Source organism: Homo sapiens, chromosome 15, assembly GCF_000001405.40.
Source record: "Homo sapiens chromosome 15, GRCh38.p14 Primary Assembly".
Lineage (NCBI taxonomy): Eukaryota > Metazoa > Chordata > Mammalia > Primates > Hominidae > Homo > Homo sapiens.
The window spans coordinates 89,035,830-89,243,184 of NC_000015.10; the positions used below are offsets into that span (position 1 = coordinate 89,035,830).

At 44.8% G+C, this 207,355-nt stretch overlaps 3 protein-coding genes, 1 long non-coding RNA gene and 3 pseudogenes across 23 annotated transcripts, besides 21 other annotated features; 3 read left to right on the forward strand and 4 right to left on the reverse strand.

Moving 5' to 3' along the window:
- The first annotated feature begins 5,168 nt into the window (after nucleotides 1-5,168).
- Nucleotides 5,169-48,400, forward strand: CARMAL (coronary artery disease region linked MFGE8 regulatory lncRNA). 4 transcript variants are annotated; one of them, NR_183882.1, is made up of 4 exons: nucleotides 5,169-5,471; nucleotides 34,262-34,362; nucleotides 39,467-39,555; nucleotides 46,662-48,400. It is a non-coding gene; the product is annotated as a coronary artery disease region linked MFGE8 regulatory lncRNA (long non-coding RNA). The 4 variants fall into 4 exon arrangements; NR_183883.1 differs by lacking the exon at nucleotides 46,662-48,400 and adding an exon at nucleotides 33,872-33,993 and having other exon boundaries at nucleotides 39,467-43,887; NR_183881.1 differs by lacking the exons at nucleotides 39,467-39,555; nucleotides 46,662-48,400 and adding exons at nucleotides 33,946-33,993; nucleotides 43,605-43,887.
- On the forward strand, nucleotides 5,169-166,526 carry ABHD2 (abhydrolase domain containing 2, acylglycerol lipase). 15 transcript variants are annotated; one of them, NM_007011.8, is made up of 15 exons: nucleotides 52,627-52,734; nucleotides 54,454-54,543; nucleotides 66,671-66,747; nucleotides 68,074-68,215; nucleotides 68,353-68,441; nucleotides 77,896-77,995; nucleotides 80,493-80,692; nucleotides 115,848-116,023; nucleotides 119,538-119,705; nucleotides 139,983-140,166; nucleotides 149,595-149,687; nucleotides 152,364-152,474; nucleotides 155,251-155,320; nucleotides 157,406-157,490; nucleotides 159,398-166,526. In NM_007011.8, exons 7-15 carry the CDS (start codon nucleotides 80,499-80,501, stop codon nucleotides 159,592-159,594), a joined length of 1,278 nt encoding a protein of 425 aa, NP_008942.3. In that variant the 5' UTR covers nucleotides 52,627-52,734; nucleotides 54,454-54,543; nucleotides 66,671-66,747; nucleotides 68,074-68,215; nucleotides 68,353-68,441; nucleotides 77,896-77,995; nucleotides 80,493-80,498; the 3' UTR covers nucleotides 159,595-166,526. The 15 variants fall into 15 exon arrangements, with proteins under 15 accessions (NP_001403352.1, NP_001403353.1, NP_008942.3 ...); NM_001416413.1 differs by lacking the exon at nucleotides 54,454-54,543; NM_001416423.1 differs by lacking the exons at nucleotides 52,627-52,734; nucleotides 54,454-54,543; nucleotides 66,671-66,747; nucleotides 68,074-68,215; nucleotides 68,353-68,441 and adding exons at nucleotides 5,169-5,471; nucleotides 34,262-34,362; nucleotides 39,467-39,555.
- Nucleotides 13,151-13,702: an enhancer, noted in NCBI's record as "NANOG-H3K27ac-H3K4me1 hESC enhancer chr15:89592211-89592762 (GRCh37/hg19 assembly coordinates)". NCBI's record gives its function as "activates a minimal SCP1, AML or CMV promoter by ChIP-STARR-seq in primed H9 embryonic stem cells {active_cell/tissue: H9 hESC(primed)}" and the evidence as "EXISTENCE:reporter gene assay evidence [ECO:0000049][PMID:30033119]".
- Nucleotides 23,506-24,006: an enhancer, noted in NCBI's record as "H3K27ac hESC enhancer chr15:89602566-89603066 (GRCh37/hg19 assembly coordinates)". NCBI's record gives its function as "activates a minimal SCP1, AML or CMV promoter by ChIP-STARR-seq in naive H9 embryonic stem cells {active_cell/tissue: H9 hESC(naive)}" and the evidence as "EXISTENCE:reporter gene assay evidence [ECO:0000049][PMID:30033119]".
- Nucleotides 32,404-32,453: an enhancer, noted in NCBI's record as "active region_10039". NCBI's record gives its function as "activates an Ori minimal core promoter by ATAC-STARR-seq in GM12878 lymphoblastoid cells {active_cell/tissue: GM12878}" and the evidence as "EXISTENCE:reporter gene assay evidence [ECO:0000049][PMID:35858748]".
- Nucleotides 32,504-32,553: an enhancer, noted in NCBI's record as "active region_10040". NCBI's record gives its function as "activates an Ori minimal core promoter by ATAC-STARR-seq in GM12878 lymphoblastoid cells {active_cell/tissue: GM12878}" and the evidence as "EXISTENCE:reporter gene assay evidence [ECO:0000049][PMID:35858748]".
- Nucleotides 51,390-52,035: an enhancer, noted in NCBI's record as "H3K27ac hESC enhancer chr15:89630450-89631095 (GRCh37/hg19 assembly coordinates)". NCBI's record gives its function as "activates a minimal SCP1, AML or CMV promoter by ChIP-STARR-seq in naive H9 embryonic stem cells {active_cell/tissue: H9 hESC(naive)}" and the evidence as "EXISTENCE:reporter gene assay evidence [ECO:0000049][PMID:30033119]".
- LOC124903573 (uncharacterized) lies at nucleotides 51,732-70,703 on the reverse strand. The gene is made up of 7 exons (XM_047433432.1): nucleotides 70,611-70,703; nucleotides 67,783-67,925; nucleotides 56,347-56,412; nucleotides 55,306-55,454; nucleotides 53,006-53,103; nucleotides 52,239-52,857; nucleotides 51,732-52,112 (listed from the first exon to the last, which is right to left on the reverse strand). The coding sequence occupies exons 1-7, from the start codon at nucleotides 70,701-70,703 to the stop codon at nucleotides 51,898-51,900; spliced, it is 1,383 nt and encodes a 460-aa protein (XP_047289388.1). The 3' UTR covers nucleotides 51,732-51,897.
- Nucleotides 52,646-52,825: an enhancer, noted in NCBI's record as "active region_10041". NCBI's record gives its function as "activates an Ori minimal core promoter by ATAC-STARR-seq in GM12878 lymphoblastoid cells {active_cell/tissue: GM12878}" and the evidence as "EXISTENCE:reporter gene assay evidence [ECO:0000049][PMID:35858748]".
- Nucleotides 52,646-53,286: a biological region, named in NCBI's record as "H3K4me1 hESC enhancer GRCh37_chr15:89631827-89632346".
- Nucleotides 52,767-53,286: an enhancer, noted in NCBI's record as "H3K4me1 hESC enhancer chr15:89631827-89632346 (GRCh37/hg19 assembly coordinates)". NCBI's record gives its function as "activates a minimal SCP1, AML or CMV promoter by ChIP-STARR-seq in primed H9 embryonic stem cells {active_cell/tissue: H9 hESC(primed)}" and the evidence as "EXISTENCE:reporter gene assay evidence [ECO:0000049][PMID:30033119]".
- Nucleotides 65,840-67,039: an enhancer, noted in NCBI's record as "P300/CBP strongly-dependent group 1 enhancer chr15:89644900-89646099 (GRCh37/hg19 assembly coordinates)". NCBI's record gives its function as "activates an origin of replication core promoter dependent on BRD2, BRD4, P300/CBP, MED14 and CDK7 cofactors, with strong dependence on P300/CBP, by STARR-seq in HCT116 cells {active_cell/tissue: HCT116}" and the evidence as "EXISTENCE:reporter gene assay evidence [ECO:0000049][PMID:35650434]".
- Nucleotides 75,420-75,958: an enhancer, noted in NCBI's record as "OCT4-NANOG hESC enhancer chr15:89654480-89655018 (GRCh37/hg19 assembly coordinates)". NCBI's record gives its function as "activates a minimal SCP1, AML or CMV promoter by ChIP-STARR-seq in primed H9 embryonic stem cells {active_cell/tissue: H9 hESC(primed)}" and the evidence as "EXISTENCE:reporter gene assay evidence [ECO:0000049][PMID:30033119]".
- Nucleotides 77,032-77,161: an enhancer, noted in NCBI's record as "active region_10042". NCBI's record gives its function as "activates an Ori minimal core promoter by ATAC-STARR-seq in GM12878 lymphoblastoid cells {active_cell/tissue: GM12878}" and the evidence as "EXISTENCE:reporter gene assay evidence [ECO:0000049][PMID:35858748]".
- Nucleotides 79,726-80,301: an enhancer, noted in NCBI's record as "NANOG-H3K27ac-H3K4me1 hESC enhancer chr15:89658786-89659361 (GRCh37/hg19 assembly coordinates)". NCBI's record gives its function as "activates a minimal SCP1, AML or CMV promoter by ChIP-STARR-seq in primed H9 embryonic stem cells {active_cell/tissue: H9 hESC(primed)}" and the evidence as "EXISTENCE:reporter gene assay evidence [ECO:0000049][PMID:30033119]".
- RNU7-195P (RNA, U7 small nuclear 195 pseudogene) lies at nucleotides 84,950-85,011 on the forward strand (annotated as a pseudogene).
- HMGB1P8 (high mobility group box 1 pseudogene 8) lies at nucleotides 99,252-100,856 on the reverse strand (annotated as a pseudogene).
- Nucleotides 103,731-104,232: an enhancer, noted in NCBI's record as "H3K27ac hESC enhancer chr15:89682791-89683292 (GRCh37/hg19 assembly coordinates)". NCBI's record gives its function as "activates a minimal SCP1, AML or CMV promoter by ChIP-STARR-seq in primed H9 embryonic stem cells {active_cell/tissue: H9 hESC(primed)}" and the evidence as "EXISTENCE:reporter gene assay evidence [ECO:0000049][PMID:30033119]".
- Nucleotides 104,233-104,732: an enhancer, noted in NCBI's record as "H3K27ac hESC enhancer chr15:89683293-89683792 (GRCh37/hg19 assembly coordinates)". NCBI's record gives its function as "activates a minimal SCP1, AML or CMV promoter by ChIP-STARR-seq in primed H9 embryonic stem cells {active_cell/tissue: H9 hESC(primed)}" and the evidence as "EXISTENCE:reporter gene assay evidence [ECO:0000049][PMID:30033119]".
- Nucleotides 131,437-132,636: an enhancer, noted in NCBI's record as "MED14-independent group 3 enhancer chr15:89710497-89711696 (GRCh37/hg19 assembly coordinates)". NCBI's record gives its function as "activates an origin of replication core promoter dependent on BRD2, BRD4, P300/CBP and CDK7 cofactors, and independent of MED14, by STARR-seq in HCT116 cells {active_cell/tissue: HCT116}" and the evidence as "EXISTENCE:reporter gene assay evidence [ECO:0000049][PMID:35650434]".
- Nucleotides 131,546-131,915: an enhancer, noted in NCBI's record as "active region_10043". NCBI's record gives its function as "activates an Ori minimal core promoter by ATAC-STARR-seq in GM12878 lymphoblastoid cells {active_cell/tissue: GM12878}" and the evidence as "EXISTENCE:reporter gene assay evidence [ECO:0000049][PMID:35858748]".
- Nucleotides 141,949-142,243: a silencer, noted in NCBI's record as "tiled region #3557; HepG2 Repressive DNase matched - State 12:CtcfO, and K562 Repressive DNase unmatched - State 25:Art". NCBI's record gives its function as "represses a minimal TATA promoter and a strong SV40 promoter by Sharpr-MPRA in HepG2 and K562 cells {active_cell/tissue: HepG2 | K562}" and the evidence as "EXISTENCE:reporter gene assay evidence [ECO:0000049][PMID:27701403]".
- Nucleotides 159,042-159,542: an enhancer, noted in NCBI's record as "H3K4me1 hESC enhancer chr15:89738102-89738602 (GRCh37/hg19 assembly coordinates)". NCBI's record gives its function as "activates a minimal SCP1, AML or CMV promoter by ChIP-STARR-seq in naive H9 embryonic stem cells {active_cell/tissue: H9 hESC(naive)}" and the evidence as "EXISTENCE:reporter gene assay evidence [ECO:0000049][PMID:30033119]".
- Nucleotides 159,543-160,043: an enhancer, noted in NCBI's record as "H3K4me1 hESC enhancer chr15:89738603-89739103 (GRCh37/hg19 assembly coordinates)". NCBI's record gives its function as "activates a minimal SCP1, AML or CMV promoter by ChIP-STARR-seq in naive H9 embryonic stem cells {active_cell/tissue: H9 hESC(naive)}" and the evidence as "EXISTENCE:reporter gene assay evidence [ECO:0000049][PMID:30033119]".
- Nucleotides 161,809-162,103: a silencer, noted in NCBI's record as "tiled region #8523; K562 Repressive non-DNase unmatched - State 17:Gen3'". NCBI's record gives its function as "represses a minimal TATA promoter and a strong SV40 promoter by Sharpr-MPRA in K562 cells {active_cell/tissue: K562}" and the evidence as "EXISTENCE:reporter gene assay evidence [ECO:0000049][PMID:27701403]".
- LOC124903574 (vesicle-associated membrane protein-associated protein A-like) lies at nucleotides 163,011-165,984 on the reverse strand (annotated as a pseudogene).
- Nucleotides 171,403-171,472: an enhancer, noted in NCBI's record as "active region_10044". NCBI's record gives its function as "activates an Ori minimal core promoter by ATAC-STARR-seq in GM12878 lymphoblastoid cells {active_cell/tissue: GM12878}" and the evidence as "EXISTENCE:reporter gene assay evidence [ECO:0000049][PMID:35858748]".
- Nucleotides 174,040-185,750, reverse strand: RLBP1 (retinaldehyde binding protein 1). Of its 3 annotated transcripts, none has more exons than XM_011521870.3 (9): nucleotides 185,706-185,750; nucleotides 183,967-184,030; nucleotides 183,135-183,246; nucleotides 182,736-182,864; nucleotides 181,291-181,495; nucleotides 179,231-179,409; nucleotides 175,914-176,072; nucleotides 174,870-174,980; nucleotides 174,040-174,614 (listed from the first exon to the last, which is right to left on the reverse strand). In XM_011521870.3, exons 3-9 carry the CDS (start codon nucleotides 183,144-183,146, stop codon nucleotides 174,456-174,458), a joined length of 954 nt encoding a protein of 317 aa, XP_011520172.1. In that variant the 5' UTR covers nucleotides 183,147-183,246; nucleotides 183,967-184,030; nucleotides 185,706-185,750; the 3' UTR covers nucleotides 174,040-174,455. The 3 variants fall into 3 exon arrangements, with proteins under 3 accessions (XP_011520172.1, NP_000317.1, XP_047288883.1); NM_000326.5 differs by having other exon boundaries at nucleotides 183,908-184,030; XM_047432927.1 differs by having other exon boundaries at nucleotides 183,135-185,750.

Here is a 207,355-nt window from a genome sequence, read left to right on the forward strand (position 1 = left end):
AACCGCCAAATTAGGCTGGGAGTGGTGACTCATGCCTACAATCTCAACACTTTGGAAGTCCAAGGTAGGAAGATCACGAGTCCAGGAGTCTGAGACCAGCCTGGGCAACATAGGAAGACTCTGTCTCTACAAAATTTTTGTTTTAGAAATTAGCCTGGTATGGTAGCACATGCCTGTAGTCCCAGCTATTCAGGAGGCTGAGGTGGGAGGATTGTTTGAGCCCAGGAGTTAGAGACTGCAGTTAGCCGTGATCTTGCCACTGCACTCCAGCCTGGGTGACAGGGCAAGCCCCTGTCTCAAAAAAAAAAAAAAAAAAAAAGAAAAGAAACCATCAAATTGTCTTCCAAAGAGCCTGAAGAACCTGTAGCATTTTGCGTTCCCATCAGCAATGAATGAGAGTTCATTCATTCACACTGATTCAATGAGATGACCCAAATCCAGAACACTGACAACACTAAATGCTGGTGAGGATGTGGAGCAACACACGTGTTTGGGTCCTCGCATTGTTGATCTAATTTGAAGTTCCCTGATGACACATGATGTGGAGCATCTTTTCACATGCTTACTTCATTTGTAAAATCTTTGGTGAGGTGTCTGTTCCAGTCGCTTGTCCATTTTTCAGCTGGGTTGTTCATTTTCTTATTGTTGAGCTTTAACAGTTCTTTGTATATTTTGGATAACAATCTTTTATCAGGTGTCTTTTCCAAATACTTTTTCCCAGTTGGTGGCTTGTCTTCTAATTCTCTTGACAGTGTTTTTCACAGAGCAGAAGTTTCTCTAATTTATTGAAGTCCAATTTATCAATGATTTCTTTCATGGTTAATGCCTGTGGTGTTGCATCAAAAAAGTCATGTCCATACGCAACATCATCCAGATTTCCTCCTTTGTTGTCTTCTAGAAGTTTTATAGTTTAGTGCTTTACATATAGGTCTGTGAGCCATTTCGACTTCATTTTTATGAAGGGTGCAAGGTCTGTGTCTGAATTCTTTTTTTTTTTATTTGCATATGGATGTCCAGTTGTTCCAGGACCATTTGTTGAAAATACTGTCTTTTTTTCCATTGTATTATCCTTGCTCCTTTATCAAACATCAGTTGAGTATAGCTATGTGGGTCTGTTTCTGGGCTCTCTATTCTGTTCTATTCATCTATTTGCCTATTCTTTTATCAATATCACAGTCTCTTGATTACCGTGGCTTTATAGTAAGCCTTGAAGTTGGGTAGTATCAGTCCTCCGACTTCTTCTTCTTCTTCAACATTGTGTTGGCTATTCTGAATCTTTTGCCTCTCCGTTTAGCAGTCTTTTTTCTTTCTTGTGCATGCAACAATGGTATATCTTATAATTGAGGGCATCTTAGATCTGATGAAATATGAGAGTTCCTCATGGATATTTCTAGAGATATCTTGTGCCTATAAAAGCATATACATAAAAGTATTATTTTTCTCTCAGCCGGGCACAGTGGCTCATGCATGTAATCCCAGCACTTTGGGAGGCCGAGGCAGGCGGATCACCTGAGGTCAGGAGTTCGAGACCAGCCTAACATGGTGAAACCCCATCTCTACTAAAAATACAAAAATTAGCCGGGCATAGTGGTGGGCACCTGTAATCCCAGCTACTCAGGAGGCTGAGGCAGGAGAATCACTTGAACTCGGGAGGCAGAGGTTGCACTGAGCCAAGATTGCGCCATTGCACTCCAACCTGGGCGACAGAGCGAGACTCCGTCTCAAAAAAAAAAGAGAGAAAAAGGATTATTTTTCTCTCAAGTTTATTTGTTTGGAAAACAATAATTTATTGCTCTTCCTTCCAAGTCTTTGTGAATTTACAGAAAAAAAACAAAAACAAAAACAAAAAAACAAAAAGATCAACGTTTACAGACTGTTCAGTTCAGACTAAGAATGCCAGAGATGAGTACCTGTACTGCCGTGGCTGCCGGCTACATGGCACCAATGTTCCCCAGCAGATATGCGCTAAAGTTTAAAACAAGCCCCCTCCAGATTTGTATTATCACCTTCAGAAAGGCTGTATTCCTCACACTGCATCTCACACGACATACTCAGGTCGTTAGTCACATCTGAAAATAAACTGGCCAATAAATGTGTTTCCTTCTGTGCATCTACTTTCCACGAGGCTTCATATTCAATCCACCACCTTTTTAGCCACATTTTCTCTTCTGCTGTTTGTGCTAGAAGTTGTTGCTGTTGGGCTTCTCTGTGTTTTGCCATAAATTGGAGCAAGTTCCAAGCACCAACTACCTTCCTCTTCTCATTTTCTGCTGCTTTTGCAAGTTGGTCCACAGGCTCAATTAAACCACCAACTATTTCTGAAATGGACTGATTTTGCCCACAAAATCCATGCAGTCTTCCTTGGGGTCCCTGGTCTGCTACGTAACCTCAGGGTCCCGCACCCAGGCTTGCTCAGCTCATCAAAACACAGTCCTGCTTCACCCAGGCTGTCCTGGCCTGTTTCCCTTCCAGCTTCCCCGCAGAAGAGTGATTCTGCTCTGCAGGGTGACAGTGGCGGCCAGAGGAGGTGTGTCATCGGAAAGAAAAAAGTCTGCTTGATTGTCACAGGGACCGTTCACTTAACACGTATTTCTCGAGTGTGTGAGCATCTAGTCAATGCTGCTAGATGCCAGAGAGGCAAAGATGACTGCACTTGGTCCTAGCCCCTTGGAGCACCTTGTCTGGCACTGGCCCCACTGCTGCAGCCCTGGCTGAGGTCAGCAGGCTGCTCTCCCTCAAGTCAGTGGCCACCAGAGCCTTACCTGCCAGCCCTGTCTGCCACCATGGCTGCTGGGCCTCCCTCAAGCTTATTTTTGATGTCTATATTGTGGGTCAAATTATAAGAGGCTTTAAAAGGATGAGTGTAAATGGAGGTGTCTGTCCCCTAATGGGTGCCCAGAGGAATTTTTCCATGTCAGGTAAGGATACCTTTTTTTCTGAGGCAGGGTCTCACTCTGTCTCCCAGGCTGGAGTGCAAAGGGCGATCACAGCTCACTGCAGCCTCGACCTCCCAGGCTCAAGCAATCCTCCCACCTTTGCTTCCTGAGTAGCTGGGACTACAGGTGCTTGCCATCACAGCCAGCTAATTTTTTTTTTTTTTTTTTGTATGTTTTTGTAGAGATGGGATTTCACCATGTTGCCCAGGCTGGTCTTAAACTCAGCTCAAGCTATCTGGCCCCCTCTGCCTCCCAAAGTGCTGGGATTACAGGCGTGAGCCACTGCGCCTGCCCACCCGCCCCCCACCCCCCGACTTCTTTCTTTTTAAACATTTTTGTAAACTTCTCTCTTTTTAAACATGCACACTCACTCCACCCAAGCCTCTGAAGACAGAATTCTTGACCCTATTGCACTTACGATCTAATAGAAGAGACACAGATATAATATATTATGGTTTGATATGTTCACTGCTAGAAGTTTATGCCAAGTGCTGCTAGAACATAAATAATGGAGCAGTTCATCTTTCCTGGGGATAGGAGCCAGAGCCACAGTGAGCGCTGTTGACTGGGGTCTTAAAATTAAGCTGCATATGCCAAGCAGGGAAAGCGGGAAAGAGCATTGCCAGCAAAGGGAGCAGTATGATCAAAATTCCAAAGCAGTGCGTGCCAAAGGGCGTGTCATGAGCTGGAAAAGGTATGGTAGCACTGGTCAAGATTGCAATTTCAGTGTTCTTTTTTTTTTTTTAATTGAGACAGAGTCTCACTCTGTCACCCAGGCTGGAGTGCAGTGGCGCGATCTCAGCTCGCTGCAACTTCCACCTCCTGGGTTCAAGCAGTTTTCCTGCCTCAGCCTCCGGAGTAGCTGGGATTACAGGCACCCGCCACCACACCCAGCTGATTTTTGTATTTTTAGTAGAGACGGGGTTTCACCGTGTTGGCCAGGCTGGTCTCGAACTCCTGACCTCAAGTGATCCTCTCATCTTGGCCTCCAAAAGTGCTGGGATTACAGGCATGAGTCATGGCACCCGGCCAGTTTCAGGGTTTGTTTGAAATGATCACTTAATGAGTAACTGTCTCCCCTACTAGACTGTAAACTCTATGAGGGCCGGGGCTGGGTCTGTGTTCAACCACACTATGCCCCAGTGCTGAGCATGTCATGGCATTCAAATAAATATCCGTTGGATGGATGAATGGATGGAAGAAAGGAGGGATGAAATTTTTTAATTAAGAGATGTGTGCCAATTTTGGCAAATTTGTCAAAAATTTTGAAGAAAGTTTTTCTCAGTGAATATGAATATATTCCACTTGTGAATCTATTCACAGACTATGGGCTTGCTGGAACCTAAGAGTCATCGAGTAGTTTAGACTTCTTATCAATAGATTTTTATTTATATTCATAAGAGTATATTCTTGAATATATTTACTAATGCATTCATTAACAGTATATATTCGTATTCATTGAAAACATTAAAGAAAAAATTCTTTAGAATGGACAAATCAGAATATTTCACTTTTTTTTTTTTTTTTTTTTTGAGGCAGAGTCTGGCTCTGTTGCCGGGCTGGAGTGCAGTGGCACGATCTTGGCTCACTACAACCTCTGCCTCCTGGATTCAAGCGATTCTCCTGCCTCAGCCTCCCAAGAAGCTGGGACTACAGGTGCGTGCCACCACACCCAGATAATTTTTGTATTTTTAGGAGAGGCGGGGTTTCACCATGTTGGTCAGGGTGGTCTTGATCTCTTGACCTTGTGATCCGCCCGCCTTGGCCTCCCAAAGTGTTGGGATTACAGGCGTGAGACACAGTGCCCAGCCTAGAATATTTCATAAATGTAGCAAATTGGCTTTAGGGAACTTTTTCTGCTTCCAGCATTCAGCAGCTATTTGAAGGGTTTTGGAAGCAAAGGAATGGAGGGAGACAGGACGGCACCCTGAGGGAGACGCAGGGCTGAACGGAGCTGTTCGGGGATAGCTGTGGCTTGAGTGGGTCTGTTGGCTGAAAGGAGGGATTCGTTGAAGAAGGAGCAATGGACGAGGTGAGAGAGAGGATACTGGATGGAACCAGGTTTCAGAGGAGGCTGATGGGAGAATGTGAGGAGCACCAAAGCGAGCCTTAGGAAAAAGAAGTTCAGACAGACAGACACTTCGGTAAACCACAGCTCCCAGTATTCACCACTGTGTGTAGTCTCCTCCCACACTGACTCTGGGCTTGGTCAGCTGACAAGCTTTGGCCAATAGGGCTCTAGCAAGAAGATGCCAGCAGAGGCTTGAAAAGTGCCTACCCCTGGCCTGGGATGCTTCCTCCTGGGATGCTCCCACTTGGAACCCAACTATTGTGCTGCAGAAGTTTAACTTAACTGTGTAAGGAGGCCAAGAGGAGGCCCTGGCTGCCAGCCAGCATCAACTTCCAGTGACGTGAGTGTGCCATTCTGGAACTGGATCCTGCAGCCTCGGTGGAGCAGCCTCAGCTGATGCCATGTGGAACAGAGATGAACTGCCGCTGCCGAGCTCTGCCCACGTTGCAGAATCATGAGCAAATGTGAGTTTTGTGGTTTTAAGCCACGAAGTTTAGAGGTGGTTTGCAATAGAATGGAGGGGACTGCTTTTCTTCTGAGTTTCGGATTGAATTCTGCTTTACTATAACTTATTTATTATATATTTGTAACAATTCTGTCTCCACCCATCAGTATTCACCCGCCTAAGGGCACAGAGGCACCAGGACTCTGGGAACCTTCCTTGATGTCTGGATCTACTGCAGTGACTCTTAGTGCAGCAGTTAAAAGCCAGACTGTCCTAGTGTGAATCCGGCCTTGGCTATTCATTGGCTGGAAGACCTGAGCCAAGCCTGTGCCTCTGTCCGGGCATCTGGGTAGATGTCCTAGGAGTCCACTAAGAAGAAAACTGAGGCCAGTGAGAGGCAGAGTTGAGGCAAGGCGCAACTCTATTCCCCTGCTGGGGAAAGCAGCTCTGCCCCTCGGTCTGCCCTGCTGACCAGGCATGACACACCACCTCATCAGCAGGGCCCACGGCACCCAGACCTGGCCTGGAGGGGCTGAGACAGCATTGCTAGGGGTCAGATGGTCACAGAATAAGCAACCTGAGACCTGGAAGGGCATAAGCATCTTCCCCTACCTGGAATCAGAGGCATAGCTGAGGTCAAACATCAGGGCAGGAGGGCCTGGAGGGGGTCGGAACCAGAGGTCACCCGGGTGTTTGGTTGGGAGGGGCGTCCATCTTTATCTTATCCATCACCATCACCATTATTGCTAAACATACAGTGAGCATTACTATGTGCCGAGCACTCATCTAAGCCCTTTATACTTCTAAACTTCTAAACTTATCCTCATAGCCACTTTTGGACACCAGTACATTATTGTCTCCACATCATAGCTGAGGACTCAAGGGACAGAGGGGTTTTGTAACCTGCTGAAGAACATGCAGCAGCTGCATAGCATAGCCAGGATTTGAACCCTGGCAGCCTGGATCCAGAGCCTGCTTAGGACCACTCAGTGACACTATTGAGGATTTCAGCCACCTTCTCCATAACACTATAGTCTTGCTTTTACCCTACTCCCTCAAACATCTTTTTACCAGGTCAACATTAGCTTAAAAACTGAGACACTTTTCTTATTGAAGCACATGCTCCAAGTACACCCTCTCTGCTCCCCAATTAGACCATCATTCCTGCCTTCCCTCCGTCTTATCTCTTCTAAATCCTTACACCGAGTGCCACCTCCTCCATGAAGATTTCCTGTCCTGGTTACTTCCCACCTGGAAATTTATACCTTCTCTCTTTCTTTTTTATTTCCTTTTCTTTCTTTCTTTCTTATTTATTTATTTATTTATTTATTTATTTATTTATTTATTTATTTTGGAGACTTTTTGTTTTTTCTTTTCTTTTTCGAGACAGAGTCTTGCTCTGTCGCCCAGACTGGAGTACAGTGGGGTGATCTTGGCTCACTCTAGCCTCTGCCTCCCGGGTTCAAGTGACTCTCATGCCTCAGCCTCCCAAGTAGCTGGGACTACAGGTGTGTGCCACAAAGCCTGGCTAATTTTTTTTTTCTTTTTTTCTTTTTTTGCATTTTTAGTAGAGGTAAGGTTTCACTGTGTTGGCCAGGCTGGCCTCAAGCTCCTGGCCTCAAGTGATCCACCCGCCTCAACTTCCCAAAGTGCTGGTATTACAGGCATAAGCCACGGCGCCCGGCCTATACCTTCTTTCTTAATTTGCCCAGCACCATTTGTTTCCTCCACTAGTACATATTCCACGGCTTGCCGTAATCTGCTTTGATGCCTATGCTGACCACTGGGATGAGCCCCAGGGGCCCTCCCTTCACCATTCTGACAAATGTTCTTCCCAAAACCATGGGAGTAGCTAGGAAAAGGTAACCAACAGGGCTGTGGAGAAGACAGACAGAAGTAAGACATACAGTCCCTCAGAAGGTGGCAGCCAACCCTGCCTGAGCTCTTCTAGCACCCTAGGGGGGCAAGTTTGCTTTCAGCAGAAGAGCTGGGGTTTGGGCTGGGCATGGTGGCTCATGCCTGTAGTCCCAGCTACTGAGGAGGCTGAGGTGGGAGGATTACTTTAGCCCAGGAATTCAAGGTTAGGGTGAGCTATCTTTGTGCCACTGCACTTCAGCCTGGGCAACAGATCAAGACCCTATCTCTTTTTTAAAGAAGAAGAAGAAGGAGGAGGAGGAGAAGGAGAAGGAGAAGGAGAGGAAGAAGGGGGAGGGGGAGGAAAAGAAAGAGGAAGGAGGAAGAGGAGGGAGGAGGGGAAGGGAAAGAGGAAGGAGGAGGAGAGGAAGAGGAAGAAAAGAAGAAGAGGAAGAAGGAGGAGGAGAGGAGGAGGAGACGAGGAGGCGGAAGGAGGAGGAGGAGGAGGAAGGAGAAGGAGGAGGAGGAGAGGGAGGAGGAGAAGGAGGAGGGGGAGGAGGAGGAGAGGAGGAGGAAGAGGAGGGAGAAGGAGGAGGGGGAGAAGGAGGAGGAGGAAGAGGAGAAGAAGAAGGAGGAGGAGGAGATCTAGAGTTGAAGGCAATCTACAAGGTATATCAGCTTGGGATAAATATTTTGATATATTCATCTATGAGTTTTGTTCCCCTCCTCTTTGTATTTTTCTCTTTTCTTTTTTTTTCCTTTTTTTAATTTTTTATTATTATTATACTTTAAGTTTTAGGGTACATGTGCACAATGTGCAGGTTAGTTACATATGTATACATGTGCCATGCTGGTGTGCTGCACCCACTAACTCGTCATCTAGCATTAGGTATATCTCCCAATGCTATCCCTCCCCACTTCCCCCAACCCACAACAGGCCCCAGAGTGTGATGTTCCCCTTCCTGTGTCCATGTGTTCTCATTGTTCAATTCCCACCTATGAGTGAGAATATGCAGAGTTTGGTTTTTTGTTCTTGCGATAGTTTACTGAGAGTGATGATTTCCAGTTTCATCCATGTCCCTACAAAGGACATGAACTCATCATTTTTTATAGTTGCATGGTATTCCATGGTGTATATGTGCCACATTTTCTTAATCCAGTCTATCATTGTTGGACATCTGGGTAGGTTCCAAGTCTTTGCTATTGTGAATAATGCCGCAATAAACATAGGTGTGCATGTGTCTTTATAGCAGCATGATTTATAGTCCTTTGGGTATATACCCAGTAATGGGATGGCTGGGTCAAATGGTATTTCTAGTTCTAGAGCCCTGAGGAATCGCCACACTGAATTCCACAATGGTTGAACTAGTTTACAGTCCCACCAACAGTGTAAAAGTGTTCCTATTTCTCCACATCCTCTCCAGCACCTGTTGTTTCCTGACTTTTTAATGATTGCCATTCTAACTGGTGTGAGATGGTATCTCATTGTGGTTTTGATTTGCATTTCTCTGATGGCCAGTGATGGTGAGCATTTTTTCATGTGTTTTTTGGCTGCATAAATGTCTTCTTTTGAGAAGTGTCTGTTCACGTCCTTCGCCCACTTTTTGATGGGGTTGTTTGTTTTTTTCTTGTAAATTTGTTTGAGTTCATTGTAGATTCTGGATATTAGCCCCTTGTCAGATGAGTAGGTTGTGAAAATTTCCTCCCATTTTGTAGGTTGCCTGTTCACTCTGATGGTAGTTTCTTTTGCTGTTCAGAAGCTCTTTAGTTTAATTAGATCCCATTTGTCAATTTTGGCTTTTGTTGCCATTGCTTTTGGTGTTTTAGACATGAAGTCCTTGCCCATGCCTATGTCCTGAATGGTAAAGCCTAGGTTTTCTTCTAGGGTTTTTATGGTTTTAGGTCTAACGTTTAAGTCTTTAATCCACCTTGAATTGATTTTTGTATAAGGTGTAAGGAAGGGATGCAGTTTCAGCTTTCTACATATGGCTAGCCCGTTTTCCCAGCACCATTTATTAAATAGGGAATCCTTTCCCCATTGCTTGTTTTTCTCAGGTTTGTCAAAGATCAGATAGTTGTAGATATGCGGCGTTATTTCTGAGGGCTCTGTTCTGTTCCATTGATCTATATCTCTGTTTTGGTACCAGTACCATGCTGTTTTGGTTACTGTAGCCTTGTAGTATAGTTTGAAGTCAGGTAGTGTGACGCCTCCAGCTTTGTTCTTTTGGCTTAGGATTGACTTGGCGATGCAGGCTCTTTTTTGGTTCCATATGAACTTTAGTTTTTTCCAATTCTGTGAAGAAAGTCATTGGTAGCTTGATGGGGATGGCATTGAATCTATAAATTACCTTGGGCAGTATGGCCATTTTCACAATATTGATTCTTCCTACTCATGAGCATGGAGTGTTCTTCCATTTGTTTGTATCCTCTTTTATTTCCTTGAGCAGTGGTTTGTAGTTCTCCTTGAAGAGGTCCTTCACATCCCTTGTAAGTTGTATTCCTAGGTATTTTATTCTCTTTGAAGCAATTGTGAATGGGAGTTCACTCATGATTTGGCTCTCTGTCTGTTGTTGGTGTATGAGAATGCTTGTGATTTTTGTACATTGATTTTGTATCCTGAGACTTTGCTGAAGTTGCTTATCAGCTTAAGGAGATTTTGGGCTGAGACAATGGGGTTTTCTAGATATACAATCATGTCACCTGCAAACAGCGACAATTTGACTTCCTCTTTTCCTAATTGAATACCCTTTATTTCCTTCTCCTGCCTGATTGCCCTGGCCAGAACTTCCAACACTATGTTGAATAGGAGTGGTGAGAGAGGGCATCCCTGTCTTGTGCCAGTTTTCAAAGGAAATGCTTCCAGTTTTTGCCCATTCAGTATGATATTGGCTGTGGGTTTGTCATAGATAGCTCTTATTATTTTGAAATACGTCCCATCAGTACCTAATTTATTGAGAGTTTTTAGCATGAAGATTTGTTGAATTTTGTCAAAGGCCTTTTCTGCATCTATTGAGATAATCATGTGGTTTTTGTCTTTGGTTCTGTTTATGTGCTGGATTACGTTTATTGATTTGCGTATATTGAACCAGCCTTGCATCCCAGGGATGAAGTCCACTTGATCATGGTGGATAAGCTTTTTGATGTGCTGCTGGATTTGGTTTGCCAGTATTTTACTGAGGATTTTTGCATCGATGTTCATCAAGGATATTGGTCTAAAATTCTCTTTTTTGGTTGTGTCTCTGCCCGGCTTTGGTATCAGGATGATGCTGGCCTCATAAAATGAGTTAGGGAGGATTCCCTCTTTTTCTATTGATTGGAATAGTTTCAGAAGGAATGGTACCAGTTCCTCCTTGTACCTCTGGTAGAATTTGGCTGTGAATCCATCTGGTCCTGGACTCTTTTTGGTTGGTAAGCTATTGATTATTGCCACAATTTCAGCTCCTGTTATTGGTCTATTCAGAGATTCAACTTCTTCCTGGTTTAGTCTTGGGAGAGTGTATGTGTCGAGGAATTTATCCATTTCTTCTAGATTTTCTAGTTTTATTTGCGTAGAGGTGTTTGTAGTATTCTCTGATGGTAGTTTGTAGTTCTGTGGGATCGGTGGTGATATCCCCTTTATCATTTTTTATTGCATCTATTTGATTCTTCTCTCTTTTTTTCTTATTAGTCTTGCTAGCGGTTTATCAATTTTGTTGATCCTTTCAAAAAACCAGCTCCTGGATTCATTAATTTTTGAAGGGTTTTTTGTGTCTCTATTTCCTTCAGTTCTGCTCTGATTTTAGTTATTTCTTGCCTTCTGCTAGCTTTTGAATGTGTTTGCTCTTGCTTTTCTAGTTCTTTTAATTGTGATGTTAGGGTTTCAATTTTGGATCTTTCCTGCTTTCTCTTGTGGGCATTTAGTGCTATAAATTTCCCTCTACACACTGCTTTGAATGCGTCCCAGAGATTCTGGTATGTTGTGTCTTTGTTCTCGTTGGTTTCAAAGAACATCTTTATTTCTGCCTTCATTTCGTTATGTACCCAGTAGTCATTCAAGAGCAGGTTGTTCAGTTTCCATGTAGTTGAGCGGTTTTAAGTGAGATTCTTAATCCTGAGTTCTAGTTTGATTGCACTGTGGTCTGAGAGATAGTTTGTTATAATTTCTGTTCTTTTACATTTGCTGAGGAGAGCTTTACTTCCAAGTATGTGGTCAATTTTGGAATAGGTGTGGTGTGGTGCTGAAAAAAATGTATATTCTGTTGATTTGGGGTGGAGAGTTCTGTAGATATCTATTAGGTCCAGTTGGTGCAGAGCTGAGTTCAATTCCTGGGTATCCTTGTTGACTTTCTGTCTCATTGATCTGTCTAATGTTGACAGTGGGGTGTTAAAGTCTCCCATTATTAATGTGTGGGAGTCTAAGTCTCCTTGTAGGTCACTCAGGACTTGCTTTATGAATCTGGGTGCTCCTGTATTGGGTGCATATATATTTAGGATAGTCAGCTCTTCTTGTTGAATTGATCCCTTTACCATTATGTAATGGCCTTCTTTGTCTCTTTTGATCTTTGTTGGTTTAAAGTCTGTTTTATCAGAGCCTAGGATTGCAACCCCTGCCTTTTTTTGTTTTCCATTTGCTTGATAGATCTTCCTCCATACTTTTATTTTGAGCCTATGTGTGTCTCTGCATGTGAGATGGGTTTCCTGAATACAGCACACTGATGGGTCTTGACTCTTTATCCAATTTGCCAGTCTGTGTCTTTTAATTGGAGCATTTAGTCCATTTACATTTAAAGTTAATATTGTTATGTGTGAATTTGATCCTGTCATTATGATGTTAGCTGGTTATTTTGCTCGATAGTTCATGCAGTTTCTTCCTAGTCTCGATGGTCTTTACATTTTGGGCATGATTTTGCAGCAGCTGGTACCGGTTGTTCCTTTCCATGTTTAGCGCTTCCTTCAGGAGCTCTTTTAGGGCAGGCCTGGTGGTGAGAAAATCTCTCAGCATTTGCTTGTCTGTAAAGTATTTTATTTCTCCTTCACTTATGAAGCTTAGTTTGGCTGGATATGAAATTCTGGGTTGAAAATTCTTTTCTTTAAGAATGTTGAATATTGGCCCCCACTCTCTTCTGGCTTGTAGAGTTTCTGCCGAGAGATCCGCTGTTAGTCTGATGGGCTTCCCTTTGAGGGTAACCCAACCTTTCTCTCTGGCTGCCCTTAACATTTTTCCTTCATTTCAACTTTGGTGAATCTGACAATTATGTGTCTTGGAGTTGCTCTTCTCGAGGAGTATCTTTGTGGCGTTCTCTGTATTTCCTGAATCTGAACGTTGGCCTGCCTTGCTAGATTGGGGAAGTTCTCCTGGATAATATCCTGCAGAGTGTTTTCCAATTTGGTTCCATTCTCCCCGTCACTTTCAGGTACACCAATCAGACGTAGATTTGGTTTTTTCACATAGTCGCATATTTCTTGGAGGCTTTGCTCATTTCTTTTTATTCTTTTTTCTCTAAACTTCCCTTCTCTCTTCATTTCATTCATTTCATCTTCCATCACTGATACCCTTTCTTCCAGTTGATCGCATCAGCTCCTGAGGCTTCTGCATTCTTCACGTAGTTCTCGAGCCTTGGTTTTCAGCTCCATCAGCTCCTTTAAGCACTTCTCTGTATTAGTTATTCTAGTTATACATTCTTCTAAATTTTTTTCAAAGTTTTCAACTTCCTTGCCATTGGTTTGAATGTCCTCCCGTAGCTCGGAGTAATTTGATCGTCTGAAGCCTCCTTCTCTCAGCTCGTCAAAGTCATTTGTTCCGTTGCTGGTGAGGAACTGCGTTCCTTTGGAGGAGGTGAGGCGCTCTGCTTTTTAGAGTTTCCATTTTTTCTGCTCTGTTTTTTCCCCATCTTTGTGGTTTTATCTACTTTTGGTCTTCGATGATGGTGATGTACAGATGGGTTTTTGGTGTGGATATCCTTTCTGTTTGTTAGTTTTCCTTCTAACAGACAGGACGCTCAGCTGCAGGTCTGTTGGAGTACCCGGCCGGCCGTGTGAGGTGTCAGTCTGCCCCTGCTGGGGGGTGCCTCCCAGTTAGGCTGCCCGGAGGTCAGGCATCAGGGACCCACTTGAGGAGGCAGTCTGCCCGTTCTCAGATCTCCAGCTGCATGCTGGGAGAACCACTGCTCTCTTCAAAGCTGTCAGACAGGGACATTTAAGTCTGTAGAGGTTACTGCTGTCTTTTTGTTTGTCTGTGCCCTGCCCCCAGAGGTGGAGCCTACAGAGGCAGGCAGGCCTCCTTGAGCTGTGGTGGGCTCCACCCTGTTCGAGCTTCCTGGCTGCTTTGTTTACCTAAGGAAGCCTGGGCAATGGCGGGCGCCCCTCCCCCAGCCTCGCTGCCGCCTTGCAGTTTGATCTCAGACTGCTGTGCTAGCAATCAGTGAGACTCCGTGGGCGTAGGACCCTCTGAGCCAGGTGTGGGTTATAATCTCCTCGTGCGCCGTTTTTTAAGCCCGTCGGAAAAGCGCAGTATTCAGGTGGGAGTGACCCGATTTTCCAGGTGGCTTCTGTCACCCTTTTCTTTGACTAGGAAATGGAACTCCCTGACCCCTTGCACTTCCCAAGTAAGGCAATGCCTCGCCCTGCTTTGGCTGGCGCATGATGCACGCACCCACTGACCTGCGCCCACTGTCTGGCACTCCCTAGTGAGATGAACCCGGTACCTCAGATGGAAATGCAGAAATCACCCATCTTTTGCATCGCTCATGCTGGGAGCTGTAGACTGGAGCTGTTCCTATTCGGCCATCTTGGCTCCTCCCCCGTATTTTTCTCTTTTCTATTCCTCCAAATGTGCAAGTAGTGGGCTCTGGGCAGGGCTGTGACAGAGCAGAAAATAAAAGTTGCCCACCAAACACTAACTCCCTTCCTGGACTACATTTTCATAGGTCTAGTCTAAGACTCCCTGAGGTAGAAAGAATTTCATAGAGAAGACAAAATGTCTTGGAGAAAGATGAAAGACAAAGGGTTCATCCACCCAGGGCAGAGGGGCTATGAGGAGGGAGAGGTCATGGGTCCCAGGAACAGAGCAGACCTGGCCTGTCTCCCTAGTAGACCCCAGAAGCCACACACATGAACCCAGAGAAGGATCACAGAAGAGTGTCATGGGGCGGGGGTCACTTAGATGGAATTTGCCGAGACTCTGGGCCTGAGCCTATGGAGCAGGGATGGCGGATGTCTCAGCAGCAACCATGTGGACATGTGTCCAATGAAGAAATGCTTTGCACACAGCCTAAGATTCCAGACCCAGAGAACAACCATGGGGCTATGGGTCAGGGAGGAGCAGGGAACACATCTTCAAGAACCGGGGTTAAGTTCCCCCCAGTTTAGCAGACTAGCTGATTTGTAAAACACAAAGTTAAACTTCATGTGCACCTGAGTTTGTGAACTGACATTTCCACCCACTGCACGTGTTCCCACATTGTGAGTCCTGGGGATCCAATCTGTTCCCGTTTTTGTTGGAGCAAGGGAGCCCACAAACTCACTAGAACCCATCTGCTGGGATGGGAGGTGGAGAGGAGAGGGCTGGCTTTCCCTCAGATGCCAGGCAACTGTTTCTAGGTTGCTAATCTTGCCACCTTCCCAGTTCCCTCAGCCCTGAGGAAGGCAAGGGCAGCCTGAGTTACCCCCATGAGTTAGGGAGCTTGGGGAAAACATGCACAAGTGGCCAGGAGACTGAGGGAAAGGAGGCTGCATGCAGGCTGGGGATTTAAAACCTTTTTGAGAATGATCTACTGAGCATCTGCTATGTACCAGGTCCTGGGCTAAAATCTGGAAGATAAATTAAAAAAAAAAATAGGCCAGGCACAGTGGCTCATACCTGCAATCCCAGCACTTTGGTAGGCCCAGGTGGTTGGATCACCTGAGGTCAGGAGTTGGAGACAAGCCTGGCCAGCATGGCGAAACCCCATCTCTACTAAAAATACAAAAATTAGCTGGGCGTGGTGGTGCGCGCCTGTAATCCCAGCTACTCAGGAGGCTGAGGCAGGAGAATTGCTTCAACCCAGGAGGCGGAGGTTGCAGTGAGCCAAGATCATGCCACTGCACTCCAGCCTGGGTGACAAGAGTGAAACTCTGTCTCAATAATAATAATAAGTATGCTAGAAAGCACTGTTTCAGAGCCTGGCACATAGTAGATGCTTCATAAATCCTATATACCTCATACTCTTCCTGGAAGGATACAAAGATGTGGGAAATACAGTTTCACTCTCAAGAATCCTAAGATTTTGTAAGAGGGTGAAGACTCTCATGCACAGCTCTCTACAACCCAGGTAAAACAAGATGAACACCGTAGCTCAGGCCTAAGGATACAATGGCTCAAGGGAGGGACAGAGAACACCTGGGTGAAGCTTCACTTTGAGGTACTGATATGGTTTGGCTGTGCCCCCACCCAAATCTCATCTTGAATTGTAGCTCCCACAATTCCCACATGTCATGGGAGGGACCTGGTGGATAACCGAATCATGGGGGCGGGTCTTTCCCGTGTTGTTCTCGTGATAGTGAAGAAGTCTCACAAGATCTGATGGTTTTATAAAGGAGAGTTCCCCTGCAGATGCTCTCTCTTGCCTGCTGCCATGTAAGACATCCCTTGCTCTTCCGCCATGATTGTGAGGTGTCCCCAGCCATCTGGAACTGTGAGTCAATTAAACCTCTTTCCTTTATAAATTACCCAGTCTCAGGTGTGTCTTTATTAACAGCGTGAGAACAAACTAATAGAGGTACCATGTCAATATTGAGGGTACATATAGGGGAGGTGGGAGGTGAGGAGGTGGACAGAGAACAGGACTCGTGAGAAGCTATTGGTAGACTGAGCCACAGGAGAATATATTCTGGCAGTCACTAACTTCCAGAGTGAAAGTTCACATGCAAATCAGTCGTTTGGAATTTGGAATGCATTTTCCCATGGGAACAATACCATACATGGAGGCTGAGATCTTAGGCCAGAGGATGGAAACAGATTTACTCCCACAGTATTATTCAACTAGGTTACTCATAGCATTACTTAGTTCAGAATTCAGGGAGATGGGAGCCCTGTGGCCCACCTCATTGTGGGGCTGGACCTGCCCTAGGTCAAGGTCTTTTTTGTCTTGGGTATGGAATGGTTTAGGAGGAGATTAAATTTGAGAAATCATAAAGCTGATTCTAATTGCATTTAATGGCAAAACTATCAGCTGACATACATGTGTAATTACATATTAGAGTATTCAGGAGAAAGTGATGAAATAAATTCTAAATTACTACCAAATCAGCAGGCAGGCTAATCTTAGAATTTCATGGTGGCCAAAGCAGTACTGTTTGATGTAAATGCCTCCTAATCCCTAATTCAATATGACTGCTGTCTTTATTAAAAAGGAGGGTTTGGACCCAGAGACAGACAGACAGACAGACAGACAGACAGACAGACAGACACACACACACACACACACACGACACACACACAAGGAGAAAGCCATGTGAAGATGAGGGCAGAGATTGGGCAATGTTTCTACAAGCCAAGGAGCTCGAAAGATTGCCTGCAAACCACAAGCAGGGGAGCAGCATGGAACAGATCCTCACAGAGCTCACAGGGAGGCCATCCAGCCAATACCCTGATCTCAGACTTCAGCCTCCAGAACTGTGAAACAACACATTTCTGTGGTTTAAGCCACAGACCTCTCCCTCCTCATGGCGCCCCTTCCCTGAGGGGATGTACCCTTTGCCTTTCACCTTTCTCCAAGACATTTTGTCTTCTCTAGGAAATTCTTTCCACCTCAGGGTGTCTTAGACTAGACCTATGAAAACGTAGTCCAGGAAGGGAGCTAGTATTTGGTGGGCAGCTTTTTTTTTTTTTTTTGAGATGGAATCTCACTCTGCTGCCCAGGCTGTAGTGCAGTGGCGTGGTCTTGGCTCACTGCAACCTCTGCCTCCCGGGTTCAAGCGATTCTCCTGCCTCCACCCCCGAGTAGCTGGGACTACAGGCACGTGCCACCACGCCTGGCCAATTTTTTGTATTTTTAGTAGAGACGGGGTTTCACTGTGTTCGCCAGGATGGTCTCAATCTCCTGACCTTGTGATCCGCCCACCTCAACCTCCCAAAGTGCTGGGATTACAGGCATGAGCCACCGTACCCGGCCTGTGGGCAGCTTTGATTTTCTGCTCTGTCACAGCCAGCCCAGAGACAGTAGTAACTTGTGGTACTTTGTTACGGCAGCCCTAGCAAACTAATACAGGTATTAGAGTACGGCAGTAGCAGTGGATAACTGACATGCAGCATAATCTCACCACCCTAGTAGAACTGACCAGGCCAGGGACCCTTATAGAAACAAAGGCAGCCAACTGCTGACTGAGCAGTGCCCTCTAACATGGCCTGGGGCCAGCGCTGTGACCAACAGCAGCTACCAATACTAACCACCCAATCAGATAGTGTTTCTTGGGGGATTTGAAGGGAGTGTAAGGCCCTCAAAGAAGGTGGACACAGGAGGCACTAAGCAGAGGCCATGGAAGAATCATGCATGAGGACAGCCTTCGAGAGGAGGGGAGAATGGAGACAGGCTTTGGGAGCGACAAGAGAAGCAGAGACTCAAGGGTGAATCAGAAGCCAAGGCAAAAATGGGCAAAGACATACCTATGATGGCGCCCCTTGGAGCAAGAGCAGTCCCACTGCCTTTGCAGGGTAAAGTGGTGCTCACATCTTTGCTTCTAGCGGCTGCCAAGCTGCCAGAGCTCTCATTTTCCCAATTAAGGTGCCAGCCTCCCGGACGCCTCACCTCCGCATGGAGCCTTGAAATGACCACTCACTTGCCAAGTACAGCACCTGAGCTGGTCTCTTCTCCCTGCAGCCCAAGAGAGTCTAACACATTGCTGCAGAGGCAGTAGAAAACATAGACAAGCCAAAACAAGAAAAGGAAAGGCAGGCACAGTGGCTCACTCCTGTAATCCCAGCACTTTGGGATGCCAAGGCAGGCAGGTCACCTGAGGTCAGGAGTTCAAGACCAGCCTAGCCAACATGATGAAACCCCGTCTCTACTAAAAATACAAAAATTAGCTGGGCATGGTGACACACGCCTGTAGTCCCAGCTACTCGGGAGGCTGAGGCAGGAGAATTGCTTGAACCCAGGAGGTGGAAGTTGCAGTGAGCCGAGATAGCACCGCTACACTCCAGCCTGGGTGACAGGGCAAGACTCTGTCTCAAAAAAAAAAAAAAGGATTTTTAAAAAAGAATTTATGCTGTGCCACCAAAATGTATGCATGTCAGAAATTGTACTTTGGCTAGGTGCAGTGGCTCACGCCTGTAATCCCGGCACTTTGGGAGGCCGAGGTGGGTGGATCACTTGAGGTCAGGAGTTTGAGACCAGCCTGACCAACAGGATGAAACCCCATCTCTACTAAAAATACAAAAATTAGCCAGGGTTGGTGGTGCACGCCTGTAGTCCCAGCTACTTGGAAGACCGAGGCAGGAGAATCGTTTGAACCCAGCAGAGGAGGATGCAGTGAGCCGAGGTTGTGCCACTGTACTCTAGCCTGGGCAACTGAGCAACACTCCATTTCAAAAAAAGAAAAAAGAAAAAAAAAAGAAAAGGCACCTGTAACCCAGAAACAACCACTGTTAATATTTCAGTGTTTATTCTTTCTCAAAGTCTTTTATTCTCTGCATATATTTTTATAAAATAGGGTAATACTATATGTACTGTTTGTAACATGGCTTTTCTTTAAACAGCTCTAAAAAAACATTTTTCTAAATAAATTAAAAATTGTCATTATATGTAGTGGGTATTCCATTGTGTGCAATGTGCTTAATCAATCTTCTATTGTTGCCAGGCAAGGTGGCTCACGACTGTAATCCTAGTAACTCGGGAGGCTGAGGTTGGAGGATCACTTGAGGCCCGGAGTCCAAGACCAGCCTCGGCAACCTAGCAAGACCCCATCTCTATGGCGCACACTTGCAGTTCCAGCTATTCTAGAGGCTGAGGCAAGGAGGATCACTTGAGCCCAGGAGTTCAAGACTGCAGTGAGCCATGATTGCGCCACTGTACTTCAACCTGAGTGATGAATTGAAACCCAGTCCAAAAAACTTTTTTTTTAAATCTCCTATTGTTGGTAATTTAGTTTGTGTCCAGTTTTAAAGTGTCTATCTTTTGATTTAACTATCCTACTTTTAGGACTATCTCCCACAAAAGTAAAACACTAGTTTCTTTTTTTTTTTTTTTTTTTTGAGACAAGGTTTCATTTCTGTTGCTCAGGCTGGAGTGCAGTGGCACGATCTCATCTCACTGCAACCTCTGCCTCCTGGACTCAAGCGATCCTCTCTCTCCTGCCTCAGCCTCTTGAGTAGCTGGGACTATAGGCGAATGCCATCATGCTCAGCTAATTTTAAGTATTTTTTTGTAGAGATGAGATTTCACCATGTTGCCCAAGCTGGTCTTGAACTCTGGACCACAAGCGATCCGCTGGCCTCGGCCTCCCAAAGTGCTGGGATTACAGCCTACTAGTTTATAATATTTACAGAGATGTTTATCACAATATTATTGATAATAGCAAAAATCACTAGAAACACCCTGGATGTCTACCAATATGGGGGCGGTTGAATAATCCATAGCATATTCTATACTATGAAATATTGAACTGCTATTAAGAGTGAGATGAAGTGAGATGAATCAATATTACTTGTCAAAATGATCATGATATGTGGCTAAGGGAAAATGTAGTTTACAAACTAATTGTGTAATGTGATTTTTGCTTTTTTGTTTTTACAGACTGGGTCTCACTCTGTCATCCAGGCTGGAGTGCAGTGGCGTGATCACGGCTCACTGCAGTCTTGACCTCCCGGGCTCACACAATCCTCCTGCCTCAGCCTCCTGAGTAGCTGGAGTCACCATGCCCAGCTAATTTTTAAAAATATTTTGTAGAGACAGAGTCTGCCTATGTTGCACAGGCTGGTCTCAAACTCCTGGCCTCAAGCAATCCTCTGACCACAGACTCCCAAAGTGCTGGGATTACAGATGTGAGCTGCCACGCCTAGCCTGATTTTTGCTTTTAATTAAAATTTTGTAAATGGAGGTGGGAATCCCTCTACGAATTTTTAATTTGTAACTATTCGTATCTTCCTAGGGAAAATAATAGGAAAAAAACTCACAAAACTGTTAATATTGCTCACCTCAGGAGATGGCATTGGAGATATTTGCTTAGTTACAAGAATATGTATGGATTTTGCAACTTGAATGACACAGTAAGAAAGAACACCATGCCCCAGTGCAGGATTGTGGCAGGAATTTGAATCTTTAATTCCTTCAGGCACCGGGCACAGATCGAGACCATCCTGGCTAACACGGTGAAACCCCGTCTCTACTAAAAATACAAAAAAATTAGCCAGGCATGGTGGCAGGTGCCTGTGGTCCCAGCTACTCAGGAGGCTGAGGCAGGAGAATGACGTGAACCCGGGAGGTGGAATTTGCAGTGAGCCGAGTTCGCACCACTGCACTCCAGCCTGGGCGACAGAGCAAGACTCCATCTCAAAAAAATAAAATAAAAAAATAAAATTCCTTCAGGGTGCTTGCAAAAGATAGAACAGTGCAATGAAAAAAATCAGACCCAGCAGCACTACTTATTACAACATGACCTTGAGTGAGTCATTCACCTCACTGGGCCTCAGTTTTCTTGTCTGTAAAATGGGACAATAGCAATCTCTACCTGTCAGAGTTTGTGTGCAGGCAGTCAGGAAATATAGTCAGTAGGCATTAAATTTTTTTCACACTGTTAATCCAGTTTATAAGTGATACCTTTTTTTTTTTTTTTTTTTTTTGAGATGGAGTTTTGCGCTTGTTGCCCAAGCTGGAGTGCAATGGCGCCATCTCGGCTCACTGCAATCTCCGCCTCCCGGGTTCAAGCGATTCTCCTGCCTCAGCCTCCTGAGTAGCTGGGATTACAGGCACACGCCACCACGCCCGGCTAATTTTTTGTATTTTTAGTAGAAATGGGGTTTCACCGTGTTAGCAGGCTGGTCTTGAACTCCTGACCTCAGGTGATCCGCCTGCGTCAGCCTCCCAAAGTGCTGGGATTACAAGCATGAGCCACTGCGCTAGGCCAGCGTGATACCATTTTTAAAAGTGTTAAGTGAAAAGGGTAAAGGATCTATTGAAGCCCCTTTGTAAGCATGTGAGTTCTGCTTGAGAAGCCACCCCCGGGTTAGCTCTTCTAAGCTGCTCATAGCTAATTCCCTTCCTTCATCTCCACTTCCCTTTGGGGTTTGGCGCAGTGATGATGGGGTTTCTGAAGATGAGGTAGGGCAGGGGTTACACAGTGACCACTGGGAAGTTGGGGACTGGCCGCCTCTGGAACTCCAAGGATTGATTTTCATGGTTAGCAAACAGCTGAGAGTTCTTTGGGAAGCTTCAATGGTGAAAATGCTATTTTTGGTAAGAGGGTAAGAATACAGCCCCTTCTTGTTTAGCCATGGTCGTGGAATCACGGTGGGGGCGTGCCTGGTGCATGGGCTCCTGAGAGGCAGGCCCCGTTGGGCTCACCCCCATTCCTGCTGCCATTCCCTCCATGGCCTCAGGGTGGCGCTGCTCCCTCTCCAACTGGGGCCATCTATTGCCACCATGCGGCTTCCCAGTGAAACCCGCTATTAATAAGAAGGAATGAAAAAAAAAAAAGAAAGAAACAAACCTGCCAGAACTTTCCAATCACACTGTCCTAAAAGCTGAGGACTAAGAAAACGAAGATAGATTCAGGGGACACCGTGAGTCAAAACTTTAGTTTGCCAGGTCTGACTTCTTTCCTGCAGCTCTTCGCCCTCTACCCAGTCCATCAGGGACCCCAGGACTAGGACTCCCTAGCTCCCCACTTACAAATTAAGCCCACCAACATTTGTGGGGCGCCAGGCAAGAGAACGAATGGAAGCTCACATACTCTATGTCTGCATATTTTCAAGTTGTTCAGTCAAGCTGATAAACCCTTAAATGAAGTATGCTCCATCCTTCCGCCTTGAGGTAGATACCTTCATAACCACCTAAAAGACCAGGTTGACTTTTAGGATTTTCAGCCTCCTTGGAGATCCATTCCCCTGGCTCTCCACTTCTGGCCCCAGGTCCACCCACCCACGCTCATCCTTTCAGATCGTGAGGAGCCTCACATACGTGTGGATACTCCAGCTCACACATCCAAGCTTCCTCCACACCCACACCCCTTACAACCCTGAAAACAGCTACCCCTTGGCCACTCCTAGTACCTAGCATGTGAACACAGGTAGTGAGGTCCACTCTTGGGAAGAGAGACCTAGAGAAAATGAAGATGCCCCGCAGGCACAGAAGAGGGCTTGCTGTAATTTGGACAGAAACTCTGGGGTCCTGGTACACGGAGCCTAGTCTTGGGTGGGTGTATGGACTCCCTTTGTAGAAAGGAACATGGCCCGAGGAGGTGCACAGCAGGAGCTTCTCCTGCTCTGGGCCCAGGGGATGGGGACAAGGAGAGATGACATCCTTAACTCCCTCCATCCCTCAGGAGTGCCCCTGGACATCGAGACTCCTGGAAATCTGGGTTGTGACAGGCCAAGTCCCTTCTTAATTCCTCTTTCCTGCTGTGGAGCCCCCTCATGTCCAATGATTGGCAGCAGGAAAGACCTCACTCTTCAGACAAGACCATAGTATCTGCCCTTGAAGCCTTTCTCTTTCAGCCCTCAACAATATCTCAATAAAAACAGCAATCCAACGTTGGACAGAAGCCTGCAGTAATGGGTGGTGGCGCAGAAGCCATCCTTTCAAGGGCACAGAGTGCCATTTCTCTCTCAAGGGATGGATAATTCCTGCCTTAATGCAACCTTCATCTGCCTAGTCACCAGCTGATGGGAAAGCAGCTCCAGCGAAAGATAAGGGCTCTTTGCCTGAAATGAAAAATTCATGAAGGAAGACTAGGAATGGGGCACGCAGAGAGCTGCCAAGTTGCTGTGCTCTGAGGACCTGACAAGAAGCTCAAAAAGCCAAATGGAAATTTTCTCTCCTCTCCAGCATCTCCCATCATGCCCTCTTCCATGTTTGGGGCTCTCTTCTCTGCTGTACCTGGTCACAGCTCTGCAGTCTCACCAATGCCCATATGCCAGGGGATCCAGGAAGAGGGGTACATCTGCCCACCCAGGCGAGCCACTTGACACCCACTCACATCCTCACAAAATGTTCGCTGTGGCTAGACAAGCTGGCATGGTTCTGACCACCTACCTGCCTAGACCAGACCTGGAGGAAATCCAAACTGGCTATTTATTTGTCCCTGGGAGACGCCTACAGATTACTTCCTGTTCCAATTTTCTGACCCACAGATCTGATCAAAATTCGTTAGGTTGATCATTGGTCACAACTCATAACTTGGGAAGGCAGCCCTGAATTTCTTGTCACAATGTTGGGCAGACAGTGGTATGGATGAAATGAAAGGGGAAAAAAACCTCTTGAACCATGAATTGGAGAATTTAACTCTCTCATAGGGATGGGCTTGAGAAGTACGACCGGCTACCCCATAATATACAGAATGGCACAGCAGTCGCAGGTGCCATTCCAGAGATGGTGGGTTCGAGGGCAGTAATTGATCCCCAGAAATTAGGTAGGAGGGCAGGCTGCCATCGCAGAGGAATCTGCCACCAAGGAAGTCCACCAGACTCTACTGTCAATGGGAAATGGGAAACTTGAGTCTCCTATTGCAGAGCCGCAGTTCCTTCTTCCTGCTGCAGGGTCCGTGGCCGAAGGAAAACCTCATTCCACTGTCCCCTGCCCAGGCCAGCTGTGGAACGCAGGTCCTCCATGAACTTGGGGGCCCCTCTTGGTCTCCCAGTGCATTGGCTCTTGGTTCCCAGGTCTTCCAGGCATTTATGCAGCCTTTTCCATTCAAAGCGGGAACTGGATTCAGACAGCAGTGTCTCATTGAAAAGCTTGTCCCTTCAACACCAGCCCCTAAGAACCACTCCAAGGCCTTTTTTTTTTTTTTTTTTTTTTTTGAGACAGAGTTTCGCTCTTGTTGCCCAGGCTGGAGTGCAATGGCGCGATCTCAGCTCACTGCAACGTCCATCTCCTAGGTACAAGCAATTCTCCTGTCTCAGCCTCCCAAGTAGCTCAGATTACAGGCACCCACAACCATGCCCGGCTAATTTTTTTGTATTTAGTAGAGACAGGGTTTCACCATATTAGTCAGGCTGCTCGTGAACTCCTGATCTCAGGTGATCCACCCACCTCGGCCTCCTAAAGTGCTGGGATTACAGGCATGCACCACCTCGCCCGGCCAGCCTTTTTAAAAAAAAACACTAACTCCTCCCAAAACAAAGAGTTTTTTCGCTCATTTTCTCCATACTAGAGCTTTACCATGAAGAACACAGATATAAAAACCTAAGGACTTATCTGCCCTCTGCCCCATCCCAGCACAAACAGGAAACTCATGCTACAACAAAAAGACAAAACATAGGTCACATTCTCAATGGGCCACCGTGATATACACAGAAGCCTAGCACTTAAGACTAAAGCCCCAAGTCCAGGTGTAATCTGTTTCTTCTTTTATGTGTAGGAAGTTGTTTGAAGCTTTTTCCTCCAGATTTTAAGTGATTTGTGTTCACTGTGGAACACTTGAAACGTATAAGAATAAAGACAAAGGGGGGAAGTGTCCATCATCTCACTACCCAGAAGCAAACTATTAATATTTTTTAAATATTTCTTTCCTAGTTTTGTCCTGTGCCTTTTTAAGTTTCATTTGAAATCAAGACTGTATATGCAATGTGGATCGAGAGTATTTTATACAGCCATTAAAAAAAAATAATGAAATCATGTCCTTTGCAGCAACAGGAATGCAGCTAGAGGCCATTATCCTAAATGAATTAATGAAGAAATAGAAAATCAAATACCACATGTTCTCAGTTATAAGTAGAGCTAAACAATGGGTACTCATGGACATAATGATGGAAACAGACACTGGGGACTCCAAAAATGGGGAGGGAGGGAAGGAGGGAGGGAAGGATTGAAAAACTACCTACTGGGGGCCGGGCATGGTGGCTCACGCCTTGTAATCCCAGCACTTTGGGAGGCCAAGGCAGGTGGATCACCTGAGGTCAGGAGTTTGAGACCAGCCTGGCCAACATGGTGAAACCCCATCTCTACTAAAAATACAAAAATTAGCCAGGCGTGGTGGCATGTGCCTGTAATCCCAGCTACTCGGGAGGCTGAGGCACGAGAATTGCTTGAACCCGGGAGGTAGATGTTGCAGTGAGCTGAGATCACACCATTGCACTCCAGCCTAAGCAACAAGAGCAAAATTCCATCTCGGAAAAAAAAAGAAAAAGAAAAACTACCTACTGGGTACAATGTTCACTATTTGGGTGATGGGTTCAATAGAAGCTCAAACTCCAGCATTATACAATATAACTCATGTAATAAACCCGCACATATACCTCCTGAATCTAAACAATTCAAAACAGATCTGTATTTTTTTTTTCTGAGACAAGGTCTCACTTTATCACCCAGACTGGAGTGCAGTGGCACAATCTCAGCTCGCTGCAGCCTCAACTTCCCAAGTTCAAGCCATCCTCCCACCTCAGCCTCTCCAGTAGCTGGGACTACAGGTGTGCACCACCACACCTGGCTAATTTTTGTATTTTTCTGTAGAAACGGGGTTTTGCCATGTTGCCCAGGCTGGTCTTGAACTCCTGGGCTTAAGCAGTCTGCCTGCCTCAGCCTCCCAAAGTGCTAGGATTACAGATGTGAGCTACGGTGCCTGGCCCAAAAAAGATAATTTCAAAAAGAGTATTTTCCCAGGGCAAACATATTAATAGCTGCCTAACTATTCATAATATGCCTGTGCCATAGTTTGCATGATCAGGAGGCTGAAGCTACACCAGTCAGAAGTGACTGAGCTTGCAGTGAGGGAACAGTAGGCCAGGCTTCAAGGAACTGGAGCAGGCAGAGCAATAAGGTTTAAGCTCACGGCTACCACCAAAGCCTGAGGTTATTTCAAAAATAGGAATGCTGGAAGATACAGCACACAGATGGAAAGAAATCTTTTGAACCTGAAGGCTGAAAGGAAAGCTGGCTAGGGTCCTGAGGCTATGCTGATATCCAGGAAAAAGCAGAGTGTGTGAAGAAGGGTGTTAAAGGCCCCAAGTTTGCTGTTTGTCAGGAATATAAAGGTTGTTCGGGCATTCGGGCAGAATGTACCCTACAGGTAAGACTGGAGGAAGTTATGGAATTGATTTTCGTTTGTTTTTGTGTGGGGGGGTGGGTTTTTGTTTTGTTTTTTGTTTTTGTTTTTTGAGACAGGGTCTCACTGTGTCGCCCAGCCTGTAGTGCAGTGGTGTGATCTTGGCTCACGGTAGCCTTGATCTCCCGGGCTCAAGAAGGGAGTATTAACTCCACTTCAGCCTCCTGAGTAGCTGGGAGTAGAGGCACACAACACCACACCTAAGTTTTGTAATTTTTGTAGAGACAGGGTTTCACCACGTTGCCCAGGCTTGTCTTGAACTCCTGGGCTCAAGCGATTCACCTGCCTCGGCCTCCCAAAGTACTAGGATTACAGGCGTGAGCCACCGCACCCAGTTGGAATTGATTTTTTAAAAATACATTTAGGAAGGCCAGGGGTTGGGGAGTGGTTCTAAGACTAGCAATAAAAGAATAGGAGCAGTTTCAGAAGCTGTTCGATTATCACATGAGCATGAGAATGTCAAAGAAGAGACGCTAAAGCCGGCCTGTCTCACCTTATTGATTTCCGGTGCTTACTGAATGCATTACTTTTATTGGAGAATAACTTCCTTTTCATTTTCTTTTATCTTGCTCATTTGAGTATGTCAGGTCTGTTTAATCAGTCACAATTGCTGCTGCTTTTTTTTTTTTTTTTTTCAGACAGAGTCTCACTCTGTCACCCAGTCTGGAATGCAGTGGCATGATCTCAGCTCACTGCAACCTCCACCTCCTGGGTTCAGGTGACTCTCGTGCCTCAGCCATCCAAGTAGCTAGGACTACAGGCGCACGCCACCATGCCCGGCTAATTTTTGTATTTTTAGTAGAGATGGGGTTTTACCATGTTGGCCAGGCTGGTCTTGAACTGCTGGCCTCAAGTGATCCCCCTGCCTCAGCCTCCTAAAGTGTTGGGATTACAGGTGTGAGCCACTACGCCCGGCCAAAAATTGCTGCTTCTTGATAGAGTATGGAATTCCTTTCTTTTGAGGTCAGGTTTATTTTTTCTTATTACATATGAAAAATTTGCTCATAACCAAAACTCCTAGAATATAGAAAAGCATGAAGTATAAGGAAGTAAATAAAAATCACCAGTAATCTGACTACCAAAAGATAACCACTGCTGACATATTAATATAAGTCCTGCCAGACTCTTTTCCTATATATGCGTTCTCAACTAATCTCTGCCTCTCTCTCTCTCTCTCACACATGCACACACACACAGACACACACACACACATCACATCACACATATAAACACAAAGAGAAAGGGGAGTATTCATACTATACATACAGTTTTTTTATTGTTGTAAAACATAAATAACAAAATTTACCATTTTAAGCATGTTTAGGTGTACAGTCCTATAGCACTAAGTACATTCACATTGTTATACATCTATCACCACGATTCACTTCCAGAACTTTTTCATCTTCTCCAACTGAAACTCTGTACCCATCAAGTCAGTGGTCCCCAACATTTTTGGCACCAGACTGGTTTCATGGAAGACAATTTTTCCACGGACAGGGTGGGTAGCGGGGATGTTTTCAGCATGAAACTGTTCCACCTCTGAAACCACCTTCTGCTGTGCAGCTGTGCAGCTGTGCAGCCTGGTTCTTAACAGGCCACGGACAGGTGCCAGTCCATGGCCCAGGGGTTGAGGACCCCTGCATTAAATAAGAACCCCCATTACCCCTCCCCCAAGCCCCTGACAACCACCATTCTGCTTTTTGTCCCTGCATAATTTGGTGACTTTAGGTATCTCATCTGAGTAGAATCATACAGTATTTGCCCTCTTGTGTCTGGCTTATTTAGCATAATGCCTTTAAGCTTCATCCATGTTATAGCATGTGTCAGAATTTCCTTTCTTTGTATGTATTTATATATAACATTGTGTCCTTTTTTTTTTTTTTTTTTTACACGGAGTCTCATTCTGTTGCCCAGGCTGGAGTGCAGTGGTGCGATCTCTGCTCACTGCAACCTCTGCCTCCCGGGTTTAAGCGATTCTCCTGCCTCAGCCTCCTGAGTAGCTGGGACTACAGACATGTGCTACCACGCCCGGCTAATTTTTTGTATTTTTTGTATTTTTAGTAGAGACGGGGTTTCACCGTGTTAGCCAGGATGGTCTCGATCTCCTGACCTTGTGATCCGCCCACCTCGGCCTCCCAAAGTGCTGGGATTACAGGAGTGAGCTATCGCGCCCGGCCAACATTGTGTTCTTATATTTATCTGTTGATGGACACTTGGTACAAATAGTTCTTTAGGCTGCTTTTTCCACTTAATATATTCTAGACATCATTTCATGTCAACAAAGTAAAATTAAATTATTATTTTTAATGACTATTTGGTATATTGCTCAACAGATATTTTATAAGTTATTTAACTAGATTGCTAACAATGAACACTTGATTATTTACAGTTTTTTTGCTTAATAGACTTTTCAGTGATGAACAATCTTTCCAATTTGTATTGAGAAACATATCACACAGGAGAGCATATAATGTATATGTTAAGCTTCAAGAATGCTAACAAAATGAACAGTCTGTATCCTACTCCCAGCTGAAGAAATAGAGTATTCTCAGAACCTCAGAAGCACCTGCAGGCCCTGCCCCATCTCATTGCCCTCTCATCCCCCGAGAGGGATCACTATTCTGATTTTTGTGTTAACCATTCCCATGCTTTTCTCTGTAATTTTATCATATGAGTATGTACATTCCTCCCCAAAAATATACAGCCTAAATGTAAGTCTACTGGATAAAAGAAAAAACATGGGTGCTATGGGCATCTTGGATCCTGGCCTTCCTTTCCAGACTCAATGCATCCAGTTATTTCCAGCTCAGAGAGCCCCTCCTCCATCATTGGTGTGATTCTCCACCTCCTCCTTCAAGGAAATCCTCCTTCCTACTAGGTTGTTATCAGTTTAGAATACCCCTCCACCTCTGCCTCTACTCCCATCCACCCGTTATGGCAAACTCATTTAGAATCATTGTCCATAGCACATTTTCCAGAAATGTTAATTAAGGGTGTAGAATAACACCATATTAGGAGGCTTCAACAGAATTGTCCAGGGCAGACTTGGGCATCCCCAGTCTCACCACTTGGGAGGTCCTGACCTCTGGTGTATGATATGCCTCCTCTTCCTCCTGAGGGCCTCTTGTTTCTTTTCCTGACAGTCTGTAGCTTACTCTTGGGTAAAATTAATGCCAAACACTCCCTTCCTAAGAACAAACAATGATCTTAGACATTACATTGTTTTAATGCACATGAAGGAGGCATTTCACTAAATGCAGCATAATTGACTAATATCCCTTGTATTTCAAATGAATATAGGCTTTTCCACAATTTTCCAGAGAAGTTTTAGCTTCCCCACTTTGCCTCACCCTCCTTATGTCTATACAGACTCTAGCTTTGGTTATCTTCAAGCATGTGCTAACTCTTTCCTTCCAGAAGCCCCCCATGATATAGAAATAACAGCACTCTGCTTGCTTCTGTCCTAATGCAGGATCCCAGGGAAAAGGAAGACTTCCTTGGTAATTGCAGAGAATGGAATCTGAGGCTAGTATACTGGTATTATCTACCATTTACATAATACCTGCTATGTTCCTGGCACTTTACATACATTATCTGAAGAGTACATTTTATTACTTTTGCACATAAGGAAACTCGGGTTCAATCATGCATCCAAAGACATTAACGAGTGAATGATTGATTCAGAGTTTGGACCAGGTGTGTGCATCACTAAAATGTTTGTGTTTGTGACCATTCCTCTATATCCTCTCTTTGGAAAGAGAAAGCTATGCAATATTTAGGATTTTTTCCCTGAGTTTCCTAGATCTGCTGTAACAAAGTACCACAAACCTGGGGGCTTAAAACAACGGAAATTTGTTCTCTCACAGTTCTGGAGGCTAGAAGTTCAAAATCATGGTTCCTTCTGAGGGGTATGAAGGAGGATCCCTTTCTTGCCTCTCTCCTCTCTTCAGGTAGTTGCTGGCAATCCTTAGTGGTATTGGTTTGTAGATGCATCATTCCAGCATCTGCACTTGGCCCTCTTCCCTGTGTATCTCTCCGTATTCAAATCTCCTCCTCCTTTCTCTTATAAAGATACCAGTCTTTGGCCTTAGGGCCTACCTTAATCCAGTATGACCTCATCTTAACTTGATTACATCTGCAAAAGACCCTATTTCCAAATAAGGTCACATTCACAGATACCAGGGGTTAGGACTTGAACATATATTTTGGGGGGACACAATTCAACCCAATACCTTGGGCATCCTTGTCACCAAGGCATTCTCCTATCATATTTCCTTCCCAAGGCCTGGAGGAACATGGCTGCCTGCTCACACAAGTAAATAGGAGGTGCTGGAGGTCTTAAGCCACAGCAGGAGGGCTGGGCAGAAACCTGTGCTCAGCAAGATACCTTTTCAGTGAAGGGTACCTGTTGCGGCAGGCCAAGAGAGCCACGGGCCAGCCAAGAGGCCAAGTCAAGCTGTAGTGAAACAGTTCCCTTTGGTGTCTGCAGCTGAGTGCCTGATTGCACAGTGGCATGGCACAGCTGTGTTAGTCGTCCTTTCTCCAGATGCCATGAAGTCTGGAAAATGTGTCTGGATACTTGTGAGGTCACCATACTTAGGGAGTTTGGACTCTGAATAAACAAGCGGCAGAAAGTCTTGAGATTCACAGCTCTTTCTGCTCCAGATTCTATACAGTTGAGGAAGGAGATGTGAATTGATGGTGGGGCCCCATGTTGGGGTGATCAGACCCAACACCAGGCCATGGGGGCTACGAAGTCCAGTGGAGTTAAAGGAATGAGACAAGACAAGAGTGCATAAAGTGGGATCAGGGGGCCAATGCTAGTATGGAGGCTGCTAAGGCCCGGAGCTCTGGAAGCCCACACTATTTATTGGTGATCAAACAAAGAAGCAGGTGGTGAGGATGTGGGGGTTGAAAGAAAGCAGTGTATCAAGCACATGATCTACAACTGTGACAGTTTAGCATTTTCTTTGAAGCATATGGAACATGTTCTGCTACTTGAGATAATGGGAAACATGTTCTTCTAGTTTAAGTTACAATCGATCTAATAGCCTGGGAGTGCTAGAAGCAAGAAGCCAGCAAGTCTAGACACATTCCAGAGGCCACAAGGAGTTTTAAGCCCTGAGCCCTGGATTCTGTCCAAGCCACAAGGGGTTTTATGCCCTGGGCTTAGATTGTGGTGTGGCAGGGCAGGTTTCCACCCTTTGGCACAGAGCTTGGTGTTCCAAAGGCCATGAGGGGTTTTAGACCCTGGACCCCAGGCATGTTCCAAGACTGTTTTACATTATGTCAGCCATGCAAGCCCTGCCTCAGCCTTTTTCCCAATACTCAGCTTTTCTCGAACACCCCAGATGTCTTCTGTGAGACCTGGCTGGAGTTCTACAGCACCTCCTGCCTGCTACTATCCTAACACTCTGTGGAGCAAACTCTATTCACTTGTTCTCCATCTTTTCCTTCTGGGCTCTGAGAGTCCAAACCTTGAGGTAGGTACCATGACACATTGGGGTCTCCACTCACAGCCTGATGCCTGTAGATGATCAGCCACTGTGTAATGAATGAACTCATTCTTCAATAAACCAGTGAATGATCACATGAAAGAAACGGTCTAGTGGGACTCTCTGGCCACAAATACTGAATCACCTTCCTCTTCTTTACCATAGAAGAAGGGAGAATTTCTTTCTCAAAGACCAAACCCTAGACTTCATAGTCTTTTTCTGTTTTTCTCCCCTACAGGACTTCTACCCCTCAGGGTCTCCCACAGAGCATTCTGTGGGCAACTAACCATCTAATGTTATTTTTATAGGGCCCAAGGGAGAAATTCTTATACATACACACATGTGCGCGTGCACACACACACACACACACACACACAAACTCTGTGTGTGTGCATGTATAAATGATTTCAGTTATGTACTGCTACATAACAAACCACCCCTAATGTAAGTAGCACAAAACAACCATTTTATTTTGCATACAGAGTCTTTGAGTCAGGAAATTAGACAGCAACTAGCAGGGGTGGCTAGCCTCTGCTCCCTGGTGTCTGAGACCTCAGCTGGAAAGACTTGAAAGCTGAGAATGACTCAACAATTGGGGGCTAGAGTCATCCGGAGGCGTCTTCACCCACATGTCTGGTGGTTTGGCTGGAACCTCAGCTGGGCTTTCAGCCCAAACACCTACACGTGGTCCCTCCATGTGTTCTCTCCACACGGGCTAGCTGGGCTTCATCAGACTAGCTGGTAACTGGGGTCCAAGGGAAGGTGTCCCGAGAAAGCAAAGCACAAGTGCATGGCATTTTTATGACCTGGCCTCAGAAGTCACAGAGCACCATATGGCATCATATGATATTGGTCAAGGTTACAGAGTTTTCCCAGGTTCAAGGCATGAGGAAGTGGGCAAGCTTCCTCTTTTTTTTTTTTTTTTTTTTTTTTTTTTTGTCAAGAGGGAGTCTCTCTCTGTTGCCCAGGCTGGAGTGCAGTGACTAGATCTTAGCTCACTGCAACCTCCACCTCCCGGGTTCAAGTGATTCTCCTGCCTCAGCCTCCTGAGTAGCTGGGACTACAGGCGCATGCCACCACACCCTGCTAATTTTTGTATTTTTAGTAGAAATGGGGTTTCACCATATTGGCCAGGCTGGTCTTGAACTCCTGACCTTGTGATCCACTCACCTCAGCCTCCCAAAGGCAAGCTTCTAGAACAGCACATGGACAGAAGATATTGGTATGTCACTTGGAAAACAGTCTGGCAAGCTCTTTTTTTCTTTTCTTTTCTTTTCTTTTTTTTTTTTTTTTTTAAAGAGATAGGATCTCTCTCTGTTGCCCAGGCTGGAGCACAGTGGCACAATCATAGCTCACTGCAGCCTCAAACTCCTGGGCTCACAAGCAATCCTCCTGTCTCAGTCTCTAGAGCAACTGGAACTATAGGCATGCACAACCACGCCTGGCTAATTAAGTAAATTTTTTTAAAGATGAGGTCTCACTATTTTTCCAAGGCTGGCCTCAAACTCCTGGCCTCAAATGATTCTCCCACTTCAGCCTTCCAAGTAACTGGGATTACAGGCATAATCTTTTTCTTTAAGTTGTAAAATTCACACACAAGACAGTAAATATAATTTAGTAGTTTAGAACTCTCCAATTGTGTTTCTCTGACCCTCGATCGAAAGTAACCACCCTTGTGAGTTTTGTGTTACTCATGTTCTTGCTTTCTTTATAATTTTGCCACTCCAGGTTTTTTCCTAAATAATATATTGTTTAGTTTTGCCTGCTTGCAAACTTTGTAAAAATGGAATCACACAGAAGCATTCTCCTGTCATCTTGTTCATTTACTCTTTTTTTTTTTTTTTTTTTTTTTGAGATGGAATCTTGCTCTGTCACCCAGGCTGGAGTGCAGTGGCATGATCTCAGCTTACTGCAACCTCTGCCTCCCAGGTTCAAGTGATTCTCCTGCCTCAGCCTCCCAAGTAGCTGGGATTACAGGTGCGTACCACCATGCATGGCTAATTTTTGTATTTTTAGTAGAGACAGGGTTTCACCATGTTGGCCAGGTTAGTCTTGAACTCCTGGCCTCAAGTGATCCACCTGCCTCGACCTCCCAAAGTGCTGGGATTATAGGCATGAGCCACCATGCCCTGCTATTTACTCTTGTATCATGAAGAAAGGGTAGGCTTGGTTGTGTTGTGGTAACAAACATCACCAAAATCTCAGTGGCTTATAACTCCAGTTATTTCTCACTTATACTATACAGATGTTGTGGATTGGCTGTAACTCTGCTCTGGGATCCAGGCTGAAGGAGCAGGCTCTATCTGGAACATTACTAGTCTCCAGGCAGAAGAAAAAGAGACAATGGTGAGCCATGTGATTTTTCTTCAAACTCCTCCTCAGAAGTGACATGTGTTCATTCTGCTCCCATTCTATTGGCCAAAGCAAGTCACATGGCTAAGCCTAAGTTCAGTGGGTTACAAATATAATCCCTATGTAGAAAGCGACCTGGAAGGAACACTCCTAGAGGGGCAACAGATATTTTGAAATAGTATCACAAGCTACCGTAGTATCCCTCCTTGTCACAATTATTTGCATCCCTAATACAAGCATCAGACATTAAGTCCAAGATCTCATGGTAGTTCCTACATTGGGTCTGGATGTGGTTTCCTCTTGGTCTGGAGATGCGGAACTAAGAAGTCTAGTTATCAGCCCTCCACATACCCCATGGGCCAAAGAAGAACAGGGATGGGGTAATCTCAATAAACACTCAGCAGATCTGGGGGAAGGCCTGAGGTTCTGCATTTCTAACATTATTTAGAAAGGAAAGAATGAGAGACATGATATTGGTCAAGGTTACACAGTGTTTACAGGTTCAAGGCATGAGGGAGTGGGCAAGCCTCTAGAATAGCATGTGGACAGCAGATATGGGTAATCATTGATCTATGGACATCTTGAAATTCCACTGGGCTGACATCATAAGGGGCCCCCTATCCTGGGGATAGGGAATATTTCTAGATTAGGTCTTAGTCCTGCCCCTGGAGGAAGGGGGTTCCTCATGCCATTCTCTTTCATGGCCTTTGGCTCTGCCGTCCGGAAGGGCCTTCCTTTTCTATTTTCCTCCTAATGAAGGCGTGTGCCTTCCTGAAGTGTGCCCCCCGCTTGCTCTCTGTGGTAGACTGCATTATTAAATACTCATTGCTCCTCTCCATGGGTCTGTTTTGCTGAACCCTAATTAACCTCAGTAGGGAAGGCACCAGGTTCAAGAGGTCAAAGAAGAGACCCAAAGGTAGCAAATAAGACATGGGGTTTTGGCCGGGCACGGTGGCTCACACCTGTGATCCCAGCACTTTGGGAGGCCAAGGCGAGTGGATCACCTGAGGTCAGGAGTTCAAGACCAGCCTGGCCAACATGGTGAAACCCCATCTCTACTAAAAATATAAAAAATTAGCTGGGCATGGTGTCAAGCGCCTATAATCCCAGCTACTTGGGAGGCTGAGGCAGGAGAACCGCTTGAACCCGGGAGGTGGAGGTTGCAGTGAGCCAAGATTGTGCCTTTGCATTCCAGCCTGGGCAACAAGAGCAAAACCCCGTCTCAAAAGAAAAAAAAAGACATAGGGTTTTATTTGGGGCTTACATACAGGGGAGAGTCTCCAGCAGTGGCAGACTGGACAGGAAAAACGCAACCACTTGCAAACAGCATGCAGTTTATACAGTATTTTCACTTAAAACCCTCCCCTTAACAACCTTCACCTGGTAACCTGCATTTAACCTAAAACAAATGGCCTCCATCCCTTATACGGCCCACATTCCACCAGACAGGAAGGGAGTGGGGTGGAGCTCACATGTTCCTCATAGACAGGAAGGAATCTCTGGGTTGGCCACTCCCAGATTCCCTAGCTCAGAGCACACACTCAGGTGCGTCTGCCATACAGGGTCATTCTAAGGGTATGCTTAAGTTATTGCTATTGGGTATGTTTATCCTACAGGGTCCCTCAATACTGGACGATTATAATGCTCACTCCCTGATGACAAACTTGGTCATATGACTTTTTTGGCCAATGGAAGTGGTGCATGCCACTTTCGGGTAGAAGCTTTATTGTAGGGTGACCAACCTCAGTTACCTGAAGACGAAGACTATTCTGGTTTTAACACTAAAGTGTTGTGTCCCAGGAAACCCCCAGTCCTGGGCAAACTGGGATAGCTGGTCACCCAAGCTGTAAGAGTCATGTCACACTTTTATTTTTTTCCTTTTTGAGGAGAACAAAAATGTCTCCGTTAGAAACCTCCTATGAGCCTTGGTCACAGAATGAGGAGGAAGATAGCTGACCTCGATGGATATGTAATGCAAATAAGAAACAAATGTTTGGGCCAGGTGCAGTGGCTCATGCCTGTAATCCCAGAACTCTGGGAGACCGAGGCAGGTGCATCACTTGAGGTCAGGATTTTGAGACCAGCCTGACCAACATGGCGAAACCCTGTCTCTACTAAAAATACAAAAATTAGCCAGGCATGGTGGTGGGGGCCTGTAGTCCCAGCTACTCGGGAGTCTGAGGCACAAGAATCACTTGAACCCAGGAGGCAGAAGTTGCAGTTAGCTGAGATTGTGCCACTGCTCTCCAGCCTGGGTGACAGAGCAAGACTCGGTCTCAAAAGAGGAAAGGAGGGGAAGGAGAAGGGGAAGGGGAAGGATGAGCAGGAGGGGGAGGGGAAGGGGAAGGATGAGCAGGAGGGGGAGAGGAAGGGGAAGGGGAGGGAAGAAAAGGAGAGGGGAGGGGAGGGAAGGGAAAGTTAAGTTTGGGGTTTATTTAGCCACTGAGTTGAGAAGGTCATTTGTTACTGCAGGATAACTTAGCCTAAGCTGACTGAGGCAGCTCTACATGATATCTTTGGTATTCACCCATTCATCCATTTCTTATTGATGTCTGACAAGTTCTGCCTCTTCTTGCCCTCAATATGGTTATGCCAAGCTTCTCCTTGGAACTTCAGTACTTTTGTGAGTAGAGCTGCCAAGTAAAATACAAAATGCTCAGCTAAATTTGAAATTCAGATAAACAATACATAATTTTAGAAACTTTTCCTAAATTTAAATTGATCATATTAATAAAATTTAATTTTTAACTAGTAAGTTTGCTAAACCTGTTTTCACTACTTAAAATAATTTTATAAGTATAGCCCACACAATATTTGAGACATACTTATACTAAAAAAGTATTTGCTCTTTATCTGAAATTCAAATTTAACTAGGCATTCTGTATTTTCATTTGCTAAATCTAGCAAGCCTAGTTGTGAGGAAAGCACTTTTTGAGGGGCCTGGGACAAAGAATATACTCAGAAAATTCCCACTTCTACAGAGAGCAGCATTGTGGAGCAATGCTAAACTTAATCTATCATCAGATTTATGGGGAGCTTTAAAAAAGGGACCTAGGTGTGAGCTCAGACCTGATTAGCTAGAAACTTGTGTGGAATATCTGGGGAATCTGTAGTTTTTGAGACAGTCTTGCTCTGTTGCCCAGGCTGGAGTGCAGTGGTACGATCTTGGCTCACTGCAACTTCCGCCTCCTAGGTTCAAGCGATTCTCCTGCCTCAGCCTCCCAAGTAGCTAGGATTACAGGTGCCCACGACCATGCCTGGTAATTTTTTTGTATTTTTAGTAGAGACAGAATGTCACAATGTTGGCCAGGCTGGTCTCGAACTCCTGACCTCAGGTGATCCACCCTCCTCGGCCTCCCAAAGTGCTGGGATTACAGGGAATCTGTAGTTTTCTTTTAAAAAGTGTGTTAATTCTGATCATTGGCCAGGTTTGGAAACTAGTGGCCTCACGCACTACTTCTCAAACTCTAACCATGCGAAGCATCTCGGGATCTTGCCAAACACAAATTCTGATTCAGCAGGTCTTGGGGGACCTGAGGTTCTGCATTTCTAATATCATGATATCGATCCTACACATCTGTGGATCACACTGAGTAGCAAGATTTCAGAGCGGTGGGTCTCAAACTTGAACCACCTGGAGGGCTTATTAAACCGCATTGCTGGCCCCACCCCAGCGTTTTTTACTTAGTAGATTAGAACTACTCTTTTTGTTAGAAAAGCTCCCAGGTGTTTCCGATGCTGCTGCTGTGGGACCCACACTCAGAATCACAGTGCTAGGAGAAAGAGAAAGGGCTTTGGGATTGGCGGACCTGAATTAAATTCCATCCCAGCAAGCGGGTCACCTCTGACAGATTTCTTACATTGGTTCTCCACTCTGTACATAAGAGTCACCTGGGCCGGGCATGGTGGCTCACGCCTGTAATCCCAGCACTTTGGGAGGCCGAGGTAGGTGGATCACCTAAGGTCAAGAGTTCAAGACCAGCCTGACCAACATGGGGAAACCCAGTCTCTACTAAAAATACACAAAAATTATCAGGGCGTGATGGCGTGCTCCTGTAATCCCAGCTACTCCGGAGGCTGAGGCAGAAGAATGGCTTGAACCCGGGCGGTGGAGGTTGCAGTGAGCAGAGATCATGACACTGCATCCAGCCTGGGGGGCAAGAGCGAAACTCCATCTGAAAAAAAAAAAAAGAGTCACCTGAAGATCTTAAACAATTCTGATGCCAGTGTTCTTTCCCAGATCAAATTAAATCAGGAAAGCTGGGAGTGAGACCCAGATGCACTGTTTTAACAAATTCCTCAGGGGATTCTAATGTGTCACCAGGTGGAAAACCACTGAAACACTGAGCCATTCTCCTTATCTGAAAATGAAGACTGAGGATTAAGTGTAATGGAAATGAAAGAGTCTGGCATAAGGCAGGCACCCGAAGTGGCTGCTATGACTCCTCCACTTTCTAGCCTTCCCTTCCATCTTAGAGGAAGAGCTGCCCCCAGGCCTGTATGAGGTTCACCTGTCTCCAACCCCTCCCCAACAAAGAAAAGAACCTAGCTTGCTTTGTCATTTTCTTCTGGAACATTGCCTCTCACCAGCGTCTCAAGTCTACTTCCACTAGCTCTTCCCTATCTGTCTTTTAAAATATGCTGAACTCCGCCATCACTCAATCTTGCTGTCATCCTGTTTCCTGCCTCATATCACTGATAACATTTCTCAAGCAAGTGGCCTACAGCGGTACCAATTCCTGGCTTCTCCTTAACCCTCAGGAGAAAAAGCCTCATTCCCTTCACCCCCAACCCTAAACTTTAGTACAGAGACACCCAAAGTTTATCAAAAGTGTTTGAATGGCCAAACCCAGAGGCCTTTTCTCGGTAATTCTTCTCTTTCAATTCAATTGAACAAGCGTGTTTTAGTGCCTACTATCACTTGGGTACAAAGAGGAATAAGTCACCCTCCTTGGCCTCAAGGGGTAGGGCTTGGGAGCAGCTATCATGTAAGTAAGGCAATACCTGAGATAGGAACTGTGAGGTAAAGTGTGAATGATGTGGGTTCTGGCCCCCAGCACTCAGCCTTATCATAGGTCTTTGCATCTACATCTATTAGGAATGGATGATTGAATGGATGAATGAACTCCACAGGAAGATGAGGAAAGCCTTTATGGATGGAGTGAGCTTGCAGCAGAGTCTCAAAGGGTGAGTAGAGTTTTCCAGGTAGGGAAGTGTGTGGGTGAGTAGTCCAGATCGAGTCAAAGGTATGGGAGCAAGGAACGGCCTGGTGCATTCCAGAAGTGTTGATAATGTCACTGGCTGACTCGGAGGGTGTGAAGGGGAGGAGAAGGAGGGAAGGCTAGAGAGGGAAGGTAGAAAGGAAGTGGAGGCGAAAAAAGATGCTGAAGGGCCTCCTGTACCTCCAGGAAGAGTTTGAATGTTATCATTTGGGCAATGGGAAGCTATTCCTGGGTCTTCACAAGGGAATCAGTTGGTGAGAACTGCTGTTTAGAAAGACAGCCCTGGCAGCAACTCAAGCGCTGGGAGAGGACAGAACCACCAGGGAAGAGGGTATGGGGAAGAAGAGCAGCAGGCTGAGGACAGGCCCAGGACTGAAGAATCAGGCACAGGAAGAAGAGTCCATGGGGCAGGCTGTGAAATGGACAAAGGAAAACCAGAGGTGCTTCCCAAGCAGGGGGCCTGGCCACCAGAGTCCCAAGCTACCAAGATGTCAAGTAAAGAAGAACTGAAAGCCAACTGCTGGATGCAGCAGTGAGTGGGGGTCACAGTGGCCTTTGCCAGAACTGTTCCAGTGGAGGAGTAGAGGAAGAGAGAAAACCACAGGAGCAGGCATCGCAAGCTCATGCTCCACCCACACGTCCCCTTTCTCCTTTAGTCCTGTGACCCATGTGCTTGCTCTCTTTCTCTCTCAAAGGAGATCCAAATTTAAAAATATGGAGCCAAGGGAATCAGTTCCTTTGCGAACACACTGAACGTTAGTTTTCTTCTTCTCTTTTGCAAAAACTTCTTATTTCACAAAATACTCAAACAAATAGACAAAGTACAGTGAAGTCCAGGTAGATATCATCCACCTTCAGCAATGATCAATCCATGGCCAATCTTTCATCTCAACACTCGTATCCTCATTCTTGTGGAGCAAATGCCAGACATTCTTTCATCCATCAGTATGTCAATATGTATCTCTGAAATAGAAGGACTTTTTATAAAACATAATCATAATATAATTAATATTCATTCCCCAATTGTTTTGTTATTGTCTTTTACAGTTTAATTTTTGTTTTGTTTTGTTTCGTTTCTTTTTGAGACAGGATCTTGCTCTGTTACCCAGGCTGGAGTGCAGTGGTGCGATCATGACCCATTGCAGCCTCTACCTCCTGGGCTCAGGTGATCTTCCCACCTCAGCCTCCCAAGTAGCTGGGACTACAGGTGCATGCCACCATGTCCAGCTACTTTTTTGTATTTTTGTAGAGATGAGGTCTCACCATGTTGCCCAGGCCAGTCTCAAACTCCTGGGCTCAAGTGATCCACTTGCCCCAGCCTTCCAAAGTGCTAGGATTACAGGCATGATCCATAATACCCAGCTACGGTTTGTTTTCATTTGGATGCTAATAAGACCCATACATTCCATTTGGTTGATCTATCTCTTCAATTTCTTTTAAATTTATAATTTTATAAGGTCCCCTTCCACATTTTTCTTTGTGGAAGAGGAGAAAAGACCCTTGTTCTCTGGATCACTCTGTGGTTAAGGGGGTAGGTCCTCAAATCAGATGCCCTGGTTCTATTTTGCTTTCTTGTTTTTTAGTACTTTTTGTTTGTTACCTACACACAGAAAAGTACATGAATCATAAGTGAGCAGCTTGATGAATTTTCATAAGTGAACACACCTGTGTAACCACCACCCAGCTCAGGAACAGGGCATCACTGGCACCCAAGAACCCCCTCTCAGGCCCTTTCCCAGTCTCTACCACCTCACAAAGGTCAGGTGACTTTTTCACACCACAGCCATGTGTTACCTCTTTTTGAACTTTATATAAATAAAATCATAGCATACATTTCTTGGATGACTGGCTTCTTTCACTCACCTTTATGCTGGTGGCATGCTTATCGTAATGATTTGTTCATTCCCAATGCTGCATAGTATTCCATTGAATATGAATGTTCTACAATCTGTTTATCCATTCTAGTGTTGATGGACATTTGGACAGTTTACAATCTTAAGCTATTACGAATGGTGCTATTGTGAATGTTATTGTCCGTGTGTTTCTTTGGGTACATACTTAAGAATGAGAATTATGCATGCTCATGTTGCCAAGGTTTTAATTTTGGGTTTACTTAATATCACTTTTGTGACCTCAAGCACATTATTTTACCTCTCTGGCCTCAGTTTCTTAATCTGTAAAACAGGCATAATCATATTCACCCTGTGGAGTTATTGGGAGGATTAAATATTTAAAAAAATCTAAAACTCTTAGAATCGTGCTTGTCTCTTAGTAAGGGTTTTATAAATGTTAGCTGTCAACCCTTCCTCCCTTTGTGGTGGTAACTTCTCAAGCTCCTTCACTGTTTTTCTCCTCCTGCCAAGTTTCATTCTCCCAAGTTCAAGTTAACCTGGTCTGCTTTTCTTTCTCTCTGAAACTTGTCTATGCCTATGACTTCCATTATCTTGTACTGTGGACAGCTTTTGCAACGTGTTACCTAGAAACTATGACTCCAAATCCCCTTGTCTACAAAACTCAGCCTCTCCCCTGCTTACCAATGCTCCCTTTCTAGTAATGATGTCATATTTTCCCTTTCCCTTGAATATATGTGTCACCAAAATCTCAACAGATCTAAAGTAAATTTACCTTTCTCTCCCATATTAGAACCACCTTGGGATCATCTCTGACCCTTCTCTCTTTCTTGCACCCCATATTTAATCTGTGGGGAAGTCCTGAAGAATCTATGCTCACATCACTGTTATTCTTTTCTTTTTACTTCCACTGTCTAGTTCAGGCCCTTAACAACTTACATTGAAACTAATGCAATAACCTGTTATCTCTTCTACCTGGCTCCAACCTCTCCTATTTCTAATTTTCTCTGAACATTGCCTCCAGATTAATTGGACTAAAATATGGCTTCATAATAAATCATCATGATAGGGCATATAACTGTGAAAAGAAAATAAAGCCTTGGGACCCCAAACTCACTATGTCAAAGGGAAAAATTAAGCTTGGAAACTGAGTCACACAAAAACTGCCTTCCTTTTGCTCCTAAACAGATCGTTGCATTTGGATATTTGGACTGTTTACAACCTTAAGCTATTACAAATGGCGCTATTATGAACGTTATTGTCCATGTTTTTCTCTGGGTACTTAGTTAGGAATGAGTATGTGATAACGGAAGGCCATCTATCTCCCCAGGTGGCCTTCCTCACAATTGCTTACAAGGAAATTTTTTGTGGGTCCCAAATCTTTCAGAATACATATCCTCCTGATGAACTACCCCTAAAACACAGTTCTGTTGAATCTCACCCTGACAATGTAGGCTTTTTTTTTTTCTTTTTTTTTTTCTTGTGAGACAGAGTCTTGTCATCCAGGCTGGAGTGCAGTGGCACGATCTTGGCTCACTACAACCTCTGCCTCCCAGATTCAAGCAATTCTCCTGTCTCAGCCTCCTGAATAACTGGGACTCCAGGTGCCTGCCACCAAGCCTGGCTAATTTTTTGTACTTTTAATAGACATGGGCATTTCACCATGTTGCCCAGGCTCATCTCGAACTCCTGACCTCAAGTGATCCACCTGCCTCAGCCTCCCAAAGTGCTGGGATTACAGGCATGAGTCACTGTGCCTGGCCAACTATGTAGATTAACATCTTATCTTCACAGGTATGAGACAAAGACCAGACTAGAAATAATTCCTCTGCCCACCCAAGACAAATGCATATTAGATTTCTTCCTCTACTCTGTGTTTACATATTTTATGTAAAATGTAGATTTACCAAGCAAGAAAACTAACATAATTGACTGTTCCTCTACCCGCCCCTTTCACATGTAAAATGTAGATTCAGCGAGTGCTAATCAAAGCCGCATAGGAAAGTAATCTCCTGTCTCATTGCTTACCCTTCCTTCTTTTTTTCCTTTCCTCTCTAAAGTCCTGAAAAACCCTTTTTGGAAAAAGCACAGGCCACAGATCCTATGGTAACTTGTGTTTCTTTCTCCCAGAAGAACTATGGTTACTTGTGTTTCTTTCTCCCAGAAGAAGAAATAAAACAAACTTCTACATGGCAAAATAAACCTCTACATGGCAAAATAAACCTCTACATGGCAAAATAAACCTCTACATGGATAGAGATCTGTCTCAGACACATTTTGGTTTCCATGACTTCTGAATGGCAGCATGAGGAGCTCCATGAACCCTCTCCCCAGTGAAATGACCATAATCTCTGGAAATTGCTTAAGATCAAAGCCACAACTATTTAAAGCCTTTGGAAATTGTTTTATGGGGATGCGGCAAATTAATAAACTTTTATTCAAGAAAATGTACTAAGTCTCAGTAAGAACAGTGAGAGTCAATAACATTTGTACCACAAAAGACTTCCTCCCTCCTTCTTCTAGCTCAGCATGATGGAAAAGTTACTCTAAGTAGGTGAAGCCGAGAACACGGGCTACCTCTTTCCCCAGCTCTCAGTTGAGGGCTACTATATCTCGCTGGGAGGGCGGCTGCCAGCATTTCTCATACCCTCCAGCTTCATGCTGCAAAAGCTCTACTTTGGACAAGACTGGCTGATAAATCTGGGGCTCACTTCGTAAACCTAGCCCCCAATCATAGGGCAGAAACTCCACCTCGGCCATGGCAGGCTGAGAATACTGGAGCCTGTGTTACCCTGGCCTCAGCTTGCTCATGGGGCAGAGATTCTTTACAGGAAAGGCAAGAGCAGAAGAGCAAAAGCTACTGCTCTGCCCAGCACTCTGCTCATAAAGCCGGATTGTCATCCTGAGATAAGGGGGCCACTGTCTCTGCCTGAGTTCCCCAAGCTCCGGAGCAGTGGTGCAGAGGTTTTGCCCAAGGGGAGAGGAAGGCGGTAGATACAGAGACCTCTGAAGTTCTTCCCAAGAAAACACTTTATGTAGAACACAATGTGGGAAAGTTCAAGTGTAAGGGTGTTCTCAAAAACAATGAAGATTTTGTTGGTAAGCAATTAAGAGGAGCCTGGGAACTCCATTCAAGCAACAAGCTGAACTGTAGACCAGCTAGAAGTGTTCTGGAGAGAACCAGGGAAAGCATCAGCTAAGAAGAGCCCCCTTGGTGTTAGAATAAGTCTCAAAGACTGACCTGAAAGATTACCCTTGCAAAGGGGCCCAAATTTAATGTACAAGACAGGAGCAATTCATGCCTCCAGGGCATTATCAAACACGAAAGAACAATCAGCCAGCAGTTGGTGGAGGCTAACGGCTGTATGTGATACCATAGCAGGCTGACAGCTTAACAAAGAGATAAGGTAAAGAGAAAAGGAGACTTTTTTTTTTTTTTTTTTAAGATGGAGTCTCACTCTGTCGCCCAGGCTGGAGTGCAGTGGCCCAATCTCAACTCATTGCAGCCTCTCACTCCCAGGTTCAAGTGATTCTCCTGCCTCAGCCTCCCAAATAGTTGAGATTACAGGCGTGAGCCACCACACCTGGCCCAAATTTTACTCTTCTAGGCACCTCATGTAAGTGGAATCATACAGTATTTGTCCTCTTGTGATTGGCTAATTTCACTTTACATAATGTCTTCAAGTATCATCCATATTGCAGCATGTGTCAGAATTGTCAGAATTTCATTCCTTTTTTTTTTTTTCTTGAGACAGGGTCTCACTCTGTCTCCCTGGCTGGAGTACAGTGGCACAATCACAGTTCACTGCAACCTCAACCTCCTGGGCTCAAATGATCCTCCTACCTCAGCCTCCCAAGTAGATGGGACTACAGGAGCACGCCACCATGCCCAGCTAATTTTTTTTTTTTTTTTTTTTTTTTTTACTTTTTTGTAGAGACAGGATCTCACTGTATTGCCCAGGCTGGTCTTGAACTCTTGGGCTCAAGCAATCCTCTTGCCTCTGCCTCCCAAAATGCTGGGATTACAAGCATGAGCCACTGCACCGGCCAATTTCATCCCTGTGAAAGCTGAATAGTATTCCATTACTTGTACTTACCAATTTTATTTATCCCTTCATCCATCAATGGACATTTGGGTTGTTTCCCCCTTTTGGCCATTATGAATAATGCTGCTATGAACCCTGGCATACAAATCAAATGTAACTTAAATGCCACGTCTGCATTGTGGGTGATACAAGAGATGATTATAGAATAGCACATGGAAGAACATTTAAAAACATAAATTTAAAATGTCATATTTAAAAATGTAATAGTTGGCCGGGTGCAGTGGCTCAAGCCTATAGTCCCAGCACTCTGGGAGGCCGAGGCAGGGGAATCACTTGAGGTCAGGAATTCAAGACCAGCCTGGCCACTAAAAACACACACACAAAAATTAGACAGACGTGGTGGCGCACGCGTGTAATCCCAGCTACTCGGGAGGCTGAGGTGGGAGGATCCCTTGAACCCAGGAGATGGAGGTTGCAGTGAGCCAAGGTCGTGCCACTGTACTCCAGCCTGGGCAACAGAGCAAGACTCTGTCTCAAAAAATTAATAAATAAAAATAATAAAATGTAATCCTTATGAAATGATTTTAATGTAATTAGAATAACTATAATCACACTTTAAGCCTGCAATATCACATATATTATTGCTTCGGCCCACAAGGTTTCTCAACCTCAGCACTATTGACATTTGGGATAATTCTTTGTTGTGGGGCTGTCCTGGGCACTGGAGGGTGGTTAGCAGCATCTCTAGCCCCTACCCACTAGAGGTCAACAGCACCCCTGCAGTTGTGACAACCACAGACATTGTCAAGTGTCCCCTGAGGGATGAAACTGCCCCCAGTTGAGAACCACTGGTTTAGGATGGGGCTGAATAAGGTATTTAATTTTAAAAGTTGAGTCAATTTAATAACATTATTAAGTAAATAATAAAGCAGAGAGTACAGAGATAGGGTCAAAATTATCAATGTGGTTTGCAGATGCCTGGAGTTTGGGATGTTTGCTCTGCAACTATGCGAGGATATCCAAATACCCAAGGGGCTGAGACGAAGCCATTAACTAAGATGAAGGCATTATCTGGCCTCCACCACCAGCCCCATCCATTTTTTTCATCTTCTCGCCTACTGGGTCCCTATTTGACTCTGCTATGGACAAACTATCTTGTGTTCATCCACTCACAGGCCTACCTGGAATGCCATGCTCCCTCACCGCCAATGCTGCCCTACCAAATTCAGCCCATAGACCTTCAAAAACCAATTCAAATCTCCAAGAATCCAAGTCAGAAGAAATTGCTGCCTCCTCTGAATAATTATTGCTGACACTGATTGCACTCTGTGCTTATTGCTCAGTCCTTTGAGTTATCTCGTCAATATTTCCCATTTGTCCTATATCCATCCCCACCTAGGAATGAATGGGACTTCATGATTCTGTCTTTCTAGTATTAGATGTCTTGCTCAGTAAAAAATGTTTACTGTCTTGTAAATTAATTTAAATATATGGTAAAATAATATAGGGGTCTCTGGAAAGATGGAAATTGTTTGTTATTGTTTTTGAGACGGAGTCTCACTCTGTTGCCCAGGCTGCAGTGCAATGGTGTAATCTCAGTGCAATCTTGGCTCACTGCAACCTCCGCCTACCAGGTTCAAGCGATTCTCCTGCCTCAACCTCCCAGGTAGCTGGAATTACAGGCGCCTGCCACCACGCTGGGCTAATTTTTGTATTTTAAGTAGAGACGGAGTTTCACCATGTTGGCCAGGCTGGTCTCGAGCTCCTGACCTCAAGTGATCCACCCGCCTGGGCCTCCCAAACTGCTGGGATTACAGGTGTGAGCCACTGTGCCCGGCCTGTTTTTGTTTTTTTGTGGGTTTTTTGTAGTTGTTGTTATTTTTTTACACTGCATCTCGCCTTCTCCGGAAATAGTTTTAAAATAGCTCAATAACATAAAATTATGTAGGAAAGGGTGTATGATGAGCTTATTTAATGCACAAGTTTTATCGACTGTTTTGCAATTAATAGTATGAAAAACTCAATTTTTATTTCTGTAATTAAGAATGACATCAGGAAGAGGAATGCATGGTGACTAAGAAGAAGTCATCATTAGCCAGTCACCTGTCAGATATTCTGTATGTATCTGATTATAAGATTAGAACACTTTTTCATCTGTGTGTGTGCGCGCGTGCACGTGCGTGTATGTGTGTTTGTGTGTTTCATGAGCATTTTTAGTACTGGGTCCTATATATGTAAGTATAAATATTACCATAAAATTTATCAACCAAATTGGGACTATTTGAGAGTCACCTGGTGGGAGGGAGGGCACTATTAAAATTTTGCCAGGACAACATACATAAGCCAGGAGTGTTCATCTTATGATTTTACTATAGACAACTCACATATAGCTTAAGAAAGCAGCTCAAATCACAGACAAGATTATTTTTCATGATCGTTTTCACTGGCCACCAGAAAGCCTTTTCTAATAACAAAAGGACCACATTTTTGAATTTCATCATAGTTTGTCCTCATGGAACTATTGCATGCTGGGACTTAAAGCCTCTAAACAAACTTCATCTCCATTACCAATAAGAAGCCAGACAGTCGACCTGGTAACAGGACATTCTGAACCTCCTTCCTAGACTGCATGCAGACTGCACCGGCTGTGACAATAAAGCCACAATATTGGATCCCTCAGACTGCACCATGTCATGACTGCAGGAATACTTTATGAACCTCCAGGCTGCAGCTTTTACTATTATTCTCTTAGCCTCATCCTTTCCATTTCCCTCACAGTGATTACACTGATGAGGTCTAGTCTCAAAAACCTTAACTCGGTCCTCAAACCGTTTTTGGTAACCATATTCGAAAGGAAAAGTTTCTCGCACCAGGTGGTGAGATTTTGCTAGTGTAAAAAAAAAAAAAAAAAAAATCCTGCATGTGTTGGAGAGTGTGTATATAGGAACTGTCTGTACTTTCCACTTAATTTTGTTATAAACCTAAAACTATTTATTTATTTAGAGACAGAGTCTCCCTCTGTTGCCCAGGCTGGAGTGCAGTGGTACGATCTTGGTTCACTGCATCCGCCGCCTCCTAGGTTCAAGCGATTCTCCTGCCTCAGCCTCCCAAGTAGCTGGGATTACAGGCACACGTCACCACACCCAGCTAATTTTTGTATTTTTAGTAGAGACGGTGTTTCGCCAATTGACCAGACTGGTCTCAAACTCCTGGCTTCAAGTGATCCGCCCACCTCAGCCTCCCAAAGTGTTGGGATTACAGGCATGAGCCACGGCGCCTGGCCCTAAAACTGCTTTAAAAAATAAAGTCTATCTATATTTTCTAAAAATCCTGAATCCTGTGATCACTACTTCTGAGGGCTAGAACTTAGAAAATGAGTGAGGACCTTAGAGGAAGGTTCTGAAATGGGCTCCTATAATAGCTGTGGCAAACATTTATTAAACATTTTTAGGTATTTGCCAGGTACTGTTTGATGCACTTTGCATCTGTGAACTCATCTGCCACTCAAAGGACCCCATGAGACAAGCACTTCACTGTCCTCTGCGTTTTACAGAAGAAAGTAGGGCACAGAGATGTGCTGTACTCGCCCAAGGTCACAAGGCTAGGAAGGATGGAATCAGGATCCAATCCCCAGCAGTAGAGCTTCCAAATCCCCTTTCTCTGAACCATCCCCCGAGGACACAGAATAACAAAAATGACAAACTGAGTGAATTGCTGATTTTCCTTAAAAGAATAAATAGAACATATTATCTGCTCCAACCACTGCTCCCTGCTGTCTCCCAGAGTACCTTGACTTTCTCAGGTTAGTAAATCCTGCAGAGGCCCCAGTTGAGTTAGAAGCAGTTCTGCTTTAATGAAGTCCTGCAGCTTTGGCCATCCCAGAAGGTGACTGGGGCATACCCTCTCCCTTGTTCTTTTTTATTACAAGGTACTGTCACGGTTTTGAAAATTCACTTTACAGCCACATCCCAACACCTGCTTATCTCAGGCCAAGGCTCACCAAATCCTCAATCCCAACGGGCCACTAAACTTGAAGGCAAAAATAAGTCCATTTTGTCTCCTAAATGGCCTCCCTCAGAAATGATTTATAGAATGAAATAATATGATTAAACAGAATATGGCAAGACTGCAAGCAGAAGGGAGGAAACAGAAACCAGAGACAATTAAGGAAACAGTTCTGTGTGCTGGGAAATGATAATGGATCATTCTTTAAGCCTGCCAGAGCTGCAGAGAAGATGCCCGGATCCTTTTACTCTTCCTCCTCTTCCTGAGCTCAGTCTGTGCCTCTTTTTGAGCCTCTGTGACATAATTGTGTTTTAGAATTCCTGAACTGGAAAGATGTCCTTTTCTGGAACTGGTGGCTGAACCTATGTTCCTGAGATGGGAGAAAAAAGCCATTTACACAATGGCGAGCCCATCTGCAATCTACTCCTAACAGCTGCTTTTTGTGGCTCTGAATCAAGTTGGAGAAATCATCCTGGATCTCAGGAGCCACTTCATGCTTTTCAGGGCCTAACAAGACATCTCACTTTCCCTTAGCAAACACAGGCAGAAGCAAACCTGTATTGGGCTGGGCCTATTTCCGTAACATGCATGCAGCCATGTGTATGGCTACCAAGCAGCACTGTTTAAAGACAAGAACCAGAAAACTGTGGATCAGAACCAAATGTGTACATAGATATGTGTACACACCCCTCCAAAACTAGTGACAAATCTTTTTTGTTTTTTTTTTTCTGAGACAGAGTCTCACTCTGTCATCCAAGCTGGAATGCAGTGGTGCAATCTCACTGCAGCCTCTGCTTCCTGGGTTCAAACGATTATCCTGCCTCAGCCTCCTGAGTAGCTGGGATTACAGGTGTGTGCCACCATGCCCAGCTAATTTTGTATTTTTAGTAGAGATGGGGTTTCACCATGATGGCCAGGCTGGTCTGGAACTGCTGACCTCAGGTGATCCTCCTGCCTTGGCCTCCCAAAGTGCTGGGATTACAGGCTTGAGCCACTGTGCCCAGCCTATTTTTTAAATTATTATTAATTTTTAATTGACAAAATTTGTATATATTTATGATGTACAACATGCTTTACTTATTTATGTTTATCATGTTATTATGTTTATTTGTCAAACAAGGTCTCACTCTGTGGCCCAGGCTGGAGTGCAGTGGTGCGATCACAGCTCACTGCAGCCTCAACTTCCTGGGCTCAAACAACCCTCCTGCCTCAGCCTCCCCACTAGCTGGGACTACAGGCATGCACCACCACATCAGGCTAAATTTTAAATTTTTTGTAGAGACGGGGTCTCACTATGTTGCCCAGGTTGGTCTCAGACTCCTGGGCTCCGCCTCAGCTTCCCAAAATGTTGGATTACAGGCGTGAGCCACTGTACCGGTCCATGTTTTGATACATGTATACATTGTGGGATAGCTACACCAAGCTAGTTAACATATGCATTACCTTATATACTTATCTAGTGATAATCTAAAGCTCTTTTTTGGAAGTCCAAACTGTTTTAACTCAGAGTCAGGACGATGGGGTTCATCACTAAGAGACTTTGCTACTGAAGCCTGGGTTTTTCTTTTCCAAGATGAAAGAGAATACAGAGGAATATATAAACACTGAGATGAAACCTTTTTTTTTCAAGGTAACATGACAACTGAATGAAAAATAGAGCAATGGCAAAGGATTCTTTCTTCTCCTTCACTCTGATGTACCATGGCTGTGAGTTCTTTCAAAGACAGACACAAAGGGTCTGGGGCTACATTCAGGCCTGAGAAGCTATTTCTGTCCACACTCTGTGATGTCTACACCTTCAGAATGGGGAATGGGTTTCAGGGGTCTCTGACAGATAGAGCTCATGCAATGATTTCTGGTCCGGTGCTGATCAGCCTTCAAAGGATGTTATTTGGTTACGCTCCATAAAACTTGAGCCAGCCCACTGTTCCTTGTCACAACCTGAAATATGTTGGGAAAAATTTACATGGTAACAAATGCCACTTCCCTTCTCTGACTAAATCGCTCCTCTCATTTCATCCCCTGCTCCCTCTCTCCGAGCCCTATGGGGCCTTGGTAGGGTGGCCTTGTCTGCCCTACAGGGGTTGCATTTCAAGTCGCTCAAGTGTTCTATTCTTGGTACACGACATGCCATTGCAAAAGCAGTTTCAGGCTCATAGAATTTTAGAAATGGGCCTAGTTTCCCAGCCGGATGAGGTGAGTGGGTGATGGGGGAAGAATCAGCCTTGATTGAATGCCTGTTGAGTGCCAGCCACTGTTGGCATTTATCAGAGTTTATTTAATCTTCTCATCAACTACTATTGTTACCCTCAGTTGCCAAGTGAAGGGAGCATGCGGGAAGGTTAAGTGACTTGCCCAAGCCCACACAACCGGTAGGAGCCCCAATTCCAGGCCCTAGTTCCAAGGCTACATTCTTCCAGGCGGCCTCCAACTGGGTTGGTTAAGGGTTGAAAGGACAGTGGGACAATAACTGAGGCCCGTATTGCCCAGAGCGTCCCCATCCCCCGTCCGGAGCTGGAAGAGGCCATAGACCGCTGCCTCCACATCTTTTCCTCTCCTTCGGGTTCGGTGACTCACGACCCTTCTTCCTCTCTCCCGGGATATGACCTCAAATTTCACCCCTGCGAAATTTGAGTACACGTGAGTCAGTCAGTCGGCCTGGACCCATAAGAGCCCCAGCTGAGCTACCAGCAGCTGAGCTACCAGCCGACCTCATTCCTCTGAGCCCAGTCGACAGCTGACCTTACCCAGCCCTCTAAAGCAGTTTGCGGTCACAATTACCCGTCTCTTCACCCCGCCCCCATCGACATCAAACACGACCCACCTTCTAGCCCTCCTCCCCTTTCCCCGCCCACTCCGGGCTGGCCTTATCCAGTAGCGTCTGGGTCCCTGGACTAAAGCCGTCAAATGTAACCAATTGCTGAGGAGCTCTCCCCTAAGAATCCCGCCTCCACTCTGAGGAACAGCTTCGCTGATCAATGGATCCCCTCCTAGACGCAATGAGCGCGCGGGGCAAGTGGAGAAGCGGCTGAACTGCCCAATGAACAAGCGGTTTCCGTGGTTAGGGGCGTGGCAGAAGCGGTCGTCAGGGGCGTGGCGGCAGTTACTTGGGCGGGGCCGGTAGCGGCGGGAGCTGCACTGGCCAGGGGTTCCGGCTGTATATCCATGAGCGCCGCTGGCAGCCGGGGAGCTGCAGGAACCAGACTGGGGGCGAGCTGAGCACCTGTAGTCAATCACACGCAGGTAAAGCCACGGCCGAGCGAGCTCCGCGGAGCGGGGATCGCACCCCGGACCCGTCGAACCGAATCTCCGAGCCCCGAGGTCCCCGGCGTAGCTCGGCCCATCACGCCGCAGCCTGAGGGGATCCTGGGGGGCCTGTCATCTGGCGCCGTGGGGGTCCCAGGGGCTGGCTTGCCCAGTGGTGGGGACAGCCCAGATCGCGGCGGGGGATACGCCTTCCTGAGGCCCTTTGTCCCCTTCTGCCCGAGGAACCGAGGTTGGGGACAACCCCGACCGCGGCCTTTCCCCCATTGGTGCTCACTCCTGGGTCTTCAGGGGCCTGGGGAGGGGTCTGCCGGTTCAGGCTCGGCGAAGAAGGTCCGGGATCCGCACCTGGAAGGAGAGGGCCGAGGGGCCTGATTACAGCCCGAGATACCCGAGAGGCCTCTGTGTTTCGGGGCTCCAGGGGCTCACGCAGGACCAGTGGGTTTAAGTTCTAGAAAGGCAGCTTTTGACCCACTTGGAAGCACATTTACCGAGTTCGGCCCCGCGACCGGCACTGTTCTAGGCCCTTCGTGAGCTTTTCCCACAGCTAGAGCTGTCCAGCAGCGCAGGAGGCTGCCTGCCAGGCCGGGCAGCTAGCGCCTCGACCTTGGCGATGTCCAAGCAGTGGCCTGATGACAGCCACCTGTGTCGGATGCTTAGGACTCCCAAGGGAGGACTGCATGACCCATCTGTAAGGGCCTTCTCTACCCACAAATGCACTCTAAGTGGCCTTTGATGCCTAGCTTGAGAAGAGTACTTCTGGGGGTCCATTAGGTTCCAAGTGGCTGTTGAATTCACCCATAATGAATTTTGAGGTTTCAGCTCTCAAGAGTGGGTGTTAGCAAAGAGACTGGATTATACAAAAAGATAGAGGTTTATTTAGCCACTGTGAAACTCCTTGTATTTGAACTACCATGGACCGCTCTCTTAATCTTCCCAATCTCTCTTTTTTGGTTGCTGGACCTCCAGTTTGTCAGTTTCACCTGCATTCCAGTAACCAAATCCAAAGGCATGTTCCAAGAACAGGCTCCACAGAGGGACCTGGAGAGACTGCAGGTTTGGCAGAGTCAACAAGATCTGTGCCCAGAGCTTTTCGAAGGCCGTTTCCTTACAGCCACATTAAGCAGAGTCCAAAAGAGAAATCCTTCACTACCCTCTGTCATTTGCCGGAATAGAGAGAACATAATAATCTAAAGGTCAGGAGGCAGAGAAAGAATCTTAACACACCTTGCTGTGTGTTTTAGGATGAATTAATCTTTGAACATCTAGTCAGAAAGCAGTCCATATACAGCTGGTAGTCAGCACGGACTGTGACATTTTAGAGCTGAAGGCACCTTAGATAGAGCTCATCTCTATCTAAGTCTAATTAGGTGGACTCTCATTCAGTCTCCTCAATGCACAGGTGAGGAAACTGAGGCCTGGGGTGGTCACAGGGCTGGTTGGTCATCACAGGCCCATGACTAAGGGTTGATCTCTTGACTGTATTTAGATCTAGCCAGTGCATGACTTATTTCACTCCAAGCTTAGTTTGCCCATTCTCAGTGTTTTAAGTTCTAGGGGAGTCCAGAGAGGTTAGGAGGACAGATTTTGGTGCCTGAGTGCCTGGATTTGAATCCCAGCCCTGCCTCTTACTGGCTGTACAACCTTGGGCAAGCTACTTAACTTCTCTGTGCCTCTGTTTCCTCACCTCTAAAACAGAAATAATAATGATACTTATGTTAGAAGATTGTTTTGAGAAGTGCATGGAGTTACTACATCTGAAGCATTTAGAACAGTACCTGGCACAGGGTAAGCACAATAGATTTGCTAGATATGATATTCTGTTGCCTTTTTGTACATTTTTCTTCATATCCACCACCCAATACTCTATCAAGAGCTAATTTTTCCCCCAGTCCCCTTCCCCCCACCCCCAAATTCATTTAACATATTCCAGATTTCATTTTAACACAGACAGCTGCAAGGGGTTTCCAAGTCACGTTGCATTTTATACCTTACTTATTTTTGTGATTCAGGTAATTTAGTTTCTATGTTAGTTCCCCCTTGCAGTTACATTCTTCTTAGGCTCTGAACCCTTTAAAATTATCGTTAAAAGCAGGCAGTGAGGGGTGGGAATCCCTCGAAATGGTAAAGTCCTGGATGATACCCGTGTCCATGGTGTCCTTCCAAATATGTATTCCCTCTCTTCAGCCCTCCTCCCAAGCGATGAGTGTGATGCAGCTTGATTCTAAATGGATGAACATTTTTAGATTAAGATTTTATGAGCCACTGTATTAAGTGCTTTTCGGAAGTTCAGGGATCATGTGTCAACTGCATTTAAGGAAGTTACTTAGTCATTCGAATAGGGGGAGCACCAGCAGCGCCTGCCTGGCCTGGCAGAAGCAAAAGTGTGTGACTGATCCGTGCTGGCAATCTAGCTGGTTCACTGGTTTATCTGTGTTTTTCCTGTTCTTTTCCAAAGCTTGAAATAAACCAGATGGCAAGTACAAGGGAATGGTCTTTTTCCTCTCATTTTAGTCAGGGTCGTTCACTTTTTTCCCTTTTTACTCTCACCTTCATTTCCTTTATCGCCTGCGTGGGTCTGACAAATAGGCACTCTCAGTGTGCCAGCCAATTCCCTTTTGATGAAAAGATGCCTGCCACTTTCATTTTTTGCAGGAATCCAGTCACCTTTGATTTTCTCTTCTGTTTTTACTTGTTTTCTAGATTGAACCAAAGATTATCACTTCATTAAATGGCACCTTCTCATGCTTTATTTTTCTTGAGTTGATTCTGAATTTCGGTTTTTGTTTAAGCTGTTCTAGAGATCAGCCATTTTAGAATAATAGTTTTCATTTCTTTGCTTGTGTATTAATATGGGCCCCTTTCTCTCTTTCTCACTCTCTTTTCTCAGTATTTTGGTGGATGAGCTTCTCATTTGCTGTTACTCGTTGCTTTAAGCATTTACGCCTTTTCCTGGTAATCTCCGGCAGGACCCATAACCTCTGTAGTGGTTCTCACTGCCCTTGTTCAGAGCTCCTGCCCCGAGCAGGAAATAATTTCTTTGGTCTTATGGGAGACAGGGGTAGAGTCTGTCTTATTTTTTGCCTAAAATCTGGCTCTTTTAAAAGCCCCAGGAGAGAGACATTTCCAATATAATTGAATTTTGTGTGGCAGAATTTCTACCATGACCTACAGCTTACAGTATTCCCATTTTTATTGCATTGTGAGTTTTGAGTACTCCATGACCAGTTTCAGAGTATAGATGATGTGGGGCATGAGTTGCTTTAGCCTTTCTGTTTCATCTTGGGCTAAGCTATCCCCAGGAACAGAGCAATGAGAAGTTCAGGGTGCCTCTTAAATGTGTCTGGTGTCAGGATTTTATAGCAGCTTTTCATGGTTCAGCCTTTTTGGCCAGTGCATGAGTAGGACATTTTTAAGCCCTGTGCTGCTGTTTCTTTGTTGATACCATACAGATGCTACATTATCTCCTTTCAGGATTTTCATATCTGCAGATTGATTTTTGTTGTCTTGTCCAGGGCATCATATTTTTGGATTGAATGTTTTCTGTTTGTAAAATGGTTGGTGTGGACAGACGATAAGCTCCACCATTACCCCTGAAGCTTGTGGACTGGGGCCATTTGGGTGAGGGGCTTGTTACACACCGACTCATTGTCTGATCTTTCACAATAAATAGCAGACAGGTGAAGAGCTTTTTAGAGAAGTGGAACGTTGGTACCCTTGGATTTGCCTGGTTTCTGATTTTCTTTTGTTGTCTTTAAGTGGAGGTTCATTAAGTTCAACAAATTAAGCATCTGGTGTGTGCCAGGAACACAGTTGACAAGATTAACAAATTAGTTTGGTTTGTTGCTTAAAAACTATTTTGTTTTAAAATTGTTTTTAATAGAAATTTTAAAATTTTTTAATTCAAATTTTAGTTTTTAAAAATAGGCAATACATTCACATGATGAAAGAAAATTTTTTAAAGGCACAAAAGGTTAACTAGTAAATACATCTGTGTGTACCCCTGACCCCTGATCCTCAGAGGCAACCAGTATTAGCGATTTCTTCATCCTCCAGAAGTGGTCCCTGAACTTCCAAGGGATTTTATACATCTGTAAGCAAATTCGTTAAACATATTCTGTACACCACCCCTTTTTGCAGAAATGGTAGCACACTGCATACATGCTATTTGGAACCTTGCCTTTTTCACTTAATATTTCTTGGCAGTGTGAAAAGAGCTTCCACGTCATTTTTTATGAAGGCCGTCTATTTTAGATATCTGTTTTCTGTTTCTAAGGATGCTAAAAAACAGTCTTATTTAGGCAGCAGCTTTGCTGGAGATCTTAAAGATCTTGTGAATATTTGGAGGCAAATATTTTTCTTTTCTGTGAGAGCCCGGGGGAGGTGCAGGGGAGCTTCTAAAGGTCAGCTGAGAAGGGAGAGCTGGGGCACTGGAGAGTGAGGAACGCATTGGTCCTTGGGCCCTTCTTCGCCTTGCCGTCTGTGCAGAATGTGCTAGCATTTCCAGGGAAAGTTTGCCGTTTGCTCTCTGTTCTCCAGAGAAGCTTCCTGGCCTCCCCAAGTCACATTTCCAGCATCTTTTTTCATTCTTTTTTTTTTTTTTTTTTTTTTTTGAGACAGAGTCTCACTTTTGTCTCCCAGGCTGGAGTGCAGTGGCGCAATCTTGGCTCGCTGCAACCTCTGCTTCGCGGGTTCAAACGATTTTCCTGCCTCAGCCTCTCAAGTAGCTGGGATTACAGGCACACGCCACCACCCCCAGCTAATTTTGTATTTTTGGTAGAGACAGGGTTTCACTATGCTGGTCTCAAACTCCTGACCTCAGGTGATCCTCTTGCCTCAGCCTCCCAAAGTGCTGGGATTACAGACGTGAGCCACCGTGCCTGGCCTCATTTCCAGCATCTCTGTTGCATTTCATCCCGTCTCCTGCACCACAGCATCACTCCATTTGTCCTGCCTTTGGGCGTCCAAGAGGAAGCCTGCCCTTTGTCACAGCACTTTCTGTTTGGGTAGCTTTAAGTGTCTCACCCCTTCTTTTCTCTCACCCCAGGAAAAACCAGCTCTCACACCTGCTCCTCTGTAAAGCGTCTTCCCCAAGCCCACACGTAATTTTGTTGCTGTCCTTGAAAGTATTTCCCAAGATCTCCAAACCGCTTTAAACTTCCAAGGTCTGAGCCTGACCTGGCCTCGCTAACAAAGGGTTCCACTGATGCCGACTCTAAGAAGAAAGTTTTCAAGGTTCTTCGTATTTGAACTTTCTATGGCTAGGCTTATGTTTAAAATAACCACACTGATTTAAACATGGTCTTATAGTCTTCAGTGGCTCCCAGGTCTTGCCTCTCGGGTTTTTTTTCCTCTTTCCTTTGAATGTGCCTTAACCTTCGTCTTGCTTTTATTTACCTCTGAGTCTGGTTTAGAGCCACCTGGAAATTGAATGGAATCTTTAGTCTATTAGTCTAATCTAGAGTCCTTACCTTCTGGCCTTTGCTCATTGCAGAGCCCCCACATTATTAGTCAGTTGTACCACAGATACTGTGTTACATAAGGTGAGGAGAGGGAGGTGGTGTTATCAGTTCCACTTTTTCCAGGCTAGAGTGCAGTGGCCCGATCTCGGTGCACTGCAACCTCTGCTTCCCGGGTTCAAGCGATTTTCCTGCCTCAGCCTCTCATTTTATCTTGGATAAAAGAGAAGCTTTGAAAGATTGCCTCCCTATGTGTACAGTCACTGTAGGCATGTATTTGTGTACTGTTTACTTAGTCATGTCAATGAGGGCAATAAAAAACAAAAATCAGGAAGCCCAACATGGATTGCTACATTTTAATTCTTTCAAATAAGGAAATACAGCAGGGCTTGGTGTCACTACGCCTGTAGTGACAGCACTTTGGGAGGCCGAGGCGGGCGGATCACCTGAGGTCAGGAGTTTGAGATCTGCCTGATCAACATGGTGAAACCCCGTCTCTACTAAAAATACAAAAATTAGCTGAGCATGGTGGTGTGCGCCTGTAGTCCCAGCTACTTGGGAGACTGAGGCAGGAGAATCACTTGAACCCAGGAGGCAGAGGCTGCCGTGAGCCAAGATCGCACCACTGCACTCCAGCCTGGGCGGCAGAGCAAGACTCCGTCTCAAAACAGCAACAACAACAACAACAAAAACAAATAAGGAAATACAAAAGCCCTGTCATCTAAAAAGATATTTTAGCCTGGGTGCGGTGGCTCACACCTGTAATCCCAGTACTTTGAGAGGCCGAGGCAGGCGGATCACTTGAGACCAGGAGTTCGAGACCAGCCTGGCCAACATGATGAAACCCCATATCCACTAAAAATACAAAATATTAGCCGGGCATGGTGGTTCACACTCAGAATCCCAGCTACTCGGGAAGCTGAAGCAGGAGAATCACTTGAACCCGGGAGGCAGAGGTTCCGGTGAGCCAAGATTGAGCTACTGTACTCCAGCCTGGGTGACAGAGCAAGACTGTGTCTCAAAAAAAAAAAAAAAAAAAAAAGATATTTTAGCACCAAAAATGTTGGAAGATCAATATCTCAGATTAAAGAGCACCTTCTAACCAGGACATATTTAGCTTACTAAAAAGGTTGAGTTAATGGCCATTGAATTATGCTGTTTGGGAGGGCCTAAAGTCGAGGATTCTACTCAAGGAGAGGTTCCTCTTTTGCAGTTTCCTTAAACAATGCTCGTTACTCTTTTTCTGGGAAATCAGGCCATTGATTTAGTTTAGTTAACCTAACTGCAGCAGCATTTGGCGGGGCTTTGCGCCCAGTTTTTCAGGTGGTACAGACTACACAATGTTGATATGCAATTGTAGCACCTTATAGTGAGGTGAACTTATACTGGAAATCGTTCTTTGAATCCTGAAGCCTGGATTTGTCATGTTTGAAGTGCCACGTTTTAGTTCTTAAGGACTGAGGAGTGGGAGGGGGCTGAGGTGAGACCCCAGCAACCTGCTGGAATTAAGTAAGGCTCTTCAGTGGTATTTACACATAAGTTCTTTGGAAGCATGTACTTAAACTTACTAAATCCATGATTTGGTATGCCCGGTAATGGCCCAGATGGCTTCTGAGATACAGCATGACCTCTCTTCCGTGTCCCCACCACACTTTTTGCTTTCCTCGTGTAGCACCATCACATTCATTTTGTGCTATGGATTTCCCAATCCAGGGCTGAGGATGTGTCCTTGAGGTTCCTTGGGTTCTCATTAGATTACAAACTCAGACGTTTTGGTTTCGTGTTAATGATAATTGAAAATGTTTTACAAGCCTGTCCTGGAATGTTGGGATACCTAATTATAATATCAAGGTGCACCCACGTCGTCTCAGTGCCTCCCCCGTTTGTATGTGAATTTCTGATGAATTGAAGCCAGGTAAACCCCACTATAGAGAAAAATACAGAGATGAACTTCGCGCAGAAAAGATATGAGAGCATCATGTGAAGTCAAATGATACCACACAGCACTGTGTAAATGAAGGCTGTAGCAGTGGTCCCAGCGAGAAAAGGAGTGTGAGAATGGACTTGTCACACTGTACCTGTCAGTGTAGGCTCTCGGGATCCATAGAACCTGCCCAGGCACAGGCAGGACCACACTGACATTGTCTGCAGGTATTTCAGGTCTGAAAAATGGCATTAGTCTCATTACATTAATGTAGCTCATCTGAATTTACTGTTTGAGTAATTTTATGTTTTTATAAATGTGCCTGGATCTCTGTAATCGTAAAAGTGCCAAAGGAAGTTTATGCTCCATACTGAGTACTATTTGTACTGTTTGTGCATTTTAAGAAATAATATAATAAATAATAGTTGGATAAAAGTAGTTTAATTTAAATTTAAGAATGGAACACAAAGTAATGTAACCAGGGGCATCTGGCAGGACTAGTTTTTCCCCTCAGAGGAAGCCATTTGGTACCTGAGTTTGAAAGACCCCAGTGCAGGAATCGAAGCTCTGGGAGGCAGACAGAGGTTTCCAGTCATGTTTGTGTCATTCATATGGCTCCTTTCCATGTGCTGACCATTTGAGAAATATTAGCTGAGTTGAAGAGTTAATTGACATAATTGGTTTTCTGCCTTGAGGTCCTGTCTGTTCGGACCCTGAAAGTGATAAAGTTATTTGGAGAACTTGAGAAACACTCCCAAAGAGAGTGACAAAAGTTACTTATGGGTTTGGGAAAGACACTTTACAGGGGAGCAGGTACAAGTCATCATACCCGTTTGTACGTGCAGCCAACACTTACCTTCTACATTAATGAAAGGAAGACTTCCAAAACTAATTTCTCTGTTTCTTTTTGTTTGTTTATTTTTGGAGTGAGTGATAAAGGTTTCTTGTTGATATTTGCGTGACCTAAACTCTTGCCAGAATTGCAGTAGCTGGCAGCAGCCTCAAGTTTATTTTCCACAGGCAACTCATCAGCCCAGGGACAGTAGAGGCTTGATCGCAGCTGAAAGTTGGGGTGAGCTTGGGCCTTTGTGACTAGCAGGACTGTTTGTCATATTGCTAAATAATCACTCATTCATTTATTAGCTTTTTATTCTGGGAATTTTAAAGATATACAGAAGTAGAGAGAATCATATAATGAACCTCCAAGCCCCACAAAACCCATCCCAGCTTTAACAATAATCAACTCATAACCACTCACATTTACTCTGTCTTCCTAGCTACTTCTCCCAGCTCACATTAATTTTGAAATAGATCCCAAACATCATATAGTTGCATCTGTAAATATTTCCATGATAATTCTTAAATATAAAGACTCCTTTGTTAAACACCCATTATTACTCTTTGAAAAATTAACACTAATCCTTTAATATCATCAAATATCATCATTGTTCAAATTTCCAATTGTTTAAAAATGGCATAAGTGTTTTTCTCCTTAAGCTTAATTTTTGTGAGTTAGGATTCAAGTAAGGATTAGACATTATGATTGATTGCTCTACCATTTATGTCTCTTTTAAGCTATAGGTCCCCTTTTCTTTTCTTTTTTCTTCTTTTCCCTGTAATTTGTTGGAGAAACTGGGTAGTCTGTCCAGTAGAGGTATTTGTTTACTTTTGACAGATAACGCATTCATGTGTTATAACATTCAAAAGGTACAACATAGTAAAGAGTGGAAAACTTCCTCCCAAGAAGCACTCAATGTTACTAGTATCTTGTATATTTTTTCAGAGATCTTTTATGTGTGTCCCAGCAAATGTGTATGCATCTATATTCTTTTTCTTTCTTTTTTATATAACTGGTAGCATATTGTACATGTTGTTCTGCTCCTTGTTTTAGTCACTTAACATGGAATTATACATGTTAGCAAATTTCTTGTTTTTTCTTTTTTGAGACAGTCTCACTCTGTCACGCAGGCTGGATTGCAGTGGCAGGATCTGGGCTCACTGCAGCCTCCACCTCCTAGACTCAAGTGATCCTTCCACCTCAGCCTTCCCAGTAGTTAGGACTACATCACACCCAGCTAATTTTTGTGTTTGTTGTAGAGATGGGGTTTCACCATGTTGCCCAGGCTGGTCTCAAATTCCTGAGCTCAAGTGATCCACCCACCTCAGCCTCCCAAAGTGCTGGGATTACAGATGTGCGCCATGGCACCCAGGCAAATTTTAGCAAATTTCTACATATATTGTTTGGCATCCTATTACTTTTTCTCATGTATTCAATTATGTCATTACTATTTCCTAAAAATTGAGGGACATACAATATTCCTAGGATTATGTGATTGTGCTAGAGTCCTCACAGCTGGGAAATGTTCTTTTTTCTCATTCAGAGAATGAGAAAAATTCAGAGTTCAGCAGGCATTTATTGAGCTCTTTCCCTGCTGGACGCTGTGCCAGACACTCTGTCCTGAGGAGTTTCCCTGGGGCCTGAACACCCTGTGCCCCACTATGGGCCATAGAGGAGGCTTTCCACAGTGCTAACTGAGCTTCCAACCCCTTCCAGCTCCTTGTGTGGCCTGAACTGTATTCACACTGTAGACATTAGCTTCTCAGGTTCCAAATATCCTGGCTGCAGTTCCCTCCTCTATTCTGATCATGTAAATAAAGTGCTTGCTCATTCTTGTCAATGATGTTGACAAATGTACCCTTCTAAATAGTGGGATGATGGAAAATGCCGAGTAGATTATAGCCAAGGATATTTTTCCCAATTTAGAAAACATAGTTCCTTTCCCTCCATCTATCATTAATATCACCCATCAGTCTATTTATTGACTCTACATATAAATTCTGGATGTTGCACTGACATCGCAAGAGAAATCAGCACTTTGCCACAAAAGAGCTTATAAGAGGAATGCAGATTTCTTTAAGTCTCTTATGGATGAGCAGAGAGGCCTCATGGAGCTTCTGTAAAGCTGAATTATCAAGGCTGAAGTGATCAGAATCCATCCAGCTCTGCAAACAGCTTATAAGATGGATGGGTGCCTTGCTTCTCTGTATTCCTAGAGCCTCACCAGGGCCTGGCACAGGGAGGGTCCCTGGTCCTCAGTTTCCTTGCCTGCATTAATAGTAACTCACAGCGGTTGTGAGCACCAAATGAGGTAATGTCGGAGGATGCACTTTGTCAGTAAGTTAGGCATTCAGTCTTCACTGTCAACACAAATGCATTCTGTGACATGTTTGAGGAGTAAATGAGGTAATGTATTAAAATCACGAACACTTTATAAACGATAGAGCTACACAAATAGGACATTTTCTTATCATCCAGCTTTGTTCCTTCATTTAAAGTTATCATGATTTGGCCAGGCTCAGTGGCTCATACCTGTATAATTCCAGCACAGTGGGAGGCTAAGGTGGGAGGATCACTTGAGGCCAGTAGTTGGAGACCAGCCTGGAAAACATAGTGAGACTCCATCTCTGCAACAACAACAACAACAAGAAATTTTAATTAGCCAAGTGTGGTGGCACATACCTGCAGTCCCAGCTACTCGGGAAGCTGAGGCAGGAAGATCACTTGAGCCCAGGAGTTCAGAGTTGCAGTGAGCTATGATTGCACCACTGCACTCCAGCCTGGGTAACAGAGCAAGACCTTGTCTCTATAAATTAAAATAAATAAATAAAAGGCGGGGTGCAGTAGCTCATACCTGTAATCCCAGCACTTTGGGAGGCCGAGGTAAGTGGATCACTTGAGGCCAGGAGTTCAAGACCATCCTGGCCAACATGGTGAAAAATATAAAACTAAGCTGGGCATGGTAGTGCACACCTGTGGTCCCAGCTACTCGGGAGGCTGAGGCATGAGAATAGAATTGCTTGAACCCGGGAGGTGGAGGTTGCAGTGAGCCAAGATCATGCCGCTGCACTCCAGCCTGGGCAGCAGAGCAAGACCCTGTCTCAAAAAATAAGTAAATAATAAAGATACAGTGATTTAAAGATAACAGTATCAGAGCCAAAGAACAATACTAGATTCTAGGATGAGAGTCTTTACCCTAACTTATGGTTCACAGATTTAATATTTTGTCTGGGCAGCCGGTAGAGGAGCTTATGGTCTGGAATGGGAGAAGGAACGTGTGTGTGATCCATGTTACCTGTAGAAGACATTTAAATTAGCATTGATCATGATTGCTCACAGGCAAGTCAAGACCAGACTAACCAGGCTTGAGGACCCAGACATTTGGCTCTGGACTGGGATCTTCCAGCCTTGGTGAATGAAGTCTCTCCTTTGTCTTCTCTGGTGAGCACACCACTCCCAAGTTCACATTGTGTTGTTAATTTTTTTTTTTTTTTTTAAGAGACAGGGTCTTACTCTGTCACCCAGGCTGGAGTGCAATAGTGCGATCATAGCTCACTGTAGCCTCAATCTTCTGTGCTCAAGTGATCCTCCCACTTGCCCGAAGCCACACAACTAGTAAGTAGTGTAGCTGCAGTTCAGGTCAAATCTGTCTGTGTCCAGATCCTGCAAGTAGCCTCTCTACCCCACCACCAATGTACATCTACAGAAAGCATCTCAATGAAGCAGAAATCTTTGTAGAAATATTTTTCCATTCTCCTTAGATGTTAAAAAGGAACCTTATTGGCCAGGCAAAGTGGCTCACGCCTGTAATCCCAGCACTTTCGGAGGCTGAGGTGGGTGGATCACGAGGTCAGGAGTTCGAGACCAGCCTGGCCAACATAGTGAAACCCTGTCTCTACTAAAAATACAAAAAATTAGCCAGGTGTGGTGGCGGGCACCTGTAATACCAGCTACTCGGGAGGCTGAGGCAGGAGAATTGCTGGAACCCAGGAGGCGGAGGTTGCTGTGAGCTGAGATGTGCCATTGCACTCCACCCTGGGCCACAGTGAGAGACTCCATCTCAAAAAAAAAGGAACCTTATTTTATAATTTCACCAGCCTTTTAATCTAGGTTAAACTACAGTTAATGGTATTGAGTTTTATATTTTCTGGACCAAATAAGCTCATGTCAGTTGGAGAATACCATAGACAATTTTGTTGCATTGTATATTTTGGAGAGAATAGCAGAAATCATGAGTCTTCTAATGGTATTTCAGTATTTAACTGAATGTCAACAATCAATGGGTAGATTTCCATCTACTTTCTATTTGCGGGCCTTTCCTTTCTTCTGCTACCTCCAACATCCTGTTTTAGCTTTGAATATATTTCTTTATTTGTGAGACAGCAGTTTCTGGAGTAGATCTTTGAGCCCAGTGAGATGTTCTTGAGACAAATGGGGAAAGTGTGAAAGAAATATGCCTTGGGACAGTAACTCCTCTGAGCAGTGGAAAGTGAAAACTCTCATTTTTGGATGGATAATTATTTGCTTGAACTTTGAGATGTTCTTTAAATATCCAAAAGCTGCTGACAGCCCAGGCCACAGTGAGCTTTCTCTCCTGATGTACAGTGGCGTGGCAATTACTCATAAAGGCCTGTACCTCTCCGCCCAATGTAATAATCTGGTAAGAAACTTCTGTTCAGAGAACCACAATGATAATGCTTTAGGTTAATGCCACAGACTTAGTCAATTAGTAAATATTTACAGTGTCCACTATGCACTCAACACCCTAAATTTAAATTTGTGTAGAATTTAAACATGAGGACTGAATTACAAGTACATAGGTCAGAACCCCCAACAGAGATGAAAGAGATATGAATCATCACTTTTATGCAGAGAAGAGACTAGCAAATGTTCTAGTTATAGAGGGTGGTTACACAGTGTGAAGGTGAGAAATAGTATGATTTTTAGGGCCTGGAGGGGATGGGCCCCCAGTGAATATCTTTGTATGGTTCAGCAGGTTGTACAAAACTAGTTAGATGCCATCAAGGGCTTGCAGTGGGGCTCAAATGGTGAACGTCAGTGCTTGTCCAACATCGCCATGGGTCAGGTTACTTGTAGCCAAGTAAATGCTTCTCACACCTATGACCTCACTTCAGCCCCTCATATGAACAACAGTGCACAGCCCTATGCGCACAGCCAAGGCAGCACCTGTGTAGCGTCATTTTCCAGGCTGATGTCTGGAATTCCCCTTGTAAGTAAAGCACTGAAGCTTCATTCCATAATGACTCACTGCCACTGCTCCAAAACACACCCCTCTTGTCCATCTGCCCATTTCCTGACCGCCCAGCATTCTTGGGCCTTGGCTCAACTGTGAGCCCAGCCTGACGTCTGCATCCACCCCTCCTTCTCACCTTCTCTTCTATTCCATCTCTTCCAGTGGTTCCCAGCTTTGAGTCCACCTCCTTCTTCTTTCTGCCTCCTTTGTTTGAACTCCTCTAGTATTTATAGTTGGTACTTCAGAGTTTAGTACTTCATTATATACAGATTTGTTGTACTATTTTCCAATTGTTTTATGGATGCTGTGTATCATACTTCTTTCATAGCCCCCACAGAGGTTAGAGTGATGTCTTTCGTCCCTGTGGGGAGTGAGGTGGAATGTCAGGAGGGCGTAGTTTGCAAAACATCCCTCCCAGTGGTACTGATGCCTTTTCGCAGGTTCTGTCCTCTTCATTTGCAAGCCACTGCTTTATCCACGAGGGTGCTCCCTACTTATGCCAGTGAATTAATTTTTGGTAAGTGGGGTAATTTTCTTTCCTAATCTCAGAGTAATATTTCTGCCATTTTTTATGAAACCATCTTCCTTGATGGCCAGTTCCTTGCCTCCCAGGAAACTGATGAGGAGGCAAGACGAATGTATTGGGAAAGCCCAGCGGAGGAAGAGCTCCTGAGGAGTGAGTGGCGTAGCTATCTGCTTCATGTGGGGCGCTCCTGCTCTGCAGTGTAGAGTATTTTTTAGGTGGACTAGGAGCAAATGCCTGCCTGATACAGGCAACGTTTGCACAAAAACCCAAAGGAAGAAGGCTGCTGGTAGGCTAGGGGTGGCAGGTGGGATTGCCCTTGGGCTTTAAAGAAGGCTGAGAAAACTTACTTCCAGAGTGGGAGGCAGGAGGAGTGAGCCTTGGAACAATAGTGGAGTGTTTGTGGTGGACGGACGGGAGAGAGGAACACTTGAGGGCATGAACTTACTTCTGTCTCTTTACTTGAAAAAGCAATCCACTGAGCTAAGACCCTAAAATACATCAACCCAGAGGGCTTCCTTTCGAGTTTTTAGTTTTTAGATCATTCGGTATCCTCAATGCAAAGATGTGATAAAGTCAAGCTCAGGACTACTTGGGGACCAATTCTCATCCTCCTCATGTGTTACAATTCCTTAGCAGTTGCTTTAAAACTAACATTTTTCTAATCTTGAAATATTTAATAAAGCAGCTTTCTGCTAAAGAGCTGAAAGCATTTTACGAACCTTATCTTGAGGATATCCGTGCATATTTTATTATTTTAAGTCATTTTTTTTAGCCTACAGAATTTCATCAACTTCTTTCCTTCAGTTACACGTAAAGTAACCTCCCTTCCCCCATTTTATAGAAGAAAAAACAAATCTTCATAATGTTTAGATAATTCACCCAAGGTCACTTGGCAGAATCTGGAATCAAACGCAGGTCTCCTGGTTCCAAAACCTTCGCCCCTGTGTCATTCAGTTATATCACATGGACTCTTAAGTTAGGCCTCAAAATCCTCCAAAAGTGCAAGTGATCTGCCCAGAGCTGTACAGCACAGAATGTTCAGGGGGGTAAGGGTTGGAATAACTCCAGATGGCACTGGAGACAAGTAGTGTAGAGACACAAATGGGATCCTCTCCCTCCTCTGACATCCAGAATCCAGAATCTCTGGGTCTTTCCACTTGGGTTGTGACCTACAAGTTGGGGGCAAAGCTCTTTAGCTCTCATAATCAGCAGGACTGATGGCGGAAGCTGGGCAGGGCTCCCTGGAGGCCCAGTGTTGGGCTGGCATGTTCAGCACCAGATAGGTGCCTATCTCACAATATCCCTTTTTCATTTCAGGCACAGATGAATCCTTCATATTTATCTGGATTTAGCTGGTAGCATTTGTCTCCTAAGACTTGGTCACAGAGGAATCCATGTGACCTTCAGGCCTTCTGCTCTAAACTGGCAGGAGATCCTGTTTCTACTCACAGCGTCCGAGGTATTTATAAAACAGAAATAAGTAAAGCATGCCTCAAAATGCTGTGCACACTATGTACTGTTGCCCCCAGAACCTTCTCTTGGTCTTGGAGGGCAAGGATCACAGAGCTTTTTCTGCTGTCTCTCCCTGTGTAACAGGGTCTGGTGGCCGAGCCCTGAGGGGCGCTGTTGCTCCCAGGTGGCAGAATTCAGCATCAGAGAGCCACACAGCTGAAAGAGATGGATGGGTGAGTGACCTCAGCTTTGCCCAGCTGGGGTGAGTGGGCCGAGCAAGTCTCTCCTTTGGCAAAATCATCTGGGCTTGTTCTCATCCCTGCTGAATTGGCAGGGGAGGAGAGGGTCGTGGCCCATTGGTCATTGGTCGGGTTTCCTCACAAATGCCTGCCATGGTGAAATGCAAGACTGTTAGAGTGATAATGGGCTGCACGTGTTAATGCTGTCATCACGGGCCCCACAGTGTGTATTAGCCAAGTACTGGGGGCACTGGGAGCCTTGTCTGCTCCCAGTCGGCGTTGGGAAACCAGAACGCTCAGGAACGGTGAGTCCCAGTTATTTTTATTTTCTCATTAACTGAGAGTAGCTGTAAGTCCTTTTCTGTTGCAGGTCTGGGTGAAACTTTCTTCTTTGCCTGCCTTAGGGAGTTAGATGGGTTGAGTGGTTCTTCAGGCAACGGTTGTGCCAGGCACTGGGTCTTGCCCTCCCACCCCCATCTCCATTTCCTCCTTCTGGAAGCTTATTTCCAGACATAGAAGAGTGGGTGGCATCTCTATGGTGCCCAGGACAATCAATCTGGAGATGCCCTCTTCTTCAGTTGTATCCTTCTCTTAAAAATTCCAGTAAACTAGGCACTTGAGCTCATTGGGTTCTGGTAAACTGCAATTTTGCTTCTGATATTACAGAATTTAATTATGGTGTAGATTTTTAAAAATATGTTTAGGATAAATCTCACAATTCATATGCCTGTTCTCTTAGAAAATCTAGAACCTCCCTAGAGGAAACACCTGGCGTAAGATTTTTTTGTTTGTTCTCAGGTATGGATTCATGGTTTCTCAGTGAAAGAGAAAACAATTTTGCCTGTGATTTTACTAAGTGCTTTACCCATTCGTTCTCTCATAGCCAGTACTATTCTTTCAGCAGGGTTATTTGCTAGTGGAAGAGGCCAGCTTCCTTTCAGTATTTTAGTAAGGGCACGTAAAAGTGCCCGATTAAATGTTCCTGTTTAACTGGTGACTCAGTCTTCAGACATTTTTAGTTTGGTAACTTTCTTTGTGGAAGCTCATGGGTTAGTAGCCATTCCTGACATTTAAATGTGAGGTTCACGTTTTCCTGCATTGGGTAACTTGACTCCCCCTGAGAACTTGTAGACTATTTTCTGAAATTCCAGCAGATTGAGTGTGTGACCTTATGACTTTGTGGAAGAAATATGGCTAAATAAAACTGTTATCACATGAGTAGGTTTGCACAGAAAGACAATTTCAAGGACTTATCTTGAATACAACAAAGGGCAACCTTGCCGTAAATACATTTAATTATCTGTCAATCCCTCCAGTTCTCTTCTACTAAATTGTGTGTGACTTGATGATCCCTTCACCTTGTAGGACCTGGTTTGTAAGAGATGGACTGGATCAACCAAGGGCTTTATCCTTCCTTGTTATGGTAACCCACTCCCGCCCTTTCAGGGCAGTCCCTGGCTTGAGTTAGTTAATGTTCAAAAATCAGTGTTTCTCAGCATCTCTGGAAAACAGGATTGGCCCTATTGTTTCCAGGGCTTTCCCATCCCTTCTGGCTTGAGGTGGTGGTGGTGGTGAGAGGAGGTCTTTTTTTTTTTTCTTTTAAACAATAGAGACGGAGTTTCTCCATGTCACACAGGCTAGTCTTGAACTCCTGGGCTCAAGCAATCCACCCTCCTTGGCCTCCCAAATGGCCAGGATTATAGATGTAAGCCACTGTGCCCAGCCGAGAGGTGGTCTTTTAAAACCCAGAGTATTGGCCAGGTGCAGTAGCTCACGCCTGTAATTCCAGCACTTTGGGAGGCCGAGGCAGGTGGATCACCTGAGGTCAGGAGTTCGAGACCAGCCTGGCTAACATGGTGAAACCCCGTTTTTACTAAAAATGCAATAAATTAGTGGGGCATGGTGGCACCCACCTGTAATCCCAGCTACGCCAGAGGCTTGAACCCAGGAGGCAGAGGTTGCAGTGACCTGAGATTGTGCCATTGCACTGCAGCTTGGGCGACAAGAGCGAAACTCCATCTCAAAAACAAACAAACCCAGAGTATTTGAGCACCGTGATGACTCCATTCCACAGAACCCTCTGTGGGAGGACACGTGGTCCTAGACCAACACCGATTTGCTAAAAGGTGGGTCTGTGAGCTGCTGGCTAAGGTGCTCACTCACCTCATTAGACCTTACCGAGAGTGAGAACAGGGCCGGGTCGCCAGGGCTGTGCAGTTCCCGAAGCCTCCTGGCTATGTTCTGAGGCTCTCCCATCCCATGGCAGTGAAAGACTCAGAGGACACAAAGGCACAACTCAGACGGGGATGGCTAGGCCTTCTCCCCAAAATCATCTGGGCTTGTTTTCGTCCCTGCAGAATGGTTTTTTTCCCCCTATGATGGCTCTGACTAATTTAGTTAAATGGCAGATAAAGTGGGGAGAAGGTGGCCCATTTCCTCCTTACTTTCTCTCCAAGGGTGTCATGTTGCCCACATTTAAGGTTGACCACTTTTATCTGGTGTAGCAAGTTCAATAGTGACCCTCCAAAATTTATGTCCCATCTGAAACCAGTGAATGTGACCTTATTTGGAAATTGGGTCTTTGCAGATGTAATCAAGTTAAGATGGGGTTGTACTTTTATCTAAGCTGCCACCAAAGAGGCTGAAAAATCAGAATGACATGGGATGGAAACAGACCATGTTTTTGGGGTGGTGTGCTGTGGCCTTCTGCTGTCCTTCTCCTGACATCCTCACAGGGTACTTTGGGGGACAAAGTTTTATCTCAGGGCATTACAGTTTGCTGGGAGATCCAGGCTAGGCAAGAGGGGATTTTTACCTGCAGGGAAGAATGGGTAGTCTTTCCATGGGCAGGAGAAGCCCCTCAGCAGGAGAGGGGTGGTGTCAGGAGCAGGGGTTCCAGCTGTGCACTGCCAAGGATGCATTTTAGCACAGAAAACAAGAACAATGCATCTTGGAACTGTTTATGGGACATGATGATCACCACTTAGTATCCAGTGATTTATTAAGTCTAACATGGTTCCATTTTAGAAGATATGGTTCCATTTTAGAAGAATCAAGAAGAGTATGTCCTGGAATTAATTTTAAACTCATTGGAGGAGGCCCAAGCAGTTAATCAGCTAGTGAGTTCATTGCTAATGAGACTTGTGTGTCAGTTAGGAAGGAGTATGTTTTGTGGTCGTTTCTATCTGTCAACTTAGGTTGTTTACTGAGGCAAAATGGAGGAAAGTTTAATAGTGGAGATGGTAATAGCGAATATTTTGCGGTAGTACCCCAAAATATTAAAAATACGGTAGTATTGTATGCCGGCATTGTTTTAAAATGCTCTTTATGTATTAACATGTTCAGTTTACAGATGGTGTTCAGAGGGATTAAGGAACTTGCCCCAGGACAAACACTGTGGCTGGATTTGGCACTGGCTGTGTCACTGCAGGACTGGACCCTAAATGAAATTTACATCTTCAACCAGATGGAATTGGAACAGAGAAATCCTTTAGGGGTTTGGTTTGGTTTTCCTTGAGAGGTATTTGCCTTAGGACCCATAAGTATCAAAGCTTGTTGTGCTAGGTCCTTGAGGGTTGCAAGGAAGAGAGATCTCCCCCTCCCCCAGCTGTCTGTGTCCTCTGAGCTCTCTCACTTTGCTGATAGCTAAGAGGAAAGGAAAGGATGGTTCTGATAGCTGAATCACAGAGGCAAAGAAGCCAAGCCAATAAGTATTTATTCACAGAATGCAATTTGTATTATGTTAAGAAGTCATCTGTGGGTGTTCATGTCAGTTAGCTGTCATCTGAATTGATGGGAGCGTGTCTGAGTAACAAGGGTCCTTTCAGAAGGAAGTGGCAAACGGTCCCTTCAGCCACTAAGGACAGGAGCGTGGAACTCCTGAGTCATGAGAGGTAATTTGGGCATATTCTCTCACCATTCTAGAAGCTAGAAGTTTGAAAACAGGTTTTACAAGGTTGGCTCCTTCCTTAGGCTCTGAAGGCAAGACTGTTCCCTGCTTGTCTCCTCTTCTGATGGTTGCCAGCCATCCTTGGCATTGCTTGCTGTAGATACGTGGCTCCAGTCTCCACTTCCATCTTCACGTGGCCTCCTCCCCTCTGTATCTGTGTCTTTGTATCCAGATTTCACTTCTTCCAAGGACACCAGTCATGGGGTTAGGACTCCCTCCAACGAGTACGACCCCATCTTAACTTGATTACATTTGCAAAGACCCAATTCCAAATACCGTCACATTCACTGGTTTCAGATGGACATGAATTTTGTGGGGAGGGTCCCTATTCAACTTGCTACACCAGGTAATGGGTTTCCTTTGTTTGGGATCTCTCTGCTCTGTTTGTTCGTGCTTTCCGCACTGTAAGTTGTGTCCTGTCAGTGAATATTGGTGTTCCAAGGCTGAAAGCATCACGATCCCATGCAGGTGGAATGAATATGATGAAATTATTGGCACAGCTGAAAGAAAATATATAACTGTTTAATTTATTTGAAGAAAGAACAAAGGCCCTGAGGGTTGTTAGTTCTTAAGAATTTTACTGTGTAATCATCTATGAAGTAGGCTGGAAAATGGCCGTTTTCTGTTACAAAGTACAGCGATAGTTTTTTCCTGTGCTCTTTAGCCGAGGACCGCAATTCTGTCCCTAGAATCTCAGACATTTCTAGCTGAAAGAGACCTTTGGCATCATCTACTTCTAATCTAACCTTCTCATTTTACAGATGGGGCCTTTAGGGCCCAAAAAGATTAAGTGCCTTGATTCAAGGTCATCAGCCAGGAAAGGGCAGAGCAGACACTAGGACCCAGGTCTCAGAGCCCCCAGACTGGAGCTTTTCCCAGTGCAGTGGCAGTTTCTCACTCTATCTGTGCCTCCATCTGAAAATAATGCTTTTAGCCAGGGGAGAGCAGAAAGAGGCATGGGAGACACAGCTCAGGCCTTCACCTCTGGTGGAAATACCAGTCAAGCTTGTCTTAGAGACCAGGGGCAACACTGGGAGCTCCTTTGGTGACTAGATGTTGGGCATTTGGTAGCACCTTGGTTTCCTTTGTTAATGCGGACTATAAATGGAATTCTGACTACCATTTACAGCACCTAAATCCCATTCATAAAATGGCAGGGAAGGTGTGGGCTAGCCGACAGAGAAGGGATTGCCACAGGGACACAGGAAGCCCAGCCCATCATGAAGGTGGAGCTGGGTTTGGGGTGGGGGTAGGGAGACGCTTCCTTTCCATCTGCGACATACCCAGCCCTCCAGCTGTTCTCTGTGACTTCTTTTCCCTATCTAGGCTGCCTGATGTTCATTTTAACTGGATTTCACCTGTCTGGAAAGTGGGGAGGGCCACACAAAATAATACAATGGAATCAGAGTTTGCTGTATCTAGAACAAGTTCAGAATATTAATATATAGTGACAAGTCAGACTTGGGGAAAAAAGAATACCATAAAACAAAATGCAGCAAGATAAAGTGAATGTGAAAATTTTTCTTCTAAAATTACTTATCTCCTCATTTAATACCTATGTATATGCACGTACATGCACACACTCATACTTACACATGCTTCTACATTTTATACAGTCGTTCCTGTATATCCTTGGGGAAATAGTTCCAGTTCCCCTGCAGATACCAAACCCACAGATGATCAAGTCTGATATAAAATGACATAGTATTTGCATATAACCTATGCATATCCTCCTATATACATTAAATCATCTCTAGATTACTTATAATACCTATTACAAAGTAAATGATGTAAATAATTTAAATACTGTATTGCTTTTATTTAAATTTTTCTTTTTATACTATCTTTTCTCTTATTTTCTTTTTTTTTATTTTTTAAGACGGACTCTCACTCTGTTGCCCAGGCTGGAGTGTGGTAGTGTGGCAACCTCCACCTCTCAGGTTCAAGTGATTCTCCTGCCTCAGCCTGGGATTACAGGCACGTGCCACCATACCTGGCTAATTTTTTTGTATTTTTGGTAGAGATGGGGTCTCCCCATATTGGCCAGGCTCATCTTGAACTCCTGGTCTCAAGTGATCCGCCCGCCTCGGCCTGCAAAGTGCTAGGATTACAGGCGTGAGTCCCCTGCACCCGGCCTTATTGTCTTTTTTTTCAAAAATTTTCATCTGATTGGTTGAACCTGCAGTTAAGGAGGAACAACTGTACTTCATTCGCTAAGGCTGGGTTCTAGATCTAGCTGCTCCATGAGGACTTCCTTGCTTAATTTTTTTTTTTCTGGACTGATTTTTATCTAAGCTTCTAAAGTACAGATAGCCTTAACATAAATTTCTTTTCTCCCTGGTTAAAATGAGAATTTACTTAACTGCCAACCTTCACAGTGCTAGGTGCACAGGAGGTAGTCAGGTACTTAATTAAGCCTGCTGAAACTCCAGGGAGTACCCCCAGGGACATGCAGAACTGACCTGTACCTCAGGACTTCAGGTTGAAACCTTGGATCGAGGCTGTGTAGTTGGACCACAATAATTATAAATCTCTCATAGAATTGCCTTCCCTGAATTGAATTGAATTTTAAAACCTTGGCATTTTTTGAGGGTTGAGGAAATTAATTCTCTACTGCATTTGCTATTTAAAAAAAGTTGTGGGAGGACATTGTCTGTCACATCACTCAAGGTCCCCTTACATAAAGTCCCACATTTTTTTTAAATAATTCTGTGCCAGATAAGCCCTGTTTCCACAGAGTTTCTCTTATGCCACTGGGCGTAAGAGCACAATATATGTTAGCTCTCTTTCCATTTTGGAAACCATAGGTCTGACTGGGTTTCCCTTTTCCCCCTGACAGTCAGAAAGCTCAGATAAATTAATTAAAGCATAATCACATGCATTAAAGCTTTATCACATATATAATTGTTGTGTATGTTGACATACATATTTTCCTTTCCAGTGTTTTAAAATTTCTCCTTAGATTTTCTTAGTTGCTATTTTAAAGCTTTGTTCTAATAATAAAAATGTTTGTAGTCATTATGAATTTTGGGAAATAGAAAAAAAGAAGTCGCCAATACTCTTATAACGCAGTGATTTTAGCATTCATAAAGATTTGAATATATAATTTTCCTTCTATATCTTTAGAAATTGCCAAGTAAAACAGTCTAGAAGTCACAGTGGCTTCAACTGCTCATTCTCTCATGTAAAAGAAGTCCTGAGATAGGCAGTCTAGATCTGATATGGTGGCTCCATTAAGTTGTCAAGAATTCAGATTTCTGTCTCTCTGCCCTGCTGTCATCTTAATGGGGCTCCTAGAGAGACTTCAAGGTCACTTCATGGCCCAAGAGGGCTGTTAGAGTTGCAGCCATGTTTTCTGCATTCCAGGGATGCAAGAAGGGAAAAGGGCAGACAAAGGGTGAACTCCCTGCCCTCTAAGGAGCTTTCCCAAAAATTAGATCTACCCCTCCAGAGCTGACCAGAATTTAGTTACATGGACTCACCTAGCTAAGGGAAGCCAGAAAGCATTCACCAGTCTTATACATTTCCATATCTTTCCCTATGCATATAGATTCAGTAAGGGTGTTTTCTTGAAGCTGTCTCAAATAGTTTGTGGAAAGAGTTAAGGTATAAATAAACCTCAATGAAAATATCAATAAATAAAAGGCACTACATCTTGTTATCCTATCAGCATTGCCACTCTGCCTTTCCATCATTTTTTCTAGGGATTTTTTATTTATATATATATATATTGATTGTATATTTTTCAAATATTCAGTCAACACAGACCTTTTCAGGGCTAGAAGGGACCTTAGATGCTTTTCTCCAAAGGTTGCATATTCAGATGCTTACGGGGACCATTCAGGTACCATACATTATTAAAGCGGGCCAGGGATCAGTGTTGAGGTCACCACTAATAGGGAGTGGTGGGGACTGTGGCCACCTGGAGAGAGCTTGCTGGGTCTGAAGCGGGGCAGCCCTGCTCAGCTCTGTCCATTGTTGCCGTGTGAGAATGCTGGCCCTGTGTTGCCAAATCTTCTGATTTTGTTTCCAAGAGAAACCAGAAATCTAGATTTTTATCTGAAATCTCCTGGTGTTAATAATATGGCAATGAATAAATTAATTTTTTTTAAATGCCAGCTGAATGCAACACTGCCTGCCCCATGGGCTGCCAGTTTAGGATCTTTGATCTGGTCCATGCCCTGTTTTTCATTTGGCAGCCAAGCCTGTGGGGTCAGGTGGCCTGTGATGTGGCTGAAGACTTTGCTCTTCCGGCCCCACCTCACCACAGCCTGGTCCTCTATGACTAATTTGTCTCAGAATAGGGACAGATAATAATTGGAAGCTGGGCAAGACTGTTCTGAAGGTTAATTGATTCTTTCCTTCAATGGGCTTTGTTTTTCTTCTGAGGTCATTTTGGTGTGGTAGAATCAGAAAAAAGAAATTGGGCTTGAATCCCAGCTCTGCTGTTTACAGCTGTCTGACTTTGGGCAAGCCTCTGGTGTCTTGTGTGTGTCTCCTGCACCATCCATTTTCTTGCTTGCCTCTCTTTCTTTCTCACTTACCTGCCTTCAAGTAGCACAGCATGGTGATTAAGAGGAGGATCTCTTGGGCCAGATATGAAAGCTGGCTTTTCTACCCACCAGCTGTATGACACTGGGAAAGTAACTTAAACTTTCTATGTCTCAGTTACCTTGTCTATAAAATGGGGTAATAATAGCATCTACCTCATAGGGTACAGGAAGGATTAAATGAGCTACCATATGTCAAGTTTGAAGAGCAGAGCTTAGCACGTAGATAGTGCTGCATAAACATTGGGCTGTTTCCCCCATGTTCTCTCTTTTGCTTCTGCTGCTTTGGAAGCCATAGATCTTTTAGCAGCTTCTTGCACTAGGCTCAGCTCAGGTCCCCCATCTGACAGCAAGCACTTTTAGCTTCTGGCGCTTCTCAGCAGCCAGCCTCTGGCCATAGTCTGAACTCAGACCCTACAAGCAATGCAATCCCCTACCTTTTGCTTTTGGCCCTGTTCTGTTTCTGGTACTTTGTTTTTGAGCCCATCTGTGCCCTATTACTTTTCTCAGCTCATATTTTTTTCTGTCCCTGCTGTATGTTTGGAAGAGAACAAATAAGTCGACTGGCTGTGCTGTCTCGATCTCAAGCCTTGCTAAGTTATTTCATTGGTCACACAGAGATGTTACCTGTCCTGTTAGGCATTTCTGGAGATTATGTTGTGAGATAAAGGTTCAAAGCAGTGTGAATTGGCTTTAGCCAGAATTAGGAACACAGCAGAAAACTTGTCCTAGAAACCAGAGAGAGCCTGTCAGTCTTGGTGGATTCACAAAGCCTTCCCGCAGCAGGCTTGTTAAAAAGGCCAAACATTCAAGAGTGTGGCATACATGTTAATTAACAAAATTGTCTTTTCCCTAAAGACTTTAAATGCAGAGGAACTTGACTGTGCTTACGTTTCAATTAAACTGCTTCTTTTTCGTTCTTTAAAACATTACCATCCAATCTTTTTAGCTTTTAGGTTTGTTTGAATAAGAGATCTGACCTGACCGGCCCAACTGTACAACTCTTCAAGGAAAATTCGTATTTGCAGTGGGAAGAATAAGTAACATTGGTATGTATTGCTGAGACTCTTATTTTTGTTTCTCCTCCCCTTATGTTAGGAAGCAGTGAATAGAAGTGGGAAGGGAAGGACTGACTTGTTTAATTCAACAAGTCCACCCCAAACCAACAAGGAAACTGGTAGAAACTACTTGCTGCATTACCCTGTTCTGTTTCCAACAAAGGTGATGAGGAAGAACTTCTAGTTCAGTTCTGTATTACCAGCATATAGTCAGAGAATTTCTGGTGGATTTTAGTTTTGGTCCTCTAATAGAATGTGGAGACTTAAAAGCCTATATTAACAAGCTGCATCATCTTGGACATTTGTTTAGCCTTTGTTTGGCATCCGTGGCAGGGTTTGGACAAGGTGAGGAATGGCAGCCACAGGTTAAACCTATTGGGCATCTTAGTGCAGTGCTATGTACTTTTTTAGGCCACAGACCCTTTTTAGAGAATCTGATTAAAGCTGCGAACCCTCTGCCCAGAAAACTGCTCATGTGCACAAACTTTCACATGATTTCAGGGGGTTCTTAGACCGCAGGATCCCACAGGGAACCCACAGACCCCAAGTTAAGGATCCTTGTTTTAGGGGTTTATAGACAGCTTTCAGGGGATATGACCCCAGGAGTGAGGAGGAGTGTCACCAGAAGTTAAGTTTTTTTTGTTTTGTTTTTTGTTTTTGTTTTTTTGAGACGGCGTTTCGCTCTTGTCCCCAGGCTGGAGTGCAGTGGTGTGATCTTGGCTCACTGCAACCTATGCTTTCCGGGTTCAAGTGATCCTCCTGCCTCAGACTCCCAAGTAGCTGGGATTACAGGCATGTGCCACCACGCCCGGCAAATTTTTGTATTTTTGGTAGAGACAGGATTTCACCATGTTGGCCAGGGCTGGTCTCGAACTCCTGAGCTCAAGTGATCCACCCACTTTGGCCTCCCAAAGTGCATGATTACAGGCATGAGCCATGGTGCCCAGCCCAGAAGTTAAGTTTTAGGAAAACTGTCTCCTCACAGAAGTTCAGTGTAGCTGAGTTTATATTCATGGCCTAGCCTTGATTTGAAATTGTGTCAGTAAGTTTTTAAAAATCCTTGTCTTGCCCTGATGGTGGAAGACTAGTTACGGAGCTGTGATCTTTTACTTCCATTCATTACTGAATTAGGAATCCCTGCCAGAGATTTTCTGCCAAAGTGACCTCGAGTTTAGAAAAGGGTTTCTGAGTCCTCTCTGGACTTACTGTAGGTCTTAGGAAAGTTCAGTCGGTTATACCCCAAACACAGTTGGTGGAGATTGTTTTGTTCTGCCTGTCTCTAGCACTGGCTACCAGAGCTCTCATGATGACTGTTGTTAGCAGAGGCTACTTGAAACCATTCCAGGGGAAGCTGTTGCCATAGCTACCTTGGCTATGAGAGTTACCATTTTCTCTTTTTTGTTAGCTTGTGATTTCCCTGATTTTTAAGGTTAACAGCTGATGTTCTGTTTTTCTGCCGAGCAGCAAGGAAAATACTGGATTTTTGTTGCTGTTGCTTTTGTCATTGCTTATGTTTGGTTTTATATGTTTGGAGGTATGTGTGTGTGTGTGTGTGTGTGTGTGTGTGTGTGTGTGTGTGTGTGTGTGTGTGTGTGTGTTTTGTATATAAGGTAAAGTTACTTCAAAAGAGAAATATTGGGAGAGCTTGGGAAAGGCCAGATGAGCATATACATTTTCTGTATTCCAATTTTAGATTTTGACCTAGTGGTCAATTTGGTTTACTTTTAACCTAATTTTGGACTAATGGCTATAGTCAGGTAGCCTCCGCAGGGGGAAAAAACAAAACAAAACAAACTAGCCGAGCTCTATTTCATTCCTGAAACCCTTAGTAGCCAGGATCGCTGCGACCTGGGCTGAGTCTGACCCAGACTCCAGCACTGGGGAGCCTGTGGGGAGCAGATGGCTGAGTCAGGCTGAGGTTGCTTTATCTCAGCCTGCTCTGCAAATAAAGGGGTGAAGCCAGCAGGCAGTACAACCACACCTGGTGGCACCAGCAGTCCTTTCCGGGTTTCTGTTCAAGGCTGTAAACACAACATTTAACACACACCTGGGGCACCAGGTGCAGGTTAAGCCTACAGAGAGGAAAAAAAACAAAAGGATGACCTGTTAACAAAAATCAAAGTGCTACCCCTAGTCCTGCAGCCACCTCTTCGACTGATCTTATTTTTCCCCCTCCGATAAAGGACACTATTCTTAGCATTTTTCAATTTTCTGATTTGCTCATCTTAGAAATGCTTGTGAAATTATAAAAAGAAAACACAGTACCCAGTTTATCCATGCTCAGACTGTTTGTGATTTGGATTATGGCCAGTTGATTAGTAGCTGTAAGATGCTGGTGGTGTCTGCCTGTCAGGAGCCTGCGGAAACATCTGAATTGTGACACACCGTCACTGGCAGTATCTCTTAGCCCACCATGCGTCTGTAGGGTGGTGGGCACCACCCGTCCTCACTGTGCTTGTAAACTTAGACCTGTGCCTCTGCTCCCCAGATCAAGATGAATGCCATGCTGGAGACTCCCGAACTCCCAGCCGTGTTTGATGGAGTGAAGCTGGCTGCAGTGGCTGCTGTGCTGTACGTGATCGTCCGGTGTTTGAACCTGAAGAGCCCCACAGCCCCACCTGACCTCTACTTCCAGGACTCGGGGCTCTCACGCTTTCTGCTCAAGTCCTGTCCTCTTCTGACCAAAGAGTGAGTAGACCTCATGCCCTCTGTATGCTCAGCTGCTGATGTATTTGGCTTTGTGTGATGTTCAAAGAAGAAACTTCTCTCATCGTGTCCTTAAGGCATCAATGGGATATGACGTCACTGGTGTTAAAATAGCCACAGTCTGATTGCAGTCTAGTGTTTGAATCCTGGAGGGTAGGAGAGAATCAGATCTCTGTTGCCTGAAACATTCCTTCCTCTACAGTGTGATGTCATTATCCATGACAGGGACTTTGCAGAAAATAGTAGTCATTTTTAGGCAGATATGGAAAAGTTGGACAATATTCTAGTCCTTTAACGAATGCTTTGTTGCCAGTTCTAGGATGGAGAAACTATCCTCACCCAAAATAATTAATAAGCAAAAAAGCACAGATCCATTAGTTGAGTACTCTCCATCTGCCTTGTTGAAAAATGTACCAAGCATTAGCTAAGAGAATGCACTTAAAGAGAGTGCTTTGTATGAGTGAACCAGGTTTCCCTATAGAAGCCCAGATCTGTATTTTTTTTTAGATAGAGTCTTGCTCAGTCACTCAGGCTGGAGTACAGTGGCATGATCTCGACTCACTGCAACCTCCACCTCCCGGGTTCAAGCGATTCTGGTGTCTCAGCCTCTGGAGTAGCTGGAATTACAGGTGTGCTCCACCATGCCCGGCTAATTTTTGTATTTTTAGTAGAGACGGGGTTTCGCCATGTTGGCCAGGCTGGTCTTGAACTCCTGACCTCAAGTGATCTGCCCGCCTTGGCCTCCCAAAGTGCTGGGATTACAGGCATGAGCCACTGCACCTTCCTCCAGATCTGTATTTTGGAGGCAGCAGGGGCGGGCTCTGCTTCTGACAGAGGAAACTGTAGTTGTAAAATGAAGGGAATCTGCACTCTGTGTCACACATACTGTTTTCAAGAGATGCAGTGTTCACTTTTTCTCTATAGATGTCTTCTGAATGACTGTGTCTTCCTCCAGGGCTCAGGCCAAGCCTCGTGCACAGTGGGTCTGAATTCCCCACTCCTTTTGTCATGCTGCTTCACTCGCTTTGTGCTTTTTCAAGCTTACTCCATTCTGCCTGTGCCTTCTCAGGCTGCAGCTACTCAGAGAGATGTCTTCCTCAAGTGTGTCCGTTCAGCACATGACTAATGCAGTTGCTAAGACCCAGTGGTGGTAGAAGCTCTTCCCTGCATCCTGATAGCACCTCTCATCACCTCTTTTGGCTGTTGGGGACACTGGGTGAATGATTCTCTTCTAAGAGCAGACAAATAGGCAATGAACATCTGAGAGTCTGGGCCCCTGCTTTGTGTAGTTGTCTAGTTAATTTTCACATGTACTATTATGTGCTTTAGGTGTTTTGGGTGTACATGGGCGGTATTCTTATGCAGTTTTCTCATAGTTGTGACAGTGATGTCATGACCCCAAGTCAAGAGAGAGATTGCGTAATAGTGGTGGACACTATAAATGTCATCATACTGAATTTGGAACTGCCCCTGCTGAGGGGACTTTTTATTACAGTAGCCTCCACAGCCAGGCACAAGAGCAAGGACATGGTGTTCTTATATGCAGTGTTTGCAGTTAAAAATCAGCTCTGTAAAGGGTGTGCACGGTATATGTTTTGAAAATCATCCAGTATTTGTCATAGTCATATTTTGAATGTTTCTTTTTTTCTTTCTTTTTTTTTTGAGACAGAGTCTCACTCTGTCACCCGGGCTGGAGTGCAGTAGCATGATCTCAGCTCACTGTAACCTCTGCTTCCCAGGTTCAAGCGATTCTCCTACCTTAGCCTCCCCAGTAGCTGGGACTACGTGCCACCACGCCCAGCTAATTTTTGTATTTTTTGGTAGAGACGGGGTTTCACCATGTTGGCCAGGCTGGTCTTGAACTCCTGACCTCAGGTAATCTGCCAGCCTCAAAAGTGCTGGGATTACAAGCATGAGCCACGGCGCTCGGCCTGAATTTTTTTTAATACTTAATTTAGATCAATAACTTCGACTGTTACTGAAATTTGCACTCACTTTCAGCTTACAGTTTGGGTAGGACTGCTAGACCCAGTTCTTTTGTCATCTCATTCTTAGAGAGCTCTTGAAAACCAAAGTATTTAAAACCCTGCAAGTTTCTGTGCAGATGAGTGCAAATTTCCACCCAGCATTGGTTCCTGAGTAATTAGAGGAAGGAAGCCATGCAAAAGCTGCTATTGCCCAGGCTCCAGAAAAACATCATGTAAGGTTTGATTCCATACTAATTGTTCAAAGTGTAAAAGAAAGCTGACTGTGGCAGTTTTTACCTCCTTTTCTTTTTTTTCCTTTTAAAAATAATCCAGAGACATTAAGCCCAACAGTTTCTCTTTGCTTTTTTCCCTCTCTAGCACATTTTCTTGATGAGTCTAAGGTGTGACCTCTACTGAAATGGCTCCCACCCACCTCCTCCTATGGAAGTGGATCCCCAGCCCCATCTCCTTGGACCTCGTGGCTGTGTTTAGAAAATTAGCATCAGCCTAAGCCAGGGGCATCAGCATGGAGCCCCCTGGTCATTGGCTGATTGCCACCCTCTCTCCTGGTGAAGCCCGAACTAGGGAGTGGTGGAGGTCAGCCTAAGTTAAAGGCAAACCTGATGATTGTTTATGACTTAGCTATGGTTTGAAGGTGTATGTGAAGGGACAAATTCTCCAGAACCAATTTCCTTCCAAAGCCTCTCCCTTTGATGATAGGACCAGCCCTCTTAGAGCATGTTGGAGCATTACTTAAGCAGCTAAATTCTAAACACCCGAGCAATCTGACTTGAACATGACAAATGACTAAAGGGCAAAAGGATTCACTTTATTGCCCCCCCATCCTTCAACTCACCTCTTATTTCTGATTTAGATTCTAATTTTAGGAATCACTGTATCCTGTGTTCATGTCTCATATCACCAAAATGTTTTCACATTACCACTCTCTTTTGTCCGCGTTACTACTGCATTTGAAATTTGTTGAGTACCTTTCATAGACGTTATGCCATTCAGTCTTACCAACCTTAAGGTTGGATTCATTTTTCCTTTCATTTTAGGGATGAGGAAACTGGGAGTAGCAGAGAGGGAAACTGAACTCAAACTGGAGTGTGACACCAGGTTGGCTGCCTTCCTATCTCTGGGGAAGTGAACAGGGACTTTTCTTGGGTACAAGTGAGAGAACTGAGGCAGAGGCCAGCCCCTGATGATGACAGCCCCTGGGTGACCTTTGATTCCCATCTGACCCTCTTTCTGTTTCTGTCACTCCACTGGAAGCTACTGTCCCCCATAGTCTTTTTCTGTGTCACATGACTATAACAACCTCCCATGTGTTGAAAGCTAAGGGCAGGAAACACGTCTGTTATGAGGGAAAGTGCTTCTCCTGGGACTTTGAAGATTTTTTTCCTACAAGGAAGCCTGTCTGCAGCCTTCACAAGCACTCGCCTAGGCTGGAAAGTTCTGTTAACTGATTTACAACAAGCTGTGAATATTAGTCAGTAATCCTGACCGCGGGTAGCTGGTTATGATGACATGCGCGGAATCAGGACGTGTCTTCTTACTGTTCTGGTATAGAAAAAAAGTTGATGAAAGGTGAACATCGAAAGCATGCTCGAGGAGCAGGGATTACTGTTTTCCCCCTCAGCATTAAAGTCAATTTGAAAATCTGTTCTAAGATGATTTACCCAAAGATACATTATAAATTAATCTTTTAATGTCTGGAGGAAAACTTTGCTTCAGTGGGATGTTATGTCTCCTGTTCTCTTAGAAACAGATCAATATTTACCTAGTGATTCATTTTTTGTTCTCATGAAGTGTTTACTTTTAGTGAAACAAGCAGACGCCCAGTTCGGAATTATGACAAAAATCTAGATAGTCATACAAATCTTTTTTTTTCAATAAAAACTTTGATGCATATTCATTTTTTTAAATGGAAAAGGTAGAGCACACAAAAATTATCTATAAATGTTATAGCTCTTTCTTTTTTCTTTTTTGAGACAGAGTCTCACTCTGTTGCCTAGGCTGGAGTACAGTGGCGCAATCTCAAATCTCGGTTCACTGCAACTTCTGCCTCACGGGTTCAAGTGATTCTCCTACCTCAGCCTCCTGAGTAGCTGGGATTACAGGCGCATGCCACCACACCCAGCTAATTTTTGTATTTTTAATAGAGATGGGGTTTCACCCTGTTGGTCAGGCTGGTCTTGAACTGTTGACCTCGTGATCCGCCCGCCTCGGCCTTCCAAAGTGCTGCGATTACAGGCGTGAGCCACCACACTGGCCCTATAGCTCTTTTGGAATTTGTCTAACAGGTTTTTCAGTTTTTAGCAGAAAACCTCCCACGTGAAAAAAAAAATTATAATTCTACCCAGAGATAATGCACTATTAATATGTGGGCAATCATCCCTGTGGTTTTCCTTCTCCTTATACTTGCCCCCACAAAATCACGGTGATAGATATTGTTTAGTAACCTGCTTTCACCAAACCATGATGAACGTTGCCATGAACATTCACCCATGCTGCTACCTGTCTACTCACGTTTGACTTTTTTATAGCTTCAGAATTCTGTCATTCATTCAAATTTCCTGATGGCTGCTGGCAACAGTTGGGCAGAGAAAGAGCTTTGAATTGAAATTTGAACTAGGATGCAAACCTAGGTCTTCTACCTCTAAACTGGCCACAGAACCCTGGATAAAATGATAGCCCCTCTGGTCCTTGGTTTCCTTCTATGTAAAATGAAATAGGTGTGTCTCCCATGGTGCCCTTCAGCACGGACATCTTCTGATTCTGGTACCCTTGCTTTGTTAGCAAACATCAGAGTGGTCTTTTTAGGGGAAGGACCCTGGGAGAGGGTCCCTGACTGCAGGGTAAAGAGACTGGTTTTCTTGTGTGCTTGTCTTCTTCTAACTATTCCCAGCCCCCGTACTCCTGGACAGGCTGGCACTGTCTCCCTTTGGCTTTTTTTTTTTTAAGTACTTTTTAAAGCTATCATTTACATACAGTAAAATATACAAATCTTAAGTATATAGCTCAGGGGCTTTGTGTATGTATTCAGCTGTGTAACTACCAGTCCCTTGGGTGTTTACAAAAGTGTACTATGACCTCCCTGCCTCTGACCTACCCATCTGTCATAATACTACTCGAGTTGGCTTCCTCAAGCAGGCCAGCAGCCGAGGCATGAACCTACCTGTCCAGCCTCATTACTCACAGCATTCTCTCATTGCCTGTGAAGTACCTGACCTTTGGGCTGTTGTTTCCCCACTATCCCAGATCCCCTCTTTTTTCTCAGCACCAAAATGCCTCTTATCCTATAAGAAAACTTAAATAGCATCAATTCTGCTTTTAAGAGACAGAGTCTCACTCTGTTGCCCAGGCTGGAGTGCAGTAGTGCAATCGTAACTCACCGTAACCTCAAACTCCTGAGCTCAAGCTATCCTCCTGCCTGTCTCCCAAGTAGCTGGGACTACAGGTGGGCACCACAACACCCAGCTAATTTTTAAAATTTTTTTTATAGAGACAGAGCCCCATTATGTTGCCCAGTCTGGTCTCAAACTCCTGGCCTTAAGCCATCCTTCCACCTTGGCCTCCCAAAGCGCTGGGATTTCAGGTGGGAGCCCCTGTGCCCTGCCTTAAATAGCATCAGTTCTGAGATACTATTCTCTAACTTGCCGCCCTACTCCTCTTTAGCCAGAATGAGCCCTTCTTCCATCTTCCTACCATGTTTCCCCAACATATAACTTCTGTGTCCGTTTAAAATGTTCCATCTTGTTTTATGAGAATTTGTGTCTCTTTTCTTTATCACTGGAATATACACCCCAAATCAAGAGCCGCATACCTGGGGAGACAGAACAGGATTCCTGGTGGTTCCAAATCTCAAGTACAATGCCATTCTGTATCTTGTTTTCCATAAACAGGTGTAAGTGAACGATGTTCTCATTTTGGCAGACGCCATGTGTGCCTGCCCAGGAGAAACAAACTGCACTGTATCCGGCTTGTTCAATGGTGCTCTAGGGAATCAGGTGTACCTTCAGCTCTGACAGAGCTTTGTTGATCTGGGAAGGCTCTACCCTGTTTCTGGAAGAAGATGGATTGCTTATGGTCTTAAATTAAGGCAGGACAACCCCAGGCATATGCATAATGGCAGTTCACAGCCTCCACCCTTCCCTCTGGGCCTGGCTGAAGTTTTCATCACCAGGTCCCGGTTGGGAAGTAGAGACAGGCAGCAGGTGCCCTGTCTCTGGAAGCCTGCTATTAAAATGTACATACTGCCCTGTGGGAAGCCAGGCTGCTGCTTTTTCACTCGTTAGCAAGCTTGCCAGTATGGGCTGTCTTATAGCTAAAGATGAAGGCATTTAGGAGGAGTGTGATGGAGGACTTGGCTAATAGGCCGAAAAACAGAGAGTTGAGTTGTCTTCACTGGATCCAAGAGACATCTAGAAGCCCCTGCAGAGTCCAGAGAAGGGAGGCAGTATGATGAAAACCACAGCCACATGTATGTGGGTACTTTCTTCCCCAGAGATGCAAAGGTAATCGCTTTCTTCTGCAACCAGCTGCCACCTGTATTAAAAAGAACTGGACATTATTGTTCTCTGTGGATTTGAGAGACACCTGAAACTTAGGGGTGAGGGGCATACCCACTAACACCAAGCCAAAAATTACAGTTGGCTCTCCTATGCCATGGTGCCCTCTCTGGACGTGTCCGCCTGGAAGCTGCTTCAGGTAGTCATAAGAGAATGGGAGGAGCCCTGTGGCCCTTCCATAGACCATAATGGATTCATCTCCGGTGGTTTTCCCTTTTTCTCTTCACTCACCGGAGTACAAGCTCCAAACGGAAATCCAATTGGAATGCTGTTCTCATCATAATGTGTCCAAACCTTTAGTTTCCTGCCAATTAGTCATCCATCAGCCTTGGTTAGTGAGCATTTGAGGATCTACTTCTCTGAGACTCATCGTGGGGAGGCATTTGTAAAAGATCAGTTTTTCAAGCTTTTTAATTACGGAAGTTTTCTAGAGGCACTTTTTAAAAATCAGTTTCCTCACAAATGTGCTTCCTAGTTATTTCTCTTTTTTTTTCTCCTTTCTTTCTTTCTTTCTTTTTTTTTTTTTTTTTTTTTTGAGACAATGTCTCACTCTATTACCCAGGTTGGAGTACAATGGCACAATCATGGCTCATTGTAGCCTCAACCTGCTGGGCTCAAGAGATCCTCCCATCTCAGCCTCACAAGTGTCTGGAACCAAAGGTCCACACCACCATGGCTGGCTAATTTTTAAAAATATATTTGTAAAGACAGGGTCTCACCTGTGTCACCATGTTGTACAAGCTGGTCTTAAACCCCTGGGCTAGCGATCCTCCAGCCTCAGCCTCCCAAAGTGCTGGGGTTATAGGTGTGAGCCACCACACCCAGCCCCTAATTATTTCTAATAAAGCAGAGCAAATCTACTTTTGATTTTTCTCTCAAACAGTACCAACTCCCTCTCTATTGCTGTTGTACATACTTCTTAACAGTAAATATCCATTTTTCTTTTATCTGCCCCAAATAAGAGCTCAGTTCTGTGTGTACGAACACTATATTTGTCATAGATATGCAAAATATGCTATTTTTGTCCTAGTGTACCAAGGAAGTATTAAATAATTAGAAATACACTACAGAAAAGCACTCATTCAAATCTCTCTGATAGTGCAATATATGGAGTTATTTTCTGGATCTAAAGAGCACGGGACTCCATATATGAAACGGCCACTTCTTCCATTTTCTTTTCTGCCTACTTGTTATAAAGCTGTTTCTTTGCAGAGGCAGTACCAATGCAGAGGCTGGGGTTAGGAGCTTTGAGATGGACAGTTGTTGTTTTCTCAATCTTAAAGCATCAGGCAAATGCAACTTCACACACTCTCTTCCAGTCAGATTGCCACCCTAGGCCCCTCCTAGGTAAAAAAAATTCTGGAACCAGCACAGCTTATTTATTTATAGCAAGTTAAAGCTGAAAAGAATTTCATTATCTTTGACTTAAATTTCTCTTAATTCCCTCTTGCTCACAGACATTCCACATCAGATTTAGATCCTTTCCTTCTTGGCTGAACACTAAAGCTTTGTCCTTTTCACAGGATAAATTCCTAATTGCCAAGAGCCTTAATTCCATCGACCTGATTTTATCTGTTTTAAGAGTTGTGCAGACTGGGCATGGGGGCTCATGCCTGTAATGCCAGCACTTTGGGAGGCTGAGGTGGGTGGATCACGAGGTCAAGAGATCAAGACCATCCTGGCTAACATGGTGAAACCCCGTTTCTACTAAAAATACAAAAATTAGGGCTGGGCGCGGTGGCTAACACCTGTAATCCCAGCACTTTGGGAGGCCAAGGCAGGCGGATCACCTGAGGTCAGGAGTTCGAGACCAGCCTGGCCAACATGGTGAAACCCCGTCTCTACTAAAAATACAAAAATTGGCCGGGCATGGTGGCAGGTGCCTGTAATCCCAGCTAATCGGGAGGCTGAGGCAGGAGAATTGCTTGAACCCAGGAGGTGGAGGTTGCAGTGAGCTGAGATCGTGCCATTGCACTCCAGCCTTGGGGACAAGAGTGAGACTTTGTCTCAAAAAAAAAAAAACCAGTTAGTTGGGCATGGTGGCACATGCCTGTAGTCCCAGCTACTGAGGAGGCTGAGGCAGAAGAATCACTTGAACCTGTGAGGCAGAGGTTGCAGTGAGCCGACATTGCGCCACTGCACTCCAGCCTGGCGACAGAGGGAGACTCCATGTCAAAAAAAAAAAAAGAGTTGTGCAAATATTTCTTTGGATATTTCTGGTAAACTATTAACAAGTGATTGGCAGAACTGTAGTGTTCTGATGTGCTTATTTTGTAGCCACCAGACCTTCAGAGCATATTCACCTGCAAACTTATATTGTTAGAAAATTCCTGAAAAATGGAAGACTCAAAATCATCTTGATTGAGGCTAAATATTAAGGGCTAGCCTCAATAAGTCAAACTTTTAGGCAATTTCATCTTAAAATTGCTCATGTTTCTGGTGAAATAGCCCAAACCAAAACTGTCAAAGTAAGAAAGTTAAACTGCTGACTCTGGGACACTCTTTTATTACTTGGCTGACCAAACATTCCAGTTTGCTCAGGACTGGGGCATGGGACTGTCAGTACTAATACCGGGGAATTCCAGGGCAAACAGGGATAAGTTGTTCACCCTCTCAACTACTCACTATCTTGGATGTTGCCTGCCTGCCCTGTCTCTGCTGTAGCAGGTCATTTATGCAAGGGGCCAGCCACATCAGGAAGAAAAGTGCCGCCATCTTTGAGGTCTCCTATATTGAATCAAGATCACCAAGTCTGAGTCTGCTGCAGAATTCATCCACCTTCTCTAACCTAGATACAGATTGTAGCTTCTTCTTAGAGACTTTATGCCTTCTTATAGGAATTGCCGAAGCCTGAAAGATCTAAAAAAAGGTTCGGAATCCAAAATAGTCAAGACTCCCGTGATTTAGTTCAGATGGAAAAAGGCTCATCCTTTATGTGCCGAGCATTCTTTAAAACAACCAATTCTGGTTTCCAAAAATGTATGACCCTTATACCGCCCTATTCATCATACCTGAGTTTACTCTTCAGGGCCCTACTATGTCTCCAAAAAAGGAGTATATGTCTTCCAAAAGGAAGTATATGCTACAACTGATTCCATCACGTGGTATCAAATTCAGTACATGTGGACGGTAAGTGGGCCTTGGCTCCACGTGTAAGGTCCTGTTTTGAGTCACCCCTCTGTGTCACCCCTTCCCAGACTCGATTTCAGAATCCACCTTGGTTCACCATTCATCCTTAACTTTTAGCTTACACCTCATTTGCTTTACAGGACTTACATGGAATCAGATCTACTTTTATACTCCTTCTCAATGTGTGGTTGACTGAAAATTGCTCCACTATCCGGGAGCAGGAAATGGACCTTGTTTTCTAGAAAGTCTCGAATTTCTAAGGATAGCCAACTTTTATCAGCCTCTCATGTTTTACTGACCCTGTGAATTCAGAGGTTGCCAATTTTGATCTCCACTGTTCTTTTTCTCTGCCTGCTTCTCAGCATGCCCTCCTTCACTATGATAGTACACTTTGTACTACAAAATAGTATATACTTTATGGTAAAATAAAATTAAGACAGTAAACTGACTTGGAAAATATATTCTGGAGGGTAAGTAAGAATTTTTCCTAAACTCTCAGTGCCAGTGTCATGCAGTGATGTGGAGAGTGAAGAGCTGACGGCTGTTTACGCTTTTCTTTGTCTGAAGCAACAGTGAGTGAAGTGACTGGCTTTAGAAGCCCAGTCTTCTTCAGCAGCATCAAGAATACTTCCCTGCAAATGGAGTCTGTTTGGGATCCTGAGCTTTAGGGTCAGAATTTATTAGATGGTGTAATGTTTACTTAAGGAAAGCATTTTCCTGAGTTTATAAGGAAATCTACCCCTCCATGAAATTCTAGAAAGCTATAACTAATACAGAAGGCTGTAGTCCTTGAAGACTTGATTTTATGCATGATTGGATGAGATGCCATTGCTGTTTGCTACCCCATGACTGTCAGTAGTCAGACTGAGAAGTGCCCTCTACCAAGTACCAAGGGCCGGGTACTCCTCAGAGGCCCTCCATCTGCCTGAGGTAGCTGCCTGCAGTGTAGTATCACGGTGAGCCATGGAAATGAGTCAGCCATTGTGGCAGCTTGTGAACCACCCTAACTCTACCTGCTGTCAGTTTCTAATCATAGAGTGAGGGCTCTGGGTCAGCGTGGGTGCATGGCATCAAACCAGATGGCTTAACTTCTGAGGTAGCCATTATAAGAGTCTGTAATCCAAAACATTTGGGAACCCTGCCTGGAGATCAGTGGTTGATCCAGAACCATCTGTAGCCTCCCAGGAAGGGAGAGATTTGTGAGAAACAGCAGGTTATATGTTTTTCTACCCTTCCACTGAGTACTAATGCCATTGCCATGACCAACCTGACTTTCCTGTGATATGTAGCACCAAATCCTCCTGCTGGCAAGACCCTGAACTGGTGTTTTCAGCCAGATCACAAAAGCTTGAACAGTAATTTCTTACTGATGTAAAGTGAGAAACTCCATAAATGCTTTTTAAAATGTTGACACCTGCCAAGCCACAGCAGTATGGACTTTTCCTTCCTTGGGATTTGAATAAAGGAAGATTCTTCTCAGTGAATATATATATATACATATATATATATACACATATATATATATATATATGTATATTTTAAAAATTAGTCAATTAGTAATATTTAGTAACCTGCTCTTCCAGTCTGTTCACCGTCTGTACACCATACTCAGCCCCTTCTATATCACACACAATACTTTTTCTCACATTTCCACCTTCTCTGTCTGTCAGAATCCTCAGGCCTTCTCAAATCGTAGCTCTTCTAGTAGCTCCTGACTTTTACCTGTCTCTGTCTCATTGGCTCTTACCTAAGGACAGGGATGGAAACAATAACTTTCCACATATGTATCTCTCGTCACACCTCAAGTGTATTCTGAGAGGCTTAAGGACAGAGACTGTCTTAAAAATTCTCTGTCTTCCCTGTGGTTGCTGCTTCTTGTAGAGTCAGTACACACTAACTTCAGTAGAGTCTTTTGGTAGGAACATGTGATTGACAGAGTGAGTAATTCAGGTAAGTGATAAAGGAATTTAGAGAAAGAGGGGATATTCCTGTGGTGGCTTGACTGATGAGGTCTTCCATAATCCTGAAAGATTAGTTGGCTTTGGATAGATGGGACAATAGGAGAGAAGGCACAGATGTTGGTGTGAGCATGAACCAGTAAAATCAATTATTTAAACAAGCACTCATGGCAGAAAACTGGCTTTGCTGCCCAGGCCAACACTTTTCACCCATCCACCTTTGTCCTTTTGTCCTGTGGGCCTTCCAACCAGTCAGCAGGATAAGAAGGTGGTAGAGGCCTTGCTGCCATTGACACATATCCACGTTGTCAATGCTTTGCCGTCACCACAGCTACTCTATTCTTGTCTCCTAATTCCATGGATCTTCATTTGGCTAGACTTTGATTGTCTCTCTTGTAACTCCCAAAAATGATCTTGGTGCTGCTTGCATCATGTTTGGCCCTGCTACCCAGTCTGCCCTTTGCTCACTGTGCCCTTTGATTTTGTTTGCTAATGGGTTTTGGGCCCCATCACTGGTCTGGTCTCTATAGTTGCTTCGTGGCCAGCTCCTCACCAGGTCCCTATGCCACGATCTGGTGAGCTGAGAGCTGTTTGATTGTAGCAGAGAGCCCTATGGTCTGTGGGGGGGAGGAAGAGGAGATCAGATCACGAGGAGTCTCTAATTCCCAGAGAGGAAGAGTTTGGGCTTGATCCTGTGAGCACTGGTGGTAGGTGGTTGGAAAGGGAAGGATGGGACAAATTCCAGAGGTCTTCTAAGGTGGAATCAGTGGTATTGGTGGGTAATGGAATGGCCTTGGGCATCAGAGGAAAGGGCTGAATCACAGATTATGCTGAGGTTACTGAGCGGTTGAGAGAATAGAATCATTGACAGAAATAGGGAAGTCTAATGGGGAAGCTGCTTTCTCAAGGAAAGTTGTTTAGCTTGGGGCTTGTCCACAGGATGTGCACAGGGTTATGTGCAATTATGGCATTAGAACTTAGGTGGGAGCTCAAGACCAGATGTGTAGATTCCAGATCAGCTGCAGGTAGGGGAGGTTGTGGGGGTGGGCAGAGAGAGACACTAAAGACTGATGGCTGAGGCAGGCCATGGCTAGGGTGGAAGAGACAGAGACAGGCAGTAAGAAAGGTAGGGAGAGAACCAGCAGCCTCCAGTTCCATGGCAGCCAGAGAAGGAAAACATTGAAGAGGGTGTCAGAAACTCAGGAAGAATGAGGGCTGACCAAAGGCCATCTACCTTGGCCAGAAAGGATCAGGGATTTTTGAGAATGTGTTTTCAGGAGTGAGGTGAATAAACAGGTCAGCACAATAGCAACCAAAGAAGTGAGTCAGGAAACAAACACCAGAGAAGGAAGGAGAAAAAATGGAAACTGGAGGAGAAAGCCAAATTGATTGAAGGTTTTTCCCCTAAGATTGAGAGGGTAAATCCAGGGGCCCAAGTGAGAGGGTGAAGTTAGCGAGCTGTTGCCCCCCGGGAATCCAGAGTCCAGATCAGCAGTGAGACCCACCTGGGCTCAGATGCCAGCCCTGCCCCCTGCTGGCCAGTGGCTTCACCTTGCCGAGCTTCTATTTCCTCATTTGTAAGATGGGTATAATAGCACTTATTTCATAGGTTCAGTATGCTGATTAAAAAAAAAAAAAGAACAGCATGTAAGATGATTTATAGGATACTTGGCATGTGTAAGAGTTCAGTAAATATAGCTGCTATTATTGTAGCTATTTTTATTTTAATATTATCAGCTAGATCAGTTGTACAAATAGCAAAAGACATAATGTACACGAAGGTCACACAAGCACACCTGAATGTCAGTAGGACATCAGTGGGTAAGTGGGTAAAAGATGTGCCTAGATAAATTCCACATAAGGAAATACATGTAATAAGCACCTCATAATGTTAAGACTTGGTAACAATGAAGCCTTAAAACATGAAATATTATTTGATATTCAGAGGAAAATATGGCAATATTGTCAAAATTATATTAAGTTGGACATCGTATTAGTCGAAGTAAACTAGTTTATACTGTGGTAACTAATTACCTCTAAACCTGCACATCTTAAAGCCACAAATGTTTATTTCTCACTCATGCTACGTGTTTATTTCAATGGGCAGGAGGGCTCTGCTGATTGTCATCCCACCAGGACCCCAGCTGATGGAGGTGACATCTCAACACCTGCTTCCGTGGTCATCACCGAGCCAGGAAGAGCAATGTCACACCTCACACACTGGCTCTTACAGGCTGCTACCGGAAATGGCACTTGGTCATTTCCTTTCCCATTTCATTGGTTTGGGTGTCCAAGGGAGATAATACAGTCATGGGTTCTCAGTTTCTGTTTCTGGTTGGTCCGGTAAAGCCCCTTCCTCATCCCTGTTTTTTGCTTATCACTAGAGACAGAAACTACAAACCATGGCTTTAGGCTGCTAAAAGCCTACAAAAGAAACAGAACAATAACAACAAAATAAGGCAGGTTGGACAAGCTTGAGAGCTTGTCCAGCCCATAGCCCACAGACTGCATGTGGCCTGGGACAGCTTTGATTGCAGCCCAACACAAATTCATAAACTTTCTTAAAATATTATGAGATTTTTTGTGTGATTTTCTTTTTCTTTTAGTCCATCAGCTGTCATTAGTGTTAGTGTATTTTATGTGTGGCCCAAGACAATTCTTCCAAAGTGGCCCAGGGAAGCCAAAACATTAGACACCCCTGGTTTAAAGCAAGGCTCGTGCCCATGCCTAACTTGAGAAGCAGCACACCTGTGTCCAGAGAAGAGGAGAATAATCATGGCCACAGGCAGCAGCCTGTGTCACGTGGGCCTCCTTCCTTCTGTCCTTCACTCCATCTCTCCTTCAGTGCCTCTGCTTCACTGCAGGACGTCATCAGCTTTCACCTGGAAGAATGCAATAGCTTTCCCTCCATTCTCTACCCTTTCTAATTGATCTTGCAGGCCACCAAATTATCTTCCTAAAGCACAAATTCATCATGCCATGCCCCTGCTTTAAACCAAGTGGCTCCTCACTGTCTGTAGGGCGAGGTCCAGCATCAGCCCTCGCTCCTTCTTCCCTATATTCCTTGTGTTCTAGACACATCAGATCTCTCCACATTTTCTCATACTGCATGTTCTCTCTTGACTATGTCTTACATTTGCAATGCCTTCTACCTGGAATCCCTTCATACCTCCACACAGCCTCTTTATTTGAGAGAACATAATCACCTTCTTTCTGATGAATGCTTTCTGGACATTTATGGTTCTCTTCTCTGTTGTCTGATAGCATCTGGTGTGGCCTTGGGATCTAGGACCCAGCAGAGAGGTGAAGGGGCAGGATGGGAAGCCCTTCCAGAGGGGAACAGGCACAGGGACTCCTCAGTGGTGTGTCCAAGAAAAAGCAAAACTGGTTTCTGACTATTGAGAGACTAACAGGTCCCCTAGAGTCTGGAGACAAATTGATGATTGGCACATAGAAAACTAAGCTGATGAGGAAATGATAAAAGTGATAACTTGAGGGAAAATAAAAAATTTCACAAAAAAGAATACAACATATGACTTCTTTGTGGCTAATATTTCCATAATTATAATTTTATAAACACTGAAAATTAACCATAAGTGTTGCTGTAACAGTGTTGAAAAGAATGGGCGAGGGGAAAATGTAAGTCTTAGGAGAGACGTAAGAGAGCTAGCACCCTCCAGAGTAGGAAGTTCAATAGGTGCTATTGAAAACTGAAATTGAAGAACCAGCATAAGCAGGATAAGCATGGCATTAAGAAATAAAGGCAAGTGTGGGATGGTAGGGACGACTAAAGGAGTTAAGAATAGTCATCTCTCAGGGGCAGGAGTCAGGAGACAGATGAGGCATCCTGTTGGACTTTTTAAACAGGAGTTGAAAAACATGAAAAAAAAATTCAAGAAAGATGAAAACAAAATATGTAAAGATGTTTTGCTGGCATTGTTTATTATAGTAAAAACTGGGAATAGCAGCATCCAACAATGGAGGCAGCAGCAAGATAATGCAGGGGAAAGAAAGAGCTGTCGGGTCAGACACACACAGAGTTCAAATGCAGGGTCCGCTGTGCAGTAGGCTGTTGGACACTCAGTTTCTGTCTGTAAAGGGGGTCCTAATAATAAGAATCGCTGTAAGGGACAAATTGAATTATGTAACATGCCCATAGAAGGGGCTAAATAAATGTTTGCTCCCTCCCTTAACTATAGCTAATAAACAGGATAGAATTTTATGCAGACGTTCAGAACTTAGCATACTAATTATCTATAAAAATAGAGAATAAGTGAAAAAAGCAGAAGACAATTATATATCTCTATCTGAGCACCATTGTTGTAACTATGTAAATACTCTGCTTTCAGATAGATATAGATGAAAAGGAAACAAAAATGAGAATATTTTTGCAAGGCTTGTGAGGATATGGGTGATTTTTAAGCTTCTAATTTCTTATAGCTATTTCAAATTGATATGAAATTAAGAGGACTCTGAATATGCATTTCATCTTTCATAGTTTTGAAAGCCATTATCTTGTTCATTCCTAATAATAAGCAGTGACACCAGCACTGTCCTTTGCATTTGTCCTTTATATGTAAAGAGAGATGGACTTTGCTTTAGTAGGACTTTCTAGAACATGCTTATCTGCATGGTTTGGTGGCGCTCTCTCACTTTGTGGACAAGATGAAGGTCTGGTGCCTAAGCTGGGGTTTCTCAAGGATGGAGTTGTTGACCATCTGAGAAAATGTTTTCCTGTGCCCACATACCGTAGGGGAGGGCTGCCATTTCAACAGGGCTAACCCACAGCCATCAACAGTGGCTTCTATCAGCTTTTTGTAACTGTTCCTCTGACGGAAAGCTCCAGGGCAGCTGCATCATTTCCTTCCTCTTACATTTGTGCTCAAGGCTCACCCTGGTCAAGAAGCCTGGCTGCATTTCCCAGAGGTTCTTTTATCAGCCAGTAGAACCTATGACCTTGTACCCTCCGTGTTGCCCTTGCTGTCAGTCGGCTCTTGTTTATCCTTCCATCTTTTCTTTGTGAAATATCACTCAGAGATTTGTCCATAGGAGTGCTGAAAGAGCTTCCTCCATTTATGTCTTGACTGCTTCGTATTCCATAAAAAAATAGTTTGTTTAACCAGTCTCCTAGATAGAGGTTTCCTTTATTTGTAATCTTTTGCTTTCACAATGTTGCATTGAATGCTTCTGTATTTTCATCACGATGCGCACCTGTCAGTATAGGATAAACTCCTAGAGGTGGAACTACTGGGTCAAAGGGGATGTGCATGGAAAATTTTGCTAGCTGTTGTCCTCAAGCCTCTCCACACCAGCACTGTGAGCACATTTCCCCAAAACGTTGCCAACATCAGGAGTTCTACTTTTTGATATTTGCCAATCTGGTAGGTGAAAAATGTTTTCTCACTGTGGTTTTAATTAGTCTTTCTTTGATTAAAGAGACTGTGTATCTTTTCATATTTTAGAACTCTTTTTATTTCCTTTTCTGTTCACTGCCTGTTGGTGGCCTCTAACCATTTTTCTGATGGTCATTGGTCTTTTTCCTAATCATTTGAGGGAGCTCTTTATGTACTAGGGAAATTAGCCCTTTGTGATATGAATTGCAAATATTTGTTCTCAGTTTGTCATTTGTCTTTTGACTTTGCCCATAGTGGTATTTGCCATGCATAATTTTTTTTTTTTTTTTTTTTGAGACAGAGTCTCGCTCTGTCACCCAGGCTAGAGTGCAGTGGCGTGATCTCGGCTCACTGCAAGCTCCGCCTCCTGGGTTCACACCATTCTCCTGCCTCAGCCTCCTGAGTAGCTGGGACTACGGGTGCCTGCCACCACGACCGGCTAATTTTTTTTGTATTTTTAGTAGAGACGGGGTTTCACCATGTTAGCCAGGATGGCCTCGATCTCCTGACCTCGTGATCCTCCCGCCTCAGCCTCCCAGAGTGCTGGGATTACAGGCGTGAGCCACGGCGCCCGGCCGCATAATTTTTTTTAATGTTTGCATAATTAAATTTTTCAATTGTTTCTTTTGTGGCTTCTGGGATTTCTGGTTTCCTTAGAAAGGTCTTCTTCACTGCAAGATTATTTTTAAAAGCCTAGAATTTCTTCTAGCATATGAATGATTTCATTTTTATTTTGAAATGTTTCATCCTTCCAGAATTTATCCTGGTGTGAGGTGTGGCTCCAACATAATTTTTTTCAAGACGGCTACACTTTGTCCAACACTATTAAACAATCCATCTTTACCCCATTATTCAAATGCCACCTTTTTCACCAACTAAATTTCCTGGATGTATTTAGGCATATTTCCAGTCTTTTGTGTTCTGTTGATGGTCCTGAACATATACCATCAGCAGATTGCAGCTTTGTACTATGTTTTGCTGTGGGCAGTGGGGCGATGCTCATACCCCAGCACTGCTTGTTTTCATACTTTTCTTGGCTATTATAGCTGGTTCATTTTTCCAAATGAACTTTAGAATGCTTGTTTAATTCCACATATAAAAATCTTATTATTTTTATTGTGTATCTCTTAAGTTTATAGGTAATTTAGGGAAAATTGACATGTTTGTGATGCCAAGTTTTCCAGTGCAAGTTCATTTATTCAAGTCTTTGAGCCCGAAAGAGCATTATAAAGTTTTCTTATCTCCTTTTCTTGATTGTGAACTCCCTGGGAGCAAGAATGGGGTCAAGTTTTGAGTATGGCTTATTAGTAATGATCTATATAATTACTGACAAAAGAAACATAATTTTCATTAAATATTTGTAGAACCTACTTTTTCCTAACATCATTGCTTGCCATTTTATGAGTTGTTTTCTGCACATCAAAGAAAGGCAAGATGTAGTACAAATGCTGATGTCAAATGTCAGCATTTTAATCCTTAAAGTCATCTCTTGATTGGTGTGTTCTTTCTTTATTTATTTTTAATAAAAAATTGTATTTGCTTAGAAGCATTCAGAATGTCAACAAAATGGCTACAACTTTTTCTTTTTTTTTTTTTTTTTTGCAATTACAGAGTGGTATTCACTTAACAACAGTCATTTTATATAAGCTGCATCAGAGACAACTGAAGATGAAAAAACTACCATCCCCATATATAACTAATTTGTGCCATGCACTAACAAGAACCTGCTTTTAATTTCCATGCCAGTTTACAATCCCCATACTGTACTAGGCAAGGTTGGTGGCTATTGAAAATACCACCAGGACAGGGATATCTAAAGACACATTTGGTAGTGTGTTAACTATACAAAAAAAAAAAGACATTGTACAGTTTAAAAACAAATCTTACACAGCCTTACATTTCAGTTTTTTTCTTTAAAAGGAGTGAGTTATGTACAGGTTAAATGCTTTATAGACGAGAAAAAAAACTACACTAGAACCAACTTATTCATCATCATCTTCATCTTCCTCCTCCTCATTCTTATCCTCTTCATCTTCCTCATCTTCCTCCTCTTCCTTCTTTTTCTTGCTTTTTTCAGCCTTGACAACTCCCTTTTTTTGCTGCAGCAGGCTTTCCTTTAGCCCGATATGCAGCAATATCCTTTTCTTACTTTTCCTTCAGCTTCGCAGCCTTCTTTTTATAAGGCTGCCTGTCATCTGCAGCAATGTTATTCCACATCTCTCCCAGTTTCTTTGCAACATCATTAGTGGACAGGCCAGATGTTCTCCTTTGATATTTGGGCGATACTCAGAACAGAACAGAACAGGACAGAACAGAACAGGAAGAAGGCCGAAGGAGGCCTCTTGGGTGCACTGGGATCCTTTAACTTTTTTTTTTTTCTTTTGAGATGGAGTTTCCCTTTTGTTGCCCAGGCTGGAGTGCAATGGCGCAATCTCAGCTCACTGCAACCTCTGCCTCCCAGGTTCAAGCGATTCTTTTGCCTCAGCCTCCCGAGTAGCTGGGATTACAGACGCCCGCCACCATGCCTGGCAATTTTTTTTTTTTTTTCAGTAGAGACGGGCTTTCACTGTCTTGGCCAGGCTGGCCTCGAACTCCTGACCTTAGGTGATCTACCCGCCTCAGCCTCCCAAAGTGCTGAGATTACAGGCGTGAGCCACCACACCCAGCCTGAACGTCTTTTTTGTCTCCCCTTTAGGAAAGATACAGGTTTTCGTTTCTCTTTCGTATGGGCCCTGTCTGCCTTTGCCATATCTTCGAATTTTCCTTTCTGTTTAGTAGGCATGGTCTTCCACCTCTCTGAGCACTTCTTAGAAAACTCTGAGGAGTTGACTGAAGCATCTGGATGTTTGTTCTTATGTGCCTCCCTACAAGTTTGCACAAAAAATGCATATGATGGCATTTTCTCTCTTGGCTTCTTAGGGTCTCCTTTGCCCATGTTTAGTTATTTTTCCTCAGCAAGGCACAGAATTGCCCAGTGCCCATCTGGCTCTCACTTGCCCCAGTGCTATCTCTATGGAGCTCATTGTACTGCAATGGCTGTGATATCGGGAGCCAGGTGCAGCCTCCTCACTCTCTCCGCTCTATAACATTGCTCTCCAGCCAGCGCAGCTCCTAGTTGATTAGCGTGTTCTTAAAAGAGCATTCTGTGTAGGTAATCCAGGGGCTTCACATTTAGGTATTTGAGTTTTCCTCCACTAGGAATAGTGGCAAATATAATGTGATTTTCCAGCTCTAATCTTCCCTCCCCATAACGCTGGCACAGATTTTGAGGTAGCCTTGGCCTGGGAAGTAGCCAAAAGGCACTGTGTTGGACAAAGAGCAGACCATTGGCATCTATGTGCATGTCCTCAGGAGAGAGGTGACTAGGCAGATGGGGACAAGACACGGGTGCTCTGTGTTCTGAGCGTCAGCGTACATCCTGTTTGGTTAGCACAGAGTGAGTCTGGGAACTTTGCACTTAGCACCTTGGCAGCCCAGGTCTGGGAATAGTGGTGCCTTCTCCTAAAGTTAGGTCACTAATCTTTGACTGGCTGTTTGCAGGACCAGTTCTCTAACGGATCCAGGGTTCCAGTGGAACCCTGGAGACTGGAACTCTGGAGCTTCTTAATAAACTGCCTCCCTACTTAAAGCATGGTGTCAAAACCAGGTTGAAATGCAACGTGAGGAGAGAGGACTGTGCTTTGGTGTGCCTAGGGAGGATGTGACCAGTTCCGCGTGCTGTTTGTGAACAGGAAGATAGTGGGATCAGATGCATTTAACATGTGGATACAGTTCTGAGGGGTTTTAACTGGTTTTCTTTGAACTTTAGAAAAGCACATTTATTTTTCCTTGGAGCAAAAAAGTAGTTTCTTTTTAAGTGGTTTTATTGTAACTCATGGGGCTGTTCTCCTAACATTCATATTTTATAGTTTGCACGATATGCACAAAGGTCACAGATGTACCAGCCTGGCCCAGTGGCCTCCGTCCTGTATTTAGAAACCAGTTCGGGAACGGAAGAGGATTGCTCTTTTGTTTCCTCAGGCCACTTTTGGTCATTTCAGGCAGAAACAGTCTCTGCATTGGAATTTTCCTGTGCAGATCCTGCAATTCAGGAATAGAGCATTTAGCAACAACAGTGAAAATGTAATGTGTGACAGCTGTGGAGAAGAATTTGCCTCCAGTGAGGGGAAAATGCTGTGTTCAAAGTGGATTTCTGATGAGCCTATTAATGGGTGTTTGGGAAGCTGAATATGTTGCTGCCATTTTGAGATGAAAGGCCCAAGGTGTTTGTTCCTGAAGCTAATGAGGAAGCCCTTTCCCAGCCTCAGCCTTACCTCCCCAGTAGGACTGGTGAGATGTGCACACAGGGTCTACTCCACATCTGGCCCTCCTGAAAAGAAGGGCTTCCAGTGGGGGCTGTGTCCTAGTGGAGAAGGGTGAAGCCCAGTGGGATGGGCTCACGAAGGACCTGCTGTTGACCTGCTGGCTTCAGGTCCACCAGGCTAGGGGTAGATAGGCCAGAAAAGAAACCAGAGGTGTCTGTGGTAGGAGCAGCAAGGGCCCTGGCTTCCAGGCCTGTGGAGCAGGGAGGCTCTGGCAGTTCAGGATCTGGAAAAGAACTGACAAAATGTTCTCCTAAACTCTGGCCCTTGCCGGCTTCCTTACCTTTCCTGTGTGCACACACATGCATGCACATGCACATGTGCACACACAGGAAGGCCTGGAACTCAGTTTGCAGACTCGTGGAGCTGCCACAAAGCTTCACTCCCAGTGTTTCCCCCACCACTGATGCTTGTCCTCCTGGGTTTATTCTCACCCATGAAAGTAGGGTAAAAATGTATCCCCAAATCAAACACCTGTCACCTTTCTAGAAGCACTTCCATCCTCTCTTGCTCTCACTGTCATCGCTCTCCTGGATCTTTGGGGAGATATTCAGTATGATTTTGTTAACATTCTGGCCTTATCTTAGAGATAATTAAATGTGAATATTCAAATTAATTAGCCCCCAGATGTATCTTCTGCAGAAAAAAACTCCTCTAACAAGAAGTCAGTTACAGTTGTGAGAAACATGCAAAACGAAAGAAATGTTTTTTTTCAAAGACCTGTGAAGACCACTGTAGAGAAGCTCCAACAAATTCAGTTTTCAATTTGAAGAAACATTATTTAATATAGAACATTTTGACAGTTGATCAGACAGGAGAAAATAGGCACAAAGCTGTTATTTTAACTTCTGGTTGGGGGAGTTGATGAGTCTTGAGTGTGATAAAGTAAGGAACGCTTTGGACTGAATCAGAGACCTGTCCTCTAATCCTAGCTTTTTTTTTTTCTTTTTTTTTCCTCATTTTTAAAACGGGGAAGACACCATTGCTCAGAATTGTGAAGATTAAGCTAGAAGGCCGGGCAGGATGGCTCACTTCTATAATTCCAGCACTGTGGGAGGCTGAGGTGGGAGGATTGCTTGAGCCCGGGAGATCAAGACCAGCCCTGGCGACATAGCAAGACCCTGTCTCTACAAAAAAAAATTAACTGGGCATGGTGGCATGTGCCTGTGGTCCCAGCTACTCAGGCGGCTGAGATGGGAGGATTGCTTGAGCATGGGAGGTTAAAGCTGCAGTGAGCCGTAGTTGTACCACTGCACTCCAGCCTGGGTGACAGAGTAAGACCTTGTCTCTAAAAATAAGTAAATAAATAAACTAGAGACATGACTCACCCAGCTCCTGATGGAGAGATTTGGTGCTCAGAAATATCTCTCCTCTCTGAGATCTTGGTACTCCCCATGATGCACTAAGTGAAATTGGTACTTCTCAGCCTCATGATTGTCTCCCCATAGTATCATCCTATTCTATCTCTCTGACCCCATTGCCCACCGCTCCTGTCTGTGACAGTAGCTGCCTGTGTATTCATCATGCATCCTACCTTCAGATTACGAATGCCACCAGGGCGGTCACTGTGTCCGGCTCTAATCTCTGTATGCCTCACAGCACTCGTATTTGTTGAATTTTATTAAATCAATATATAAGAGCCAAAATAAAATATAGGTAGAGGCAGGTTCGGACCTGATAACATCTTTGGTTTGGCCCCAGGTGCCAGCAGCACACTCCTAGTTGGGCATCCTCAGTCCATGTTGTCACTCTGAAAACAAATCTGTTTGTCAGAGTAAAGGTCACCTTTTTTTCTCAGTGGACAAATATTTTTTTCTGAAATGAAAAATTTGCTTTTCTTCCCTTGAGTGTGTGCACTCAAGTAAGCAGAGTGGAGGGCCTGTGAAGATGGGCATTCTCTCTGGAAACTGAGGAAACATCCCGAGCCTATGTCTCCTAACAGTCTTGGCACCTAACTAGAATCTGACCGGAGTTTCAGCACGCAGCCAGCAGAGGACATCACCAGCCATTTGAGTGTGCAGTTGTCTGGAGCAGCCACGCAGCAGGTCTCTGTAGCCCTGATGGAGAGAGTTTTCTTCTTGGGAGGGCTTCCCAGGATGATGTAACACCTCTGCGTTTTGCCTCAGTGGCTGAAGAGTCCCTTTGGACTTGGGTTTTGCAGAAAGAGAGGGGAGTCTGAGGGCAGAGTGTAAAGTGACACAGCCGGTGTGTAGAGCTGAGCAGCCTGTGTTAGGAACAGTCAGAGCCTGTGGACTTGTGAGGCTTCCACTCACGTGCTATGTTAGCAGTTCTTTTCCTCAAGCTCTACTGAAAGACCTGTGGACCTGACATTTTATGGTCACAAGCCCTGGAGAAGATAGCCATTCATTTTGCTGGATGACCTTTTAAATAAACCTCTAGAGTAAGTTCCAGGCAAATACTGGAGGTGGCTGTGTTTGCCCAACAGAATCCAGCAAAAACACTTCTCTGTGCTTGAAATTCCTTCTTGTACCTGATGCTTTGGAATTTAGGCAGGTGATAAATTAAAGATGAATTTCTTCTTTTTTTTTAACGTTACAATATAGTTAGCTATTATCTTGATATGCTTTCTAATATATAATGGAGTTACATATGTACATTTAACTTATGCAAATTCAACTCTACAGATTGAGAGAGAGACCCCCACACACACACAGACACACACATACACACACCACCTTATTTGTGCTGACCCTTCTGCCAGCTTCTCCATTCAAAGGAGCACAGGCCCCCCCTGTGTGTGATCTGGGAGCCTCACGTCACCTCTGCTGGTACCAGGGCCTGTGTGTCTCTCCTGCGAGAGAGAGCACCTTACTGTATCTTCACGTTTAAAGATGTGTTTTTGTTTTCCATTTCCTTTGTTTCACAACATGGCCTTAACCTCAAGCCACCAGTGCCATCTGTGCTTATCCACAGCCCCAGCCATCTTCGTGGCACTGAGGGAGAACTGCCTGGCTCCCTTTGCCCAGAGACAGTGTGTTACTAAGGGATGCTCAGGGCATAACTTTATTATAGTTAATAGTTTAGTTTCACTTTTTTTTTTTTGTTGGACAGAGTCTTACTCTGTCACCCATGCTGGAGTGCAGTGGCCCGATCATAACTCACTGCAGCCTTGACCTCCTGGGCTCAAGTGATCCTCTTAACTCAGCCTCCCAAATAGCTGGGACCACAGGCATGTGCCACCACACCCAGCTAATTAATTAATTAATTAATTAATTTTTTGGTATAGATGAGGTCTTCCTATGTCACCCAGGCTGGTCTCAAACTCCTGGCCTCAAGCAGTCCTCCCACTTGGCCTCCCAAATTGCTGGGATTACAGGCATGAGCCACCACACCCAGCCTGACAGTTTCGCCTTTTAACTTGAGAACCAAGCTGCGGGCGACATGTGACCCCACTATAAAAACAGAACGGCCAGGCACTGTGGCTCACACCTGTTAATCCCAGCACTTTGGAAGGCCGAGGTGGGCAGATCTCTTGAGGTAAGGACTTCAAGACCAGCCTGGCCAACATGGTGAAATCCCATCTCTGCTAAAAATACAAAAATTAGCCAGGCATGGTGGCGTGCGCCTGTAACCCCAGCTACCCAGGAGGCTGAGGTGCGAGAATCGCTTGAACCCGGGAGATGGAGGCTGCAGTGAGCAGAGATCACGCCACTGCACTCCAGCCTGGGCAACTCTGTCTCAAAAAAAAAAGTTAAAGCAGGAAGAGGGGAAGAGGGAGTTACTCCTGAGTGATCCCCCTTTGTTGTGACTAGTGTTGTTTAGTACTTGCCTGAGCCCCAGAACTTGGTCTCTTTACCCTTTCTCCTGTTTAGTGCCAGCTTCTGGCTTGGAAGCCCACGTTGACCAGCTCCTCAATAAACAGATTTCTATCAGGAATATCTACCAGGGTTCTCCGTGTTGCTGAAAAGCCCCTAGTTCAAGATAACCTTTAAAATGGCCAGCATCAGAATATATACATGCTAATTTGATATATTTTTAAAGGTAGAGGTTGGCTGTTGACGACTCCAGATATGTTTGGTCTCATCACATTGGTTCTAGATAACTAATATTTTTAAAGGATGACTAATAGACTCATAGGAGTCTCTAGAATGAAAGCATCTGTCTGTCCTTATCATGTTTGTTTTATCATCCAAATAAGCCCTGGACGCAGTGGCCAAGGCCCCAGTTGAAGTCTCAACCCTGCTCTTGACTAGCAGTGTGAATGTGGCCAAGCCATGAACTCCCTAGCCTCAGGATCCCTGTGGTAAAGTGGGGTTAACAGTATCTGCCCATTTCACAAAATTGTCATTGAAGGCAAATGAGATCATTTTAAAAAGGACTTTGAAAAACTATGAAGTGCTGTATAGATAAATAAAATAGCAGTTTTATTTATTATGCCGTGTTCAAAGAAAAAAGGTAAATAAATTCTTGATGCTAGAACCACTGAGATTAGTACCTCAAACATCCTTGACTTCCTTTGTTAAAGAGCTTGGGGGGACATCCTTAATGTTTCTGAAGTTGCAAAGGGAGAGGCCCCAGGTTTCACTCCGGGTGACATAATTTCTTTGCTGTAGTAAGATTCCAGTGGCATTTGCCTTAGCATGTATCTCGTTCTTGCAGCTAAATTAGAGCACGGTAACTATTTCCTCTCATTCCTTTTTAATCTGTGAAATCATGAGCCTTACTCTTGCCTTGTTAAGGAGGAGAAGCCAGACTACTCAGAGGACCCCCACGGAGCTCCTCAGCAAGTGGCCTGCCCAGCCTTCCCCTCCACAGCCCCTGAGCCATCACCACATTTGGGATCTTCTTCTCCACCCAGTTCCTTACTTTTCAGCTCATATCGTCACATTTATTGGTCTCAAGTCTCTTGTCTTGGGTTGGGCTGGGAAGGAGGAACATGCAGGAACGGAATACCAGTCGGATTCTAGCCTCCTGCGTTCCCATTGAATGCAGGAGGGGTTGAACCCAGTGACATTTTGAATATAAATATTTTCATCAGAGTTAGGCTAACATTAAAGAATTTTTCTTTGGGAAAATATTTTCTAAAACAAAGTCTGCTGAGCCAATTCGATTCCATGATGAGTTTTTTTTTAATACAATACAGTTAAATTTTATCTTCATCAGGGTTGTTTTCCATTTAAATTTACTACAAAGACTGGAGTCATTAATCGTTTTTTTGTCCGTGTCATATATTATGACCATAGCTTCTGCTATAGCAAGTTCTCTTGCGGCTGTTAGTTCCACCAAGTCCAATTCTCTAAGTTCAATTTTACAGGTCTAAATGTTTTTATGAAAACTAGATTCTTCTGTCAATTTTTAGACAATCCCAGTATTCAATTTACCACATGCAGTTTTAACTATTGCCAGTTTTATTATCAGTTGATTCTTTGAACGAACCACTGGGAGATAAACAGGAGACTGATAGTATATATTTATCAACTAATTCATTTTTTAAAAAAAGTGTGGCCAAGTGCGGTGGCTCACGCCTGTAATCCCAGCACTTTGGGAGGCCGAGGCGGGTGGATCACCTGAGGTCGGGAGTTCAAGACCAGCCTGACCAACATGGAGAAACCCCGTCTGTACTAAAAATACAAAATTAGCTGGGCATAGTGGTGCATGCCTGTAATCCCAGCTACATGGGAGGCTTAGGCAGGAGAATCGCTTGAACCCAGGAGGCGGAGGTTGCAGTGAGCCGAAATTGCACCGAGCTGAGATTGCGCCATTGCACTCCAGCCTGGGCAATAAGAGCAAAACTCCATCTCAAAACAAAAAAAAAAAAATGTGATTAATTTTAGACATAGAGATGAAAATAGAGATAGAGTAGAAGGAAATGGCCTCAAGTCAAAAGGGGATGTTCAAGATCATTAGTCATAAAGGAAATGCACATCAAAACCACCAAGAGATGCCACTTCACACCCACTAGGATAGCTATAGTAATTTCTTTTCAATGGACAACAGCAACTGTTGGTGAGGATATGGAGAAATTGGGACTCTTGTATGTTCCTGATTGGGAATATAAAATGGTACAGCTGCTGTGGGAAAAAGTTTGGAGTATCCCCAAAAAGTTAAACATAGAATTGCCATATGACCCAGAAATTCCACTTCTGGGACACAACCCAGAGAATTGAAAACAGATGTTCAAACAAAAGCCTGTACATAAATGCTCACAGCAGTGCTATTCACAATAGCCAAAAATTGGAAACCATCCAATGTCTTTTTTCTTTTTTTTTGAGATACGGTCTCACTCTGTCGCCCAGGCTTTAGTGTAGTGGCACAATCTCAGCTCACTGCAACCTCCGCCTCCTGGGTTCAAGCAATTCTCCTGCCTCAGCCTCCCGAGTAGCTGGAATTACAGGTGTGTGCCACCATGCCTGGCTAATTTTGTATTTTTAGTAGGGATGGGGTTTCACCATGTTGACCAGGCTGGTCTCAAACTCCTGACCTCAAGTGATCTGCCTGCCTTGGCCTCCCAAAGTGCTGGGGTTACAGGCGTGAGCCACCACACCGGGCCTACCATTCAGTGTCTATAACTGATGAAAAAATAAACAAAATGTGGTATATTCATACAATGAAATACTATTCAGCCGTAAAAAGGAATGAATTACTGATAACATGTTGCAGCATGGATGACTCTCAAAACATTATGCTAAGTGAAAAATCCCAAGACAAAAGGTCACATGTTGATAATTCTGTTGATAAGAAATATACAGAATATGTCAACCTACAGAGACAGAGAGCAGATTAGTGGTTGCCAGGGAATGGGAGACGGAGAAAATGGGAAGTGACTGCTTCATGCATACAGGCTTTCCTTTTGCAGTGATGAAATATTCTGGAACTAGATAGAGGTGATGAGTGCCCAATATTTTGAATGTATTAAATGCTACTGAATTGTAGACTTTAAAATGTTATATGTATTTTACCTCAAAAAAGTCGTGGGGACAAAGTGATGAATTCAAAATGTGTTACTGTGCTTTAAGACCAGTAAAGATCATTGACCAGGAGTCTTAGAAACTCTACTTTCCTAGATGTCTTCTTGAAAAAACAACTCCAGTAGGCCGGGCACAGTGGCTCACACCTGTAATCCCAGCACTTTGGGAGGCCAAGGCAGGCAGATCACTTGAGGTCATGAGTTTGAGACCAGCCTGGCCAACATGGTGAAACTCCATCTCTACTAAAAATATGAAATTAGCCAGGCGTGGTGGCAGGTGCCTGTAATCCCAGCTACTCCAGAGGCTGAAGCAGCAGAATCACTTGAACCCAGGAGGTGAAGGTTGCAGTGAGCCGAGATGGTGCCATTGCACTCCAGCCTGGGCTACAGAGTGAGACTCCATTGCAAAAACGAAACAAAACAAAACAAAAAAACACTTCAGCCCTTTTGTGTGCTCAGATTTGCTTTTAGAAAATGGATGCATGGAGAGAAGAAAACAACATTTAAGGAGATTACCTGTTTCTCCTGTTTCTTATGTACATTGTGTTGCAGGTAAAGCAGATGCTCAAATAAATACATTTGAGAAGTATGTGAAATGCCAAGAGTTGGGGACAGGGACAGAAAGATGAGCCTTCAGAAGAACTAGATGGGAACATGATGGTTTAATGTGGGCCGTGGGGTATCAGGGCAGTAAAGAAGCCTCTTGAATCAAAGACAAGCCCAGCTCAAAACCTTTCAGGGGACGTCTGTCCCCTTCTGGCTGCCTAGCATTCATTCTTCCTTTCTAAGGGCATACAAATTTCCCCTTGGGGAAGTTCTTCTCTCCCACTGCATGCAGGTAATAAATCAAAGTGTGTCGCCCACCCACTCTGAAATTGAAGGCATCCCTTTTAGTTGCCGTACTCCTGGGACATTGACCTTTGAGTAGGGTGGGGGGACACTGGTACTAATGGTGTAAAAAGCACATCCCTGGAACAGCCCCCTGGTTTCTTTCTTGGATCCTGCCCTCATTTCACGCCTGGTTCTCCAGCCTCTTTTCCATTTAGTAGGCACCCCAGTGTCCTTCTGTGTACTCCTTTCTTAAGTTAGTCAGAGTTGGGTTTTGTTGCTTTAAGCAATGCATCCTATCTGACAGAAACTTCAAATGCTGAGGAGTAGCTGCTGATGGGCATTTTGTTCACTGGAAAGGACTTGCTGCAACTTGCTGAGATGTGAGGACTCAATCTCAGGCAACATATCCTAAACATCTAGTGTGTGCCAAGTCCTGTGCTAATTTGGTAGAGAAGTACAAGGGAGAATCAAAGGAAATAACAGTGAAGTCTGAGTTTAATCACTAGCTATAAAATAGTTTGATTTACAGCCAAGGAACTTAGGTACCATAAGGAAGAACTGGTCACCCACTGGTTTAAGGCAAAGATGAGCATCAGTCAACTTTATTTTTTCAACTCTCTTTTTAAAACACCAGCTGTCCGTGCCTATGTGAGCTTCATCTGCTCAAAGACGTACGTGTGTGTGTGTGTGTGTGTGTGTGTGTGTGTGTGTGTGTGTGTACGTATGTATATGGGGGGTGGGAGGGAGATCCAGACCCTTGTGGTCTTTCCCACTGACCAATTCTCTTAGTAAGCCAGATGTCGATTATAAATAGGCTCAGAAGATAAGGACAGGCTGGCCTCTATATTTTGTTGTGGCCCAGCTTGTTTGTTAGTAACAAACATTTATTAACCGCTGGCCACGGCACAACATTGGCCACAATACCATAAGGATTAGTAAAGAAGTAGAAGAGACTGTTTCTACTTTCAGGGAGTTAAGGGTAAAACATGCCCAGATGCTTCAACTCAAGAATAGCTTTAAAAAATACAGACAGAAAGACATGCAAATTAGCGTAGTAAAAATGGAATATTCTGTAAAACATGAAGAAAGCAATGAAATTTTACTATAGGATTTAATGGAGAGATGTACCATGTTTTTGGATGGGACACATCAGTATTGTAAAGGTGTCAATTATCTCCTAGGTAATATATATTTGTCGTGTTTCCAATCAAAAATCTAAAATTTTTATAGAACTAAACAAGCTAATCCTATAATTAATCTGGAAAATAAAATGCTGAAATCTGCCAAGAAAATTTTGAAAAATAACAAAGGCAGCCTGCGCTATCAACTATCAAAGTATCTCATAAAGCTATATTAATTAAAGCAGTGTCATACTGGCATATGCATAGACAAATAGATCAATAAACTAGAATACAAAGTATAGAACCAAATCTAAATATTTAATTGAGAACTTGGTGTATATTAAAGATGTCCACTGAAAGTAGGGAAACGATAGGCCATTCATTGTGCAAGGACAATGAGCTAGTCTGTCAGAAAAAAATGAATTATATCTTCCCTTCACATCATTTTATAAAAGTAAGTGGATTTAAGGTTAATACATTTTTTAAAACTATAGAAGTAATAGAAGGAAACATTGGGAATTATGTTTATAATTGGGTATTGCATAGCTCTTTTTTTTTTTTTTTTTTTTTGAGACAGAGTCTCGCTCTTTCGCCCAGGCTGGAGTGCAGTGGCGCGATCTCTGCTCACTGCAAGCTCCGCCTCCCAGGTTTACGCCATTCTCCTGCCTCAGCCTCCCAAGTAGCTGGGATTACAGGTGCCCGCCACCACGCCCGGCTAATTTTTTGTATTTTCAGTAGAGACGGGGTTTCACCGTGTTAGCCAGGATGGTCTCGATCTCCTGACCTCGTGATCCGCCTGCCTCGGCCTCCCAAAGTGCTGGGATTACAGGCGTGAGCCACTGCGCCCGGCTGCATAGCTCTTTTTAAAACAAAATGCAAAACACAAAGGTTTTAACAAAACACAACAAAATCTATTGTATATTTTAACTTTATCTTGTTATATAACCATAAAAGATACTTTTAACTATAAAAGATATTTTTATAACTATAAAAGATATTTTTAACCATAAAAGATTAAAAACTAGGGCCGGGCACAGTGGCTCACGCCTGTAATGCCAGCACTTTGGGAGGCCGAGAGGCTGAAGTGGGCTGATCACCTGAGGCCAGGAGTTCAAGACCAGCCTGGCCAACATGGTAAAACCCCATCTCTACTAAGAATACAAAAATCAGCCGGGCGTGATGACATGCGTGCCTGTAATCTGAGCTTCTAGGGAGGCTGAGGCAAGAGAATCTGTTGGACCCGGGAGGCAGAGGTAGCAGTGAGCCGAGATCGCTCCACTGCACTCCAGCCTAGGTGACAGAGTGAGACTCCGTCTCAAAAAAAAAAAAAAAAAAAAAAACTACATAAAATAAAGTTAAAATATACAATAGATTGGAGAAAACATTTGTAACATATGATAGATAATGGCTTAATGTAGGGATAATAAAACAATACTTATAAATCAATAGAAAAATAGACAAAGGATATCAACAGACAGTTCACAGAAGAGAAATACAAATGACTAGTAAACATGAATCAGCGAAATGCAAATTCAAACAAGCAACTTTTTTTCAACCATAGATTGGGTCAACCTTAAACACAAGTTGAAACAAGATACCCATTTTTTTGCCCATCAAAGTGGCCAGAATGTAAAAGATTAATAATGCCAATTATTAATGAGGGTGAGGAAGACAGGTACTTTCCTTCGTTATTGGTGGGAATGTAAATGAACCCATCTTTTTTAGAAGGCAACTTGGCAGTATCTACAAAATGTAAAACGCACATACCTCTCAGTTCCATCACAGTGCCTTCTGTATGCCCTCTCATCAGGCTTACAAGGAGGAGAGTGCAAAAGCAGCCATATCTCCTAAGGGCCAGGCCTAAATTGGCATGGCAGTCCTTCTGCCACCTTCTGTAAGCCCAGAGAAGCCACAGGCCAGTCCAGATCACAAGGAGGGAATCTAGCTCCCGGCAGAAGAATGGAATAAGTGGAATTATTGGCCGCTACATTTTCGAACTACCACATAGATAGAAAAAGCATATTCCTTCGTGTACCATTTTAGCAGCATTTCTTCAGTATTTATATGTTTATATAAATTTCAAAATATTCTATTGTTTTAGTCCATATTTCCTTCCTGACCTAAACCATGTGACTGGGCACCTATTCAGTTTTTTGTTTTTAAATTTTTTTCTTGTGGTCTGTGGATAAGTTATATAAACAAACAACTACACATTGAACCCCACCATAGTAAATGCAGTCTAAAAATTCAATTTTGTAAACCCTGGTGTTGTATTATTATGAAGTTAATTAAAAACAGTGTTTTATCAGTAGGTATTGTCATAAAATTAAACCTTTTGAGACTTCCACTGTGTATAATTGATCTTACATTGAACTGAGAAAGTCCCAAGTGATTGTGAGGCAATTGATCCCTAACACACACACACACACACACACACACACTCACACTGAGAATTACTGCACCCCACTCTGAGAATGGGGTGTTAGGTAGGCTGGAAAGAGGACAGTCGCCTAACGCCAATCATGTAATAGCTGAATTCACATTATTATGGCACATATTATTTTTAAATATATTTTTGTATATTTTAAAAACATATATTTGTCCTTTTAGATTTACTAAGTGTCTCTATATTCTGTTCATTGAAGCAAATCTCCCCCAGGTGTGTAATGTATGTCCAGTGCTCTGGGGATAGAGCTAGAGGTGAATGAGCAGCAGGAGGGGTTGGCTTGAAAACAGCATCTAAAGTAATCAAGTCACCTGGATGTTAGGACGGAGCTGTGCATGGAGAAGGGGCAACCCCCCCAGCAACCTGACTGGAAGTGAGTCTTGAAAGACAAGTAGTAGGTGGCCCAAAGAAACGCTGGGTGTGAAAGAGCATTCCAGTCAAAGGAGACAGCTTGAGCAAAGACTCCTCAGATAAAAGTAGTTCAACACCACGTGTACCTGTTCTGGCTGGAGTTGGGCCTGGTAGTTTAGGTTTATTTGAGCTTAGGCAAGAAGTTAAGCGAGTACCAGGGTGTAGCCGGCCTCCTAGGCCAAGTGAGGACCCATGCAGTGGAGGGTGGGGGCCAGGCTTGTGTGTTGAGATCACCCCTCCATTGGCGGGTGGATGATGGAGTAGGTGGTGAGAGCAAGACTAGAGGCTTGGAGGCCGCTTGGGGGGCTGCTGCCAAGATTTTGAGGAGGGGACCTGACTCTAAACTGGGAATGTGGCATCAGGACAGTCACATGTGTCATCATTAAATGTGAAATCTGTGACTAGACAAAAAGAAATTTTACTTCATTCTTTTGTTCTATTTTCTGAGATTATATTGTATTCTAAACATGATCAGAAGGTAGGCATATGAAATTTACTCATTCTTCTGATATTTTTAAGCTCAGCATATTTCCACTTTTAATTTATAAACAAAATTTTCTTTAAACTTTCCTCCAGGAGTGATCAAAAGCTTAATTTCTTGGATAGTCCTCTTCCTCTATGCAAAACTTATTATCTAACTTGGTAGTCTGAAATCCTTTATAAGTTCTGTATCTAGATCTTGTATAGTGTTTGGTTGTCCAATTGACATTTTTATAAGCTTGCTTTTTGTTACTGTCATAATCCACTCAGCTCTTATAAATGCCTTCGCCTGCCTTCCAAATGCCATGGCTTTTGCAGTGATATTTGCACCTGTGGTGTTACGCTGGCAAGTGGCTTCATGTCCTTAAGGTCTTAAAATACTCTTTCCCCTCCTCCCCTCCCCCGAAAAGGAAGCTTGTCTGGGAACTGGTTTGCTTAAGGTGATAGCTTCACTTCTCTTAACTTTGTGTAGATTTGATTAATTACACACACATACAAGGAGTAAATCAAAGATGGGTTTTGGGGATCATCTGGTTCTGAGAGAAATGATAGGCAAGTAGGTTAAGGTAAATTATTAATAAAACACTCACCACTGCCATATAATACAGAGGGGAATGATTGACGTCACTATCATTTTATATTATACGACTCCAGTTTATATAGGAGACAAATCCTGGACAACCATCAAGCTTGGGCTAAAAGCCATGGAAGTGAAACCAACAGCGGTTTCAGTAAATGCAGTCACCTTGTACTGTGGTTGTAAACCATAATCATTTCTTAGTTGTAACTTGGATCATCTTCTTTTCCTGGTAATTAACTATTTGTGATTTTTGCATTTCCTACCAACGCCTAGAGTCACTCTGTGTTTTTACAATGCACCGTTGTTAGCGAGGCTTCATGCCTTGCGTAGGCTAACAAGCCTTTATCCTTAATCAATCCAACAAATATTTACACTGCACTGCCCTTACAGCATATTCTCTGGAGCATAGAGTAGTGCCCTCACCCCACAAGGCACTTACAGGCTCTTAGAAGAATTTGCAGCCCTTCCCAGCACTAACTGAGAGTAGCAGGTTTGGCTAATGGAGTAACCACTACAGCTGTGGCCTGTCTCGTTAGGGAAAGAAGAAGTGAGCTTTTAGTGAGTGTAGGCGCTATGCTATTTCATATACATCAGCTCCTTTAATAATGAGCTAACCTGTCAAGTTAGAATGTGTTCAAAATATATCACTTGCTTTCTTTTTATTCTATATTATGGAAATAAGCCATGTTGAATTACTTAACAGTTACCCTAAATTGAAATCCTCTTTATATATATGTCCTGGTTGATTTCTAAAGCTAATCTGATGCAGAGTGTATTAGTAAATGGGGAAAGGCGGTAAATCATGGCACGGATGTAACGTAATAAAAGCCTCATGTTTATGCTTTGTGTGCAGAATTTCCCTGGAACAAAAATAGGTTGAAAGAGTTTTGCTAAAAGATTTTTCAGAACGTTGCTCAAGGAATGTAGAGAAAATTGACCTCCCTTGTCCTTTCTTTAGATACATTCCACCGTTGATCTGGGGGAAAAGTGGACACATCCAGACAGCCTTGTATGGGAAGATGGGAAGGGTGAGGTCGCCACATCCTTATGGGCACCGGAAGTTCATCACTATGTCTGATGGAGCCACTTCTACATTCGACCTCTTCGAGCCCTTGGCTGAGCACTGTGTTGGAGGTGAGCTGCTTTAGATTGTGTGATTGAGCCATCACTCAGAGAAGGAGCACTAGTCAGTGGAGAGCACAGCAGTGTGAATACTTGTGCCACTGACTCTGCCCATGGCATCAGGGGCTGTTGGGAAGCCTGCTGGGATTCGTCACTTAGGAGCAGCCTGCAAAGGTTAGCTTCAGCGTATGTTTGCCAGTCACCATGTAAAGCTCTTCAGAACTCATTGTAGAATAGTTTTTTTTTTTTTTTTGAGACGGAGTCTCGCTGTGTCGCCCAGGCTGGAGTGCGGTGGCACGATCTCGGCTCACTGCAAGCTCCGCCTCCCAGGTTCACTCCATTCGCCTGCCTCAGCCTCCCGAGTAGCTGGGACTACAGGCGCCAGCCACCACGCTCGGCTAATTTTTTTTTTGTATTTTTAGTAGAGACGGGTTTTAACTGTGTTAGCCAGGATGGTCTCGATCTCCTGACCTCGTGATCTGCCTGCCTCGGCCTCCCAAAGTGCTGGGATTACAGGCGTGAGCCACCGCCCCCAGCCGTAGAATAGGTTTTAATCCTGTTGTGAAATACAGAAGCTTGATGTACGGGGATGAGGGAGTGCTTGGAGCCCAGGCACCCCAGGACCAGGCCTCTGGGTTGATGACAGCAACAGAGGCCAGACCATTCTCAGTGCTTCGTGTATACTGTTATCTCATTTAATCCTCAAATAGCGCTGTGAGGCTGGTATTTACTATCCCTACTTTACTGATGAGGAAACTGAAGCTCGGAGATGCAGTATAGGCTGGCGTTTGTTGGATAGCAGTAGATTAAAAGGCTCCCAGGTTCCCTTTGCTTAGGTTTCCCTGGACAAATAGACACATTGAGGTCATATCTATCATGCAGTGGTCTAGGACACCTATTTCTGAGAGATAACTGAAATTTTCATTGCTGCTGGAATTTGGCATTGTTCTGTCTAGCCTATACAAATAGCATTCATTCTAAAATGCTTCATAATGAAGACTTTTGAGGAAGTGGAGTTACTACAAGCATCCTTTTGAATGCTATTGCTACCAAAAGAGAACATGTCTTTTGCATTCTATAGTATTCAAAAGCAACTTATTTTTTGTTTTTTTTAAATAGGAACTCAGTAGTTATTTATGGGTAAATTCCAGTAAACATATTAGGTATTTAAAGTGGCTAGAACTGCTGAGTAGCTGGTGACAAAGATTTAATTGATATTCCCTCTGCCTGGAATGCTGGTCCCCAGACCTTCACATGGCTGCCTCCTCCTTGTCATTCAGGTCTCAGCTCAGATGTCATCTCCTCAGAGGGACTGTCTCTGACTCCCCTAACTAGTGTTTCCTTCTCAGTAAATCCATCACGACTTCCTGCTTTAGTTCTTCGTGGTAGCTTCTACTCTCGAAACCTATTTGTGTGCTTGTGTATTATTTATCTGCTAGAATGTAGGAATCCCCAGAGCCCCGAATAGCTGGCTTCTAATAAACAGCCATGGAAGAGATGAATACATGAATAGGTGAGGAGTTCACACTGTGTTTATAAATCTGTAGCTGGTTTTTCCAATAGTTATTTATTCACCATACCCAGTTAAATGTTTTCTTTCCCTTATTTCTAATGCTTTTTCTTCTTCTACCACTAAAGCACAAAGTTTAGTTTGACCATCTGCTCTTCCTACCAGGACCAACATGGAAAGTTGAAAAGGGCAGAAGAGTGATTCTTCCTTGTACTTGCTCATGTTTTTCCATCACTCCTGCCCCCAGAAATGACTGACAAAGGTGCTTCTAGGGAAGGCAGTATTTGTACCTAAGATGTACTTTAAGAAAAACAGCTCTTTTTCACCTTTTCTGATTTTTTTTCTGACTATAAAAGAAGTACTGATTTTAGAAAATATGAATAATACATTTAAAAAATAAGAATCACCCATAATTTTGTCACCCAACATATATTATTAACGTTTTGTTCCATTTTCTTACAGTTCTATGCATTGTTTTTCCAAAATCTGAATTATCATATGTGATATTATAAAGACTTTCCCATGTATTAAAACTCTAAAAGTCTTCAAAAACACAATTTTAATAATTGCTTAATATTCTACAATGTGGTCATATTATAATTAAACCATTCTTCTATGGTTGGGCATTTAACTTATTTACAACTTTGTGATTATCAATAATTATATCATCCTTCATCAGAAAATTTTAGGCAGGATTTCAAGAATTGGAATTTACTAGGTCGAAGCTTATAAATTTTATAAAGAGATGGAGTCTTGCTGTGTTGCCCTGTTTAGAGGTACAGTGACTGTTTACAGATACGGTCATTGTGATCTACAGCCTTGAACTACTGGGCTCAAACGATCCTCCTGCCTCAGCCTCGCAAATGGTTGGAATACAGACGTGTGCCACTACATCCAACAGTTTACAAAATTTTTAAGGTTCTTTATGCATATTGGAAAATTGCTTACTAATTCACATTTCCCTACCAGCATTAAGAATTTCTAAATTTTAAAAATCTTAATTTGAAGAAAAATTATGATCAAATTTAATGACCTAAGCACCTCTTTTCTTTTAAAGAAAAGTATGTATTCATATTTTTAAGTAGGCAAGTCACATTCATGATAGAAAGTTCACAAGGTACTAACAGTATACAGTGAAAGTATCTCTCTCTCTGTCCTCTACTCTCCATCCCTACCCCTGCTCAGTGGTACCCACTCTCAAGGTTCTTGTGTGTGATTCCAAGATAGTGGATGCATTTGTAAATATAGATATCTTTTTTTTCTCCACACAAAAGGCAGCATTATTATAACCCCCTTCTGCATTTAGCATTTTTTCACTTAATTTATGGAAGAGCTTGCCACATGAGTGTATATAAAGATGTCTCATTATTTTTAAGGGCTTCATAATATTTCATCACTTAGATATGCAATAATTTATCCAACCAGACCCCTATTTCTGGGCATTTAGATTGTGTTCAGCCATATGCAAAAGAATATGTATTGCATGATTGAACACAACCTAATGCATATATATTGTTTTACATATGTACAATTACATCTGTCGGATAAATAACTGAAAGTAAAATTGCTGGGTCAAAGAGGTCTGTGCAAACACCACTTTTTATCTTCTCATTCATTCATTCATATAGAATTTCTTACAGAAATTAAGAGTAATGTTCAGGAACTTCTATAGCAATGTGACAGAGTAATTTTATATTTGTTGAATCTTATAGTAGAAAATTGAGGTTTGTATATTTTTCATTTCATTTTTCCAGTAATTAACTTCTATTGTCTTTTCAAAAGTATCTGTTCATGACTTACTGGACATTTTCAAAACAAACCCTTCACTATAAATAGCTTGAGAAGCACTGATATAGACAGCTCCAGCTAGAAGGGAAAAATTCTTCCCCAGAGAACTGAGTGAAAGATGTATGTTGAATTCCCTCCCCTTGTTTTCTAGACCAGTGAAGTGTAATTATGTCCATTTATCATGTCACATTTCTTGGATACATCAGGATCTCTTTCTCTACGCTATAGATGATATCACCATGGTCATCTGCCCTGGAATTGCCAATCACAGCGAGAAGCAATACATCCGCACTTTCGTTGACTACGCCCAGAAAAATGGCTATCGGTGCGCCGTGCTGAACCACCTGGGTGCCCTGCCCAACATTGAATTGACCTCGCCACGCATGTTCACCTATGGTAAGCATGGCTAAGTGGAGTCCTCCCTTTTTCTGCAAGTGTGCTACTACTTCTGCTTCTGCCTTGTTTTTTCTTTTTTTAAGTTTTAAACCTATGCCCATCTGCAAGAGATGGTAGGTCACACGGTTATATCAACAGCCAACTTGTACTGGGCATTGATGATGCCATGCCTCACACCAGCCTTTGAGATGGGCACTATAACCACCCTCACAGAGGCAGAAACTGAAGCTTACAGGGGAAAGTCTTGCCCAAGGTCCCCTAGCTAGTAAGAGTCACAGCAGGGCTGGGAGCCAGGTAGATCGGGTAGCAGAGCTCATGACCTTCAGGACTGTGCTGTTCTGATGCTCGTTCCTCAGGACTCTTGTGACTGACAGGCAAGGGTGTGATGAGGCATGTGAATGTCAGTGGGAAGGGAGCCTGGCACAGTAGCAACTCACTGGATTTTAGGTTCCTGGGGAACAGGAACTAGATCTCGTCTTTCGACGAATGCTTCTTGATTTGAATTAAAATTTTGTGTTAGCTGGGCCAGTTGTGGTGGCTCATGCCTGTAATCCCTTCTCTAGTAATTAATTTTTATTGTCTTTTTTTTTTTTTTTTTTTTTTTGAGACAGAGTCTTGCTCTGTCACCCAGGCTGGAGTGCAGTGGCACGATCCTGGCTCACTGCAGGCTCCGCCTCCTGAGTTCACTCTGTTTTCCTGCCTCAGCCTCCCAAGTAGCTGGGACTACAGGTGCCCGCCACCACGCCTGGCTAATTTTTTTGTATTTTTAGTAGAGACAGGGTTTCACCATGTTAGCCAGGATGGTCTCGATCTCCTGACCTCGTGATCTGCCCACCTCGGCCTCCCGAAGTGCTGGGATTACAGGCATGAGCCACCGCGCCCCGCCTTTTTATTGTCTTTTTCAAAAGCATCTGTTCATGACTTACTGGACATTTTCAAAACCAACCCCTCACCATAAATAGTGCACTTTAGGAGGCTGAGGCAGGTGGATCACTTGAGGTCAGAAGTTCAAGACAAGCCTGGCAATCATGGCAAAACCCTGTCTCTACTAAAAATACAAAAATTAGCTGGCACACGCCTGTAATCCCAGCTATTCAGGAGGCTGAGGCACGAGGATCACTTGAACCCGGGAGGCAGAGGTCATGCCACTACACTCCAGCCTGGGCAACAGAGCAAGACTCTGTCTGAAAAAAAAAAAAAATCCTGTTTTAGCTAAGGTTCTGGCTTCTGGACTGCTTGTTCTTGATTCTTATTAGCTCTCTCTTTAGATTATATATGTATACATAAACAATAAACACATAAAATATGCATCTGTATATGCACAAATATTTGGGATGTTATAAGCAAATAAATTGTAATATGTTTTAATGGGAAATAACTAAAAATTATATCTATCATCTCACCATAACTATAATTTTCTATTTCTTCCAACTACCCTTCTGTCTTTATCAATGTCTACATAGTTTTTATTTATTGCAGTCATAGCATGTATATCTATGGTGATTTATTTAAATAACTCTATATTCACCAACATAAAGATGTTTAATCTGTTTAAGAGCCACATTGCTGTTACTACTCTGTTATAGTTTATTTAACCATTTATCTTTGTAGGACATATGAATTATTTAAAGTTTTTCAGCATTTTAAATAACAATGCTGTAAATACTGTGTCTTGTACATAGAATTATTTTCTCTTGAATGACCTTGGAGTAAATGCCCAGTAAAATTGCAGAGTCAACATTTTTTTATGCATATTTGTACATCTTGTCAGATTGACCTCCAGCAAGGTCATTCCAATTACGTTGCCACTGGTAACATGCAAGGGCACTGTCTCCTATAAGGGCAGGTAAGGGAAGGTCACAGGTATGGAAGCATGAACAGGTATACCTGCTTTGTGCCAAGCAGGGTGTTGGGTGCCCTGAGTTCATTTCCTCTTCTGTATTCACACCCACAGCTGAAGATACCCATTTTACAGACTCCGTTCTGTTCAGCAGTTTGGTCAGTAGCTTGAAAATATAGGTGAATTTGGCCGAGCGCAGTAGCTCAAGCCTGTAATCCCAGCACTTTGGGAGGCCAAGGCAGGCAGATCACGAGGTCAGGAGATGGAGACCATCCTGGCTAACATGGTGAAACCCCATCTCTACTAAAAATACGAAAAAGTAGCCGGGCGTGGTGGCGGGCACCTGTAGTCCCAGCTACTCGGGAGGCTGAGGCAGGAGAATGGCGTGAACCTGGGAGGTGGAGCTTGCAGTGAGCTGAGATCGCGCCACTGCACTCCAGCCTTGGTGACAGAGTGAGACTCCATCTCAAAAAATTAAAAAAAATAAATAAATAGGTGAATGTCCAGATTTACAGATAGCACAGGCACAGGGTGAATAGTGAGTATGTGGGAGACAGAATTGGACCCAAAAGTCAGAAATAGGCCAAATCAAACACAAAGAAAACAATGGGGAATAATGGTAATGTCCTGTGCTTGGATATATAGATTGTCTATACAAGTAGAAGATGGGGAGGCATGGCTTGGCTGCAGGGCCAGGATGGAGATTTGGGAGCACTAACAGTACAGTGTGAACACTTACTGTGTGCCAGTGGGAACACTTAATGTGCACCAGACACAGTACTGATGTCACATGTAGGCACAATCTCTTTTATCTCCACAGCAACCCATGGGACCGTAAAATTCTGATGAAAAAACTGAGGCATAGAGAGGTTAAGTGATTTGGGCAAGGGCACAGAGCCAGTAAGTAGAAGAGCTAAGAGAGGAGCCTGGATCTGGCTGCCGGAATCATCTCAGAGATAGCAGAGTAACTGGGTCTGTATAGTCTAGGCCTCCCAGCTCCAGAGTGCTGTACTGTTGGGGCTGTAGGCCAAAGAGACCAGATTGGAAGGCGTTACCACACCAGGTCAGGGGAGACCAGCAGCTGAAGAGCAGAGAAGAATAGGTTAAGTGCAGGCCTTGCTCCCAGAGAGTACCTGGGTCAGGAGACAGGCTCTGGATCCGATGCCCCAGCACTGCCACTGATGCTGTGTGGCTCGAGCAGTTTCTTAAACTCAGTTCCAGATTCTTCAGCTGCAGTAAGGTGGAGCTACAATTAAATGTGGGTTACTGAGGACTTGGTAGGCAGTTGATTACATATAGTAAACATTTATTGTATGTTAGGTTCATTCTTTTTGTTTTGTTTTGTTTTGTTTTTTTGAGGCAGAGTCTCACTCTGTCACCCAGGAGGGAGTGAAGTAGTGCAATCATGGCTCATTGAAGCCTCAACCTCCCAGACTCAAGCCAGCTTCCCACCTCATTTTTTAATTTTTTGTAGAGACAAGGTCTCACTATGTTGTCCAGGCTGGTCTCGAACTCCTGAGCTCAAGTGATCCACCCACTTCGCCCTCCCAAAGTGCTGGGATTACAGATGTGAGCCACCGTGCCAGCCAGGTTTATTCTTATTCAAATACTTGAAGGTATATTCATGTTGGTGAGAGATTAACCGTGCTGTTTGTGACCCAGATAAATAAGATGTGTTCTGCCAGGGAGATGTGAGTGTCGTTAAAGAATTACAATACAACGCCGGGCACGGTGGCTCATGCCTGTAATCCCAGCACTTTGGGAGGCTGAGGTGGACAGATTACCTGAGGTCAGGAGTTTGAGAGCAGCCTGGCCAACATGGTGAAACCCTGTGTCTACTACAAACACAAAAATTAGCCAGGCATGGTGGCAGGCACCTGTAATCCCAGCTACTTGGGAGCCTGAGGCAGGAGAATCACTTGAACCCAGGAGGCGGAGGTTGCAGTGAGCCGAGATCACACCACTGCACTTCAGCCTGGGCAACAGAGCGAGACTCCATCTCAAAAAAAAAGGAATTACAATACAGTGTGATGAGTGGACTAACACAGCGGGCCTGGTGAATGTGCTGCAGCAGCATGGAGAAACCAGCCTCGATCTATGGGCGAGGAGTCAAGTTGTGGGAGGAAGAATTCTCCCAGGAAAGGCATTTGAGCTGGGTTCTCAAAGATGAGCTCCTAAACAGAGGCACTCATGAACAGTTGGAGTTTGTAGACAGGGGAGTGCGCTATGGAAGGGCAACCCATGCAGAAGAGCAGCATTCACAGCTGCCTTAAGAGCACTGTATGTTTGGACTGAGGAGCTGCCTGTGAGCATGAAAAACCCTTGGAGATGAGGTGAATCCATCAGGGGAGAGCTTCAGGCCCCCAATTTTGAAAATTAACTATCTCCTTCAATTTGTGGATGGTGTTGTTACATTTTATTTCATCAGAATTTTAGAAGTAAATTTCTGTAGTTTATTATACTTTAGAAATGTTCTAGAAAGACAGGTGACCTAGAAAAAAAATGGGTGTCTTCTTCTAGCCATACTATTTGTTTTTTTGTGTGTATCAGTACATGTTTTACTTGTTAATAATTTCTTTTAACCATTGGAGGATAAGCTCAAACAAATAGGACCTTAAAAAGGTCAGAAATCCAGAATTTGGATGCTTTGTTGAAATGTAAAAATTAAAACATCTTTCGTAGCTTCAAAGAGCCTAGAGAGAGAAAGCGCTAGTGTTTCGTTAGGTGCTATTGATGTAATTTTAGTTTAAAATAAAGTTTTTAATAAATGTTTTCCTGGGCTGGTGGAAAAGGAGCAATCCTTCACCAAAGGTGGCCTAACACGTTAGAGCAAAGCCCGTGTTTGTTACTTTTGACTGGTTAATTGAGGCAGGTCCACAGTTAACATGCTAGAACTGGAAACCTTTTATCATAGTTAATCATATCCTCATGTAAGTGTGTTAGTTGTTGATGTGTGGGCTTTCTATACTTTAGTACAAAGATCTTTGTCAACTTTTGTTTCTACACCCAGTACTGTTCTCAATTTTTAATTATTGTTGCCTTGCAATATGGCCTGATATCTGATGGTACCAACCCTGACTCATGGCTATTTCAGAGTATGCTCTTGTCTGCCTACCTGTTTTTTTTTTTTCTTTTTTCATTTGAACCAAAGAATTATTGTGTCCAGTTCCATGTTGAGTTTTTGTCTTATTAGTCAAGATGGACTAGATTATGCTGTGGAAACAACTTGGATCTCAGTGGTTTAAAGCAATGATTTCTGTCCATACTATCCATCCATTATGGCTTAGCTGAGGGGCCTCTGTGTCTCCATCATTATGGTCCTCACTCAAGGAACCAGGCCCATGGAGCAGCTACCTGCTGGAACATTGCAGAGGGTAGGAAGAGTGTGGCTCTTGAAGCTTCTCCTCAGAAATGACAGAGGTCACTCCTGGTCACACTTTATTGGTCAAAGTACAGTACACGACCAAGCCTAACTTCAGTGGGGTGGGGGAGAAGCATCCTTCCTAGAGATGGAAAGTAGTTATTGGTGGTGAACTCTCGCACAGTTTATCACAATTTCTGAAGGGGAACTTTAATTTATAAATTAATGTGGAAAAATTTATAATACTTACTTTTCTCATCCAGGAGCATGACCTTTTCCTTCAAGTCTTCCTTTATTTCTACCTAAAAGAACTCCTAGTTCTCTTTGTGTAGGTCAGTTTGTTGTCAACACTAGAATTTCCCATGGGAGCTTTTAAAAGATACCTGTGCCAGTGGCTTAGCTCTCCGGGAGTCTAAGGTATAGCCAAGGTTTTTCAGAGCCACAGATACAGGTTTTACTCCTTGTTCCCTCATTAGTTTTATTTTTGCTTTTTTACTTTTTATTACAGACATTTCAAAATATGCAGAAGTAGGGAGAATAGTAGAATAAACCCCAGTGTACCCTTTACCCAACCTCAACAATTGTTCAACTCATGGCCCATCTTGTTTCCTTTACTCCCTTCTGGCATCCCCTCTCAAAGATTATTTTGTTTTATTTTAATTTAATTAATTTATTTATTTTCTGAGACACTGTCTCACTCTGTTGCCGAGGCTGGAGTGCAATGGTGCAATCTCAGCTCACTGCAACCTCTGCCTCCCAGGTTCAAGTGATTCTCCTGCCTCAGCCTCCCTAGTAGCTGGGATTATAAGCACCCGCCACCACACCCAGCTAATTTTTGTATATTTAGTAGAGACAGGGTTTCACCATGTTGGCCAGACTGGTGTCGAACTCCTGACCTTAGGTGATCCGCCCACCTCGGCCTCCCAAAGTGCTGGGATTACAGGCGTGAGCCACTGCACCCAGCTTCAAAGATTATTTTGAAGCAAGCCCCAGACAGCCTGTCCAGTTTCATCTGTGACTATTTCCAGTGTGCATCACTAAGATACACAGGCTCTTTGTAAACTGTCTTCATTTGTTAGGACTGCAATATCCAAATACCACAGTGGGCGTGGCTTATACAAGAGCAATTTATTTTCTCACCGTTCTGGGGCCTAGAAGTCCCAGATCAGGGTGTCAGCAGGGTTGGTTTCTTCTGAGACCTCTCTTCCTGGCTTGTAAATGACTGTTTTCTTGCTGTGGATTCACACTACAGTCACCTGTGTCTCTGGTATCTCTCTGTGTCCTAATCTCTTCTTAAAAGGACACCAGTCATCCTGAATTAGGGCCCACCCTAACAACCACATTTTGGCTTAATTACATCTTTAAAAGCCTTATCTCCAAATATAGTCACATTCTGAGGTACCGGGGGTTACGAGTTCAGCATATGAATCTTGGGAGAGACACTATTCAGCCCATAACATAACAGAAGCACAATGGCATCATCACAACGGAAACACTTAAAACAGTACTCCTCAAGAGCAATTCAATTTCCCCATTGTCTTCCTGCTTTTTTTCCCATTTTAATTCTTTTGTTCAATTTAAGATCCAAGTCAGGTCCATATATTGCAATTGGCTGATAGGTCTCTTATGCCACTTTTCGATCTCCTTCCACGCATTTTTAATAGGTCCCCAACCAAGTAAGCCTCTTCCAGGTGGGGTCACTGGATGTGACATTGGAGGAGCTCTCTGGATCCCCAGGACATACTGCAGTCCACCATCAGGCCCCCTATTCCCACCCTGAGTGTATGGAAATTCCAGGCACTGAACTCCAGTGCCTGCTAATCCCAGGACTGCCCAGGTTCTGTTTGGAAGGCCCTTCTGTGGTCTTCACTTGGCTTCTCTTTGTCACTCAGGTCTCAACCAAGATGTCACCCTCTCAGAGAGCCCTTCCTTGACTCCTCTCCCTCATCTAAAGCTCCCCCCCAACCCCAGTCATTATCTAATGCCCCTCCTTACTTTCTTCAAGCCACTTAAGATTTGAAATTAAGGATTTGTTTTCATAACCTGTGAAATTATTTGTTTATATGGCTATCATCTGTCTCTCCATCCCAGAAGTTCACTCCATGAGAGCAGGCAGTTTTCGCACTCCCTGCTGTAGTTCCCCAGTGTCTAGAATCCTGCTTGGACCCTAGAAAGCATTCACTGCATCAGTGTTTACTGAATGCCTACTGAGATGGGAACTGACAGTTTGTGACTGTAAAATGATACTTTACAAACTAGTACATCCCAAACCATTGTGCCCTATATGTGAGTCTTCCCTTAGGCACATTGCCTCTCTTTTGAGCAGATGCCAGGCATTCAAGTCACTGTGAATACCCTTTGGGCTTTTTGCAACTGTGATCTTGACCAGAAGAAAACTAAAGAGGGCATTAACATGAAACTCTATATTCTTCTTTTGCTGTTATGCACCTGCCTCAGATTTCTCTGAGAAAATTATAAAGGATCTTTTCCCATTTATCAACCCAACTCTGTTCCAAACCACATAAGCTTTGCTAATGTGATTAGAAATTGTTGAAAACAGATCTGCCTTGCACAGAATTTCCTAAATGGATAATTAAGCATTCTTGTGACTTAGAACCCTTCGTGCTGCCTTTGAAAGATAAATTCATTAAGGAAAATTCTTCATGACAGCAGTTACCATTTATCTCACTCTAATGAGTGCCAGGCATGTGCTTTCACGTTACTTCACTTGATCCTTACTGCCTCAGAGGTAGGTTTTAATTAGTATCCCCACTTCACAGGCTTAGGGAGGTTAAGTACCTTGACCTGAGTCATGTGACTAGTGAGTGGCAGAACCAGCCTTCAATCAATGTGATTCTTAACCCTAACTTAATACCACCTCTGTGGTAGTGTTCATTTCCTATTTAGGATACTGTTCATTAGAATACAGAGGAGCAGGTGTGATGTTTGAGTATTTAAAAAGACATTTTCCCCACTTTGGTGGTAGTGGTCATTACTGTTCTGATAGCTGTCACTTACATAGCATTTGCTGTGTGCCAGGCACTGTTGTGAATACTTTGTAGGATATATTAAATCAGTCACACCCCTTTTACAGGTGAGGAAACTGAGGCCCGACAAGGATGACTGACTTGCTCTAAATCACAGAGTTAATGAGTGGGCAGCCCAGGCTTCAAACACAGGCAGTCTCGCAGTCTAGTCCTAGAATCCGTGCTCCTGAACAACAGGCTCCATTGCCTCTCCATGTAAGAGACTAAGGAGTGAGGAAATAGTTCCCAGTCAGATACATTTTAGGCTTAAGGCAAAAGAGCATCCAAGAGCATCTCAGAGCCACAGAATTGGACCTGTGGGTTTGGTCTTTGATCTTTTGTTCAGCCAGCATCCTCCAGACAATGATGGGGCCAGCCTCTGCGATGGGAATACAGGTGTGGATTCGAGTCCCTGCCTTCAGGAAGATCCCAGTCTATGAGGAACTCTCACCATCTAGTTGGGGAAGGAGGGTGCACAGTCACAGTCGGTCTAAGCTTATTGGCTAGGTTTGTCCAAAAGGAATATTTACCAACAGCAACCTTTTCACAGACAGGGACCAGATCTGCATTTCTAATTTTTATATTATTGTGTGTTAATCTCCTCCATCTAGTGTATCACTTAGAGAGAGATGGTCAGGAAAGGCCTGCAGCGGGAGAGAACCTGTGCTTTATAGTCCAACAGCTGAAGGTTTGACTGCCTGGTCGAGAAAGCTGAGAAAGACTGTTAAGAAATTTGGCAATAAGTCCCAGCATGGTGGCTCACACCTGTAATCCCAGCACTTTGGGACGCCCAGGCTGGCAGATCACTTGAGCCCAGGAGTTTGAGACCAGCCTGATAGAACATGGTGAAACCTCATCTCTACTAAAAATGAAAAAAGCCAGGTGTGATGATACACACCTGTAATCTCAGCTACCTGGGAGGCAAAGGCAGGAGAATCGCTTGAGCCCAGGAGTGCAGTGAGCCAAGATTACGCCACTGCACTCCAGCCTAGACGACAGAGACTGACCCTGTCTTTAAAAAAAAAAAAATGGCAATAATATAAAAGTGCATGGCATAGAGTCCAGCAAATACCAGTAAACAATAACGATTATCATCTTCATTGGCCCTTCACTCTAACTTTGTGTTTTCTGTGAGCCACCTTAGAGGAGAAAAGGTAAACATTTACTTGAACTGTTAAATGACCTTACCTCTGCATCCAGTTCATACAGTTGACCTCATGTGAACTTTGGAATTTCTGCAAGGACGAGTTTAAGAACCTGCTCGTGTTGAGCATAAAATTCTTCCTTCTTTGAGCTCAGTCTGAGTTACAGCTCTGTGTACAGGGATGTCGGCTGTGGTGATTATTCTGCAGTATGCAATGCTTGCTTTCCAGCTGGACAACCTTCAGTATTGGCCTCTTGGCCAAATCTGTTTGGGCCACACGCCTCCAGCTCAAAGCCACTGGCTTCTATATACAGAGCCAGCCCTTAAAATCAGTACTGGAAAGAGTTTTTACTGTAGTACATGCTACATTTTAACCTTCTAAAAAATGTTTTTTTTTTTTAAAAAAATTCCTCACACTTAACTTTTGTATAGTTCATAAATTCTTTAAACTGGAAAATACTAAATATGTCTCTTTTGATAAAGACATTAGCTAACCTGAGTAAAAATAAATGTGAAGAACACCTACAAGAGTAAAGTTTACCAAACTGTCTTAAATTTCTTATTGTGCCAAGCGAGGTGGCATGCACTTGTAATCTCAGCTACTCAGGAGACTAAGGCAGGAGGATAGCTTGAGGGTAGGAGTTCAAGACCAGCTGGGCAACATAGCAAGTCCTTGTCTCTAAAAAAAAAAAATTTTTTTAACTAATAGGGTACTCTACTGGGTCAGGCCAGGTAAACAACCCTGTCATGTGGGTGAGGTCAATAACACTTGGAAATCAAGGAAGATGAAGAAGTCATGAAGATTTTCTTGAAGTGTATTTATTATAAAGAGCCTAATCTTTAATCGAGGCACTGCAGCAGTAGACATGTTGGCTTACTCTTTATTGACTTAATTGACCTTCTAAACTAAACAATGTTTGGAATGTGAGTGTTTTTGTCAGTGATTCTGTAGGGGCCCAGTGAATTCAGGCAGCATTCTGCTTCTTCTGTCTCTCTTTGGCCGAGTGCCTTATCCCAACAGTCCAGTATTCATGTTCAGAGCAAAGAAGAGGTAGATCAAATCCACTAGCCAAAGAATAAACTGAAAACCAGAATTTTCCAGCTTGTGCTTATTCTGGCCTCCATATCATACCTTCATATCTTGAAAGTTTTATCACCAGAAAATCAAGAGCCAAGTAACAAAGGATCTTATTAGTTTGATCTTGATTTAAAGAGAGAAAAAAATAGGATTAAAAACAATATCTTCTATGTCAAGTGAAAGGAATAAAAATAACCTGGCTCTGGCTCCCCAAAGGTAACGAGTCCCTTAGGATCATGAGCCTTCTAAGAACTTAGTACCCATCTCCCACCAAAACACCAAGCTGGGGCATTTGGCATTGAAAATGGCCTCGAATATTTAAATTGCTTTTTTCCTGTGAGTTTAAACAGGGAAGAAGTGGGCCCTTCCCTTATTTCTAAACTCTTGACTCTCGGGCATTAGACATCAAGCTGTGAGGAAGTACGTGAAATCACAGCATTGAATTCTCTTGCTGGGAGGAGGAAATCTTTAATGTCCAACTGGGTTTAATACAGGAACTTTTTTGTTTTTTAAACTATCTTTTGGATTAAGGCTGCAGTGAACCGTGATCATGCCACTGCACTCCAGCCTGGGTGACAGAGTGAGACCCTGTCTCAAAAACAAAACAAAAATTATCTCTTGGGCTGGGTACAGTGGCTCACACCTTTAATCACAGTGAGACCTCATTTCTACAAAAAATAAAAATAAATTAGCTGGGCATGGTGGCTCATGTCTGTAGTCCCGGCTACTCTAGAAGCGCTGTGCCCAGGAGTTCAAGGCTACACTGAGCTGTGATCATGCCACTGCACAGCCTGAGCTACAGAGTGAGACCCTATCTCTTAAAACAAACAAACATATATACAAACAATCTTTTGGAACCTCAAGGTAAGGTCAGAAAACTTGGTCTTGCTTAGAGGACGGGACTTCAGTCTTAGAAGGGAGGGAGACCCCATCTCCCTCCATCTAATTACACATTCCAATTGAGACACTTTTGAGAGTAAAAAGGGACTTTATTAATAACGTTATAATAATTCATAACTTTATTAATAACTGCATCAGAACAATACATTCCAGGACCCTCTTGGAGAGACTAGGATGTAGGGTTACCTACCTTTAGCATGCTGTAGAGATCACCCATGATCCAAGACATCTCACTGTAAGAGCTTCAGGCAGTGATTTTTAAGGAACTTCTATTTTGTTTTTACTGCTTAATATCTTACAATCTTCTATTAGATCATAAACATAGGTGTTTCGATAAGCTTCTCATATCTACCATTTTCATTGGTGTAGACTCAATTTTGAATTGTATTCATAGTTATGAATTGTGTTGCCTCTGCATTAAACAGTTGAGTTTTATAATGGCAGAAGGGCACAATGGGAAGGGAGGAGGAAGAGATGGGTGAAGGGAGAGAGAGAATGTGAAAGTGAAGGTAGTGAGTTTGCAGAACTCAGACATCGTAGTAAAACACCTGGCAAGATCGTCTGCTGAGAGCCAGGGGCCAGGAGCTTCAGGAAGTGTGTCAGGGAGTCATATCCAAAGCAGAACAGTGGCCAAGAGTGGTGAGTTCTGCACTTTCAGGATGATATCTGAATACTTAAACCTTTAGCCATAAGAGGGCAGTTTTAGGCATCCTATACCTGGGGAAACAAGGCTGAAAACACTCATTTTTTAAAATCCTTATTTCAGAGATAAGGGCAAGGCCAACTAATTTGATAGCACAAAGGGGCCTTAACTTTATTTCTACAGCTATTGTATTCCTGGATGACTCAGCTTTAAGATAGTTTCCCCTTGACTTTAAGAAATGACTCACATACTTTTACTATGGAAGTGACAGGGGCTGCTAGGCCCCTAACCGCCCACCTGTCAGCGAGCCATGTTAGCTTAACTGTATTTTTCTCTTAGGCTAAACTTAGTGGGAAAGATATTCAAGTACCTCTTTCATGTCCCCTGCTTACTCATGCTGGCGAGTACTGTGTGCCTTTATTCCAGACGATTCAAACTTCCTTCTTATCCACCTGACATTTTGTGGCATATCCACAGATGCCATGCATGGGCCTGGCATGGAACATACAGAGATGACTCAGAGTCTCCATCCACAAGGAACACCAAGTCTCGAGTCCCTGTATTTTAGCCTATTTAGTCATGCTAGTGTCATTTGGGGAAGTGGCTGTTGAAATAATAGCTTTCAGGCAGCCTTTGCCTTGTCCTTCTTTAGGTGTAGGGGCTTGAGAAAAAGGTGAGGGGTCTTTTCTGTTCCCAGCAAGTTGCCTTTCCAAAATGGCCGTGCAATACTCATCTGTCTAAGGCCCAGCTAGTGTTTCAGATTTCATCTTACTTTAAAAAGCGGCAGCAAGATTATATAGTTACCTAGTGCTAATCCCATAAGAATTAAATACATAGAGCCTCATTTAAAAACAGATTAATGTAGCTGTTAGTAATAACAGGCCAGGGAGAGGCCCCAGGCACTAAAGGTGTTTGGTAACTGACATCAGGGGAGGTCCCAGGAGGACCTTCCAGAAGGCTGATCCTGGAGCTGGGCACCATGTCTTTGCCCTTCCCTTGCATGGGAGAGGTGGCATCTCTTCACAGAACATCCAGCAGTCTGTCTGACATCAGGCAGGGTTGGCCCTTTATCCAGATCAGATGTGTTTGGATTTAATTAAATTGAGGCTCCCAAAGTGCCTACACAATTAGCTGTAATTGCTCCTCAGTAGTGTAGCAAATCTGAGTTTTGTAACTGTCCCAATGACATCTGAACATCTGCTCTAGGTCTCAAATAATTAGTCTCAAACCTGAGTAATGATAGATGGGTCTAAAAGGAATCAAAGCTGGGTGCAGTGGCTCACACCTGTAATCTCAGCACTTTGGGAAAGGAAGCCAAGGTGGGCAGACCTCTTGAGCTCAGAAGTTCGAGACCAGCCTGGGCAACATAGTGGAACCTCCCAGGCAAGTTCGCCCATCTCTACAAAAAATCAGAAATTAGCTGGGTTTGGTGGCATGTGCCTATAGTCCCAGCTACTCAAGAGGCTAAGGTGGAAGGACGTCTTGAGCTTGGGGAGGTCAAGGCTGCAGTGAGCCATGATCATGCCACTGTACTCCAGCCTAGGGAGACAGAGCGAGACCGTCTCAAAAAAATAAGAATAAAAATAATAAAAGGAATCAAATGGTTGGGGGGAGTAAGATGTTTAATAATTGAAGCATAAATCTCTGGAGTACTATTACCTAAGTAGATTTGTGATATAAGGCAAGGGGCTTGGGCTTTGGGGTTGACATGGTCCAAAGTCTAGCGTTGGACTTTGAGTAGACACGGTCATGAGTAGACATGGCCCTACTCATTATGTGAGGGTGGACAAGTCATTTCATGTCTTTAAATCTGCTTCCTTGTCTGTGTTTAAGTTCCTAGAAGAGAGGCTGAACACTGTACATCTGTTGTTTCATCCATTCATTTAGGTAACACTGATTGAGTGCCCACCAAGTATCTGGCCTCACAGATACAGTGGTGAACAAGAGCAAGAATATCTTTGCTTCATGGAGTTTATAATCTAATAGAGTCTCATTCAATGTTGGAACCAAACATAAAGATATAGTTAGCTAAGAGATGACAAAATTAGGCAGAAACCTTAGGAAGCGGTGGAGAAGTAAATATTTAATAACAATTTAAAATAAGTTTCTCAGTACTATTTCTTAGGCAGGCAAATAATGTCCCCAGCACAAACCATTGCTCCAGCATGAGTGATATGTTGGGTGTCTTTAGCATTGTCGAAACTGGCCTGAGGAAATGTAAACATCTTTTTTTCCCTTATTTTTTTGCTAGATTTTAAAACTGGTTAGATTCATATTTAAAAAGAAATAAATACACATGAGAAAAACAGTCAAACTGTGCCAAAGGCTACATACAATGAGTGAAACTAGATCTTTTTCCTACCCTAGACCCCCAGTTTTTCTCCCCAGGAAATCAATATCTGCTGCAATTTCCCAGTGAATATTCAGTCAGATATGTGTGTATGTAATCCCTTAAAACCCAAGCAAACACGGGAGAGGGTGCCAGCCCCACTGTTTCACCCCTTGTTTTTATCCCTTAAGATGGCTCAGAGCCATTCCATGTCAGATCAGATTCTTTTTTTTTTTTTTTTTTTTTTTTTTTTTTTTTGGAGACGGGGTCTCACTCTGTCACTCAGACTGGAGTGTAGTGGCACAATCTTGGCTCACTGCAACCTCCCTTCCCAGGCTCAAGCGATTCTCCCACCTCAGCCTCCCAAGTAGCTGGGACTACAGGCACGTGTCACCACTGCCTGGATAATTTTTGTATTTTTAGCAGAGACAGGGTTTCACCATGTTGGCCAGGCTGGTCTTGAACTCCTGAACTCAAATGATCCACCCGCCTCAGCCTCCCAAAGTGCTGGGATTACAAGCATCAGCCACCGCGCCCGGCCAGATTCATCCTTTTTCACCACAGTGTAGTCCTTCATTTAACCAGTCCTCTACTGATGGAAATTTAGGTTGTTTCCAAACCTTTGCTGCTACAAACACCAAAATGCTGCAGTGAACATTCTTGCATGTACATGTTTACATACATATGCAGTATAAAGTCCCCAAAGGCAGAATTACTAGACCAAAGGTTTGTACTTTAAAAAACATGAACAGATGTTACCACATTGCCTTCCAAGGCCTATACCAATGTGTACTCCCTCAACAGTGGATGGACCAGAGGGCCTGTTACCCACACTTCTTCCAGTCCTGGGTATTGGCAAACTTCATCTTTTCTAACATGGGCAGTGGAAAATGATTTCTAAGTGTCATTTTAACTTGCATCTATTTAACAATGAGTGACATGAAGCATCTTTTCGAGCTGCACTTTTAAAAGACAAAAGAGGCCGGGCGCGGTGGCTCACACCTGTAATCCCAGCACTTTGGGAGGCCGAGGGGGGCGGATCACAAGGTCAGGAGTTCAAGACCAGCCTGGCCAACATGGTGAAGCCCCGCCTCTACTAAAAATACAAAAATTAGCCCGGCGTGGTGGTGGGCGCCTGTAATCCCAGCTACTCACGAGGCTGAGGCAGGAGAATCGTTTGAACCCGGGAGGCAGAGGTTGCAGTGAGTCAAGATCGCACCACTGCACTCCAGCCTGGGCAACGAGCAAAACTCCATCTCCAAAAGAAAAAAGAAAAGATTTCATCCAGCTTTTCTGTCAACTAGGACAATGGTTCTCAAAGTGTGGTCTCTGGACCAACAACGTCAGCATCACCTGAGAACTTGTTAGAAAAGCAACTTCTCAGCCCACCCAGACCAGTGGAATCAGAATCTCTGGAGGTGAGGTCCTGCAAGCTCATTGAGCCCCTTGAGTTTCTGATTCCGTGGGTTTGGGGTGAGGTCCAAGAATGTGCATTTGAACCAGTTCCCAGGCAATGCTGATGCTGCTTGCTCAGGGGCCACACTCTGAGAACCACTGAGCTAGAGCATCATTCTTGCAGTAATATATAACCTCCGTGCAGCTTTTCCAATTCACTCTTTACAAGAAAGATTACCAGAAAGCAGTTACATGGATTTAAAGGCATTTAAATTTTCTGTTTGTTAGGTATTAGTGGATCTACAGGAAGCGCCTGGTTGTGTTGAACGGCGATGTGCTACCTGTGGAAACCTTGCTTTGAGGAAATGTTTGGAAAACTGCTACCAGGCTAAGCTTCCGAAAGGCTAAGCAGCGCCCCCATCTGTGAAGGTTGTTTACTGCAAGTAGAAAGGAAAGGGAGTCTGAAAAGGGGTGGCCCAGAGATGAGAGAGTGCTTCAAAAAAATGCCTTCTCGCATTGGTCTGAGCTGGAGAGAGCCTCGTTCCTTAGAGCAGTGCGCCACAGCCACAGTGGTTGCACCTGAGGATCTTGTAGAAGAACACCCATGGCCAGATCCCACCCCCAGACGTTCTGACTTAATGAAGCTGGGGAGGCCCCAGGCATTAGTATGGGTGTTTTAGAAGCTCCCCAGGTGTTTGGCTTTGAGGCTATTTCTTTAACTCTCTCAATGATTCAGTAAGCCATTTAATACCCTATAATAAATATTTTTCCTGCTTTTTTTTTAAAAAAAATCCCCAGGTGATTCTAATGTGCAATCAGGTTGAAGAACACTACTTTAGAGAAAACCCTAAATTTTAGATCAGCTACACTCTTGTTTAAATATATTTTTAATTGTGATAAAATGTACATAACAAAATTTCATCCTAACCATTTTTAAGTGTACAGTTCAGTAGTGTTAAGTATATTGATTGTTTTGCAGCCAATCTCCAGAATTTTTTCATCTTGCAAAACTAAAACTATACCCATTAAACAACAACTCCCTAGCCCCTGGCAACCACCATTCTATTTTCCATCTGTAAATTTTACTAGTCCAGGTATGTCACATAAGTAGGATCCTACAGTATTTGTCCTTTTGTGAGTGGTTTACTTCATGTAGCATAATGTCCTCAAGGTTCTTCCATGCTGTAGCATGTGACGGGATGTCCTTCCCTTTTAAAGCTGAATAATATTGCATTGTACACATGTACCACATTGCTCTTATCCATTCATCCATCAAGGCACACTTGGGTTGGTTCCACTTTTTGGCTATTGTGAATAATGCTGCTATAAACATGGGTATACTTACATATTTTTAAAAGAGAAAATAATTAGAGTCAGTTATAGCCATTAACATTGAATGCTTATTATGCTCTGGACCCTGATCTAAGCTGTTTATGTATATCACTTTATTCACATCTCTAAACAACTCTACGAAGTCTTTACTCTTGTTACTTCCATTTTACAGATGATGAAACAGACCTAGGAGAGTTTGGTAACTTACCCAAGGTAACGGTATTTTGCACAGTTTCCTCACTACAAAAATTGTCTGGGCTGTTTGTTGAAAGTTCCCATTCCCAGGCCTCATCCTATTCCTGTAGGTTCTAAGCCTCCAGAAAGGAGCCTGGAAGCTGAAGATTTTCCCTGTATACGGGGGTTACTTGTCATCAAAGAGAAATTGAGAACATTTGGGGCCACTAAGTGGTAGGCCCAAGCAGTCTGGCCACAGGGCCTTTTCACTTAGCCATGAGGCCAGGCTGCTCCTTTAAGGCCTGGTTTTCAGTGCCTGTTATGGCCCAAGGGAGGTGAACAAATGTCTCCTTTGGGATTTCTAAATTTTTTATTTGTTGCGTGGTGTAGAAGCTGATATCAGCTAATTGCTCATTGTGCTCTCAGCTGTTTGTTTGCACATCCCCTTTTTTATATCACAGCTACATTTTGAAATCCAGCATTCCCTGGAGGCATAATATTCCTTCCATTGCTACCTTCTTAAAAAGAGAAACTTGGCCAGGGCAGTGGCTCATGCCTGTAATCCCAGCACTTTGGGAGGCGGAGGCAGGCAGATCACCTGAGGTCAGGAGTTCAAGACCAGACTGGCCAACAAGACAAAACCCTGTCTCTACTAAAAATACAAAAATTAGCTGGACATGGTGGCACATGCCTGTAACCCCAGCTACTCAGGGGGCTGAGGCAGGAGGATCGCTTGAACCTGAGAGGCAGAGGTTGTAGTGAGCCAAGATTGTGCCACTGCACTCCAGCCTGGGTGACAGAGCGAGACTCTGTCTCAAAAACAAACGAACAAAAAGAAACTTGAATGAATCTGACTTCGGTGGGGACAACAGTCTGGCATTTCACATTCCAAAGTTAAGAGTTCAAGGATCCTTCTGGACCAGGTTTTTGTTCCTTCCCTGTCCTCAGGGCCCATTCAGAGGCCTTGTCATCAGAATCCACTCAATTCAGCAACTCTTTATTGAAGGCCTGCAAACTGCCCCAGCCTCTGCTGAGTGTAAGAGGGAGAAAAATAAGCAGCTTGATCCTCTACTATCTCACTGGAGAGGGAGACGGGCTGCCTTCTCAAAGTTGGTGCCTGGGTCCTGCTGTTTGGGAGGAAGCAGCTCTTGGCCCGGTTTTTCCCTTAGTTTTAGGCATCTCTTGCTTAAGCTCCTTCTAAGCCCCCAGCATTTCCAGATCATGATTATTAGTCAAAAGTATAGGGGATACTGTCTGGGAAGAGGCATGAGGAGGCCTCCAGGGGTGTCAAAAATATTCTGCGTCTTCATCTGGGCAATGCTTACCTGGGTATAAATGTGTAAAATTTCATTGATTGTGCATTTTCCTGTATGTATGTTATACCCCATTAAAAATAAAAAAGAATAGGGCAGTTTCAAGTGTATTGATGCATAATATTGCCAGACATATTGTAAAGGGAAAAAAAGAGCCACCGAACAATGTGTATGTTACCACTGGTATTTTTAAAAAGAATATAGGAAACTTACCTTTCACTCCATCTTTTACAGCATTTGAATTTTCTACCATGGGCATGAATTACCTACTCAAAAACAAAGTCACTATAGATTCCTGGGCTTGGTCCCCATCTTACAGAATCAGCTTCTCTGGAGTTGAGGCCCAGGAATGGTCATTTCTAACACCCTCTCCAGGTGATTCTATGCACACTGCAGCTTAAGAACTGCATGGGGCTGTGCCGGCCTGGCTTAGGCTACATCCTACCACAAAAGAAGACAGATATAAGGGGAGTTTACCCCAGGCTCAAAAGATACTTTCCCCCATGGCTTGATGATTAGGGAAGGAGCTGTTCAACTCTATTAAGAATGCCAAAACCTCTGAGCTGGTGCCAAAGTCAACAACTCCCGTTTCCATTGTAAATCCGTACTCTTCTCATGCCAGTCTATTTTGTATGTGCTTTGCGTCGACATCCCTATCTTTCCATGTTAGATTTTAAATTGGCTCCCTACAGAGTTTGAGGTTGGGCCTTAGAAGGATGTGATGAATCCCTTCACTTGTAATATGGCCATTCACCTCCTCCTCTTAGCAAAGCTGCTGAGACATAACATGGCTTCAATAACTTCCCAAGGGGACACCAGCTGAGATCATCTCTCCTGGGCAAATGAGGCCCAAACAACCCTCTCTGTTAAGAGGTCTCATCTGTGTATTTTTGAATGAGCCTGCCTCCCTTGGCACCCTGTCCCTATGTCACCAAGAACGTTTTACCCTAATCCTACAGAGCATCCTGGCAGTCCCTCTGGACTGAAGTTTATCTTTCCTCTCCTTTCCAACTCTGTCAAGAAGATTCTGTAAATAACATCCACTTGCTACTTTTCTTAACACCATGAATCATCATACACATGGGTATAGCATCCCAATTTGTAGCCTAGGAAGCTAATCTCAAAGGATTTTGCTCTTGCATTTATTTATTTATTTACTTATTTTATTTTTTTGAGACAGGGTCTCACTCTGTCACCCAGGCTGGAGTGCAGTGATGCGATCTTGGCTCACTGTAGCCTCTGCCTCCCCGGCTCAAGGGATCCTCTTGCCTCAGCCTCCTAAGTAGCGGGGACTACAAGGACACACCTGTAGTGTGTAGAGGTGGGGTCTCACCATTTTGTCCAGGCTGGCCTAGCTTTTATTTAGGTCTGTGTGTGAGCATATGTGCTCATGCACACCCTGAAATCTGCTTTGATATCCATGATTATCTAGACACGGTTCTTGTGACCTACCTTTTAAGAAGCATTGTACATTTGATACATGGTACCTCCACGCTTTGGCACTGCTGAGGCCCTGTTTCCTCTTATCCCAAGGGGCATCTGGGAACTTCTGTCTGGATAGCCAAAGAGCAGTGTCTGTCTCTCTCTCCACACACATCCCCCGACACACACACGTATATATACACATATATATTTCTCTCTCTTTTAGTATACTGGCACCCATTTAGTAACGTTCCAGCTTGCATTTTCTCCAGATAGGATGCACCTGAAATGATTGAGCAATCTCACCCTTTTGCCCACAGGCTGCACGTGGGAATTTGGAGCCATGGTGAACTACATCAAGAAGACATATCCCCTGACCCAGCTGGTCGTCGTGGGCTTCAGCCTGGGTGGTAACATTGTGTGCAAATACTTGGGGGAGACTCAGGCAAACCAAGAGAAGGTCCTGTGCTGCGTCAGCGTGTGCCAGGGGTACAGTGCACTGAGGTGAGTCATCTCCGCCTTCCATCAGGGCCTTCAGTTAGCCCTTATTTATAGAGATGCCCCGACGCACAACACACTGTTCTGTGAAGACCGGGGAACACTGTGGCCGACTGAGTAGAAGTTTCTGAGTCTTGGACTCACCTTGTTTTGTCTGCATATCATACATTGGAGATGCCCCATCAGACCCCTTAAGCCTGGGATATGCAGCTGCGTTTTGGGGTCAGATCTGTAATTGGAGAAGTAAAACCCCCTTTGATAGTTGCTGTCTCCTAGGGAATCTCTGTCAGGTGACTTAATTTGTTCAGGCTTCAGGAGTTTTTATAGAAACGTGGATTAATGAAAGAGCACAGGAGACTGGCAAGCTGGGATCTGAAAGCTGGGCCTTGGGATCCCAGATCCCTCCTTCCTGCAAGAGATGAGTCCCAGATGGCATCTGGAAGGGATCTGTAGAAATCATTTAATCAGTGTCCTCACCTTTAAGTATTTGTCTCTGTCAGGCATCCCAGGCATCATCACAAAGGAGCTGATCTACTGGGTCAAGCTTTCTCCCACCCCTTAGTCTCTTGCCAGTAGATGCCCCACAGGATGAGTCCCAGGAGGGCGTGGTCATCTGCCCCGATTCCCCTGAAGATCACTGCTGTCCCAGGTCTCTCAAGAGTCACCACACTCACACGTTCACACACACATGCACACACTCACACTATACACACACCTCTCCAGGCTCTTCAAATACATTCATATTTTTTTCTGTACTCTTCATGGTGTCTTTCGTTTTACCAATGAGTATAACCAGTTATTAAAAATCTGATGAAAAAATTTGAAACACACGGGAAAGTTTAAAAACACCTCCCTATTGATCCAGTCTAATGCCAAACAGTCCTTATCGTTATTCAAAGAATCTTTTTGCCTCACCTGTATATCTCATGCTGCAGTTTAAACATACCTTGTTACTTTCTGATGGATAGAGGCCATCTATATTATTTCTAAAAATACATATTACTGGAATTTAAAGCCAGCACACCCAAAAGACACATGTGGGCCCAGGATTCAGCCTCTCCCTATGAGGCTTAAAGCTGGCTGAAAAAGGTGATCTAAATGTACCCACGATAGACATGAGAAACATCTCTGATGAAACCCTTCCTGAGTCCCAGGACCAAGGTCTGGGTTCTATTTTTCCGTGCCGGCAATATGGGGATGATGATGATAAGCAGTACCTACCTCATAGCACCGCTGAGAGTCAAATGAGTTGATGCGTGTGAAGTGCTTAGAACAGTGCCCAGCACGCAGAACGTAAGCCACTGTTCATTTTCATTATCGTCATCATCGTCATTCACTGTAAAATGAAGGAGGTGGGTTCGATCGGCGGATCACAAAGACCGGTCCAGTGAACTAGTGACTGCCTCACTTCATAAGGAATCACTTGGAGGATCATGTTAGAAAGAAATTCTGTTTCTTGGGCCCCACCCTTGGAGATTTTGATTCATGAAGTTGGAGGCATGGGACCTCAGAAGTCTGCATTTTGGATACATTTCATAGGCGAGTTTTCAGTTTAGTTACGTTTAGCAGTCCCCGGGGTTAGTGACCTCAGTGGTCTCTCCAGCTGCTCTCGCGTTCCAGGACCAGGCTAGTCCCCCATCTTCCTACCAGGAATCTTTTCCTTCACTCCTCTGGACACTGGGGAGTCAGCTGAGAGGACATGTGCCTTTATCTTGGTGGGACTAGTAATATCCAACTCCCAGCTCATAGCCACGTGTAACCAGAATTAACCAAAGTCCTGTCGGGCCCAGTCACTGGGATAAGAAAGACATGAGCAAGGGGCCTACCCCAGGATCCAAGGGAGCAGAACTAGGACGTTTGTTTTGTTTTCTTTTTTTTCAATGCACAAAATCTTAACACGACAATCCCTTCATCTCATTTTGCTGCAGTAGCGCCATCTGCTGTCAGCAAGAGCACATGATTGACGCAGCAAGCTAAGGTGTTTGAACTAAGGCAAAGAAGGCTCAAGAAGCTAGAAAACTAAAATCTGTGAGGTGCTATACATTTTGCAGACATAGCCTACACAGCCTCTTCCTTGAGACCTCAGAGGGCTTCATACACATAACTAACTATTGGCACACCAACCTCATGCAACAAAGAGCAAGTTGCAACTTTATTGTCTGGAGCACAGAGAACTAACTTGCCCAGGCTAAGATCATGTGGTCCTGCATATGGGAACTGGCACCAGGTCAGAGAGACACTGTTGTCCTTGTGTGTGCTGGTCCAAGGCTCAGGTACCCTCAACATTTAAACCAGATCTATGGAATAAATGGAGCACAGTTCCTTACTTTAAACCAGTATAACCTTTTTTTTTCCTGCCAAGGCTTGAGGGCGATGAGCCTTTCAGCACTGGGATGGTGGCAGCTGCATAAGTGCTTCCCATCACACCAAGGTGGAGCCGGGGAGGCCCGTCTGCCTCTGCAGGGGCCACACGAGAGTTCATGCGTCTGGTAAATCTCTCCTAGCTGAGTCTGGAGACCCGCTTCCTCAGTGAACCCCTCCCTCTGGCTTCTCCTCCCGTAGCTCACCTCCCATCTAGCCAGAGCCGGTTGAAGGCTCAGAGAGAAGCCAGCCACCCGCTTGCTGTAGTTAGCAAAGTCTAGCTGCTGCTAAACTAGCTCACCTTCTACCTAAATGTGCTGAACCACTGAAGGAGGGACACAGATGCCCTGAAATCACCTGGTATCCGGCAGACTTTAACATGTTCCCTCAGCATAAACAGCTGCCAACCCGCCTGGGGACTCTGTGTGGTGAGACATCCTCCTAGGTAACAGGGACACAGCCTTGAACAAGGCTGACTAATTCCCTGCCTTCATGGAGCTTAAAGAAAATGGGGAGAGAAGCATTTTTGGTCTGGTTTCAGGTAAAATAAATTCTTTCCCAAGAAAGCCCTCAACAACCTTATGTTACAGAATTGACCAGTAATAATAAAACTAAAACAAAAGCATTTTATTGCAGTTTGGGTGTAAAAGATAGTCTGTATCTGAGGACCTCACAGCACTTAAGACAGCAGAGTGATATTTACAAAGCCACAAAGCAACAAATACATGTTACTAAGATATTACACATTTAGGCATATGGGTGCCAAGGAGGTCCTCAGTCAAGTGGGGGGTCCATGAGGAGGGATTTCTGAAGGAGGTGAGGGTGAGGAGGACAGTAGCACAGGGCCCAGGCCAGGGGCAGAAGCCCCTTACAGCAGGGGTCCCAACTGCTGTTAGGAACCAGGCCGCACAGCAGGAGGTGAGCGGTGGGCAGGTCACAGTGGGCAAAGCAGTAGGGAAGCAGTGGGTGAACCTTCATCTGTATTTAGTCTCATTCCCCATTGATCACATTACTGCCTGAGTTCCGCCTCCTGTCAGATCAGCAGTGACATTAGATTCTCATAGGAGGATGAACCTTATTGTGAACTGCGCATGTGAGGGATAGTTTGCATCTTCTTATGAGAATCTAATATCTGATGATCTGTCGCTGTCTCCCATCACCCCCAGATGGGACTGTCTAGTTGCAGGAAAATAAGCTCAGGGATCTCACTGATTCTATGTTATGGTGAGTTGTAGAATTATTTCATTCTGTATGATAATGTAATAATAATAGGGAAAAAGTACATTATAAATGTAATGTGCTTGAATCATCCTGAAGCCATCCCCCTGCCCCTGCCTTCCCTAGGCTGTGGACAAATTGTCTTCCACAAAGCCAGTCCCAAGGACTGCTTCCTTACAGGACAGTAGGGGAATTATCAGAGGAGTGTTTCAAATCTCCTTAAAGGCACATTATACTCCGGGCTAAGTGGATGTGTTAACATCACTAAGACCTGACCTCCTTGGTTCAGGTAAACCTGAACATCCTAGCATTCTTTGAGCAAGGCCTTCCTGCCATGGGGAAGAGGCAGGTACCACTTTTCCTGCCAAATGGTGGGGATATTGTCTCTCTTGCTTTTGATGGGCAAACTTCAGGCTAGAGATGAGTTTATGGCAAAAGCAAATATTATTCATAAAGTTTCCCCAGAGACTGGGACTTTCCTAAAATTTGTTTTTATAGTTGAAGAGCTATAAAATACAGTAACTTTGTGCCATCAGTAATTTTGAATCACAGCCAAACAAAGAGGGGGAAACTGCAGCGTTTAAATGAGACTCTATGGACGGAACCTCACCCTGGGAAACAGCTCAGCTTTTCCACCACTGGGTTGTGAAGTTGACCTGACCACATGGTTGCCCTTAGTGCCTTGGGGCTTTTTGTGGGTTTTTTTGTTGTTGTTAATTTTTTTTTTATCAGTATAATGAGAGACTCTAACTCATTCCTGTAAAAGTACATCCTGCAAAAGGAAAAGATTCTGATAAGGAAGAAAGGGGCTTGGTAGGTGGCCATCCCTACTCTAGTCTGAAGTCCATCTTTCTGCCCCATCCTTCCACCCCAGTGGAACTAACAAAGCCCAGCCTGGCAGGTACCAAAAACTCTTGGCCCACTCCCTTGTGTGGTACAAACATGGTTTTCTTCTGCTCACACTCAAGCTGAACTAGCTGGAGATGATGACCTCTCTACAGATTGACTCTGCCCCTGAAGGGCAACCTGCTACCAGCCCAGAACCTTCTGGCTGGGTCTTTTGGGTCCAGAGGCTCTACCATCCCTCCTCCCAGAGGCCCGGCTGTGCAAGGCAGGAGCCCTGTCTTGGGCTTGGCCAGCCTGCCTAGGATCGTGCCCTCTTCCTCTCTCTGCAGGCTGGGCTGGTCCTGGTTTTGCCCCCACTGCAGGATTACTCTCTTACAGTGCCCAAATTAGAAATAATCCACATGTCCAGCATGGGAGATAGTTAAATAAATTAATAATATACCAACTCAGTGGGAAACGAGGCAGCTTTTATTTTAAAAAATCAAGAAAAATATATAACACGACAGAATGTATATATTAAAAGTAGGGAAGGGCCGGGTGCGGTGGCTCACGCCTGGAATCCCAGCACTTTGGGAGGCCAAGGCACGCGGATCACAAGGTCAGGAGTTTGAGACCAGCCTGACCAACATGGTGAAACACCACCTCTACTAGAAATACAAAAATTAGCCAGGTGTGGTGGCGCGCACCTGTAATCCCAGCTACTCAGGAGGCTGAGGCAGGAAAATCTCTTGAACCCAGAAGGCGGAGGTTGCAGTGAGCCGAGATCATGCCATTACTGCACTCCAGCCTGGGGGACAGAGCGAGACTCTGTCTCAAAAAAAAAAAAAAAAAAAAAACAAGATGGTAAATTTTATGTTATGTGTTTTTATCATAATTTTTTAAAAATATGACTGTATATAGGCAAAACCTGGAAAGAAATCCCCTCCTTCTACAAGTAAAAATACTTCTTAGGTCGGTGTGATAGCATTATGGGAAAGTACTTAATGTACTTTATTCTTAAGGTTTCATTAGCATATTGCTTTCAAGGTATTTTTTTAGTATCGTCTACATCCACATCCCATTAATTCATCTCCAATCTTAATTCATACTGCCCTTGCCTTTTTTCCCTTTTTGGGGTGTTAAGGTCATGCTTGCCCATCCCACTCTTACAGAACCTCATTCTCATTCTCCATATTTTTTCAAAGACCACAGGAAAGCTGTTTCACTATTCTTATAGTCTCTCAGCACTCTGAGACATAATTTATTTGAGCCAGGAGATCTGAATTCACTTGGGTACCATTAGATGCATTCTTTCCCCAGTTCATTCTCTTCTGACTTTAATTCGTTTTCATCAGTACTTGGTCCACTCACTTTGCAAAATATGAACTGGAAAGCTGAGCCTTCTCTAAGCAGTTACCCCAGCAGCATAATGGTTGGCTCAGCTCTTCCTTGCCCAAGTGATTGCTCTGAACCTAATTGTAAATGCCTGTTTGTTGGGACCCTCTTCTGAGGGATTAAAATCCATTGCCTTCCGCAACACCTCTTAAAATTCTTTTAACAGTCCAAAGAGAAATCTCTCACTAGAAAATGGCTTTGAAACCAGTATGGGTCATATTTTATTATAATTTAATGTTACATTGATTAGAAATGAAGGCATTTTCAGGGAATTCTATTTATGTTGGTAATAGGTAGATCAATGGATGGACAAAGTTCTTTAAAAATCCTTATGGATTATTCTCAAAAAAGACTCCCAGTGAAACTATACTGGGTTTGGGGGTTAATTTTCTCTTCTCATTTGTGATTATCACTTCTTGAGAGTTTTGCAACTTTCAGAAAGCATCTTTCCTTTTGGAGTCATCCTGGTTCTTTCTGAAGTTTTGAAACCTACCCTCCTTCCAGCAAGATTCACTCTGAATTTTGCAAAGCCATTCCCTCCCTGTAATTCTGCCCGAGCTGCCCCTCCCAGGGTTCCACACTTCTCTCCTGTGTCCTCAGCCAGTTTATCCTGGTGGACCAATATCTGGCCCAGCCTGGGGAGCAGTTCCTGCCACCCCTTCTCTCTTCTGGAGAACATAGCTATCTAGAGGCAAGTCAAGAACTTGGATATTCAGGCCAGGTGAAGTGCCTCACGCCTGTAATTCCAACACTTTGGAAGGAGGCCGAGACCTAGAGATCACTTGAGGTCAGGAGTTCTAGACCACCCTGGCCAACATGACGAAACCCCGTATTCTACTAAAAAAATACAAAAAATTATCTGGGCATGATGGCACACACCTGTAGTCCCAGCTACTCGGGAGTCTGAAGCAGGAGAATCGCTTGAACCCAGGAGGTGGAGGTTGCAGTGAGCTGAGATCACACCACTGCACTCCAGCCTGAGCAACAGAGTGAGACTCCATCTCAAGAAACAAAAACAAAAAAAGAACTTGGATAGGCAAGTAAGGTATTTGTGCAGTGTCTAGAGAGCTAAACTCCCCTGGTTTCGTGCCCATTTTGTGATTTGCATCTAAAATTGAACCCCAGTGTAGCCACTACCAGCTCCAATAACATGAATTCATACCCCCATCTTGTTTCCTCTACACCTATCCATTCAACCCCTCCCTCAGAAACTACATTCTTTTAAAGCAAGTTGCAGATATCATTTCATCTGTAAGTAGTTCACTAGGTAGCTCTAAAAGACTCTAAGGACTTTTTCTTAAACATAACCACAAATACCATCATCACCCAAAAAATTAGCAATAATTCCCTAATAGCATCCCATGTCTAGTCAGTGTCCAGATTTCCTTGATTGTCTCATGGAAGTGCTGTTTGTTTGTTTGTTTGTTTATTTTGCCAGTTGGCTGGTTTGAATCAGGATCCACATACTGCCTACATATGCATTTATTGATTTGTCTATGTTTCTTTTAGTCTGTAGGTTACCCTTTCTTTTACTGCCTTTCAGTTTGCTGTTGTTGGTATTGAAGACATCAGTCCTTTTCAAAAAAAAAAAAAAAAATATATATATATATATATATATATATATATATGAGATGAATGTAATACATTGATCTTGATTCTTTTATTAAAGCAATATAAATTTAAGTTTCAATTCCTTAATTCTACAGCCAAAGGTAAAAGACATCCCCTACATATACTGAGTGGTAAACCAAAGATACTAAAACTCAATCTTAGCCAAAATAAACAGTGGAATACTGGTCCCAGCATCCTTGTCCTGATCCCTCCCTGAGCCCTGGGTCCCTGTGAATCCCTAGAACCTTTCAACAAGCAGTGCCTGTGGTGTTTTCAATAAAAAAAAATCAAGGGCTGCAGCATCTTTTTATATCTTGTTTATGGCCACACCCTCCTCCCTTCCCTACCTCTGCAGCCTGTCTGCAATGAAGGAGGTACTAACAAAAGCAAGAACATCCCTTCAGTTAGGAGGTCAGCAAAGGGAGAAATGAACCAGGGTAAGAGAAAGCTGGGATTGCCAGAGACCACTGGCTCTCTGGGTGGCTTGGATCCAAAGTCAGAGGAGAGGCAGCTGGTTGTGGCTCGGTGATTGGGTGACCCCCTTCCCTCTGACCACAGGCAGGTGAGCACAGTCCTGCTTTAGCCGGGGTCCCTCATGGTGGTCTGGTCCTATACTCTTCCTGTAGTGCTTGGTTAGAGTCGGGCGGGGGTTGGCTGCACATTTATGCAGTGGCCTTTTGACCCTTCAGGGTGGTGGTAGTCTTCACCTTGAGCTTAGCCTGTGTTTGATGAGCACATTGCAGACCATTAAATTCACAAACCATTTCATTCTTAACTCCCCACTACCTCTTATTTTTTAACCACGACATTGTGGGAAATGTTTGTCACTCCAAAACTGTGGAATTTTGCCATTCTAAAATTGTAGCAGCTTTGGGGAAATTACTTTTATAAAATTACTTTTATAAACTCCCTGGATTGAAAAAATAATAAAAAACAAAACAAAAAACCTTACAAACCACCTGGTCCCCTCACTTACCATCTGGAAGATGGAACCTAGTAGAAGTAGTGACGTCCAGATCCATTCACAGGGTGGAGTCAGGCCTGGAGATTTTGAAACGTGCAAGATAAAAGTTTCCCTGTAATGAGTGTGGACTCAGTGTCCGCCTGCGTTTGGATTCACGCCCAAGGGAGGAGAGCAGTGAGTGGGGAGGGCTGGGCAGGCATGGCTGGTGGGAGTGAGCCCACTGGTGTTTGTTCACCTGCTGTGTGGTCATGGACATCTGGCTGGGGAAGCACATGGCCAGGGCTGGTGGTGCTGTCTCCTCCCTCTGCATGTGCTGCTGGCAGAACCTGGGCTCTGGAAAACAGGGATAATATCACCTGCCTACTGCCGCCATTGAAGGGTCAGAGTGTGGCCCTCACAGCCACACACTAGTGTGCCAGTCACACACTAGCCCTAGAGGCAGAAAGACACTTCCAGACCAGCCCCACCAGCTGTGCCTACAAAGGGTTAAGGGCCTGTCTACTTCCACTTCGATTTCCTTGCCTCTTCAATGGTATAAGGCTAATCAAAAGATAGATGTATTTGGAGGAGATCCCAGTTAATGATTTTCCTTTACCTCTTGATCAGCAATGACAGAAGATTTTTTAGGTTTTCCCCTCCACACCCACTCTCCCGTTCCATGTGCCAGTCATTAAACCAGAAAACTTGCCTGCCAGGTAGGGAGCCAAATACAGAAAGTGTTCACATGACAATTGAAGCAGACTTTGGTCCTGGCAGGCTCAGTGACTAAGAGAAGGTCCAGGTGCTAGAAGAGAGTGTCGGGGGTGCCACCAACAAAGCCTCTGGCGCTAGAGAGGGCCTTTGCCGGGGTCCCCTTCCCCTGCGCTGTCTTGGTGTCTCCATAGATTTCTCCACAGGTGTTTGAGCTCTGCACATTAGAGCCTCTGTTTTAATGCAGAGGCCACAGCCTGAGAGCCGGCCCTCTCCACACAAGCACCTCACCCCATGGCTAGAGCCCCCTCCTGGCTGCCCGCCTGCACCCCCACACCGCAGTCACCCTCACTCGCTGTGGTTCTTCCAGGGCCCAGGAAACCTTCATGCAATGGGATCAGTGCCGGCGGTTCTACAACTTCCTCATGGCTGACAACATGAAGAAGATCATCCTCTCGCACAGGTAGGTCACCTTCCGTTCTCTCTCAGGAGACAGACAGTTCCTTCCTGAGCTCATCTGGGAACCGTGAAAAGCCAGGACTCCTGTTCCTTCAGGGGAAAAAAAAAAATGCAGGTGTGGTACAGACTCTCTGCTGCCTGCATTTGTGACTTGATTAGAAACAAACTTGTCTTGGCCAGGCGCGGTGGCTCACGCCTGTAACCCCAGCACTTTGGGAAGCTGAGGCGGGCAGATAGCTTGAGGCCAGGAATTTGAGACCAGCCTGGCCAACATGGCGAAACCCCATCTCTACCAAAAATACAAAAATTAGCTGGGCATGATGGTGCCGCTGTAATCCCAGCTACTTGGGAGGCTGAGGCAGGAGAGTCGCTTGAACCCAGGAGGCGGAGGCTGCAGCGAGCCAAGATTGCGCCAATGCACCCCAGCCTGGGTGACAGAGCGAGACCCTGTCTGAAAAAAAAGAAAAGAAACCTGTCCCAAGCTACTGAATTTGCCAAATTGCCTTATGCTTTTATAATTCCCAGTAAATCTAAGACAATGAACCACTTCCACACCCTTTTCTCCCAAATTAGAGCAGTCACGAGGTGGCTGTCATTGTTGAGGAGACCTTCCCTGTAGGATGCTTCTGTGCCTGGGGGATCAGGACTCATTCTTGGCTGGCGCTTGGGCTTCTGACCAAGCAGCAGCGGGACAGGAGGCTCAGGGCATGGTTTCGGCGCCTCCCTGCTCGGAGTTTGAGCCTCTCCTTATTCTTCATGCTTGTCCTGCCTCTCCGCCTCGTAATCCTGTGGTGGGTTAACCTGTCAAGTGCTTAGAGCAGTGCTGTTATGCATAGCACCAGATAAATATTAGCAATGACTTTTTCATTATGATTATTATTATTGCTGACATCTCTGCCTCCTCCTCTACGCCTCTCATTCCCTCTAGCTGGACTAGGCTACTTAGAGGTTCCTGTGTCCCCTGGCCTCTGCCACACTACTTACTGCCCTTGCTGAGAATACTCTCCCGTTTCTCTGCTGGTGGGAACTCAGCCCATCCTTTAAAGTCCATCTCAATTCTCCTGCTTCTGTGAAGCCAACTCATCCATGCCCAAGTTGCTTTTCTTTTGCTTCCCCTCTGTAAATCCTACGTCTAGAACCAAACTGGAGAGCGTTGGAGGGCTTAGGCATGTGTTGATTGCTCCCAGCACCCGAGACACACCCGTTCGCTCAAAAAAATTTGGGGGATTTTTGGTATCACCCTAGAAAAAGCAATCTGACTAAATGATCAATTTCTTGTTCTCTTTTTTCCAGTGGCTAAAGCAGACCACACACCCCAGATTGGGCTTCCTACGGGTGGGCGTTCACATGGCACCTAAGCAAGGCTGGGCTTGAAGGCCCCATCAGGCTGCCACGTTGCCAAACATGTCCTTGTGTCCTCGTGTCTGGAAGGAGAGCAGAGGGAGACTTATGTCCCCTGTGCTGGCTGGAAAATCAGCTGTTCCCACTTGGCTCATGTTGTTTGAGATTCAGCTGTGTGCTGGGCACTGAGGTGCGTGTAGCTCAGCTGAGTTTGAATGGGTCTGGAGATTGCAGATGTTTTGTAGCCAGAAGGGGTGGATCCAGGCCTCTGACACCAAGTCCAAGTCCTCTGTCTGCGTTTCCACACCTCTGGTGTCAAAAGTGACTCCTCCCAGGAAACATTTGTTTTGCTAAAGGACCCAGTCTTGCTACTAATTAGTCTAGAAGGTTCAAATTATGAGAGTCCTTTGAGTGTACTCTAAGTATTCACATTTTTCAAATTTACTACAGAAAGCCAAACATTTGGAAATTTTAGGTTAACTTTGAATTTGTACATTCTATCCAGTAGGTATATAATCTTCCTAATAGTCTTTTGAAAAAAATAAATGCTACAGAAATGTGTTCTTCTTTTGGAGAGGTTGTGAATGAGTCGCAGAATACCAAGTTGGCATAATAAATCCTTCCTACCGCAGGGCCATGCCTCAACAAATTCAGTCCGCTTCCAGGTGTGTGACTGAGAGCCCTTGCTGGGAAGAGAGGTCAAAAATGCACGTTGTGACCCCTACCTCTAATGTCATCCTCTCCAGATGGATTTTTTCTTAATAGAAATGCTGGTTCCACTTGGGGGTTGGGAAAAAAAAAATGATTGCTCTCCTGAATAGATGTTAGCTTTTATCTAAGACACTAGAGAGCTGTTGGTTTGCCCAAATGCTAAATGAGTTAACCCTTGTCTTCCTCGCTTTTTGTTTGTTTTCCACTCCTTCCTGCACACTGAGTCTTCCTTGTTAAGCAACACAAACAGCTCATTAAGGGGAAGGGTCTCTGCCAAGGGGGACATTGTCAACACAGTGTAAGGACGACGCCCCTACGGCTTGGCCCATGGCCCACCACTCACCACAAGGCCCGTCTTGAGCCCCCCTCCCCTGTGCTGAAGGTTTTTTAATATTCAACTAGGTTCAAACCCAATCTTTAGTTTGTCTGGGTACCCCTGAAAAGGGAAATAAGGTTTTGACATTAACAGCGCCAGCTCATCCTCTGGGACATTCCAAAGGCTAAAGGTTCTATTTCTAACTGACCACGTTGGCTCTCCCTCCTGGCTTGCTGTGGCAAGGAAGCAGGCTATGCCATGGTTGTTCATCCTCCACATCTTAATCTCTGTTTGCTTTTGTGTTTGCTCTAGGCAAGCTCTTTTTGGAGACCATGTTAAGAAACCCCAGAGCCTGGAAGACACGGACTTGAGCCGGCTCTACACAGCAACATCCCTGATGCAGATTGATGACAATGTGATGAGGTGTGTCCGCGCAGGCGGGAGAGGGACGCTCTGGGGCAGGGTGCCAGGCAGGAGGCTGCAGGTCAGCTGTGCCCAGCACTAGTGTTTGCTCTGCCTACTTGAGTGTTAAGGGTGTTTTTTTCCCTTTAAGTAAGTGTCTAGTGCTTAAAAACAGAAGATTTCACAGGAACATTTAAATTTCTAGTTTCTCCTGGAAAATAGGAAAAGGATCCGACCACTCATTCTGCATTCCTACAAAGCATAGTTAGCTTGATTCAAGGAGCTGGGGCGTGCAGGCCCTAGCATGGGCAGTCTTCACCCTACCTGTCCTGCCTCAACACCAGGGCAAGTGTCAGGTGCCACATAAATCTGCATTTCGCAGTGGAGTAAAAGGCAAAAGAAATACTTCTTGTACTTCTCTGTGTCTCTAACAAGAGTAGAAAAACTGGCTGGGGGCAGTGTCTCATGCCTGTAATCCTAGGAGGATTTGGGAGGTCATGGGGGAAAGATCGCTTGAGCCCAGGAGGTTGAAGCTGCAGTGAGCCATGTTCATGCCATTGCACTCCAGCCAGGGTGACACAGCAAGACCCTTCTCAAAATTAAAAAAAAAAAAAAAGAAGTAGAAAAACAGAAGATAGACCAAGAGGACTATGTGTTTCAAGCAAAATGGACAGAGCCTCTTACTTTGGGGCATGGTGACTCCACTCTGAGTGTGAGACACAAATACTGCCCACTTCATTCATCTACTCTTTATCTGCCTCTCTCCTCCAGGCACCTGAGGTTGCAGCCTTGACAGTGGCCTCTTTCCTGGTTCCAGTAGTTTCTGATTGAGGTTAGCCTCAGCTGAAAAAGGAAAAGTTGACCTCTGATCTCATCATTCTCTTTAAATACGTGATCCTTTTCATTTAACAATCATTTGAGGCCAGGAACAGTGGCTCATGCCTGTAATTCCAGCACTTGGGGAGGCTGAGGCTGGAGGATCACATGAGGCAAGGAGTTTGAGACCAGCCTGGGCAACATAGCAAGTCCCTGTCTCTACAAAAAAAAATTGAAAAATAAAAATAGCCGGGCATAGTGGCACACACCTGTAGTCCCAGCTGCTTAGGAGGCTGAGACAGGAGGATCACTTGAGCTCATAAGTTTGAGATTACAGTGAGCTATGGTCCCAACACTGCACTGGAGCCCAGCCTGGGCAACAGAGCAAGGCCCTGTCCCTAAAATATAAAAAATAAATTATTTGATATTTTTAGATGTAGCTTAAAGCAAGCAATTATTCTTCATCTAATAGATAGGCAGATATTGACCTAAGGGTATAGGATCTCTGCTTTGCTTCCTTATGAGATTTTAGTAGCCTTCTTACACCAAGTAACGTTGAAATATGCCTGCTAACAGTTTCTCAAAGGAAATGAAAACTAGGAAATTGCTGGTATGTTCAGAAGGTGAAAAATGAATCTTACCCACCCTCACTTCAGATGAAGTGTGTGACTGTATTGCGGTGTGTGGTAAGAAAAAACAAATTAAATTTCCCATTCATCTCCTAAATTTTTTAAGCCCAGAAGAGAATGTTTCTCAACACTCTCTAAAGTCTTTCCTCTTTAATAGCGTTGGAAAATAGCAGTTTTATGATCATAACCAGTCTTGGTGGCTTCCTCAGAGATCCATCCCAGTAATACTGGAGGGATGGAACAATGCATTTCCTGCCTGCTGAGACTGCAAACGAACTGATTTCACAAGGACAGGCATCTTAGAGATGATCTCTACACTTGGCCTCCACCCTGTCAAGAGGGCCCTACTAGTCCAGCCTGAGCTTTCCAGGCCATTCCCAGGCAGAGATGTCTAATGAGATCCACAGCTTTGGGGGAGGAAGGATAGCTTAAAGACCCTAGTCAAAACAGGAAGACCCACCATTCAGAAGCCAGAGGCCCTAATCTGTGTCAGAAAGAGGTTTTGAGATCTTCTGGCCTAGGCCTCCTGGTGTCGGAGCTCCAGATTGAACCTTGAGGGGCCTCTGGGAGCACGGAGCAGAGCAGAGCAGAGCTGCGGCCCCTCATTCATGCTGAGCACTGAAGGTTTTGTTACATGCCAGTTTATCTCTATTGCTCTGTAGTCAGAGATCGGAGCAGTAGTCAGAGATAAAGGGACAGAATTGGTAACTTTGAATGACGGTCTCATTTCTGTTACCTAATACATATTTTATTCCAATTCACGGTGGTCCTGTTACTCCACTAAGAACTCTGTTAAAAGGAAAGTTCCAGTAAATGTCCTTGAATTTCAGTTTCTCCATATCTATAGTGACATCTGGTTTTATACTGCCACAAGAGATGTAACATACACTAATAATTACTATAGATAACAATTACTACAGGGTAATTACTCTGGGTCGGTCATGATGCTAGTAAGCACTTGAACATCATAAGTCTCACAGTTCCATTGAGGAAGGCCCTGTCTTCAGATTCATTTTATACAGGAGAAGCTGAGGCTCAGATAAGTTGAACCATTTGCCCAAGGTCACATAGCCAGTAAATAACCGAAGCAGGATTTGAACCCCAATGCCAAAGCCAGTGCTCTTAACCCTGAACCTTGCTACCTGCATACATTTCATTGATATGATGAGTTAGTGCAGGATCTGGAACAGTCATAAAATCAGCTCAGCATTCAGGCCTAGCTCCTGCCTCTGTCTACTCTACCAATGCCACAAGTTAGCGTGAGGAACTGGAGCCATCGTCGGCTCAGCATTCTGATCTTAAAGACCAATGTTTTGTCCTTTTTCTTTTTTTCTTTTTCTGGTGTGTTGCAGGAAGTTTCACGGCTATAACTCCCTGAAGGAATACTATGAGGAAGAAAGTTGCATGCGGTACCTGCACAGGGTGAGTGGCCATCACGGGCTCAGAATCAGCATCACTCCACCCAGCCTCGCACACAATACGACAGATACCTCTCCTGAATTTTCCTGGTGGAAGCTCAGCTGGAATCTGGCTCCAACCGCTCTTTTAGCTTGGATTTGTTTATTGAACCAGGCTCTGTCCCTCTGTAACTGCCATACATTAATCCCAGAGCTGCCCCTTAGACTGGTGTGCTCCCATGTCTGTGTGAGGGCCTTTAAAAGTGCTCCAACACCCACTTTTTTCTTAGTCTTCCTTTGACAGTATAATCCTGTCTGGTTTCTGCCAGATCAGTGAGATCTGTCTAGATTTCTTACCATCCGGGACCCTCTTTTGGCCATTCTGTATTTTGTTACCATAGTGCCTAAGACTGAACTCAAAATTCCTGCCATGATCTGGTAAGCACAGAGTAAAACTGATGTGTTTCTGTATCAAAGTAATGATGAGCATGTCTATTTTTTTCTTTTTTTTTTTTTTTTTTGAGATGGAGTCTCGCTCTGTCGCCCAGGCTGGAGTGCAGTGGCGCAATCTCTGCTCACTGCAATCTCCACCTTCCCAGGTTCAAGCAATTCTCCTGCCTCAGCCTCCTGAGTAGCTGGGATTACAGGCATGTGCCACCACGCCTGGCTAATTTTTGTATTTTTAGTAGAGATGGGGTTTCACCATGTTGGTCAGGCTGGTCTCCAACTCCTCACCTCGTGATCTGCCTGCCTCAGCCTCCCAAAATGCTGGGATTACAGGCGTGAGACACCATGCCCAGCTGAGATGTCTGTTGATAAGGTAGACTTGTTTGTATTAATGCAACTTTTAGCAGCTACAATAAACTTTGTGTGATTAAGTTTGTGGCCAACCAAAATCTCCATATGTTTGTTTTACCTGAATGACCAACAAGCCAGTCCCTCTCATTCTGTCTTTGCACAATTTATTGCCCTATTTATCCAAACACAGGACTTCCCATTTATCCTTGTCAATGTCCACCTGTAGGTTTGGCCCATCATTCCCCTGGCTAAAGCAGATCACTGGAAACTGTAGTTGTGCTGTCTTATCAGCCATCTCTCCTAGTTTAGCATCATCAGGCTTTTTGATGTCGTCATTTAAGCCATTGTAGGAATGTTGAGCTGTCTAGAGCCAACATCAGAGACCTACAGGATACCACAATCATTCACTGCCTCATTATGGCTGTTCAGTGACATCTGAGTCTCCCTATCAGTACCATCTCCACTAAAATGAAAAAGAAGGCTATTGGCTGTTTTAGTAAAGTGGATGTTGAATGCAACCCTGCCAACGGTTTTCCAATATCCACCAGCCTATTCCTGTTTTCAACCTTCAGATTCTTTTTCTTTTCTTTTTTTTTTTTTTTAAAGAGACAGGGTCTTGCTCTGTTTCCCAGGCTAGAGTGCGGTGGCATGATCATAGTTCACCACAGCTCTGAAATCCTGGCCTCAAGTGATCCTCCTGCCTCAGCTTCCTGAGTAGCTAGAACTATAGGCATAAGCCATAAGCCTGACCTAGATTCTTTTGATTTGTTCTATTTTTGTTTTTGTGTTTGTTTTAACAAATAGAGACTGGGCTGTGGGTCTCACTATGTTTCCCAGGCTGGTCTCAAACTTGTGGGCTCAAGCAGTCCTCCCACCTTGGCCTCCCAAAGTGCTGGGATTACAGGCACGAACCACTGTGCCCAGCCTTGGCCTAGATTCCTGTAGAATCTCTTTTGTCTGGTATGGAGTGCACTTCATTTTCCGCTCCCATGATATAAACTGAATGAATATGTACATAATTCATTGCAAAGTCATTTCCTAAAAGGAGTGGCTAATCTGAAACACTCTGATGATTATCAGGAAGCTTTCTTCTACACACTCCTGCTTTCAGGGCAGTAATCACAATGGCAGATGTAACTCATCACACTGCCAGAGAATACAAGGCGTCCTTCCTGTACCTGTTCAGCAAGCTGAGCTGTGACCCTCTTCCCTTTGCTTCAAAAACATGTCCAGCAGTGAGTTTGAGCCTTGAATCGATGGGGTCTGAAAATGGGAATCAGTAGTTTAATTCTGCTTTATGTTCTTGTTGCAGATTTATGTTCCTCTCATGCTGGTTAATGCAGCTGACGATCCGTTGGTGCATGAAAGTCTTCTAACCATTCCAAAATCTCTTTCAGGTAAGTGTTTCTTCCTGCTGCCCTCTCAACAGCTCAGCAAGTTGCCACAGTAAATTCTGTCACCTTCACCATGCTGTCATCTCCTGGAGACCACCCTCTTTAGGGAAAGACATCTCATAGCAGTCAGTGTTCTTATTCTGTGTAGCCTGATAGTCCTCGGGCTGTGATGGGGCTTGGGCATCAGGCCTCCCTCGTGTTCCTCCCAGGGCATGAGACAGGACCACCATGTATATCCATAGCCAGTAGGGCTTTGGGGAGTCACTTGAGGTTCTATGAGATTATCTCAGGGTTAGGGTTCCCCTAAGTTTGAAAGTTTGACATAAAGAGATATTTAGATTTAAAATTCGAGACTAGGTGTGTTGGCTCACACCTGTAATCCTAGCACTTTGTGAGGCTGCAATGGGAGGATCGCTTGAGGCCAGGAGTTCAACAGGAGCCTGGGCAATATAGTAAGACCCTATCTCTACAAAAAACTTAAAAATTAGCTGGGCATGGGGAGGCTGAGGCAGGAGAATGGCGTGAACCCGGGAGGCGGAGCTTGCAGTGAGCCGAGATCACGCCACTGCACTCCAGCCTGGGTGACAGAGTGAGACTCCGTCTCAAAAAAAAAAAAAAAAAAGAATTAGCTGGGCATGGTGGCACATACCTGTAGTCCTAGCTACTCAGGAGGCTGAGGCAGGAAGATCACTTGAGTCCAGAAGTTCGAGGCTGCAGCAAGCTATGATTGTGCCACTGCACTCCAGCCTGGGCAACAGAGCAAGATTCTGTCTCTAAAAATAAATAAATAGTAAAAAATAAAATAAAATTTGACTTGAAAAGCAAAACAAAAAATCCGGTTCTGCTATCTCTTGTGACAGCCTCTCCATCTGCTTGAAACATACAAATAGAAGCAACTGGGCCAAGTGTGGTGGCTCATGCCTATAAATCCCAGCACTTTGGGAGGCCGAGGTAGGCAGATCACTTGAGGTCAGGAGTTTGAGATCAGCCTGGCCAACATGGTGAAACCCCATCTCTACTAAAAATACAAAAATTAGCCAGGCGTGGTGGTACATGCTACTGGAGAGGCTGAGGCATGAGAATCGCTTGAACCCGAGAGTGGAGGTTGCAGTGAGCTGAGACTCTGTCCCAAAAAAATAAAAAATAAAGTCAAGCTCTAGGTTATTATTTCTCAGGATGGCCACTTAGCATGTGGCGTTGAGAGCTTGGGCATCTTTTAACACAACGTGCAGCTTTAAGGATCTTGAAGATAAATGTCTGTAGTGAAAACTCATTGACTCCATTGAATTCTCCTCGTTCTCTAGTAAAAATACTGTAAATGCCATGAATCGCTACTCAGAGCCTGGCCCCCACCACTACCATGGGCATCACCTGGGAACTTTTTAAAAATGCAGAATCTCAGCTCCCACTTCAGGCTTATTAAATCAAAATCCGCATTTTAATAAGATATCCTAAGTGATTTTGATGCACAAAGTTAGGAAACACATTGAATCACCTGGGGAGCTTGAGCAATACCAACACTTGGGAATTCCCTTCCCTCACTCCTCTCCCACCTCCCACCCCCAGAGATTCTGATTTAATTCATCTGGGCCAGCCTGGGGTTAAGGAGCTTTAAGAACTCCACAACTGATTCTAATATGCAGCCGAGTTTGAGAACCCTTTAGAGTTCTAAGGCTTTCTTCAGCTGGTGCCCATTCAGCTCCAAAGCCAAGCTGTACTCTAAAACCTGCTAGATGCCACTGTCTTGCCTGCCCCCTCTTTGGTGAACAAGGCAGAGTGAGTAGAGGTTGGATGCCCACTTAGGTGACCCTGCGGGGACAGCCAGGCTACCCTAGCCAGCTCACCTCTGCACCTCCTGTCCTGGAGCAAACTAGAGAACAGTAACTCACTCAGCTGCGTTTCCCCTGCAGAGAAACGAGAGAACGTCATGTTTGTGCTGCCTCTGCATGGGGGCCACTTGGGCTTCTTTGAGGGCTCTGTGCTGTTCCCCGAGCCCCTGACATGGATGGATAAGCTGGTGGTGGAGTACGCCAACGCCATTTGCCAATGGGAGCGTAACAAGTTGCAGTGCTCTGACACGGAGCAGGTGGAGGCCGACCTGGAGTGAGGCCTCCGGACTCTGGCACGCTCCAGCAGCCCTCCTCTGGAAGCTGCGTCCCCTCACCCCCTGTTTCAGGTCTCCCATCTCCCTCAGTGACCTGGATCTGACCTCACACCATCAGCAGGGGGCACCCACCATGCACACCTGTCTCGGAGTAGGCAGCTCTTCCTGGGAGCTCCAGGCTATTTTTGTGCTTAGTTACTGGTTTTCTCCATTGCATTGTTAGGCATGGTGACAAGTGACAGAGTTCTTGCCCTCTGTCCAGTTTCAGCATCTGGTTGCTTTTAAGCCAAGTACATCTAGTTTCCCTATTAAAAATGTGTCTGAATAGCGATTTTGCTTTGCCACCAAAAGGCTTTTCCCTGAGAACAGTGAAGGATGTATGTCATTTTGTGGTGGTTGTATGTGTCCTTACATAGACCTTAAAAAGAGCTCACCCTTCCAGGCCAATGCTGAAGACACAGCTCCGCTTGGGAGCCTGAGAACCCAGGCTTCCCAGGCCAGAGTGTGGCTTCTTAAACGGCAAAGGAAATTCCTTTGAGTCACAAGCCAAGTTTTCGCCCTGTCTCCTGAGACCATTTCCCTACGCTTTGCTGCTGCTGAGAGTTACGTGAGGCACTTGTTAAAAATTCAGCCTCCCAGGTCCCTCCCCTCGGAGAGGCTGATTCACTGGGTCTGGGAAGGAGCCTGGGGATTTTAATTTTTCACAAGTGCCCCAGATGATTCTCATCACCAAGCAAATTTTGGAAATGCTGTTCAACAGCGCCCTTAAATTGGAAACATCTTTGCAGCTCGTTTTATTGAAATTCATAATCAGGGGTGTCCTCTAGCTCCCACGGTCTCCAGAGCAGCAAGGCCGGCTATGGAGCTGCCGTCGTGTGACCACAGTGTGATGTCTCAGAAGGGCTCTGGGTGGGCTGAGCATCTGGGCTGTGCCCTGGCTCTGCTTTTCACCCTGGACAAAGTCGCTGTGGACTTCAATTTCTTCACCTCTAAAATGGGGGACTTGGACCAGGTAGATTGCTGAGCTCACTACCAGGTTCAAAGTTCAATGACAAACTCAGTTTACTGAGGTTTGAGAGAACATCCCTCCAGGGGAGCCTGGGAGCTGCTCTCCCAGTCTAAGCATGTAGATATCATCGTTTGCCTTTTGTGTGTGTGTGTCCCTTATTTGATAAAAAGATGTTTTGAGTTGTTTTTTTTTTAAGCACTCACTTGTAATTTTAGTTTTTAAACCCAAGTCCCTCTAACTTTGCCTTTGATACCAAACAATTCAAAAGTTGGATCTGAGTTTGGAGAAAGATATTTCCAACCTAAGTGGGTATTATTTTGAAACCAGATTTTTAATTTAATAGCCTATATTTGTAGTCTGTTGGATAGGTGTTTCCAAAGTGTGTCTTCTCAAGTGAAAACGCAACTCTAGGTTTCAAGTACTCCTTTTCTCCGATCCTGTGGTACTTGAATATCCAAAAACCCTGCACTTTGAACAATCAGCTGTTGCTATCTGGAACTAAACAGAACTATGAGTAAAATTGCCTGGATACTTTAAAAAGATATTTTTCCTCCTTCATCTCCTTTGACTCCAGGACAGACTGGAATATAAGTAGTGGGTCTGCATGGATGTTTCAGGGATCAAAGGAGCCACCTGGGCGCCTGAGTGCCAACCCTCAGGGCCACAGGTGGGTGTGGTTTGGGCACGGGTCCAAGTGACTGTGACGGGACCCGTGGGCATGGGTCCAGGTCTGTAACCTGAAGAAGTTGTTTTCTGACAATCACCAAATCATCCGAATGACATCAAAAGCAGCCCTTATCTCAGAGACTGAGATTTCTGTGGTCTCAACTTCGCTTTGGTATAATTTCTGGCACTCACCAGCCTCTATCATTATGACTTTCCCCCCAGTGTATTATTTCTCTAATAGGTTTCCTTTTCACGTTCTTTTAGCACAGACTGGCACTTTACCCTCTCAGTTTGGAAGTTAGCCCCTCTCCTCTGTTACTTTTCCCTTCACCCAACTACAGCTGTGATCTAGAACATTCATAGTCATATTTCTGCTACTACTACCTTCATTTATCAAGACTTTTTATGAGAATAGGTAAACCAAGCAATAACTTCCTAGGACTGAATCACCACCCCAGAAGAGCGAGAGGCTCCTTTCATATGCCTGAGGCCACACCCCTTAACCTGTTCTGACAAAATAGTGGCTGGCCCATGTACCAGCTCCATTCAGAAATTCAGGAAGAGAAAAGACAGCCCTGTTGTCACACAAACCGGTGTGGGGGAGGGTGGAGCCTGGTCTGCACGGCAGTCCTGGTGGCCCCTGTGGAGGACAGGCAGGGCTGGCAGCATAGCCTTTGTTGCCACACAACCGGAATTTGCTCCCCCAGGACTGTGGGAGCCAGTGTCCCAGCTGAAATCTTTTTAGTGTGTGGCTCTGAATGGCACTCACATTCCATTTTGGCTCACATGAAACTAACTGAAGCCCTTTGTTCAAGCTTCAGGCTCTTAGGCATGGAAATGAGAATGTGACTGTGGCTGTCTTACAGGAAAATTCTTGTTTGTCCCTGAATGAGAGCACAGAGGCATTGAATTCACAGAGCTGCAAACTTGCCTGATAAATGAGGGAGTGGCAGTTTATAGATAGGTCATCTTTTTTCCTTCCTCCAGGTGTCCTTGCCTTTCTTCCCAAAGTCATTCATTTCTGATGAGTATATGAATCCCCCTCTTGCTAGTAAGGTTCTATTTGGGCTAAAACAAGGCTGAATTTTTAAAGAGTATTTGAATATATTTTAGAATCAAATTGAGGCTATAAATTGCATCAATCTGGACAATTCCATTGCAGGAATAATATGTTAAAAACCAATGGGGAGAAGCACCCACATCTCTCCTGTAGCACTCCGTGTCTCATAAGCAATTTGAAGACACTTACAAGTAACTGATTCCAGTCAAATTAGGATTAACTGACTCAAAAAATGGTGTCAAGTTTCTTTAATGTTTTTATGTTAGAAGTGAGTTTAACAGACTTGAAGAAAACTGTTATCTTTTCCTGCTGTGAGTTTACACAAATGATTCCAGAGCAGAATGAAAGCAGAAAGCTGTTGGTTACAATATTCTTTTAACCTCTCTGCAGCATTTTACACTTACTGGGAACCTTATGATTCACCGTAAGAGTGGAAATATACCTGAGTTCGTGTCCTAATGGTCTCTAATTCACATTGGATCGTGGGCAAATCACCTCACCTCTCTGAGCCTGTTCCCTCCTCTTAGACCATCTCTAAGACCACTTCATCTATTTACACATCATTTGCTTGAACATTGCTGAACATCTGCGTGAACTTGGCCTCTCCAGCCCTTGCAGGTGGAAACAGCTGTGTCAAGGCTCAAGGCTCACGCTGAGGGGACTTGGAGGGAGGGGGCTTCTGCATTAAGCTTTCCTGGTGAAGACCCTTGATCTTGTCCAAAGCCCTGTGTCTTTGACTGGCTTCTCTTCAGAGTCCCCGTTGTCATCGTAAGACCCTTGCTGTTTGGAGGGTGGTCTTGTGACTGTGGCAGCTGCTGGCCGCTGGAATGAGGAGCCTATCTCCATCCTCCAGTGTGACTCAGGCAGAGCATTGAGAATTCCCAGGGCAGAAATCCTTCCTGCTCAGGCTTTCATTCTAAAACTACAGTCTTCATTAAAGCTGAACTTTCTGGGTAGCTGAGCTTATATGCCCGGCATCTGAATGAGAGCTCTCTTTGTAACTGTGTGACTTGAGATCTAGTTTGCCAGCTCCTGGGAAACAATACATGTGTTCTTGTTTGTGTTTGCTCAGCAAGCAGATGTCTGAGATGTAAGAAGCTTTTCTTTTCCTGTGGCATTGATTCTGACTTAGAGCTGAAGTAAAAGATCACTGAAACATCACGTCAAGTTGAAGTCACTCATAGGTCTTTGTCCTTTAGGCAGGACAGGAGAGTCATTAAGAAGCATTTCACTGTAGCATTCTATCACAATATCATCTGGAATTGTTTTCTTTGCCCAGAAAGCCTTAACTTGCCTCTAGAGAATCCCTGGTATTACAACGATATTGCGGCATTAGAATTCCAACTCTTCTGCTGTGGAAGTTTGAAGCGAAGCTGCAGCAAAACCAGAGAATTTCCTCAAGTGGCCTGTAGGCTCCTTGTTATCTTATGCCCCCACCCCTCCCTCAACAATATGAGTGATCCAGAACTGGCCCAAACACCTCAGCTCTGGTCCCTTTTTGCCCTTCTTGGCCTTACTCTGTTGTTCAAAGCCACTTTGGATTGCTTGGATGCTTCGAACAGCCATGAAAAGTAGCCTGCCTGTGGCATTTAGAGGCCAAGCAATTGACAGAAAGGGTTTCTTCTACCTCTGTTATCTAAGCAGAGGGAAGTAAACCTCTCACCGCCCCCCACCCCTCACTGCCCCCGATTACCCTAGAATTGCTTTCGCCAAATTGTAGTTGAAGCTAAGGAAGGGGAATCTGGCCCCTGCTGGGAGAGGGAACTGGAATGCCACACAAGGCAAGGCCTGCTTCCTTCCTTCCCCTCTGCTGCTGCTGCCTCGGAACGCTGCAGCCCAGGCTTCCTCCCACAGTGGCCCTTGGAAGCAGGCCGCAGAGTAGACAGCTGCTCCTTTTGGAAGAGTCAGTCCCCTGTGTTTTCTGAACTGTTTTTCCTAGCATGTATGTGGGTAGAGCTTTCATGCATCTCTAGTAATAATAAGCTGAAATTAGTTTTTTTTTTAATTCTCCAATTTAAAACTTTTAATTAAAAAGTAAATTTTAATGTCGAAAATGCAAACTTGGGGAGGGCAGAAAGATCACACACAAGGCTGTCACTTCATACTTGCAGGATTGCACAGCAGCCGGGCAGAGGCGCTCCTCACTTCCCAGATGGGGCGGCGGGCAGCAGAGACGCACCTCACTTCCTAGACAGTGCGGCAGCCAGGCACAGGCACACCTCACTTCCCAGACAGTTGGGCGGCCAGGCAAGCGCTCCTCACTTCCCAGATGGGGCGGCTCCCGGGAAGCGGGGCTCCTCACTTCCCAGACAGGGTGGCCAGGCAGAGGTGCTCCTCACTTCCCAGAACAATTCTTTATGAATTTGATAAAGGACTGAAGTGCAACTGAAAGCTGCTAGTGATGATCTGGTAATATACAATTTGTCCAGTAGCCAGTTTGTTTTTATTGTGTTTTCTAACCATAAGAGATCATTAAAGGCAAAGCCTGTATGACGCTGTACACACACAAAAAAATGGTCACCGCAGGCCATACTACCAATGAAATGGTAGGTAAACAAATCTTCTGGTCAAGAGAAAAAAAAAAGAAATAGCACTCTGCATGCTTTGCTCTACAAGACGAATTTCCCTAGAAAGAATCCAATGAAGGCCGGGCATAGTGGCTCACTCCTGTAATCCCAGCACTTTGGAGGCCGAGGCGGGTAGATCACCTGAGGTTAGGAGTTCAAGACCAGCCTGGCCAACATGGTGAAACCCCTTCTCTACTAAAAATGCAAAAATTAGCTGGGTGTGGTGGCGGGCGCCTGTAATCCCAGCTACTCGGGAGGCTGAGGTGGGAGAATTGCTTGAACCCAGGAGACGGAGGTTGCAGTGAGCCGAGATCACGCCTCTGCACTCCAGCCTGGGCAACAAGAGTGAGACTCCGTCTCCAAAAAAAGAAAAGGAATCCAGTGAAAATGGCTGCAATTACAACAAGAAGTGAAGGAAGAAGACTGGTGACATCTCTGAAGGATGCAGTTGAGGTTGATCCAGGTTTATCCGAATATGCTACCTTTCTGAGCCTTAAACCTTCATCTCTCAGGTGTTGATTTGCTTCTGATAGCTTCATCATTTCTCCCTGAAGTCTTTTACACTCTTCTGTTAGTTTCCTTGTTTCAGTATCATGAAGTGAAGCACTGTGTGGTTGTGGCGTGGGCCCGTCTTGCTTAGATGCATTCAGTGGGACAGCTTTGCTGGGTTCCATGTCATTCAATTTATCATTTTCATTGGGGATCTCCATTTGGAATCCATTAATTCATGAGGTTTTGCCTCATTCCACACAGCTTCCATATCTGAAGTGTTTAGTGGAGCAAAAATTGTACCATAAACTTGTGTTTACTCTTTTCATTCGGATCATAGTCAAAGGGCTGTAGCATTACTGAAACAGTCACAGTTGACCCTGGGTCAATAATTCCACTGTTGGGCCTCACACAGTACCGGTGAGGCACGGTAGTCTTCACTTTGAAACACACTTTTCTATCCGATGGATTTCGCAATTTAAGATTTGTAGTGACTACATCTGTGAAGGGGCCTTTGAATTTGAGGTCTATGGGCGGGTCGAGGACCAGGATCTGCTCGTGCTTCGCCGTGGCCCCGGAGGCAGACGCCATTGGAGAGACAGCGCAGAGCAGGGGGCGGCTTGCTCGCTGGGGGCGGGGGACGATGGCGAGAGGGGAGGGGGAGCGAGTTCGCATCTCTCCTTTTCCTGGTTAGACTCTGTTCAACCACATTCTTATGTTGGCAGATCTGCTTCCAGATTGATTTTTAGAGCACCATCACTTTCACATTCCTGATTCTGATTTTGTTTTGTTTTGTTTGGGTTTTCTGAAACTTAAAATGCTGCCCCGAAAATACTATATTTTTGAGTTTGTGTTCTGAAAGCCTCCGTGCTGCTGGATCTTTGGGGGGAAATACAGGATCCTTCAGCACTGAGGTGTTTAAGATTTGCAACTAGCAATGCAATTTTTTCTAAATATGGGGATATTTACCTTTATTAAGAAATTATACTAAACATTGATGTCCTTGATCATTTTATGTTCTCATATTACTTTTGATTCTACTATGATTGTGTGGTGGTGAACAAAGATCATTACAAACAAAAACTGTAATTTTGTTATATTTGATTCAATGGAATTTACCTAAAAAATAAAGACTAAAAATGTGGTGTGGCTATGTGTCCTTTGTATAGTGCCAGTTTTCCATCTGAAAGGATTCTTCCTGTGTCTTCACCAAAGTATGAGATTAATGGAAATACACAAAACCCCATTTTTGCACCACAATTGATGTTAGTCCATCCTTGCAAACAAATACCAAAACCTTGACCAGGCCACAAGTGTCTTCACAACCCCATCTTCTCCGGGCAAGAAAGCCAAGAACTAAAATAAGTGAAGTATCTCTTTTCTACTTTTTTAATTTTTTAGAGAGAGGTTCTTGCTCTGTGGCCCAGGCTGGAGTGCAGTGGCATGATCACAGCTCACTGCAGCCTTGACCTCTTGGGCTCAAGCAGTCCTCCTGCCTCAGCCTACCGAGTAGCTGGGACTACAGGGACTTGCCACTGCACCTGGCTAATTGTTTAGTTTTTAGTTTTTTGCTATGTTGCCCAGGCTGGTCTCAAACTTGAGTTCAAGTAGTCCTCCTGCCTTGGCCTACCAAAGTGTTGGGATTACAGTTGTAAGCCACCATGCCCAGCCTCAGTGTTTTAATCACTTCTTAAAGTGGATCATGAAGACAAAATACAAGGCAAGGTGTAAATGGTGCTTGCCGTGTGTGATTTGTATGCTTTTCCAATAATGTTCTTTGAAAAGAACAGGTGAGGCCGGGTGTGGTGCCTCACGCCTGTAATCCCAGCACTTTGGGAGGCCGAGGCGGGTGGATCACCTGAGGTCGGGAGTTCGAGACCAGCCTGACCAACATGGAGAAACCCTCTCTCTACTAAAAATACAAAATTAGCTGAGCGTGGTGGCGCATACCTGTAATCCCAGCTACTCAGTAGGCTGAGGCGGGAGAATCACTTGAACCCTGGAGGTGGTGGTTGTGGTGAGCCGAGATCACGCCACTGTACTCCAGCCTGGGCACAAGAGTGAAACTTCATCTCAAAAAAAAAAAAAAAAGACTAAGTGAACATTTCCTAAGTCAAGATTATATTGGGTTGGTTGGGTGCTGGTGGTGTTTTCTTCTTTGAATCTGTCTGAACCCAAGCTAAGGGTCTCCCAGGACCAAGCACTGGCTCAGCCAGGAGGGTTCTACCACCCCCAAGAGACACACAGCTCCCTTCCCTCCTTGGCCACACAAAACCTTCGTCAAGTTAGGCAGGGTGGGGAGTGTTAGCTTTAGAAGTTGTGCATTAACAAAACCTAAAAATGCCTAGTGGCAAATTTCAAAATTCTTCCCTCTCTGGTCAGCAAGCTTTCCCTCGATTCATATCCCCCACAATATAGCCAGACTATTTTGGCCCAAGAAAACCAACTTGCAAAGAATACTACCTATGAAAAGACTACATGGAAGAGATTTCAGGTCCAGGGCATTGGGGAGGTCAGTGCCAGCTGCATGCCAATGTGGTCAGGCAGGACCAGTAGCACACATAGCTGCCCTCTCCTGAGGCAGCCATACAGCATTTGTGTTCAGTGACACCTCACTCACTGCCCCAGTCATGCTACTTTTTATTTTACCTTTCATTAACTGGCCTCTCTGCTCTAGTCCTATAGGGAGTACTTTCCCTTGGTGAGGATCAAACACCTTACTGGATGGCCCTTCATATGACAGCCTCCCCTCCTCACTTCTCTCTTGGGTGTCTTTAGAGGGAGTTACATGAAAGTGCTACCATATATCAGAGTGGTTGAAAGACATGACGGGCAATTTGGCCTCGAACTGGTGAACCCCTCCCCAAAGGGGATAAAATTAAATACCTCTCTCCATGTGGCTTTGTGTCACCCACACCTTCCTTTTGAGTCATGCTATCTACCACATTTACCCCAGCATCTCTGCTGAAGACTGGTTTCCTCTTAAAGTCATTTCCTCCTCATCTGATGATAGTTGGTGAAATTAACCTGAAATATATGAAATTCTCATTTCATTGTTTCTTCTCCCTTCTGCCTGCACCTCTCCCATCCCCAGAAATAAGTGAAACAAACACTGGAGACAAAGCACGAGTAACAACAGAGCCAGAGAGATTTGGAGCCAGAGTTGCTGGGTCAGGGTCCCATCCTCGCCATTTCTAGCTCTTTGATCCTAAGCAGGATTTAACCTCGGATTGTTATTTATTTATTTATTTATTTATTTATTTAATTTACCTATGGGAATAATTATACTAAGAATGCCTACCTCAGGATAATTGAGAGGTTCAGATGATATTTTTCAGAGTGCTGATGTTACTTTGGACAGTGGTTTGGCTTGATCTGTTTTGTTCCCACTCATACATCATCTCCAAGGTAGAAACTACAAGCAAAGTGTCTGACATGGTCCAGCTCCACATCAAAGCGTCTAACTGATGGGCTGCGAGGAAAGCAGAGCCCGTCCTGGTTATAGTTTCCAAAAACATTCCTGGGCTCAGAAGTGCTGACGAGCCACGTTGTGTGCACCATCAAACTCTAATCCTTGTCTTTTCCTTCATATGTGGGCACCTTGAGAAATCAAGGTGTATACATGTCCTGCCTACTGGCAAGGCGACTTCCGGGCACAGCCCCACAGTGGAACTTGCTTATTCTGGGACATTTAGCCTGTCAGCTGCAGTCTTCCCACAGGGCTCCTGCAGCCTTCTTCTCTGTTCTCTGCTCACATGCAAGGTTTGCCTTTAAACCCACAGATATGAATACTTACTAGAGTGGGGGTTCCTCCATATCCTCACCTCCATATGTCAACATACAGGGTTTAAAGCAGTGCACATTTGAGCCACCTGCTGGGAGGTAGACAACCACGGTTTTGTAAGCATTGATTGCCTTCTCTCTCTCTCTCTCTCTCTCTCTCTCTCTCTCTCTCTCTCTCTCTCTCTCCTCTCTGACAGGGTCTCACTCTGTTGCCCATTATTAATAGGAGAGCAGTAGTGTGATCATGGCTCAGGCAGCCTCGAACTCCCAGACTCGAGATCCTCCTGCCTCAGCCTCTTTAGTAGCTAAAACTACACTGCATTTGGCTGATTTTTCCTTTTTTTTTTTTTTTTTTGTAGAAACAGGGTCTTGCTGTGTTGCCCAGGCTGGTATTGAACTCCTGGCCTTAAGCAATCCTCCCGCCTCAGCCTCCCAAAGTGCTGGGATTACAGGTGTGAGCTGCTGTGCCTGGCCTGATTGGTTGTTTAATGTGCAATCCTCTGGGGGTCTTGTTAAAAATGCAGATTCTGATGCAGCATGTCTGAGATGTGGCTCCCATGGGGAGCTCCAAGGTCCAGCCCTCCTTGGACCGCCCTTTGAGTAGTGAGGCTCCAGGAGATCCCACAAGCTTCCAGATTTGACAATTCTGAGCTTCCTCAACTCCAGAGCCAAACCCCTAACCGAAAGTGGGATCAGAGGCCAGGCATGGTGGCTCATGCCTGTAATTCCAGCACTTTGGGAGGCCGAGGTGGGAAGATCACCTAAGGTCAGGAGTTCGAGACCAGCCTGGCCAACATAGTGAAGCCCTGTCTCTACTAAAAATACAAAAATTGGCCGAGTGTGGTGGCATGCACCTGTAATCCGAGCTACTCGGGAGGCTGAGGCAGGAGAATCGCTTGAAGCTGGGAGGCAGAGGTTGCAGTGAGCCGAGATCACACCACTGCACTCCAGCCTGGGTGACAGAGTGAGACTCTGTCTCAAAAAAAGAGAAGAAAAAGAAAAAAAAAAAAGGGGGGGGGGGATCAGCAGTAGTCCACTTCACCTCTTTTCCTGCTAGCTTGAGTTAAGAGAAAGGTATACCTCTTCTAGTAAGGCTTTGCCAGGCCCCCAGGCAGCACTAACCTCCTCCACTTTCCCCTGGGTAAACCCGAGGCAGTGGCCAATCTCATTGAGAGGCTCTCTGAAGCTGGTGCCCGCTTCCTTCCTGAGACCTCCACCCACAGCTTGATGAATTGCCTCCAGACTCTGCTGTCTCCATTCTCCCAACGTCCACATTAGCATGGCAGAAATGCACTGCTGCAACCTTCCAACCCTCAAATTACTTTGATGAGGCAGAATCCCTGCCTTATCCCAGATGTCCCCAGAAAGTGTCGGGTGCGGTGGCGCATGCCTGTAATCCCAGCACTTCGGGAGGCCAAGGCGGGAGGCTAACCTAAGGTCAGGAGTTCAAGACCAGCCTGACCAATGCGGAGAAACCCTGTCTCTACTAAAAATACAAAATTATCTGGGCGTGGTGGCGCATGCCTGTAATCCCAGCTACTCAGGAGGCTGAGGCAGGAGTATCGCTTGAACTCGGGAAGTGCAGGTTGCGGTAAACTGAGATCTCACCATTGCACTCCAGCCTGGGCAACAAAAGCGAAACTCCGTCTCAAAAAAAAAAAAAAAAAAAAAAACAAACAAACAAACAAACAAAAAAAAAAATCAGATATCCCCAGAAAGGAAGTTGTTATGGGCACCAAATGGTTGTCATAAAATTCACGTTTTGTTGTCCCCCTTCCCATAGCTGGTGGCCTTCAAAAGAGTATTTTATTGTCTCTCTCCAATAATGTGGGGGCCATTTGTAGGAATCACACACACAGGCAGCTGGGATTTTGTGAAGCTGAGCACGTCAGATTTTAACATTGGTAGTCTTCAGACACGTTTTCCCAAAAGCGGCACCACCTTCTCAGGCAAGGTCTGGCCCAGCCCACCCAGCTAACCCTCCTGCCCAGCTTGTCCCTGGAGGGGCAGTGTCAGGGCACGGCCAGCAGGGGGCGGCGCGAGCACACATTCAGAGCCGGCTCGCGGGATTCCCAACCCCTATGGCTTCTTCCTCAGAAAGCCACTTGGTTTTCTTATCAGACGGGGTCCCTGGGCTAAGGCCCCAGCCCTGCTGACCTTAGGGACGACCCCAGCATCCCATTCGGGTTTGAGTAGGAGCTAGGGCTGCCCCAAGAGTCTTCTGCTCAGCATGTGCCTGATTTCATTTATATATTTAGAGCTGCCACAAATTCAGAGTGGACCTGGACTGTGTCCAGGAGGGCACCTGGCAGCTCGGGGCTCCGGGGAAGATGGGAGTCAGTGGATAGGGATCAACCAGTGTTTCCCTCAGATTTAGGACCCAGGTCTTAAGGAAAAATTAGAAGTATATCATGAAAACGTAAAAGATACCCATTCTTTTTTTCTTTCTTTTTTGAGACGGAGTCTCTCTCTGTCACCCAGGCTGGAGTGCAGTGGTGCGATCTCGGCTCACTGCAACCTCCGCCTCTCGGGTGCAAGCAGTTCTCCTGCCTCAGCCTCCCGAGTAGCTGGGATTACAGGTCCCTGCCACCATGCCTGGCTAATTTTTGTATTTTTAGTAGAGATGGGGTTTCACCATGTTGGCCAAGCTGGTCTCAAATCCTGACCTCAAGTGATCTGCCCACCTCAGCCTCCCAAAGTGCTGGGATTACAGGCATGAGTCACTGCGCCTGGCCAAAAATACCCATTCCTTTTAATTATTTAACTCAGCCTCATCACCACCCCCTTCCATCAACACCTCCACGCAGGTCACCAGTGCCCTCCACCTTGGCAAACACTAGTCTCTATTCCTTTCTCACATGACCCCAAAGCACCATTGACAGTTCTCGTACTTGAAATACCTTCTTAGCTCCAGATGTTCATAAGCGATCTCTCAGGGTGAGGCCCCTTCTACCAGAGCAGCTTCATTCTTTTTAGGTTGGTGTTGTGTTTTGTTTTGTTGATACAGGGTCTCCCTCTGTTGTCCAGGCTGGGGTGCAGTGGCACAACCATGGCTAACTGCAGCCTCGACCTCCTGGGCTCAGGTGATCCTCCCACCTCAGCCTCCTGAGTAGTGGGGACTACAGGCGTGCACCACCATGCCCAACTAATTTGTGTATTTTTTGTAGAGGTGGGTTTCACCATGTTGCCCAGGTTGGTCTCAAACTCCCACGTTCAAGCAATCCTCCTGCCTCGGCCTCCCAAAGTGCTGAGATTATAGGCATGAGCCACATGCCTGCCCTTTTTAGGTTTAAATACCAAGGTTCCATGTGAGATTTCATTTGCAAAAATGAAGCCTCAACTTTTGGGACAAAATCCTCACTGGTTGATCTCCTACCCTTCTGCCCATAATAATTTGCTGTGATTCCTCCTCCAGCCTAGGAGTCCTATGTAAATACCATTTTTGTTTTCATGGATTTTATGACCATGGCTTGTTGACTGTGAATGTTATAAAGAAGGAAGTTTCTTGGGTAATGAGCATACACTACAAACCCTAGGAGTGAGAGAAGAAAGTATGTAAGAAATAAGTGCATATATATATCTATTTATAAATATATATATATATACACCCACACACACACATATGTATACATTGACATATACATGAACATGTACACAGCCTCACTGAAAAGCAAGAAAGAGAACTCTCAGTGGATCAGAGAAATTCCCAAAGGTGTGAAAGCAGATAGGACTGAATTGAATCCAAAGTCCAGAAAACGGTTGGAATATCCTGGCCCAAAAGGTAGGTGCAGCACTAAGGGTGCTTGATACCCACAAAGAATGGGGGTGACCCTACAGGCAAGAGCAGACAAGTCTTGGGTTGATTGACTGGGATGCCTTGGTGGGAACAACAAGCCTCGCCTACTGCCACTAGCCAGCCAGCGTCTGCTTCCATGTGGGAAAATGAGTGTAGCATCTTGGAAAAAGTATCTGTCAATGCTCAGGAGACCCATGCCCAGAAGAAGCCAGCACTTACCCAAGAGGGAACAGCATGCTCAGCAAACAGGGCATCTAACAGGGATTCTCACCTACAGAAATGAGCACACACCTGAAAATCACCAAGCACTTGAGGAAAGCCAACTCCACAGAAGGAAAGCATTTGTATTTGTCAAAATATGCAGATTTGGGCCAGGCATGGTGGCTCACAACTATAATCCCAGCACCTTGAGAGGCTGAGGTGGAAGGATGGCTTGAAGCCAGGAGTTGGAGACCAGCCTGGGCAATAGAGCCAGACACTTACCTCTACAAAAAATATGTAAATATTAGCTGGGTGCAGTGGTATGCGCCTGTAGTCCCAGCTACTCAGTAGGCTGAGGCAGGAGGCTTGCTTGAGCCCAGGAGTTTGAGGTTGCAGTGAACTGTGATTGCACCACTGCACTCCAGCCTGGGTGACAAGTGAGACCCTGTCTCAAAAAAAAAAAAAAAAAAAATGCAGATTTGGAAAGTGTAAGTTCATCACCGTAAAATGCCTGAGAGTGAAGACAAAAAAAGAGCTTTAACTCTATAACTTGAGGACTGAGTGAGTGCTCAGAGAAGATGCCACTTATAATTCGAAGTAGAACTGTCCATCCAGGCAAGGGGACTGGAGGAGACAGCTTTTGGTGGAAAGACTCCTTCTCCCAGACAGATGGAGGGAACATGACTGCCACCCTGGAAAGAGGTCCAAGTTCCTGACCACCCCACACACGTCAGACTGCACCTCAGCAAGGGGAGGAGGCCACCCCTGAATGAAGCCACTTCCAGGCCTCTTCCACCCTGGAATTCTGTGTGGAAAACTCCCAGCCTGCCTAGAGGCCACCAGGACTGCTGCGTTTGCCAAATCATTTGAACATATATCCTCTCTCTTTTATCTTCTTTTATTGCATTTTGGGGGCGAATAGGGGGATATTTTAACCCGGGCTCCTTGCCTGTTTTCACAGACTCTAAGTCGTAAAACTCTGTTACAAAGGAAATGACTGAGAAAATGAATTCGAGTCTTTGAAATACAACCTTACACAAAAATCACTGTCTTAAAGCTTCAAGGGCAGGTGGAAATATAACTATCCCCAGTTCTTCTTGTTCAAGGGAATTCCCCCTCCTTTATTACCCATCCCCCAACTTGAGAACAGGGTGACACCTGAGCTCACTCGGGCTTAGGGAGTCTAAGGGGGGACCACAGTCATCTCAAGCAGCCCTTTCCTAGCCTTGGGTCCAGGACAGTTGAGGAGAGGCCCAGAGATTCTAACTACAGTTCAGCTGGCAGGAGATGTTTTCAGAAGGCTGTGTTCTCAGCTTGGGCCTGGGGGCCAAAGAGCTGCTCAGCAACGGCCTTGCCATCATACTTGGGCAGCGTGCCCCCGAAGTCAGAGGGCAGGATGTTCTCATCGATCTCCTGGTAGAAACCAGAAAGGTCATCCCCGTGGACAAAGACCTGCAGGGAAGCAAGGGAGACAGAACTGAGCAGGAGGAGGTGCCCTAAGGATGAGGGTTGAGGGAGGAAAGGGGCAGGAGGACAAAGCCCCATCATGTGCAGTCTTTGCCTGGCGACACCTCTCTCCGCAGGTCTCCATGTTGGGTGTCAGTGGGATCCACATAGCTCAGGACCATGGTAGAGTGTGAGGAGGGCTCAGGTGAGGCCCCACCCTCAGCCCTCTTGTCTCATTGTCTGGGCGGCCCACGTACTCACCCTCTCAAGCAGCTTGCTCTTCAAGAAGGGCTTGACCACATTGTAGGTCGTGGTGAAGTACCATGGCTGGTGGATGAAGTGGATGGCTTTGAACCGGGCTGGGAAGGAATCCTGCGGTGACAGAGAGATACCCCGTTCCCCATGGCCCCAGTGACCTCAGAGGCTCCCACTCATTCCCTGCTGCCTCTCCTCATGGCATAGAACAGACTTGTCCAGCATCACAGGGCTGCCCTGGAGAAGGGCCCACTGAAGGTCCTATTTCCAGGCCAGCAACTAGGGATCCCTGGCTCACTGTGGCCCAGACTGCACGGAGGAAGCCCCAAGATTCATAAGACCCAACCCTCTCCCTGCTGATGCAAATTAAACTGGGAATTAGGAAAAGAAATGAAAGTAGCCTTGCTTGACCTTTTGGTGAGTTTTTTCAAACCCACTTGCCTGCCGAAGGGACTGCAAACTATTACAAACGACAGGAACAGTATTATCATCCCTCATTGTCCATCAGCCCCTCCCACAACCTCCACCTCCCACCCCTCCTTTCCCAATACACAGAGCAGATCTAAGATGGCTCTAAGAAAGGACTCCTGACATGTCAGCACATATAGGAGTGAGTTATCAGAGGGTTAGTGATAATCCCTTTCTCGGGGTGAATCCACATTCAAAGAGAGGCAGTGCGACATATGTGGACAGACAACATGGGATTCCAGGTCAGAAGATGCAGGTTCAAGTCTGGCCTCTGCCGCTTTATTGCTGTGTGACCTCGAGATGTCTCTTAAATCTCTGAGCCTTCGTTTCCAGGTTTGAAAAATGAAGCAGGGAAGGAGGGAGAGAATGCTCTCAAGGAGTCGATGGAAGAATGAAAGGGAATACTTGGCAAACTGTCAATCACTATGCAGGTGCTTATGGTTGGGACTGTGGCTGTCACTGCTCTTTATGGCGCGAGGTGGTCCAACTTCTCAGTTCCCTGCAAGCACCATGAAAGGAGGCCCAGCCTCTCAGCCTCCCCAGCTGTGGGAGGCTGCCGTGCGACAGAACTCTAAGCCTCACCTGGAGCATGTCCACCATCTTCCTGAGATCTGAAGTCCGGAGACTAGCAGCCTGCTGCATGGTAAAGCCCTTGAAGTTCTCAATGATGCAGAAGCCATTGATTTGAGTTTCCTCATTCTCCAGCAGCTTCTCCAGGATGAAGCAATATGCCTGCAAGATCTTGGGCACAGAGAGAACAGGCTGTAAGATCTAACCCGCAACAATAATTAAGGCTTGAGGTCCTGAGGGGAGAGCTAATTGGTACATTCTTCACTGGGGTAATTTGCTGCAGGCTTTGATCTCGGACATTCCACTTCTGTGAATGTATACCAAGAAAACAAGTTCAAATGTCACATCCATGCTTAGAGGCCAGAAGGTTTATCCCAGTACTCTTGCAATAGTGGGAACATTGGAGACAACCTAAATGTCCAACAATGGGAACTGGTGAAATTATGGTACATTTATGCCATGGAATACTCTGGAACAATTAAAAACAATACAGAAGACTAATAATACAGGAAAATGTGCATGATATATTATTGTAGAATATAATCCCATTATTGTAAGAAAAATGTGTGGGCTGGGTGCGGTGGCTCACGCCTATAATCCCAGCACTTTGGGAGGCCGAGGCAGGTGGATCACCTGAGGTCAAGAATTCAAGACCAGCCTGGCCAACATGGTGAAACCCCATCTCAACTAAAAATACAAAAAAATCAGCTGAGCATGGTGGCAGGCACCTGTAATCCCAGCTACTTTGGGAGGCTGAGGCAGGAGAATCACTTGAACTTGAGAGGCAGAGGTTGCAGTGAGCCGAGATCACGCCACTGCTCTCCAACCTAGGCGACAAGAGCAAAACTGTGTCTCAAAAAAAAAAAAAAAAAGAAAAATGTGTGTGTGTGTGCGCGTGTGTGTGTGTGTGTATGTGCGTGCATACATGTATGAAAAGATTGGAAGGATGTCAATAGTAGAGCTCTCTAGGTAGTAGAATTGCAAATGATTTTAAATTTGTCTGTAATTTTTTTTTTGAGATGGAGTCTTGCTCTGTCACCCAGGCTGGAGTGCAGTGGTGCGATCTTGGCTCACTGCAACCTCTGCCTCACAGGTTCAAGCGATTCCCCTGCCTCAGTCTCCCAAGTAGCTGGGATTACAGGTGCCTGCCACCATGCCTGGCTAATTTTTGTATTTTTAGTAGAGACAGACAGGGTTTCACCATGTTGGCCAGGCTGGACTCGAACTCCTGACTTCAGGCAATCCACCCACCTTGGCCTCCCAAAGTGCTGGGATTACAGGCATGAGCCACTGCGCCCAGCCAATTTTTTGTATTTTCTAAAATGAGTAGATATCACTTACGTAATAAGAAAAAACATATATTTAAGTCTCTTCCTTAATACACACAGATAGGCAGGTGTGCATTTCAGTCCTACAGCCAGTGTCTTATTTGATGGGAAAACCCTAGAGGCATCCTTACTAAGATCAGGAATTAGATAAAGACTTCACCATCTCTGCCACCATTTAATTCTATATTGAAAGTACTAACCAATGCAATCAATTTGTTAAAAAAAAAAAAATCAGGGGCATAAGAAGTGGAAAGGGAGAAGAAAAACTATCTCCTCTACTTACAGATAGTATTATAGTATACTTAGAAAACCCCAGAGAATCCATTATAAAACTAACATAAATTTTAAAAGAGTTCAGTAAAATAGGGGGATATACAATTAAAAAACAAAAACAATAACCTTCATTTATACAAACAATAACCAACTAGAAGATATAATGGAAGAAAGAGCCCCATTTTTAGCAATGACAACAAAATTAATACCTAAGACAAATTTAATGAAAAATGTGCACAACGTTGTGAGGAAAAAATTTTTAAAACCTTTTTATTTTTCAGAAGCAGAGTCTCTCTCTGTCCCCCCAGATGAAGTGCAGTAGCACAGTCATAGCTTATGAAGAAATCTTTAAAACACTCCTGAAAACTCAAAAGTAGGCTTGAAGAAAACAGAAGGCATCTCACATTTGTGGATAGGACAACTGGCCAGGAATGTGACATTCTGAAAGAAGCCAGCTCTCCCCAAGCTTGTTATTTATGTTTAATATTATCCCCAAAACATACTCCTAATATTTCTCCTAAAGCTAGACAAATTAATTCTGAAGATCATAGGGGGAAATAAACATGCAAAAGTAGCTAGAAAAGCCCCCCAAAAAGCAGATCACTAAGGACAAAACTAGCCCTAACAGATTAAACATGCCACAAAATCTCTATCATCGAAACAGTATGATATTGGAGTATGAATAGATAAAGAGACCAATGGAACAGAATAGAAAGTCCAGAAATAGACCAAGCACATACGAAAATATAAAACATGATAAAGATGGCATTTCAAGTCATTGAAAAAAGATGGACTTTTTAATAAATTGTGTTGGCACAACTAGATAGCATTATCTAAAATTAGTTTGGGCCAGGTGCGGTGTCTTATGCCTGTAATCCCAGCACTTTGGGAGGCCGAGGTGGGCGGATCACTTGAGCTCAGGAGTTTGAGACCAGCCTGGCCAACATGGTGAAACCCCGTCTCTACTAAAAATACAAACATTAGCTGGGCATGGTGGCGTGCGTCTGTAATCCCAGCTACTTGGAAGGCTGAGGCTTGAGGATCGCTCGAACCCAGGAGGCGGAGGTTGCAGTGAGCTAAGATCATGCCACTGCACTCCAGCCTGGGTGACCAGAGCGAGACTCCATCTCAAAAATAAATAAATAAAATAAAATAAGTTTGTAGCAGTTTTTTTTTTAAATTAAAGGAATCTTTTTCAGGCTCAGTGGCGCATGCCAAAGTTCTCCCAAGACAAACCCTAATTCCCCAACTTGGGGCAGCCCCCTTAACGGCTCAGACAAGCAAAATTGCGTACACAATTTTGCGAGCACAAAGAACTCGGGCTCCTAAATAGATTGGAACCTGTGCTTTCCAGAATCTCTTCCAGCCTATAGTCCACTAATCCCTGTTCTCTCTGTTGCTCTCAGCATTTAGCATGTGGCAGGGCAGCCCCCAGCTCATGGCACACAGCTGTTACCCCCACTTGGCACTTGGCAGGGATACCCAGGAAGAGCCATGTATTATTGACCATCAAGCTCCACCTGCAAAGCTACTGGGTTTTCCAGCTGCCCTGGCACATCCTAGGAATTCTCTCCCTGCCTGGAAAGGGCTAGGTGGCAGGTGGCTGCCCACCTTTCCCCCTCTACAGACCTTGCCTCCTGGAGAACCAGGAATGAGGGCCCAGTAGAGGCCAGGGTTGAGGGAGGGAACCCAGCCCACAGGGTGGGAGCCAGGCGAGCCCCCACTAACCTCATCAAAGGTGATTTCTTGACTTTGCCAGTTCTCAATGTTGAAGAGCATGACCACTCGGCCATACTTGTCCCGACTAGAGAGGACACCAGGGTAGCCAGCTTCAATGGTGCAGCGGACAGCCTCTGGGGACAGGCTGTCAAAGAGCTCAGGGTACTGCAGCCGGAAATTCACATAGCCTGGAGGAAGGAGAGCAGAGGAACCCCCTCAGGGAGCCATCCCATCCCTACCCCATCCCTCCTAGTGGGACTCAGAGACCTGACCTCCTGCCAGGTCCTATGTGTGACCGAGCTGGCTACTCAACCTATCCGAGCCCCATGTTTCCTCTCCAAAAAATGGGATCTCGATATTGACCTATCTATTCTAGATAGTCTAGATAGTGGCCTATCTCACCAAATTGTTGTGGCAATCAAATGAGATTCAAGGTGTAAACATCATCATAAGCTTGGGCAAACATGAGGCATAGTCTTAAATATGAGGATAATCATTACTTGTTATTTTCTTCCCCATGGGGACAAGACACAGATTTTTCAGCTGGGCACAGGATAAGCTGAGTGGTGAGGTGTGCACAGGGCTGAGGAGAAGCTCCCAAGTAAAATCCAAACCCCAAGCAGGACACAGAGCTCCTGATTCCAGCAGCACCTCTACGGTCCACAAACACCATCCTTACCCATCCTGAGCAGTTCCCCACCTCTGTGGCCTGCACCACCAAATTTGAGCCCCTAGAGGACCTGGGCACCTCTGCCAAGAGACTGCCACATCAACTTGCTCACTGCTCTGGAACACTCTGGGCACCTCCCAACCCCTGGCCTTTGTCTTTGCTGTTGCCTCTGCCCTGGCTGCTCTTCCCCACAGATATCTCATTTCCTTCGGGTTTTTCTTCAAAATTCCCTTTGCACTGGGACTTCCCTGGCCACTTTATCTAAAACTTCAGCCCCTCAAGACTTTATATCCACCTCCTTAATTTCTTTCCTTATTCCTTACCATTATTTAACCCTATATAATTTTACTTTATTTATTGGATGTATTGTTTCCACCATTAGAATATGAGTTCCACCAGGGCAGGGAACTTGTCTGTTTTGTCTCCACTGCATCCCTTGGCCTAAAACAGTTCTTGGCACAGCATGGCCCTGAATTACCATTTGGAGAAGGAAGAAGTAGGAAAAGGAAAATCATTAGCCTGCAGAGGGCCCACTCAGACCCCATTTCCGTCCACCAGTGCCCAAGATTCGATTTCTTGAGGGAACCACCCCCTTTTTTTTTTTCTTTCTTTCTTTTTTGAGATAGAGTTTTGCTCTTGTTGCCCAGGCTGGAGTGCAATGGCACGATCTCAGCTCACCGCAACCTCTGCCTCCTGCGTTCAAGCGATTCTCCTGCTTCAGCCTCCCCAGTAGCTGAGATTACAGGCATGCGCCACCACGCCCGGCTAGTTTTGTATTTTTAGTAGAGATGGGGTTTCTCCACGTTGGTCAGGCTGGTCTCAAACCCCCGACTTCAGATGATCTGCCCGCCTTGGCCTCGCAAAGTGCTGGGATTACAGGCGTGAGCCACCGCAACCGGCCGATGATTTCTTGAGGCATCCTGTCTTCATCCAGCCAGCAGTGCCAGAGCGGTTCTGTCCCCGGGGTTCATTCCCAGGTCTGACACCATCTTCAGTTCCACTGCACATGAGGCTTAGGTAACTGCCCTGAGAGAGGCACTATCCACCTTCCTGCAGCATTCCAGAGCCAAAGCTTAGGTTCTCATGGTGGGGGTCTGGAGGGGAAATTCCTCCCCTCGTCACCCAAATGGGGTACCCAAGTTTTACTCATTGAATCCCAAGACTGGGAGAGAGTTGAGAGGACTCAGACCTCCAGAAATCTGCTCCTGACACACTTCATTCATTCATTCGTTCGCTCATTATCAGAGCTGACCCATTTTACAGGTAAGGATGTGGAGGCTCAGAGAAACTGACTTGCCCACAGTATGGAAGCAGGCCTGTTCAGTGCCAGGATGAGAGCGGATAGCATCCTCATGGCCTCCCGTCTTCCCAGGGCCGTCCCTCCAAGCACTGGCCTCACCTCTGAGCAGCTCATAGGCACGGCCCACGTTGAACTTCCGTGCGCGGATGAAGCGCAGGAAGAAGCCGCTGTCCTTCTCTTGCACCCTCTCCGCCACGGCCACCGCCAGCTCCTCCCCCGAGGCCGCCTGCGCCTGCACCATCTCCTGCAGCTCTCGCACTGCCTCCTCCCGGGTCTCCTCTCTCTCGTTCAGCTCATCCTTGGCCTAGAACAGGGTGGGGTGTGCATGAAGTTAAACTTAGGTGCGGGTGAGGGGCAGGACACACAGGTGATGAGTCTCCTGCCAGAGCTAGACCAGCCAAGGGGGCCCAGGGGTCTGCAGCCGCAGCTTTGCTTTTCTGCCCCAGGGGCAGCATCTGCACTGGCAACACCTGAGACTGTTGTGTGTGGAGAGAATTCGCATATTTGCAGAATATGGCCAACAGTCTAAAAGTTTCTAAAAATGACTGCCTACACTCACTGAGCCTTTGCCTAGCAACCTGCTAAGTCCTTTAAATGCACTGTGTTTTTTAATCTTTGCCACAGACCATCATGGTAGGTGTTCTTATCCCCAGCTCTCAGATGAGCAGACTGAGGCTCATAAAGGTGAAGATATTCTTGCTCAAGGTCACCCAGAGAGAAAGGAGTGGAGCTGGGACTCCTCTTTCCATCATTTCACTCTGCTGCCTCCCAGGCTTGATTCTGATTTTTTCAAAAACACGGCTCTCTGGCAGATGGCAGCCTGCCTCCTGCCCAGAGCCTCACATTCCTCCCCTCTGCTGGGTCAGGAGAACTCCTCCGTGCGCCTCAGGCAGCTCTCTCCTTGGACAGCATGAGGAGGGAAGGGAAAGGAGGGGGAGTAAAGTGTGAAGGAGCTAATAGCACCTTTCCCTTGAGATGCCCAAGGAAGCAGAGATGGAAGCTGGGTGCCCAGGCTCAGCTCAGCCACTTCTCATCCTCCCCAGCAGCCCTAAGACAGCTCTGTCAGCCTCCACAGAGCACAATCTGATCACCTCTGAGCTAGTCCACCAACCGTCTTTCATAGATACAGAAGGCAAGACCCAGAGATGGAAAGCAATCTGCCTAAGGTCACACAGCAAGCTGAAAGTAGGTCTGGTTCTGGAACTCAAGTCTCTTGCCTGTCTAGCAGGGGCAGCAGTTGGATCCTTGTTCCCCGGGGCCATTTCCAAACCAATGCTTCTCATATTGAGTCTAGTTTAGAGGGCCCTAGTTCCGAGGCTCTGGGCTGTAGTCTTGGGTTGGGCTGGCCTGGCTGGGTGTCTGGTCAACCCAGTTGCTGCCATAGCCGTGACCACCAGGAAGGACCTTAGAACCGGCCAGTCTATCAGGTCCAGGATGATCTGGAGTGCCGAGGCTGGACCCTTTTCACAGGAGAGAGAATGCAGTCATGTTCCCCTCATGTTGCCTCCCTAGGCTGCTCCTCTCCGCACTGTCAGCCACCTCACCTTCTGCAAGGTGTGGCGGGGCAGCTGGCTGCACGGGCCAAAGACAGGTCCATGGTCCTTGGTTGTGAGCTGCTCCAGTTGGGCACGGAGCTCCTGTTCCTCTTCAGGTACCATGCGGAACGTGCCCACCTGGGCAGAGAAAGGAAAAAGAGGAACAGCCAACCGCATCAGCCTGAGCCAGCCAGGGAAATGGGCCTGCTCAGACCTTCAGTTCTTTTGCCCAAGGTCATTGTTAAGCCTCCTCCTTTTGTGGGGTCAGGACCCACACAGGGGTTATAGAAGTGTGTGCCTATATTCCCGGGCAGAGCATAAGATAGAGAAGTAAGGAGGGAGGGAGAGGGAAGAGAGAGAAGAGAGGGAAGGTGGGTGGAGGAGAGCCCTGGAGGACAGGGTACTTACCCCTTCTGACATGTTGCCTATGGAAGACACAGAGTCCTTGGAAAAAGAAGGGATCTGCTTTCTCTGTCCTGGCCTCTCCAGCCGGCCCCTTCCCTAGGATAGGAAGTCAGGGCTGCAGGGGTTAGAAAAACCATTCTGTTATTGTCTCAGAACTGTGGATCTCAAACTTTCAATTGCATCAGAATCACCCGAGGCATTTGTTAGAAACGCAGGTGCCTGGGTCCCAACCTCCATGATTCTGACTCTGCAGGTGCAGGCTGTGGCCTAGGAACCTGCAATTTAAAGCACTTCCTGGTGGCTCTGAGGGAGATGGTTCTTGGGCTACACTTTGGGAAACACTGCTTGGACAAAGGGCACAGACACAAATAGCTCAGTCCTTAGATGTTAAAACAAGTTGGCCCTGCCAGGAAAAAAAGAATCTGGCTCTGTTCTCAATGACATGATCACTGCAGGATAAGGCAATCTCTCCTCCCTCCTGTGGCCATCCTTCTCCAGCCCGAAGGAGTCCCTCAGAAACTTCGCAGCCTAGTGGATGGCCCTTTCCCCAATGCATTCATTCTCAAGATGGGTGATGACCAGTTACATAAGTACATAATCACGAGACTGGAAGTGTGTTCTGTGCTTTGTGATGCACTAAGTACTTTCAAATCCACTCTCTCAGACCCAGGGTCAACATTATTATTTCCATTTTACATAGGAGGAAACGGGAGGAGGAATAAGTGACTTGTCCAAGGTAACACAGCCAAAAAATAGCCAGGGATCAGTACTCAGACCCAAGTTGTGACTTCCTGTCAGGACCAAGAGGCAGCCTGCTGTGGCGCAAAAGTTGGACCTGGGTTCAAGTTCTTCTCTTCCACTTGCAGGCTGTGAGATTTAACCCCAGTCTTGGTTGTTCCCTGTAAAGTAGGATGGAAGTGTTATGAAATGTAATGGACACATAAGCAATGCTTGGTTACCAGAACAGGTCCCATTCATGGCCCACATGACAACCTGCTTCCCCAGTGGGTATTTTTGGAGACAGCTCTTCTGTTTCCAGGTTTTCTCTCCTGCCTAAATGTCCTGCCTAAGTGCCTTCAAGAACCCTTCACCATCCTGCTCCTGCATGTGACCAGGTTCCATGGTCAGTTCAATCACCTAGTCACAGTTGGTAAGTGACAGAGTTGGGACTTGAACCTATGCCTGCCTGACACCAAGTCTTTTTTTGACACCTAGAGCCAAGACATCTGAAGACAAACTCCCTAGGAGAGCTGGCGTCATAGAAACCTTAAAGGTTAGGGAGACCTGGGTTTGAATCAGGCTTTGTCAGTTATGACTTGTGTGACCCTAGCAAGTTATTTAACCTTTCTGGGTCTCAGTTTCCTCATCTGCAAACTGAGGATAATAACAGTACCTACCAAAAAGAACTGTCGTGAAAACCATATAATTTCTGCAATGCTCCTGGCACAGTGTCCTGTTCTAAAGCATAGTTCCCCTTCTCTTTCTTAGCTCCATATTGATTATTACCCTAACTTGCACAAAGAGACTTGGAGGACCCCCATAGAGTATCGGAGGGTCCCCCATTTCCTGCTCTTTCCACTCCACACCCCCAGCAAGCACAGGGAAGTTCTGGGGGCCATAATCCACCCACAGGAACCAAATCTAAGCCACCTTTCTGGCTGGTAGACATCCAGGTATGTGGGCACAGAGGTAGACAGGCTGAAATGCTGCTGTGCTATCAGTTGGGTTTTGCTGGAACAGGAATGGAAATGGAGAGGCTGACAGAACTGCCCTGGGGAGCCCAGGCAAGAGGGACAGTGGCTGGACACCCCCAGCCAGTTGTGCAGACCATCAGAACAAGATCCTAGATTTTAGGAATACAGGGTTCAAGTCCGTGCGGCAACTCTTTTCTAAATATGCCCAAGCCATTAACTTTGAGTTTTAAAAATACTGATTTACAAGCTGTACACAATGAAAAAATGCCTATCCCTCACACCATGCTGATGCTGTTCCCTGCCATCTCAGATTACCAATTAAATACAGAATGCCCAGTTAAATGTGAACTTTTTTTTTTTTTTTTTTTTTGAGATGGAGTTTTGTTCTTGTCGCCCAGGCTAGAGTGCAATGGTGCGATCTCAGCTCACTGCAACCTCTGCCTCCCAGGTTCAAGCAATTCTCCTGCCTTAGCCTCCTGAGTAGCTGGAACTACAGGTGCCCACCAGCACGCCTGGCTAATTTTTGGTATTTTTAGTGGAGATGGGGTTTCACCATGTTGGCCAGGCTGGTCTCGAACTCCTGACCTCAGGTGATCTGCCTGCCTCGGCCTCCCAAAGTGCTGGGATTACAGGCGTGAGCCTAAATGTGAACTTTTTTAATACTAAAAAAGTATTTGCTGTTCATCTGAAATTCACATTTAACTGGGTGTCCTGTATTTTTATTTGCTAAATCTGCCATCAAATTGGTCTGGCTCAACCTGGAGAATGGCCAGGTGGTTTCAGTTTTACAGGCATCTTGGGACGTGGTCTCCCTGCTCCCCTGAGTCCTCACCCCAGTCCTGGGCTCCCTGGCCCAGGCAAGCCCCAGGTATTGACTTACCTGCCAGGTCGGCAGCTCCTCCTTGGGGCTACCTGGTACCTGAATGTCCTGGAGCTCTAGAGGTTCCCTCCGCTGGAGGCGTGGTCCGGTCAGCAGGTTGGGATTAGTGTGTCATAAGGAACTTCTCACCGCCCACAGTTTCCGTTAAATCGGGCTCACAGGAGGCCCTCAGTGGGGCAAAGGAAGACCCAGAGAGAAAGGGGAGAGGGGAGAGGCCTGGGCCTGGCTGGAGGCGCATCAAAGCCCTCCTTTGTGTGCTCCTGCTCTGGAGTTCCTGCTCGGCCATGTGGAAGCCCGGCTGTGGGGCTGGGATCTGGGCCAGTCCCATTCCCTCTTTTCTCTGCCCTCTTTCTCCTCAAGATCCCGGGGTGGGGTTGCTGAGAGAGCACCCCCCCCCCCCCACCACCACCACCAGGGTAATAAGAGGTGAAGGGAAATCGTAAATATGACTACATCTACAGTGGCAGCTCTGGCAAATCCAGGCCTATTGCCCACCCCTCCCCCAGCCAGCAGGACCTGGCATGGTAGTTTTCACCTCTGCAGTGAGTGGGGTCAGTTGAGAAATGTGGCTGGTTAAGGCCAAGCAGGGAGAGGACAAGACAGGCTGAGCCTCCTTCTGGGCAGTGTGGTGCAGTGGCATGCCCTGGAACCAGACTGCCCGCCTGTAAAGCCTCGCTCGAGCATCTTCTGGCCGGGAAACATGACTTCAAAACTCATCGGCTCAGTTTCCTCCTCTAAGAAGTGTAGAAAACTAGAGGACCAGGCTCATGACTTTAGTGCGGATGAAATGGCAGTAAAGTGCTTAGTTCAGGGGTTTAGCTGCCTGACAATAAGTCCTCTGGAAAGGTCAGTTACTCCAAATACAGTATCAATAGGTGCCTAACTGGAGGGAACTTATTATTCAATCCTTTGTACAGGAAGAAACCCCTCTGCAGCCTCTCAACAGGTAACTTCCCAGCCTCTGTTTTGCTATTCCACTGGATGAGGAGGAGGTAATTCCTGTAGAACATTTTCTGTCTAGGATTCCAAGGGCGGGAAGCTCCCTGTTTCCATTACTGGGGAGCTCTCCTTGTTTAAAACCTCATTGTTGGTTTGAGCCCCAAGCAGCTTCCTATAATGACCACCCTTGGTCCTGGTTTTGCCTCCTAGAGGTGCCCAGGAGAAGGTCAAGCTCCCCTGCACAGGTCGCTCTCCAGAATCCAACCCCAGAAGTGCTTTTTTATTTTCCCTGGACATAGTTCTTGCTTTTCCACCCATTCCTACTTTGGCAGGTTTGGGATTTCTTCCCACCACCCCATCTCCTGCCGACCCCTTCCTCCAGAGCAGGCTGCAATGCCTGGTGCTTAGATCTTGGGGTGCATTTGAGTCACCTTGAGCTCTTTGTTTCCAAAAGCCCTTTCCCTGGGCTCCTACTCTGGCTGCTGTCTGGGTCTTGGGCTGTTTCTGTCCCAAGTCCTCTGTGGAGCTGGGGATCCTTCATTTATGTCATTCTTCTTCCTGGTGGTCTAGTCCTATGCTGTCTTATATAGTAGCCGCTAGCCCCATGTAGCTTTTCAGCATTCGAAATGGGGTAATGCTAGAGATTGGGTCTCACTATAAAAAAAATTTTTATAAATAGGGTAATACGACCCAAGAACTAAATTTTTGTGGGAGTCTGGCAGGGGACAGAGTCTCGCTCTGTCACCCAGGCGGGAGTGCAGTGGTGCGATCTCAGCTTATTGCAACCTCCGCCTCCCAGGTGCAAGTGATTCTCATGCCTCAGCCTCCCAAGTAGCTGGGATTACAGGCACGCACCACCATGCCCGGCTAATTTTAGTATTTTTAGTAGAGACAGGGTTTCACATGTTGGCCAGGCTAGTCTCGAACTCCTGAGCTCAAGTGATCACCCCGCCTTGGCCTCCCAAAGTGCTGGGATTACAAGCGTGAGCCATTGTGCCCAGCCTTACATTTTTAATTTTATTTGATTTTAATTAACTTAAATTTAAATTTAAAAACTAATACTGGATTCAGTGTTTTGAAAACTTTTAAGTAGGTTTAGAACAATTTATATGTGTGATCCTATTTTTTTAACTGTAAATTTTGTGAAGTATTTCTCATAAGAATTTAGAGTCCCAAGTGAGATGTGCTATAAAGTATCTAAAGACTTAGTACAAACAAAATAATGTAAAATATCCCATTAACACTTTTTATAAGGCTTAATGTTCTGAAATTATCATCATCATGTTTGTTATATATTGGGTTAAAAATATATTAGAGCTTGTAATCCCAGCACTTTGGGAGGCCAAGGAGGGAGGACCACTTGAGGTCAGGAGTTTGAGACCAGCCTGGCCAACATGGTGAAACCTAGTCTCTGCAAAAAAACAAAAATTAGCTGGGCATGGTGGCAGGCACCTGTAATCCCATCTACTCAGGAGGCTGAGGTAGGAGGATTGCTTGAACCTTAGAGGTGAAGGTTGCAGTGAGCTGAGATCACACCGCTACACTCCAGCCTGGGTGATGGAGTGAGACTCCATCTCAAAAAAAAAATACACACACACACACACACACACACACACACACACACACACACAAGCTAATTTTTCCCATTTCTTTTTTTGAGACTGGGTTTTGTTCTCTCACCCTGGCTAGAGTGCAGTGGCATGATTATGGCTCACTGCGACCTCGATCTCCCTAGCTCAAGCCATCTTCCTCCCTCAGCCTCCTGAGCAGCTGAAACCACAGGAGTGCACCACCACATCCAACTAAAATTTTTTTTTTTTGAGACATAGTCTCGCTCTGTCACCCAGGCTACAGTGCAGTGGCACTATCTCAGCTCACTGCAACCTCTGCCTCCCGGGTTCAAGCAATTCTTCTGCCTCAGCCTCCTGAGTAGCTGGGATTACAGGTGCCCACCACCACACCCAGCTATTTGTGTTTTTAGTAGAGACTGGGTTTCACCATGTTGGCCGGGCTGGTTTTGAACTCCTGACCTCAGGTGATCCACCTGCCTCAGCCTCCCAAAGTGCTGGAATTACAGATATGAGCCACCATGCCCGGCCATATTTTGTTTGTTTGTTTTTTGTAGAGACAAGGTCTTACTCTGTTGCCCAGGCTGATCTCAAACTTCTGGACTCAAGCGATCATCCCACCTTGGCCTCCCAAATTACTGGGATTACAGACGTGAGCCACCAGGCCTAGCCCTGTTTCTTTTTTTTAGGGGTAGGCTCTCTCTCTGTCGCCCAGCCTGGAGTGCACTGGCATGATCATAGGTCACTGCAGCCTCCAACTCCTGGGCTCAGGCAATTCTCCTGCCTCAGCCCCTTGAGTAGCTAGGACTATCAGCAGGCGCTAACCTGCCCAACTGATTTTTTATTTATTTATTTATTTATTTTGAGATGGAGTCTTGCTCTGTCGCCCAGGCTGGAGTGCAGTGATGTGAACTCAGCTCACTGCAGCCTCCACCTCCTGGGTTCAAGCGATTCTCCTGCCTCAGCCTCCCGAGTAGCTGGGACTACAGGTGGGCACCACCGCGCCCAGCTAATTTTTGTATATATTTTTAGTAGAGACGGGGTTACACCATGTTGGCCAGGCTGGTCTCGAACTCCTGACCTCAAGTGAGCCGCCCGCCTCGGCCTCCTAAAGTGCTGGGATTACAGGCATGAGCCACCACGCCCGGCCTCAACTAATTTTTACAATTATTTTTTATAGAAATGGGGTCTCACTATGTTGCCCAGGCTGGACTCAAACTCTTGGTTTCAAGCTGTTCTCCTACCTTGGCTTCCCAAAGTGTTGTGATTACAGGCCTGAGCCATGGCACCTGGCCCACCTGTTTCTTTTTACTTTTCTTGATGTGATATTAGAAAATTTAGAATGACATCTATTTCTCATGGAGCGTGCTGGTCTAAACCTTGCTACTGCTCAGTGTGGTCTAGAAACCAGCAGCATTGGCCTTACCTGGCAGCCTGTGGGAAATGCAGAGTCTTGGGCCCTTCCCCAGAGAGGCCAAGTCAGAGCCTGGATTGGATTAGGGCCCATCCTAATGACCTCATTTTAACTTAATTACTTAAAATTACTTAATTTTTAGCCAGAACGGTGGCACAGCTCTGTAGTCTCAGCTACTGAGGAGGCTGAGGAAGGAGGATCTCTTGAGTCCAGGAATTCGAGGCTGTAGTAAGCTATGATTGTACCTGTGAACAGCCAGTACACTCCAGCCTGGGCAACACAGCGAAACCCTGACTCAAAAAAACCCAAAAATAAATAAATAAATAAATAAATAAATAAATAAATAATTAATTTTAATGGAGTTCACCAGGTATAATTCCCCCACGCATATAAAAGTTTGAAAAGCACTGCCCTAGAGAATGTCTCCCCTTCTGCTATTCCTGTCTGTGCCCAGCACAGTGGCTTGCCTGACCTGTCACTGCCACCAGCTGGGAGGTTTGGTGGGGAGTCAGACGGATGACTGCCCTCACCCACCATCCTCTTCCTCTTTGGGACAGGCAAGTGGAGGCTGGGTTGTGAGTGGAGGCAGAGAGGGAGGGTCTCCTGTCCTGATTCTAGGTCTGGCCCTGCCCAGTATGAGCCACTGACCCTCTTAGGCCTCAGTTGTTTCACCTGTAAGATGCTACATGGGCCAAACTGCATCTGTCCACTCCCCACCCACCCAATCCATATGTGGAAGCTCTAACCCCCAGGACCTCAGAATGTGACTGTTATTTACAGATTGTGCCTTTAAAGAGGCAATTAAGTTAAAATGAGGTCATTAGTGTGGGCCCTAATTCAATATGGCTGGTATCCTTATAAGAAGAGGACACAGACAGTTACAGTGGGAAGACCATGGGAAGACACAGGGAGAGAATGCCACCTACAAAGAAAGGAGAAAGGCCGCAGAGGATACTGATTCTGCCAACTCCTTGATCTCAGACTTGCAGCTTCCAGAACGGTGAGAAAACGAATTTCTGTTGTTTAAGCCACCCGGTCTATGGTACTTTGTGATGGCAGCCATAGCAAACGAATACAGATGGGATGATGGTTTTTTCCCCAGGTACTTCATAGAGTGTGAGGCTCCTTGGAGATAATGAGAATGAGAGCCCAGGCTGCCCCGTGGGAAGGAACCATGAGGGCTCAGAAGAGGCTCTGTCAATGCTGGGTGATAGACTCTGTCACAAAGAACATTCCTGTGCACCAAGAACACTTTTGAGTTAATGGCCCAGCCCTGATAGAAGTGGGCTGCACAGAACTTTTCGGGATACTAGCAGGCCACGAGGTCATTCTGGGGGAGCAGAGCTTTCTGCAGCATTATCTTCTGCTCACAGCCCTTCTAGTGCCTCTAATCTTCCCTCCTCCCTTCCCAAGAGTCACGCTCACGTCCAGCTCCCCTGGTGGGAACAATAGTGCCTCTGTGAGAGGAGATGCACCCTCATTGGCCCAGACACCTGTGCTGGCAACATTGGCAGACAACCATGGGCTCCCTGGCCTGCTGCCCTCTGCCTGGCTGAAGGCGGGGATGGGGATGACTTACATTTGTTGTGCCCCCTTTCTGTACCGTGGCCTGTGCCCTACCAGCCTTATCTCAGCCAACCCTTCCAGATGTGAGAGAGTATAATCCCCTTTTTCATAGACTAGGATACTGAGAGTCCGGGAGGTGAGGGGTCTTCCCAAAGCCACACAGCTGGTTAGAAATGGAGTCTCGGCCATTCTAAAGCCCTCTCAGCATTCAACACACAAGGCTCTCCCTCCTCAAGAAGCGAGATCAACACAGGGGTGTCTGCCCAGGGACTTCACACCTGCCCCCTGGCTCCTGGGGAAGGTGACATCATCTGACCCTCCCTGGGAGCAGTTCCAGTGGGCAAGAGTTTGGTCAATGCAATCCCTTCTTTGGTCAGTAATAATTATCCTGGGATAGGGAGGACCTTATGGAATCCTAGGCCTCAACCTTTCCTTTGAGAAGCGGGAAAACCCAAGTCCGGAAACATTCTGCACTTTCCTTAAAATTAAACATGGTAATGAGAGCGAGCAAGCAGTGTCTCTGACCCCTGGGGTGGGCAGACTCTTCGTGCTCTAAAAAGTTCCCTCCCTCTAGGAGGCACCGCTCATTCCACAAAGAGAGGCCTGCCTGTGTCAGGGGAAGAGTGGGAGGTGCTGGGAATGAGCAAGGAGGAGCTGAACAATACAGTCTATCAGGATGCTTGTTCCAAGAGGATTTCAGAATTAAGGTGTTTCCACGATCTGAGGAAAAATAAGCTTGCAAACACACACAAGTAAAAAGGAAGTGAAGATGGATCCATGGCTGATGCGAGGGATGGATAGATGGATAGATGTGATGAAGCAAGTAGAATAAAATATTTATGGTAGAATCTAAGTACTGGGTTTCTGGGATGTTAAATGTAAAAATCAAGAAGGCTTCTTCTTTTTTTTTTAGACAGAGTCTTGCTCTTTCATCCAGGCTGGAGTGCAGTGGTGCGATCTTGGCTCACTGCAACCTCTGCCTCCCAGGTTCAAGCAATTCTACTGCCTCGGCCTCCCGAGTAGCTGGGATTACAGGCACCCACCACCATGCCTGCCTAATTTTTGTATTTTTAGTAGAGTTGGGGTTTTACCATGTTGGCCAGGCTGCTCTCGAACTCCTGACCGAGGTGATCCACCCACCTTGGCCTCCCAAAGTGCTGGGATTACAGGTGTGAGTCACCACGCCCAGCCTCAAGAAGCCTTCTTTCTCTTATTTCACCATTCTTTCCCTTCCTCTCTTACCTTCCCTTTCCCATATTCTTTCAACCAACATGTATTGAGTAGCTATTATATATTAGGCACTGTGCATCCAGAGATAAATAAAATACTGTCTCTGCCTTAAGCAGCCCACAGTTTAGAAGGGGAGAGGCCTGCACAAAATAATTATAAAATAGGGCAAGTTCTACGACAAGACAAAGGTTCTGAAATGATCTATGTGGTAGTGCCAAAAAATGCTCCACAAAAATGGGGAGTTGTTCTTTGGTTAATTAAGTTTGAGAAATGTTACAAATTATATTGGAAGTTACTAATGAAAGTAAGCAATGCAAAGGCTCTGAGAAGTCCTGTAGCAAAGAAATCTAGAAAACCAGTTTAGGCTGGGCACAATGGCTCACACCTTCAATCCCAGCACTTTGTGGGGCTGAGATGGGAGAATTGACAGCCTGAGAGTTTCAGACCAGCCTGGTCAACATAATGAGACCCTGTCTCTAAAAAAATAAAATAAATACCTCGATGTTGTGGTTTGCACCTGTGGTCCCAGCTACTTAGGAGGCCAAGGCAGAAGGATTGCTTGAGCCCAGGAGGTCAAGGCTGCAGTGAACTATGATCTTGCCACTGCAGTCTAGCCTGGGTGACAAAGTGAGACCCTCTCTCAAGAAAAGAAACAAAAAACCAGTTTAACTCAGCATTTCCCAAATTTATGAGCCAGTGCAACCCTTTCATGAACAACTTTGGAACCATTGTTTCTCTGAACATGCTTGGGAATCACTGATAGCTGTGGTCTGTGGAAAGAATCTAGGAGAAGCTTGGAGGGAGAAGACAGCTCTGCTAGGGGGAATTAGGAAGGGCTTCCTAAAGAAAGTGATTTTCAAACTAACAAAAGAGCAAAAGTTTCACCAGGGAGACAATGTGGAGAAATGGAGTAGGTGTCCCTGAAAAGGACTCCCAGACAGTAAACAGCACATTTAAAAAATATGGAAAAGTAGGAGTTTGGGTGGTTTGGAGAATTGCAACTATGTAGTATAGTTGGAGCCTAGGGTTTGGGTAGGAGATAAGTGAAAAGATGAAGGCAGTGGCCAGATCCTTTAGGCCCTAAGATGCTATGTTCCACAATTCAAAGAATTCTGTTTCAATGTAAATATAAAATAAAATTTGTTGAGCACCTACTATGTACCAGGCCCTATGCCAGGTACTGGGGAAATGTTGCTTTATAAGACAGGGAGTCTTATAAGGGAGTGCCAAGTGCTATAGGGAGGTCGAGACGGGATTAAACCTGTCCACAGGATTTAAAAACAAGAAGGCGGCTGGGCACGGTGGCTCACGCCTGTAATCCCAGCACTTTGGGAGGCCAAGGCTGGTGGATCACCTGAGGTCAGGAGTGTGAGACCAGCCTGGCCAGCAAGGTGAAACCCCATCTCTACTAAAAATACAAAAATTAGCTGGGCGTGAGATGGGAGGATTGACAGCCTAAGAGTTTCAGACCAGCCTGGTCAACATAGTGAGACCCTGTCTCTAAAAAAATAGAAAAAATAACTTGATGTCGTGGCTTGCACCTGTGGTCCCAGCTACTTAGGAGGCCGAGGCAGAAGGATTGCTTGAGCCCAGGAGGTCACAGAAGGGAGTGCCAAGTGCTCCCGCCACAGGTGCCTGTAATCCCAGCTACTCAGGAGGCTGAGGCAGGAGAACTGCTTGAACCTGGGAGGTGGAGGTTGCAGTGAGCCGAGATCGCACCACTGCACTCCAGCCTGGGCGACAGAGCGAGACTCCATCTAAAACAAACAGACAAACAAAAACAAAAAACCAAGAAAGCTGCCATGATCTTGGCCACAGCTGTTTTGGTGAATTACCAGAGGTAAGAGAACGGCAGAGGAATGAATAGGAGATACAGAAACACAGAGAAAGACAATAGATGGCTCCTTCAAGAAATCTGGCTGAAAGCAGGTGAGAAAGAGGGCAGTAACTGTAAGGGAAGGGGGGCTCCAGGGGGTTGTTTTGTTTAGATGGATGGGGAAGACTTTTCTATCTCCTCCTTTATTCTCCATAGATGATCTCACTACTTCAAGGGGGCTAAAAATAGGTGCCCTTAGATGGGAACTTGGTTTTAACTCCTCACCACCAAAGGAGAAGATGTGTTTATGAAAGGGCAGCTGTAGAAAGTTAGAGGTTAAAGACCAAGGTCTGAGAGGGGTGATAGTAAGGTCCTCGCTGAGAGGTGGAAACCTTAAGCAGCTGTCTCTGTCTCTCCAGCAGAGGGACCAGCCTCGGCCGGGAAGGTGGAACACCCTCCACTGTTACAGGGAGCTGGAGGAAAGAACTAGTGCTGAGGACACTGAGTTTAAAGACTTGACGGTGGGGAGCTAATGCAAATTTCCATCTGAGGGCAATTATTTTTTTCTCTCTTTTTTGGGGGTGTGGGGGCGGGTCAAGTACAACTTCATGAAGAAAGGAAGGATAAACTTACTGGGGAAGATTATCTGACAGTGCTGAAGGCCCACCTGAGACTGGGGCACCCACTTAAACACACGTTACTTCTCAAGCACAATCCAGCAGCTGAAGTATAGCTCCAACAAGAGAATAGAGCTGGCTTCATACAGGGTTAGGGTTTGCTGAGTGAATGGGATGGAAAGAAAGGCAAAAGGGGGCAAAAGATAGGAGCAGTCGCTTATGCCTGTAATCCCAGTAATTTAGGAGGCTGAGGTGGGAGGATTGCTTGAGTCCAGGCATTTGAGACCAACCTGGGTAACATAGCAAGACCCCTTCTCTACAAAAAGTAAAATTAGCTGGGTGTGGTGGTGCGTGCCTATAGTCCCAGCTACTCAGGAAGCTGAGGTGGGAGGATTGTTTAAGCCTGGGAGGTTGAGGCTACAGTGAGTCATGATTACCCCACTGCACTCAGCCTGGGCAACAGTGAGACCATCTCAAAACAAATAAATGAATAGGCCAGGCACGGTGGCTCATGCCTGTAATCCCAGCACTTTGGGAGGTCGAGGCAGGCAGATCATGAGGTCAGGAGTTTGGGACCAGCGTAGCCAACATGGTGAAACCCCGTCTCTACTAAAAATACAAAAATTAGCCAAGCGTGGTGGTGGGCACCTGTAATCCCAGCTACTCGAGAGGCTGAGGCAGGTGAATCGCTTCAACTGGGGAGGTGGAGGTTGCAGTGAGCTGAGATTGAGCCACTGCACTCCAGCCTGGGCAGCAGAGTGAGACTCTATCTCAAAAACACAAAAAACAAAAACAAATGAACAAACAAAAACGGCCAGGTGCAGTGGCTCATGCCTGTAATCCCAGCACTCTGGGAGGCCAAGGCGGGCAAATCATGATGTCAGGAGATTGAGACCATCCTGGCTAACATGGTGAAACCCTGTCTCTACTAAAAATACAAAAAAATTAGCTGGGTGTGGTGGCATGCTCCTGTAGTCCTAGCTACTCGGGAGGCTGAGGCAGGAGAATCGCTTGAACCTGGGAGGCGGAGGTTGCAGTGAGTCAAGATCGCGCCACTGCACTCCAGCCTGGGCAACAGAGCGAGACTCTGTCTCAAAAAAAAAAAACAAACAACCCAAAAAATATAAATAAATGAATAAATACATAAATAAATAAATATTGCAAAAATGTGGTTTAACTATATAACCTTGGAATTGAAGATGAGGAGTCAGAGGCAGTGAAGATTAGAGAACAGGTAGGTGAGAGTAGTTGAGCAGGCTAATTGGATGGTTGAGAGGTTGCTATCTAAGTAGTGATTTGGGAGGTGGCTTGGGGTATGACCAGGAGAGTGAGTGGCTGAGGTGACATGGAGGAGAAAGTCATGGAGGTGGAGAGGGGAGTGGCCAAGAGGCCACATGTAGGATGAGAATGATCTAGGATGACAGCAGAATAGGGGCAAAGTAGAAGATGGAGAACAGGTATCCACCTCTCCACAGAAAAGGGCTGAGATGGCATCTCAAAGGCCCAGTTTGCTGATTATTTATAGACCAGAGAGGTCCACTAGATTTGCAAATGGGCCAGTATTTTTTTAACTTTTTATTTTGACATAATTTCAGATTTACAGAAAAGCTGCAAGAATGGTGCACAGAATTCCCACATGCCTTTCACCTAGATGTTAACACTTCATGTTTGCTCTTTCATTCTCTCAATATATCCAAGTGTATTTTTTTCTAAACTGTTTTAGCATTAAGTTGCAGACATGATGCCCTTCTACTCCTAAATACTTCAGCGTGGACTTCCTAAAAACAGGGACATTCTCTGCTTTGATCTGAATGCTTGTGGTTCCCCTAAATTCATACACTGAAATCCCAAGCCCCAAAGAGATAGTATTAGGAGGCAGGGGTTTGGGATTAGTGTCTTTATAATAGAGCACCTGAGAGCTGCCTTGCACCTTCCACCTTGCAAGGACACAGCAAAAAGGTGCCATCCATGGGAAAGTGGCCTTCACCAGATACCAACACTGCTGGTGTCTTGATCTTGAACTTCCCAGCCTCCAGAACTGTAAGAAATAAATTTCTGTTGTTTAGAAGCCACCCAGTCCATGGTATTTGGTTATTGCAGCCTGAATGGACTAAGATTCTCTTAATTAATCATGGTGCAATTATCAAAATCAAGAATTGAACAGAGCCGAGATTGTGCCACTGCACTTCAGCCTGGGTGACACAGTGAGACTCCATCTCAAAAAAAATAAAAAATAAAAAATAAACAAAAATGGCCGGGTGCAGTGGCTCACGCCTGTAATCCCAGCACTCTGGGAGGCCGAGGCGGGCAAATCTTGAGGTCAGGAGATTGAGGCCATCCTGGCTAACACAGTGAAATCCCATCTCTACTAAATATACAAAAAAATTGAACAGTAACACCATTGGATAATCTATACGATTTAATCAAATATTGCCAATTGTAAGGGGCCAGTTTTTATGTATTACTTTCCACCCTGCTTCTTTTCCTTTCTCCTTTTATTCCTCTTCTCTTCCAGGCCTTTGAGAAACAGGGAACAGATTGGGAGAAAAGAGCTAACACTTTTGTGTTTGTTTTGAACTTTCTATTTTCAAATGATTGCAAATTCACAGGGAGCTTAAAAGAAACAATATATCTTTTATGTCAAAATTTGGGTTTTGAAATTTCACGTTTCATTGAGATAATTTAAACCCATATTTTTCTAAGGCTATACTAATGATTTTGCATCCATTTAGCAAATACTTATGAAGCATGGCCAGGCGCGGTGGCTCACGCCTGTAATCTCAGCACTTTGAGAGGCCAAGGCAGGTGGATCACGAGGTCAAGAGATTGAGACCATCCTGGCCAACATGGTGAAACCCCATCTCTACTAAAAAATAGAAAAATTAGCTGGGCTTGGTGGCATGCACCTGTAGTCCCAGCTACTCAGGAGGCTGAGGCAGGAGAATGCTTGAACCTGGGAGGTGGAGGTTGCACTGAGCCGAGATCACGCCACTGCACTCCAGCCTGGTGACCGAGCGAGATTCCGTCTCTGCCGAGACCAGCTCAGTCATGGAGACCCTAACCCAGTGGTGCTAGAGGAATTAAAGACACACACACAGAAATATACAGTGCGGAGTGGGAAATCAGGGGGCTGACAGCCTTCAGAGCTGACAGCCCCGAACAGAGTTTGACCCACATATTTATTGACAGCATACCAGTGACAAGCATTATTTCTATAGATTATAGATTAACTAAAAGTATTCCTTATGGGAAATAAAGGGATGGGCCAAAACAAAGGGGTGGGCTCTGGCTAGTTATCTGCAGCAGGAACATGTCCTTAAGGCACAGACCACTCATACTATTGCTTGTGGTTTAGGAACGCCTTTAAGTGGTTTTCTGCCCTGGGTGGACCAGGTATTGCTTGCCCTCATTCCAGTAAACCCACAACCTTCAGCGTGGGCATCATGGCCATCACAAGCATGTCACAGTGCTGCAGAGATTTTGTTTATGGCCAGTTTTGGGGCCAGTTTATGGCCAGATTTGGGGGCCTGTTCCCAACATATTCCCCCTTGTTGCTTTTGCAAGATGATAAAAGCAAAGGCAGCTTTATCACGGTGAGCTACTTCTCACAGGAATCGGAATCTGCATCTGCAGACTATACAGAGACAAACTACATGGATTAAAAGCACAATCATCATTGAAATCACAGAGCTTCCAAGTATTTTTATCTATTTTAATGGGTTACTTGCTGCTAATCCGTTGGTAGCTCCTTCAAGCACTCCAGTTCCTGGTATTAAGGTCAGGTGTGCCTAGGATGCTTTAAATATTTGTTCTTTTAATTTTGCAATATCCAAAGACAAGTTTGTAGAGTGTCCTTCTAGATACTTTTTTATTCTTTCCCACATTTTGATCTTATTAAAAGCCATTAATAGTTTCCACAAATCCTTATGTTTAGCTCCTACAGTGGGCCATATCATTTGAGGCTGAGGTGGTACTATACCACCATGTTTCCAGATAATAGGAACTCTTGCTGTATTTCTTACCATTTCTACCATCTGACCATTTTGTTTAGACCAGCTGAACATAGTGTGGCTGTGGCATGCAGACTGAGAAGTGCAATTCAAGCTAAACATCCCCTTATTACCAATCAATAATGATTCCATAGGAATCATTGTGCAGCGCCTCTGCCTGTTCTGCAATGCAATCTTCCCAAACAAGTACATTAATTATTTCTGGCCAGGTCCAATTCTGTTTACAAATAGGTTTTTGAGGGCGGTATGCCTCAATTATAGGAGCCAATTTATTATGGTAAATACTGAGATCAGAAAGCATGTGTAACTATGTCATAGAGTGATTACATCCAGGCATTACTGCCAGCCAAGATTGATAAATATGCCCAATAAGTATAATTGTTCTCTGTGTCAGTCCTTGTTGAAGGAATACTCATGGCAATGGTGATCACCGCTATCATAAAATTACTCATTGTGACTGGCTGTCCCGCTTTCCTCAGGTTTTCGTCCACCATCTGTGACAGCTTCTTGATCTGTCCCCAGGTAGGTGGCTCAGTTCAACAGGTGTTGCTCGTGACAGTTGGGGTCCTCCTCAGCATCAGTCTTGACATGGCTGCAACCAGGGGATCCTCGGGATCCTCCCGGAATCTCTTCCTCGGCATCTGGCTCATGATAAGGTTTCAGGTGTCTTGATGATATCCAACTTGGCTATTGATTCTGGCCTGGAGAAACACAAGCATAACCTCTACCCCAAGTTATTATTTTACCTATTTCCAAATTTTTTGTTATCGGATCTCTTCACCAAACCAGTTGTTCTGCTTCTGTCTTTGTAGCTGGTTTCTGTAGATGCTGTTCAGCTGCTGATAGCATCTGGCTTTTAGGCAGGCTCAAAAAATTTAAAGTCCATAATGCTAGAGTCAATTGCATATGGGGTATTCCGTAGTCCCTGTTTCCATCAGTCTGCTTTTGCAATTGTCGTTTCAGGGAGAGATTCGTTCTTTCTACTATGGCTTCTCCTCAAGAATTATATGGGATGCCAGTAATGTGTTTAATATTCTATATAGAGAAAAATGTAGCTAGAGCTTGGCGAGTATAGCCTGGGGCATTATCTGTTTTAATAGAAGCTGGAATGCCCATCACTGCAAAACACTGCAAAAGGTGACATTTAACACAGGCAGAAGACTCTCCTGATTGGCATGTAGCCCAGACAAAGTGAGAAAAGGTGTCCACACATACATGTACATAAGCTAGTCTCCCAAAGGAGGGAACATGTGTGACTTCCATTTGCCAAAGAGAATTAGGTTCCAATCCTCAAGGATTAACTCCTCCTATGCAAGATGAGGAATGTACCATTTGGCAAGTTGGGCATCATTGGATAATAGCTTTAGCTTCTTTCCAGGTAATGCTGTATCTGCGTTTGAGACCAGAGGCATTAACATGGGTTAAATTGTGACAGTGTCTAGCATTAGATATTGCAGTAGCAACTAAGTGATCAGCCATTTGATTCCCTTCAGTTAAAGGTCCTGGAAGAGGTGTATGAGCCCTAATGTGAGTGATGTAAAAAGGGTGCATTCTACTCCTAACTGCTGTTTGTAATTGGGTAAATAAAGTCATCAGTTGCTCATCTGTATGAAATCGTAACTGAGCATTTTCAATTAATTGTGTGGAATGAACCACGTGTGAAGAATCAGAAATCACATTAATAGGCATATCAAAAGCAGTCAATACCTCAATTACAGCTACAAGCTTGACTTTTTGAGCTGAAGTATAGGGCGTCTGAAAAACTTTACCTTTTGAGCCAGAATAAGAAGCTTTACCATTGCTAGACCCATCTGTGAAGACATTTTCAGCACTTTCAATTGGTTTAAATTACTTATTTTAGGGAAAATCCAATTAGTTACTTTCAAAAATTGAAATAATTTTGTTTTCAGAAAATGATTATCAAGAACACCCATGAAATCAGCTAAATGAGTTTGCCAAGTAAGACTATTTATAAAAGTTTGCTGGCCAGGCGCGGTGGCTCACGCCTGTTATCCCAGCACTTTGGGAGGCTGAGGTGGGCGGATCACGAGGTCAGGAGATTGACACCATCCTGGCTAACACAGTGAAACCCCGTCTCTACTAAAAATACAAAAAAAAAAAAAAAAAAATAGCTGGGTATGGTGGCGGGCACCTGTAGTCCCAGCTACTCGGGAGGCTGAGGCAGGAGAATGGCGTGAACCTGGGAGGCGGAGCTTGCAGTGAGCCGAGATTGCACCACTGCACTCCAGCCTGGGTGATAGAGTGAGACTCCGTCTCAAAAAAAAAAAAAGTTTGCTGTATTTGTGCCTTTGTGAGAGGGACAATAACTTTTCCAGGATCATATCCATGTAATTTAACAACCTGAGTTCTCCCATTTCCTATCATAGTAGCAATTTGATCCAAATAAGGAGTTAGAGTCCATGAATTAGTATGTGGAAGACAAAGCCATTCTACTAAGTCCTGCTCTTGGACAGTAACACCAGTAGGTGAATGCTGAATTGAAAAAATTAGCAAATTTAGAGTCTTTTCTGGATCTATTCTATTTATTCGAGTCTTATGCACTTGCTTTTCAAGCAGCTGTAACTCTGCCTCGGCCTCCTTTGTTAATTGCCAAGGGCTAGTGAGACTAGGATCTCCTCTAAGGATAGAAAATAGTTTACTCATGGCATAGGTAGGAATGCCTAGAGCAGGTTGTATCCAATTACTGTCCCCTAGTAATTTTTGGAAGTCATTTAATGTTTTCAGTTGATTTCTACGTATGGTTACTTTCTGTGGCACAATGGTAGTATCATTTACTAAGGTCCCCAAGTAGGAGTAAGGAGTAGTAGTCTGAATTTTGTCAGGAGCTATAATTAAACCAGGGCAAGAAATCAAATTTTGCAAGTGATCGTAACATTGGAGTAATATTTCTCGAGTAGGGGCAGCACAAAGTGTATCATCCATATAATGAATAATGTAACACTGAAAATTTTTTATGAGTAGGTTTAATTGCTTGCACTACATAAGTCTGGCAAATTGTTGGACTGTTTAACATGACTTGTGGCAAAACTTTCCAATGAAAACACTTAGCAGGTTGCAGGTTGTTTACCACAGGTATTGTAAATGCAAACCATTCACAGTCTTGCTCAGCTAAGGGGATAGTAAAGAAACAGTCTTTTAAATCTATGACTATTAAAGGCCAATTTTTTTGAATCATAGCAGGAGAAGGCAGTCCTGGCTGTAATGTCCCCATAGGTTGTATAACTGAATTAATGGCCCTTAAGTCAGTTAACATTCTCCATTTACCTGATTTTTTCTTAATTACAAAAACTAGAGAATTCCAAGGGGAAAATGTTGGGAGCTATGTGTCCTTTTTCTAATTGTTCAGTAACTAAGTCTGCTAAAGCCTCCAGTTTCTCTTTACTCAGTGGCCATTGTTCTATCCAAATTGGCTTATCTGTTAACCATTTTAAAGGTATAGGTTCTGGAGGCTTAACAATGGCTGCCATCAAAAATGATACACTAAACCTTGGCGGGAACTTTGTCTTTCCATTTGAAGCAGTTCCTTCAAACCTTGCAAATTTTTTTCTAGTCCCATACCAAGGACATACCCCATTTCATGCATCATATGTTGACTTTGAGGGCTATATAATTGCTCTGGAATTAGAACTTGTGCTCCCCATTGTTGTAATCTCTTCCCCATAAATTTTTAGGTACAGAAGTTACAATTGATTGAATAGTCCCAGGTTGTCCATCGGGCCCTTCATAATGCAAAATATAACTACTTTGATATACTTCAGAGGCTTTACCACCTCCAACTATGTTAAATTGAGCGGGTTGAATTGGCCATGCAGATGGCCAGTGCCATAGAGAAATGATTGAAATGTCTGCTCCTGTATCTATCAAACCTTTAAATTTCTTTCCCTGAGTAGTTATTTCACAGGTAGGACGTTCATCAGTAATTTGATTCACCCAAAAAGCTGCTTTGCCTTGTTTATTTGTGCTTCCAAATCCTCCCGTTCGTTTAATTTCACTTTTCCCCATTTCCACATACGGCACAATCAGGAGCTGTGCTATGCTCTCTCCTGGCTCTGCTTTCCAGGGAACAGAAGTGGATATAACAATCTGAATTTCCCCATTGCTATCTGAATCAATGACTCCCATATGTACTTGCTGTCCTTTTAAATTTAAACTAGATCTACCTAGAAGTAATCCTATCCTCCCTGCTGGCAAGGGTCCACAGACCCCTGTTGGAACTTTTTGCAGGGGTTCCCCAGGCAGACTCACAGCTTTTGTGCAGCACAAATCTACTGCGGCACTACCAGCTGTGGCGGGGGACAGACATTGTACAGGGGTGAAGGAGTGGCCTGAGCCAGAACTGCCCCAGGTTGGAACACGGCCCGGGACAGGCCCCTCATGGCGTTTCCTAAATTGGGTTCCCATCTTTATCAAACTTAGAGTGACATTGATTAGCCCAATGTTTTCCTTTTTTACACTTCGGGCATAGACCTGGCTCATATTGATTAATAGCTTGTTTAAATTCTTTGAGTAATTTAAAAGGAAAAGGCTCAAATATAGCTATAATATTTCCCTATTGATCTAGGGGGTGTATCCTAACAGGGAACTGCCAAGCCTCTATATCACCCTCTCATCTAGCTTGCTGAATTCCTGCCTGAATAGAACTGAGAGCGGTTGCTCAAGGAACTGCTTTAACAGTCACTGGGGCAACTACTTTTCACCCAGTGTCCTCTAGAAAAGAAAGATCTGGAGGGTCAGGCCACTCTTTTTCTTCAAAATAATGAGGGGGTGCAGAAGGGTAGGGATGAACCTCTTCCTCCTTTGCCACTTTAGCTTTAGCTGGCAAACAAACCTGCTGTTACCTCTTCTGTTACTTCGTTATACTTTCCTTCCTTATCATTAGTGTGAAAAGGTTCCAAGGTGGAACAAACCAGAGCCCACACTTGTCCCACTGTTACCCTGATGCTTCTGTGTTCCCTTTCTGACTCACCATGGGCATTGCTTAAGAGTACTCGGGTGTCCTCCAGCTTAATTCCACATTCTCCAACCGTCGCTCTGGCGACCCTTTGACCTGGGATAGAGCCCCATGTATGGGCACCACTTACCGAGACCAGCTCGGTCGTGGAGACCCTAACCCAGCAGCGCTAGAGGAATTAAAGACACACACACATAAACATAGAGTGAGAAGTGGGAAATCAGGGGGCTGACAGCCTTCAGAGCTGAGAGCCCCGAACAGAGTTTGACCCATGTATTTATTGACAGCAAGCCAGTGATAAGCATTGTTTCTACAGATTGTAGATTAACTAAAAGTATTCCTTATGGGAAACAAAGGGATGGGCCGGAAATAAAGGATGGGCTCTGGCTAGTTATCTGCAGCAGGAACATGTCCTTAAGGCACAGATCACTCATGCCATTGTTTGTGGCTTAGGAACGCCTTTAAGTGGTTTTCCGCCCTGGGTGGGCCAGGTTTTCCTTGCCTTTATTCCGGTAAACCCACAACCTTCAGTGTGGGCGTCATGGCCATCATGAGCATGTCACAGTGCTGCAGAGATTTTGTTTATGGCCAGTTTTGGGGCCAGTTTATGGCCAGATTTGGGGGCCTGTTCCCAACACGTCTCAAACAACAACGAAAACCTTATGAAGCACTACCTTATGCCAGGCACTTTACTACACACTGGTGCTATAAATAGTGAGCAGGTAAACCTCTGTCTCAAACTCTACCAAACTGGAATTTCTTCCAGGTGGAGTAAACCAGTTCTCCTTAACAAACCTGTGAGCTATCCAGGTAGTACTGTGTTTGTTTCTTTTACCATCTTAACGGTTTCTAAGTGTATAGTTCAGTAAAGTCAAGTATATTCACACCGTTACACAACACATCTCCAGAACTTTTTCATCTTGCAAAACTGAGACTCGGTACCCATTAAGTAATAACTAATTGCCCCTCCCCCCAGGCCCCATAATCACCATCCTTCTTTCTGTTTCTATGAATTTTTTTTTTTTTTTTGAGATGGAGTTTTGCTCTGTCACCCAGGCTGGAGTGCAATGGCATGATCTCAGCTTACTGCAACCTTGGCCTCCCGGGTTCAAGCAATTCTCCTGCCTCAGCCTCCTGAGTGGCTGGGACTACAGGCGCCCATCACCACACCTGGCTAATTTTTATATTTTTACTAGAGATAGGCTTTTGCCATTTTGGCCAGGCTGGCCTCAAACTACTGACCTCAGGTGATCCACCCGCCTTGGCCTCCCAAAGTGCTGGGATTACAGGTGTCAACCACTGTGCCCGGCCTGTTTCTATGAATTTGATGAGATACCTTATATAAATGGAATCACGTACATTAGTATTTGTCTTTTGGTGACTGGCTTATTTCACTTTAGCATAATGTTCTCAAGTTCATCCATGTTGTAGCATGTGTCAGAATTTCCTTCCTTTTAAAGCTGGATAATATTCCATAGTATGTATGTCCCACAATTTTTTTTTTTTGAGACAGAGTCTCGTTCTGTCACCAGGTTGGAGTGCAGTGGCACAATCTCAGCTCACTGCAATCTCTGCCTCCCAGGTTCAAGCAATTCCCCTGCCTCAACCTCCTAAGTAGCTGGGACTACAGGCACGCACCACCATGCCCAGCTAATTTTTTGTATTTTTTTAGTAGAGATGGGGTCTCACCATGTTGGCTAGGATGGTCTCAATCTGCTGACCCGTGATCTGCCCGCCTCGGCCTCCCAAAGTGTTGGGATTACAGGTGTGAGCCACCGCACCCAGTCGTATGTCCCACATTTTATCCATTCATACAGTGAGGGACATTTGTGTTATTTCTACCTTTTGATTATTGTAAATAGTACTACTGTGAACACAGATATACAAATATCTCTCTGAGATCCTGCTTTCAATACTTTTCAAAAGTTATTTGCTGGAAGGAAATAACACTTTCATGTGCTTCTAAGTTTGGCTCTTTATATGTGTTACCTTGATCATTCTCTCAAGCAGCACTGCCCTTAATCCCAAGCAACTGGAGCTCTTGGGCGGGGTGGGGGCCTTATTGGTCTTCCTCTGCCCAGAGTCCAGAGGATGTGCCCACCCACCTTCCTTTAGATCATGCTCTAGGTACCTACTTAACCATCCTCAAATTTGCTTCCAGGGCCCAGATAGGCCTTTTCCTAGGTCCACCCTTCCTAGAGTGGACCTGCTAGTATGTACAGCCCTAGACCCAAAGGGTGGCTACAGGGCAGCTTTGTGGGGGACTCATGGTGTGGATCTTCAGGCTGGGTGTCCACATGCAGGCATAGGAAGCCTGAGACCTCACACTGTAGGACTGAGTTGGGAATGGTAAGGGGCTTCCATTTGTACTTTTTCTCTGGACTCCTGTAAATATTAGTAGCTATAATGTTGTTAAGATAAACAAGTACTATTGACAAGGTCTGAAGAACATTTAGTTCCATTACTGTAAACCTGTTTTTAACTGGATGTATTTTCTAGAATCAGTGTATCACTAGCTTCTCAGTGTATAGTGTCTAGTCAGTGAACCAGACGGATAAGATTTGCTCCTTAGTTAAGGAAGCCTGCACCAGGGTGAAAAACCGTTGTTGTTAATCTGAATGAATCTGTTCTTCTCTTCTTTTGCATATGTAACACTTATTAATGCAAATGGAAAACACAGATGATGCATTCGTGCAACAAGAGGAGACAAGAACCCTGAGGCATCAATGCCAGTGGGTAGACACACAGGCAATTCAGTAAGTACGTCTGGGATGCGCCAGTGGAGGCTCGGAGAGGCTAATGAGCTTGTTCTAGCTACCCAGACCCACAGATTCATGGCTGAATCCCAGAAGCAGCCTGGGAGATTTTGTGGGGAGATGAGGCAAAGTCATCTACTTCCTTGGCAAGGTAAAGGATTCCTTTCAGGAATCATCTTCTACCTCAAGCTGCCGTGTTTTAGTTAAACATCACAGCTCAGTATTGGGACAGAAATGTAGAAGGAAAAAAATGCTGAAGGGTCACAAGCAAGGAGCAGGTCTAGACAGCTGAGAGGAACCATTCTCCTCCAATAGCTCTGTTTCTTCAATAACTGGCCATGTAGACCCGTTCTACCCCCGAGGGCTGGGAGTCGAGTCAGGTTCCAGACTGAAATGCTCCCTGATCTTAGCATTCCTTCACTTGCCATCCCACAGGCACCTCAAATTTGGTGCGTCCAACTCTGAAGGGCTCATCATCACCCCATCATCCTTTTCCTGTGCTCCCTGTGTTAGTCAACTGCAGGATTAACTCCCCGCCCCCCAACCCCAGTCGCTCAAGCCTGAACATTCCTCAACAACGCCCACACCCCCTCAAATCCGGATATTTGGGCTTCCTAAATCTCTACCTCCTAATCTCTTTCACATGCGGTCCACTCCTTTCTGTCCCCATTGCCAAGGTTGGGCCACCACCACCTATCTTTGGGACAACTTACAGTCTTCTAAGGGGGGTCCTGCCTTCGGTCCGCCCCACCTGGCTCATCT

What these genes read in the sequence shown, in the direction of transcription:
- LOC124903573 (XM_047433432.1), bottom strand. Translation starts at nt 70,703, where the DNA reads ATGGGAGAGCCTCAGAACATAGCCAGGAGGCTTCGGGAACTGCACAGC. An exon ending in CCAATGGGGGAAAGGCCGCG is followed by an intron (nt 52,858 to 53,005) that starts GTCGGGGTTGTC and finishes CAGGCCCCCCAG; the next exon opens with GATCCCCTCAGGCTGCGGCG. An exon ending in AAACTGCTTTAGAGGGCTGG is followed by an intron (nt 52,113 to 52,238) that starts GTAAGGTCAGCT and finishes CAAATTTCGCAG; the next exon opens with GGGTGAAATTTGAGGTCATA.
- ABHD2 (NM_001416423.1), top strand. Translation starts at nt 80,499, where the DNA reads ATGAATGCCATGCTGGAGACTCCCGAACTCCCAGCCGTGTTTGATGGA. An exon ending in GGCTGAGCACTGTGTTGGAG is followed by an intron (nt 116,024 to 119,537) that starts GTGAGCTGCTTT and finishes TCTACGCTATAG; the next exon opens with ATGATATCACCATGGTCATC. An exon ending in CATTCCAAAATCTCTTTCAG is followed by an intron (nt 157,491 to 159,397) that starts GTAAGTGTTTCT and finishes TTTCCCCTGCAG; the next exon opens with AGAAACGAGAGAACGTCATG.
- RLBP1 (XM_011521870.3), bottom strand. An exon ending in CCCGCCACACCTTGCAGAAG is followed by an intron (nt 181,496 to 182,735) that starts GTGAGGTGGCTG and finishes ACCCTGTTCTAG; the next exon opens with GCCAAGGATGAGCTGAACGA. An exon ending in AGAGCAAGCTGCTTGAGAGG is followed by an intron (nt 174,615 to 174,869) that starts GTGAGTACGTGG and finishes GCTTCCCTGCAG; the next exon opens with GTCTTTGTCCACGGGGATGA.